The sequence below is a fragment of the Girardinichthys multiradiatus genome, chromosome 4 (assembly GCF_021462225.1).
Source record: "Girardinichthys multiradiatus isolate DD_20200921_A chromosome 4, DD_fGirMul_XY1, whole genome shotgun sequence".
In the NCBI taxonomy this organism is placed as follows: domain Eukaryota; kingdom Metazoa; phylum Chordata; class Actinopteri; order Cyprinodontiformes; family Goodeidae; genus Girardinichthys; species Girardinichthys multiradiatus.
In genome coordinates this window covers 23,189,254-23,475,118 of record NC_061797.1, presented here as the reverse complement: position 1 = coordinate 23,475,118, position 285,865 = coordinate 23,189,254, and the positions used below count along the sequence as shown (strand labels likewise).

Sequence of the window (285,865 nt, the reverse complement as noted above, 5' to 3'; positions counted from 1 at the left end):
TGTCACTCCATTAACACTCTCTCTTTCCTAAACAACCTCAGTGGCATCCCCAAAGGCCCTACCTTTCAGGACCCTGGAGCCCAATAAGCAGCCATCCGTAGACAACCTCTCTCACTAGGCTCCAGCAAACACAGGCAGAAGGTAGTTAAATGTGTGTGTTCAGGAGCCAAAAGGAGAGGTGAAGACAGTTCAAGGGTACAGGAGCGGTGCCCTTCGACTGACTAATCCCCCCCCGCATCAGACCGCTTTTCAAAGACCTCCAGAGCAAAACCTTCAAACACACACACGAGAACTTTCTGCACGGCAGCCACAATCCAGCCTTCCTTCCTGACCGTGGACCAGTGTGACTTGCTAGGTGGGGTGGTGGTGGGGAATTTGAGGGGCACTGGTGCTGTCCTCTGGTGCTCCTGTAGCCCTGCCTGCTCATCCATCCTAGCCTGCCAGCCCACAGATCGATAGCTCTGCTCTCTTAATCAGGTCTCTGGTGACTGTGGGCAGATAAGTGTGTGTGTGTGTGTGTTTGTGTGGACAGGAGGCTGTATCAGCTGGGGGTTGCACTTGTATATCTTTCCATCTTAAGCTCTCTGGCCGTTTATCATGACAAGACTGTTTATCTCAACCTGATTTTAGAATGTTTGTTGCTCTTTCTGTCCCACTTTGTCAGAGTTCACTTTGCATCATTTAATGAAAACTCCACAAAACCCTCTCCTAAATCAACTTTCTCTTGTTAGCGCTTCATTCTCTGTTGAGCTCCTGGTTTATAGTTCCTTCTCCTCTCTCACTGCAGTTTCTGTCATTTCCTCATACACTGGCAGCGTGCCACGGCTCATTTGGAGGGAGTCTGGCAGCCGAGGTGATCTGTGTGCTACTACAATCTGCTGCGACTTGTGATTAAGACAGAAGAGGCAAAGTATTGGATAAATTGAGAAGAGAACGGATGAGAGGTGAGAAGAGCGAGCGGGGTGAGAGGGTTAGTCAGATGTAGTGCGGGGCATCCAGCTGTGGTGTTTTGCCTTGCTGGAGAAGCCGCCTTCGAGCACTTATCAAACCTGTGTAGCCACAGTTACACACACTGAAGAAACAAGTGTAACAGCACGCAAAAGAGACAAACTTTAAAAAAAAAGGTCATAAACATTTTTATAACACATTTCCAAAATGTTTAGATAACAGATTTTTATTTTTTACAGACATTGAAGTGCATCAGTGTGTTCAAAGCATGGATGCAAATAGTCTTTTTTTATACAGATGAGATAAAGTTAACAATTTCTCAAATTTAGCACAACACTGTCTGTTGTTGATTTATCTGTGCAGATGTAGCACCGCATGATCTTTAACTGTGATAAAACCACGATGACAGCAGGAGCAATGAATCCTACAGTAGTGCTGAGTGCAGTCACTTTATATCTCATCCACGCTCTTTTCTTTACATCAAAGCCATCATTTGTTTGTTTCTTCAGTGTTTTTTAAAGTTGTTGTAAGAAGTCAAGACCTGTAGTTCTGTTGTCGAATTATCAGCTTAAAAGTGTGAGGCCACTCCCAAAGGGGATTTTTGTCTAAAACTCCAATCCCAAAGGTCTCAGTTCATTCAAATGCCATCCAATAAGGTTTCATAGTGCCATCAGTCTCGCTTTCGACATTTACATGAGAATCCATGGTTATTCACCCCAGGTTTTTCTGAGGTATGTCATGTAAAATGAAGCCCATTTATTTATTTTTATTGTGTAAAAATCAAAGATTAGGTTCAAACCTAATAAAATAGCTTCTGCTTAAAGAACAGTGCCTCAGAAAGGAACTTTTTCACGTTTTGCCACATTACAACAACAAATTTCAATGTACTGTATTTTATTTTGGATTTCTTTTACCAAACAGTTCAGCAGAGAGTAGTGCATCAAAATGTTATCACCTAAAAAGTATACTTATGTGTAATTTTATTGTAAATCCAGCTGTTCTGTGAAGGCCTCAAAGGTTTGTTAGAGAAAATCAGTGAAGAAACATCATCATGAAGATCCAGGAACTAAGCAGGAAAGCTGTGGAGAAATTTAAAGCAGAGTTAGATTCTGAAACAATAAGGTATGAACATCTCAAAGTGCACAGCTCAATCTGCTCAAACCGTGGAACAACTGCCAACCTATTGAGAAATGACTTTCCACCTAAAATATCAGAGCAAAATGTGGAGAAAGTTGCTCCATTCAGATGAGACCAAAATGAACTTAATGGGCCAATGTGCAAAATTCTGTGTCTCACTAAAAACTAACACCACAGATCAATCTAAACCCGCCATATTCATGGCGTAAAAGACTTGAGACAGAGGCACAGAAGGCCTGAAAGGTCGTGATAACAAAATGGAAAAAAGTTAAAGTATTAAGGTTTTTACAAAGGATTGTAAATGTTGTGGTTTGCGCAGTTTCACACACAAAAAAAAATAAATCAACCCTTTGTGTGACCCAGATCAGAGGACCAGAAAACATCATTCCTCTGTTATAAACTCTTCCTGATTCTTATGACTCGGTCCTCATCGTGACGTTTAGACTTGATTCTATTTCATCAAAGTAAGTCCTTCAAACAGTGACTGTAATAGTTGTGTTCAACAGGAACAGATTTTCCACTATGGCAGCGAATGCTTATCCATTGTTTCAGATTCTTTTAGTATATTAGTGTGAAATGTTTGTCTGATCTGGAAGGAGAAAAGAGAAATATCCTAAGAGATGCACACTTGAAGAAACACCCACGTTTTCACAGATATCAAAGCTGTCCAGTCACGAAAAGAAGTGTCGCAGAAGGTCCTTCTTGTTGACTTTTCCCATCTGATTCCTCGGAATTTCCTCCACCAACACCAGGCCTGTCGGAATGATGTAGGGCGCCATGTGCTCCCTAAAATAAACAAGATGGTTTAAACACTGAAGACTGTTCAGGGGAAAATGCAAAAGTAATAAACATGCATAACACTGACAAATGTACCAGTGTGGATGGGTGAGGGCACACACTAATGTAACATCAAAACAACAGCAACAAAAAAATAAAAACAATTGTCAAAACAAAGGCTTGCCCCGTGGCAGAGAAGTTAAGATAAGGAAAGAGACGTCCTTCATGCGCTCTGCAGCTCTCTGCTTTAATATCCCCAATTCGCTTCCAGACACAAACAATTCCCTTCATACAAAGCAACATAAACAAAATGAGATGAAAAAAAATATTACAAATAATAAAGAGAAAAACAGAAGGCTGCGATAATTAAAAGTGTTTTATTTTTCGGTTTTCGCTGGATGGCTGTTGTGTCAAGTCTTTAAGCCTGCAGCAGTTTTTATTATCTTCTAACCTAGTTTGTTTGTTTGTGTGTGGTTGTGTGTGTGAGTTGCTGTTGTATGAGTGAACATAATGAGTCATACGGCTGCCATCAAACACTCTTTTCAGCAGATGTCTCTGACTGTCTGAGTCAGGGAGGAGAGTCTGAGTCTGTGTGCATGCATACATGTCTCCGTAACACGGCTCGCTCTTGTCACCAATTTCTTCAGGGCAGCCTGAGTGTATGTGTGTGTGAGTGTGTGTGTGCACGGCAGCGTGGAGCACAGAGGGTGTGATTCAGATTCAGACTGACAGCTGAAGCCAGGGCACTGAAGAGTGAGCATCCATCTCCTTGTTTATGTCTCATTTTATCTGCCTTCGTCTCCTCCACACTCTTGACTCGGCAGCCTGTTGGCACTGCTGGTCCGCTGGCAGGACCCCCTGGCTGCAAATGTTGGTCCGTGCGTATGTTTTTGCAGTTCAGCCCAAAAGTGACAACCTGGTTCACCGGCAGTGGTGGTAATCTGCCAGACTGGAGCAGCAGGATCTAACATCTAAACTCCGTATGGAGCCGTCAGCCAGGACAAACCTGAGCTTGTACAGAATTTAAAGAGAAAATGACATCAACGGGATGCTTGTATGACAAAACAAAATGACAAGTAGTGTAGAGTAGGGAATGAAGCATGAACTTAATATTTTTTGGTATTTATTGCGATAATAAAAGTGATGAAGAGAAATATGTTTTTAAAAAAATCATTCTTGGTAATAATAATCTATCATGGCATACAGTCAGAGGCTCACTATTACTGTGCCTGGCAAAACCAATGCACAATGCCTGAACTTTTCTACATTGTGTTACACCAACCTTCAATGTGTTTCCTTAAGTTTTTACAGAGACACAAAGCGGTGCATGATTGTGAGTGGAAGGAAAATAAACATTTAAAAAAAAAAACATATAAATCCTAACAGTATGGCATACACTTATCTTCAGCACCTCTAAGGCAATGCTTTATAAAATCTCTTTTTGTTGCAATTATAGCTTAAGTCCTTTAGGGCAAGTCTACCAGCTTACAAATCTAGAGACTGGAAATGTTTGCTAATTTTTCTTTGAAAAATAGCTTTTTGCAGCATCTAACAAATTTTCTTCCTCCATCCATCTTTACCTTAACTCTGACCAGTTTCCATGTCCCTACTGAAGAAAAAGCTCTGAAGAAAAGTTTGTGTCCAGGCAGCATTTGTTTTTCTCCACATGTAGTGTTTTGCATTTAGGCCAAGAAGGACCTCAGTCTCATTTGACTACAGCACTTTCTTCCTCATGTTTGCTGTGTCCCTTACATGCTTTGTAAAAACTTTAACCTGGACTTTTAATGGATTTCCTTCTGTCACCCAGTCGGTTTCTGTGACTCTTACTTAGGAGCATCAGGGTAAAGGGCGTTTCATTCAAATGCAGAAGGAAATATTAAAGTTTTTATTTGTAAAATATTTTGGTAACCATGTAACATTTCCCTCCACTTTACAATTATGCCAAGGTTTAAAAACATTTGCAAAGCACTGCGTATTCAGTGGTGCATTTGTGCTAGTAAACTCTAGACATCAAAAACATTCAATCATATTTTAAAATGTAACACACCAATTACTGTTGATCACATGTGACCAACTATTGGAAAATAGTTCAAACAATAAAAGTAACAATCCCAATCACACCGATTGTCAAACATTTTCAAAAAAAAGTTTATGTTCATTATGTAAGAATGAGTAATTACCATACTTTCTTCTCATTGTAGCAATGAATGAAAAAACTGATCATGCAAAAGTAAAGATGATGAAATTGATAACAATGATAAAAACAAACAGTGTTTGTGTGGAAGGTGGCATGCCAGCAGTTATAATCAGCTTCAGACAAAACAAACTCCTCTGAAATTTAGAAAAGTAGGAGAAAAAGCTTGACAGAGCCCCTCCAAAACAATCATCTCTTAACTAACTGTATATCTTCCTCCTTTTGTTCTTCCTTTTCCTTATTAGCCCATCTTATTCTTCCACATATTTTTCAATTAATCTGAGAACGTCAGGTTCAGTGAGACAGGATCTGTGAGCTTGATTTCTCAGAGATGCAGAGTCTGAATTAGCAGTGTTCATTTGGTTTCCATTAATAACAGTACTGAATCAAATAAAAACAAATCTCTGTGATAGTGGGATGCGGTGGTCTGCTGCTGTTGCAGGCTTAGGATAATGGATTGGTCCGAAGTTATTTAGGTCACAGGCTACTCTGGTGGTACAAGTCTGATTCAAACTGTGGCCACGAACATTTTTGAAAAGGAGTAGTCTATAAACTTTCTAGACGTTGATTGGCTTTTCCAGTTAGTTACGATGTCTAAAAATATTACATTAATGTCACATCTGGTACAAAAACATCACGATCTGCTGGGGTTAAACATTAAATGTTGTAAGGGAGGTTCCATATGGACCGTGTACTGTATAAATTGTATAAAACCAAAACAGATATTAAGATATGAGCCTTTGGGCTCAATCTTTAATATCTGACCAATTTGGTAGTTTGATGTTTTTCAGGAAATCTGTTTTTTTTTTTTCCAAACATAAGCAATCATATTCCTGTGGTAAACTACCATTTCTTTATTTTGCTTTTGTTTTCACCAGTGCCAGATAAAACGTCCAAGTCCCAGTAGTCTCTCAATTTTTGCCTCAAAACCAAGCCCAAAAAGAGAAATGTATCTCTACTGTAGCCAGTTTTGGTTAAAGGTGTTGTCACTTCCCCTCTAAATACTTTTAATAAACTAAATTTGTGAAAATGTGTATAATCAAATTACTTTAAATAAGCTTATGTTTTAATCTCTTTCTGTTTTTAATCTCTTTCACAAAATTGTTTTTGTTTTATCAGTGTAGCTCAAGATTTAGAAATAAATTGAGAACAAACAATAAACAAGACATTCAAATATTATTCATGTTTGAAGTCATGTTTCATTTTTCAGTAACATGACAAGAAGCCAATAACCTGTAGCCTAAAGGGTCTCCATCTAACTGAACTTTATTATTTATTATATTTAATATTGTGACACTGACAGTCTGTATACATGTTAAAAAACTGGCATCATCTGTACTTTCAGGCTGAAAACATTACCTTGCCCAGGTTTTTAATTCTGGTAGAGTCATATGCTGGCCTTTCCTCAGCTGCACCACGGCGGTGACCTTTTGGCCCCACGTAGCTTCTGGAGTGCCAATCACAGCCACATCTAAGTCATGAAAACACATACATAAATGAAGTAGTTGCTGAATTAATTTGTTTAAAAAACAAAAGGTTGGACAAAGTGGTTTGAAGAAAAGAGTCAGAATAATGTGGGTTAATCATAATCGTTATCTTTATTGCAGTTTTCAACAACAGACTTGCTTTTAAATTAGAAAATTGAATAACGTTAGAATAACTGGTGGCTGGTATATTCTATTAGAAACTAAAGGCATGTGCTTGTATGAGATTATTTACTTTTCAAGTAAATGTGTAGTTTTAAAACAGCATTACCTCAATAAAAGGGATAGGGAGTAGGGCCCATTTTCAGCCAAGTAGCTGACCGGCATACTGCCGGTCAGCTACTTGGTGCAGTTTAGAATTTAACAACAAAAAGTAAAATTGCCAGCAAAGTAAGTTTGCCTCAGAATTACCTATGATGTCTGGATGAGCCAGTAGGTGTCGCTCCACCTCAAGTGCGCTGATCTTATAGCCGCCACTCTTAATGATGTCAATGCTGCTGCGGCCCAAGATCCAGTACACGCCATCTTTGTAGACTGCTGTGTCTCCTAAAACAGAAATGCGTCCATGCAGGTGGACATGGGACACAGGTTAATGAAAGCGACAAACGCATATCATTTGCTCAGAGAAAAGTTAATGTAGGAGACAGGCCGATTTAAATAAACTGAATGTTGCCGTATTTTTTGTACAGGGAACAGATTCAAATTTAAAATCGACCGCTCAATCTTTTCTTAAAAATTGATTTTCTCGCTATTCTAAGACGAATATGCTGGCTGTGCTTGAAACAAGAGAACGTTGTTTACAGTTTTTATCAGCTTCTGGCTTCATTCAGCACAGGAAATTATGTGACTCAGGGTAAAGTATACTGAATTAAATATACTGAAAAAAGTAGCGTATATAAATAACATAAATATAGGAAAGCCAGAGGTATGTGTCTTTGTGTAATGACTTGTGTGTTTGTGTGTGTGAGGCAGAGAAAGTCAGAGTGCATCGAATAGATGAGTGTTTAAGATCCCCCGACATCCTCCAGATGCACACACACATAGGTGTCTGGGGGCCAGGTGTAGCCAAGTAAAGTATGTGGGATAAGGGACGCAGCTGGGTCTGGGGAGGACGAGAGGAGGAAGTGGGTCAGTATGGATGAGTGGAGAGCAAGGAAAGGAGAGAAAAATGGACAGAGGTGGTGATGAAAAAAAAGATGGAATTGGAAGATGTCCATTTAGGTTATTACAGGTGCTACTTTCAGGACAGCTGGTACCAGGAGGATGAATGTGATCGAGACATGGTGGTGGAGATAAGCAGAGTGTCGGAGTTAAGGACCGGACTGAGCAGTCACCGTCCAGGGTCGAAGCTGCGGCTGTACACTGGACCCCTGAGGTGGAGAACAAAGGAGACCAACCCCAGACCCCCAACTTTGATTTCTAGGGACGTTGGCTGACTTGAATGGACTTTTACTTTACTTAATGCCCACAACTGATATACAGTTTATATTAGTGACCAGGATCATAAAACTGAGGGAGACTGAAAGGACGTGATTGTGAAAAATGCGACTTAATCGCAATTAAAATCAGCACAATATTCAATAAAATCATGTTTTCCGAATATCGTCCAGCCCTACTTACATCTATATCTATCTACCCCTATCCCTTGGTCAGTCATTTGGATACAAATATTTTCACCTTTTAAATATCCCACTGCTACAATGTCCACATGTCATCAGTTGTCAGGTGAATATTAACTGAGTTTGAACAACTCTTAAGTAATTGAGGTAAAGAAATAAAGGGGCAGGTTCAGTTTAAATTAATAAGCAGTTTGCAAGATGTATCAGAAAAATATCAGAATTTTTACAATCAGAAATGATATTTACGTGAGCCCAAGATGTTTTTTGATTCAAAAAAAATATTTTTACATCATTGATGTGGTTTGTGGTCTGTTTTAAATTTATTTTATACCCTGGTAACAAAAAGAAAACTTTAGTCTTAAGTGGAGGAGTTGATGTCTTGTTGAGGGGTGATGGCAGAATGGACTTCAGGTCCCCTAAAACGGCCTGAAAAGTATGTATGTCTCCTGAACCATCTCCTTTACTTTAATGGATAGATGGGTACATAAGCATAACCCTAAATATTTTTTCCTCCAGTTTTACTGGCCTTGCATTCTAAAGTAGTTTTAATGATCATTTTGGAGAAAAAGTCTCAGAAAATCTAATTACTTCTTAGAATGATATATTAAGTTAGATAAGGAACTGTTTGATGCTCCTTTTGTTTTTTACTAGAAATTTCATGAAAAGCCTCAAAGCGCAACAATCTCTAGGATTAACATCTTATTAGAAGCAAACAAGATGTGATATGGTAATTGTTTTTTCTACAACGGTACATTTTGAAAGGCTTAATTACCTTTGGAGTATGAAACAAACCCATTTTTTTCATTATCAACTTATCATATAACACCATTTTTAGTTCTTCAATCTAAGCATTGTAGTGATTAAGTATTTTTTCAATGGAATAGACCAGATCTTGGCAGTCTAACATTAAAATATTGAGCCAAAAAGAAAATGAGGCATGTAGGAATACTATTACATTTTTTTTGATGTCTTCGAATGTTTATCCTTTTTGTATTTGGTTTACATTCCTCTATCTATCTTGTATATCAACGTCAATTTCTCGCACTACAGAGTTTGACTCTCTCTGTCTCACCCACACACACAAATCTTTATTTTCCTTTTTTATTTTTACCTTTCTACATCTCAAACGTCTCTCAGACCCCTGTCTCCTATCTCTCCTTTCCCCCTTCTTGCTGCTCCACCTCCGCATCAATAGAGGGCCCATCTGTTCCCATACATCATGCACTTCATTTCAGTTTATTAGCTGGGATAAATCATAAATATTTCATTATACATCACGGGCGGCTGTCGCCTGCACACCGACAATTTATCACCGCTGCCCTCTCTGCCGGCTTGCCACGGCGGCTATAAGCTTTCCAGTCTATTAAACAAGATTGATACAGTGTGTAAATTTAGATATTGGGAATTTCTTCACAGACCACTGCCTCACACTGATAGGCTGGGGTACTGGGAGAGGGAGGATGGGAGAAGAGGGGAGGAGCCGGTGGGGTGTTAACACTACTATCAGGGTAGTTACAGTTGCTTCCTCCTTTGGATGATTGGGAAAAGAAAAAAAAGCACAAGAAGAATTTGGTTAGAGCTATGTAGCTCTCTCGTTTTATGCAAATAGATAGAGAAAAACGATCAGTTTACATGTACACTGATGAACGGTTTGTGTGTCCTGTGTGTGTGTGAGAGAGAGAGAGCTTTAATAGATAAAAAATAAAAATTTTAAATACATCCATCTGGCTCTAAAGGAAAGAAGCAGCATTTATAAAGCAACATTGGACAAAACGGGTGTGAAAGAGACACAAAGACAACACAACAGAAATGAGTTTGAAGTATTAATACAGGACTCTTTAACCTTGTCTCTTTGAGTAGAGGGAAAGAGCAAAACATGTTTGGAGAGACGTATGAGTGGGAAAAGCGATTGAGACGCAGACTGATAAAAGAGAAAAAGAAGAGCGGGAAAGAGATTTTGGGAACTGTGTTACTCGGACGTACACACACATGCTGTATGTACTCAAACACAAACACAGACACACACACACACGCACGCACCACTTCAGGCATCAGAGAGTCTCTGCCATTATGTGTTATGGCGTCTGAGGCAGATATGGCCGAATGGCTTTCTTAATTAAAACGATAAGAAGCCTAATTGCACTGGGCTTTCATCTCATTCTAAGACATTAAAGAAAGCGAAGCCGCGCAGTGTGAAGAAAATAAAGAAATAAAAACAGATCAAGAATTTAACTGAGGACAGAGGGCACGGAAAACTTTGTGATGTCTTTCAGAGAGCACAGAAATTACACTGTTGGCTCCGTGAGAAATGTCTGGTTTGAACCGAAACGGCAGCAAATCACTGCTGAATTACTTCAAGTCATGATTTCTGTTTTTACTGAAAGAATTTGTACCATTTGTGAAGAAATTATTTATTGACAGTTGGGAAGTTTGACTTTTTAAACAAAAACAGATGACCTTAATTCTGTTGAATTTGATGAAAAATCTAAATTGACTGTGCTGCTGACATTCTTCAAATATGAACCAAACAAAAACGACTGAATAAATGTTAGGATAAAAGAAGAGTAATCTGATTTGTCTTTCAATGACAGAGAATTAGCCAGTTGTGAAGAAAACAAATATAAAAGCAACATTCATCATATTACATAAAAACTATTTCCAAGGCAAATTAAATCTTCCCTCAAGGTTTGTAATTTTTAATTAAATTTAAACACGTTTTGTTTCTTTTTTTATTTCATTTTTTAGGTCCAATCTGCGTACGATTTTATATTGATTGAGGTCAGCTTTTATCTGATTATCTCTTCTATATTTGATTTAATTATTTCATTTTGAGCCTTTTTTGCTGTGTTAAACTAGTCTTCATTTAATGTTTTAACAATTTTGTACCATATTGATATATTACATTTAATCATTTCATTTACTCAAGCAAAGCACTTCGAGTTAATTTTTGGTGAATTACAGAACCCTCTACAATAATTGGCACCCTGGTAAGGATGTGTAAGAATCCTTAAAATAAAATTCATCTTTTGTTCCAGTAGGAAAAATCTCACAGACAAATTTTGAAAAATACAACCTACTTTATCTAACATGTAGTTTTAAACATAGCTATACTGTGCTCTGGTTGGGCCTTAAGACAAACTCCCCCTTGGCTTAACGTTTAAATAACTTTAGAGTTGTTTATATATTTAGAATATCCAGTGCATGAAATGTATCTAAATGCACCATAAAAGCTAAGCTGTTCCCCTCATGACTGTAGCAGTGTGTTGTCGCATCTCATATGCTCAGCAGGGTTTTGGACTGGATGGATGCAGCAGGCAGCTGGATTTGGACTTCAGCAGACTTTTCTCCAGTACCAGAGATGTTTATATGAAGCTTGATGTTGTTTCAGGTAAGTAATTCAGTAAAGTGCAGAGCAAGCTACATACCTTATTGCTGTTGTAATGCGTAAACACGTAGCCTGACATGAAGTTTTGGTTCGGTCTACCTTCTTTTCTCCACTGTAGCTGCATGAGAAACCTTAATGTTCCCAGTTATCAGAGTTTATATATAGCCAGACGTTCTCTTTGTTTTGTTCTGGTGTCACTTTTTAAAGTTGCTCTACAGAACATGGCATTGTGCATTTAGTTCTGCACATAAACATTTTGCAGGTGTTCATGTATAAAACAACGCTAAATTTGTTTGGTACATTTGTGTACTGAACCGACAGAGCTCCTTTAGATATTTTCGGAAAGAATATGCATATCGTTATACCCCAATCACAATAGTCATGGTTGCTGGGAAATAAAAGCGGGGTCTCCACACCGATGGAAATGGAAACCTGGTTTGGGGTTGCACTGAAAATCTACAAATGACTAAACAAAATTCAAGTGGAAAAATCTGGTAACTCCCAAGCTTTAAAAGGGAAACAAATCCTCAAATTTATTTAAAGCTATGAACTAGAGTAAGAAATGGCATTTTGTGGATGTGTACACCCAACCCGTTTAAAATAACAAACAGGCACAGAAACAGCCTGGACAACTTGAATTTCTTAGTCAAAAAGAAAAGGGCAGAGGATGACATATGACAAAGGCCAACATTAAAAAAAGACATTTCAGCCTGCTGGCATTAGAGTTAGTGCACAGGAGAGACACAACAAAATTCACAAAAACATTAATGGAGCTGTCAGAACACTCTGGCAGTGCAGGGAGTCCTGTTTCTGCAGAAATACACAGAAACAAGTGTCTGTAATTCAGAGTGTTCTGCTTGCAACCTTGATTTCTCATCGAATAAGGAATTAAAAGACCAAACACTTAAATAAAAAAGTCAAACACATCAATGTTTTGTGTTGTTAGAGTCATGGTCTTTGCTGAAGTTCGCAGCAATCAGTTATCATATAAAATATGCAGCTTATAGCTTGTCAGCTGTGGCTTCAAAACAGAGTTTAATAGGAATAATGGGCAACACTCCTTTAGTTTCAACAATATAACTGAAAATATTTGCAAATAACATGTGACCAACTTCTTTGAGGCCATCTGACCAGCAGTGGGCAGCAACAGTTGACAGATGGGTAGTGTTGCGTTAATCTATGCATCGTACAGACTGAGAAATTAATGGTAACTTCGACACTTCCTCTGAAGCCCCATTAAAAGCATTTAAACCGCAGTAGTCAAATTTAAGAGGCTTTGAAACCATACCTTTTTGAAAACTCCGAAGCACGAGACCCTGGTAGATAATATTATGGTGTTACCTCCTAACTACCGGTATACTGATTTACCATCACAAAATGTCCTAAAAACAAGACCAAATGATTGTTTGCATTAACATGGGCCTTAAGGACAGAGACAAACATAAAGGAGTTACCACTTAAGTCCAAACCTTCTGCATACATTACACAATACAGTATGGTATTGACCCAGCTACTGGCTAGAAGTTGTATTTGTTCAACATCTCAAACAACCAACATGTCCTTTATTTAGCGTTTTATTTTTTAACAGGGAGCTTCACACTCTCATCAAAGAATAAAGGAAGATTTGGTCTAAATGCTACATGTCTGTTTCCCCCCTCAATTACCTGCATCGAGCGACAGCCAGAGCCGACAGTTGTTCAGAAGATCCCCAAGCAGGTGGTATGTTTTTTTGTTTCTCTATGATGTTGTTGCTAAAGGATATCATAGTTAGTTAATAGAAACAACAGCAACCTATTTCACCACAGTATTCCTGAAAGTAACTATTTTAGGTACTATGTCTATATTCACAACCACAACTGCGAAAGGTAGAAATGCTGAAGGCAAGAAGATATAAACTAATCAGTCAGAAATAGAGTTTAAACCACATATTCTTTTCACATTAGAAAATTAGTCCCTAACTTTCACAAAGAATGAAAATGTTTTACAGCTCCATAAAGCAACATTAAATGAACTCAGAGTCCTGTCTTCTTTAATTTTCATTTGAAGATTTAAATCTAGAAAAGAAAACTATATTTTCAGTCACTTCAGAGTCAAGGCAGTGCCTGAGAGGTCCAAACTGTTTTCAGAACATATTAACAATGATGTTTTCAAGGTTTTACAGACAGAAGATGTTAGAACGTAATGAGTAAAAAATTCCAAGAGTTTTTTAACTTCAGCTTTTATTACTAAGCTGCTGGGCTCTAAAAATGTTTTTTGAAGTTGGTATAAATCAATAAATTCAAAGTCAAAGCCCCGACCTGAGAGTGAATGTCTGTAAAGTTTAAACAAGTCCCCTAAAGCTGCAGTATGGCATAATGTAGCAAATTCAGTGTACTGTGTGTGCCACCTCTGAATGCATGGCACAGACATGTTGAGTCGTGTCGTTTTGGAAACAGAAGACTTATCTGAGCAAATATGTAAGAGGTCTAAATGTAGCCATGCCTCTTCTCCAAGTGATCATAAACACTTTGCATTTATGAATATTAATGTTCCACATTAAAGCCTGATGCCTAGATGGAGGAGTTAATGAGGATAAATAACAGACAGCCAGGCAGTGAAATCTCAGCACTGACATTATTCATCATCCTTAACTTTTGTCACAGCTCCTTTTTTGGCAATTAATATCGTACAAGAGGGCTCTTTGCACTTGGATGAGTGATCTAATTTGTTTAATATAATGCAATTAAAGGAGCTTGAATTGCTTTATGGTAATCTTTCTGATTATAACCGCTGCTGGGGTTGCCTTCCCAGCAGCAGATAACAGCCTGAACTTGAGGATTGACGCGAGTCTCAGATCTGCCATGTTCATCAAGGGAACTATTTAACAGCAGCTTGCATGCACCGACTCTGGATTTAATCACACAAACTTGATCTCAATCAAGAGATGGAAAAATAAGGCAACTGTTATAATGCCAGAGCTCTGAGATGACAAATCTGCAAACTTTCTTTTTTAATCAAAAGACTTATATTCTCTTTGCTTTAGACCAGATGAATAACTGTAAGAGGAGATTACAAAACAGGAGGAGTGAACGAAAGTTTTGTGAGATTCACACAAGGTGATGTTCAACTAGATTTACCTGCAAGTAGTGTTAATAAAACATGGAGCACCATGTGTGCATCTTGGCAGGAAATGTTATATCGATGGATGATTTGAAACTGCAGGGGGGAGAATGTTGAACAAATCCCCACTGGAAGCTCTGACGTTGGAGTTAGGAGGACACAGTGTGACTTGGGGTGAAATATGACATCGGTAGAGTAGGGAAGAACGAAGGCAGTGACTAGGAGAGCACAGCTGGGAGCAGACATAAAATGCGCTAGTCAGTGGTGCCTGTACAGGATATGAGGCACAAATTTTTCCATAGAATTAAAATTGAAGACATGAAGCTCACCTTTACAGTTGGGGTTACAATTCACACCCAAAATCAATGTTTTTTTTAACACTCTTACAAATTAATATCCAAAATGTCTAAAACATGAACCTCTGCACCAACAGTCAGTATGCACACAATATAGGTCTGGTAGATAAACCTAAATATATTCCAATTATTAGCTCTTACATGATCCAGATGGCTCAGATTAATAGGTTCTGATGGAATAAGCAATTTGCAGTGTGAAACTGTGGCAAAGTGACAAAGATTAACCTTCTTGTTAACATATCTGCCCTTGAGCCTAAGTCTCTCTTAGTTAATTAAATGAGACCTCAGATAAGGCCTGGCTAATAGTCAGCCCCCAAAGCTCAACTTCCTCCTCACTCCATCCTTCTATCAGTCATCTTAATTTATCACTGAAATACAAAACTTTCTACTGGCTTCTCTTGATTAGTTCCCTCTGGGTACTTTTCCTCACCTCTGCTGTTCCAACCAAACGTGTGCACATTAGGCCAAATAACGAAAGCTTTCCACATCTCTTATCGACCAATTTTAAGCTGTGGTCAGTAGACAGACACTAGCATGGAGCACAAAAGGAGAGTTAAAAAAACTGAGGGGGGAGGGGTGTGGTGGGATCAATAGGCGCAGAAATGTTTGTGAAGATGAGTGGAAGGAGAGCACCCAGGTGACAGCTTCCCTATAGAGCTGCCAATCATGCACACAGCACCTGCTGACTCTAAAGAAGACACCTCTGACCAGCTGAGAACTTATTGATCTGAAGTCCCACATTCCTTCTGCACTATTCTTCTGCCGTCTTGTTTACTTTTTATTCACCTTGTCAGCTGTATACTCTTTTACTTTGTGAGAGCCACGCAGTGCTGACATCCTCATCAATGAAATATTTCAAGTTGTTTTTTTGCTCTTCCAGCTCAGAGAAACATGGTTTAAAGTTGCAGCCTTGGTGAGTGTCAGAGAACTGGAGACTTACAGTTAATTTAAAATTGTTTTAAAGAAATGGTTAAACGCCACCCAGTTCAAGCTACAGTCTGTGAGTGTCAAATTCGAATGGTGGTGTAAAAAAAGAGGTGTGAGGGTAAAAAGAACAAGACAGTGAGGAGAGACAAGAAGCCAAGACCATCTAAAATGTTTCTCTCTTCAAATATTCTCACAAAGAAGGTTTTTATTTAAAAACACAATAATGTTTTTACAAAAATCCCGTATTTACAAAGCAAGAAAAGCAGCTTCCTCTTTTAAATAAATTAATTGTCTTACTTTGTCCCTATTATATTTGTTGCATTGGCTTTTTGAATTATACAAACAATTCATGTGAATTAGCTTAACAATATTCTCTTGGTTTTCACTAAGGAAATAATATCTTTCATGCTCTAATAAAATGAAAACTCAACTGTGATCGACCAACACAAAGTAATGCATTATTATGAAGTAGAAGGAAACGGACACAATTTTCAAAGCGTCAATTTGCAATCAAATGGTTTAGATAAAGGGTTTTCATCAAAGAGTGTTAGGAAGTCCTAGTCAAAGTCCAGTTTTAAATTCAATTGATATTCTGGGGTAACACTTAAACGTTGACGTCCTTGGTCACTCTCCATCAAATCTGACAGAGCTTCAGGTATTTTGCAGAGAAGGGACTAAAATTTCAGTCTCTAGATATGCAAAGCTGGTACAAAAATGCCCCAAAAGATCTACTGGTAAGTGGCAAAATATCATTTTTCAAATTACGTTCAAGGGGTATGAATACTTTTACCCCTGTTTTACTGTTTGTTTACCATTTATCTGAATTCAAAGCTAAAAAAGGCAGATCTGGGTGTTTAATCAAGCTCAGTTACTTACGGTTACACTTTGAAATGGAGTGAAAGGATGTAAAGTTTTTGAGTACTTCAACTGACTGTTACCATTATTAAAGCATAAAGGAAAAAATAGTTTTCTCTTTCAACCTTGTGTTTAAACATTCATCCTACTTCACAAAACCGCATGTGTGTGCATGATGACGTTGGCATCAGGGAGCTGTAGGAGCTGGGTGGCTAAGGAAGATGTCAGATAGCTTCCTACAGAGCGGTCCACACAGTGTCTGTGGCGGTGTGGCTTGAGGGACAGGTCTGTGGGGAGCTGATTGCAGAGGCTCTCATTATGTGGCCGCTGGCTGTAATGGAGTGTGACAGCAACGTGCTGTGCTCTGGATCTGTGTCCTTCCAGCCTGCAAAGCCAATTAAACACACTTGGCCATTCTCTCCTGACTGCCTAGCCCTGCTCTGCTCTCAATCACTCCATCACTTTGTGCTGCCTCCCCACCGCTAGCATCAGCAGCCCAGTCCTGCCCTGTCTGACTCCATCCTCCATCCATCTTCATAGAAGGCTCTTTCTAAAATCCCCAGCAGCCACATCTCCAAACTCAAAAATTACTCAGTCTGTAAGAACTCCACTTGCATCTGCCCTTCTTGACCCCCTGCACACCTAATCCTTCCTGTGCCAAGTTAAAGCCTCTCTCTAAGTGGCTTTACAGTAAAACACAGTTCCTTTTTGGGGCCCAAGACAGAAGTGGTGACCTGCAGGGAGGAAAAGCCTCTGATGACAGCTTCTCTCTGTGCTACCACACGCATACTAGAAGAAAAAAAAGAGAGGCAGAGAGCTTTACTTGGTTCCTCAATACCCAGAGCAGTCGCAGCCACTTAGGAGGAAAAATGCCCTGCAGCGGCAAAAACACACAAACTCCATTTATCACTCCTTCATAGTGCCCTAAAACGCAAGCACACACACCATTCACATAGGTTTGTGTGTGTTTACTACCTGAACTGCTCTCTTGGTTTTTATGTGTTTAAAATCAGGCCCTGAAAGTCCAGCCTGCAACTTGGGTAAAAAGCTCCTCCATCATTCCTCCTCCAGTGAATTGCTCTGACAGCACAGATCATCTAGCTGCAATTGTAAAAATAATTTAATCCCTTTTTCCAGACTGTGTGTGAATGAGCATGTGGATGTAATGATGAAGAAGCGGAGCTTAGAAAGGAGAAGATGGTTTGGTACCTGTTTTGAACCAGCCATCATCAGTGAAAGCTTCTCTGGTCTCTTGAGGTCTGTTCCAGTACTCCTTAAAAACAGATGGACCTCGAACCAGCAGCTCTCCCTCTTTACCCTCAAGACCTGGACGCACCTGTGAGATATTCAAAACAGAAGAAAGAGAAGAATGGGACAGATCAAGAAACAGTTTAAAGGACCCGATTGTGGTTTAAATAAGCTTAATAATCTGTCTGGTGCTGTCATTCAAAACAACAGTTATCACAAATGACCAGATGAGCCATTGGTCAGACTAACCCTCTTTTAAAGCTGGTTTCAAATGAAAGTCGTGTGTTTGTTTAGCAGTGCCAGTATTTTTTCTATTAACCTGCAGTCCAAAAACACCTAGATAACAGTTAGCTTTCTGGTGCTGCTTTAAACCGTGACAACAGAAACAGATCAATTAGTTAAAAAAAACACCACTTGGACTGAAATAACTGCACTACAGAAATGGGAGAAGATAACAGATGAGGATTATGTGCACTTTAATTCTGGTTTTACAGGTTCTAACCTCAGTAGAAATTGAACAGGAGGTAGATGTCTCTGCTGCTTGCTGCTCTAGAGTACTGGGATTAGTGTTAACACAATGCCAAGAAGGAAAGATATCAGCAATGACCCTAGAGAAGCAACTTTTAATACTTGTTAATCTAAGAGCGGTCATGTAGCCATTTTACGAAAGTCTGTCAACATACTTTTCAAATGAAAAAATCTAATTTATAAACGGAAAACAATTGGGACAGCTGTAAATTTACCTTGCATGTTCACTCAGAGGTTAGAAAAAAGTACAAAGACTTTCTAGAAGCTTTTGAATAGAAAAGAAAAACAAAACAGAAACCTTTATCTGCCAGGAAAAGCCCGATCTTTGCATCTGTATTTTTCTTCTTCTAAATAGTTTTGAGGTGCTGTAGGACCTATTAATAGGATTTTTATTTAGATCAATTCTCAGCATTTTTAACAAACCTGTACAAATTGCTGTATTCTTTAATTTTATTGCTATTTTGTAAAGTGGTTTGAGGTGCTGTCAGTCCTTTGTGTGGTGCTTTTATATGTAAACAAGTATTAGATTGATAGAAGTCAAACTTAACCAATTTCATTATAATACTGCATGTTCCATTCCTCAAGTAAATTATATTTGGGCAGCATAGTATGTTATGTAAACATTTGCAGAGTAGACCAATAACAGTTGTTGCATTCTGCAGATCAACAACCAGGTATGTATTTTTATAAATGTACTTAAAACTAAATAACTGCACATCTATAGCATGTGGCAAATATTTGGTTATAAAGACAATACATTTATTTAAAATCAATGAACACAGGGGTCTCTAAAAATGTGTTGCACAGAAATGAGTTTACTTTGAAGACAAAGTCAGACTGAAGTTAGAAATTATAGGCATTTCTTTTTACATTGGGTAAGCCTAAAAAACCACAAATAGAATTGAAAAAAAAAATCCTGCCTTATTTGTATTTGTTATAAATATTTTAAAAGTTACAATTACCATTATGAGACCACATCTCATGCAGACAATTTCCTCCTGTCTGCTACATATTATATGTGGTGGGGCTTCTTTATCCAATGTCTGGAGTTATTCATAAAGATGTCTGAAAAGCATTTACTGTCATGTGAAATACTTCTAATTTAAATCCTGTGGATAGATTTCTTCTCTATGATGACTCATACTGATTTACCTGAGTCTCTTTGTGATTTCCCTCTGCAATCGTGGCGTTGGTTGAGTTGTTCATGACAATTCGAACCTTTACGTCTGGAAGAGGCAGCCCTACCGCTCCTGTCAACAATGAAACAAAATGCACGCACAAAGAATAGGATTTATTAATGGGCCACCCCAAAAAAATAAAAAAGAAACCCGCCAACTCAACAAGGAGAATAAACGACAATAAACTGTGCACTGAAAACCTTCAGTTAAGCATTTCTTAAGTAGCAGGCAGTCTGCTCCTCAAAGATGATATTAACCTCCATCCTCTGGGCATAACTGGTCACTAAAAGGTTTGCTGAGCTTGTAAAACTGGAAGCAATTCGTTTCAGTCACAAGCCAGCTCACTTTGACAGTAATGGGAATTTCTGGACCATGCCTGATGAAGCTTTTTTTTTTTTTTTTGCTCTTTAACAACATCAAAAAAAGCTAAAATAATAGAACAGTTGGGACATCTGTCTTGAGTTGCGCTTATTTTTGTCTGAAAGAGCAAGTAACTGACAGCACAGTACAATTTATTCCTTCAGTCTTAACTGCTGCTGAGTGCCTGACAGGCTTTTTCAAAGAAGCACAAAAACGATTCAGATTTGACAAGTAAACAAACACAAGAACTTTGTGTAAAAACTGTGTACAAATGCATGAAATATTGACTGTTCTCAGATTTACTGACATCACCTGCATTTTCCGTCCTTGCGTGTTTGGGAATGTGACCTTTAAGTTAAGTAATTACATCAACAATTGCACCAGAAAGGTCTCAGAGGTGTTCTCTGTGCACTGGTGTAGGCGAGTGTGTTCAAGCTTTCCTTAAGGCTACTACACCATTTCAGAGAAAGCAGCTCTCTAAATGAAGAGCAGGCCAGGTCCTGATTACAAAATGAGTTTCTCACTTCATATTGATCTAATCAATTCAGGTCCTGAATGAGGGACTGGAGTTGAATGGATCAATATGAAAACCAACTGAGCACAAAAGTAACCAGACTATTTCACAATGGATCACCAGGGTCACTAACAAGTCAGAGTAGCAAGGTCAGAGTGTCAGCAAATTACATGAACTCCATCTTTTTAACGATGATGCCTAATATTTGTATAACCTGTTTGTTAATATGGATCAAATATCTGAACTTACAAATCCAAGCTATTTAATGCGCCTATAATGTTTTTACTCCAGCTCCATATTTGCATAACTATCTACGTATATCATCTAAACATAATCACAAACACACGGACATTGGCCACAAATCCACTCTGCATTTAATGTAGCAATATGTCTGAAAAAAAAAAAAACAGAAGGCCAGACGATGAGACAGAATGAAGTAGATCAGCACAGTTACATCACTGTACCAGAAACTGAAGAGCCGTGTAATTAAAAAACTGTACTGTGCAATAGATTCAATGTTTCCTATCAAATTTTCCTATACTTTTACACATCGAGTTGTTTGTAATTTTAGCAAAAGTGGCAAATGCTATTTAAATGTCAAATAATACTTTTAGACAATCCTAAATACAATAATGAAATTAAATAGATCAAACTGCTTCTTGGTACTTGACTGGCCTTAAGAGGTTCAGACTGAATACCCATCCTTGATTTTTTTCCCTCTCAGCTAAGTAAATAAAAAAGAAACATAAAATGCAAAAAAACAAAACAATAACCACTTCACTCTACATGACAGGATCTATAATCAATTGATGCTATAAATGAAGAGCTTTACTTTTTCCCTTGAATGTCTTTTTTTCTGTTTTGCTCTTTTATTTTATTTTAAAGATTAAGATAAAGATTAAAGTACCTTTTAGATGATTTAAGGCAGAACATAAATGTCATGAAAAGACACACAGAAAAACAACCTTTCTGAAAACAAAATTCTTCCTATTGATTTATCTGTGGCAGAGAGTTTTGTCTTAGATTTTTACACCACTGCTGTTCTACAAACACTAGCAGCTAATTAGTTATTGCTAGATGAACTATCCATTGCAACATCTTCTAATTGACATTAGTAAAGCAACACCAATATTGAAAACCGCTGGACACAACCAACATTAGGGTTCCTAAATGGTTGCCACATGGTCAAAGACCAATGATTACATCAATCTCCAAACCTTTAAAGCAAAGGTTCATGAGAGGTTTGAACAGATACTTTTCTAACTTCTAGCAGGGGCTAGCTGCGCTACTGTGAAGAAATAGCATGTATATTCACAGTGATAATTAGTGATTTGTTTTTAGTCGTGCTATTTCTATTTCCGTTCTACGCAAAAAAGTGCGACATATAACAGCAATTTGTTTCTGCTTGTGTAAAGTTTACTTTTAACATAGTTGCCATGTTTTTCCGCCACCAGCCGTTACCGTGCTATTGAACAGGAATTTGATGGGAAAATATCTTTGTGGAGTCTAGTGGACCGAAAAAGGATTCTTTTACCAATAATTCTTCAAAGTGGTTGAAAACCAAAAGTAGGGCAAAAAAGGTGAAAGTGGCAGCAGAATGAGATAATACAGAAGATGGATAAAACCCCTCCTTGAACCGCCACCTTAACGTGGTGGAGGGGTTTGAGTGCTCGAATGATCCTAGAGGCTATGTGGTCTGGGGCTTAAATGCCCCTGGTAGGGTCTCCCATGGCAAACAGGCTCTAGGTGACGGGTCAGACAAAGAGCGGTTTGAGAATCCCTCATGACGACTACAGAATCGAGGCACGTGACGTCGCCCAGTACGGCGGAGTCGGGGTCCCACCCTGGAGCCAGGCCTGGGGTCGGGACTCGTCGGAGAGCGCATGGTGGCCGGGATGCTCCTCGCGGGACCCGGCCAGGCCAAGCCCGAACGAGAGACGCGAGACCATCCCCCAGTGGGCCCACCACCTGCAGGGGGAACCGTGAGGGACCGGTGCAAAGAGGATTGGGCAGCAGACGAAGGTGGAGACCTCGGCGGCCCGATCCCCGGATGCTTAGGCTGGCTCTAGGGACGTGGAATGTCAGCTCGCTGGGGGGGAAGGAGCCTGAGCTTGTGCGGGAGGTCGAGAGATATCGACTAGAAATAGTCGGGCTCGCCTCCACGCACAGCGTGGGCTCTGGAACCTCCTTGAGAGGGGGCTGGACTCTCTTCTACTCTGGAGTGGCCCGCGGGGAGAAGCGGCGGGCTGGGGTGGGTTTGCTTGTTGCCCCCCAGCTCAGCCGTCTTGTGTTGGGGTTTACCCCAGTGGATGAGAGGGTCGCATCCCTGCGCCTTCGGGTTGGGTAGAGGTCTCTGACTATCATTTCGGCCTACGGGCCAAGTGGTAGTGTGGAGTACCCGGCCTTCTTGGCGTCCCTGTCGGGGGTGCTGGATAGTGCCCCTCCTGGGAACTCCCTTATTCTGCTGGGGGACTTCAACGCCTACGTGGGAAACAACAGTGACACCTGGAGAGGCGTGATTGGGAGGAATGGCCTCCCCGATCTGAATTCAAGCGGTGTTTTGTTATTGGACTTCTGTGCTAGTCACAGATTGTCCATAATGAACACCATGTTCAAACATAAGGGTGTCCATCAGTGCACTTGGCACCAGGATACCCTAGGCAGGAGGTCAATGATCGACTTTGTTGTCGTATCATCAGACCTTCGGCCGCATGTTTTGGACACTTGGGTGAAGAGAGGGGCTGAGCTGTCCATTGATCACCATGTTGGGACCACACAGCCATGGGTGTTCAACACTAAAACTCCGGTACATACTTTCCTGGAACCTTTCAAAATAAAGTGCATTAACCTTCTTCCAGCACAGCCAGGAAATGGGGTAACTGCAGACTTCCTGTGGCGCCAATACCCAAATAAAAGCCCCACCTTTCCACAAGTCTTTCTCTTCCACACCGATGACCATCGGGTCAGGAGGGAACACAGCGCGCTGAATGTGTTTTGCTGGCAAAAGGACATAAATTCAACTGGATCCAAGGACCGATCACCGATCATTTGCAAAAGTTAAGTAGAATGAAATACTGTCTGTGTATCCGGTATTTTCATTCATGAACGGAGAAATTAAGGTGTAAGAGTTGCTTACATTTTCTCTTCGAGGCCCCACAGAAGCAAACGATGTTCCGAGAGAAGCTGTTTCGACAAGCCGAGTCTGGAGGAAAGACGACGGCCGCAACCGTGTTTACGGTAACGAACAGCTGGTCACCTTCTGATCGGGAGAAACTGAGGAAGTTAGCGGGAAGCCAACCTTTGTTCACAGAACGAACGCACCTTCTGATCGGAGGAAACTGAAGAAGTTAGCGGGAAGCTAACTCTTTGTTCACGACGGATATCTTCTTCAAACTTCGCCCTTGGACAACCTCAACAGGTTCAGAGTTTGGGTTTTGGGCAGATTAACAGATTGGTTTAGGATGAAATGATCTAAACGTTTTCATGCTATGAAGTTTGTTTTGTGGAACTCGGCTATCTTGGTGCTAGCATGCTACCTGTAGCACCCAGGCTGGTTCGGGTTCTTTGTATGTTTTAAAGCTAAGATAAACTTTATTTAAAGGGTGGTTTTAACCAGAACATTGCTCATAACGCGCCGTCAGCGCTTATGCATTTTAACCCTGGTATTTTAAAGGTATGTGTTGATTCTGGCGCTAAGCTATCTCTAGCTTAGCACTTTAGCTAGCTTCTTTGTTAGCCCAACGGCCAGCCGGTAAGAACACGTGTGCTAGCATTAAGGCTAGTCAACAGAAAGGTTGTTAGTTTTCAAGCTAGTGAATAATAGTCCCTGAACATCATTTACTAAAGTTTATAGTTGATAACTAAGTAAACACCATTAAGCCCCATTTCTCCAGAAAGATTTGGCTCTTTTCCAAAATACTCAATAATATTTCTTCAAATATTATTTTAATAAATGAAGGCAGCTAATTAGACACCGTTGAGAATTAGTCATCCAGGAGGTTGGTTTTATTCAGCAGATCATTATTTAAAACATTATTTTATTAAAATAATATTTAATCTGATCTTGCATTGTGAAGGGTTGTCTAAAGGTTGCTGATTATTTTCTAAGTTAGTTCCAAAACTAACTTAACTTCACTTCCAGATTCTTCAAGATAATCCTTGGTTCTCAAACATAAACATTGCATGGTAATGTTGCATCACTCTTTTTGGTCATGATTTCTAATCATCTTTAATCAACTTGTTTATATTGTACATAGTCCATTAGTTTTCATTATTCTTTAATTCTGCTTGGTAGTTTAGTTGGATTGTTTTAGCATAGTAAAGAGTTTGTTGATTGAAATATGTTTGACTTTGAGTTGACTTATTTTTGTTAATAAATTCTTGTATTTTAAGAAATTGTGTGAATTCATTCCATATATGTGCAGAGTTTATGCTGTTCAATAATGCCTGAACTCGTCTCACACCTTTCTATTCTGTCCTAATACCATTGCCTTCATGGGGCTGGGCAGACTTGGCTGGCCCAAGCGCATAGTGAGGGTCTGCTGGGAGCGTCTGGCGGACCCCTTGGCCAGGGATGTATTCAACTCTCACCTCCGGGAGAGCTTTGACCAGATTCCGAGGGATGTTGGAGACATAGAGTCCGAATGGACCATGTTCTCCACATCTATTGTCGATGCTGCTGCCCGTAGCTGCGGCCGTAAGGTCTGCGACGCCTGTCGCGGCGGCAATCCCTGAACCCGGTGGTGGACACCGGCAGTAAGGGTCGCTGTCAAGCTGAAGAAGGAGTCCTATTGGCTGTGGTTGGCTTGTGGGACTCCTGAGGTGGCTGACGGGTACCGTGGGGCCAAGCGTGCCGCGGCCCGGGCGGTGGCTGAGGCAAAAACTCGGGCCTGGGAGGAGTTCGGTGAGGCCATGGAAAAGGACTACCGGTTGGCCCCGAAGCGATTCTGGCAAACCGTCCGGCGCCTCAGGAGGGGGAAGCAGTGCTTCGCCAACACTGTTTACAGTGGGAGTGGGGAGCTGCTGACCTCGACTGGGGACATTATCGGCCGGTGGAAGGAGTACTTCGAGGATCTCCTCAATCCTGCCATCACGCATTCCCTGGTGGAAACAGAGGCTGGGGACTCGGGGTTGGACTCTTTCATCACCCGGGCTGAAGTCACCGAGGTGGTTAAAAAGCTCCACGGTGGCAAGGCTTCGGGGTTGGATGAGATCCGCCCTGAGTACCTCAAGTCTCTGGATGTTGTGGGGCTGTCATGGTTGACACGCCTCTTCAAAACTGCGTGGCGGACGGGGACAGTGCCTTTGGATTGGCAGACTGGGGTGGTGGTCCCCCTACATAAGAAGGGTGACCGGAGGGTGTGTTCCAACTACAGGGGGATCACACTCCACAGCCTCCCTGGTAAGGCCTACGCCAGGGTATTGGAGAGGAGAGTCTGGCCGATAGTCGAACCCCGGCTTCAGGAGGAGCAGTGTGGTTTTCGTCCCGGCCGTGGGACACTGGACCAGCTCTATACCCTCTACAGAGTACTCGAGGGTTCATGGGAGTTTGCCCAACCGGTCCACGGCCCAGGACACACTGGAGGGACTATGTCTCTCGGCTGGCCTGGGAACGCCTTGGGCTCCCCCCGGAGGAGCTGGAAGAGGTGTCTGGGGAGAGGGACGTCTGGGCGTCTCTGCTGAGTCTGCTGCCCCCGCGACCCGGTCCCGGATAAAGCGGAAGACGATGAGTACGAGTACGAGTGGATAAAACCAGTATGAATCTTACATTTTTATATCTAGGTGAGGAAAACATGACCCAGAAAGCAATACTATTGTTAATAGGCTTCAAAATGGCAAAATATGCAAAACATTAGGCCAGTTTGATGTTCTAAATATGTCGACATTAAATTATAAAATTCTGTCAATAAGTGCTTTTTGTCATCCTTCACATGGTTGGTTGTGTGGATGAAAAAGAAAAGAATGGAGGTGTTTGGATAAGGGAGAGGACAGCTTCGGTTCACTCCTCTTGGAAGAGTGGTTCCTGTGGTTGCTATTGATCTATTTTAACCTACTTAAAGATGAGACAGGAACACACTGACTGAAACAGGCACAGGCTCATTCCTGCATGCACACAAACACACACAAACACACACACACACACACACACACACACACACACACACACACACACACAGCTGAGGCAGAGGAAACATCAATACAACCGCAGACTTCTTAAAGACATCCCTAATAATCACCTGTGAGGAATCAAGCTGCTCAGTTTTTGCCAAACAACAAGTAAACAAAACAAAACCACAACAAGAGAGCAGAAAGAGGATTTCCCAATTCACTTGCAAGGTAATTAGCTTTACCTGTACAAGGGTTGTTGACTGGGTGGTGGGAAGATGGTGAGCAAGGGGAAGAGAGGATGACAGGTGAAGGCAGGAGAAGAGAGCAAACAACACAAGTCTGACCTCATTTTTAGACCTGGCTTTTGTTTGTGTTTGTGAGGAAGAGGAAGTTGGGATTGAGGGGTTTTACCTGACATGACAACAAAGAATACTGCTCTTGATAAACAAAACACACAAAATAGAAATGCTCAAGGTAGAATTCCTAAAAGTTTAATGACAAAAAAAAAAACAAATGGCATGAAATGAACCCAGTTCTGTATGCTAACATAATGTTCAACTGATAGTCTGTGAGATGTTTTATTAGCACTGATCACATTTTCTCCTTCGGGTTAATGTTGTTCCAGCTAAAGATAAATTTCCTGAATAACTGAAACAAAGCTGCAGTGCAGCAGCTGGCAGGCAACAGTAATGGTTGAAAACAAATCATCACTCATTCAACACTTTTATCTCTACAGATTAACATAAATAAAACACCAATGAAACTCAAAACTTTCATTGAGAACATATTTTTATGTAGGACTTGATCAGGACTGGGCTTGCAAAGGGGCAGAACATTTTAAGTTAGTTCCATGGAAGCTTTCTTCTGGAAATTAAGCTGAGGAATTTTGGAAATAATCTATTTTTATTTAAAAATTGAATATTTCCATGGGCAGCAAAAACACGAATGTTGAGCATAATATTCCTCATTCTGTGACCCCATCCAGTCAAAGAATAAGTGAAAAAACCCTCTGAAAAAAAATAATCTATTTAAACATGTGAATCAGTACAGTGGACACAACAATCCTGGACACAATAGTCTGTAGGACTACTGTGCAAAACACTAAAACATTCTTGTCGAAATCATTAACATTAAACAAACAGTTTGACCGAAGGTCACAGAGTAGTAGGTCAACCAGAAGTGGAGGCTGTGAGTGGGATGATTTGTTTACATTTTTCATGTGTAGCTCCGAGTCATATGCTGGGAAAGTTTAACTGACACAGAACTAAGAAAGTGACAGTTAAAAAAAAAAAAAAAAAAACTATTTTGTTAATTAACACATTTTATTTCAAGCAACCTCCCCAAATGAGATGCTCACTTAACTAGAATATGGTGATGATAAAAGCCCTTCCAAATAGGGGCGTTTGTACACTTAAAGACTACATTCAATGTACCTGGGATTCTTGGACCCTTCAAAGGGTTGGACAGTGCCATACCGATCTCTGTCATGCCGTAGCGCTCCAGCAGCATGTGTCCTGTGATCTCCTCCCAGCGCTGCAGAGTTGGCAGAGGGAGAGCAGCTGAGCCTGAAACCATCAATCTGAAAGGGAAAACAACCAAAAAAAACTCCAAATAAAGCTATTGATTTTTTAGGGGGAAAGATACACAAAATGCAGCAGGACTTGGAATAAAATATTGTCAGCTGAAAGTCAATAATAAAAAAAACTGAAGAAACCACATATTCATGAAAACAGTACTAAAGATTTAATAAACACATAAAAGAGACTAAATCCTGGTTCAGAGGCTGACAGAGATGTACTGTACAAACAGCTTAAAGAGAATAAAATAGGTGCTTTAAAAGCAACAGCATACTGGTAACTGTTTCACCTCTAATCCCACAGTATGTAGATGTAGCTGCAGCAGCTGGTGTGATGAAGGCTCATTGAGACAGTTTAAAGTACTTTAGAACCCTTAATATTAGAAAGCAGCAATTAATTACAAAATGTTACCCTTCCTGTGGAGCAACTCAACCAGAACCCAATCAACTCAACTATGTAAGTAGCGGAAAATATTACAAACTTTGACTGAATGTTAGAAATACTATTCCTTTAAACAACAGACTCCATAACAGTGCTCCGTTCTGTTTATATTACAGAAAGTATGAGAGACATGCTTGTCTCCCCCAAAAAGATTTACAAAATGCAATAACATTTCCCTGTGATGGATTTTGAGCTAAAACATTTATGGTATAATAGATTGTTGACTAGAGTGTTGAAAATATACAAAAACACAGACTCATAAATACCAAACCAAAAACAGTGAGACACTGGATAAAAGGTGAATCAAACAGGAGAAGCAATGATTTGGAAATATCATGTTTCTAAAATTCAAGTAAAAATAGCAAAAAATGCATTTAAGAGGTTAAAGCCAAGATGCTTAATTAATTTATGGGAAATAAATTGTATTTTTGGTGTAATACCTAAAAGGTATTTTAATATACATTGAAAAACTGACTGCAAAAGGCTTATAATACCAACAAACACCAATACTTTGGTTGCACTTTAGTAAGTTAACTGGTTATAAAAGAGCTTTACAGAGAAAGACCAAGTCTTCCAGCAGTGAAAATAGTGACGGTTCAGAAATACTTTGGCATCCCATTTTGGATTAAATTTTATACAGTGCATGATATTAAAAGACTCAAAGCATTCTTGGAAAAAATGAAACTGACATAAATTGGTTTTATCTCAAAAGATTCAGACACAATCTATTCGTCAGCTCAGCAGCAATACCCCCAACTAAATGTTAATACATTTAGTTGCTGCACCAGAAAAGTTAAGAAATTAAACAACATAATGAACAAGTCACACAAAGTTAGCTGTGAAGTGCAGGTTACTGATGGCATCAACACAATTCCAAGTTTAAATATTTTTAATCCCATTTCCATAAAATAGGATTAAAACAACTTGGAGCATAAAGTATGTCTGAAGTATTTGAAATCAAAGCATTCCTTTTTTCAATTATATCCTTGTCACACTTCTCTGCTTCTGCCTCGTGTCTCCATATAAATATGCAGCTTTAAGTAAATATTGCTCCAGCATTTCCTTTCTACCAACCTATTATATCATACGTAGAGCAATCTGTAGCTCTGCCAGGCAGCTACAGACTTTTTTGGATGTGTGAAAAAGTTTAGTGGCATAAGTACTGCAACTCAGGTGCACAAGATATACACGACATTTGAGTCACTTCATGTTGCACAAAATTTGCTTCATTTCTTCAAATTTGGACCCAGATAAAGCTTTTATATGTGCCAACATAACAAGATCATTAAAAAAAAAAGAGTGTGAAAGCAGCTTAAGATTTTTAAAAAGATTCCAACATTTTCTGGAAGTCAGTTTTAAATGATCCTGAAACAAGTACCTGATTTTCTCTTTGCAAACCGCTTTGACAAAATCCTTGACATGAGGCTGTGTGAAGTGCTGATCATAGTACTGGATCAGCTTCGAGTAAATGGTTGGCACAGCCATGAACACATTAACCACTGGAGCCTTGAAGCTCAGGAGCATCTCCCACACCTGGGGACACAGAGAGAGGGAAAGAGTCGGGCCGAGATAAGAAGAACGCATCGCTGAAATGGGAGAAAGGGAAAACGATAAGGAAAGGTTAAGAGAGAAGCAGTGACTGCAACAAAGGGGCAGTGAAAACTAAATTATAACATCCAGATTTATTCCATTAGTGCTATAGAAAAGAAAACGACATTTTTTTCCTTTCATTTGATGTAAATGGCAGAGTAAAGTCAATGGCAGCCCCATATTAAACCTGTCAACACAATGTCAGAAAAAGACAAAAAAAAAGTCAAGCTTTGTAAAGGTCAGGAGGAGGGAATCAGCCAGCTGCTGAACGGCAGAGCAGCAACGAGTAAAACAAAGGCCTGCTGTACCACCATTTCTGACAAATCACTGATGTCAAGAATAAGTGAATTTTATCCTAAAAAGACAATAAGTCATAATACAAACTAAGCAAACTTACCATTTAAATGTTAAAGAATATGCACCGCAAAATAACCACAAAGAGGCTTTTTACAAGGTATTTGATGGCTGAAACAGCAGCTCATTTGATTTCATAGATTTCATAATGATGTTAGGATCAACAAACTTTAAAGTGACAGAGTTTAATTTTTACAATCCCTACATCACCTAATCAAGATAATTTCACAGTGGAACTTAAGTAAGTACTACAACAGTACCAATACTTGTTGTTTTTGGTACTGTTGTAGTAAATAGTACAACAATACCAACAACAACAAGTATTGACTGTTAGTGCTAAGAGGTATAAGTCAAGTGAAGTATTTTAGCTATGTATCAGTTGTTTTAGTTCCATGTATTTAAATAGTAAAAGTGGAAGAATTGCAGCTTGAGATCGATGTGGCCATTGTCCAACTGAGTTGAGAAAATAATGGATTGCTTTTTATTTCTTTCACATGCATAAGTAGCATGATGTGGGCCATGCAGGCTGAACGGCAACATGTTTAAACTTGAGTGTGAAAGTGTTGGACCAAATAACGAGCTGTGAAGCATCACTTTCAGATTTAAAGTACACCCATCAAGGTTTGGCTATCAGATCGTATTCACCCCTGATGTTGGTTATTTTAAAGCTGCCTACAGAATTCCCATTTCAGTCCCATGAATGACTTAGACACTTGGAAATGCTTTTTAATTATCACATGAGATCACTTTTTCAAGTATACCCTGAACTTCTGTGAGGATACATTAAAGCGGCTTCTTTGAGGTTTGTCTCTGTCCATGGGAAGAAAATACTCCTCCTTTACCCCTCTCTCATTTCACCTTACTTATCCTCACTTCTTCTGTGTTCATTCTGCTTTAATTTCCCAAGTGTTACATCTTCATTCTTCATTCCTCCCAACCCTGACCCCACATCCTTCTTCTCCCCTCCCTTCTCCTGCTATCTAACATTCACTTACCTTCTCTCTACATTTTGTAATTTCTTGCTCCGCTGCCTCTGCGGTGTCTCCCATATTACACCCCCCCCCCCCCAAAATATGTACTCACACAGAGAAAAATGAAGTTTCTCGTATCATCACTTCCACCTTCAGTGACACAAGATACTCCTTAATGTGCTTCCACTATTTCCTTCAAATAACCTCATCATTGACTCACCTATTTCCATGAAACGTCCTCTGACTTTTCGCTATCTCTAATAAACTACTATAACAAACACGGAGAGAAGAACAAATTTTGACAACATCATCAGAAGCTGATCTGAAAGCTGGAGAGGATCAAGAGTAAACTGGTTGGTATACAGAGAAAGGAATTATTAACTGAGCGTGGCCTGACCACTCTGGGTGGTGTCTATCAAGTGCACTGAAGCGCTTCCACCAAGTTCACTCCAGAGGGGAGAGGAAGGTAATTTATGTCTATCAAGGAGCTGGTCTCCACCTAGGGGACGAGATCTGCTGAGAACCCAGAGCTGCAGCCTGCATCCTAAACAAGTTTTGCTTGTTGAAATCTCAGCTTTGCCCTCAACGTGCGAGCCCAACTCAACTCAATGTCAGTGTGCAGCAGCGTTGATGTCTGACCTTCTCACCAAAACTTCAATTTACTCATTCTATGACAAGCTGCCACAGTTTGGAATATTTTTTTTTATATATGTTGCTTTAAATTTAACTGATACAGTTTTAGTACATTGGTTCGGGTGAAAATTCAATTCGGCACCAGGTATGTTTATTATTATCTGTTCCGATCCACATATTACATGTTGGTAAGAATGCCTTTAGCTGCATGAAATTTTAGAAATAATCAGTCGTTCTAATCTCTTCTACTGGTCTGAAGCTGCAATGTTGAAAAACGATTATTGGTTATCAGCACCACATTAGTTTCTCCTACAATCAATATTTTATTTGATTGTTTAACCAATAGAAGATCGACATAACTGGGTTAACAAAATCAGAATTAGCAGGTCAGACCTCAAAGAAAATTGGAAAGCAGTGTTGGCCAGTAAAAGCTTAATCTTTTAGATATACCTCAAGATATACTTCTTTATTTAGATTCAAACCTCAGTTTTGGATGGGTTATGTGATCAATCAAAGCAATAAACAACAAAAAATGTCAGCAATGGTCAGTAAGAATTTTATTAGAAAGTATGAAAATCTGAATGAAAATCTAAAACTTGGCAAACATTCAGCATTGTTTATCAATCATAGTTTAAAATTTTGTTAAAGTATCAATATTTATTTAAGGAGGACCATAAAAGACAGCAACAAATGTATTTTTAACTGGATATTTAAATTATTTATTCCGCAAGTAACATAAGAGAAAAAAAAATTCAAATATTTTGCTGGTATGCACAGTATGAGTATTGCTATCCAAGTAATCCCTAGCAATATTGAAACAGCCCACACCCAAACCGCAATGATTACTGTGATTGGATATACAGTGCAGCTCTGAGGGACGATACATAGAATATAGGTCTAGAGATATAAACTTGAGTTGAACAATAGAAGGAGTACATGAGGGTTTCTGAGTCCAAGTTGAGTTCTCATCAATCTTTCATCAAGGTTACTTAATAAAAAGTCAGTGCTTTAAGGAATCCAAGGCACTGTCTCCTTATCTCTGGCTCTTCTGGAATTTCTAACATGTCAGGATTTGCTGTAAATATTATAAAAGATGCTGTTGTCCTCAGTCAGTGACAGTGTATTGGTTTTATTTATCTAAACAAACAACACAGCATATCTTTTTTTGAAATATTTCTACTATTTCTTAATTAAAATAGACCCAATTTAATAGTGCCGTCTTCTACTAAGATTAACCTTCAAAGATCTCACAGGATATGAAAGACTATTGTTAACATTATCAAAGTACTGGCACTTCAGCAAGGGAATAAAAGCCTTTTTCTGTTGAGAAAAACAAAACTTGAGCTTGCAGCCTGATATACGAGGTCTGGGATAAAAACTGAATAATGATATCTGCAACAGTGCTTTTATATCCCAAAAGACCATTTCAATAAGTTCTTAACTCAAAGAGAAGCTTGCATATGTCGGAAAAGATGCACCTAACCTCCTTTAAAGCCACTCCCACACACACACACCTCACCCCCCCCTCTCAGGGCCAAACAAGCACTATCATCCTTCAATGTCATCTCATCGATTGATCGGCTGCTTAAGCCCCCGCCGTGAGTCGGCATTGGTCACATACAAAGCCACACAGGGCAATTCATCACTAAGCACCGAACGCTTAGTTTGACAGTTGGGAGGAAAGCATGAGGAGAGGGAGAAGGAGGAGAGGCAGATAAAGTGGAAGAGGGAGAAGAGATGAAGCAAGGGCAAGTGGGGAAAGCAGAAAACAGGGAGAGGGAAAAATGAAGAGTGACAGAAAAAGTCCTGCTATGAAAGCAGTTAGGAATGTTTAAATACTAAATTATATGATGGCACACGGACCGATTCAGACCTTCTGAGGGTGGAATTCAGAGAGCATGACACAGGTGGCTCCCACCCAGAGTGGGCACAGCAACTTGTTAATGATGCCATGAACATGGTGGAGTGGCAAGGTGTGGAGGATGATGTCATCTTTAGACCACGCCCACTCAGAAACCAAACACTGGACCTAAGATGGCAGAAAAAAAGGGACATAAAGGAAATCAGTGTGTAGTTGTTCATTGTTTTTTTTTTTGTGTTGCTGTTAAACTGAGTTGATAGTCATTACTGACTAGTAGTTACAGGCTGGGATTTAATAAGTTTCATCTTCTTCCTACTCCTTTTTTAACTTATGAAACAACAATTGTTTTTGTTATCTTTAGTGATGCCGTCTTTGTCATCTTTTAACACATTCAAAATAAATAATAATGTCTGCAAAAACATGAATCAATTAGTCTCAAAGAAACAGACATTTGCAACACTGACCCTCTGTAAGGTATCTGGGAGAAAATAGAGCACTGATTTCAGAATACAGAAACAGAGAGTTTATAAAAATCCTACTTGTGTCTGAGAATGTAACATTTGTGTGGTGAACAAAATAAACTTTACTCACAATGAAGAGAGTGTGAATGCTGAAAAATGTTTTCAAGTAACAGATTTTTTTTATTAATGTGGCTCTGATCAGATCGGATATCAAATCAAATATGAATTTATGTCCCCTGATCGAACCAATTTAACTGTAATTGGCCTCATGCTCATATATTTATTAATGTCACATAAACACGATCCCTGCAGCAGACTAATTTAAGTCATCAGTTGTCAGAGTCACCATATACAGACAAAAACACCAGCTGATTCTTCAGGTTTAATGCCTGAGTAAGTCCTTGATCAGAGTTAAAGTTACTAGACTGAAAACAAGACAAAAAGCAAGAAAATTCAAAAGAAAGCTTTGAAAGGCCTGGAGAACTACTTTCATCACTTTAAAAGATTACAAAATAGTTTGTTTTTGTAGAAGTTAAATGTAACACAATCATGGATGACTTAATACGTTTGCCCATCACTGTACATCATGAGTTTTTATTTTACTTAGTTTTATTCTGGTGTAATTTTAGCCATTTAATCCAATGTTCACCAAAAGACACCTGCAAACTATAATTTGATCTGCTGTGTGGAGTCACCCAAAGTCAAAGTCATGATCTCCAGTAAGGTTCCTGTTGGAGAGGAAATTGTTAGTTCATTGCTCCAACAGTTATTTCTTAAAGCGTGATGTGCAAATGGAGCATAGATAATATTTAGTGTAGTCAAAACCACTAAAAATTTAATATTCATCTGTTATGTCTTGGAAAGCAAATTATTGCTATCATTAAAGCTGCTCTGGAACAATTCATCCCAGCATGAAGTCACAACATGTTTAACTGTAAAAGAAATGAGAGCAAAATTACACCCAGCAGTAGTAGTAATTTAAAACCGATTGTTTTGGATTGTTTCTAAGCTTTTTCAGTTCAGAATGGCAGGATATAAAAGCTAATATGTTAAAGGCCAGGTAAATAATCACAATTTTATTTGTTCCTTCAGAACCACAACCTTTTGAAATGAAAGACTCCCCGCTTTTGGTGACGGAAAAGGTAAAGAGCAATAAATCTCATCACCAGTTAATATGAACAGGAACAATTAGGTGATAAAACAGTTTCATCTTCTTGTTGTGAAAATGACATCGGTTGTTTTCTGCCAGAACTAAACAGAAAACAGTGCAACAACATATTTGAAGAAGCACACTTGCTATGTTTCTTGATCTCATGCAATACCACAAATCCCTAATGTCCAGGCCAAAGTGAGCTGTTGCTAAGTTAAAAGGGTTAATTTTCCAGCAATTCCTGGTAACCGTTGAGCCCCAGCCATGGATAAAACATGGACTCTGAACTGTACACAACAAAGTTGCTGGGAAAAAACTCTGCACCTTTAAATACAGTTTTTTACCTACACTTAATCCAGGCCAGGAAAGAGCCTCTGATAAAAACACTTTCTTGGCTCCACCTCATTCTCTACCACATGACTCTCCCAGAAAGGTAAACATGGGAGGAAATGTGTGTGAATGTCTGACTTGCGGGCAAGCTGGACTAATTGTTCAAACTAGGATCCAGAGTTGACTACAATCTGCATTCGAGTACCTGCCAATCGAGAATAACCACAATGTTAAGCATGATCTGCTGTTCAGAGTACCCAGTAATCATGCACAAGGGGAATTGAGACCACCTGCCACAGTACAGCACATCTTCCAACATGACAGTCCAGGTGGTGGAAGCTCCTCATAACTACTACTGCTGTCCCGTTTCTTTGTTGTTATCCGCCACGTGGCTGGACTGGGCCAACTTCAGTACACAAACCAGCAACCGTCGAATCTCCCGTCCTCCTTCTTCAGAACGGTTCATGTAAGAGGTGGTGTTTGGGCACAGAAAATTAGTTTAGGATGAAATAATCTAAATATACTTTATTTAATGATTTTTTGCTTTGTTTGTGGCACTAAAAGCTAAACATTTGAGTGCTAGCAGGCCACAGCGGCCGAGGTTACAAGCTAGATCGATATGGCTGATACGAAATTTATTTAACGGGTGGTTTTAAACACAGACTTCCAATAACACGCCAACACATTAATCTGTATATTAATGGTAGTTCTATGTATGTTTGACTTTAAAGAAGTGGTGAACAAGCCATAGGCTTTCATTTGTTAGCTAAAACCGCTAACAGCTAATGCTAATGCCAAGCAAGTCAAATATTTACATCGGACTCATCGCCATCTTATGAGAGTTCCTAGACATTCCGTGTCACCATTTTAGTAGTCCTTTACTCCCTGTGTTGACCAGTTAAAACATTAAGATCAATTATCCAAAAGATTATTGATGTATGATCCAGCAAATAACATTTTCTTAAATATTATTTGATCTTCTTACAGGCTGGTCTGGCTGATTAGCTAAGCTAAGCTAAGCTAAGAGGCCGGCTGGACTGGGACTTCCCCACTAACCACTACCTGACCTCTGCCCGGCACTCTGGGATTTCCCGGTATCTGTTATCTGTTTGTGGCGGCTGAAAGTGAATATACAGTGTTTAGTAGGCATGTTATGAATAACTGCCAGTACCAGAATATAAAAATGAATATTTTTCACTGGAAATTTGTGACATTTTAAGTTATTTTTTGGTATTAATTATTACCTATTTTGCCTCAGTTCAGTAAGACAAAGGATTTAATGCAGTGCTGATGATCAGAGCACTTTAAATAAGACTGTCTTTTCATGTAAACCTAACTTAGTGGAGTATGAACTCCTTAATATTTTTAATTTTTCATAGTCTTATGCACACGGCTCTGCAGAAGGAGAGACAACAGTTCCAGGTTTGGATGCAGTCTCCCAGAATGTAAATATTTGTTGTTGTAAAGCAACAACTCTGGCCAGATGCAGGTTGGTAAAAAATGAAATGTAAAATATTGATTCAAACTTTTCCTGCTTATGGATCCAGCGCAGCTTAAGGAACAATGGAAGGAATTAATTAACCGTATAACTCTAAAGCTGCTTATCATCTATTATTTATCAAAACAATTAATGAAACAAAAAAATTATTTTTTAGGTTTTAAATAGAGAAAAGGAGTAGGGCCATCTGCTGGAATTTAGGTGTATTGCAGTTTTCTTCACAACTTTCCCATACATCATTAGGCTGATTTAAATAAACGGTCCGTGGCTATAGAAAAAGAAAGTACAAGATTCCCCGGGATTCCTATTCCCCGGGTAAAACAAATCCTGAGTCATTAAATCTTGGGGCTTTTGGTGGAAAACGGGCTCTTGTTCCTTTGTTGTACATAGTTTTCGTTATTCCTTCATTTTGCTTGGTAGTTTTAGTTTAATTGTTCTAGCCTAGTAAAGAGTTTGTTAACAGAAAATTGTTTAGTTTGGAACTGAATTGTTTTTGTTAATAAATTATTATATTTTAGGGAGACGATGTGAATTTATTCCATATGTGTGCAGAGTTTGTAGTTCATTAATGCCAGTGCACGAATCACTGTTTCATCTATTGTCAGGGACGTGCACAGATAGACACGAGGTGGTGCTAGAGCACCTGCCCTTTTATCCTATGGACAAAAAAGTGCCCTCCTGAAATCTTTTTTGTTTTTTTTACAGTGTATAGTGTGGGGCCCAAGGTAAAAGTTCTGAATTTAAAGGCCTATAATACCAGTGCCCCACGTTTTGAAATTTTGATCGACAACTACTCCCCCACCCCACCCTCGTCCACACACATCCGTGTCCCACTTCGTGTGTCTCTCAACGGAGACGGGCTGCGTGCAGAGCGGAGAGTTGGACCTGCGCTGGTGCAGCTTACCTCTTCTCTCCTCCCCTCCGTCGTCAGATAGAGCCCTGCCCTGCCGACAGGCCGGCTAACCATCCAGGAAACAAACAAAACGAATATACTTGCTTCCTGATCTTCAGATGAAAAAGTTAAAACTTCACTTGCCACCATTTTATCTAAACAGAACAGGCCAATGAATGGCATACCTTTACCCGCTATGTCTTCTATGGCCGCCACCATGCGCCGGGAGAATACGATTTAACTCTTAGATTAAATTAGAAGATATAAATAAATTCAAATCTATCTCATAGATGTTGGTATTACATTTGCTATAATGGTCCCTGATGACTTCTGTTTGACTCATGTTTTTTTTTTTTATTGGAAATACGGCCAAATGAGCTGTTTAACATTACAATTCATACACTACTAAAATACCTTTAATAAAGTTCAGTAAATGTGGAGCATGTAGGCTAAGTTGTATTTTCTACTTCTGTGTGTGTAAAAATGATAATGTGATCAGAGTATTTTATTTTCTAAATAGCAGACATCTTATCAGTTCTCAGAACTTGTAATCTCATTAATTTTTATTCTCTAAGAATAATTTCTGTCATATATCACACTGGCTACATGCAGAAGTATAGATGATTCTTCTTATGATCATATTCTCTGGTGTTGGTTTCAGTTTGACTATAAAGATTTTATAACTCATTTTCTGGGTATAGTTGATTTACACTGTAGAATGGTCACTGGTTACTGAAGATAACTCATTTAGTGTGACCTACCTGGTACATTTGGCAGTGTAACCTGCTTTGCTACAACATAAGGTTATTTGGTGCAGAAGACATTTTGTGATAAAAGTACAGAATGATATAGTCAAGACAAACACTTTGTGCTCAGTGTGTGAAAAGATAAAAATGAAGGATACGTAAGTTTCAAATTTGACTCAGGAAGTTCAGGTTGTGAATCAGTAATCTAACTTTAAATCAATCTATGATCATTTTGTTACCTTATTAATCCTAAGAATTTTGTAAAATGCATTCTTGTTTTGAGGTTTTTTCCTGGGTGGTAATTTCTCTACATCCCACAGGACAGTTTGTTTTGTGGGTGCTTAGTAATACATATAAATTATGTTCATGCTGTGCCTGTAATAAATCTCACACTACAAAGGCAACCGACAGCTCCATGTGCCGCACAAGGTGCCCTTTTTTCCACTTGAGCACCTGCCCCCCAAAATGTCTGTGCACGCCACTGTCTATTGTCCTAATACCACCGCCATATTGAGCAAGTATTCCCAGGACAACACTTGACAGACTGAGTGGCTATTTAATTAAATATTAAGTAACAAAAGCATCCTGATTGCACAGCATAACATTGATGACATTTTGTGCTGTGCCTCATGATGAAGTGACATCATGCACCAGAACATTGTCACAATGCCTCTTAGTGATTCAAGTTGCATAATTGCATGTTTTTCACTCATCTGCTTTTTAGCATCACTGTGAGGCCTGTCGATACCAAAGCAAGGAACACTAAACCTAATATTTCTTATTTTAATTTGATTTACCAATGGTACTTTCCAAGAAAACTGATAATCTGATGGCCTTCGCTTCCAGGAAATCAATCGCTCACTCATTCTTAGGGTAGTCAGAGACACATGAAGCTCTGCCTCCATTCAGAGTGATTTCATTAACCAGGCGACTGATGTGACAAAAATATTCAGAAAATTTCTCTGTGGACTTTGAATGGCATAAACACAGAAATCTAATCATGGTTCTGTAGGTTTTTTTTTATTTACAAATTGCGAGATATACATAGTTTTATGCTATGTAAAGCACTTTATAATCACTTCCACAAATGCAGCTTATAAACTAAAGATACCTGAAGGTCCAACTGAGGCAAAGGGGCATGTGATTTCTGTCAATGTTACCACATCTGACTTTGATGGTTAGATAATGCTTAGAAAGGGAGCTGATAAAATAGCAAAAAGGCTAATTTACATATTTAAGTCCATAATGTAAAGTGTACTGTAATTAGAGTGAATAAACCCTGATAAAACTGTGCTGTGAGACAAATTGTGGGCCTTTGTATCTATTTCTAATCACTGTTTGAAAAGGTGCATGCGTTTCTATTTCTTAAATAAAGTCTGTGCATTATACAGGGGTCCATACAAAATTTCCATCTCAACGTTTAAAATGTACCAGAGTCTAATTTTGAGATTTTCAGTTTTCATAACGGCCTGGACATTTAGGCTCAAAAGTGTTACTTTGTTGGGCTTTACTCTCGGTATGATCCACAAATCATGAAACATTACAATGCTGAAACTGGCTAGTAATTCATCAGTGCGCTAAAGAGCTATTTCATTGTTCTTTTTCCTTTGTTTTTTTGGGGGGGGTTTTTGCCCCTGAACAAATAAAGATAAACTCTGTTTCAAAATCAATAACACATAAAAATCTGGACTGGATTAGATGGAAATCCAAAATAAATAGAGAATATTTAAATCACAGGTTGGAATCTGTTGTACTTTTATTTTGTTTGTAAAACATTGGAAAATAGGAGTTCGAAGGATTTGTTTGGCATCCAAACCGCCCTGTTTCAGAATCCATTATTTTGTATTTATGTTTGTTTGATATAATTTCTTTTTTGATGATCTGAAACATTTAAGTATTGCAGAAAAGCAAAAACCTTTCAAGGAAAACACCTTTTCACCACCATGTGTGATCTAGATCTTGTTATCTATCACTCTAAAAAAACAGATCTATGATAAAAACAAGTCAAATGTTTTTCTATTTAATCTAAACTCCAAATAAAAGTTCAGAAGTCAGGCTTACCATGGCTTGGATGCTGCTGTGTGTATGTAGAACCCCTTTAGGACGTCCAGTGGTACCACTAGTATAGACGATCATAGCTGGTTGATCAGCCCATTCTCGGATGACATTCTCCTCCTCACCTGATGGACTACCAACATCATCTAAAGTGTTCAAATCAGATGTAGGAGGGAGCGTCAGACATGGAAGCCCCAGCTTTTGCGCCAGTGGTTCGAGAGCCTCTCCATAAGGATGTGCTGCCAAGAACAGTGAAGTCTGGGAATCAGAGATGATGTACTCCAGTTCTGAAAGAGGGTGTTTTTGGTAGAGTGGCACTGCCGTCCCACCACTCATCCAAGTTGCCCACTGTGCCACCACGTAGGAAGCATCATTTGCACACAGGAAGGATATTCGTCTTCCATCTAGACCCCCAAAGTCAGCGTTTAAGGTTGCACTGATTCTACTGGCAAGACCTAAGCTGCTGCAGTACAGCTGTTTGTAGGTGTGCTTCCCACTGCTGTCTACGATTGCGAGCTTTTCCCCAAACCCAAGAGCTCTAGTAAACACAGGCCTCGGGTTTATCCTGGAAGATGGTGCAGTAGTCCATCTGTGACTGCTTCTTTGAACTGGCAGCCTCAGTGACCACCGTCTTGGATCTAATGGGTGAATCTTTCTGGCAAGATTTGCTTTCCAGTGAAGAAAAGTCCACTTCTGAGAATGCGTGGCAAAGGTAAGCCGTTCCAACAGCATGTTTAAAACCTAGCTGCTCATTACCTTCTGGAGTTTGCATGTCAAAACGGCTCCATCTACAGTCCTTACTATTTGATGCTCATATCAAACAATAACCTGGGAGATGAAAAGAAAAAATATGTTTGTTTAGTTTTGTAAAGCTAAATTAAGAGGGGCATTTATTAGCTGCTTTTGCACTAAACCGTGAGGTTAATTCCTTCAGAGTGTGTTGTTTATAAAGACTCCACGGTCCGCGATAAACTAAACAGATTCACAACAAAGGCTGTTGGACAGATTTTTGTGTGCAAAGCAACAGACAAGCGAGGGTAAATAAGAGCAATCAGCATGCACACTTGATCACATTATTTTTTGCTCTATTCACACATGGACTCAGTCTGACTTTAAGCACCCTGTAGTTGCTGTGAGGAGGCAGTGTAAAATCCATGTGGAAAATGCTTTACTATGCTAGATATTTATTTCCATCGCAGTAACCAGAGACCAAGATCTTAACAAAATTCAGTAATAATAATTAAAGCAATGGCTAAGAAACATACCATTTTACTAGAAAAATACCTCGTCCACAGAACATCTGTACATTTCATCAGAGGAATGAATTTATTCATTTCCTAAACAAAGCAAGTTTATTCTTGCAGCCGTACAAGCACTGATAACATGTTTCAAACGGTCTCTATTTATTTTATGATTGTAAGGTCGCTGTTTAGCGTGACATTGAGGAAACAGGAGAGGAGTAGCTGCTCTCTTTCCTGTCATTACCCCTGCTGAGCAAAGTACAGTTGACACCAACACGTTTCATTTTATTTAAATATACGAACGGAAACAATTATGGCGGACAAAAAAAACTCCGTAGAGCAAAAAACAACATATGCGTATCCCAAAATGTTTTAGGAGCCCAGCTATGCACACGTTTCCTTAAATATATCATTAATTCTTCTATGACTCTCAACTCACCCCATAACGAAATAAAGTGCGGTGTAGCGCCAATATTTTGCCGGAGTGAAACAAGCGTGCACGGAACCGTTCCTATGCAGCGAGATGAAATTACACATTCAGGTATTATTTAAAACAAAACTGAAAAAGGATAGATAGGTAGATAGATAGATAGATAGATAGATAGATAGATAGATAGATAGATAGATAGATAGATAGATAGATAGATAGATAGATAGATAGATAGATAGATAGATAGATAGATAGATAGATAGATAGATAGATAGATAGATAGATAGATAGATAGATAGATAGATAGATTCAACTTTATTTTATATTGTACAAGCACAACTTTTATTTTAAGAATTTATTTGAAGTTGACCGTCGTACTGTATGCTTTGCTCAGCAAAGAAAAAAACCAAACTTTCAATGACCTCAATATTTGACCTGCATTAAACAGGTTTTGGCTTGACGTCCCTCAAAATGACAGTTTTCAGCTTTGAATATAGTGGCACTATTTATTTTCTTTTTAATTAATGACATATTCTAGAATCTTATGCTCATTCCAGGTAAATAACACAATTATACTTGTAAGTGAAAAAGTGTTGTCCCTTCTTTCATTGGTTTTGTTAAAAGAGTTTCACCATTTCATTTACGCCTCAAAAACACCTTTTGTCATGTTACAACTACAAACTTCAGCAATGTTTATGTGTATGCTATGTGATAGAACGACACTGAAGTGCATAATGTGCAGACAAAGAAAAATAATACACGGTTTTAAAAATGTTACTACTTTGTTAGTACTTTGGAAAGCTATGGGGTGTATTTTATGTCCTGTCCTAATATTATGCAATCAATTGCCTTCAGAAGACTACCTCAATAGCAAAAAAAAGAATAATATTATAATAATATGTAATTTAATATCAGTATTAATACAGCTGATCTGTAAAGGGTTTGCTGGAGAACATAAGTAAACACAAAACATCATGACCCAGAAAGACATCAGACAGGTCAAGGATAAAGTTTTGGAGTTGTTTAAAGTCGGTTAGGTAATGTAACAATATCCCAACCTCCAAACATCCACATGTAGTTTGATGCAACTTTTAAAAATGGATAGAGAATGGCCTGACAGGAATCTATCACAATATGACTGTCTACCTTAACCGACAAGTGGTAACTCTGGAGAAGCTGCAGAAATCCATAACTCAGATCAGGAGAATCTGATAACTATTAATTGTGCACCCCACAAATCTGGCTCTTCTGTAAAGTAGCAAGAAGCGTTTGCTGAAGGAAAGCCATGAGAAAATTTAACTTTCTGGCCTACAAGCTGTTATGTGTGGCAGAAAAATAAAACTGCCTTCACCCCGAATGCATCAACTCCATGACTGATAACACTGCCAAGGGCCACCCTTTTTTTGCCACAATTAAATGACATCAGCATGTTATGGGTAGGGGACACTTTTCCTCAACGGGGACAGGAAGTTGGTCAGAGTTGATGAGGAGATGAATGGAGCTAAAGACAGATAAATCATGGAAGAAAACTGGTCAGAGGCACCAAAAGACCCTACACTTTCAAGCAGAGCTATAACTGAATGGTTCAGGTCAAAACTTATTCATGTGTTAAAATGGCCCAGTCAAAGTTTCGATCTAAATTCCATTGAATGAATTAATTCAAGTTTCTATCACTTGATGTGCAAATATGGTGAAGACATACCCCAAACACTATAACTTCAGAGGAAAATTGTTCTAATAAGTATCAAATTAGGGGGACTAAATTCAAATGTATGCCACATGTTTCAGGTATTTGTTTGTAGTAAATCCTAAAAATCATTTGCCTTTCTCTCTTTATAATTACAGACTACTCTGTGTTGGCCTAGCACATAATTGTTTAATAAAATATATAGAGGTTTCTTGTTTTAATGTGACAAAATGTGCAAAGGTTCAAGAGTTGTGAGAATGTTTGAAAAGCAAAATTGCATTATTGTGTTTAAACTTTGCTTCATCATACATAAACCATAGTCTTTTGGATTGTATATTTGCACTGTATATTAGCAACTGAGAGACTGTGATTCCAGCTCCCCTTTCATACTGCCTCATGTTGACAAGTTTTTCAGGCAAGTCACTGACTCCATGTTGCTTACTGCATGTGTACTTGTGTATAAATGAGACTTGGAAACCAACCCACATTCAGTCATTAACAGGTGCAAATGTGCAATGCAAAGATTGGGTTCCTCGACTGTATAAAGAGGGAAACAAGATCAGAGTGATATAGAGATATAAGAAACATTATTTTAAAAACATATTTTTACCTAAGAAAATAGACTAGACAGAGAATAAGAGTGATATGAATGTGATTCTGATGCTGCTGAAATATGCAGCCCACATTGGATGCTGTTTTAATTCATAGCTACAAAGGAGCATCACATTGTGAACAGTTGCAGTTTTGCCTCTTTAAAAGCAAATTTAGATTAGAAGTTTAGTCTTCTAGTTATTCCATTGACTTGGTGCAGTTGTCTACAACTTTTATTACAGTTCCACAGATTTTACTTCTTATTAATTACAGATTTGCTAAAATGACTGGAGCTTTCTGCTTTTTATTTTCGATGCTGGCATAACCCCACGCCCTGCAGCTTCACTGGTGCTCCACAGACCCAAGGATGTGACTGAAGGGAGATAGTGCAGCATATATGCAGCTACCACACACACGGTGCTGCCTTTGGCCTTTAGATCACATGCCAGTACTTTCACTTAGCGTGCCAACTAGCTTGGCTGGCTCCATCATCGCAGTGCAAGTGGGCACGTTCAGCCGCCAGCTGGCAGTCGTGGGCCGCCAGTAGAAGAATGGTACAGGCATGGCACACGTTCAAAAAGTTTTCTCTTCCCTCCCCAAACCCCCTACACTGCAGACGAGGATGGCATGTTCCGAAACTGGAGGCTTTGTTTGAGCGAACCCCCCTCCACTCAGGAATAGTATCGTCAAAGACCACACGACTCCCATTTTTAGGGAAAAGCTGCAATTGCTACCCCTGCTTCCATCACTGTTGTTTCAGGAAATCTTTTATTTGTGGGGAATTTTCATAGTCGGTGGCCTCTTTTTTGGATGCAGATGGCACTGCCACGTTTTGTCAGGATTCTGCCTAAAAATAAAAGACTGTTATCTCGGAGGAAACAAAAAAGGCACAGGCGACTTGAGTTTTTGGATTCGTTTCCTGCACATTGGCCATATCTTCAATCTATGTGAGAATTGGAATCTGAGTCAAAGAGAGATTTATTTACAATTATTGGAAATTTGCAAGGATGGAAGGAGAGTGGAGGGTAAAAAAATTGCATCAAATATACGTCTGTAATGGGAAAGAAAGGTATGGGTTGCATAAGGAACAGAGGAAGTAAGCAGCAGCCAACATTGCTGCTGCGATGACCTGCTGCCGTCGCATCTTTCAGAAAACACCACCTTAAACAGTATTGCCGCAGATAGGCAGGACGACCGCAAGCTGGCGCCAACTCTCATCTTGGCATAGGATTGCATCTGAGAACCAAAAAAAAAGCGGACCCCCCACAGATTCGTGCGAGAGCCTGAGAGGGTACCACGAACCGTGGGGAGTACCCAAGCATGTGTCAGGTTGGCATCAATGTGAAAATGTCTTGGCAAGCTCTCGGTTCTCTCTCCTCCCACCTCGGCTCACACACAAACACTGCTGCCCTGCTTGGAACACATGGTACATCAGCAGCGGCATCTGGCCACGCTGACTCCTGGCAGCTGCGTTTCGTCTTCGCCAGTTGGGAGTATTGGCACTGCCACTTCATCAACTACCTGTGGCTCCTCTTGGGTAAAAAGGCGAGCGATGAATTATTCCGAGGCTGCAGCTGCAAACTTGACTTTCATCCAAGAGATTCACTCTAAACATATGAACGTTTCAGTGAACACATGCCAGCCACATACCGATGCGCGGTTGACAACACAGCTTGTGTTTGGCACAATGTGATGTGATGCCCTTGTGTGATGGCTTGGGTGTTTTTTAATGCAGAAGATCTGCTCTTAGATGACTCTATGGATTTAAAGCTAGCTTGTTCAAGATCTGAAAGCTTATTGCTTACAAAAACTGATTTTAAGCCACTGATGCAGTGCACACAGGCCTAGAAAAAGAAAGACCAAATATCCCAAAGTACTAAAAGAGAACTTTATTTGGAGCTTATCGCTTTCAGACTATTTTTGTGTTTGTAATTTTTACTAAAGAGTTAGTTCAAAGGGCAAAGACCAAATTGAATAGAAACTGAATAGGCTTGAAATAACATCCTTGGTTCTAATTTATGATGGATGTCTCTGTTAACCAAGGGCAGTTTTCTGATGCTTTTCTGGTGGATGTTATTTCCTTTACACATTTTTGAGCTGTGCTCCCAAAGACTGCAGGAAATGCCAACACCTCTCATTCTCTCTCGACTTTTCTTGCACAACCACCTTCAATTGGAAGGGTTCCGCCACTGAGATCAGCGTCAGGGTCCAATATTATTTGTTTCTGTTTATACAAGAAGCAAAGGAAGAGAAGTTTAGACAAAGTTTGAAGAAAGTTTTAGATTCCTAACATGTCCTTGGTTTCTGTATTTTTCATACTTGGCTTTCAATGTCTTGAGAACTGCATGATGCAATTTGATCTCACAGGTTACATCTGTATTTCCAGTCTTATTTAAAGAGACTAGCAGGTTGTTATAGCTAACCTATCAACTTTTCAACATTATCTGTCATTCACAATCTTACCTCAATGTTTTTGTGTGGCTGTTAGTCACATGATGGTTAGCCAGGGGGATTTTTCCCCCCATCTGTGTCAGTCTGACCCATTTTAGCCCTTGGCCATGTCCAACTGTTCCACGTCCCAAACATATGTGGGGTGGCAGGGGGATAAGCGAACCATCGCCATACGGGACCTGCATACACACATTGCTGATACGACACTGGACCCCGCCTTCTCGTGTGTGACCTTTCTAAAGCACCCCTTGAACTGGGCATAAGCGCTGTAAATGTGATTATCTGTTTAAATTAAATGAATCCTCTTTTCATTATAATTATGCTTTTTCTTTTATACAAAAATATGAGGCCAATATTTTCTTCTGTGTCTCCCTGCCAACACCCACCCCAAGCTCTTGACTTGGTGGTCAGACTGTCTTTGCTTTCTTTTGCAAATCTTAACTTGAGCCAGTGAGGGCAGGATTGGCCTGTCAGAGGATAAATTAGGGTGTTTTCAAAGTGGTCCATGTTGGCAGATGAGATGGTTTCATTGCACAGAGCCTGGACCCACTGGGGACACAGGGGTGTGAGGCACATATGGGCAAACAGTCTGCTGATGAGCTGCTTACATGAGCCTCTCATCATGGCCTCAGAGAGTTGTCTCCACCAGAGGATTTGGAAGAACTGTGGATATGCATTATCTGTTGTGGAAGCAGATTTTTACATACATATGTTCTTCCTTTAGATGTTTTAAAACAGAGAATTATTGTGGGCAGCATTTAAAAATATAGCTATAAACATGCCACTTAGTTGTTAAGTTGTTTATATTTTCTTGAAACATTTTATACAGGGCTCCACGGTGGTGCAGTTAGTAGCACTGTTGCCTTGCAACAAGAAGGTCCTGGGTTCAATTCCTGTCCGGGGGTCTTTCTGCATGGAGTTTGCATGTTCTCCCTGTGCATGTGTGGGTCCTCACTGGATACTCCGGCTTCCTCCCACAGTTCAAAGACATGCCTGTTAGGTCAATAGGTCTCTCTAAATGTCCCTTAGGTGCATGGTTGTTTGGATTGACAACCTGTCCAGGGTGTACCCTGCATCTCATCCATAGACCTCTGAAGATAGGCACCAGCTTCCCTGCGACCCATTATGGAATAAGTGGTAAAAAATGACTGACTGTCATTTTATACAGACAGAGAGAGAAAAAAAGAAGATGCAGGGAATTTAACATAAATAAATCACCTCTAACCTCTTGACCTATTGACTGTGACAAGATACAGAATGCTCCAGCATTTTTTGATGGCTCTCCACTAATGCCTTATTGATTTTCTTCTTTCCCCTTTATCTTCAATATGTAAGGATGGAAACTTTTCGGCTGGTGGGCAGTCATGAAGGCCTTCATCCTTCCTATATAATCATGTCAGAAGCACTAACCTGCTTTCTCAACAAAATCCTGTCAAATGATGAGGTCTCATAAAAAAATACTTTATATCATTCCTTATAGTTGCACAGCTAAGCTAAATTTTAAATGCAATAGTAACGTCTTTCCTCATATTTAAATTAGGTTCACAGTGACATAAAATAATAATAATATGCATATGGAAGTTAGTGCAAAATTTAAAGCAATCGTAGAATTGTTTTGCAAAACTGTATGAAAACCTTGGTTTCTCAAGGGTTCTAAGAAGGTACTGCTGTTTCAAGCTCTAACTAATTGACAAAGCTGTTCTGACTGAGAGCAAGAAAATAATATATTTTCCATGCACCCTGTTTGTGAATTTTTTTTAGACTTTATTCAGTCCTGGCCAGCCATCTGTCTTGGTCCTCCCACAACGATGCAGCACAGTCAGCCACATACACAAAAACACACACACACCCTCACTCACCCTTAGCCAACACACAAACATTGACAAACACACACACACACACACACATACAAAAAAACACACACACACACACAAAAACACTCATGCACATACATACACACACTGTGAAGCTGCCAGGCTGCTTGGGTGGTGTGCTGTTCACTGGGAGCCAGTGCCATATGCTGTCTAGTATCCCAGGGAGGGCAGAGCCTGCTGCTTTACTGTTGTCCTAACTCTCAGGGAAACCCAGTGCACTACAGCACCTTATTTATTGCCAGTCTGTGCACTTAACTTACTTTATTTACTCACCTTGTGTATTCTATGAGAAGGTAGGTGTCTGTATTGAGGATGCTATTGTAGGGAAACCAATCAAAGTATACACTGATTAAAAAAAAAGTGAAAACACAAACTGTTGTGACCTATGACAGCAGGAATCAGTGCAGCAGGAAACCTAAATCTTTATTTGAATGGTTAGAATCTAACTTGACAAATTAACATTACTGGGAGCCAAAGCACAAAAGTTTCCAAAAACTAACCATGGTTCACAAAAAGTCCCACAAATTCTTAGTGAAACAATTATTGCAAAATTTAATCCAATGATTTTTTAATATCAACCTACTGAATATGATTGCTTTGTAATTGGCTTGAAAAGGAATGTAGCATATTGGAATAACTTTGTTTTGAAATGGATTTCATTCTGAATATGACTTAATTGAACAGACTTTTTATTGGACTGAACTGCATGTAATCTAACTATAGAAAAACGTATTTAACTTTACTGTAAATTACCCTGAGGTTACTTTAGCTGTAAACTGAAACTAAATGAATACACTAAACTTGGCTAGATGGAAGGTAATATATCAAGGAAGATTAAAAAAACAATTGTCCAAAAGGACTGTTTGACATCACAGTTTTTGAAACAGAAGAAACCACTTGTACACTCATCATATGTAACATCTGTAAAGCCTACATGTTATTCAATATAATTTCTTTGATGGATAGTTTATGATTATTTGAGGAAGGCTTTTGTGGATAATTAGTGATCAGTAATGAACAATTTCTGTTTAGAGAATCAAGAAAGCACTTTCATAGAGGACATTTAGAATTTTGACTTCTATTAGATTTCACAGCTGACATACAAGTTGAGCTTTGCTGCAGCATAAGTGAAATATTCAGGGGTTGGACAATGAAACTGAAACACCTGTCATTTTAGTGTGGGAGGTTTCATGGCTAAATTGGACCAGCCTGGTAGCCAGTCTTCATTGATTGCACATTGCACCAGTAAGAGCAGAGTGTGAAGGTTCAATTAGCAGGGTAAGAGCACAGTTTTGCTCAAAATATTGAAATGCACACAACATTATGGGTGACATACCAGAGTTCAAAAGAGGACAAATTGTTGGTGCACATCTTGCTGGCGCATCTGTGACCAAGACAGCAAGTCTTTGTGATGCATCAAGAGCCACGGTATCCAGGGTAATGTCAGCATACCACCAAGAAGGACGAACCACATCCAACAGGATTAACTGTGGACGCAAGAGGAAGCTGTCTGAAAGGGATGTTCAGGTGCTAACCCGGATTGTATCCAAAAAACGTAAAACCACGGCTGCCCAAATCACGGCAGAATTAAATGTGCACCTCAACTCTCCTGTTTCCACCAGATCTGCCCGTCGGGAGCTTCACAGGGTCAATATACACGGCCGGGCTGCTATAGCCAAACCTTTGGTCATTCATGCCAATGCCAAACGTTGGTTTCAATGGTGCAAGGAGCGCAAATCTTGGGCTGTGGACAATGTGAAAAATGTATTGTTCTCTGATGAGTCCACTTTTACTGTTTTCCCCACATCCGGGATAGTTATGGACAAAGAAACTGAAATAATTTATTAGTATGGTGTAGGGCCGTCTTTTACGGCCAGTACAGCGTCAATTCGTCTTGTGAATGACATATACAAGTCCTGCACAGTGGTCAGAGGGATTTTAAGCCATTCTTCTTGCAGGATAGTGGCCAGGTCACTACGTGATACTGGTAGAGGAAAACGTTTCCTGACTCGCTCCTCCAAAACATCCCAAAGTGGCTCAATAATATTTAGATCTGGTGACTGTGCAGGCCATGGGAGATGTTCAACTTCACTTTCATGTTCATCAAACCAATCTTTCACCAGTCTTACTGTGTGTATTGGTTCATTGTCATCCTGATACACGGCACCACCTTCAGGATACAATGTTTGAACCATTGAATGCACATGGTCCTCAAGAATGGTTCGGTAGTCCTTGGCAGTGACGCCCCCATCTAGCACAAGTATTGGGCCAAGGGAATGCCATGATATGGCAGCCCAAACCATCACTGATCCACCCCCATGCTTCACTCTAGGCATGCAACAGTCTGGGTGGTACGCTTCTTTGGAGCTTCTCCACACCGTAACTCTCCCGGATGTGGGGAAAATAGTAAAGGTGGACTCATCAGAGAACAATACATGTTTCACATTGTCCACAGCCCAAGATTTGCGCTCCTTGCACCATTGAAACCGACGTTTGGCATTGGCATGAGTGACCAAAGGTTTGGCTATAGCAGCCCGGCCGTGTATATTGACCCTGTGGAGCTCCCGACGGACAGTTCTGGTGGAAACAGGAGAGTTGAGGTGCACATTTAATTCTGCCGTGATTTGGGCAGCCATGGTTTTATGTTTTTTGGATACAATCCGGGTTAGCACCCAAACATCCCTTTCAGACAGCTTCCTCTTGCGTCCACAGTTAATCCTGTTGGATGTGGTTCGTCCTTCTTGGTGGTATGCTGACATTACCCTGGATACCGTGGCTCTTGATACATCACAAAGACTTGCTGTCTTGGTCACAGATGCGCCAGCAAGATGTGCACCAACAATTTATCCTCTTTTGAACTCTGGTATGTCACCCATAATGTTGTGTGCATTTCAATATTTTGAGCAAAACTGTGCTCTTACCCTGCTAATTGAACCTTCACACTCTGCTCTTACTGGTGCAATGTGCAATCAATGAAGACAGGTTACCAGGCTGGTCCAATTTAGCCATGAAACCTCCCACACTAAAATGACAGGTGTTTCAGTTTCATTGTCCAACCCCTGTATATTGTTAAACCAAAGCTGTCAAGCACTTGCAGTTTGTAGAACTCAATGACGCAATATATTGCAGTGCAAAAATGCAAAGCATTGTGTTATAGCATTAATTTGAACCAAGGCCACTTAAACATATCTGCTTTAGAAAAGGCCTGAGTCTGACTAGCTCCTTTGTGAGATTTTCTCCTAATTGTCATTGAGCTCTGCCTGATATCTACTACTGGTATGATGTTGCCTACTCATAAGAATCCATAATGCTATGTTAAATCAGTCAAAATATGGATAAAATTTGACCCATCTCTTTCAGTGCTTCTAGTCACAGCCAAAGCCCTGACAAATATTTAAAATGTCTTTGTTCTGTCATGTCATACCATGAGTTTTCAGAGAGAACTTGACTTTTTCTTTCTTCTGTTTTAGAGAAGAGGTAAGACAGAGGAAAGACGACACGTTAAAATCAGAGTTCTGGAAAGAGTTTTTTTGGATATTTTTGGATGGCAGAGCAGATGGGTGTATTGGTTAAAAGGAGGATGAAGGAGCAAGCGGGTTTCAGAGTGTGTCTTTGCATTGACTTGAGGGGTAGAAGACGCATGTTCAGAATGTATCTTATCTGTGTGTTCATTACTACTTTGCATTTCAGGCAGAGAGCTTGGGTGCTCCACTAAATCGCAGGAAGGATTGTTAGACACGCGTGTTATTAATTTTTTCAGGGTCCCTGTGGCGTCTATATGAATCTTAATGCTGCTGACTGGGCTGCAGCTCTATCGACTTTCTTTAAAATATGAAGAAGCTTTGCTGGAAGCGCCTGGGGTCATTAGCTGAAGAGTAGGCGCAAATCCCTCACCGAGGCTGCTCCGGCTTCGCCATGTTAAATGTGCTCTTAAAATATTTATAATCATACTCCTGCCTGCACTCACTAACACACACAGACACGCTTGCACACACACACAAATGCACACAGACAATGCACCAGGGACATAAGAGGTTCAATATTAAAATGTATTCCTGTTTTGGTGTGCGGTTAATTAGCCGCGGTTCCTTTAAACCATGAAGTTTGAGAACAGATTAACAGTATCTTTTGTGCAAGAGACGATATTTACTTGTGGCATGTAGGAGATGCATATTACAAGGAGTTGATTCAAAAAACTGAAATGTTTAGTAAAATGGGTACTGGTACATTTTTAATACCTTACAGATGAATTGTAGATAATAGGACAACTGGCGGCTTATGTTTTTTTTTATTTGACAGTAACTTATGCTGCTGAGTGCTCTAATTATTTGCATATTGTTATGTATATTTATCACTGTCAATTTGCATTAAATTAACATAACATATATACAAACTGGGACAAATGAAATGCTGAATTCATGCATTTTACTGTCAGCTGAACTAGCTTATGTCAAGTGATTGTTTTTTAAATACATTTTTTACTTTTACAGTTAAAAACACATTTTTTTCTCTGAGAAACAATAACAATTGATTTTGAATGGGGAGAGATGAAAGAAAAGATGGTTTGCTTTAAGAAAGCCTTAAAAGCCAATGCCTGGTTTTTGAAACGCGACACCCGTCAGTAAGTACTAGTAACAATATAACCTCATAGGTTTACATACCCTGCCAGAATATCTTATTTCTGTCAACATTTTAGAGAATTTGGATAATATTACAAAAAACTTTATTGGCTGGGTGAAGCTATTTATTATCCAACAATTGTGTTTGCTCTTTTAGAATCACAAGCACAACAAAACCAACAAAATGACCCTGATCAAAAGTTATATACCATGTATTGCCCCCTCAGCATCAATAAGAGTAGTTACATTTATGGGTACAACTGTTTGTTTTGAGTTTTGCTTTTATTGTTTAGTCACTGCTTTAAACTGCTTGTGTGAGTTTTAGGTTTCTCTCTATTTTCAATAAACAAAATAGGACAAAAAATAGAAAGAAAAGTTCTGAAATATGATTTAGAGTGTGCAAAATTCTTATTACTAATGAATTCACATCTTAAAAAGTTTCTTTAGAAAGTATAAACGCCATATTGGCTATTTGAATTGTATAGAAAACTGTGACCAAAAACTGTCCGTATTTTTACTTTCTAACATGTTAGAAAACAGAGGAAATTAATGCCCTCATGGCACACCACTGTAGCATCTACACACTACTTTGTCCATGTAGATAACCACATTCCCGTGAACTGGCATCTGCAACAATCAGAATGGTGCATAAACTGCCAGGTACATTCTGACCTACAGAGAAACATGTGCAAACACCATTTAATGGCAGGACTTTTTTGATTTTTCAGCTTTCCAGGTACCTTTTACCTCTGTCAGACATGTTTTCAGAGTAATACTAAAGAACAAAGGAGGCAGGACATGGCGTAATGTTGATGGATCTACACTTTGTATTGACATCCTGTCAGTTTTTTTTGCACTCATTGCTAACATATCACCATACAAATTCACTTTTGTGAATAATCTCAGCAATCTTTATTTACACAGTGAATAGGGTCAAATAATACATGCACTTTGATGAAGTTATGAATATTTCCAGTCTAAAATACAACTCTTCTTTTGTCTTTTTTGACCATTGTTGAGAACAAAAACTACTTCAAAGGAGACAGTTTTGGTACTTTTTATTTGACTCTTAAGGCATTTAAATTTATAAGCATAAGACTTTGAGGCTGGAACTTTATAGTGCCTCGCAAAGTATGCATATTGCTTGAAGAGCTTCATGTTTTGTCATGGTATAACCACCAACTTGTGTATTTTATTGAAATTGTATGCAAGTGCCCAGCAAAGCAGTGCAGAAAAGTGAAGTGGAAGGAAGAGAATACATAGTTTTGAACATATTTTACAAATAAAAATGTAGAAAAGTGTAGCTTACATATTTAATCAGAGAATCAGCTAGGAGTAACTCAGGTGGAACAACACAGATCAGGTGGTATAATCTGTGAACAGGACACCTATTAGTCATGCACTCCAAAAAATCTCCTTTTTTGAAAAGAGGCAAGAAGAAACCCAATGTTTGAAAGAAAGCTACAGGAAGTTCCCAATATAGTTTGCCACAAGCCATATAGGGGACAAAACAAACATGAAAAGGTACTCTGGTTGGAAGAAACCACAATTTAACTTTTGGACTCTGGGTGGTGAAAGATTAGCACTGCCCTTCACCCTGAACACACAATCCCTACCTGAAATATGTGGTGGCAGCATCACGCTGTGGTTGATGTTATTATTAAGAAGAAACAGGGAAAATGATGAAGATTGGTGGAGCTAAATGCTGGTTAGTCCTGGGGGAAAACAGTTTAAATGCTACAAAAGACTTTGAGACTGAAAGTCTACTTCCAACTGGACTATAAACATAGAGCCAGAATGACAGTGGAACGGGTTAGATCATTGCATATTCATGTGATAAAATGACCTGGTCAAACTACAGACTAAAATCTCATTGAGAATCTCCAGCATAACATAATCTTTGTCCAAAGACTAACCCCATCCATAGACTCTCCATGTAGAAAATTTCAAGGGGTGTGAATACTTCATAAGGTACTGTCAATACTTGATTTGAAAGCCTTGAAATCATCTTCAGCTTATTGGTTTTACTCACAGTTTGAATAGTTTAGATTTATCCAGTTTATGCAGTTTAGATTTAGCAAAATAACATACCTCCAAACCAATCCTCTTTGAAAACCTTAAAAATCCTGATTACCAGGTGATAGGGCCTGCCTGACTGCACAGGAGTGGGTATGAAAAACAAATCTCCAAATTAAAAGATGGGACTAAAAGTGGTGAAGGGTGCTGCAAGACTAAAATAGTTTTCTTTCTTTCTTAGACTTTCCACAAGAACAGAGTGCAACTCACTGTAATTTAACTGCTTTTTTTCTTCGAAATCAAAGATAAAATTTAACAGTTTAATTCTACTGAGAAATTGGCAGCTCTCTTTGAGTAAGCATGGTCCAATTTTCAGCTTTTACTTTTTCCCAATGTCCTGTCATCTACTGGGGGGTCTCTTATAAACGCTTTATATATGAAAAAAAAAAACACTGATGAAATTGAAAATGTCTTTTTAGGTCATTTGCACTCTCATTTTAAATACATACCTTCTTCACGGTAAAATGGCAAACATAGATTCTTCCTGTATTCCTATTCAACATAATTTTGTCATGTAGCTAAAATAACAGAAATACGACTTCCTCTCTCAGTTATAGTTGTAACTCTAAAATAATTAAAATTCTTCCTTCGATAGAAATCTTCTCCTTCGTCTCTTTATATTTCTTCATGTTTGTTCTGGGCTAAATCTTAATTTACCAAATCAAGAGGCAGCCTCTACAATTACTAGCACGCTCAGCCAAGATGTGTAAAAAGTCTTAAAATACATTAATCTTTTATTGCAGTTGCATATAGTGGGAGTTCTAGCATAAATGGCCCCTCAGGCAAGAACTTCTATCTGCTGCCCCACACGCAACCAAACATTTAATTTCCCTTTGGGATTAATAAAGTATTTTTGAATTGAATTGAATAGGCCCACTTCTCTAATATAACCTAATCTGCAAACCAACTTTTTATTAAATAACTTATTAAAAACATAAAGAACTACAAATATTGATTTCATGTTAACTGATTTAGACCAACAGATAGCTTTCACACTAATCTCAATTTAAAATGCCATGTTAAAATGCTTTTTTTTTATGTGTGTCAGACTTGATGTTTCATAAATCTCAAACTGATTTAAATGATCTCTGTTCAGTGAAGAATTATCCAGTTGAGGTCTGAGTCACATTATGCAAGATGTTGCATTAGAGACAAATGCAGTCCGAACAAAATAGGTAATTTAGCAAAAAATCAGTAGCTTCAAATCAGATACCAACTTCAGGATCATCAGGCAGGTACTGGATGTTCATTCCCATTAAGTTAGGAATAGCACAGTCATTCAGGTGCAACTGAAGATGACATTTTTCACAATTTCTTTTGTTTATTTTTTTTCTCCCTTTGGGTGCCCCATAGAAGGTGTATGGACAGAAAGACACATCACCCGTATCAAGTACCACCACAGGTACCATAATCTCATAGTTTATGAAAATGTTGTAGTTCTTAAATAGTGAAATTTTTCTTACTTCCCTTGTGGAAAGATCCCTGTTTGTCACAGTACCAGCTGATTTTAATCTTCATTGTTGCTCTAAAGGTAAATATGGGCAAAGTTCAGGTTGGTAGAGACTTTTTGTCAATTTATTATTTTAAAAATCAATATTAAACTGCCTTACCCGAATAGCATGTTCTCTTGTCTTTCCCATTTTATAGAGCAGCTAAGAGAAATGTGTTCCCTTACAATCATACCCCAGCAAAATGGTTATAAGTTATGGACTGTTAGTTAAAAGTTTATAGATACTTTGCTCAAGTTAAAAAATGAAGTAAAATGCTTTAGTTACATTTATTTTCTAAAAGAAATATTAGGATACCAGAAATTGTACCACCACCGATTTTGTTTGTCCTCTAATAGTCCCAGAAAAAAACAGCTCCACTTTCTGCACAACAATCTGAATGAAAAAGGCTGTAATTATTTGTACAGCAGACAGATCTTATCTGAAATATGCATTAGCTGAACATGGTCTGTGTGGCAAAGGCTATTTTTACCCCCAATGTACTTGGAACAGGGGTTAAGTTACAGCTGCTCAAAGGACTCAAAGGAAAAACGTGTCTGGACAGGTGCAGGTGCTGTGATGGAGACTGGGCCAAAACAATCATGTTTGCTTCAGAAAGGGGACAGCTTGCCTAATTGATGCCTGTTTGTGTGGCACGTGGTTGGACAATAGATCAGGTTTGGCAGATGTAGTGGGGAGAAGTTGATTATGCACTAGTCAAAGTCACTGAGATCAATGGCAAATGAACAGCAAAATTTGGCAAACAGATGAGAAAGTTTCTGTGTGCAGCTTATTAAAAAATAATACAAAAAATGATTAAGAAGATATGTACACACAAACAATTGAATGAGCAGGGATGTTTTATTAATTTATTCTACAGTAAATGTTTTAGGTTTTTTTTCAAATCATGTTACAGAATGAGACTCAGCTTCTTCATATTTACCTATCTCCCCTAATTAGATCACGGCTTGGTTTCTGAGGTTCAGTGCAAATTCTGATGTCAAACGTCAAAAGTTTCTGATTCGCAGCCTGCAGCATGTATTCATCCATGATCATGATTCCACATAACTCCGAGCTAAATTTACAGCTTTGGCATAACTAGTTTAAATTTTGATATTTATATTTTGTTTTATAGTCTTCAACTATTTATATATATATATCTATATCTATATATAGATATAGATATATATATATAGATATATATATCTAAATCTATATATATACAAAAATACCAACTCTAGACACCAGTACAATAATCTAAGCCCTATATACATAGAAGAAAGATGTAAATGAGCCAAATAAGTATTTGGTACATGATGATGTGCCTAAGTCTAAATGGTCATCTACAACGCTCTCCGGCTGTGGAGAAGTTCTCTGGTGTGCTGCAATCTCCTCTCTACCTTCTGACTACAGCAGGTATCAGAGCTGCTCACATTCCAGGCTGGTGAAAGCAGTGGGAACGATGCATTGATCTGCTCTGGAATGCTTGTATGTTCGCACCTTGATCCCAGGACCAAATCTACCTTTTAACACTACTCTATTGCTGTTGGCACACTCACGTGAGGCTGTAGTTAACATTTGATTCAGGAGCATTTATTGTACAAGAACATTAAAGCAATGGAAATTAAAGGACTTGAAAGGTTTTCTTATGGGAAGAACATTTAACTTTCTCTAAGGAAGGGCTTAATCACAGTCTTACTCGAGATACCACCCTCTCAGTGATATATATTGATCTGCGTGCAGCTTAATGTCGGCCTTTACAGCTACATTGTGGTTAGACAAGCCAGTAGGAAAATTACTTACTGCAGCCCACTCTTATAACTGATTCAACCCATTAAGTGAGTATTGAAATTGTGGTCACTTTCCACAATGCCAGGTCATTATATATGGCTACAAATTGAATTATTCACAATGCAATTCAGTTATAAGGGGGCATGTTAAAAAAATGATGGAGAATAATGTTTTCCCCAGCCCACAATGCCTCGCATCCATATATTAAAGTCGAACAGGGAATCATTTGAGAGTGTGTTTGCTTATGAGAAAGTAGTTGTTGTGTGACTTGGCCCCCCATCAAATTTTCTAAAGGACTGTGAAATCAGAAATTTAACGCCAGGATGTCATGAAGGTGTCCTGCCTGATGCATCTTCCTGTCTTGTAATTGTTTGTTTTTTGGACCTTGCTTAAAAATCAACAATCTGATGGTCTCAGTGAGCTCTGGGTGGTAGCTCCCATGCTGTGTGGAGGTCTCAAGATGTAATTAGGAAAAGTGGAAAGATAACAAAAGCATAATGCAAGCAGAGTCAGTGGAAAACACATAAAATATTAAAGCATTTGTAGACTTTTAATACATAAATTTTCTGCCTTATGTTGTTAAGGGTCAGTTTGTGTTGACCTGAACGACCATAAATGGGTGATTGGGTGGTGGGAGCACAGTCCCTCCAACACTGACTGACCATAGGGGTCACAACCAAAGTGACCTTTAAACCTTTTTCTTCTGTGCTCCATTGTCCACTTTCATTCTGGTCCATTTGCTGTTCCATGCTCCTCCTCTGTTCGGACTAATTCACAACAAAGGGAAAAAGTGGGAGAAACATGGCTGGGCATAACGTTTCAGTTAATGAAATGACAAGACATTAAAGACCTGAGTAAAAACATGAAGCAGTTTAATGATTCAAGGAGAGATGCCATCTGAGGTCAGAAACAGCCAGGATGTGAAGGTAACAACAGGGCAGGAGTTACATAAACTCTGATTAAGTTATAAATCATTTAATTTGTTCAAATCTAGTGAGAAACAAAATTTAGACAGACAGATAGATAGATAGATAGATAGATAGATAGATAGATAGATAGATAGATAGATAGATAGATAGATAGATAGATAGATAGATAGATAGATAGATAGATAGATAGATAGATAGATAGATAGATAGATAGATAGATAGATAGATAGATAGATAGATAGATAGATAGATAGATAGATAGATAGATAGATAGATAGATAGATAGATAGATAGATAGATAGATAGATAGATAGATAGATAGATAGATAGATGTGGGTCTGAAAGCAGGTGTGATATGATAAACGGAGACTAATTAAGCCATACACTTGTGGTGCTACCAAGACCTGTTTCAGGAGCACACAGATCATCACACACTTGTGTGTGTGTGTGTGTGTACCCAGGCATATGCCATATGGACTCAAACCCCTGTCACTTCCAGGAAGAAAAAAATGCCAATGTCTGATGAATAATTCAACTTTAGCAGTAAGTTCACCTGAACTTCAGCAGATCGCTCACAGCTCCTGACATCCTTTAGATGTCACTCTGTCTTATGATGTTTTTTTCTCCCCCTTCTGACTTTAAAGGAAAGCAAAGCCTGATGTTTCTGGAGACATTTTATACTTGAAAACGTGCTTTCCACTCTGATCAAAGCTGTTTTGTTCCAAATATACAAAACCACAAGATAATTGTGAAAATATAAGAGTTTAACTGGAAAAACATAGTTATAAATTTAAACTCTTATGTTGTTGTTATAACAGCTTTTGAAGGTCAGTCAGTCATTTTCTACCGCTTATTCCATAGTGGGTCATGGGGGAGCTGGTGCCTATCTCCAGCAGTCTATGGGCGAGAGGCAGGGTACACCCTGGACAGGTCGCCAGTCCATTGCAGGGCAACACACAAATAACCATGCACACACTCATTCATCCTCCTAAGGGCAAGTTAGAGTGACCAATTAACCCTAATAGGCATGTCTTTGGACTGTGGGAGGAAGCTGGAGTACCTGGTGAGAACCCACGCACGCACGGGGAGAACATGCAAACTCCATGCAGAAAGACCCCCGGTCGGGAATCGAACCCAGGACCTTCTTGCTGCAAGGCAACAATGCTACCAACTGTGCCACCGTGCAGCCCTTTTGAAGGTATTTTATAATTTTTTTTAAATAATTTTTTTGATGAAAGTGCACTGGAGTCAATCTTGACTCTAGAACACATTTAGATGCATTACTCAACAAAGATTATATTTTGAGCATTTAAAAAAATAGTTTGCCGAATTACCTTTTGAGTGGCAATTAGGCCTAAGGGATTTTAAAGTCTTTTTATGTATTAAACATATAAAAACACATTTTTGTTGAATTTGTGGATATTTAGGAAGTATTTATGCACTTCTACACACGAATCTATTATTTGCTGTCAAAATGTCATTTTAACTTGATTGAAAGGGCTCCTAAAATAAAAAAAAGGCCTGTGTGTTACAACACAAGAGAGCTGAAATGTGCATAAAAGACAGACTGTTTCTTTGCCATGTACTATTCATGCGTAACCATTGATCCTTCATCCTCGAACTATAAAATGAACTCACATTTTTATAACCATTATTCGAACCTTTTTTTAGTATTTACAAAACAGGAAATAGCTTCCAGGTTGAAGTTTCTCTTTTGGTTTTTGAATTATAAAAAATAAATATGTATTAACAGGAACAAAAACACTTTTATTCCTGTGGTAATAACGTCTTTCAATAATCAGTCAAAACTGTCTATAAAAAGAAACTAACACGTGAAAGCCTCCAGATAGTAATTGGGTTGGAGGTAAACGGCAACAGTGAACTAAAATTAATTGTAATGAGTAAAAATAACTCAAAACCACATTGCCACACATAGTATCCATTTATTCCTGATGTCAGTCCAGTATGATACAATACATGCTAATGAGCTGTTTGAAGCCTGAGCCACGCTGCGGAGATCACAGTGAGCTGAAATGTGTGAGATGAGTGTGAAATCTGATAGAGGAAACAGACAGACAGTAGGAGACTGTGCCCCAGGGCCCTGAGATCTCACCAAAGCAGATATGCAGAGCAGCAAGGGAAGTGTGTTCCTACAAACTACTTTGTCTGTGTGAGTGCGTGTAAATGTGTGTGTATGAGTGGTTAGCTGAGAATGGCAGATGTCAGACCTCTCAGATCCACCCCCGCTTCAGGACCACCTGTTGGACCAGGGCCATCTGGAGGGCGGACTGTCTCTCTGCAAGGGTCTGACCCAGCATGCTGACCAATGATACATGATCACACTACTTGACAGGAAACGTGCTGCATGTCGAGTAATCATCCTTCATTCTTTGCCTCCACATTTTTCTTCTCAGTCAATCATTTTTTGTACTTGTCTTAAAGTCCGTGCCTCTTACTCATTCTGCAAATCAAATTTTAATTATTTCAGTAAAACAAAAACCACAAATAAGTTCCAGACAAAAGCCAATAAGCAAAAACCACAATGCATGTTTGCTTGTGTTGTCAGTCGAATATGCCTCATGTTTACTGAAAATAGAGAGAAAGGATCCTGCACACCTGTGCAGGAAACTGCTTTTAAAAGCAAACGTTTCTTACAATTTGTCCCAAAGATGAAATCAATGTGGAAATTGTTTTATTATACATTTTTGAGTTATGTTTCAATTTGAGGATACATCCAATAAAATGTGAAAACAAAAAATCTCGAATTGCATGTAAAATGCATATCAAATTTCCCACCTTATGGTTAATGTTTATTTGCAGATCATTCATTTTTCACTGACTCTCACATATAATCTTTTGCAAATCTACCTTCCAAAATAAACTGCTTTCTTTTACTTACCAACTCAGCTCCTGTTGTCACGTTCATGGGGGACTCAGTTGAGTTAAAAGCCCATTTTGGCCAAGAATGCTTTTAATCTAAAATCCCCGTCATGTAAGTTTGAATACTATTCACATGACTGTCATAAATGAAATCAGATGTTAGAAACATGAATGCCTTGTGAACAATAGAATGGGTTGAATGAATGTAGAAAATTGCCATGGCTGTTTCTATTCGAGCTGATGCTTTTTGGTTTGAAATAGAAGTGGTAAAACCAATAAGTAGATGTAAAAAGGACCTTATTATGTGAAAGATATGTAGTTACTTGGTGTACATATTTTGACTTCTTAAAGACGAAGTGAATATGGCAATAATATTATTGTTTCTGTGGTCCAGCAGATTTAAAAAAAACCTGCAATGTAACACTGTAATGTCACCATCCTGATGAAGGCAATACAGCTAATTCTGTTCTTGAGGATCTCCAAGATGCTGTATGTTGCCCTTGAGTGATGTGGCAATGCTGATGTTTGAAATTATAAAAAAATAATTCACAATTCTTTGACTTAAAATATCCAAATACATTGTCACTTACAGGTAAGAAATATAATTATCACCTCAGAAGTCAGACGCTATGCTATATTTAGTCGATCAAATGTTTGTATTTGCATGTTTGTAATGTGTTTTAATTCCCCAGTTAAAGCAGAAACAAATGTTTATTCAGAAATATTTATCATTTAATCCTGTAAATGATTGTACTAAAGGAATTTTAATGCTCACTAAAAAAAATTCCTTTCGTCCACCATGATTATTAGTAAAACGAAAATGATTCGAAAATAAAGCTTTGTAATTACAACAAATATAATAACAAACTGTATGACTTATTTAACAACATCAACCCCAAATTCAGCTTATAATACACAAAGAGCTGTTTCTGTTCTTGCAATAAATCTCTCTACTTTCAAGAGTAGGCTTAAAATCTCTTTTTTGATAGAAGTGAACTAGATTAAACTGAATTAAATTCAAGTTAGTTGAATTGAACTGAAATCTACAAATTGATGTGAAATTGTAATGAAGTTACAAGTCTATTGATCTGATCTTAAACTGGGTTTAACGAATATAAGAACCCGAATTACAACAGGTATTGTTTCAGGGGCATTTGCTCATTAGTGTTTGTCAAATCAATAATCTTCTGAGGTATTTAGGAACCTTCCGTCCTGCTTTCTCAACCAAAAGTGGCAGTTTTTTAGTAAGGAAAAACGATTTTCTAATGTGTCTTATGCTTAAGAAGCAAAGAAAACTACTTTCCATAGGTTAATGAAGAAAACTCACAATCGTTGTACTATCCATGATCTCTACGTTTGCTTTAATGTTTTATTTGGCCCCCATTACAAAAAAAATCCCTGTTATGTTGAAGTTGTTTCCTTTATTAACCAATAATTCAAAAATGAAACAAAAGCATCAAACCCCACCATGGAGCTGCAAAACCAAAACAAAGAAAACAACACAGGATATTACAAACATGATGTCAGGCTTAGTTTGTCCTAACTTTGACGTGTTCACTGACTACTTATGAAGCTGTTCATGTGTCACTTAAATGTTGGAGTGTGTCAGCACATGTCTTGGTGTGTGCCATGCCTGCAAATGTGCCGTACGTATATTTACGTGTGTGTGTGTGTGGTTATGTGTGTATTATTGCTTGTCTATTTTGGGGTCATATTTGATAAGCCCTTGAGTGATGTGGCAAGATGAAGTGACAGTTTGTCAGAAAGCAGGTCATGGGGCAGTCACCGCAGAGGCGGCCCTCTGCACCCATGTACCGGGTATAATTAGGCACTCATTACCATATCAGTCAATTACCAACAACCACTCTGGCTGCTTTCTCTCAGGAATCTGCCCTTCTGGACACCAGCTCCAAAGACGGACAGATTTATGTTTTTCCTGGATGCAGAAGTAATTATTTTTCCTGTCTTTCTCCATCCTTCGCCTCATTATGATTGCTGCTGGTAAAAACAATGGCTTAGGCTTTTTTTTTTTTTTTTTGGTGTGTTGTGCTGTGTTGTGTTGTGTTGCTGCGGGCACCATCTGTGGTAGTGATGGGGGGAGGCACAACAATACCCATCCATATGGTCAGGGCATCGGCAGTGGGCTATCTCTGCTCATCAAGTCCTGTCATTGTCATCAGCCACTGTGCGCATACACTAGTCCATATTCATCTGTCACACGCGTACACACACACTCAGGGAAGTGGTACTAATATAGCACAGACATGGCTGTATATTCATTTATGGGGGAAAGATGGGGTTGAATGAGCAGCTGTCTTGTCAAACATTAAAATGCTCCAAACACTGAGCAAGTAATTTCTTTCAAGGTTTCCATTCCTCAAAAATGTTGAGCAAACCTTTGATGAAGACTTTCAACTTATTTGTATTATGATTATGGTATTGGTAATCAGCTTTTATTCACGTTAATGAAATACTTTGCCACCTAACATCAATTCAAATCAGCAATCCTTGATTGGTGTTGGGAGCTTGGGGCTTTTTTAGACGTACCCATCTGCTGTCTCGCACCTTCTAATCTGCAACACAGTGAACACACACACAGAGACACACACACACAAAGACCGCAGTGCTGGTGACACCCTTCTGTCCTACATAATATTTACTCCAGCAATATGTTTTTTTTAACCTTTAACTCTTCACTGGAATATCCACCGCAAATCATGCAATCTGTATTTATTTTTATTAGTTTTTCATGGAGCAGCATCCTTAAATATACATGTCTGTGATTCTCCCAGGTGACATACATACAGTAGTGCTGGCTGGGCTCAGCAAGATATAAAGAAGATGAGAGATGCACTTGAGAAGACTGTAAGGAGAACAAAAATAAAGCAGCTTTATACACAGACAGGAGGTGTGAAGAGATGGAGAGATATGGGTTTTAAATGCAACATACTAATAAGCCTATTATTCTGATAGAAGACATTTGGACATGGGCTTGAATGTAAAAAAAAAAAGAGGGATTACTGGAGAGATCCAGAAGATAGAAAAACCGAGATAGTGAGAACTGGAAATAGGGTAAGGGAAGGACAAAGCTGAAGGCATGCGAGAGCTGAGATAACCAGCTATCCCCTCGTCATCTCACTTCGTGTTTATCTCTGCCTGCCTCTCCCCATATCTCTCCCATCTTGCTGTCTTACCAAATAATAGAAACTGTGAAACAAAGCCCAGTGTGATTGCTGGTTTTAATTAGTCCTCAGAATCTATAATTAACACAGCTCCCTAACGGGAGACAAGAATCTCCCCACCGTTACTTGCAGAATGATCTCACACTTTTGCATTAATAAAAGTTGCAGTTACTCACTATTTTACCATAATTAGAGTTTTATATATATATATATATATATATATATATATATATATATATATATATATATATATATATATATAACAGAATGTTTTTGCTTCCAACAAATCAGATTTGCTTGTATTTTTAAAGAGGCCTCTATCATGTTTTCTATAATTGTTTATTTTTCCTAATTTTTCTCTGGATTTTGGCAGTCTTTTCACTAATTTCTGTCCAGTCCTTGTACTTGACCATAACAACACATGCGCAAGTGCAGTAAAGGTTCAAAAAATGAGAAACATGAGCAAGAGCTAGATAAAGGCAAAGATCCAGGTCTAGAAAGTGTATTAATAAAAAAAATTGTCAATTAATATAGTACAAAATAAATCTTTCTCTTTTTTTTTTTTTTGCCTCATTTCTTTTGCAATTAGGGAGTGACGCCTGTATGGAGTTGCTAATACTGGACAGATCACCAGGATAGGAATATTGTTAAAAGGATCAACGTAACAATAGACAGGGGAGCTTTGGTCCTTTGTCTCTATTTTGCCCCGGGCAAAGCACAAGACAAGCCCTACTTTTCTCCTTCCTCTGCTTTCCATCTTGTCTTCTTCCCTTCATTCACCCTCTGTGTTTCTCCTTCAGCACCCCTCCAGGTCAGCCCACTTCTCTTCTGCAGAGACGGACAATTTCAGGGCCTGCTTGTCCTGATTCTTGTTGTGGACCAATGGTCCTCCATCACTGTCTGCCCTCTGGTCACCTGGCTCCACACCGCAACGAAGGGGATTTGGGCTTGACAGTTTTGCCCCTGGCAAGGCAAAGACAGTCTGAGGGACAAATCAAAGGGAGGAGGGGGGCTGGCAGAGCAATGTAAGGGGGGTGGGGGGCCGGTAGGTCACACGATCGCCTCAGTCAGTTTCAGCCAGGAGACAGCTGGACTCCCTCTCACCTCTTTGCCTGTGGGGGGGATTTGTCCAGTTACCACAGCCATTACGCCCAAAACTTGGCTTTAAACATGAGCGGCAAGTCAGTGGGTTTGACTAAGAGAGGGAGAGCCAATAGTGTGGTTCGCAGAACCAGAGCAATGAAAGACAAAAGTTCATCTAAAAAAAGAGAATAATGTGTATTTAAAACATGAGGCTATGCTTTGAAAGATTATAGAAATACGATAAAAACTGAAGCAAAAAAGAGCCAAAAGCACTGCAACCAACACTTTTTATCTTCTGTGTCTGACTTTCAGAAAGTGCCGCACAAGCCTGGCAGCTGTGTTTTCCATCTTTGATTGTCTTACACATATTTCCTTTTTATCAAACATCCTGAAAGGTATAATTATGTCGGCCCCATTGAAATATCACCGGCGTGTTCACTCGTGTTCGTACGGTGCTCGGCACATATAATTTAATTTGAATTCATTACTCCCCCTCCTGTCAGTTAATATATTCATGACTTCCAATTCCCTCAGAGCTGTCCCACCACCTGGAGTGTCCTCCCTCATCTGTGTCACTCCTCCCCCCTCTTTCTCTCCCTGTCCTTCCTCTTCCTCACCCTTCTTGGCCCCTACGGGATCCCTGGGGGCCCATGAAAGGGTGTTAGGGCCAGGGTCATAGAGGCTGGGGGGTGGGGGGTTTCCCGCTGTCATTAGGGTGCAGTGGAATGTGTTAGCAAGGACCAGCTGGGACCAGTCAGCTCCGTCCCATTCTTCTCTCTGCTGGTTTTGCTGGTGTGTATGTGTGGTGGGGAGATGGTGACACTTGCAAATAACAGTGATGAGGTGGCAGTGATGCCTATTTGCACAGTCAAACTCTATGTTGTTCTGCAACAGCGTTATTTTCCTTTCTGTTCTTCTGTCTAAGGTGAAAGTTTGAGAAATTTGGGGCTGCTGTCTCATTATTACATTTAAATGTTATCTTTACAGCATCAACTTTGTGGTGTTTTAGAAATACTAGTTTTTCAACATGTGATGGAGATCTGAATTGGAAGTGACAAAGACTGATTTGGTTTGGCTGACTTTCAAGTTACATTTACACATCACTTTCTCGCTTTATCTTCCTTCAGTTTTAGGAAAAATATGCATTATTTATGCTTTGGCAAAATGTTACACCATTAAATGCAAACAGAGAAGTCATGTTTCCTTTTAAATTCATGTTTTCCACTTCAAACTGCTCCTCTCCTTTTTCATATAATCTGACTTTCATGTTGCACAATTGTAGCAGACTCTCAGCTGACACTGACTGGATATGTCCCTTATGTGTGTGGTGAATATTTTATGGCAGGGATCAGCTCGAAGTTTGATCGTTGCAGGGTGCTGCTGTAGGAGTTCAAAAGAGATGGTGGGTTTTTCTGACAGCCAGTCAGATCTGACGAGAGAGAGAGCAAAAGAGAGAGAAGCTGGTGTAAGAGGGAAAGAAGAAAAGGAGGTTCTACATAGTTCAGATTCAGGACCATATTGGTGGACAGCTCCTCAAAACTTCAGCACCACGAGAGTAAAAGATTGCTTTAGTTTTTATCTCTCAAAATGTTTTCTATTTCCCTAAATTTTTTTTTTTTTAAAGTCAGTGAGGGCTGATTACCAATATTTAAAGACATTGAGACTTTTCCAAAATAATTGATAGGTGTTGTAAGAGAAATATTTAATATAATATTTCTTAGTAAACTGTATTAAAACATTTATTTGTGTGCATAGAAGACAAACATTGCCTATTATGGCCATCACATCTGGGATTTTAAACTCTCTTTGTTTAAAACAATTTTTTGCAACTTTAAGGTTTGAAATATAGCTAGGTAATCATCACATTATGTGTGCAATATCGCAATAAGCCGGAAACCCCTGTAGACCTTGATGAAAAAAGGATTGATGGAAGTGCAAAGGGTGGACAAGAGTGTGGTTATTTGATGTGTAGAATTTCTGCAAATTAAGAATTTTTATTCTGTGGCATGAAGTGTTACTGGCAATAGTTTAGGTATGGCCTTTCCCCACAAATTTTATTATTTCAAAAATTTTAACATATTTCATCTGCCCTGAATTCATACTCTGCTTGCTAATAGCATATTAGCAGAATGGACTTGTAATGCTTTTGTATGACCTTCGATATATACTACATTTGTCTAGGCATTTTTTTTATACCTTTTTTTTTTGTCCAGGGAAAAAAAAATGTTTCCACAAAAACAGAGATGCTGCACTGGTAGGTTCAGTGTTTCAGATGTATCCCTGTTACAACACAGCTGATGGAAACAGTTGAGTTTTCTCCTCAGCATGCAGAAGCCTGGTGACAATCCATTCATCTGATTCAGTTGTGCTGAAACAGGGAAACATCTCGATCATGTAGGACATTGGCCCTTGAGGACTGACTTTGGCCACCATTGCTCTACAGGGATATGGCAAACATTGATTTTTTTTCAAAACCTGCACTTTGGACCTTTATGGATGTGGGTAAGAGGTGCCAACCCAGAACCAAAACGTGTGGGCATGTCCTGCCTATCCAGTATTTTCATTTTAATGATGTATTAATTTATCACCTTTGACATAATAATGGAAACATGGTGGCTGTTTTTTGTTCTGTTTTCTCCAGACCTTCTACTTTGTAAAACAGTCAATGTACATTACTAAAATGTTTGAGCAAAACAATGACCAGAGTCATGTTATTAAAAAAAAACAAATCTAAAAGATGAGTGGTCCAAAGAGTCAAATTGTAATAGTTCATTTATTAGTGTAGTTTTGATAGCTTCAATAAATCTATCTGGCTAAAAAAAACCTGGTATAAACCAAACCTAGAGTGGGTATAGATAATTTGGGTTAACTGCATATGTGTGTGTGTGTGTGTGTGTGTTCATATATGTGTGTGTGTCTGTCAGAGGGAGGAGTGGGGGCTTCATTATTAATCAGGGCTCTTTCCTTACTCTGAACGCTGCTCACACTCCATCGCTTAATGACTGAAAATGAGCCGTAATTATGGGCTGTCAGTCCACTCTCTGGCACCCCCTCTGCTCTCCCATCTCATGGGTCCATGTCCTTCCCTCTGCTGCACCGCACCCAGGCTGCCATCACTTAATACCACTCGCTTTTCAACATTTATCTGAGCTATCCATGCCTGCAAAAGCCCTAATCCACTATTATACCGATCGATCATCTTTGACACTGACACATCTTTGATACCAATTTAAGGGAAAGATTCAGAAAAAGACACAATTTCTTTACACAGAGGCCACAGTGTGGGTTAGAACTAAAATTTTGTATGTTGGCGGTCAGAGAAAAACATTTATTTAGGTATAAATAGAAAGGCTGAGCCAATAAAAATAATGAGAAATTAAGTATAGATGAAGAGTTGTAACCACTGCTTAGTTTAAATACACTTCCTGTTTTTGCTGGTATTTGTCCCTTGCCTCTTTTTGTTGCCCCCCTTTTGGTTCCTGCACTTAAGCTCATCGTTATGCAGCGTATGGTTTGTCAGAGCTGATGATGAATTTGTTTATGAGTGGAGGGAGCTGATTTCCCCTGAGTGGTCTTTCTCCTCTTCCCCTCTCTCTCTCTTTTTCTCTCTTGTTCTTTCCCTACTTTTCCCTTGATCAACCCATGCAATCAAAGAAACCCTCTCTTTCCTCCCACCCTCTCCCCAGGTCTTTCCAGCCCTGTAGGCCTCGCCCATCTGACATTCAGATTTAATCCGAGGTAGTAGTGTGCTGCAGAGGACACTGACCATTTCAGTACACAAAAAGCAAGGAATACACTTCCGACTGATTACTGATGAAGTTTGTATAATAGTTATGAGATTCTTTAAATGTTCGTACATTTCTCCCAGTTTCACAATGTTTGGTATGTTTGGTTTTTTCTGCTGCTGCAGCTACCACACCAGGACTGGCAATGAATGCATTGAAGTCATGAACAACAGGCGTGCAGCACAGTCAAACAAAAACCCTCATTTAAAATTGCCATGAAGGCTCTCATACATGAGTAATGTGTTGCTTGTTTAAGTCTTCTTACAAGACGGCAGGTTTAAAAATGTAGGCATGTTGACGTTACAGAAAATACAAAGCATCTAGTCTGACAGGTCCCCCTCCTGGGCCTTTCAGTATAAGCATGCTGTTTGCTGTCGGGACACACACACACACACACACACACACACACACACACACACACACACACACACACGCACACACACACACACACACACACACACACACACACACACACACACGCACACACGCACACATACCTCATAAGTTCACATAGCCACACACAAATGCACACCCTAATATCCCTGTTGGAGGTGGTGGAAGTGCCAGCTATTATCAATTAATCTTTGTTGTGTTTTTTCTCTTGCAGAGAGTGGTACCATATGGTTTGCTGTCAGCTACTGCTTTTAATTTACTCCTTGCGTCTGCTGTGAAAAACAGACCAACATCCTATCTAAATTGCTGATTGGAAAGTGGAGTATGTGCTATACTGCACTGCACCTATAATGCATTTCATAAGTGCATGCAATAACTGGTAGAAGTTAGGATTTAACGTAGGTGTGTGGAACCACAATAGCACACCAGGGTTTTAGACACTTCCTGAATGAAAACACATTGAATTACATGAAATGTGTAAAAAAGACTTAATATAAATTATAAATTATATAGATATATATATATATATATCTGACTGAGTGATTAATTGATTAAAAGATTACTGAGTATCCTACTTTAACTACTTTAATTAGATTTATAAACTGATATGACCCCAATGCCCCACAAATCACTCTGCAAAAGGTCACTAGAACTTGTGTATCAGTTTGTTAGTGGGTTGGTTCTGTACTTGATGGTCTAAGGCCCAGTTTTGGATTTTGAAAGCTGCAGATAAAAAACAATTAGACAAGATTTTATGCGATAAACCAACACAAGGTAGCACCTAAACATAAAAAGAAAGGATGAAGGACACATGATTAAAATTTCTTCTTTAACAAATAAAAACTATGTGAATTTAGAATCGCTTTTTTCTGCCATTACATCTGAAAGTCTTTTGGGTATGTCTCTACCAGGTTTGCACATGTAAAGAAAGATATCCTGCCTATTCTTTATTTGTAAAAATAGCTCAAACTGTTTATCAGACAAGCCATAGTTACGTCAAACATGATAGACATCCACATTTAAATTTCTGACCATTTGTTGTTGCAAAATAGTTAAAACTCACATTTCATTGAGAACGTCGGTTGACATCTGTTTTTCAAGTCTTGCTACAGTTTCTCAATTGAATTTGAATCTGGGCTTTTGTTTTCCTGTTATCTTTGTCTGATATTAAAATTTGTTTAATGATTTATTGAAATTAGGTTTGATAATAAAGCATCAACTGAAAAAATTTGTAAAAGGCCAATAATTTGTCGCAGCAAAGGGGGCTCAATACAAATGCACACATTACAGACACTCATTTTAGATTTTTATTTGCAAAGCAAAACTAACTAAAAACCCATGCATAATTTTCCTTCCACTTCAGCACTATATGCCGTTGTTGCTTTACCAACAGCTCACCAAGTCTGCTGTTTTTGCACTAAAGGAGACAGGTTTATGTGCTTTGATATAACTAAAAAAGGTGCCAGGAGAGCTACACACAGAAAAGTTAGCAGTGCTTAGATTTATACTATAAATACTCTTATATTACCGCTCTTTCTGTCTCTCTAGATGATTTCCAGAGTTTAGATTTGATGTTTCTCTGTAATCTGTGTCAACATTGGTCATCAGACAAAAACACAATTTTTTTTGTTTGCAATCATGGTGAACATCCACACCATTTTACAGGTTGAGATTGTTTGAAAAGGTGTTCTTTTTAATACATGGATAAAAAAAATTGACTAATTTCTGACTTAAAGTCATTGCATCACATTAAATCACTGACTGTGCCTCCACAGCATGGCTTTGTGTGTCCAATTATACTTGGAATAAAGACAAATTGCATGATGCAAGCTTTCTTACAACATACTGTAAGAGATGTTTTTTTTTGTAACAGCTTGATACTGCAATACTCACTAAATAATCACTAAAACACCCATCCTTACTCTTGGGAGCTTTGATGGATGCTCACCTTTGAGTGCATTATGTGTACACACCTCATGAAGAATTGATCAGCCATTGCAAGCTTTCTCTTATTTTAGTTGCTGTAAGCTATGGAGAAAAATGTCAAGATGAATAGAGTTTTCTTATAAAAAGTTTACATGTTTGGAACTCCAGAATTTTACTACTGCGTATTGCAAGAATAAAGACAAATAAAAAAGCAAACAAACTCATAACGGAGTGTTGTGTTTGCTCTGCTAAGGCTTGAGGGAGGCAGGGTGGGGAACCAGGCTCCCTGCCTTGCTGTGTGTGGGAGTAAAAAGGTGAGAGGTGAAGCTGGAAAGGTCATGTCTGGTTTAGAGGAGGGATCAGGGATGTGATGGTCTCGTGTGGAAAAAGAAATATGTGGACTTAACTGATGATAAGGTGAATTTGTGTGTGTGTGTGTTTGTGTGTTCGCATGTGATTGATGAGGTCTGCTCATGTGTTTTTTTACCATAGATAATATGGCTAAACAGACAATCCATCAGCGCGTGCTGGTCCAGAAGATTCCTTCACTCCTACCGGTCCTGTGCACTTTAAAACAGATGTGTCAGATCTATGTGGGAGATTTTCAAATCATAAAAGATACAAAAACTTGCAAAGATCTGTATTAATATTTGTAGGCATTCTCAATACTGTGATTTTTGCGTACCGTTATACCCCCTAATACTTCCCCTTGTCAAAACAGTCATGTGACTCTGGATGAACATTTGCTGGAAATGTTTGACATGTCATTTGAGCCGGTCATAATTACAGATCGACTCCCATTTACAGAGCAATGACAAACCAGAACCCTGCATTCACAAGGCATCTAATGCAGGGGTTGCCCAAAGTAAATTTTGGAGGCCATTTGTGGGCCTTCAAAGGATTTTGTGTGACTACCAACAACAATTCAAGAATGATGCAAATTTGGCCTGCCAGCATAGACACTTGAAGAAGCTTTACACCTTCTACCTTCTTGGGGTTGATTGTAGCAAATGTTTGGACACCACTGTCTAAAGGGACGTCCAGACTGTTTTGCCCTTGCTCTTTAACTTTCTGATAATAGGAAATTCTGTTATCTTCAGAAAACAATGACTTAATAATAGAGATAATGCAGTGGGTTCATTATTATCAGCCATGTCTTTCACCCTTGCCCCAAGAAACACCCAAACTGCCAACTGGTGACCGAACTGCTTTTATTTTTGGTAAAAAATTGTTTCAAACCACAAGCATGTCCGCAACTCTAGTCAACCCTTTTCAAGAAAACCTTTTACAGCCACTTTGTTAGATGCATAAAACCACAGGCAGCAGGGTGAAAACAGAGTTCGAAGGTTAAGTAAAATCACCCACTAGGGAAAATATTATTTAATGGACTTGATCAGAATGCTGAGCTGCTACTTGGGGTTTGACTTCCCTAATAAAGATGAACCTATGTATGCAATTGCTCTTAATGATAGTTCATCTTTTTCACTCCACTTACTTCCTCCCACAGTCCAAAAACATGACTGTTAGGTTCTCTCTAAGTTTCCCGTAGGTGTGCATGGTTGTTGGTCCTCTCTTTCCGTGTTTTGCCCAGTAATGGACTGGCGACCTGTCCAGGGTGTACCCTGTCTCTTGCCTGTAGACCACTGAAGATAGGCATCAGCTCCCCTGTGTATAGAAGAAGCATGTATAGAAAAGGAATGGATGGATCTTTGTGATAGGCTGTTACAAGTAAAGCTCCCAAAAGTGTAATTCAAAACTGCTTCTTCCCCATCATTTCTACTTTATGTGAATACAACACTGACTCCTCTCTTGTGGTAGGTACCATGTCATTCACATGTCAATGCAAAGAGCCTAAACAAAAAAAATTTAATAATTGAAATTTGAAACAGTTGATGTTTGGAAGTTGATTTAAATCATGAGCCCTATTTATGGTTTTTGTTTTGGTATTGTCTGCTTGTGACAAACCTTGTTCATGTCCTGAACAGCTGCAGTGGTAATGAAAATAGAAGCAGAAGCAGCTTTACTGTTGGAACAGAGCCAGCCACAGAACAGTGCTCAGGTGCTTGGTGTTGGGGGCCAATCATCGTAGGGTCGGCTGCTCCTAATGAGAGGATCTCCATGATGCAGTATCCAGAACAGGGTACCCTGACCCTGATTCTTCAGTCCTCATAGCACCGGGCACCAGCTGCTGTTATGCACTACATGAAATGAAAATTAAAGAAGGACACACACTTAAGTGTTTGACCTTACAATATTGCAAAAGCAAAACAAAGATGAATGTTTGGATGGTTGTTTTGGGAGGCGAAGTAGTAAGACTTCATATTTTAAAGCTCACCATCATTTTTAATGCTTGATTACAAATGTTTTAAATTACATTTTACCTATTTCCTGAAACACGTTTTAAAGAGACTCAAGTTAAAAACAAAGTACCAGCAGAGTTGGTCCTAAGTTCTATGAGGCTGTGAGTCAAATCTAATTTTGGGAGCCCACCCTTTTCACTCTTTATGTTTTTAATTTTTAAATCTTAACTGTTTTCTGTAAAGCTTTTATGAGCCCAGAATTGGATATGAGTTGCTAACATCGGGTTAAAATGATCGTACCAGATTTTACTTCATTTCATAAAGAGTAAATTCAAACAATTTTTTGGTCTGGCAATACTTTTTTAGCTGTTGGTATAATATGTCAATAAATAAATGACTTATTTCTCATTTATTTTAAAGGATGACAGGCCAAGCTGAATGCTGTCTTCAACAGCCATCACAGAGAAAATGTGCCGTGTTCACAAACAGCTACAGTGTTCCTAAAATATTTGCCTACTTTAGACACAAGCGGCAGAAAAACTGTTAAAGTTGCTTGACATATGCCTGTTAACTATTAATGTTTTCCTCAGTATATAGGCAAGAAGTCAATTTGCAATTCACTTTTGTGAATTCAAGTTTTCTTTGAACCCCCAAGGCCAACGGGGGGGCCCTAAGCAGCTGCAAACCCTGCTTTTACCTTGGGTCAGCCATGGGTACTATTTATTTTACTGCTAACACTTCTTGTCATGTTTCTTTATTATTGCACATAGAAATGCAGGTCAAACTTAATAAATGATTCACAACCGACACACACTGCAGCGTAAAGAAGAAATATGATCAAAATGCAGACAACTTGAAATCACACCATCCATTAGAGCAAATGTTTAAACCTGTTTGGGAATGCTGTTAATGAGCCTTCCTTTAAAATCACGTTCCTGTTTTCTGAACAGAAAACAAAAGGCTGACTTAAAAGGCAAAACATGAAAGCATTCATACAAATAAACTGACAGATTTACAAGACATGAAAACAAACATTTGTTTACTTTCATTGAAAGTCACAGGTGGAATCACAATTACAAATTAATTAATTCCAACCTGCTTTGACTTTATGAAAGTCATTTTCAAAGCGAGGTTTCATAACTGACCTTGCACGTACTGTACTTTAAAAATGATTGGTATTCTTGTTCTTAAATAAGACCATCAGACATTTTCTAAAGGAGAACGCCTTGAGGTGTTTCAGTGTAAGGAACTTCATTATATGAGTCTCTGAAAGTTATTAGTTATTCATGACTCCATTCTCTTTGGATAAAAAAAAATCTGTGAAATTGCTGGCAAACATAAAAACGTCTTTTTTTTTCATAGTTAAAACAATTGTAGCTGTGTGGATGCAAGCAAACATATTCATAACTGAGTGAATAAAAATTAATATTCCCTTTGATTTGAAAACCAAATCACAGAACATTAGTTTGTAATCCTAAAACCACAAACACGGCAGGTGCAGAAACTAAAATAATCATGTAAACATTTTGATTGCCGGTCAAACAAGCTACAACAGACACAAGGGCATTACAAACACTGAAAGTTCCCACATTTAATAGCGATATCACAAAGAGCTAAGGCTTAACATGCAAAACCCCAAAATTGACTGTTTCTCAACATTGATTTGTTAATGGAAAACAGTATATTAACTATATATATATATATATATTTTTTATTTTTATTTTTTTTTTGTCAAGAAATAAAAGATTTTAAAAGGACACTCTCCTACCTCCAAATATAGGGACTCACATGATTGGGATATATTTATTCCAGCAATATAGAATAGCAGCATTTGCAATGGGAAACTGCATGCCTACATGTCCAAAATAGTTTACCTGATACAAATTATTTTATCTGTCAGGTCTCTCAGGGATAGTGCACACTCCACAACAGAGGTTCGCACACAGTGCCGTCCTTATGCGGTGACTGTGGGCACTGAAAGTGTGCCAGCCTAACATGCCAAGTGGGAAAAAAGGGTTGCTTGTTTGAACAGTTTAATATCAGAAGATCGCAGATTAACAAATGACTAAAATGCCAGAAGCTATTGACCAAACAATGATAATTTCTGATAATTGCTTTAATAAAATGAGATCAAGTAAGAATCAACATAAAGAATCAGAATAAAGTTAAACCAAGAAGTACTGTGCGGAGTACATGATTAATTAAAAAAAAAATACTTTGATAAACGGAAATCATATTGGGCACTAAATACCAAACATTTATTGAATAAATACTCCTTAAGTCACACTAGCAATCAATAAGTCTATCTAGAGATTAAAACTGGGTTTTAAGCCATTACACAAATGTACATCAAAAGTTGAAGATAAACACCATTCAAACCAGTTCAAATCTATTCCAAAATACATACATTCACAAAAAGCAGTTAACTCAAAACACAATAAGAGAATGCATGCAAACATGGAAAGATAAAATTAGCATAATCTCTCCCATGTGACTTTGCAGAAAAAATCCCTGAATACAATATTAGATTTACAAGATATACTTGATTTGATTAGATTTATTTAATATTGTGTCATGCACCATGGTATGGTGCCCAGCCTACACAGGCTCACAAGACACTATACTACGAATACACAAAGAACAAAACATTTATAAAAGCTAAATCACATAACAAACTTGCATTATAGAGGATACAAAACTCTCTGTCTTCGTTGCCGAGGATTTTAAATACATTTTACTGAAACAAAAGTCTCTTCGTTAAACAGTCAACTTTTAACGTATCTGCTTCTGTCAGCCAAAACAAATTTAGAATTTTCTGTTGCATCTTCTTAAACAAATTATTCTCAGAACATAATACAGAAGACGGTGAAATTTTAAACAAAATTCATCCTCAACCACATTGAGTTCATATAACAGATATAAACGCTGCTCTTCAGGACCCTTTAGAATCTGCCAAGTTCAACTGCTAGAGGAAGAATACCAGATTTTAACACGTACTGACCTTTGACCGGGGCCAACTGTACCTTAGATGGTAACAAGGTCCTATAACTGGTGGGTTGTTGGTTCAAACCCCTGCTCCATCCATCTCAGTTGATGTGTCCTTGGGCAAGACACTTCACCTGCCTTGCCTGCTGATGGTGGTCAGAGGGCTCGGTGGTGCCGATTGTATGACAGCCTTACTTCTGTGAGTCTGCCTCAGGGCAGCTGTGTTTAACTGTGTTGCTCACCACTGTCACTGTGTGAATGAATGGGTGGATGACTGATTGCAGTGTAAAGCGCTTTGAAGTCCTCAGACTAGATAAAGCGCTATACAGGTACAGGCCATTTACCATTTTTGTCTTCTTTTCATATTTTAGTTTACAAAGAACACAGTTTGACACACATCCTTAATTTCAATGTAAGTTCTATGTTTGGGTTTTCTACAGATTTCCTGCAAACACTGATATTTTTATGACGCTTCCATCCCATATCTCTTTTTCTTCAGCTCACTTAGTAGCAAACTTGTGCATAATACATAATGGACCCATATTAATTGTTCACATAGTTTTGATGCAGGACAAATCTGGGTAGAATGTGGGACCCATATGGATCTTCTGTGATGTCCAATTTGAATAGACCTACATAGGGTGCCCATCTTGCTTTGTTGATATTGGTTGTATTCAAATAATTTGGTTACCATACACGAGGCCCATCATAAACCCAAACCCACTTAGCACCATACAGCCTGTGCAAAATCCATGTCAGACCCACACTCATACAGGTAGTTGGGTCTGAAGACATTATTTCATTTTCTAGTATAGTTTTAGTACAGTTTCCAACTATAGTACAAGAGTGTAAACTTTAGATTACTTCCATAACCCCAGTTCTAACAGTAGCGTGAGTGAGATTTCTCACTATGTGATGTGACCCCTCTGCCCTCATTGGCTGACGAATGTGACACCTGCGTTACATTCCGTTTAAGTAGCTTGTTGTACAATGCAGCATCATTCAAGATAAGCACCTCTTCTAAGCACCAAGAAGGGTTGTCTGGTGACACATCTATCTCATGCCTCTCAGAGAGCCGTGATTATGAAAGTAACCTAAAGTTTTCATTCACAGCATTCATTTTGTTGTCTAACTATGGAATACAGAGACTACTGTATTGCCAGACAGCTAATTCAACATAACCATCTGCTTTCAAGGAGACTCTGATCTAGAAGGCATGGGCCATACAGTTTAAAAGAGCATGCAAAAGTAAGAGGAGAAGACCAACTTGCAGCTACACATATATCCTGAATTGACAGGCCTCTAAACAGGGCCCAGGATTCTGCCAGGCCCAGAGACCCAAAGGTGCCTGGATGATCTGGCATGCATAGGCCAGGGCAATCACTCCAAAGTGAGAAGCGTTTGAAGTCAGATGGACCAAATGGGGGACCTGAGATGACTTCCTCCAAACCACTGCTAAGTCCCACAAGGGAACCAGGGATTTAAAAACTTTGGGAAATTTGTGTTCCTCTTTCATTAAACAGTATAACAAAGACTGTTAACTTGACATCTTCCCTTCAATGTCCATGTGACAAGCACTCTGGTTGAGGGTGAAATACTCTTCCCCTTCCAAAAAAAAACCAAACAGACCATAGACATGAGGGGCTCTTAATGACAGAAAGCGCCTCCTGCCCTAGAACACAGTCCACCTTGGCCAATGATGCAAGCCACCATTGTTGGTACTCACTAGGATGAGATGTCCACAGAGGCAGAGTAGGAAGTGGTTCAGGGTGAGAAACCCTGCTAAGAACTTGAGAAAATGAATGTGTTACCACTGCTGGTTCCAGCTCTAGATTCATCTCTTGCATAGGCCCACAGGAATTCCTCACTAGCCCAACAGGCTGCCATTTATTTTAACTACTTTGACAAATACTGTATCACAGTGATTGTTATTCTCCTTGTGCCATAATCCATGGGGGGCGGCACTGGAAATCCCTCATATATAGGTGGCCAATAGGAACTACAAGGATAACTGACTCCAGTAATCCCAGTACCCAAAGGAACAAAGGAACGGATCTGTGCAGGCAAAAATGGGCCAGACAAATCCTCAATGCATCCACCCTCTCTGTCGACAAGTGGGGTGTGAACGACTCGGAGTCCAGATATATTCCCAAAAATACATTTTTCAGAGCCTGGGACAGCACACTCTTCTCTGAGTTTATCCTGAAACTCAGAAAGTCTTAAATAAATGAGCATAGTGTTGTGTGCACAGTCTCCTGATTGGAAGAGCCAGTTGCCAAATAAATTGCCAGGTAAACACTCTTTTGTCTTAAAAGGGTGATCATTGCTTCGGTACATTGCACAAACACCCTCTTGCTTCTGGGAAAAAAGAGACCATTAAGTACTTGTAAAAAATGCCTTGAAAGCAAACCCCCTATACTTCCTGTGTGGTGGATTAACCGGAATATGGAAATATGTATCCTTTAGGTTGACAGACATGAATCAGTTGCCCTGTCTCACTATGGGCTGGAGGGATGCGTGTATAAGCATCCTGAATTCATGTTTTCTGAGTGGTCTGTTCAGAACTTTAAGATCCAGGATAGGAATGAATGCAATGAATGAGAACTACTTCCATTATAAGGATATAATGCATGCTTGGTGTTTATATCAGCGTTCTCTGCTTCTCTTCCCAAGTTTCCTAGTATAAGTGTTTAGCTGACGACTGTTTTATACTTGTCGCTATTTCACTATGGGATTTAGCAAAATTCTAGGTCTGAGCAGTCTCAGCATAATCAGTCACTTGTATTAGAGATAAAGAAAGGTATGCCTCAGTTCTAAGGTTCAACCGCTTGATTTAAAAATTTTTCTGTTTGTGTTGGTCTGAAATCTAAAAAGGAAATATTATAACTGCAGAGCTTAAAGTGTTGCAGAGCACTATCAAATAGTCAAAACTATAAGTTTAAATTTGCAGCAGTGTTTAAGAAACCACAATCCTCAGTTTGCAAAATGTCTTGGCTCTTCAGAAATTGCTGAGTTAACAAACATAATCAGCCTATCAGCCCTTTCATTGTTCAACACTATTGATAATTTACACACAACAACTAAGGTAAAAGGTCTGCTGTGCAGACTTTGAAAGGCACATATAACACTTAGAAGCTTTCACTTGGCTTTCATAATTTGCTCTTTGTTATTTTGTTACCATCTCTTCCCTAACATTGACTGAATTTTTATGTACAGATAAAATTAAAAACAGTAGTAGCTAATCGTTTAAAATGACATCTTCTTCCTCTAGAAGTATTGATCTGGTTGCTCAAGGCACATTTACTTTAGCACAATGTCCAGTTGTAGCCGCAAGGCCACCGTCTTTCTGTGTTGCTGCCATAAATTGCACAGGGCTTTGCTGTATTATCAGCATTCAAACATTTTGTTCAGGTAAAGATGCTGCATAACGTACAGATTTAATCATACACAATGCCTGAACTAAAAAAAAAAAAAAACAACCACAAACCATAATGATGTGATTTATTTTGTGCACTAAATTATTTTTTTCCCCAGTTTGTTTTGTACAAGCCGGGGCTGCTGGTCTTAAAATCAAATTAGCAAAACAAATCAACCATATGATGCGCAGGCTTGCTGATTTCTGCTTTTTTCTCTCCCGTTCTTTTTATTGGCATTTTAGCCCTCCTTCCCCTGCTTTCCTCCTGAAGTTGCAGCTTTCTCGCCACGAGGGTCCCTGTGGACTAGACCAGATGTTCCAGGCAGCACACTTCCCCACTCTCTGCCTCATGGAATATTCATGGGCAACCAGGCACCACAGCACAGCAAAGCACCACGCAGACAAGAGACAGTTTACTTATTTATTTATTTCATCACCCTGATGCCTGGCTGTCTAAGGCACAACAGTTCACCATCTTCTCACCTTACAAAATCTTTTTTTCTCTTAATACATAAACATGGCTTCCTCTGTGTCTGTGCGTATTCTTTGCTCTTTTTTCTATCTTTCTTTTACTCTCATTCTCTTGCACTCCTCTCTCTATTGTCACTTTTATTTGGCAGATGGGCGGGGAATGAAGACAGTGTTGAATAACTGATGTTGGTCGGTGAATCCTAATGGTGGTCCTTAAATACAAAGCCATTATTTACAACCTCACCTAATGCAATAGAACACTTAAATTCTTTGTTTGGTTGGTGATAATTTGGCTAAATGCTCAGCAGTAATGCATCCTGTTTGGCTGTTAATGGCTTATTTTCTATAATGGATCAGTTGTAGTTTTGACAAAGGTTTGCGTCCCATTATTTATCAGTATCAACATATACTGTGCTTTGCAAACGTTTTACCACCTCTTGAAATTTTCCCCATTTTGTCACATTACAGCCACAAGCTTTAATGTATTTTATTGGAATTTTGAGTAATAGACCAAGACAACGTTGTCTAACTGTTAAGAGAAGAGAAAATCATACGTGATTTACAAAATCTTTTACAAATCAAAATCTGAAAAGTGTGGCGTTCATGTATATTCAGCACTGCTAAATCAATACTTTGTAGAACCACATTTCCCTGCAGCTACAGCTGCAAGTCTTTCGGGTTTTCATCAGTCAAACGGTAACACAAATTAAAAATCAGACGGAAAGCATTAAAAACTCCATAGCCATTACAGATATGTACACAAATACTTAACTGACCAAAGTGAACAGACAGATGGAAAAAGTATATATATTTTTTGTAATATTAATAAATAAATAAAGCTTCGAATAACTATAAATATAGTAACCTAAAAACATCAATAGTAATAAAAGGCAGAGATATTTGTGGTTGAAGTCTAAAATAAAAACAAGTAATATTAAAGAACGATATATTAGTACTTAACAAAAGTATTATTAACTTAAATAGAAATAAATTAATAAAACATAATACCGGTATATTTCAACTAAGAGCCAAACTGGATAGATAGACATCCAAAATCCTCAGGTTTTCATGGAGGCTGTTCTTTATTAACCTCAGTCGGATTACATGGAGAGCATCTGAGAACATCAGTTTACAAGTCTTACACAGACTATTACTGATATTTAGTTCTGGACTATGGCTGTGCTATACCATTGTAGCTCTGGCTGAATGTTTAAGACTGTTGCACTGCTGGAAGCTGAACTCCAACCCCTTTCTTCTGCAGCCTTAAACAGGTTTTCTTCTTCCAGTATTGCCATGTATTTAGCTTCATCCACCTTCCTTAAAGGATGACTCTTCCGTGTCCCTGCTGAACAAAATTATCCCACAGCATGATGCTGCCAGTGCCGTAATTCACCCTGTGGGTGGTGTGTTCACAGTGATGTGCACTGTGAGTAGTCTGCCACACATTGCATGCAAATTGGTCAAAAATGTTAAATTGGGTCTAACCAGAGAACTTGTTTTCATATGTTTGCTGTGTTCTCTATATGGATTGTGGCAAACTACAAGCATGGCTTCTAATTTGTTTTCTTTTTACAATGGCTTTCTCTGTAGCTCCTCCAGAGTTACCATCGGTCTCTGGGCACCTTCTCTGTGTATTGCTTTTTAACAAATTTTAGGTGTATAAATGCTTTTGCCTGGGACTGTATAATCTGCCTGTCTGGCCAAGTAACTGAACCTGGTTAATGCAGGTATAGAAAGAGTTTCTTACCCTAAAAGATCTTTAATAGAGAAGGGCAAGGTCAAGAACAGAAAGTGAGAAAGAAGAGGGCTCAGGAAAAGAAAAAAAGACAAAATCAGAAGTTGCAGCAAGATCCATCTCTTTTAGCAGAGAAGGAGGCAGCGAGGCACGATGCCAGGCGGTACCTCTGCTCCACTTGACTGCGGTCCAAAATGACAGCTGACGGCTGCGGCACAGACATCATGGTCGAGCAGATGTGGCGGCAGCTTTCCAAATGCAGCAACACTTCATTCCTCCCCTCTTACTCTATCTTACCCTCATTTCCGTATTTCCTCACCCTCAAGGAAATACTTCCCATCTCTCCATTTCTTTCCTCACATCTTACTTCTCATGATGCATTTATCCTCCTAAGGTTTTTGATCATCCAGTCCGTCCCCAAATCACCCCCACTATCCATTGCAATGAAATCTTAGGAGGTGTTTTCTGATTAGAAAACTAACGTCCCAGACAGATCCTCTCTCAGCATTGTTCTTCTCCAGAGACTGATCATCTCTCCCAGCATGCACCTGTAGTAAAGAGGTTATTCAGCTCTCTCGCAGCTGAGGCGCAGCTGACTACTCTCTGTCCCACATCCGGCTCTATTTCCACTCCAGCTAATCAAATTGCTTTCATATAATTAGCTAATTGCTAGCTAATGTAATTTTACAATTATTACATTCTCTAAACATTTCATTTTAAACATTTGGCTCTGAATGCTACTCTGAATTACCTCCCTATCCCTCACTTTTGATTTTCCTCCCTGTTCATGGGGGCGTTTGTATCAGCATCTGCCATTTCTCCACATGTAGAGTTTCTCCAGATTGCTTGGTGCTCACTGTTTCCTGTGGTCCAGAAAAGAGTAATCCCCACAAAGCAGTGGGAAAGGAAAAGCAGGAACCCTCAAAGGGTTGAGTTTATCAGGAGTGTAGGTCAAGTAGGGCAGTTAATAATGCTGTTATCTTAGAGGCAAGGAGGAGAAAGCAAAAGGAAGAGAAGGAGACAGAAGATGTTGTAAGACAGGTGAAGACTGCGGAGAAAGGAGATAAAATAAAAATAAATAAGAAAGGAGGATGAAGAAGAGGGGTTTAAAAGGAGGAAGGATGAGAAGTGGGGGCAGGAAGGAATATACTCATGGTTCAAAAGGAGCCATGCCCAGAGAGAGGGAATCCTGCTGGGTCTAGACGGGGAGGCAGGTTGAAGTCTGGATGGCTGTGTTTGTCTGCAAGTGGCTGTTTCTTTGTGTGTAAATGCAAAGGTAGGGCTGCCATATTCAATATTCCTATCAGGCTGGACTTAGAATACCAAAACAACCTGTCTGGAAGAATCCAGATGCTCCTGCTCCTCTTCACACCTCTCCCCCACCCGTCTCCACTTCTCTGCCTTTGCTCCCTCAGCACACATTTGGTGGACGATTTCAACTATCATTTTTTTAATGACAAAACTAGTATTTATTCCTAATGGAGTGTTTAAGTTAGGAGTAAAACATTTGCTTTGAGGGATTATGAAATGTGTTAATAGTGCAACATCTTGACAGAGAACACAGATGTTTGCTGTTGTCACAGAGACATTTTGGTCTCTGTCTGTGGTGAATGACTCGAGGTACAACTTTGGGGAGATGAAATCAGTTGCAGTCTCTTGTGAAGAAAAAAATCTTAGAGATTTGTTTAGCACTTTTTTCAGCTGCAGATAAAAAAAAAACAACAATAAAAATTATGTGGCAACATTTTATGTGAATTCTTCTTTCCTGCTCCCTCTCGCATTTAGACAAACCTCATAAGATATGCTTGTAGTGTTGAGAAGAAGGCATGCTCCGCAGAACAAATGGTGTTAATTTGCCGCGCCTCTCTGAAGCTGCACATTAGAGAGAAGCCTTCAGGGAGAGAGTGAGGGAGGAGGAGGAGATGGGGGGAGGTGAGGGGTGCTGAGGGTGGCAGAGGGAGGTGGGGAGAGGATGGAGAGAAGATGTGGAGGAGGAGGAGGCAGCAGCTGTGCTGGAATTAATGTCTGCATGCCAAATTAGAAACACCATGCATCTCCGTCAAAAATTCACAGAAAAAAACAAGGAAGGGAGGGGAGGAAAGAGAGAGTCAGAAAGAGATGATAGTTAGATAGATAGATAGATAGATAGATAGATAGATAGATAGATAGATAGATAGATAGATAGATAGATAGATAGATAGATAGATAGACAGACAGACAGACAGACAGACAGACAGACAGACAGACAGACAGACAGACAGACAGGCAGGCAGACAGATAGATATATGTCGCTGATGAAACACCTTCAACGCTGAGGTACGAAACTGGTGGGGGCAACTGCTCCCAGTGGTGCCCCCTGGGGATAGAGAATGCATTTGATTATCAGGCTGTGGATTAATAATGAGAGTTCAGGCTCTCTGTAATGATAGCTGCAGGCCACAGGGCCATAGGGCCTCAGGGTACTGAGCTGGCACAACAACCCTCATAAATACAGCATAAGAGTTGAGCAAACTGAGTTTGAGCATAAGCGTAACATACAGGTTGAATGTGTGTGTTTGTGTGTTCTTTTGGGCGAGCATGGTTTAGAGGTATGTCAGATGAAGGACACAGAGAGCAGATGGCTGTGCTGAGCTGGCTGTACTAGCACCTTACCTGAATCTCAGTCTCGTTCAGCACTGCTAAATGCAATGTACCGCTCGGTCATATCAACACTGTACAACCCCTCAAACTAGTCTGCAAACACACACTGTTCCTCTTGCCAACAATTTTGTCACTCTGCAGTTTTCTTCTAAGCTTTCAAATTTTACACCTTTTCAAGTATGCCCAGCTGAAATCCTGGTTTAAAAACTTTTTTTTAGATATTGCATCTGTGCAGGTGTTCACTCAGAACTCTACTTTCAGGTATTAATATCCTCCTCCGCTGTAGCAGGTCAAACAGCAGAGCCACCAGATAGGTGACAACAAGAACAACAACAAGCTCAGTAGCTGATTTCTGTTTTTTTCCTCTTTCATTGCTGAGCTAATTTAACCATCCCATTTCTCTTCTTTGTGTGTCCTCTGCAGAAACAAAGCAATAACCCCCCTTCTTCCATTTCCCTCCCTGCTTCCCAACCATCCTGTCATTGTAAAGTTTGTCTCCCATTTGACGTCCACTCCCACTGTCTTACCCCCACACCTCACCTTCCTCTTCACCCCACTCCTTACCCACCGTCTTCCCACCTTACACCCCAACCCTCGTGCTCTCTAAGCAACACAACACACACACCCACCCCCATTTTCTCTCTCCCTGCCTCCCAATCACCCCCGGGAGGTGACATCTGCCGGGATGCGCTCTGCTGGTTCCAGATGCACCACCGCCTCTTCCACCACCGTTGCAGCCGCCGCCACCCGAGCGAGTGAGTGAGCCAGCGACACCCCAACGCTCATTTCAATTCCATCACCCTCTCCCAATCATCTTGCTTCTCCCCAGTGCAACATTAACGAGCCTCTTTCATTTGAATACATAATTAGCCGCCCGAGCACTCCGCTTCACTAATTTTGAGACAAAAGGATGGAGGAGACGAGGGGGTGGGTGTGGGTTTTGAGGGTAAAGGGGGTGGGGGATGGCATGTGGAAAGAAGAGGATGAGCCAAGTAATGATAACTAAAAAAAAAACATTTGCATTTTAATTTGAGAGCAGAGGGAGGTGTATTTCTTGTGCTGTATTGTTTGTCTCCTTTCTGTTGGCCTTGCTCTCTTTGTAATTTGTGCATTTGCAAATCCATGACTCCTTCTGTTTGGTAATGTGGCTACATCTGCCTTTGAGTTGTTTCTCGGCCCTTCCTCTTTCTGTGTGTATCTCCAAATGACAATGCATGCATGTGAGTGAATCCATCACCAGCCCTCAGGGCATGCAGCAGTCCCAAGCCAAAATAAACCTCACTTACTCCTGCACAATAAATCATTCCTCTCAATGAGCTGAAGCCAGCTGAGACACCCCTTAGTGCATTACAATATCATCTAGCTACATTCAATAAACATCGCTCCTATTGCCCTCACCGTGGGTGACTTGGGTTTGCCAGAAATAATGGCCTTGAGGCTTTTCCACAAGTCTGACGACACATTCAAATAGCTGTGAACATGTGTCAGAGTTATATTATATTCCTGACTCACAGTCACTTAATGAACTTGAGCTTCTTTGTGTGTTTGTGTAAGGAAGGACATTTTGAGTTTATTAAAGCAAAGGAAGTAGGGACAGATACAGAGCAATGGAGCTAAAAGGTGAAAGAGCCATTTCGGAATGAAGATCGGGTCTATTTTGCATGTATCTCGTCTGTGAAAGTGACGTTGTCTCTCTGTCTTCTTGGTGCTGTGCCAGGCCTGGCCTCCTGTCAGCCGTCTTGGGAACCAAATGATAGCTTTGATCCTATTAGGATCAGTGCCAAATCAACACTTTGCTCATTAAGGCGCCATCTAACAACATGCCCGCCTCTTCCACGCAGCTCTGTGGTCGACGCCGTGTGCCAGCCAACAATGCCCTGCAAGTGCCAGGTGAGCACTGCAACCTTGGGGTAATGCTTCGCCGTCAGTGCTGATTCAGCACACTTTAAAATGTAAAATTGCTTTAATTTTGTTTTCTGTGTACCCAACACTTTGAACTAAAGAAGTCTAGCTACAGATTATCATCTGTACAATGCAAAAAAAAAACTGTTGATCTCTAAAATCAAAAAGTTTCATCTCTTTGTGTGGCTCACAGTCTTTTCGTCACCTGTTCATCTTTTCAGCAATTCCACTTCTAACTCAGTGGGTACATTGGTAAAAATACAAGAGCAGTAATCTATAGTAATCTAGCCCTTTAACTCTTCTGATCTGTGTAAAAAGTTAATACTTTGGACCTTACCTAGGTCAAATGTATAGGATCCTTATTCTAGGTGTAAAATGTCCCTGATAATTTAGTAATTTTAGGAAACATATTAGCAACACAGAGAAGATCAGTAATTGCAGTGATGCAGAATATTGGTGGTCACCTTTCCTTTGTTTTCCATAAACCTCTTCCTTTTAGTAAGAACAAGTAAAAAACATCCATACTCAAATTTGGCCATATTAATTTTTGTATATCTTCAAGAGGTATACAATATTACCTCCGTACTAGAAACTATAAAATAAAAAGCTCTACAAATTACCTTAAGGGTACAGAATCAATGTCACCTTTAAAGATGGTCTTTCTTAGAAGTCTGTCTACCAGTTTAATGGCCACATATAGTCAATGGAGAGGACACAGCAGGCTTCAAACTTTCCAGTAGAAAATTAAATTTAAATATTCATTTGTAGTACAGGGAAGGCAGCGTTATGCTTGTCTGTTACGACTTGCGAGATATAGGACCCCAGAATGCAGACTAGAAGGCAGCATGTCGGTAAGTTAAAAGGTTTAATAACAAAAACTCACTCACAACAGGAGGCAGGAACAAAACAACAAACGGGCAGGCAAGACAGGCATTTCATGATCAAAAAAACAAGACTTGGTTTGAGAAATGTTTCCGCAATGAATGACAGAACAGGTGTGTATTTATGGAGTGTGACCAGGTGAAACAAGACAGATTAATAGGTGCAGGTGATCCGAATTAACCGAACAAAACGTGGCTGGAGCAAAACAGAGACTCTTGAACACAAACTAGAAAAACATGAAGCAAAAGCATAACCAGATCCGAAAACCAAACTTGACAAAACATGAACAAGATGACAAAACTAAAGCATGACCAGGAAAATAAACAGAAACATGATTCAAAACTTGAACTGTGAATAACACCAACAAAAACCCAGAAACCAAAAACCAAACAACCCCAAATCATAACACTTGTCTGTAAATCATAGAATATACATATTATCCAGCTGACCCTTTTTTTTCTTTTATTATGTTCCCCACCACCAGTCCTGCTCAGGTTTATTTTTATCATAAAGGTATGTCTATCATAGTGTTTTCCTGCTTGGGTTTTGCTCCCGCTCTTCAGCAAGAGACAAACTTTTCAAATGAAGACCCATCCTAAGACATAAAGACATGAACAAAGAAGATGTTACACTGCATCGCTCTGTTTTACACGTTCTCCTTAATATAGAGTGGGCACTGCTTTTCCTTGTTCTTCATCTTCTTGTGTGACCTTCTGTCTCTGCTGCATTTATGTTTTTAAGGTTAAGAGGCTGCCTGGGTCTGTATTCAACTAAATAATAAACAGGTCAATACTAGGGATGTGATGGTTTCGGTTCAAAACCATTACATCTCTAGTAGGATGTAGGTTTTGGTTCGAAACGCTCATACAGTGTTGTTTTAGACCTGAACACACATGGAATATTTATATGCAGAACTAAGTGTGGAACGCAACGTTCTGCAGCAGAACTTTAAAAAGTGACACCAAAATAAAACAGAGAGGACTCCCAGCTATCATTAAACTATATGGAAACATTATAGTTTCTCATGCAGAAACAGTGGAGAAAGACAGGTGGACCGAAACTCTTGAAGTCAGATTTTTTTTACAGCAATAGTATAAAGCTGGCCCTGCACCTAACTGAATTAACCACCTGAAACAACATCCAGTTGAAGGTAAACATCACTGGTACTGGTGAAAAAATCAGCTAATGTCTAAATGCCACCTACAGTAATTAACCGCAGTCCAAAACTTTGCTCATGAGGGGATCAAAACCTGTTTTTATTTTCAATAAAACATTTGATTCTAATAAAACATCCATCCATCCATCCATCCATCCATCCATCCATCCATCCATCCATCCATCCATCCATCCATCCATCCATCCATCCATCCATCCATCCATCCATCCAAAAATATATATATTTTTTTATTATTTTAATATTGTATTACAGCTGTATTCCTTCCTTACTGCAGCGGTTTAGGTCAAAGTGGCCCTACCAAAACCAACCCAAGTTCAAATTCTTCCCAGTCTCCTGATCATGTTTCACTTCACTTCTCCACCTTTATTCACATGTTCCTACTTTGATGCAAGCTACTTTCAGGCCCAATCTCATTAAGCCGTTGCATTAGCCTGACACATTAAAATTTCAAGGCATAATATAATGAGGCACTGTAAGGATGTAGGTTGGATTTCCTGTTTGTGTGAGCTGAAATTTACCAACTAAAGTGAGTGATGTGTGAAAGTAACAGATCAGAGGGAAAATGTCAGATTGGCAAGATCATTAACGAAAATATTTTTTATTTATGTTTGCACTGGTCCGACTGAATCATCATGTGTTCCTGTCCCTTTGTAAAAAATAGGTGCTAGTATACATACAGCAGCACAATGTACGCCCTACATGATATTTAGTAATCCGCTGAACTCCCTGCTTTTTGCATTTGTAGTTAGAAATGGTTACACGTTTTTTATCCATACTTTATTTCAATATCGACAAATTTTGGGATGGTGCAGGAAGGTCAAACAAAAGGTGTGGGGTAGGAAAATATAAAGCTTAGTTACATTTCATTTAATGCTTTATCCAAAATCTTCATATCCTGTGTGAGAATATGTATATAGATTTATACTGCTTCACTGACCTAATAAACTGTAAACGCTACTGCCAAGCTTGTCCTTTTACACACAAACCTGCACAACAACACACACACACACATGAGTCCATGATGCAGATTTACATGCTTTATAAATTATAGAAGTTCTTGTTTTTTGGTAACTTTGTCTTAAAGCTGTAAGTAAATTTTAATCAAACACACTTGATCTCTGTTTAACACTGTTCTTTTATTCTGAAGTTTCTTTTCTTCACATGGGAGTCCCAATATTGTTTCGAAAGGGTTAAGCAGAATTTCAGTGTGTTGTCTGCTCTGCATCAACGTACATTATGTACTCCTAATTTGCATACTGCACTGCGAGCAGCAATTAAAATGAACTTTTAATTTCTTACAAGTAAATTACTTTTGCATGCGATGCGTGCAAATGTCGGGATAATGAGTGCTTTTTTAATAGGCTCACAAGCTGAGTGCACCCGACCAACTCCCGGGATGAAAGATAATGACGCAAAGGGACACAGCAACTAGCCACCCAGCCACATCCACCAACTCTGTGTAAATCCCAGTTTTTATTCACCTGTGTGCCAAATGTTTAGCTTACAAACTTTCGGCCACGGATATTTTTTTCTGCCCAGTATCTTGTCTCCATCAGAGTCTGATTCAGACTTTCAACAATCATTCTTACGTCTGTCTCTCATCACGAACTTTCCCTCCCTCCATTCTGCTCCTCCCAAAAGCCCTAATTCACTGTCCCCTCCTGCTGCTCCCCTCTGGGGTGCAGAGGTGGTCTTTGTGTGCTGAGTGCTGCTGATGTCAGGGCCGCCAAACAGGTGCGCAGACAGAAAGGGTCCCGTTGTTGCGGCACGGCGGCTTGGTAAACAAACACGGCAGAGGTCCTTGCCATGGCATGACGTCTCTTTCACACACACAGACACAGGTATCTCAGTTCACAGGAGTGGCGGAGTTGGATGGAGCTTAAGATAGCTTAGAGGGGAGCACACAAAGCTGCATTATGGTGATGAAGCGACACACACCTGCAGGGGTAGAAAGTGTCGCCGCAGTGTGACCCTTCCTGTGCCACAGGTGCTGTCTGTGTTAGCTGGTACAGGCCAAAAGGCTGCAGCAGGATTATCTGAGGGCTACTGCTCTTACCACACAGGTACACATATGCAAACTTTGAGCCTCGGTTTCCCTGCCTTAAAGGTTGAAATCTTACACAGATATCTTTATTATTTTGACTGCTTCTTTTTTGTTTTGGCCTTTTTGTTTTCTCATATCTATTCTTCTGTTTTTGTTTCTAGACAGCCCTCCCCTCTGGCTCTCCCTTTTCACTCTATCTGTCCTCTCAATCTCTTTCCTCATTCCTCTCAGCCATTCTTTCTGCCCTTGCTCTCCTGACTAGCCCCTACAATCAACCCCCCACCCCACCCCTCCACCACACTGCACAGCTGTGCACAGGCAGATTAGTGTGTTAGTACCTGTGAGACAGAGGCACGGCATACTGCATGCTAAAACCCAATCAGCTAATGTTGATAAAGGAGGAGGGGTGAGGACATCTGTTCACACAAAACACCAAACTCATTTGAATCACAAGATGAAATGACTTACATCTGCGGAATTGGAAAATGTCTTTTTGCCCTCCTTGTTTTAATTTGGATGGAGGTGGGCACACTCCAGATGCTGAGGTGGCGTGCTGAATGTGAGGCATCCATCATGCCAGAGGAGAGCATTTACCTGTGTTTGTGTTTTTGCAATTCGGCTTTTCTCTATTTAAAACTAAAATACTTTATTTTATTCTCTAGATCAGAAAAAAATAAACTATTTTAAAATTCTGATCACATTTTTCTCTTAGGGAATGTTAATTGTTGTAAATTTTTCCTGTGTGTTGGCTGAGCCTGAACTTAGACTTGTATTATTGAGCCCTTCTGAGCATCAAATTTGTACAATCAAAATGCTCTGGATAATTATTTTTTGGTATATTGTTTTGTCATTACCTATGATGCATCTATGATGACACAGTAGACATACCAGTGCATGCAACTCTTATCTTTTGGGTTTAAAATGCCGAATAAAATTCATTGCAAAGGGTTTAAAGATGAAAGTAACGTAAGCAAAGTAGTTATTATTGCATCCAATGTTTTATTTCAATATGTTTCTAGTTGTGAATGCCTTACTACAGTTAAAAACTTTACATACACTCCTTATGGGCATTACTCTTATCCCAATTTTATGCTTTTAAAGATTAATTTGAACCATTCTTTTTCCAGGGTGGAATGAATATACAACAAAAAAACTTCAATGACTGTATTGTGGATTTTATCTATTATACACTCTCTTCTTGGCAGAATTGAAGGAATCCATCTGAACTGTCAGGTTTCCTGGCACAGGCCCAGCTTTTAAGCACATTCCACAAATTTTCAGCATGATTGCGGTCAGGGATTTCCACAAGCTTAATGTTAGCCTGCTTTAGGATCATTGTCTGCTGGCACAGTCAGTTGTGTCCAACTTTGAACCATGCAGCACAAATTGATGAGTTGAAGCTCAGCTGAAAGTTGCAGTTGGCTATGTGGTCAAGCCAAATGCCTTCTGGAGAAAATTGTTTATGGTCAGAAGAGACAAAGACTGAGAAATTTGGGCAGAATGACAATAGCTTTGATTGTAAGGGTCAAGATAAGGCTTTAAATCTAATCTCTAAGGAGAAAAAGAACAACTACCTCCAGATTATTTAACATCATCTCAAATCAGCAGAGAAGCTTTTAAATTTGGACACAGTTAGGTTTTCCAACAAGCCAATGATCCCAGACATAATCAAAGCTGGTTTGAGAAGAGATAAACAGATAACAGCAGGCTTGCGCAAAGCCCTGACCTCAATAGGTGCTGGTAATTTAATTCCTTCAACATTTTGTCATGGAGGTTTTGACCATACCCAGCTTTTATTGGTACAAAATGGTGCTGCATAACGTTTAATGCAGTTTGTACAAGATATTCACAACTACTTTGACAACAAACAATTGAAAATAGTTTTGTATATTCTACTTCAAATGCATTGTAAGGAAATGTGGTTATAATAATATTTTACAAAAATATAATAACGTAATATTTATCAGCTGACCCAAGTGATCCGAACCAAAATTAATTGGAAAAGAGTGTAATACAAAGTTTTCAGATAGTGCTGTACAACTGAATTCAATTATGTATGAGATCTGAACATGTTTATTTCAGTTTACCGCTATTACTCCTAAAATTATTTAACTTCAACTAAACATAAACATAAATTGCCAACATTTATTTACGTGGGTGCAAATGCTTTTTTGCACATACAAAATAGAAGTAGGTCTGAACTAGGAAAGGATGGCCTCAACTACGGTGAAAATGTATCTTTATTAAAACCAGGACCACAGTGGCAAAAGCTATGAGTAAACTGGGAAAAATTACACTTTCTGTGACACAAATGAACTTTTACAATGTTTTTAGTGTGGGAATATAACTGTGTAGACGTGAAAAATCTGCTTGATTTATCAAGACATCGCTTAGTTTCAAACGTGCTCCGACGTGTTTGGAGTATTCCGCTCCCGCCGTAGTAATTGCCGGCTTGCCTCGCCAGCCTACCCGGCGGGGGCACTGAGCTCCCGCTGAGCCCCGGAGAGATCTGACCGGACTGTATTCAAAGGGATGCATGCATATATTTGAACCTGAACGTATTATTTTGAACCTGTTTTGTTAAGAGAAAATCAACAATAAATTCTAACTTGTGCATCACTGTTAGTCATCTAGCAACACAATAAGGAGCTTGCTGCAGTAAACTCCCAAATGAGGTTGTTTTAACAAAGATAGAAATTATTATTGTGACTAATAACTAACATTTTTCTTGATTTTCACATTGCTTCAGTAAGTACTAACTGTAGATCACACAGTTTTTTTGCAGGGCCACCGACTTGATTTCCCTGAATGCTTTGTTCCTTTTCTAAGACAAAAAAGAGAAAGGCTTTTTATGAACTCCTTAGAGAAAAACCCTATTTTAAGAAGTCTAAAGTTGTTTTGTGTGTTGTCAGTTTGTTTGATTTATTATAGGATAAAAATTGTAAAAAAGATTTATACTGAACAAAAGTCGCGGAAACATTTTCAAAACATCTGCAGTTACATTTCACGACATCTGCTGCAACTACAGACAAACACCCCCTCACTTACTCTGCCTTCTTGAGCAGGTCCGACTCATTGCACACATCAAGCTGCATCATCCTGTTTGGATGACAATATTAAAAAGCAGTTTATTCTCACAACTGTTGGGACAACTGTTGATTATGTTCTGGGTGGAAAAACAATCTCAAAAAGCTGATCAAATGAAATTCTGAGCTGAATTAAATAAGACAAAAAAACCTTTAATTTCACATATTTTAATAGTTCAGCTCATACTTACATGATTTAGAGTGCTTCTACTGAGTCTTTATTGGCACACTGATCAAATATGGATGGGACTTGTCATAAACTGAGCAATAATATACCAAAATGCTTTACATCAGACTATAAACTACAGTGTATTAACTCTTTAAAATTTAAAATCTTCTTTACAATCCTGTTCCTCGCATCTGTCATTAATCATGTATTGAAACATTCATACATATCTATACCACTCAAAATGAAATGGGAACAGGTTTTCACAAACACTTTCCCATGAAGAGTTTTCCTTATAATTCAGAAACTATTGGGTGCCTCTACAATGACCTTCAGTGACAATGACAGGTTATGCAGTTAGTTGTTTTTCTCTGCTCCATGTGGCCCATAAACACTCGGGCTGAGTGAGTTCAGAGAGCTGGTAAGTGAAGGTCAGGTCAGCGGTGGTGTGTGTGGTCACTATTTCTGAAATACCTCACTCAACTCCACTCCAAACAAAAATATCCATTCAGGGTCTAAATGACCAAGAATGTCCTCTGACCATCCTTTACAAAACAATATCTTATCAAAACACAAGGTTTGACCCTGTATAGTGACAGTGTTATGGAAACATGTACCAAATCTCCTAATGGTGGGTTTAAATGCTTACGTTTGACTGGTGGCTTTGCACCAAATGCAAAAATATGGTTTTATAAATAAAACTATTATTTGGACAATTTCCATCGTCAACATATCTGCAGCCTTCCAAAAAGTACAAGAAATTAATATCTTTCCTTCTGTGTCTATAAAGTCTCTGCTCATTTCAAAATAAGCCATTTCGCTTAGCTCTTTTTCTGCCTGTAATCTCCTGTGAAAAAGACTCATTCTTAACTAACTGAAATTTAAACAATTTTAAAAACTGGAGGCGGACACGTCTGGTCAAAATGTTCTGACTGAATGGTAAATGCATTTTGACCTTCAATACACGTGAGAATTAAAGCAGTTACTGATGACAGTTTTAATGATTTATATGTCTCAAATAAATTGTAAAAAGCAAAACATTATTGTGTTTGTTGTGGTACAGCTGTACCTTTGCTATAAAAATGAATACAACGGAATGGATGAATTTTGTAGTAGCACAGGGACCTTAGTACATGTTGATGGTTCTTGTAGGTTATCAGCTAAAAGCAACTTACGCTGTTAAACATATCTGTCCCACTACTTTCTATTGTAACTTTGCTGCTGCTTCACATTTTCAATGCATTTTACAATCATCTTTGAGAATTTCTGTTTTCTGATGGCCAGTTTATCCGAGCTACTCCCTGTCCTCTTGCACAACCTCGAGGTATGCATATGTTCCTTGTACATGAATGGTGGTTAGTGCAACTCTGCCAATCACTATAATTTACATTAAATTCAAAATTAATTTCACACTTTTTTTTTCTCCGTAATTATGTCAACAGCTGCTGTGAAGCCAAGCTGCATGCATGAATTTTAATAGGGTCTTCTTTGAAATCCCTCTGAACTTTGCAGAGAAAAACAATATTTCTCTTGCAAGCTCACCAGGATTTATACTGTTAGAAGGGGAAATAAGGCAGTGTAAGTATCACGTGTTTAGATGTTATGAACAGAACTCAAGCTGCAAATTTAAAATAAAACTAAGTTTATGTTTGTTACTGCACCTATAAAGTAAATAAGAGAAAATAATCTTTAATTTATTGTGTCAGAACAGATCATTTTTCTGAAATCTGTGGCGAAAAACCTTTATTTAAACCATTCCTGAATATTTTATACCTTGTGTTATCTAATAGAAGTCTCTTATGCAGTCTTAAGTGCTGACAAAAGCTACGCTCAGCTGTTTGTGGTTGCTTTTCTCTTCATCTCATGTCACTGTTTAAGGTTTAAGAATGGCACCTGCTAGGCCACCAAACTCCAGAGGGCTAATAAACCTGCATAGAACCAGTTTCAGCCCTGCGCCGGGTGATCCCCCCTGCCGGGCTGAACATCTGATTATTTACCACACACAGAAATGTATTGGTGCGATCACTGCATATATTTAACTGTGTTTGTGTCTGTGATAGACGAAAAGAGAATGGGAGAGTGAAAGGGGGAGATGTTATGAGGCAATAAACAAAAAAATAAGCAGGAGAGAGAAAGAGTGAAAAAGGCGGAAAGAAAGGCAGGATCGAGAGGTCATGATTGTAGTAGTCAAGCTCTCGTCTCCACACAGCAGGGACCCCACGACCAGCAGCCCTACAATTACATTGCCATTTAGGACAGACAGAAGAGGGTGGGAAGCCTGAACCTATCAAAGCCCTCTAACCAGTGTCCTTCAGATATAGCCATTAGCTTAAACCCAAGCTTCCAACTCAATGCATGTTAAAGGAAATAAGAGGGACAGACTAAAATGTTTCTGTCCCATACAATTTTAAACAAAAACGGTGATTTACACTTTACTTTTCGCTTTATTGAGAAAATGACATTAACAGTTTTCATTTTACCTAGAAAAAGGTCAAATCTGATATGTAGATAAAGTTAAAGGTCCACAACAGCTGAGTTAATGCAATGTAATTTCCTGACATAATGACTTATCTGGTAGTCTGGTATTACTGGAAATTACATTGTATATGACAAATTATTAGATACATAAAACATGGATCTTTGGCTAAATATGGAATTTTAATAGGGCTTAAACAAATACAGGCATTACCAATTTAAATAATTAGTAAACAATATTTGGCCACTCCTCAATTTAAAATGATTTCCAACCAGCTTTACTGATCACATTAGGTTTTTCTAAGCTGTGGTTGACTTGAGGTGAAAAATTCCTCTGGGTCTTCTCTGCTCAGTGCTTAATCAAATGAATCATTGTTGCAAAGAGCTGTAAGTCTAACTATTTTACAATATTGTTGTGTTCTCAGTTTAGTCAGAATCATTTTGAGTTACAAAGCAGTACCTTCTGAGGCAGTTTTCAAAACATTGGCCTCAGATCGGTGCCGAATAAAAACTGTAGACACTCAAGGAGAACAGAACACAAAATGTGGATTCACAAGCCCTAATTCTGTTTTTTGCTGTTGGGCTATGAACGTGCCAGGTGGACATTTCACGTTTGCTTTAAAAAGCAATAATCTAAAGTAATTTTCTTTAATCTAATGAAAAAGTGGTGAGTGGGTACGAAATATGGCGAATCATTGATGAAGGCGCGAACTGACCGGGAGCTGCAGCGGATACCATATGCATATACATATATATATACAAAACACTACAGTCACTGTTTAATGAAACCCTCAGAAGTATTTTGGTCTAACTGGTAATAACTGAAAATGAACTTAAGATATGCTAAGTTGCTTTAAATTATTTCTGTGACAAAACCAGTGCAGCAGTTAGAAGAAAATATGATTATTCCGCTCAGGAAAAAAGAAAAATGCAGCAAACACTTCTGCATCCACAAATTGGTACAGTTGAAATTACCCATAAACCACTCTTGTTTTAGGCAATTTGTTCCTGGTGACGGCAGCCCAATACCTTCTTTTCATTCATTGTAGCTCATTTTAATTATGATGTTTCTAAATTTTGTACCAAAATTGGGATCACTCAGTTGACACATTACGTCGATATGCTTATAAGGCTGGTGAAGCTGGAGGACATGCTTTACTTTGATGAGGATGGGAACATCTGTAGCTCCCTCAGGCTTGAGTAAGATCGAGCTGTGCAGACTGGTTTTACTGCTGTTTTAGTTTTGATCTCTCAATTTTGTTTTTTTTTGGTAACATCAAATGTTCACACAGTCCAAGACATTGTTTTTTTTCTCTTCTTTTTTTATGATGCATACAAACAGTCTTGCTCAGATCCCCAAGGAGCACACCTGCTTCTCTAAATCTTAACAGGTTTTTAAGATCCTGGTAAGTTTTTATAAATGAGCTGTATTAATAGTTATAGGCCTGGAGAAATGATCAACATTGTTGTGTTTTAAGGTGCCCTGTCAGCAGATATCTAGGTATGACTTTTGCATCATGTCTTAGACTGCGGAGAGTAATTATTGCAATAACTGCATTGCATGAAAAACAATTTCTGTTCCAACAGATTTACCTTGTTTCCTAAAAAACACACATAATCAATCTATAATTGTTCGTTATGCATACACTTACATATACAAGGGCCAAAACGAGGTTGGAGGGATTTTGCAGCAAAGTCAGTAGATGAAACAAGGAGATCATTAGCATCTTCAAAGCTGCTTGCTTCTCTTGAAGACTCAATGGAAACCAATCAAACAAAAGATCTATTGATCAGAAAGAGTTAGAAAACATGGTGCTGCTGGTGTGCTGTATGCCGAAATAAAGCTGTAAGCCCAGTGATAATGACTCCGTCTCGCCTCGTCTCAATCACATTGTCCTCAAACATCTCCGCAGAACCTCCTGCTGCTTTCACACCCCGCGCCTCTGTCTCAGCTAAACACACATGCACAATTGTGCACAAGCGCACACAATCCACCCTCTCCATGTCTCTCAAAATTAGTCACACTTATTTTCACAGTAATATAGCAGCGAGAACAATAGTGCTTTCATCTGTAATCAGGTGGTTGTGTTTTCACATCATGATCTCAATCAAAAGTCAGTGATTAAAATAAATGTACAAATTAACAGCCACAACCCTGAAAAAAAACTTCCCCTTGGAGGATCCAAAGGATTTAAACTGACATACAAACTTTAAGTGAGTAGCTGATTTTTTTTTTTCGAACACATTTGTGACTTACAGAAGCCACAAATACATTGTTTTCTTATTCAATCACACTTTGTTTATACTTCACCGAGTTGTTTCCGTAAAAAAGCATTTGCTGATATCTTTCATTGCTGATATCTTTCACTGCATACAAGAGGATTTTGCATGAGGAAAGTTATAAGAGATAAGCAGAACTGACTAAGCTATCTTAACTTTTCTCTGTGGAAATCATTTAAACTTTAAAAGGGACAGTTTGGATTTTTTGAAGTAAGCTACTTTGGAGTTGTTATAAGTAGTTAGTATCTTCCATTAAGTAGATAGCAACCAAGGTCACATCAGTTTGGAGAAACCTGCAGGTGGTTTTAAAACAGATGTGCACTATCTTAAAATAAATCCAGTTGCAAACATTTCTGAGTCATTCATGATGCCCTACTGCATTTGGCAACCATTTTAATGGAAGTCTTTGGGTAATGTCAGTCAGTCATTTTCTACCGCTTATTCCATAGTGGGTCGCAGGGGAGCTGGTGCCTATCTCCAGCAGTCTATGGGCAAGAGGCAGGGTACACCCTGGACAGGTTGCCAGTCCATTACAGGGCAACACACAAACAACCATGCACACACTCATTCATACACCTAAGGGCAATTTAGAGAGACCAATTAACCTAACAGGCATGTCTTTGGACTGTGGGAGGAAGCCAGAGTACCCAGTGAGAACCCACACATGCACAGGGAGAACATGCAAACTCCATGCAGAAAGACCCCCAGCTGGGAATTGAACCCAGGACCTTCTTGCTGCAAGGCAACAGTGCTACCAACTGCACCACTGTGCAACCCTGTCTTTGGGTAATGTTCCATACGAAACACTAAACTGCAAAACAAAGTGTGTTAAGTCTGATAAAATGAATGAACAAACATGTTGGGGAATCAAAAAGGTAGAAAATGTTCACAGTTCTTGTGTATTCTCTGTAATGTTTTTTCAAACATATATTTATATTGTAGATACTGTATATATATATTTTCTGATCTTTTTTTTGTTCATTTAGTAGATAAATGTTTCAAACATCTCCAAACTAGAGACTACAGAGTGGATTCATCAAGCGATTGATCAGCTAAAATTCCAAAATGTTCTGGAAACATATAATAGCAACAGATGTTTTTGTTATTTTTTTTCTCAATCAGGTAATCTTGCTTAAGAAATGTATCCTAAGACTATTAAAAAATAAGAGCCTTTAAGAGTAGGCAGCAGTGATTCACAGCCTATCTGGGTGTTTCAGAAACGATTTAAAGCATTGTCTTCTGTAAATGGCAGAGCAAAAAAATCACTGAGCCAACAGAGTTAGTTTTGGCACTTATTCATCAAGTCATTGGGATAAAATGTTAAAGCAAGATGCAAAACAAGGAAGGATCTCACATTAGCTTTGACCGGTTTCACAACTCACTGAAGATCCTGAAGAATTGAATAGGATGTGAAGGATCTTGATAATTAATTTAGAATAAATCATCCTAGTTTAAAATTAAGATAATCTATTGAAAAGAATGATATTAACTTTCTTTGGTGCTTTTTATACTTCAATCATTTTCCGTTTTCAGTCCTTTCCCCCTCTGTCACTTTCTCTGCAGTTTCTCACTTACTCACCAAGCCTTCAGCTCCCTAAGCACTGTATTCTTTACAGTGTGAAATGCGTGTGTTTATTCTGCTGTGGCCTCCAAAATGATACCCAGCACAGGAATGGATCTAAAAGCGGTCAGTTCTTTGTTGCAGACAATTAAATCCAGCACAGCTCTAAGTCCCATGCCAGACAAACAAGCTCTATTGCACAAACCAACGCTCACATACACAGAAGATAGTAAATATACATTGTTACCACAGAAGTGAGGTTCAAATACCACTCAACCTCACAGGGGAGGCTGATGACCTTTACCACAGCAGCACAGTCTGTCCCTTTCCTTCTATCACTCTATAGCTGTTTCCCCCTCGCCTCTCATCATCGACGTACGGTGCACCTTATAGGCTTTCTTATCCTTCTGTCTCCCCCGGGAGCTCTGCTCCTCCCTCTGTTCCGCAAAATACACCCCGTCCCCTTCACATTTTCCCTTTTATATCTTGAGCTTTCTTGACAGCAAGGGCAACATTCTTCCTTCCATCCATCATATCTGTCACAGTCACTTTACAGCCACTCCCCACCCCTTTCTCTTTATTGTTTGATTTTATTTCTGTGAAAAGGTGACGCTGAATCACCAACCATCTAGCACGAAACACAGTGAGAACGGATAGTTGGATATTACATTTTTAACAGAAATGAAATTTTTTGTGGATGCATCCATCACCTCTGTCACGCCAGTAATAATTGGTAGAGAGGGGTGTGTGTGTGTGTGTGTGTGTGTGTGTGTGTGTGTGTGTGTGTCTGTGTGTGTGCGTGTGTGCGTGTTGATAAAATCAATGGTTACAGGTCAACATAATTGAATAGTTTCAAATAACGACATAAACATTAAAACTGGATACAAGCTACCAAAGTTTGTGTTGAGAGAAGGTTTTCAGTTATGTTCTGTACAAATCTAAGGAAAATTAGAGACCAAGTATATAATTTCTTAACAAGGCTTTTCCAGAGAAAACAGAGAAATACACTCAGGCCACTTTAATAGGTACACCTTGCTAGCACCAGATTCAAGCCCTCTCTGTATTTAGATTAGCCATAGTTCTTTGTGGCATACATTTAACAAGGTCTTGGAAACATTCCTGAAACACTTTGGACCATATTGTCATGATAGTATCAAGAAATTTCTGCAGATTTCTCAGTGACACAAACAGGATACGAGTCTGACGTTCCAACTCAACCCAAAGGTGTTTGGTTGGATTGAGATCTGGTGACATTAGAGGCAGTTGGAGCACAATTAACTCAATATCATGTTCAAGAAAACTGTTTTATATGATTATATGAGCTTTGCAATACGGTCTGTCTCTTTGGTAGTAGCCATAAGAAGACAGGTAAACTGGGTGTTTCATTTATAATGGGATGAACATAGTCAGCAACAATACTCAGGTAGGCTCTAGCATTTTAATGATGCTCAGCTGGTATGAAGGGGAAGTGTGCTGAGAAAATATCCCCCACATTATTAAACCAGCAGCAGCAGCCTGAATTGTTGATACAGGACATGACAAATCCACGTTTACATGTTGTTTATGCAAAATCCAGACTTTATCATCTAAATATTGCATCTTAAATGAGAACTCATTGAAACAAGCAGCATACTTCCAATCAACTTATGTCCAATTATGTTGAGCCTGGGTCAAATGCCTCAATTTTCTAGATCTACTGACTTGCTTCCATTTGACTGGCTGATGTGCTATTTGTGCTAACAAGCAATTGAAAAGATGAATGTGAAAAAGTGGTTGGCGAGTGTATTATAACCTACAGTAAGATATTTTTGTTGATCCATGTTAAAGTTAAAGCAAATCCTCCCAGTAGGTTAATAACTTGCAGATGTAGTCAGTCATTAAGGTTGTTGTAATCATTAATACCTGCATAGAGGAAACTAGAAGAAATCTCATTCCAACAAAGAAAGTCCAGGTGTCTCTTTTCAAACACTCAGACAGCTCCCATGTTTCTGTATAACAATGGTAAATAGATGAACGACTTTTTCTAGCATAGCACATTATTTTGACCTAGGTGAATTTCATATTCAAGTAATATATGTTTGCTGGGTATCTGGTGAAGAAAAAGCAATAAAGCTAATGGAACATTTGGATATCTTAGATATCACCTTGAAAAAGGTCTGTACCCTCTTGCACTGAGCTGAACGTAGAGTGAATGGTTGTAAAACAATATTGGTTATATTACTGAATTCGTGCTTCTATTGGTTACAAAACACTCTTAGATTAGGTAACATTAAGTTTTCTACATGGGAATTGTTGCAGCTGGAAATGGGCGAGCTATGTTAGGTATACTTAGACATGTTGGAAGCTGTCCGCGAAGTCCCCCCCAATGTTTTTGTGTTTGGACCCTGCTGATGAAGACATGAAGAAGAGGTGAAGGGCAGTTTAAAAGATGGGAGGGAGCAAAGCAGAAAAACATGCAAATAGAGGGTGAAGGCAGGGAGATAGGGAATGAGGGACGGCGTGCACTGAGGAGGAAATAGGAGGGAGGAAGAAGGAGGAGTTGATAGTTTGAGGGGTCGAACACCACCTGGTATTCCTTTACAACCAAGGAAAATGCCTAGAGAAATGATAATAAAATAGAGAGAAGTTGCAGAGCCTTCTGTTGCTGACAGGAGCTGTGTATGTGCCCTGCAAGAGACGTGTGTGTGTGTGATGAATATTTCATGGCGGTTCATTAAGGAAAGAAAGTGTGAGGAAGTAATTGTGTATGGGGGTGTGCGAGCGTGTGCACCCCTCCTCGCTCTGCGCCACGTCGCCTGCCTTGTGGCTGCCATCTGGCTTCACGCCATCAGAGTGCCACCCTCCAAAGCCCTCTCTCCTCACAAACATGGCAGCAGAGGAAGGGGAGGTGAGGCTGGAATAAAGAAAAAAAAAAAGGGGGTGGAGAAGAGAGGAGGCAAGGGGACAGAGCCTCAAGTTAACTTCTTCATTTCACTGATATCATGTGACATCCACAGTATGATAAAGAAAGACATACAGCTGAATGTGAAAAGTAATGACAGTCCATCGCAGATAATACAAAGTGATACACTGTCTTTTCAGTTAAGACAGGGCCATCTTACCTTGGCTCCTGCTGCAGTTGTAAGGTCTGTATGCCGTTAGCTCTACTAGCATTAACAGTTCATTTAAAAATGGAATAATATTTCCTTTTATTAATAAAATATCCCTAAATAAAGAAAAATCTTGGTCTCATGTTAGTTTTTTTTTTGTCTTTTGAAATTTGGACCTTGATATAAGGACTTCAGTTATTGTTTTTAGTTTAGCTGTCAATACAGAAAGTAGTAAAACTGAATGCAGGATGCACCCCAGACAGTTATTCAGTCATTCACACAGCCCACACAGAGACAAATAAGACACAATAAAAAACCCACACGCATGCACCTTCAAAGCTAATTTTGGATGGGTAGTAACTAGTTACATTAATCAGTTACATTAACTTGGGTAACTGTTTGGAAAAATAACTTTGAGGAGTAGTTTTACTGCACTTTGCTTTTTTCTTCAGTAAAATTATTATGAAGCAATGCTACTCTTATTAGAGTAGACATTCTGGCTACTCTACCCACCACAAGTAACTTAACTGAAAGAAGAACAAGCTTGTTTTAACTAAGCATGCCCCAGACACAGACACACACCTGCAGTTTATGTCAATGCTAGTCTTGTCTGTTTACAAGTTTCATTGTTTAAATGTGGCTTTCTATCTGCTTACCCAGCTGAGCTATTTGGAGATCAATAAATCAAGAAATGAACAGTAAGCAGTGTATATTGTCACTAGAAGTATTTTACCGAGTTCTAACACATATACATTACCTAATGTAAGCATTGGTTTCAGACGTTTTATACTGAAAAAAAAGTAATTTGGAAAACTGTTTCTTCTGCCTGAATTTGTTATTTTGTAATAATGTTATGTATTTCCATAATTGTTGTTTTAGTCTCTAAAATACCAGAATTTGCACACAACTATATTTAAATAGTAAATCATGTTATGATCACTTACTAAGCACCCGAGAAGCCTTTTTACCAAAATTCTTTGTTACTCATATTTGAGTAATTTCTTTACTACTTTAACATAAAAATATGTTAAAGTAGTACTACTCTTCCTTGAGTAAAATTTTTTGGTGCTCTACCCACCTCTGATTTTAGCTTTGCCAGCTAACTGAATAATGTTTTTTGACTTTGGAGGTAACTGGAATACCCAAAGAGACCACACATACGCACTGTGAGCTCATGCAAATTCCATTAAGGAAGGCTGTGGCCCAGATATAAAACTCATTAGCTGCGTAGGGTAGGGTGACACATTTTGTTTAGATCAAATGTAAAATAATAATTCATTTTTAGAAATACATTTTATGAAGAAGCCATTAAAAACACAAGTACTCTTGTCTTCCATGGGTAACAGACTTACAACTTAAACGTTCCTGGGTAATTCTTAGAGATTTAATTTGTTAGTACAGAAGAAATTTAAAGTTACTCTTACCAAACCTTATGTACTTAAAATCTAACCAAATATATTTTCTATGTGTTGTGCAGAGTTAAACATTTGTGTATGACAAAACAAATTCAGTGCATCATTCTTTAACTTCTATCTACTTTGGTACTACCACGCAGCTTCCTTCATCTCTCAGACACATAATTTCTCTCTTCAGTTCCTCTGTTCACCTTGTTTCTCCTCGTATTTCAAATGAGGCAGCCTCTTGCAAACCCATGACCTTTTGTTCATGCAGTGTGAGTGGTCATGAGTATTTGTGAGTATGTACAGTATGTTATATCCGTGTAGACAACAGAGCCAGCCGTGGCTGCAAGAAAATTCTCTAAAATACGATGCCAGGTGTGTGTGTGTGTGTGTGTGTGTGTGTGTGTGTGTGTGTGTGTGTCCATCTGGAGAGGTCCTTGGGGTTGCAGTAATCTGGCACAGCAATATCGCACTGTAATCATCTCAGTGCTCAGCAGGTGGTGTGACAGAAGGGTGGGGAGAAAAGTTTTGCATGTTTTCTCTTAGCTTACACCTTTTGTGCCACATAGATCTGCATGATCTGTAAAACTTAGACACATAGCTGTAACATTTATTAATACCTACAGTTGGAAGAAACTAAAGTAAAGCTTGTGTGGAGTTGAGACATTGCACATAACTTACTCAGGGACAGTTCAATCAGTCAATCATTCTGCAAAAAGTAGAAGTCTGCAGGGACAGCAAACACTACTACATTAGAAGACCTATTTTCTGGCATGTTTTGAACAGATACACCTTTTTCTCCCATGATAGAAGCAGTGGACATGTTTCGTAATATGCATTCTAACCTTGATTTCTTTTTTATTTAGCAGAGGTCTAAGCTCAATAGGAAAGCTATTCCAGGAGATCTATGCCTTATCAAGCTGCCACACACAGGGATAATGAACTTGTCCTATCTAAGAACATTATATACATGTGAGTGTGTGTGTGCTCTGTTTCAGGTCAGTCTCTGTGTTGTTACATAGTGATGAAGGGGCCTGGTTATCTCTACCTGGCACCCTTATCACATCTGCACATGTGACACCTTTCAATAAGCCTCAGTCCTCTCCTTTCAATGCTCTCCAGAATGGGTGTCGGGGAGATAAAGCGTGAATGAATATACTGTATGTGTGTTGGGAAGACTGAAGGGAGAGAATTTAAAACTAGATACCATTCTCAAAACAAAAAGTTCTGCTTAAAACTGTATTGTTTACAAAAAAGACACTATATTTAATTCTTTTGATTTTAACTATATACTTTAGTGGTTTATTTAGCTTTGATTGATGTGCTCAAATGAATATATAGTTGTAGCTTCTGAATGAATGCAGAGCATTTTCCTCAATTACATGCAACCAGGTGTGTACAGAACCATCCATCTATCCTTTTTCTTCTTCCGTACAGGGTGAGTTGGTGGCCATCTCCAGCATTCTATCAGTGAGAGGCGGACTACACCCTGGACCAGTCGCCGGTCTATCACAGGGCAACACAGGGACACCCAACCATGCGCAAACCCATTCACACCTAAGAGCAATTGAGAGAGACCAATTAACCTAACAGTCATGTTTTTGGACTGTGGGAGGAAACCGGAGGACCCAGAGAGAACCCATACATGCATGAGGAGAACATGCAAACTCTATGCAAACAGACCCCCAGCCAGGAGTTGAACCCAGGTTCTTCTTGCTGCAACAGTGCTACCAACTGTGCCACCATGCAGCCTCATGTGCAAAACTCTTATAATTAATTGCAGTTATGGAGACTTGGAGCCCCTTAAATTCCCACTGGTTGCTTCATTTATCTACCTGTGAACTTGATATTTTTTAACTCCCTTACAATTCTGATCAGTGGGAATTATGGAATAATAAATGTGGGTCCCTATCCAGCTTTGCCTGTCACATTTCTGGTTGTTTTAAACTTGAATCTTGGGAGCTGAATGCACCTAGTCAAATCTTTCAGATTTTTATTTGGTAAAAAAATTAAAACCAGGCATACTTATCCTTCCCTTTCACACTTTTTGGTCTATCAGATAAAGTCTAACTAAAACATACTAAAGTTTGTTGTTGTAAGGTGAAAAAACAAAAAGGTAGAACGGGGTTTGAAATAAATTTGCACTGATTGCTATAATCAGTGAAAGTCACTGATTACTAATGAAACTTCCTATGCCAATAAGTGTCCCACCAGACACACTGAAAAAAACAATACGTTTTAACATGGGATTTTATCGCCCACTGAATAAACATACAAAAACTTATAGGTTTGTTTTATAATTTATTATTTTCAGTGTGCGATGAGGCAACTGCAATAAAAGGTTAAATTATTTTAGGGCCTTATACACGTCTTCACCTGCTGTGCCAATTAGTGCCCACTGAAACAACTTATGTCTAATCGAACAGCAATCTTTCATTAAACTGTTGTGGGTGGTTTCATCAACTTTTAAACAGTTTTTAAGACGTTTGACTCCAATTTTGTGTCATTTCAAATAGCCATACAGTAAGTATGTACGCATGCTCTTCCCTGCTGTGACAAAAAGAGCAAGAGAATGGGCAGAAGGAAAATGGGAAGGATACTGAGAAATATAAAGCAGCGAGTCAAAGTTCTGGCTGTGAAGAGTGTGAATGAGCTGAGTGTGGAACACGGAGCCAGGCCTGTTGGCTAGTTTCCAGTTGGGATAGTGGGTGTCCCTGTGCCAGCTGGCAGCCTGTCTATCCCATCTGTGGAGCCTAGGAGAGTGTGCAGTAATCTCCTGGAGACAGCGGCTCAGCCCAGGCCAGATTTAAAGGGATATAGCCAGCTGGCCAGGCATGGACAGGTCTGCATGGCAGAGAGAGAGAAAGGGCAGGAGAAGGCCACAGAGGAGGGAGGGGGGGGGGATGAGTGAATGAGCTGTGATAAAGCAGGTCAGGTGTAATGGTGAGGATGATAGGGAAGCTGAGGATTGCTGGTCAGGGAGCAATAAAGAGAACTGGTAAGAATGATTATAGTCCAGCTGCCGGCAAATAATAGAACCGGTTGAATGTAATGTCCATGGCTTTAACAGCGACAAACTACAGTTCCAGATGCACTAATGTGACCAACATGTACTTGTGTCTATAGTGGCTCATGTGAGGCTATGTTTCTCCCCTCTACCGCCTTTCCCCAACGCCTTGTGTTACAGAATTAGTGCAGCCAAGTAAGGCCTCTGTGCTCATTCAAAAGTAATATAACAAGTTGTAGGCGAAATAGCTCTGGTATGCTCTCAGTTTGATCCTCTCTGTGAATATTGCAGCTGGCAAGTAGAGCACAGCTGTATAAATCAGAATAATACTGTTCTTCGAGCGAGTTGAGCATTGAAGTTCAGCTCACCAATTACCACATCTAGATTTTAGTTCAGAAAAGCATCAGCTAACCAGACGTCTTCCCACATTAATGGAAAACAATTTCCAACTGATATTTTACCAGACTTACATGTACAATTGCTAGAAAGAAAAGGTTAGAGGTGATAAAATAAAAACATGAGGCACAAATGTGTAACACTGACTACACTGGACATACACAGCAGACTATAGGAGAAATACTGTTTAATGTCACCATAAATAGCTGTGATGAGCGCTCTCTGCTCAAGTAAGAAAGCCAATCATGTTGGGTTCAGTGTTCACTAAAAATATTAGCAACATTTATTAACATGTTTTTAACAACACAACACGGATACACTTTAAGTCATTTTTCCAGCAATGTATCCCTTTCTGGTTGAAAATTGTAGAAGCTTTAGTTAAATCCACTATTTTTAAATCCTTTTTGTCATGTTTTTACAAGCATTTGCTGCCTTTTTAAGTAATTTTTTTTTTTTATTCTTCGGGGTTTATTCTTTCTATATTCTTTCAAGGTGACATTATAATATGAGAAATAATGATATTTGGCATAAAACCACTCAGCTGTAAAACACTGTCTAGGCCCATAGAAGAGCAAGTCACTTGTTAGATTGAATTTTTCTTGCAGTGGAGGGCCAGCTGTGGTGAGGAGCATTTTGTGATGAAGACATTGAGAGATTCACCCTTACAGCTGGGGCCCTGACTCCATATGTTTACATTCAAATAAAAAAAATGGCTGCATGCAAAAGTGCCTAAACACATAAAGGCGCACAGGAATTTTCATGAGCTGTATGCCAAAATCATCCGTATTAAGACAATAAAAGACCTGAAATATTTCAGTTAGTGTGCAATGAATCTAAAATATATGAATGTTAAATTTTCATCATGACATTATGGAAAATAGTGAACTTTATCACAATATGCTAATATTTTGAGAAGGACCTGTACATGCCTATCCCAGCCATCAAAGACAGTAGCTGCTCATGCACATGTAGGAGCGCCCATATGTGAAGGATATCTTTGAACAACATACACAAGCATGCACAGGTGCACTCAGCCAACAACAGTGACACACAAACATGAAGACACACCGAGACACGCATGCCTGCAGCGATCTCGAAAGAATAAGTGAAGCCTTGCAAATCCCCAGATGTGCAGGAAGACAGGGGGGAAGGATGAGGATGAGAGGGAGGGGGAGAGGAGAGCCTGGAAGGAGAGGAGATGGGGTACGATGGAGGGAGGGAGGGAAGGTGGTGGCAGGGCTGGGTGTTTACGACTGTTTAAAAGGCAGTGGGTGCTGTGTGCAGATTAATAAACAGGAGGTAATAGCAGAAGGACTCTATATTTATTTTTTATCTTAAATGTTGCTTGTTTGTCGAGCTGGATGAATATTGACTGTGAAATTGGGATCAGGGGCGACACATGCCAGTGCTCGGCCTTATCTCTGGGATGCAGGCAGGCCTGGGGCCGTTATCGCTGCGCCACAGTGGCGTGCCGGCACTCCAGTGCTCTCAAAGCCGCCACATTCCCTTTGTATCTGCATGGAGAAGCCTGTTTACCTTTCACTAGCTTGATATTCCTATTAAGGCCACTGACTATTTACTCACCGCCCCCTCCTCTCCCTCCACGGGACACATTGCTGTCTCTCATCTTTCCCTCTTTCTGTTTGTCTGTATGGCTGTGCCTATCTCGTTCTTTTTTACTGCTTGTCTCTTTGCAGTATACCTTTTTGTCCTGCCTCTGCTACTGACCTTCAGTCTGACATAAAGTTGGAGACATGCATTCACCTGCCAACAACTATTAGGAAGGGAGTAAATTCTATTCTGTAGAAAATGATGTAGATTTCTTGGTAAATCCAACCTAATGGGAGGCTGTCCTTTGCTAAACAATGACTGTATCCAACCATTTTAAACAACATACTCAGTGTTTAGATGAATATGCTATTTAGATGATTAGGTGTATTACCAGGTCTGTTAGATATATTTCACATGTATTGAGTAATACAATCTGAGAGAATCCTAAACATGTAATTGACTATCAGACATTTGGGTAGAGCAAGATGACACTATTGCAAACTTAAGCTATTTATCTTATGCTGCTCTGCCCAGCTTTCACCTTCTTTAACCTGCCCAGTAAAACCCCTTTTGATGCTGTGCTCACATCACAGGCAGAGACAGAAACTTTATTTATACAATCCCTTTAATACAACTCTGTGCAACACATTTACAAAGTCATTCATAAAGACAAAAAATGAACACAAACACATCTCCTACTAATGTGAGATCTTAAATTGATTAGTTTCTACTTTTTTCAGGGAAACAATGAAGAATGATAAGAAGGTATCTATAAACTAAACAAAGTAGAACATAATAACAGTGACAAAGGAAATAATAAGTATAATATATATACAGTATATATATATATATATATATGTAGTAGAATATATCTATCATGCTATGTAGCCATAGTAGAATCATAGTTTTATAGAGAAACCAGATGAAAGATCATTGCAATAGTCCAGTCTGCACAAAACAAAAGTATTGAGTAATGGTTCTCTATTGGCTTGAGATGAAGTAACTCTCCTGCAATATTGAAGTGGATTTAAGATCCTACATCTATTAGTTATTTGTTACAGGTAGGATCACTTGCAACAATGACTTCACATTGCATAGTCCTCTATTTCAGAGTATGCAGGGCACCGTAGTGAAAATTATTGCATTTGTATGTATTTGGAGGTGGAATCTCTGTTTACTCATACAGTTATTTTTATTTGTACTCTGAAGGTGGGCTTTCTGAAGTTCAAATCAGAAACCTTAACTGGAACACCCTTCTGAAAGTCCTGAAATCTTAATTGTTGTTAATGTGCAATACAAGAAAAAACAATGTATAAGAATCTGTATTACCAAATCTGATTCTATTTGGGGACACCTGATGTGATAAGCACCTGCTACCTTTAAAGACGTTACTTTACCATTTTATCATCATGCAAGCTTTGTGAACCAGCTTGAGCTGCAGGCATCTGCAATTTTAAAAAGTCAGCAATTGATTCTGGCATCTGGTCAGGCACCTACAACATACCAGCACGACTATGAAAAAGACTCCAGACAGTGTATGACAGTGTGATGTCAAATAAATGTTTTCTCTTCATAATTTTGTTCAACTAAAACCAGCTGCTTTTCAATGATGGCATTCCTTCACTGTAGGCAGGATTAGCAGATTATTGTACGGGCTACACGTCAAACTGTGATAGATGGCGGAAAAATATTCAACCTCTGAGCTACTCAGATTCAGATCTTTCCTCACAGTTTTACAATCCCTTCCCACAGATTTACAAGCTGTGCACAGCAGAGGTCATATCTACAGGTCCTTCTCAAAATATTAGCATATTGTGATAAAGTTCACTATTTTCCATAATGTCATGATGAAAATTTAACATTCATATATTTTAGATTCATTGCACACTAACTGAAATATTTCAGGTCTTTTATTGTATTAATACGGATGATTTTAGCATACAGCTCATGAAAACCCAAAATTCCTATCTCACAAAATTAGCATATTTCATCCGACCAATAAAAGAAAAGTGTTTTTAAAACAAAAAACGTCAACCTTCAAATAATCATGTACAGTTATGCACTCAATACTTGGTCGGGAATCCTTTTGCAGAAATGACTGCTTCAATGCGGCGTGGCATGGAGGCAATCAGCCTGTGGCACTGCTGAGGTCTTATGGAGGCCCAGGATGCTTCGATAGCGGCCTTTAGCTCATCCAGAGTGTTGGGTCTTGAGTCTCTCAACGTTCTCTTCACAATATCCCACAGATTCTCTATGGGGTTCAGGTCAGGAGAGTTGGCAGGCCAATTGAGCACAGTGATACCATGGTCAGTAAACCATTTACCAGTGGTTTTGGCACTGTGAGCAGGTGCCAGGTCGTGCTGAAAAATGAAATCTTCATCTCCATAAAGCTTTTCAGCAGATGGAAGCATGAAGTGCTCCAAAATCTCCTGATAGCTAGCTGCATTGACCCTGCCCTTGATAAAACACAGTGGACCAACACCAGCAGCTGACACAGCACCCCAGACCATCACTGACTGTGGGTACTTGACACTGGACTTCTGGCATTTTGGCATTTCCTTCTCCCCAGTCTTCCTCCAGACTCTGGCACCTTCATTTTCGAATGACATGCAGAATTTGCTTTCATCCGAAAAAAGTACTTTGGACCACTGAGCAACAGTCCAGTGCTGCTTCTCTGTAGCCCAGGTCAGGCGCTTCTGCCGCTGTTTCTGGTTCAAAAGTGGCTTGACCTGGGGAATGCGGCACCTGTAGCCCATTTCCTGTACATGCCTGTGCACGGTGGCTCTGGATGTTTCTACTCCAGACTCAGTCCACTGCTTCCGCAGGTCCCCCAAGGTCTGGAATCGGCCCTTCTCCACAATCTTCCTCAGGGTCCGGACACCTCTTCTCGTTGTGCAGCGTTTTCTGCCACACTTTTTCCTTCCCACAGACTTCCCACTGAGGTGCCTTGATACAGCACTCTGGGAACAGCCTATTCGTTCAGGACTTTCTTTCTGTGTCTTACCCTCTTGCTTGAGGTGTCAATAGTGGCCTTCTGGACAGCAGTCAGGTCGGCAGTCTTACCCATGATTGGGGTTTTGAGTGATGAACCAGGCTGGGAGTTTTATAGGCCTCAGGAATCTTTTGCAGGTGTTTAGAGTTAACTCGTTGATTCAGATGATTAGGTTCATAGCTCGTTTAGAGACCCTTTTAATGATATGCTAATTTTGTGAGATAGGAATTTTGGGTTTTCATGAGCTATATGCCAAAATCATCCGTATTAAGACAATAAAAGACCTGAAATATTTCAGTTAGTGTGCAATGAATCTAAAATATATGAATGTTACATTTTCATCATTACATTATGGAAAATAATGCACTTTATCACAATATGCTAATTTTTTGAGAAGGACCTGTGCCTGTTTGAAGGGAGGGAGTAGCAACCTTAGTGAAATTAAAATATAAAAAAATAAATTCATTCTCATAAAATAATTGAGAAGATAAAATGATACAGAAAAAAACAATAACAGAAGAAACTATGGTTTAGTCAAGCTAACTTGTTAAACCTCCTCTGTCTTTTCCTCTCCTCTCGAAACAACCCTCTCCTGTAAAGGGAAAAGCAGATTCCTCTGGTGATGACAGCTTCTCTCCAATGACTGCAATCTTTCCTGCACTTTTTTCTTTTGGTTTTGTTTTATCTCCCTCCTCCATGCGGGGTATGCTCAGGGGCTTGAGAAACTGTATGCTGCAAGGTGGGATAAGAAGCAGACAAACACATGGGCATCAACCCTGATCTGAGTGTCTGCCAAAGTCCTGATAAGCTGACAGGCAGGAGAGGACAGCAAGAAGTGGAAGGAGCGCGTTATGAGGACGTTGGGCTGCCACAATTGTCATATCTGAGTGCTAATGGACTCTGTGGTCTCACAGACTTGTGTATAAATAGCAGACCTCTCAGTTACATTGTGGGTTTCATAGCGCATTTTAAGCTTTCTGCATATCATTTCAAACAACAAGTGACCTGCAAAATGATTCAGACTGGGGTAAAAATAACAGGGAGTCTGTCATCACTTTAAAATAGTGAGCAGAAAAATAATAAAACAAAAGCAAAAACATCAAATGATGAAAAAGTGACTTGGTATGGCATTTTTGCACATCTAATGAGGAAGTTATAAAGCAGATACCATCACAACAGCAACGAATGGTTAATACTGCTTACTTTTTACAGCAGCTGGCACAGACATGCAATTCAGAGATACAGTTCTTTTAGTGCATTCAGATGGGTAAATAAGCACACTTTTAACCAAATAAACACTTAATTATCTACTTCTAGTTTGTGTTTGTCCAAGACTAAATGCATATTCTTTAAGGAAAAGCTTGGGACCATTGGTACTTTAATTAATTTTTAAAAATAGCTGTTTTACTGCTTTCTTTAGTGTTTTAGACAAGTTTAAGAACCACATGATAGGTTCAACCTAAATTTTATGTTGTTTGGAGAACAAAAGTGTAGTAAGATGTGTTTTAGTGAGTGTGGGTCAAAAACTAGAGTATTGATGCAAGAAATATTAAAATACAAGGTGTGATTTGGCAAATCAAAGCCATGTTAAATGAAATGAAAACAATCTGTGTGAAAACCATTGCATTATTAAGCAGCATTGGAAAAAAGTCAATTTTTTGTCTTCATCATTTTCCAGATCTGGAAAACCAGATACAACAATATTGAATCAGCATTGGTGTGAAGCTACTTGGAAAACCAAGCTGGCCTTTGACATTTCCTGTAAATATACAGGAAATAGGCTAAAAAACAACTCTCCCTAAATAAACTAATTAAATATTTGTTCTTTCATATTCACCTGCCTGTTGCACACTGAGATTTAATCCTGCTAATTAGCCAATGATGTTTCACTTTTAGTACTAGGTCTACTTCTATAAAGCACATAATTTTATAAAACCCAGAGAGACCGGCTGTGTCTCTGTTTAAATAAATTTAACCTTACTGCAGGGATTTAGAGTCAAACAGTTATTAATGTTAGTGTACCTCCTCCTCCCCCTGGGATATTACAGGATGTGCTTATTTGTACATTTAGTGTCCTCGCTACCAAAAAGTGAATTTTCATTTTATCATTTAACCATCTGAACATCTGCCTGTCTTTAGATAGTTGGTCAGTCCATCTGTCTGCTAATTAGTACACATCTGTCTGTCTGTCCATCTGCCAGTATTTGGAGCCAAATGTTTGAGACACGAGCAACATTTAAGTCACGTTACGCAGTGGTGGAATAAAGGAGATAAAGTTAACAATAAATAAAAAAAAACACTGGGTGACAGTTATAGATGACATCATCTGCATGTGCAAATACTGTGTGGTTAAACACCATGTGTTTCTGAGGACAATAAAAATAGTCAAAATTAGGATGTCTGGATAAAATATTTATTGTATAAAAATGTGTGTGGGGATATTTACTAATCCTGAAATTGTTCAGGCTTCAAAAAACTATAGATGTGTTGTGTTTCAAGAGGGAACGGTCAGATAGCTGCGTTCTTTAGCACACATGCAAACAAAAAATCACTTTGTACCTGATTTGGCTTCAAAGGAGATGGCTTGTCTAGAACAGGTGTCAGAGGGCATAAGTAGTGGGGTCATGAGTGTCACCTGGCAGTGGCAGAAGCATCTGATAGTCAGTCCATACAGCACATGAAGGTCACCAGAACACTTTCAATGCAATTCCTATCAAACTGGTGGCAATGCTGCTTCTACGGCAAATCCTCTGTCTCTGGTGATCTTCAATCATTGTTTTCAATACTGTGAAATATGAATGTATGTAAATAAGAAACACACAAAAAAGATTATTTGCAAATATTGTTTGACCTATGCAGGTTTCCAGATCATCAAACCTTAATTGGCTGTGGCCATGCTTAGATGCTGAATATTTATTTCAGTACTGAGACAATAACAGCATCACAGAGCTCAATGGCTCATATCCCTATGTGGCAAGATCTCGATTCCTCATCTTCTGGCTGCAAATCAATGGAGTGAGATGGCCTTTGGCTTCATTTTTCATCTTTAATATTGATCACTGTTCTGCTTTGGAGTGCGCTGTCAGACCAATTACAGAAAATCGAATAGATTTTTTTCTCACAAGCCCAGTTAGATTGGATTGGTTTATGCAAAGCAGCTCAAACAGAAGTTGTCTCTGGACCCGTGTCTGTGTGTAAAACACAGCCCTAATGAGCAGGAAAACCCAAACCTCTTCTCAGAAAAATGGCACAAAGTATTGTACAAATCCAACAACATTCAAGCATTGTAAGATGATTCCACCTGTATGAGATTACCTGTTATTTTCTCTAAAATGTAATTGGCAAGAACGGCTGGGCTGAATTTCTTTTCACCAACAGACAGTCAAAATGTACGCACAGTGCTGATAATTCAAACAATTATAGGTGGTGAACAAAGCAGGTGTCTTTTCATTTGAAAATTCCACAATGACCTTTGCAAGAAGCCTCAGCTCATGAAATATACATGACCCAGAACACAATATGTCAAACAGCTAGATAAGGCTAATTAGCTGCAGGTAAATTCTGAAGGCCTCGCTCTCTCTTTTGTCCTTGCAAAGACACAGACCTTGGCCAAAGTCTTTCCATCTCCTTTGCCACATGATGCTTTCACATAGATCTGACTATGTTGACTTCAATATATTTAAATCTCTTTATTGAAGCTTGCAAAATGTCACCACTTTAGATTGAGACTGAAGACATGCATTGTAAAAGCAAAAAGTAAAGTCAAGGATAGGAATCCTGCACTCTAAACCTGGTACTCAAAGATGCCCACACTATTAAAAGCTTTGTCAAAACATTTATCAGACATTCTAAACATAAAGAAATTAAGCATATTTTATGCAACATCAAGTTCTTTCATTGCTGTAAAGCATAGCTGTTGCTTACACAGAGCCCCCGTTTTATATACCGTGTGTATACTGGGGGAGAGGGTGTAAAATCCACAGCGAGCTACTGCTTAGGTGCAGAGTACGTTACTGTTTGCTGCAACGTCCCCATCTTATTTTTTTATTATCTTTTGCTAGGATGTTGCTTGACTACCTTGGGCTGAAATTTAAAAAATAGGTACCACTTCACTACCTTGAGTGAATATTTTAAAAGTGCAGAGTGTCTGCATAGCATGGCATTAAATCAAGTTGCATTATAATATCAATGGTGCTACATTTTAGTAGCATTCATACAAATCTCATAGCAGTGGTAATCTCTGAGTTAATGTGCCAATGCTCTCAATGAGTTAAAGCTGTATTGGCAAAAAGAAGATCTACCTTCTATCAGGCAGGCTGATTTAACAATTTGGCTTATCAGCAGTGTAAACCTGGGACCATGGAATTGACTTCACTTGCCATAACTCCAACTCCAAAGCACAATTTATTACATCCACACTATTGGGGTTCATATATTTGCACAAATGGTTAAATCTAAATATCTCCACATTGAAAATAAGATTAATTTTGTTTCTGATATTTACAAACTAGACAGGCCATCTTGCTACTGCCAAATCATTTCATTCCCACAAGGCAGCTAAAACAATGGTCAATGATTTACTTTGAGACACACAATCAAAAGTCTCAAACTGTTTTCAAATTGTGAGTGAAGCTGAGTTTTGTAGACGAGGCAAACATTTTTAGTAAACTACCACAATGACAACTTCTACTACTAATACTGATGCAAGTGTTACAGTCACCATTGGAAACTCCTGATGTCTTCAATGGTGTATATCACACCTCATTTCCCATTTAATTATCATTTGTTGGTAATCAGCAGGCTAATAGCCTTCAGGCATGTGTTGGTGTGTCTGTTTGGTTGCCTTACAGCTGGGGAAATGTGTTGCATTACAGCCGTCTATCACTTGTCTCCTCACTTTAATCTATTCTTTTGCATTCCTGGAGGCTTTTATTGGAGCTAACACCCGAGGGTCATTGCACCTTTGCTCAACCATCAAGCGGATGTACATAGTGGGGGAAGAGGTTGAGACACCAATACTGCAGTCTTCTTTTTCTCTTGGCGCCCCTTGCTGAGCTGTCACTCCCTGGCACCGAGCTCACAGCACAGCTGCAGGGGAACCACTCTGTAGGGAACCTTCGTTTCCATCTGTCTCCAATTCACAGTAGCACCTATTTAGAGCAGCTCAGCGGCTGTGCATGCCAAGAAACACAAGAGACCAGAGGCAGCGGGTGCATGGGGGTCAACAGAGGTCTGTATCAACATGTAGGAGTTCAGGGCAAAAAGGGTGAAACAATGATGTAAGTGGTCAGTTTGCAGGAGAAAGAAAGATAACTTACACAAAAAGACAAAAATTGCAGTTGAAACCAAATGTTTACATACAGTACATTGTATAAAATGACACAAGACTTTTTTTCTCACTGACTGACATTAAATCAGACTAAAATCATCATGTTTTAGTTCAGTTAAGAATACAAAAATTATTCATATTTGCAAAAATAGATTATAAACCTAAGGTTTTCGTGTCTTAGTACATTTGCAAATTGTAATTCTGCCTTTTATATTGCTTTTGAAAGTAATGGATCCTTCCTTGCTGAGTAGCCTTTCAGCTCATAAAAATACCGATGTCGGGATACGTAACCTATGATGACTGGTCATTCCCATGCTTGCTTATTATATGAACAAATGCACATCTTCTCTTTCTGGTATGCAGGACATATAACCACATAACTGTATTTAGAGCATGTAAATATCTAGTTTTAAAAGTATATGAGCAACAAAACCATATATAGCTCTACAAAGTCCATATGAGTTTGCATATATCAACATTTGGATGTGTAAAAATTTTTTCTTGTATCCAATATGTGCACAAACAAAGTATATTCGAGAGCTTCATGCCTATGTGAGTATGAGGCTCGGCTTAATTTAGCAGGTGTGCTTTGACAGTTCTTGAATGAGAGCCAAGGCTGCTGTTAGAAGGATAAGAACGAGGAGGCGCTCAGCCTGCATCTGTGTGAAGCTTGACTGTGACAGATGGGGACGGTTTAACTTATAGAGTTCTGTTAAGATCTGTAGGTTTTCTCTGACGCTGTCTGTGCCAAACAGGTGTGTATTCTAAAAACACCACAAAGAGGAAAAACGTGAACGAGCCTCCGCTGACGTATTTGCTTGTTAGTGGCATTTCTACTGATGGAAGGAGACTTTGTCTTTCCTTAGTCTTTGTGTGGGCTCTTGATTGTCCTCGGATCTGTCTTTGGAAGACAAAGAAAAATCAAAACAAATTCCCACTAACTCTTCACCATGAGAGGCGTGACTATAAAAGGTACAAAAAGTCACCTCATGAACTCTTCTTGCAAGCTGAATATATACATTGAAGAACTGAAGATTTTAGCTTTCATTTCAAGCTGTTCTATAATAGTTGAGATATTCAAGTTGTTTCAGGGGAACTTTCTCTTGAAATGTTGTACAACACTGCTTGCATGTGTTGGCTTAAACAGCTACTGTTTAGTAACGGCTGCACAGTTGAAAAGTTCAGCCAGTTAGTGGTGGCCAGGTGTCTCACAGGCAGGCAAGACGCTCCACCATATGCCTGCTTATCGCCACCAGACGCCAGCCGTCCCAACTACTGACTTTCTCATGCTCTACTTTCTCAAACTTGCTTTGAGCTCGACTAACTTGTGTGTTTACATTCATGAAGGAGTGAAACCTACTTGGTCAGTGTTGAGAATTAATGCACAACAATTAATAACCTAGCCAGGAAACAGGAATGACTGATTTGAATGCATTTTGCAGGACTTATGACCCACCAGCTAACTTGCAGATTATTTTGCTTCTCTCCTGCATGCTGATTGGAGGTTTAAAGCAGTAATGAAGTGCTGGTGTGTCCTCCTGCTGGGTTTGTATTTGGTGAGGGGTGCCTGTGTGTCGCTGATAGAGGGATCTCTCTGACACGGCTGCTCTGGCCTGCTGCATCTGGAAGCCAGTAGCAGCAGCCGCTGGGGGGAGATAAGGCGAGGCTAGTTGCTCTCCTGTAACTCACGTTTTTGCCCCCCTCTGCCCCGTTCTTCTTCTCCTTCCTTGTTGCTCTCTCCAAACATCCTCTCTCCCATCATCCCCCCTGACCTTATCTCGAGGGAGAAGGCACAACTGGGTCGCTGCTGTGATAGCACCTGCCAGAACCAGAGCTGGTCTCTGGTGATTATGGAGGGAATTATTATCTCTCCCTCCCCAAAAACTCATTTTATACTTGCCAACATCTGAGGGGAGGCGAGGGGAGGAGCAGCAAGGGAGCAAAAGGCTTTTCTAACAGGTACAGCAAAAAATGTGGTTTGTGTAAAAACATTTTCAGGTGTACATCAAAAGGCAAAAAAGTTAAAACATGCAGCAAAAAATCTTCAGAAATGTTTTTCTTTTTATAAATTTGATAAAAACTGTGTTACTGTTAGACTTTAACAACATTTTGCTCTGTAACTGACCTCCAGTATGGGTAAAAACCTTGCTCATAATGCAACATAGATAATGCCTTTCTGCATTAAGAGATATTTAGAGTTGTAGAAGGAATTAGATGCTACTGGAAAAGTAACATTCTGCTTCTAAGGTGTTGGTTATAAGTGGAAGTAGGGGGATAAATACATTATTTGTCACCTCATTTATAGATCTGTTGCTTTTACTCAAAAATTATGTTCTCTCCTTGGTTGGACTTTGATTACTCTACACTTTGTTCTTTCTATTATTAAACATTATTAGAACTATTTTTATTATTTGTGATCTTAGTTTTAACATTCTTTTTTTAGATTTTATAATCTGTTTCTGATAATGTCTATGTCTACCTTCAGTGTTTCTTCATCATCATCATTAACACAACTATGTTTCCTCAGTCCTTCAAACCAACCTTACCTCTGACAACTGCAGATTTTTATACTTTTGTATTTTATTTTCTATGTTTAGCCTGGTTTATCTCATTGTTTCTTATTTGTTTGTCTCGTTGTTTGGTTGTTGTTTGTTTTCCATTATGTCTTAATCATATGTAAAGCTATTTCTGTTGCCCTTAAAGTGCTATATAAATTGATGACTTTTCACGCCCGTGTATCAAGCAATTCAACTTAAAAAAAGAAGTGAAATATGATCTGCGGTCCAAATTCATAATCATATTTATATTCATTTTGTTTAAACCTATACAGGTCCTTCTCAAAAAATTAGCATATTGTGATAAAGTTCATTATTTTCTATAATGTAATGATGAAAATGTAATATTCATATATTTTAGATTCATTGCACACTAACTGAAATATTTCAGGTCTTTTATTGTCTTAATACGGATGATTTTGGCATACAGCTCATGAAAACCCAAAATTCCTATCTCACAAAATTAGCATAGTTCATCCGACCAATAAAAGAAAAGTGTTTTTAATACAAAAAACGTCAACCTTCAAATAATCATGTACAGTTATGCACTCAATACTTGGTCGGGAATCCTTTTGCAGAAATGACTGCTTCAATGCGGCGTGGCATGGAGGCAATCAGCCTGTGGCACTGCTGAGGTCTTATGGAGGCCCAGGATGCTTCGATAGCGGCCTTTAGCTCATCCAGAGTGTTGGGTCTTGAGTCTCTCAACGTTCTCTTCACAATATCCCACAGATTCTCTATGGGGTTCAGGTCAGGAGAGTTGGCAGGCCAATTGAGCACAGTGATACCATGGTCAGTAAACCATTTACCAGTGGTTTTGGCATTGTGAGCAGGTGCCAGGTCGTGCTGAAAAATGAAATCTTCATCTCCATAAAGCTTTTCAGCAGATGGAAGCATGAAGTGCTCCAAAATCTCCTGATAGCTAGCTGCATTGACCCTGCCCTTGATAAAACACAGTGGACCAACACCAGCAGCTGACACGGCACCCCAGACCATCACTGACTGTGGGTACTTGACACTGGACTTCTGGCATTTTGGCATTTCCTTCTCCCCAGTCTTCCTCCAGACTCTGGAACCTTGATTTCCGAATGACAAGCAGAATTTGCTTTCATCCGAAAAAAGTACTTTGGACCACTGAGCAACAGTCCAGTGCTGCTTCTCTGTAGCCCAGGTCAGGCGCTTCTGCCGCTGTTTCTGGTTCAAAAGTGGCTTGACCTGGGGAATGCGGCACCTGTAGCCCATTTCCTGCACACGCCTGTGCACGGTGGCTCTGGATGTTTCTACTCCAGACTCAGTCCACTGCTTCCGCAGGTCCCCCAAGGTCTGGAATCGGCCCTTCTCCACAATCTTCCTCAGGGTCCGGTCACCTCTTCTCGTTGTGCAGCGTTTTCTGCCACACTTTTTCCTTCCCACAGACTTCCTACTGAGGTGCCTTGATACAGCACTCTGGGAACAGCCTATTCGTTCAGAAATTTCTTTCTGTGTCTTACCCTCTTGCTTAAGGGTGTCAATAGTGGCCTTCTGGACAGCAGTCAGGTCGGTAGTCTTACCCATGATTGGGGTTTTGAGTGATGAACCAGGCTGGGAGTTTTAAAGGCCTCAGGAATCTTTTGCAGGTGTTTAGAATTAACTCGTTGATTCAGATGATTAGGTTCATAGCTCGTTTAGAGACCCTTTTAATGATATGGTAATTTTGTGAGATAGGAATTTTGGGTTTTCATGAGCTGTATGCCAAAATCATCCGTATTAAGACAATAAAAGACCTGAAATATTTCAGTTAGTGTGCAATGAATCTAAAATATATGAATGTTAAATTTTCATCATGACATTATGGAAAATAATGAACTTTATCACAATATGCTAATTTTTTGAGAAGGACCTGTAAATACCATGTGTATGTACCCAAAGGCGGGGAATTCCAATTGTTAAGAGTAAAAATACATTCAAAAACCACCCACATTTCATGCGCTGCATATTCTGAGGGTTCTTAGAGAAATCAGTTCTCCGTCTCTGTCCCCCCCCTACGCCCAAATACTGAGAAAGCCACATCAGGTTTTCACTTCCTCTCTGCTGATGACCATCTGTGTGTTGGTTTCAGCCAGGAGCTTGGCACATCTGTGTGCTCATATCCCGTCTCACTTCTCTCATCCGCACAGCCCTAGTACCAATAAGAACTCGTGACAGAGCTGCTGCTTCTGAGCATTGTTGTCACAATGGTCCTTCGTTTAATGTTAGGGTTTAATGGGGTCAAAGTGATGACTACACTTGGCAGGGGACAGTCTGACAATTTGAGATTGTGATGGTATGATAACCCTTAGCAAAAACACATTGGTTTCAAGTCATTAAAGCAAATATTTTAAACACCAGAAATTAATTTTAACCATAAGACTACATACAATAGTTGTAATATAATACTTCTATTATGTGTGTGTAGTTTTTACTCATAAGGAGAGTGATTGAAGTCAGATGAGAGATTTGACACTGAATCTGTTTAATATCTGAGTCAGCTATTTCATGTTCTCACATAATGTTAATCAGTTTCAGCTTTAGATATTTTATCGATCAGCCTGAAATCCTAATTTGACCTAGACTGTTAATATGCAACTCAAACGGACCTTTTCATTTATACATACAGACAAGTGGTGGAACACCTAAACCAAACAAAAAAATTCAAACCAGCTAAACCTAGTGGCAGATCTAATGTAATGTGCTGAATTTTTGGATAATCTTGTTTGTCATTTTGATCTTTATAAAGTAAATCCTAACAAACTGACGTTGGATAGTTACCTGTTATTCGCTTCAGCAACAAGCCTGTAATCACTCTCTTTTTTTACTCACGCACTCACACAAAGTTTTGTGGATTTTTTGCACGCTTTGGTTCAATGCCGGGCTATCTGTGTGGTGAGTGCTTGTTAGAAACCATGGCTACCTGTAAAATTGACACTCAAGAAAATGTTTAGGGGGTTTTCTGTCATTTTACCAAGATACAGCTGACTGACAGCTGGCAGCACCAGGTGGGGAAGCAACAGATCCGCTCTACACAACATAAGAAATTGCTGGGCTTTGTAACATCTAAGTTTTCAAAAGCAAAAAGTTGTAATATAAAGTTTCTGTGGTTGTCCAACCTCTTTTAATCAGCGCGGCCCGTGTCCAACTCCACTGATGGAAGAAATCACGTTATGACCACTGACAGATCTCCAAGCTTAAAGCATCAGCATTCACTGTCAGAAACAGGCATGGCTGATGTTTCAGTTTTTTTCAGAATGTTTGCTGTAATGCATTTATGACAAATATCATCCAAAAGTCAGTCACCATATATCTGATAAATTCCAACAATAAAATCACAAATAGCTCAGCCTTATGAGGTGATGTTGGGTAAATGTTAAAAGGTGATTTAAGAGGTTCTCAAGAAGGAAATTAGGTAGAAAAATTTCCAAAGGGCTAAAAAGTATTATTGAAAAATTTACTTTTAATTTAATATTAAAATAAGGAATTTCCCCATCACTATATGTCAAACAAAACTGAAGTGTGTTAAATGAAAGGTCTTAAAAGTCCTGAGTCATCCCTCTTCTTCCTATATTTTGTGAGACAGACTTTATGAGGCAGACTTTATTCATAGCTGATTTTCAGTCTTTGTATATAATTTATTTTTATTAAGTCACTTAACTCTGACCTACGCATCATTTTGGGACTATAAAAAGGCCACTAAACCAAACGAATGAATCAAGACAGCCTTTGCTCTATCTTTAGACATTTTGTTTCATAGCAGTCTGCCACAAAGACAGACTAGGTTCCCATTTCTAATAACAAATGAAAAATACCAGACATAACAAAGAACACATAGAATAGCAGCAAGAAGGTAATTTCCAAAGAACTATGAGCCAGCAACGTGGCCATGAGCAACCAATTAACTGAGGCTGCTGTTAAAATTATACCAGGTAAAATATTGTAAAATATGTCCGCCACTGTAGAGCAGCGTAGAATCCAGTATATTATTTTCTAAAGATTAGCTTTGACGTATTCTCTGCTTGCATTTACATTTATTTATCAATTTTTCACAAAATAATTAATTTATACAAAAAGCCCTGTAATCACACAGTTTCTACTACTTTACAATTTACTTTTACCACTTTATTTAGTACTTGAAGGATTACTGTTGTCAGTTACTATCATTCACATTGATCATCAACTTGTCACATCATCAAGTGCCTCATATTTTGTAGATTTACCTTGTGATACAAACAAAACAAAATTATCATCACAACAATGAAGGTAAGTACTATTTGTTCACTTATTTATCTTAGATGATGGGATCACAGAACATTTTCCATTTAATTCAATCAGATGCACAAGAAAGTTTGCAATAATTCAGTCATTTGACTACATAACTATAAGCTTCAAATATACAGTACAGTCCAAAAGTTTGGACACACATTCAAAGAGTTGTCTTTATTTTCATGACTATGAATATTGTAGCTTCACACTGAAGACATCAAAATCATGAATTAACACATGTGGAATTATATACTGAACAAAAAATTGTGAAACAACTGAAAATATGTCCTATATTCTAGGTTCTTCAAAGCAGCCACCTTTTGCTTTGATTATTGCTCCACACACTCTTGGCATTCTGTTGATGAGCTTCAGGAGGTAGTCACTTGAAATGGTTTACACTTCACAGGTGTGCCCTGTCAGGTTTAATAATTTCAAGCCTTATAAATGGGGTTGGGACCATCAGTTGTGTTGTACAGGAGGTGGATACAGTACACAGCTGATAGTCCTACTGAATAGACTGTTAGAATTTGTATTATGGCAAGAAAAAAGCGTCTAAGTTAAGAAAAACGAGTGGCCATCATTACTTTAAGAAATGAAGGTCAGTCAGTCCCAACAATTGGGAAATCTTTGAAAGTGTCCCCAAGTGCAGTCGCAAAAACCATCAAGCGCTACAAAGAAACTGGCTCACATGAGGACCGCCCCAGGAAAGGAAGACCAAGAGTCACCTCTGCTGCGGACGATAAGTTCATCCGAGTCACCAGCCTCAGAAATCGCAGGTTAACAGCAGCTCAGATTAGAGAACAGGTCAATGCCACACAGAGCTCTAGCAGCAGACACATCTCTAGAACAACTGTTAAGAGAAAACTGTGTGAATCAGGCCTTCATGGTAAAATAGCTGCTAGGAAACCACTGCTGAGGACAGGCAACAAGCAGAAGAGACTTGTTTGGGCTAAAGAACACAAGGAATGGACATTAGACCAGTGGAAATCTGTGCTTTGGTCTGATGAGTCCAAGTTTGAGATCTTTGGTTCCAACCACCGTGTCTTTGTGCAGCGCAGAAGAGGTGAACGGATGGACTCTACATGCCTGGTTCCCACCGTGAAGCATGGAGGAGGAGGTGTGATGGTGTGGGGGAGCTTTGGTGGTGACGCTGTTGGGGATTTATTCAAAATTGAAGGCATACTGAACCAGCATGGCTACCACAGCATCTTGCAGCGGCATGCTATTCCATCCGGTTTGCGTTTAGTTGGACCATCATTTATTTTTCAACAGGACAATGACCCCAAACACACCTCCAGGCTGTGTAAGGGCTATTTGACCAAGAAGGAGAGTGATGGGGTGCTGCGCCAGATGACCTGGCCTCCACAGTCACCGGACCTGAACCCAATCGAGATGGTTTGGGGTGAGCTGGACCGCAGAGTGAAGGCAAAAGGGCCAACAAGTGCTAAGCATCTCTGGGAACTCCTTCAAGACTGTTGGAGAACCATTTCAGGTGACTACCTCTTGAAGCTCATCAACAGAATGCCAAGAGTGTGGAGAGCAGTAATCAAAGCAAAAGGTGGCTACTTTGAAGGACCTAGAATATAAGACATATTTTCAGTTGTTTCACACTTTTTTGTTCAGTATATAATTCCACATGTGTTAATTCATGGTTTTGATGCCTTCAGTGTGAAGCTACAATATTCATAGTCATAAAAATAAAGACAACTCTTTGAATGAGAAGGTGTGTACAAACTTTTGGTCTGTACTGTATATTAGTTGGCCTCTTAGTTTAGTTTGTCAACTATGATGCACGAAAGAAATAGCAAAATACAAACTACAGAGACAGAAAATTAAAGAAAAGTTAAGACAAGAAGTCAAAGAAAGACTTAAATTGGAGCTGATAGTTAAACAGTTGAAAAGTTACATCAACCCAAACAATAAGCAGAGAAATTAACAATGGGGATGAGTTTCTTTTTTAGAAGGAACAAACGAAAGCTTCTTTGAAGCCACCAGGCAAGGTGCACAGAAGAAAGGGTTAGATACCTTAGAGCGGAGAATGCAGGAGGGGAAAAAGTGGCTACAGGCCGACACAGCTGGTTCCTGAAAGAGGAAGCCCACATGGAGGCCCAGGTCCTGCTGCCTGCTGTTGTCTGCTGCTATCAACACAAGCAACGTTGCTGCTTGGCCTCCCCAGAGGCTGCAGCGCTGCAACACAGAAAAAACAAACACACAAACTGTAACATCCAGGCACACACTTCTCCTTTGAGCTGCAGTGGCGGGCAGGGCAGGAGGAGGGTTCATATGAGAGCACAACCCCTCTACTAGAGCCACATTACAAGCTGGCCCGCTGCTGACGTTCAGTCACCCTGCTCTAGATTGCCTCACACACACGTTGCTGAAAAAGACAGGACACACAGCAAGAGAACCAACCAAAAGAAGAAAAAAAACAAATACACCTCAGAGATGTTCCTCTAAAACGGCCTGCTGGGACTGAGGAACAGGAGTAAAAGTTGGTGATGTTGCGGTGACCTAAAGTTGTTTTATATGTGCTGAACGCAAAGCTCTATAGAAACAAGTACCAGGAGGTACCAGAAAAGAATACTACCAGGACTGAAGACTTCAATGAGAACGTGGAAAAATTAAGAAAAAATCTTTGGTTCTTTTCAGTATCTGGAGAGTCATGTAGAGCTAAGACCTCAGGCGAAAAATATGAAGAAAAGCAAGAAAATTCAAGCTGAGATGGAAAACGCTCTGATCTAATAGAAACTATTGGTTTTATTCTTCTCCGCTGCTGAAAAACTTGACACTGCAGACCAACAATCTGCTATACTCCAACCTCACCACACCAAAAAAGCTTGCCGAGTTCAACATGTCTGCTGAGGTCCATTTGGAGCGGCAAAATAGGGACGACTTAAGAGCATTATTGCCCCCGTTTGCTCCAGCCTTGGCTCCACGTGTCCCCACAGTCACACTGATCAGCCACAGGGAGCTCAGGGAGAAACACGCTGCCCACAGACTTCAGCCTGGAAGCATCGATCAAAAGCTGGCGGCCAGCAGTCATTACAGATGTTCTGAAGGTAGGAGCTTGTCCTCTTACAGGACCTGTTTTATGAAATCTTCTGGCTTGGTTTTAACCGTGACAAGTGATGGACAGTACCGCAGCTGTCCGGTCTGCTCATTAAGTCAAAATGATTGACGGATAATCAGTTTGTGTTAACTTTGCTGTAAGGGCAATGGGAGGTTAATTCATCTGGTAAACCTGTTAACTGATGACTGAAGCCGAAGTATCAAGCTTAGAAGGTCATGAAACCATTGGGTGAAACATGAGCTTCAATTTAGATATAGGCTACTATTAAATTTAACATTATACTCTTTATTTTCTTTGACCTCGTGGTCTGTCAAGTTCAAATGTTGCTTACAAGCCCAAGGAGCACATTCATCCTGTGGCAATGGAAAGGAAAGGGAAAGGGTTTTTTTTTAGAGCAATGGGGGGATGGGGTCTTCCTCTGGGCTTCCCATACATCTGCAGAGAACACAACTCCATTCTGGAGTTTTACAGTTCGGCTTCAATGAATTCCTAATGCACATACAGATAAATGACTGTGCACCACGGTGAATGCCGGAGGTACAACTTTAAGGTGAGCCTGCTGCAGACGGATGGGGAACACTTGAAAGGCACTCACGAAGAAACAAAAATGAAGTGCCTTGAAGTATAAATGAAATCCTGACTTGAATCAGTGAAGGTTGTGATGAGAGAGATGCATTAACAATCAGACTTTAAAAGACTAATTTTGTAGGCTCTAAATATGTAGGAACTGTAAGCCAGAACGAGGACTAATACCCAACATGGTGAATTACCTGCAGCGCGTCTCGTCTCTTGGCAGTAATGAGCTTTGTGAACGTTGCAGTGATAAGGCCTCTATAATTAGGCTTAGTCATAAGCATCCCCCCTGTATTTCTGTGATAAAAACCCAGCAGAACTCTGGTGTTGCTGCTCAAACATATTCAGTTCACACATTCACATTTGCAGCTAAATCAAAATGGTCCACTTAGGACCATAAACACACTGAGCTTTTTGTTTCAAGCAGTTTACCTGATGTCTAAATGTATGTGGATGAATATGTACAATTGAGCAGTGTGTTCACACTGTATAGAGAAGCAACAGCACACTGCTCGTGCGTGTGCGCGCTCCTTCTGTGTGTTTTCGTGTGTTTGTGAGGTGTTGTGAGCCACAGCGTAGGCTTCCTGTGAAGGAGCAGATGTCGCAGAGCTAAAGCACAGCTGCGACGGGCGATAACCGCGGTGGCAAGAATATGTCAGCACGCTGGCTCTTCTCCCTGGGTCTTATCAGTCACACCCAGCACACAGAGTCACACACACTTGCACGAGCATAGACACTCATATAAACACTCAACAACAAGGAACTGCCACCTAGCACTAGCACACCCTCCCAGCAGGCCCAGACAGAGCAAGTACGCCAATGAGAGGGATGGAGAGAGAGAGAGAGAGCAAAAAAAGCAGACTAAATCAAGGGACTTTGATGGAAAAGCTGGGAAAGAATCCCAAACAAAGCCCTGGCTCATGTCTGCTGTATCATAGCATTCGCAATTTTTATGCCAATCCTAATCCTCCACAGATATGAATAGTATATTCTTTACATTTCTCTAAAGAAATGTGCCACCAGTAATGGCTTTTAAACATAAAAAATAACTACAGCTTCTCTAATGTTGATGACACTTGATTACATTGTCATGACCAATAGAGGTTTGGATAGAAGATACAAGATACAAGACTTAAACTTTGCACCTTTGAACAATTTTTTTTTCAGACTGCAACATTTAGTTTCTAGATTTTTTTTTTTTTTTTTTTATATTTTTTTTATTCACAACTTGACAGTATTTTGCAACTCACAGACAAAAGCTCTGTGCATTTTCATCCACATACATTTAGGCAACAGCTCTAATTACTCACCATTGGTAGTTTGGTGAACGATGTTATCTTTTATTATTTGTGCGGTTTGACTTAGTTTTGTCAGGTCACAGGCTCTGCAGTTAGCCTGATAAACAAAACTGTCACACTCAAAATGACAGCTCAAAATTTGTCGATACTTAAAACCAACATTTTGCAAACTTGCTTCTTACATGAAATGCGATTTCTATTTTCTTACTAAATCATTGGGTAATACCCACCTCACATCTGCAGATTGGAACAAACTAAGTAAAACAAAAGTCAAACGAATATCTGGGAAAAGTCAGGCTGTGGCCATGATGCAAGAAGGGGTAAAACGTTGAGTGAATCGGAAGCTGTATGTGTGTTAGGAAAGACAATGTAATGAAATGTGTGTGTCTGAGAGAAAGAGAAAGCAGTTATCCTCTTTATTTCCTCAGTACCAGTGTTGTGGTTTCTATGAGGAACAGATGTTCACAACTTGATACAGTTCCTCATCCTCCTCTGCTCACTATCTCCAGTGCCAGCACCACCAACTGTCTGCAACCAACACACACACACACGCACACACATGCATACATGATCTCCTGGGTAAGACTGTCTATCTATCTATCTATCTATCTATCTATCTATCTATCTATCTATCTATCTATCTATCTATCTATCTATCTATCTATCTATCTATCTATCTATCTATCTATCTATCTATCTATCTATCTATCTATCTATCTATCTATCTATCTATCTATCTATCTATCTATCTATCTATCTATCTATCTATCTATCTATCTATCTATCTATCTATCTATCTATCTATCTATCTATCTATCTATCTATCTATCTATCTATCTATCTATCTATCTATCTATCTATCTATCTATCTATCTATCTATCTATCTATCTATCTATCTATCTATCTATCTATCTATCTATCTATCTATCTATCTATCTATCTATCTATCTATACCCACGTAGTGCCTGCAGAGTCTCAGGGCAGTAGGTGGGGGTTGAAGCGGGCTACACCCATTACAAGGGCACCAATGCATCACGGGGCAACACAGAGATAAATAAGACAGACAAGCTTTAATGCACTCACACCTAAGGGCAATTTAGAGCTACCAATTAACCTAATGTGAATGTTTCTGGACTGTAGGAAGAAGCTGGAGTAGTCAGAGAGAACCCGAGGGGAAAACATGCAAACTCCATGCAGAAAGGCCCTGAACGTTCTTGCTGCAAGGCAACAGTACTAACAACTGAGCTGAGTGTACAATTCAGAAACAGCTAACATGGCGTTGTATTTTTGGGGTATAAAAAAGATGTTTGAATTGCTAAAATCAGCTAAAGCAGTGGGTCCATCTGAATAGCTGTTAGCCTTCATTTTTTTAACAAATTCAGTGTCATAGTACATCTGTCTACAAAATGTAAGGGAACTATCACTGATCATAATTTTATCACAGAACATGAATAAAAAACTGTCCCTTTTACTAGTTTTTTTTGTTACAATTCATTACAAAAACAAAAATGATACATATCATGAGTAAGCTTTAATTTAATGATGGGAAGATTGCTGAAGAAAGTTTAAAAGATCATCAACTCATGCAAGAGCGACAACCAATCGACCTCGATTTACCTTAATGCTTTACTACAGAACTCCGTCTTGCATCTGCCTATCTACAATACACATGAGTCTAGTGAGGTGACTCTTTATGGTGTTTGAACTCTGGGAAAAGTGTCACATTTATAGGCTGCGGTTCAGTGTTTACTCACATGCATGCAAATACATTCTTTTGCATTTATTCTGCACTCAAAAAGTCTCTGTTAAAGGGTCAAATAAAGTAAACACAATCTGATAACTACTAGTAACGGGTCTATTACTGACAGTGGCTACCCAGCAGTTTTCAGTGGGGTTTCAAAAATAGCTGGATTTAAAGAAAAGTATAATGTTTTGTTTGTAGATGGAGACATCAATATGATTTTAAATAGATACAAATGAATGCATTTTGTATTTAGAATATGAATTTGAACCAGTGGAATATTTTCTAAGTTATTGTGACAAATTCTGTGTAAGAGCGGAGAAAATATGTGAAACTAAGGAATTTGGAGCTTTTTAATTGTTTGACCCTATTAATACAAAACAACAGAACAAATTATTGGGACCCATGACAATTACTGTAACGCTAATAATGTTCTGATGTATTCAACATGCATTTGCCTTAGTCTTATTTTCTGAAATAGAATCAAGGACTTTGCCCTACACTGTGCGCAAGCAACATTTAACATCTCCACGCCATGCTTAATTGACTGTTTCAACCTTTTATTGGCATCAAGGTGACTAAATTGCCGGGAAAGGAAAATACATATGGGTGCAAAACCTGCCAAGTTTGCATCCTAAACAGGAGAAAATAGCAGAAGAAAATCCTCTAACGCGTGTGCAAGGTTAAAAATAGAATACGTTTTTAGAAACAGAGAAAGTTGATGGTAATTAATTTTTTTAAATAAAAAAACACTGGTGTATTATATCGTTTTAGCTCCATATAGTAGCTTTAAGACATAATTTTACTCGTAAAAATGTATACGGCTGGTAAGCAGACAAACAAATCTATTAGCCAGGCAAATAGAAAGACACAAAGAGAGCTAGAGAAAGGGGCTGGTACAGTACATCTGCTGCCACTATAGTGAGAATCATCCACCTGTCCACAGTGGTCTGTTAGGCCCTTTGCCCCACCCACCTGCCCTCTATCAGACACATACACATGCATGTACATAGCCATGGAGGAGGGACAGAAGACAAAGCTGACACCCTCCTGACCTGACCTGTGTCTACAGAACAAACAGAACCAGCTTGTAAAGTACACACAGACAGCTGCTGAGCCCCAACACCAGTCACACCAGCCTCCACAGTGTTGAACACAAACACTCTGCTGATTGGGATCAGTTGCCTGCATCTGCAGTGAGAAAAAATATCTTCAGGTGAAAAAAGTCTAATTTCCAGTAAAACTTGTGTTTTGATTCTAACCAAACATCTCGAAGCATACCCACCTGGGGTAAAATACAGGTCTAGTGTATCTGTACACAGATGCATGAGTATAAGATGGACCTCACAAAGTTAAGGTGGATAGTAAATAGGGTTGGGCATTGTTTGAAATTGAACGATTCTGGTTCTGATTCTAAATCCTTGTTTTGATTCCGGTTCCTATCAATTTTTGATTCCAATTCTTATAAGAGTCAGAGTCAAAAACGTTTACATGTTTAAATTAGCTAGCTAGCCAGAGTTATTTTTGGATGGAACAGTCTGAATGTCTCTATGAGTTTTAATTCCATGAACATTTTACTGTTTATTCACATCTTTACTGTGAATTTCTTGCAGGGCTATTTTTTAACCAGTATATACATATCAAACCTATGAACTTGAACATAAATGTTGTGAGTTTTCTTTTCACAGTGGAACACTTTCACAAGAGAGCTTTATTTTAAAAACCTCAATAAACAAAATTATACATATCCAGGTTCTGATGCTACAGGTACCTGGTACAGAATAGCAAACAAACGAAAAGGACAGCTTGTACAATCCAGTCCAGATTAGCAGCAGGTACAGTATAAAACCAGAAACAGCTCCTGTTGAGGAAAATGATCATATCTGCCTTCTCAGGCAATATCCATGAGCTTTCTGGACAGTGTTTTTAATGAGGCAATGAGAACACACGTTCACTTTGTGTAGAAGAATCTTGAACACAAATATGAGAAAGCGAGATCTGACAGCAAAGGATAAGTCTTCCGTTGATTCCACCACCATGCAGCAGAGTCCTCAGACATAATAGCACATTGCGGAGTCTGGTCAACTGCCTGGCTAACGTTAGCAATTTCAGGTTGTTCGTCTATGAAAAAATACATGGGCTAACGTTAGCTGTGTATTTGCATTTTAGTTGACCCATCGTTTAAGGTCGAGTAGCTGCCTCAATGTTGGTACAAGATTCATTTTATTGTTTCACTTACCTGATTCTGACTGCAGTGCTGTGCTAGGTTGAGGGTCCGAGGCAGAGGAAGAGGCAGTGTAGGAAAGCTGGTGCAGCGCATCAAAGACTGGGCACTAATTCTACACCATGAGGTGTTTGATCATGTTGGTAGTACACCCTCCGTTGCATGATATAATACTTTTGCACGTGTTGCACTGAGCCGACTGTTCAGTTTTTAATTAAATCTAAGCCACACTTTTGATTACCACCGCATACTGTCCATGGTTGCAGCACACTCCCTGTTGATTCTTATTCATTGGCTTCAAATATATTCAATACATTCAAATATTTTAATTTGAATATTCAAATATTCCAGGAGAATCTGAATGTTTATGTGGTTGCAATTGATTCCCGAGACTCGTTTCCCATCCCTAGTGATAAACTTCCAGAAGAACACTTTGCAAAAAATTTTTTTGCAGCACTTGGTCTGCAATACAGGTCCTTCTCAAAAAATTAGCATATTGTGATAAAGTTCATTATTTTCTATAATGTAATGATGAAAATGTAATATTCATATATTTTAGATTCATTGCACACTAACTGAAATATTTCAGGTCTTTTATTGTCTTAATACGGATGATTTTGGCATACAGCTCATGAAAACCCAAAATTCCTATCTCACAAAATTAGCATAGTTCATCCGACCAATAAAAGAAAAGTGTTTTTAATACAAAAAACGTCAACCTTCAAATAATCATGTACAGTTATGCACTCAATACTTGGTCGGGAATCCTTTGGCAGAAATGACTGCTTCAATGCGGCGTGGCATGGAGGCAATCAGCCTGTGGCACTGCTGAGGTCTTATGGAGGCCCAGGATGCTTCGATAGCGGCCTTTAGCTCATCCAGAGTGTTGGGTCTTGAGTCTCTCAACGTTCTCTTCACAATATCCCACAGATTCTCTATGGGGTTCAGGTCAGGAGAGTTGGCAGGCCAATTGAGCACAGTGATACCATGGTCAGTAAACCATTTACCAGTGGTTTTAGCACTGTGAGCAGGTGCCAGGTCGTGCTGAAAAATGAAATCTTCATCTCCATAAAGCTTTTCAGCAGATGGAAGCATGAAGTGCTCCAAAATCTCCTGATAGCTAGCTGCATTGACCCTGCCCTTGATAAAACACAGAGGACCAACACCAGCAGCTGACACGGCACCCCAGACCATCACCGACTGTGGGTACTTGACACTGGACTTCTGGCATTTTGGCATTTCCTTCTCCCCAGTCTTCCTCCAGACTCTGGCACCTTCATTTTCGAATGACATGCAGAATTTGCTTTCATCCGAAAAAAGTACTTTGGACCACTGAGCAACAGTCCAGTGCTGCTTCTCTGTAGCCCAGGTCAGGCTCTTCTGCCGCTGTTTCTGGTTCAAAAGTGGCTTGACCTGGGGAATGCGGCACCTGTAGCCCATTTCCTGCACACGCCTGTGCACGGTGGCTCTGGATGTTTCTACTCCAGACTCAGTCCACTGCTTCCGCAGGTCACCCAAGGTCTGGAATAGGCCCTTCTCCACAATCTTCCTCAGGGTCCGGTCACCTCTTCTCGTTGTGCAGCGTTTTCTGCCACACTTTTTCCTTCCCACAGACTTCCCACTGAGGTGCCTTGATACAGCACTCTGGGAACAGCCTATTCGTTCAGAAATTTCTTTCTGTGTCTTACCCTCTTGCTTGAGGGTGTCAATAGTGGCCTTCTGGACAGCAGTCAGGTCGGCAGTCTTACCCATGATTGGGTTTTGAGTGATGAACCAGGCTGGGAGTTTTAAAGGCCTCAGGAATCTTTTGCAGGTGTTTAGAGTTAACTCGTTGATTCAGATGATTAGGTTCATAGCTCGTTTAGAGACCCTTTTAATTATATGCTAATTTTGTGAGATAGGAATTTTGGGTTTTCATGAGCTGTATGCCACAATCATCTGTATTAAGACAATAAAAGACCTGAAATATTTCAGTTAGTGTGCAATGAATCTAAAATATATGAATGTTAAATTTTCATCATGACATTATGGAAAATAATATCAAAATATGCTAATATTTTGAGAAGAACCTGTATAGGGTAAAGATCTGAACTAAAAGGTAAACAGTATAGTCAAAACCAACTATAAGGAAAACTTCAAGCATTGTTTTGTCCATAATGAACAGTTAATGAACATAAAACGGTTCTTTATTTTGTTCCAGGATTGTGCAAAGAACCCTGAAAATCTGCTTTTATGCAACCCTATTCTAAATATCCAGACATCATACAAGCTCATTATTAAAGCATAGCCCTGTGTATGTGTGTGTGTCTCCTTGTCTATCTCCTTAGTATGTCAGTGCAGAGGACCAGATTTCTCATTGTGGAGAATACAGAAAATGGTGGAAGTGTATCTATGTGGCCTTGACTGACAGAAAGGTTGGCAATGAGGGCTGCATCCAAAGAAAGGATTCCTGTCAAGGTGACAGCTCCAAGATTGACAGGATGCTATTCTCCTTGGGAACAGTGTCAGTCAACCTGTCAGCCTCTCTGTACAGGCAACCTCTTACTCCTTTTAATTTGGCCTTTTGTTGCACAGTCACCAGGTTACCTCCGATGCTCCATGTGGCCAGCCTGATAAACTGCACAATGAGGCACACACAAGGCAAGAACTCACCTCGATGAACTCTGAAGCGTAATGCTGTGACTGAAGGTCCTTTTGATGACGTTAATGACAAAAGCACCTTTGTCTAGCCTTTGTCTCACTCCTCCATCTCTCTGTCACCTCACAAACACCTCATCCTCACCTCTTTTATTATGTTGACAGCCTCTCCTGGATGGTTGGGCACTTTGTGAGATGCAAGAACTGACTCTGGTCATTGTTCTGCAGTGGGAATGATTATTTGTCTCTGAGCAAATACGTGAGTCAGAGTAAAAAGCAAGAGAGACAGAGGGAAGTTTGCAGCGTTTCCGCCACTCGCACATTGTAAATCCTTTCCTATTGCAGCAGTCTCAGGCTGGTGTGCCGACAGGAGATAAGGCTCCGAGCCGACTAAGGGATACTAGACTCGTGTTTTTCTCTGTCTTCTGCTATCCTTTCCTCACTCGTGCAAAATCAACACAATAAACTCTTATGAAGCTGCTGTTAATGTAATTGACATAGGGTCTCCTTGCATCTCATAGGGTGTCATATCATCTCATATTATCAAAAATAAGCTGTGATTCTGACAAAAATGATTTGGTTTGCATTAAAATATTTTCCTCTGAATCCCATGCATCCTGTGGAGATCTAAGTTAAGTAATTTACTGTTCTTTCTGATATTTTACTGAAGATGCTGGTCTCTTACTTTACATCTTTAACAAGAGCGTGTCTTCAAGCTGCACCATTAAATCATCAAAAAAGAATGAGATAAAAAAAAAAAAGAGTTTCTCTGCATAGTTGCATGGTGTAGCGGGGTATTGACTCACTTACTCAAGCACACAAACTGGAATGCTGCTTTTAGAGATTGTACGTAGGGGCCCTTGTGACATTTAGTTTGAAATGGAGCAGTAAAGTTTTGCCTGGTTGCATGGTCGAAACGTGACGGAAATTTGAAAAGTCCCTTGGAATAAACTTTTTTACCCATTCCATTAGTGTGGTTATCCACACTTTACAAATTTCTTTACACTTTTTTTTTTGTTAACATTAAGAATACTGACTATGATAAAACCTACTGGTTTGGTGGATCTCTGGATGACTGATATTGACATACTAATTAAATTTGATATTGATACGTCACGCTACAATGTCAGCCGTTGAATGTGTATATTGACCAGGACAAAGTGGACTCAGAGAGCACTCGGAGCACGTGGACAGATGTGACTCGCAGAAGCGCAAACTGACACAACAGGAAGTAACACCTGATTAGGGCAGGTGTTGACTCAGGATCAGGACATTTACCCTGAGGGCAGAAGGAAACGGACAGTAAAACGGCCTTTGTGTAAAGTGGCAGACAGATGAATGGTAAATGGACTGAACTATAGAGGTTTTCAAGTCATATTTGCCTGTCAAATATGACTTGGAAGGTGGTTGGGCGACTAGGGTTAGGGTTAGAGAGAGAGAGAGAGACAGAGACAGAGAGAGAGAGAGAGAGAGAGAGAGAGATATATAGATAGATAGATAGATAGACAGACAGACAGACAGACAGACAGACAGACAGACAGACAGACAGACAGACAGACAGACAGACAGACAGACAGACAGACAGACAGACAGACAGACAGACAGACAGATAGATAGATAGATAGATAGATAGATAGATAGATAGATAGATAGATAGATAGATAGATAGTAGGCTTTTTCTCAACTGAGCAGCTTCCACATTAATGCGCTGAAGTCAGGTCAGCAGAGGCTGATCAGGAGTCCACAGGGAGGATTTGCAAAAATACTGCAAAACCTAGAAAAGCACAGGTACGTGACATTGATGTTGTTGCACAAGTGCCAGTCTCCCACAAAATCCCATGGAGGGTGTTTGGCTAAGAAAACAGCAAAAATATGTAACAACATATTCTTGAGACAATTTTGAATTTTGACATTTACTAGCCAACAATATAGCGTTATAACCCACAGATATCCCACTCTGAGGGTTTATTTATTTTTCTACAAACTCATGGTAATATGACATCTGTCTTCTTTGGGATGGGGAACTAATACTGGTAATGCCATAACAAAGCATCACAGAAAATTCCAACACTTTGATTACTTACCATTACAAATATTTGCTAAAATGAAAATGATGACTATCCTGCGTCAGCAACTTTAATTCAATGAAGACATTATTCTTAAAGGATGTTTCAATGATGAGCAATTCATCCAAGAGTAAAAAGTGTAAGAACCAACCCTGGTCTACCTCTGCTATTTAACTGCAACATCCTGCTCTCCATCTTCACATCAAGCCACTTAGGTGACTCTTTATGGCATCTGAACACTGGGAAAGAACGTCACATTTACTAATATTCAATGTTTACTCACATGCTTGCTGACACATTCTTTTGCATATTCCGCTCCTAGAAAGTCATTAAAGTGTTAGACAAAGTAAATAAAAGCTTCAGAGCCCCGCTGCTGTTCTTCTCCTCAACGTCCTGATATAAGGAAACAGCGGCCCCCACCGGCAGACGGTGAAACGGTAAAAGTTTGGCTCAGTCCTCTGTGTCTCTGTGGGGGTCTGAAGCTGAAATAATTAAGTGAAGTGTTTCGTTAAGAAATGTTTATGTGAAGACATTTCTAGTCTTATTTTGGGGCTTAAAATAATCAAATCTAAAAGTTAAACCCTGCAAGTGTTTTAATAGTACGGTTTGAGAGATATTTTATTAGACAGCCTTGTTTGAATAGATTTGCACTAATATGAGGTCATATTATTCTGCTTAGAAAGAATTCATGTGCAATACCTGCCAGTTTTTGCTTCTGATGGTGAGAGAGAGAGAGAGAGAGAGAGACGCACACATACACACTTACAGACACACACACAGAGTGAGTGAGAGAGAGAGAGAGAGAGAGAGAGAGAGAGAGAGAGAGGGGTTAGGAGCTCCAGATGGTGTTTAAACGCAGACAGAAGGCTACAGCGAGGACACAGAGAGAGGGGAGGAGGAGGAGAGCGCCGCGGTTACTGCGCACAGTGAGCTCGCCAGCTCCACTCATCACCGAGGACATAACAAGTACTAAAAATCCCCTAAACCGTGTATTGCCGGCTAAAGAAGCCTTCCCCCGATCGGCTCCGATGACGGCGCTTTTTAATTTCTAGTGGAAGTGAAGGTTTAATAACACAACCAACTGAGCGCAGCTCGACGGACGATCGGTGCGTCGTAGGAGGAGGACAAGCACCCAACATAGAAACGTGGAGGTGGAGCAGCCTGTCCACAGGCTGCAAACAAACAAGAAAAAAAAACTATTTTCCGATTGGATGTATGAGAAGTTGCTCCTGACACCACGGACTGTGGCTAAACTGTGAGCTGAGAGGATTGTAAAGTTTTTTTTTTGGGGGGGGGGGGGGGGTTAATAGACGCACCCTGCTGCCCTGAGATTCTCCATCTTAATGCAAAACTACACATGGTGATGATTTTTGGACTTACAGTGACAAATTAGTTACTTTTTGTATGTTGCATAAGAGAGCAAGAGGGACACCTTTTTTGCTGTAGAAATGACACTTTGTTGTTTCATCTATTTGGGATGATCAGAAAGTGCCAGAGAGGGATTTACACGCTTGGGACAAGTTCTGATTCTGTCGCATCGCCAACACAAGGAGCTTTTCTGCTTTAACCAATAATTAATATATATATCAGACTGAATAACCAAAGACAGCAGTTGTCCTAAGGATCCAAAAACCCTGGCTTTGGTTTTATTTCCTCTTTTATCTTTTGCTAAGAAGATAAATACCTCATAGCCTAAGACTTATTTAACCTGGACCCTATTTGTGCACCCAAAGGAAAGTTTAACATTTTCATACCATCATATATTTTTAAAGGTAGAAGAAAAAAGGGAATAACACAACAAAGACTTTATTTTTTTATTTATTTTTACTTTTTGTTTTTCATAAAGAATGAGGATTGAAGCGATATAAAACCCCTTTAAGAAACTATTTGGTGTGGATTATCGCTCAACTTGACCTCAACCTTCACAAAGTAAGTAAAAAAACCTGTACACCTAAACTGTAAGGAAACAAAGAATTTTAATTGGATTTCCAGCTCATGAGAACCAAATGCAAGCGGTTTCATATTTGAAAGCACAAATTGGTGAAAGGTCAAGTTTAAGCGTTCAGGTTCATTTGTGAATTAGTAAGAAGCTTGTTAATGTGAACGTGTAAAATGGGATGGCACTCTTAAAGTGGTTTTATACATTTCGCCAGTTTTCCTTATGCTGAAGCTGCTAGGAGATGTAAAGATATAGAGATCAGACTGATATGACCATGCATACACAAACAAATATATAAAAAAACTGCCGCCTTAATCACATGCTCTCATCTTTTCTTTGTTTATATGGTTGATTTTAGTATTATTAGCAAATTTTGAGTCTGAAAAGGACAAGACAAAAAAGGGGGTCATGAGTTGTTTCACCCTGACAGTCTGTGCTGCACATGAAAGAGATGCTGAGACAAAGTGATGACACCAAACCTCTCTCCTCTCTGTGATTTTAGTGTCCATCCACACTGCACAAAGGTGATGGGTGTGAGAGGTTAAATGCAGCCATTTACTCTGGACTGAACTGTAATGGTACCTCCAATATAGCCCCACCACCTTTTGTATTGTAGAGTATCGTCACTGCTTTTGTGTGGAAAAAATATAAGAGGGCGACAAAAATCCTTTCTGGTTGAATCTGCTGTGTATTTTCATGCTGACATGGCTAATGAGGAGAACACTTGAGAATTTACCTTAGAAACGAAACAATTTGCAACACGGAAATATTTTAAAGGGTTTATAACAACTCTACATAAGCAACGAATAAAGGTTTCCACCCCCCACCCACTTGAACAGCTTCAGCAGCAAACTTCTTCCTCTAAGTGCAACAGTAAAACACTCTGGCCATTTTCTCTGCAGGACACAACCCTGTATAATTGGCCCTGGTAAATATCATCTGAATAATTGAAGAGTTGATAATAGACTTGAACAATGGATGGGGAGGTTGCAGAGGTGAAACCGCAGTGCAGACACCCTGCCTCACCGCACATTATATCCCTTTATCACCGCCAAGAGAGCATCTCTTCTTCCCTCTGATCAGCAGGGCCTTCCGCCCGCTAAGGCAGATGTCTCCACTTCATCACTGAGGAGCTCTCTTAAAAGGCAGTCCATTCATTATGACCCCAAGCATGCAGAATGTTTATTCAGTTCCCATCCACCATGGGTGTATGTTTCGGATGTCTTCTCTTTTTATACACTGAAAACACTTTGCCAGACTCAAGATAAGGAATCTGTTTTGAAGAGCTAACCATCTACTGTTTGTTGTTAGATTTTGTCCTCTTATGAGCCAGGGTTGCCAGATTTTACTGGAGGATATTTTAGGTGTTTAAGAATAGAAACAAAGATGATGGTTAAAGATAAGAGTTTCTGTACAAATGAAAAAGACTAATCTACTTAACCTTTATAGACGGCTGCTGGATCTGGACCCCAGCTCAGTTTGTGTTTACTGTACGATTGCGTGGGCTTTTTGAGCCCGGCTTTGTGTGTGGTTAATTATTGTGATCTGAATGCGGGCAGTGCAGGTGAAACCGGCTGCCTCCTAATTAATGAGCCAAGCAGATGGCCCTGGGTGGGCGGGAGACGTGAGCGTGCACCGAGCCGGTCAGGTGGTCAGCACAGCACAGACACCTGGGGCGTCACAAACAAAACAAGGGAGGCAGCAGCCAGGCCTGTGTGCGCTTTTGTTTACATATGTTTGTGCAAGCCAACAAACAGATATGGGGTCTTTATATTTGATATTTGTCACCTTTCATAAGGGATTGGACAGCCCTCGTTTTCTGATTGGCAGCCTCCTCAATTAGCTCCCATCTCTGGGGGTGTTTGTTGGTGGCAAAGGAGGAGGTGATTGATCCCATTAGGCTGCTGTTGACAATAAAAAAAAAAACGTTTTGCATTTTTAAGGAAATCTTGAGTCGCATTTATGCAAAAAATAATTACTTTATGGTATCTGTAGTTCCTTCTTACATGTAAGATCCGTCAGTAAATACTTCTGTGGTTACTGCAGTAACAAACAGTTGTACAGTGCTTTTCAAGGCTGCACAATACATCACCGGTGCAATATCAGGATGTGCAATGTTATTATTGCAAAGGACTGTTTGGAATGCAATATATATGATGGCTATAATGTTCCAGGTGTCAGCAGTTCCTGCTTTGCATGCTAATAAGATATTCAGCCTGTTGGATGGAGTCTCACTGCAGTAGATGGCCACACCTGCAACGGATGACGATGCTGTAAAATAGTCACATAGAGAGACGTGTATGCATTGTAATGACAGATGAAAAATAGAGAAGCGAAGAAAATGTGGGTGGCTATATCGTGTAAATAATTGCACATGTAGTGTATTTGTTCTTGTGTTTGCATCGTCCTAACAAGTGAACTAAACGTTCACTGTTGTATTTCAAGTTACGCATCAAACAGAATGACCAAAAAAACCAACGTGAATAACAGAAATGCATACTTCATGTTTGTGTCTAAGTATTAGAAATATTCCATCTGTCTGTGGCTTAAATGCCAATCAAGATCTTAGGGATTGATTTTCCTCTTCTTAGCTGAGGTCAGAAAGCTTACACATCGCTGTCTCCTTTTAAATAAGTGCATTTATATATACATTTCTTGCTAGTGAGTAAATATCTGCAGAGAGTTAGCCACATGTGCGGTGCTTTAAGAGGCATAGAAGTGCTTTAAATGTTAAAAGCTTTTGCAATAGTTGAGTCTGAGTGTGAGCTCATACAAACATGACATTACGAGAGGTGGTATTTAATTGGAGATGGATTGGTTTGATATTTACTACGATTGTGTAGTTATTTTTATGTAAAGAGAAATCTATTGTTGGGCAGAACCGGTTCTCCAGGGAGTTTCTGTGTGTGCTTTTTAAAAAAAAATCTCTATTGTGTGTTTTGTGTATATATGGCAGCAATATATGAGGTGACCATTTTGGTAAATGCTCTCTTCCAATGTAGGCTCATGCTGAGAAAGAGCAGTAAGGTTCTGGCTGCCTTGGGCCTCGTTCTTCACTGCGTATGTGTGTGCATGTCTGTTGGTCTGCTCTGCCCTGGTCCACACATGTTTGATATTACTGCGACAAGGCTGCCCAGCTTCTCCGGGGAGATTTAGAATGTCGAAGACCAGATTCGAGAAGCGAGGCAGCTTCCCAACATCTGATGGAATGAGAAACACACTCTCTAGATGCTTGGCCTGCTGATGCCACAGCGTGGGAGCCAAGCAGAGGGTGGAGGCTAAGCAGAGCCACAATTGTCTGTCAGGAGTATCACTATTTCTTTTTTTACACTTAGCAAGATGTGCACATATTGTAAAGTCACGACACACACAGTCATGATGTCTCTTTTTTTCTCCAGATTAACAGTCTTGATGAAAGAGATAAATAAATAAATGTCACAATACTTATTCTGCTGACAGGTATATCCAAGAAGAAAAACACATCCTCCTCCTCCCTTCCTCATCTTGTGCCAGATTCACCTCCTGCTTTCTTTCCTCACCTTTTACTTCTCTGCATGCCAGCTGACCTCTGACACTCCTTTGACCTTCTTTGCCTTTTCTTTTTTGGCCTCCTAGCTGCACTTTCTCATGGTAGGAAATGTGTTCAGATCAGAGTCAGACTGAGGAAACAGCTGGGCTAATCTACCGTAGTGCTGCTGGGCTCTGTTTTAATCAAGCCAAGAGGACAGGCCAACAGAGAAAATGGGAACTTCATATCACCCCTGGTACCTCACATAATGAATCCCTCCCTTTCCCATTTGCCTCGAACTGAGGCCTTTATCACAAGCAAGGGTGTAAACAAGCACAAAAAGGGGACATGGACTCCAAAGAGGTCCTCTCTCTGAAAATCTTAGGAAGTGCTGCAAAGCCAGAGCTCGCAGGCACAGAGTGGGAAGGAAGGCATGTCTGTCACGTTTGCTCTGTTTGTCTCCTTACATTATTTGCAAAATTAAAAATGCCGTTATCTCCTGGAAACAGATCCTGTGCCACACAGATGGTTCCGTCTCTTCAAATGGGAAGCTGAGCCACTGAGTGCCGTTGTGTTACCAGTTAATCGCACAGACCTTAATCTCGGCTCCAGCCTTCCTTCCTCTCTCTCTCACACACACACACACACACACACACACACACACACACACACACACACACACACACATACAAACTGGATCCCTTGATATGAATGCATTGTCCCAGTAAACTGACATTTTAACAGCTCACAGACACACACACTGTACTGAAAGGGAGGTCACAGATTTTCCTAATGTGTCAAAGAGCTGCGGTCACTTTGATGGCTTCCAGTCAGTTAGTTATGTGCAGAGATCATCTCATGAGTACAGTGCACTGACTTTAGACTAAGTCTACATTTAGGCATTTGGATAAACAGATCTGGTATCTGACACAACTGCTATGTTATTACTCTGTGTTGTCATCTTCGTAGTCTAAACTCTATGAAGATGACTGATTTGAACTCTGTATCTAGACAAGAGTCAAGTACAAAATAAAAAAGATCAAAAATACTCCTTAAGTACTTTAACCTCCAAATGCCTTATAAAAATTTTATATATGTGTAGGTATACACTACCAGTCCAAAGTTTTAGAACATCTGTTTCATTTAATGGTTTTCTTTTTGTTTATGACTATTTAAATTGTACGTAGAGTCTCAGTGAACCTCTGGGAAGTTCTTTCAAGACTCTTTGGAAACCATTTCAGGTGACCACCTCATGAAGCTCATGGAGAGAATGCCAAGAGAGCAAAGCAGTCATCAGAGCAAAGGGAGGCTATTTTGTAATAATCTAAAATATAAAAATGTGTAGTTATTACACACTTTTTGTTTACCACATAATTCCATGTGTGCTCATTCACAGCTTTGTAGTCTCTGGTGAGAATCTACTATTTAAATAGTCATGAAAATAAAGAGACCCATTAAATGAGAAAAGCGTTCTAAAACTTTTGACCAGTAGTGTATATATATATATTCAAAATTTTAAGTAAGCTTTCAGAGTTGAAATGATGTTGCAGATGAATGGTTGTTTTTGCTGTAACTTTGTCAGTTTATATATATTTATTGTTTCCCTATTTGAAGGTACAGATTCCTAACTTAATCTTGACAAAAAAGAAAAAAATCAAAATGCAAAATCTTATGTTTTCACTATTGTTTGCTTTAAACTAAAGTTGGTGATACTTAATACTTCCATGCAATTCTTACTTTTTGTAGTGGACTTTCTTAATTTCCTTAGATGCATATATTTAGCAAATGTGAACACAATTCACCAAATATAAGTTTCCTTATTGCAGCTGGATGTTTGCCGTGAACTTTCTTTGACCAGGACATGACAGTGGGCCGTGTTAATTAGCCAATTAGCACGTATAATCAGGATGTTGATGGCACAGCAGTTGTCCTCTTTCTTCCCCAACTCACTCTCTTTTTTGGATTTTCTTTCCTTTTTTGTGGTGGCGTCCTGTAGTCGAATTGTGTCCCAGAGGAATTGCTGGTATTTATTTCGGCAGCTTCCAGCATGAACAGGCTGTAGGCTAAATGGAGAAACTGTCAAAGCTCTCCTCTAACCTGTCACTTAAATGCACCCCACCCCTCCTCTCTGCAGTCCACCACATTTCTCAGTGGTTTATGTGTGTGGGTGTGTGAAAACTATGGGGTCCTGTGTGATGATGCACAGCACCCTACCACCCAACGCCTGGCTAATGTCAGCCACTTTTGTTGGTGTGCCTGCAGGCCAAATGAAGAGGTATGAGAGTGCTGGCAGGCTGGAGAGCAGTTCAGGCTGCAGACAGTTTTGTCAGTGCTGACAGCTCCACAGTGACAGAGCAGACATTTACCACAGAATGAAATGAAATACAAGACATCAAGCTGGAGAATGACTAATCTCCTGTTTGTTTTCCTGTCTTAGCGGTTAGTGACAACTCAGTGTCAGGTTTTAGTGGCACACAAAGCGGTTCAACACTCAGAGTCAGGGGTCTGTGATGAGAAAAGATGCTGCATTTGCTGTGATGCATGTGGGTGTGTTTGTGTGTTGCCAGGGTCTAATCTGAGACTTCTGTGCTCCATAAATCACCAGGCAGTGGTGGTGATGTAAGAACAAACAGAGCCACTCTCTGCTGCAGCTGGCTAGAACGAGGGAAAGGAAAAAAAACAGAGGGAAAGCAAGAACAGGGTAGCAGCTGTCAGGCCTCCATCGCACACCTGTCACACAGGAAGTCAGTGTCGGCCACTGTTTCCTGGACACACCTCCTCAAACACCACTCCTGGAAGGAATGGAGGGAGGACATCTGCTGCCAAGGAGAGATGCTGAAAAAGATCAATGCAGGCATGTTCAAAAGATGAAGGATAGAAGCCATATAACCCCAAGGAAAATGTTTCTCAAGCCTTCCTCGCAGTTTCATGTGTGTGTGGATGCAGTTTGCACAGTTAGGAGGATGTTTGTGTTAGAAGCAGAGCTCTGTGACGGGTCACTCTGCGGAGACTCCCTCCAAACTCTCCCACAAATACAGTAAGCCCCCGTGCCCTAAAACTTTACAGTGGGACATTCCCACGCTTGCTCCTCTCAGCCACCCCAGCAGCCCCCGCCCCCTGCCTCTCCTGTGACCAATACGAACTAATCCAGATGTGACTCACAGATGTAGCACAACTCTCTTTACCCATTCTATCTGTCTCGTCATTCCCCCAGCCTCCTTCCTCACTCAGCCCACAGCCTCGGCCTGCAGGCCTCGCCAATGTGAACAGGAGGTGATATCACTCGATGCTGTTGACGAGGAGCTATTGTCTCCTGGTTGTCTTCTCCTCCCAGCCTCCAGAGCTGCACTGTTGTGGGTGATGCTGGCAGAAAAAAAACTCCTCTTTGTTTGTCAGGCTTGTCAGGCTGGGTCCTCGGGAGGCTCTCCTTACCCTATTCCCAGGCTGCCCTTCATGCTGCCTGTGTGCAATTAACAGAGTAATTAAAAGCCTGATGAGCTAATAGGCGTTGGCTTAGGCTGCAGGTGTTTGGATAGAGGGGTTCCTTTTGTGAAAATGTGTACACTGCGAACATGCTCGGACAATTTTGAAACAATATTTTTTGTCTGTGTATTAATTAGAACGTTTTGATACATTAATGAGGTTAATCCTTTTAAACAGGCAAGTTTCTTGAGGATTTATATCTACAACCTCAATCAAGGACCTCACATTCCATTTATTCTTTTGTTTTCCATATTTGTTACAATAAATTGTTGAATATTTTTTACACAAATTGGTTTGTATGGAAATTGAAATCAGCAGGTCAGACCTTCCATAACAAAACAAAAAAACAGAAGTCTGCACTATTAAAAAGAAACTTTTGAGGGTATTAAATATTGTGTTGTTCAGAGAAAAAGTACCTTGTGAGAACAGACTTAGACATTTTATTACAGTTACAGCAAACAAGCTCACAAACCAGTTTTAATATTCAGGTCTCAATAATTTAGTCCTATTCAGCTAATTTTGTTGAGCAAGTACATTTGAATACATCGCAGAAATACTCAAAATCTACCCAAATCAAATGTATGCATATTTTTATACCAATGTGATTAGTTATATTTTAATATTCTATTGTTTGTTCTATCAGTGTAACCTGTGCATCTCATTTAACAATAGTTTATCAAACCTTTTTCCGTTTTTTCAAATTTATCACAATTACAGGTTAAAAATATTTCACGTATTAAATAAACGGCATGCAGGGCAGGCAAAATTTTCCCCAACACTGTCTTCCTGCAGGTCGGTTTCTGCTTCTTGAACCATTATTACCTCACATGCCTTTACATTATTCAACATGTTTAGCTGCGTGGCCCAGAACCCAGACACTTTCACACAATTGTCTCATACTCCACTGTTTAAACAGCGCACTAGATGCTAAGATGATGTATGTATCTTGACTGATGGAGCTCATCGCAGAAGAGACGGAGAACATAAAGTCTGATCAAATGTTAGTTTACGACAGCCCGAGGCTGAGCTCTCAGCTGGCAAAATTAGACTCACAGCTGACGAGATTAGGAGGAGAGGATGTAAATGAGTGGGAACAAAGAAGAATTCTTTCATCATCCAGAGCAGAAGCTACATGTAAATTCTCCTTTTCTCTTATGTCTGTCTGTCTCTACACTCCAGTCCCAGATGCAAACACACTCGGATAGTAATGTCCTCATGTGTGTGTTTCTCTCTCCCTCTCTCTCTCTGCCTGTCTCTACCCTCACCCCCGCCCCGCTCTGTGGCAGCTGTGCTGGTGATGGCTGTGCGCCCGTGGTGCAAGCTGGCTGTGGGGTCCCAGGTGGCCCGCATGACAGTTATTGATGTTCAGGTGTTCAGTTCCTCTCACACAGGGACCCTGGAGCCACACATCCACACCAACACACACTTACAGAGATGCATTGTGAACTACAAAAAGTGCGCGCGCACACACAAATGGATGCTCCTAAATGTAGTTCATATGCATACACAGAATACATGCAAGTTGTCATGTTCTTCCACTATTCTGCATATAAACTGCATTTTCTGTATATTAGTGCCAGGTAAGTGTAAACAACACACTAACAAGTACAACTGAGACTTTGGGCTTGCAGCTGCAAACATCTCTGAAGAGAATTACAGTTTTCAGTGTGGTGTGAAAACAAGCTTTATAAGAACATATGCAGTCCAGCTTGGAGTTTGAAAGCTTATGGGTATTTTCTGTGCATTCACGTGTGTTGGAATAGTGTCAGTACCAGTGCCTTGTGCAGCCCTAATGTCCAGATGTGTCTGGCTTGTGGAGGAGTTGTTCTTGGCATGGCTTGCCTTGGCCAAATGTCACAAATACTTTTCTTTATTTAGGAATGACTCTGGGTTTAGTGGTTGGAGAAAAAAGGAGAGGATGGATGGATGGTTATGGTGAGAGAAGGAAAGAGCGATGGGAGGAGAGGTAGATGAAAATAGTCAAAAAAATTATTAGCAACGTAAAACAACAGGAGAGCAAGGAGGAGGAGCAGGGGGGAACAAGAGAAAACATGAAGAGGGATAGAAGGTAGAAAGGGAGGAGGGAGGCAGAAACAACTCCAGTCTAGCATCTGGATTTTATTAGCAGCCGTTGGGAAAATCTGAAAAGGAAGTTTTTTCTCTGTGAGCACGTCGGCAGCAGTGATATGCTGCACATAACCACTTCACTGCCGACAAGAGGAGCAAGGCCCTCCCAAAGGAGAACAGATGGTCGCGAGAACTTCAATACAATTACATCAACAGCTCTTGCAGATATAAGCTCGATATGACAGAATCCCTGCAGCTCAGTGAGACAGAAATACAACTCCTCGAACCTTTGCACCTCTGGCCCCGGATAAATTGCCTTTGATTCATCATTCCCTCCCGGCTTGTCCTCGAAGTAGTCCTGCTTTTCTTGCCAGTTTAAGCAATAAAAGTAGATCTGGAGTCTTTTGACTTGAAAAAGCCTGTGACCTCTCAGTGATTTGATTGCTGTAATCTGATCAAAGACAGGATGGTTTTTTCAGTGCTTAGTGGGAAAAACAGATGACCCCCCCCCCCGACCGACCCCCTCAACCCCAATCCTCCGATTCCCTTGCTTTGTTTTTTTGCTCAACGTGTTTATTCAGCTGGCTCTGCATGTGTACTCTCACAGAGATTCTTAAGTAACAAGGGAAAATATCTGTGTTTGTGTCCTTAAGGACATCACAAGCATTTTGTAGACTTGGAAGCCTTTTAGTGTGTGTTTATGGGGAAGGACTGGATTTTCCAACCTAGGAACAGCCAGTTTCAGGTTTGAAATATGAGTTTAGAGCGCAGTAGTCAAAATGCATTATCTTACACACACAAACGTCTAAAAGCATTTGCATGCACTGGTCTGTCTCCCACCCAGTCATTAGTGAGGGCTTTAAAGACTCAGCACAAGATGAACCAGAGTCTGGGATCCTGCTGCAAGGGCAGCCTCCTGTACAGACTTAATAGGAAAGGATATAAAGACATTTCCATCTCACCTGTGTTGGAATCCAAGCTCTCTTGGATAACAGGCAGAATTCAAAACACTGTTATTTGGCCAACGTAAAAGTAATGCTGGTTTTTGCCCTCTGCAGCTGTCAGATGATTTTTTGGGTCTGGGCCAACTGTATTGTTTACCTTAAAAATGTTATTTTCTGCTCGTAATATAAAGTAGGCAGAGTTGCATCGATTAGTCTTATGTGAAAGGCACAGGGTTACAATCCCAAAATGTTTTGATATAAGGATTTCGGGGGGGGGGCTTATTCTCTGTTTGTGTGGACTCCACAGCGGCCTGATAGGGAACAGATGTGGAAAGGCAGGCGGCTGGGCAGCCAGCCAGAGCAGCTGGGAGAAATTAAAAACAACAGCATTCCTGGAGACTGGGGGAATTACAGTGGGAGGGAAGGAGCATGAGACGGAGAGAGAGAGAGAGTGAGACAGGGAGTTTTAGGCCTATGTGGTCACCGACTGAGTCTCTGTGGAGTACAAGAGACTGAATAGATGAGGGGGTTTTAAGGGAACTGTTCTGCAGCACATAGCCAGAGCTAATAAGCTGCAGCTGTATCTCCAGTGGAAATGTATATAAGCTTGCACACATATAAAGAATGCACACAGTTCACACTCAGATTTAAATGTTAAATCAGATGAAACCCAGATTCAGAATGGCCATCTGAAGTGAAATGATTTGCACACATATGTTTATTTTGAAGGGGCTCCAATGAGATCCTGTCTTTAAATCTTTAACGAGACTCCAGGAGGACTTCAGAAAGTTTGAAAAATCCACTGACTGTGCGTGTGCAGTTGTTCAGCGTGCTCACTGCAGTTTAGTGCCTCTCGCAGTGGATTGTTTTTCATCTTGTTTCATCATGGCACAAAGGGAGAGCAGAAGACAGAGAACATTTTTAGAACACAGACTGTTTCTTTGGTGAGCAATCTTTTGGCCCCGATTACGTCAAACTCTACAGACATACAGCTGTTCTCAGAGTCAGAGAAACAGACACAAGCATAGGCAGCAGGAGCAACAAGGTAGGTAATAATTGTACAGTGTGGGTTTATTTCCAGCCTAATATGCAGGAGTATTTAGGACAGATGGCCGTAGAATTGAGTGGATCTATTTTCGCACGTACTGGTATCAAAGTGGCTCCTTTCAGACATACAGTATGTGTTTGAAAATCTAGACCTAAAACCTCCAAAATAGGTCAACTTCTCCAGGTGATTCGCATCTCCTCTTTTTGGTGTAATTGTTTTGTCCTTCAGCACAAAGCACAATGGAATCACAGATGTTCATAGATGGGGTTTCAGACTGAGCAGACTTCCTAATGTATTAAAAGTAAAATCCAGAGCATGATGTGCATGTGTGTGTCTCTGGAGCTGGTCAGATTAAACAGCTGTCCATAATCCTATGGTGGAGCAGAAAGACAGGATCCTCTCGTATCCTCCTTTCTCTTCTCTTCTCTTCTCTTCTCTTCTCTTCTCCTCTTCTCTCCTTTCCTCTCCTCTCCTCTCCTCTTCTCTCCTCTCCTCTCCTTATCACTCTCAAGTTCAGTTTTTAGTCATTTAAGTATATCTGGAGGATTCAAACTAACATACATTGTCACAGGTACCACGATATGACTCAGTAAACAAAAAAAAAATTCAGTGGAGGTGTAATAAATCCAGCGTCTTAGAAGCCCGATTTTAAATTTAACGTGGTATAGAAGAAAATGGTTGGATCTATTTATAGCAGTTGCCCCCGTCTGCTTCTGTTTTGCTTGTTTGTGTTCAGAGTGCCTGGCATGGGCCAAACATCCGAGCACCCCTCGTGTTCTTGAGGATCACTGTGTCAATGGCCCTCGTACAACATACTCCAGTGTGGCGCTTTAAATACAGACACCAGCTGTTGAACGTCGCTACGCAAGCTCTTAGAAATAGGCTTACTGCAAGCGCTGAGGCCGACTGAAATGGTGGGGCGGGGGCTGTTGTGGAGGAACACATGAAATGAAAAGCAAATTATGCCATAGTCATTTAATGATAGCTGATGACCAGAATACATTCACAGTGCAGCACAGGCGGGATTTAAAACTAGGTATAGAGGTCAGGGCTTTAGATCATTTACCTCAACAGCACTGATGCCAGGGTTAAGGTTATTTCTTTTTATTTGAAGAGGTACAAGAGATTATCTCTGAAGCCACCAAGAGGACAATGCTGACAGACGCTTTCTTCAATGGTGTTTTTGAACATTTGAACATGGATTGTGACATTTTGAAAAGGCTAAAGGATAAATTATTTGGACACAGTTTTTTTTTTTCCTTTAATAGACAAGACTGAGAGAATATTCTAAAGCAGTTTTCATCACTTTGTGTCTTTTGTAGTTTCAGGTTTTAAATTTTTGCAGAAAATCAAGAAATCAATAAATGCAACTTATGCATTTCATAAAGGGAAGAAATTAAATAAAGAAAACACATTATATTCATTTGTTATTTTATTTTAAACAACAAAATTAGATATTATTTGTGTAGGGATCATTCAACAGATTAGTGTAAATTGTTTGGTTCAGTTTTTGTTGTTTGTTTGTCTGATATGTATCATGGATATGTTTTCCTCCAGTACCATCTTATATTTCACTTTTTAAACTTCCATGAATAAAACATTGGAAATGACCAGCAGCCATAACTAGTGAGAAATAACACAGTCTATGCTTCAAGACATGAAAATGTTTTATATTTGCGATTGTGGATCATAAGTGAACATAAAAAAGGTCAAATTATTGGCAAGTTTTTATGCCTCTTTAGCTTTTTCTAAACATGCAAAAAAAGATTATGACAATTTGATTTAATTCAGACTATTTACCTTGATAGTAAATGTGAAAACGTAATGTTAATTATATATCTAGGTACTCAGTACCATACGGCACGTTTTTTAATTATTTCTTTATATGTTATAGTTGTAACAGTTATAATAATGTTAACATAGATGTTCGCTGATTCACATACAGTACATGTCCAGAAGGAGGAATAAAAGAGTATATTTGTTTTTTTGTTTGCACTGTTTTGAAGAATAAGGCCTGATATGGAAGCAAAAACAAAAGAAAATACAAATAGAATTTAAAATTTATGCTTTTGCTCACAGTGTCTCAGCAGAAGAATCATCAAACGGCCCATTAGGTCTACTCTGTGCTCACATCTGTTTTCATAAGTTAGAATAATGGCTTTCCTGCAGAAGTCTTCATGATAAATGTTTATATTCATTTAGTAAAAATATCCAGCATGTATTGTGAACAAGGCACCCATGTATGTCGGGATATATCTGTTGGATACTTAAAAAATTATTTTATTCCATTGTTCATTCTCTGCACGGTTCACAGCTATTGACCGTTTCCCATCCTTAAAAGTGATCTTCTCGAAGGGCTGAAAAAGTTATCATACTCTGTGCTCAGGTTTGCATTGCAGCAGGATCTGGTTCCAGCAGCTGCACCGACAGGCGGACACAAACACCAAGACAGTCAATGCTCCATAGATAGATGTACATAGATCTTAAGTTTGTGTATGGTGTGTTGTGTTGGGCAGTGGTTTTATATGAACTCCATAGGACCCTAGTCACACACAGTCCAGAAGCATTGTCGTAAAACTCGCAGGTGGACGCACTGCACCCGCCTTGTGTTGCATTTTTTCTCCGCTGCCTTCATGCTGCAGAGCTTGGCCTTGCCTTGTTTGGTCCTGGCAGCATCTCTGGCAGGGTATAGAGAAGCCTCTGGTAGCAAGACAGAGCTCTGCTGAAAGCCAGTCTCAGTGATGGACAGCAGCAGATCCAGCTGCACTTGTCACTGGCTGTCAAGCCGGCTGTCTAGGCAGGGGAACGAGAAGGGACAGGCGGAGAAGTGTGTGTGCCTGTGAACATGTGTGTGTGTGTCCGGGGGTTGAAGGTTGTAGTGGGGTGCTTATGGGGTGGGGTTGGTGGGTGCACTGATTGGGATGTCATTGCTACATGGATTGTGTATGTGTGAAGGAGATAGCATGAGGGAAGGGGGGGGGTCTCAGTTAGCAGCTGAGAGGGAGAGCAGGTGTTACTGTTGGTCTCTCAGGCCCCATGAATCTCCAACAAGAAAGACAATACAAGTTTGGATCCATTTCCACTCTCCGCATTGATCGCTTTTAGCTCTATGCATGAGGCTTTTTGGTTTAAAGAAACAATCAATGGCTCTCAGATGAAAATGTCAGTGCTCTCATCTTTAACCAGCTGTCTCCTCTTAGCAACGATGTGGGTTTTATAATACTGCAGCTTCAATTTTAACCTGTTCATGCTTTTTTTTTTCCTTCTTCCATGTGGCAGGTAGCAGAGTGCAGAAGGCTAGAACAATGCCAGATTCACCTGCAGATGTGAAAACCCAGCCCAGGTCCACCCCACCTACCATGCCTCCTCCACCCCCGGCTGTGAGCCAAGCAACAAGTCGCAATGCCTCATTCACGCCGGCCACCAGTAAATCAAGTAAGAGTCCTTCGTATGCAACGGTCCATAGATGTTCTTACAAATCGTATCATCAGTGATCCAATCCTTTTGCTGTAAATTATTTGACTGAACTATGCTTAACCTAGAGTTCCTTTATGTGCAGTGAGATGTATGTTCTCCCAAGTGTCCGCAGGCCATTAAAGCAGGCAGATGTGAAAAAAACACAGACATAGGTGATAAATCAGTGACCAAGTGGCTCACAGTCGTCACATCATAGAAGGCAAAGGATACAACATCAAATCGTTTCCAAATAGCACTGAAAATAATCCACAACATAGAATCGTAGCTGTAGCTATAGTTAAAGAAACTTACACGGTGCTAATTCAACTTGTGCAGCATTTGCTGTCTTTTTTTTCTCTGCTCACCATCAATTCTCACTTTTGGATAGTTTGATGTAGTTTTAACTGTTAGCGACTCCCCGTTATAGATGATCAATGTGAAGAATAATCAAAATTCAGAGACCTACTAAAGGTAAACAATAAAACTAATCGTATGTTTACATGGAAAAGATATTGAAACAAAAAACAACAGCTGCAAAGAGTGTTAAAATATGTATCCTGCATTGAGTTGTTTTCATGTTTCTTTTGTTCTTGTTGGTCATTGTTGCCTTCACTTATTTGTACTTTATCAGTTTTTTTTGTCATTATGTACTTGATTTTTTGGGAATGAAAAGGAACATTTATTCGACATTTTGTTCAAGCATCAGATCGTTCCGTTTCTCGCTTTATTTTACAAACCAGGACTAATTATTTCAACCAGATTATTAAACAAATCAATCAGTAATACTTGTCTAAACTGATGAATTTCTGTTGCATGCAAGATGGCATGTCTAATCAACTCTGCTGCTAGTTGTTTTACCTATTTCAGTGATTGTGCATCTACATAGAGTGAAAACTAGAGTGAAAAAAATATTTGTTCCTTCCTAGTTCTGGTGAGCAAGTGTTTGGTCACTTGTGCGTCAAGTGTGTCTGTGATGGCATTTGTGTGTCTTTTGGTACAAATAATCCCCTTGCTGGTGGGACAACTGTCTTATGATGTGTGTGTGTGTGTGTGTGTGTGTGTGTGTGTGTGTGTGAGTGTGGCTGCATTCACTGTTTATCAACTGGTCAGGCAGCGGCTTGGTAAAGGGGACATCAGGCGTTCTTTCTTCCCTATATAGCAACGCCAGGCCGTGTTGTTTCACCTGTCGTGGCTTTCGGTCGACAGCGTAGCCCTCTCCATGCGACTCTTCCTCATCTAAAACCAGAACACAAGTGCTGGGATCACATGGGTTAGTCAATATGTGTTCAGGGCTTCGACCCGTGGATTAGAGCAACAAGCATGCCTGAGACAAACCACAAGATCAGGGAACAGCTGAAGGTTAAAGAATCCTTCCCTCTTCCACAACAAGGACCAGGTGATGAGATGCATTGCAAAGAAAGGCTGCAGCAGAATTGAAATGAGGCTTAGCATGCTGTAATTGTAAGATGAGTTAGGGTTTAATCATAGTTACATGACATTTCATGGAAAAACCAACATCATCTGACATACAGTCATCATATAATCCGATATGCATATAAATGCACGTACGTTTGAAGAGCAGCATTTGAGGGGATGAGGTCAAGCTTGTGTGTGTGTTTGCTCCCAGGGTATTTACAAGTTTGTTTGGGCCTGCATTATGAAGTGATCGTGTGTGATCATATATGTGTACGGCTGCTGTGACTATTCTGAACCCTAAAGCTGCAAATCTACTTTCAGCTGGTAGACATGTGCAGGACCTGATTTAGCAACACACCTGCTACTGGAATAAAAGTAACACAGCCCACTGGACTATTTTTAGCACCTCTTTAACAAGTTCCTCTTATAGTTGCGTCCTACTGAGTGAGGGAGGACCAGGGTGGAATACAGGCCAATACAGGGGCCGATGGAAGGGCTGGGGGGGGGGTCAAATGGTAGCACTTGTGAGACAGCTAAAGTTCCTGCAAACACAAATTCTACACCAGAAAAGTAATAAAACAATGCATCCCTGCTGTTGTTTGAAGCATCAAACATTATGCACCCATCTATAAGACTGATTTAGTTGCTACAGATGTCATCAGATCTTTCAGATCCCCATATAGGCAACTAATACACCCCTTGTGTGTTTTTCTGAAGTGCTAAATGGGAGCAGCCACTCTCCTACCTCGCTAAACGGTGCTCCTTCAACTCCCAATGGCTTCAGTAACGGACCAGCGATGTCCTCGACGGCCTCCTTGTCCAACCAACAGCTTCCACCGGCTTGTGGTGCCCGGCAGCTCTGCAAACTAAAACGCTTCCTGACCACGCTACAGCAATTCGGAAATGACATATCCCCTGAGATTGGGGAGAGAGTGCGCAGCCTTGTGTTAGGACTGGTGGTAGGTTTTGGGAACATCTGTTCATTGCAGCATAATGCTCCTTTTTTGCTAAATATGTTGTGGAAGATTTGAATTAAGGTTAATGTTTCTATGACTTCTGCTCTGTCTTTGTCACTTCCTGTTGTTTTAAACAGAACTCCACTCTCACCATTGAAGAGTTTCATTCTAAACTTCATGAGGCCACCAACTTCCCACTGAGGCCTTTTGTAATTCCTTTCTTAAAGGTAAAAACTGATCAAATCTGGGGTTTTCTGTTGAGCGTCTTAAGGGTTATTTCTGTTTTAATGAAACTAGGTGGTGTGCATCTCCTATATTCTTATTTGAAGCAGAAACAGCAGATTGAAGCATAGTTAGAAAATCTGAAGGAAGAACTGACAGCAAACAAGGAAAAAAAAAGAACATATTTTTGCGAACAGTATTGATGAAAACCTGAACATTTTTTTTCTAGCATTGAATATTTTTACACCGTCACTTCCAACAGTTGTTTACCTTGTCACTATTTTCTTCACTGAGCAGTCACTGATATCTCAGCTGCACGCAATGACATGCCATATTTTTAGCATGATGCCATTTTAGATACTGGTGGTTTGAACTACTATGTATACAAAAATCTGAAAAGATGGAAGGTGTTGGATGGGAGATCAAAACTCCTCAAAACCTTTTGTTTTTTCCATTTTTATATTAACTTTACGATCATCCAATCTGACTTTGGGCACGTTTATTGATATATAACCAATAAGTAGATACAAGAATCAAGGTACATCATACACTGCAGAGATGGCTCAAAGTTGTATGAGGCCCTGAGCAGAACTTCATTTGAGGGCCTGTGTCCAGCTAAGCCCACCAGACACCACAGTGGCCTTGAGCTCCCTTGCTATGCTCAGAAATGTTTTTGTTTTCTTTTTTTAATATGTAATTTCTATGGCAATTTATTCCATGAAAATTATTGAAACACAACTAATGAGTTTCTCCAGTTTTGTACAAAATCTCTTAGTTGATCAGATCATATGGGGAGGTTTAACCTGTGCTCAGACCACGGTCTATAAATCAGAAAGAAAGTTCTGCATGAAAAATTGAGTAGACCAGCAAGTTCTGAAAAACTAAGATGAGCCCCTTTGGCACAAACAACCATACCATATAAAAGCACCTTTCCTATTTTTTTCCCTATTCTGATGCTGGGTTTAAACTTGATCAAGTCGTCTTCACCGCATCTTGATGACGGATTTGCTGCCATTTGACTGGCTGGTTTGATATCTGTGTTAACAAGCAAGTGGACAGGTGTACCTAGTAAAGTGGCCAGTGAATGTATTTCTCTCTGGCTTTGCCATTTTATTCATGGACAGTCAGGCCCAGTGAACATATGGATGATGAAGTCCAGGCAGAGGGACCAAGCCAGCCAGCAGTGGGTCCTAAGGAGCTGTAAACCCCACTCATACATTGCGCCAGCATTCAGAAGTTGTGTACAATCGAGTTAAACTATCCGTCACATAGAAATGCATTTAACTGTCTTTCACCTCTGTCCATATGGAAAGTGTTGAACTTTAATGTGTGGGGTCCCATTCAAGCCTTGCTTGTCTCTTTAAACCTAAGTGTTTGAAATCAATTTTCAATAAAGGTTTGGCCTAATCAAAACCTATATGTAAACAGTGAACTTATATAAAAGGAAGCCATCACTTGTAAACATCATTGGTTGGATGTAAATACATCTTTAAAAAAAAAAAAAGTGTGAAAGTGTCGGACCTCCTGTCGTGCGATGATCCTTCACATCTGGGACATCGCAGCGATGGCTGTGTTATATCAAGCCGACAGGTCTGAGAGAACTGTTTGACAGCGCTGTTACACACACGTTCACACATAACCCCCCACACACTGACACTACACACACAACAGCACACCCCAAAGAGAGCGAGGCACATGGTGGAGGAATGTGTCAGGGGACCTGTCTTATCTCATCTTGTCTCTTCATGTATCACTCTCTCTCTTTTTCTACTCCCTTCTCAGCTTATTCTGGCTCCATTTCCCCCTCACCCCATTTTCCACCAAAGGTTTTAGTTTCTCTTCTGGTCCACTTAACTCTCCTTAACTCATGTTGCTTGATTAAATCTACATCCGTCCTGGAACAATTGACTTAAGTCCTAAGCAAAGATCTCTGTTTTCTCTTTGAACCAATGAAGGCAAACCTGCCCCTGCTTCAGAGAGAATTGCTCCACTGTGCCAGACTGGCCAAACAGACTCCAGCCCAGTATCTGGCTCAGCACGAGCAGCTCCTCCTTGATGCCAATGCCAGTTCGCCCCTCGACTCCTCTGAGATCATGCTGGAGATGAATGAGCACGGCAAGAGAAGGACCCCTGACAGGTGAGACCTTAGAGGCCTGAATGTACCTTTATACCCTCATACAGACTGTGAATGAACTTAGTGTTTTTTGTCTGAATACCAAGCGAGGAGAAGCGATAAATCCTCTGTGCAAGAGGCAGAAGTCTGGACAGTCCTAATGCCAGCCTGACTTTGCCAACTGTCTGGGTATGAGGAAGATAAATACAGAGTATGGACAGCTGTGTTAAACCCAATAAAATACAAACAAGACTGACACAGCTCTGTCCTCCATCTATGGTCAATGTTTTTACTTCTCTGCTTCTCTCCGCCTGCCCGATCTGCTATTCCCCAGCAGCCGTCCAGATGTGTCCAGATGGTGATGTGCGAGGGTGTTGGGAAGTTGGTGGCTGGCGGTTTTGGATAGATCAGACCCAGGGGTTGAAAGCTGAATGTGCAATCCTGCTGTAATCTGCACACCTCCGCCTCCCGACCTCTGGCTTATGTACAGCATGCAGGGCTGAGCAAGTGGAGGGGGAGGAAGGGAGCAAAGCCAACTTTTTCCAGCTGTTCCTCTCATTTGTTGGCGACCGCAGCCAGATATATGCACGGGCACAGGGCACATACGTGCATGAAATGTCATCTGCATGTGGGCAGCCGTGTTGCATTTATTCACTTTTTATCCCCATGATGTTAAAGAGTTATTTTCATTTGAATGCCTGGCTATTGCCATCCAGCTAAACAGATTAATATCAACACTCCCATTTAAACTGAGCAGATGGCTCAAAAACACACACTCACTTCAAGCACACAGACATATACGAGCGTGACCAAACATCTGTCAGATACACAGCCTTCAACCCCCATTGCCCCTTAAGCCTGAGGATAGGGTGGGGGTGGATAGTGGCGGGCACTTGTAATCTAAGAGTAGGCAGAGGGATATTAAGATTAAGAGCTTGAGATGCAGGGTGTATAGATGGACTTGGTTCTGTTAGATACATATGGCGTACAGCTGTGCAAAAGCTTTAGAAAAGCAGTGCAGTACTGTAACTGAACAACAAGCAGTGTGTGTGTGTGTGTGTGGCGGACACCATATGGGAGTTGTTGGACTTAAAAGAAAACATGTTTGTGTTTCTTTTTTGAGCTTCTCTAACAGGAAAGTTCATCTACATGGCTGTAATCTGTGGCACATAAACTGTTTTTGCTGTTTTGTACTCAAAGTGAATTTAACACATTTTGGCATTTTATACCAATGTTTTTTCAGAATGTTAAAGCAAAATTTATCTCATGTCTGTGTCTACATGCTTTGGGGTCTCTGGGGACTTGAAAAAGCGCTTTACAAGTGCAGACCATTTACCATTTTACGTTTAGGACCAAAGACAGCTCCGACAGAGACGGCTTGCACCCGGAGCACCTGGCGAAGAGGCCCTGCACCATCAGCCCCAGCCAACGATTCAGCCCCAGCACAGGACTCCCAGCTCACCCGCCTCCCAATGGCCTGCCAACTCACCCTCCCAACGGCCTGCCTCATCCACCCAACCCCCAAGTGGGACCCCAGCACTACCGCCTAGAAGACATGGCCCTGGCGCACCAATACAGGGACGCGTTCAGACACAGCGAACACAGAGACTCTCGAGACAGGCACCGACAGACAGGTAGAACATTTATATGGCCTAAAGGATTTTCAGGTTCCCAGTTAGGTGGCTGAGACAGAAGGAGCAAGTGTACAAACAAGTGGAGTGTAGGAATAGGACAAAGGCCAGTTGTCGGGCAAGTGTGATAATCCTTGTGGCGGTGGGTCTATATAAAGACCCCAGCCATACAAGCCCATGTGTCCAACTGTGGCAGCCATTTATGCTGACCTTCTACTTTTCTAATGGAGAAGGAGATATATATTTTGACATTTCACTACTGATACACGAGGCTAAAGAAAAATCATGAGTGTGAGTGGCACTTTTGAAATGAAAAAATAAAAAAGAAGAAAATTGGTTTTGTAGATTTTATTCTAGATCGTGTTAGTCATTTAGAATGTTCACCAAGTGCATTTATGACATTTATTTTGATGTATTGACATTGAATTTGAGTCCTATTGACCAGATTTTTCAATAATTTGATGAAGTAATAGTTACAATAAGTTTAAAGTAGTTCAATTATTGTAACTCTTAACGTGTTCAAGATTATAAATAATGTAATCGTGAGAAAAACAAAAAACAAAGTTATTTGTTATTCAAGTTGTGAGGAGTCTGTTTGACTTAAAGGTAGCAGACATTTTCTTATGATAGTGCATGTTTCTACATTCTCTGTGGAGACCAGTCTATTAAATCACTTTCTGAACAGCCAGCTTTTTAAGCAATGATCCTTTTGTGACCTACCCTGACTGTCTGCCAGACAACAGTCTCCCTTATAATTATGTAGCCCATAACATGGCCATTAAATGTCTGTACTTGAAACTATTTTTTATTGGTCATATCTAATATCTACTTTACTGAGAAACCGAATTTTAGGTTTTCATTAGCTCTAAGGTAACAAGCATCATTTGAAGTATAATGAATCAGTAGGTTATTTGAGTAAAATAGCTCCTCCATCATATTAAAATTTGTTAATGCAGCTGCTGTTAGGTGCTAGGAATAACAGCTACTGTACAACAACAGCGTATAACAGAGATGTTCCGTTTGTTCATTTTGCAGCAGTGCATGGAGCTCGCCAAGAGGAGGTGATTGATCACCGTCTAACAGACCGAGAATGGGCAGAGGAGTGGAAACATCTTGATAATGTATGTATGAGCATACTCACTCCCAACCAACATCTTTCTTTCATTGACAATAAACAAGTAGGGATACCAGAACAGTCAGCAGCTGATTAAAGTTAGTTTTAAAGCTAACTAATGATGTCGAGCAGATGACAGCAGACAGAGGAGCCTCCGTCCCACCTGAGTTAGCAGCTGACAAAGGTCTGTGTCAGTGCGGTGAATCAACAGTTGACGAACACCTTTGTGGATTCCTAGCACCAAACTCCACAAAGAAAAAGCAATGCACATTAGAAAGCCAGACACATAGTCCGTGTTAGTTAGAAACAGGACCCCAGATGGAGCTGAGGACCCAGCAGAGAGCAGCTCCAGCTGGGTAGAGCAGCTGAGACAAGAGCTGCAGTCGTGGAGGGAACCGGCCGGGCCTGGAACCCTGCCAAATTAGAAACACTTTACTGAAATAAATATAGCCAATTCAGGGGGGAGGGATGTGTGGGGGAGGAAGAGGAAAGAAGGCTGAGACACAGAGAGGGGGGACAAGAATGGGAATAATGAGATGGATTGAATGTCAACTATGCTAAGCCTATTTAGCAGACCTTGCAGAATCTGAAAAGGCAGGGCACTGTGGAAAAAAAGTGACACAGTTTACAGCAGAGGAAAGAAACGACAGGAAATCTGTTGAGTTGGCAAGGAACAAAGCAAAGCAGGTTAAGGAATCGGCTCGAACTTCTCATCAATAGGCCAGCTGTTACAATATCAGTGTTGTGATGACTGGGACACAGTCCGTGGCCAGATAGACAGACAATAATACACAAGGTGTCTGCCCAATAGATGGTATGTATTTTAGAGATGAATTAAGATAATGGGGTTTAAGTTTGACAAGGTTCTGCTTAGTGTTATGGTACTCAAGACTGGTCTTGAAATCAAATTTTCAATACTAAGACTTGGTCTTCATTCTTGCCTCTGGATGTTTTCTCAAGATCAGTCAAGAACAAAGCTTAAACCTTCTTCTTTTACTGCAACCGTGAAACCCCTAAATGCATAAAGGCAACCAAGATATTAACTTTCAAAAGCTCTAACGTTCACATCTCGACTGTTTGTCTTTTCAGCTCCTTAACTGCATCATGGACATGGTAGAGAAGACGCGGCGCTCTTTGACGGTGCTGCGGCGCTGCCAGGAGGCCGACCGCGAGGAGATGAATCACTGGATCCGACGCTACAGCGACGTAGAGGAGATGAAAAAAGGTGGGAGCAACGGACAGCACTGCCTTCCTCCTCCTCCTCCTACTCTTCCTCCTCCTCACCACAACTCCTCCTCCAACACAGCTAGCAGCAGCGAGTCACTGCCCATAGGAACTTCCTCGGCTGCTGAAAGGCAGACAGGCAGACATACAGGTAGACAAACACACTCAGGGTATGTTTAGCAAAGCAAAACACTCACAGCAAGGTAGGGCTCATTGGAGATGCTGAAAACACCTTAATATGCTAATTGAGACTCAAAACTTCAGTTAGAGGCTCATATTTTTCAGCACATTTGCAAATTGGAGTTCACACTGTGAGGCCATACAAATCCACCTGCAGTATGCTGGATTTTTAACTAACTGATTGCACTCTTCTCTTGACAGCATCCTCAATCAGGTTTAAAGTTGTTATTCATTGTTAACCACTGAATATGCATTCTATCTATGGTTAAAAAAATAATTTAACTGCTTTTTTCACATGTAAATAAATTTATAATTCCACATTGTGCCGCACAGGAATCCTTTTGTCCCAGAAACAGAAGTGCAAACTAGAACTGGATAGATGTGTTTGTCATCCAATTTCAGCATTTTGTTTGTGTTGCTGATTGGTTGCATGTGTTTGTGTTTCAGAGATCCACAGAGACTTTCTGCACCGGCCTCCCTCAGGATACCTACCTGAAGAAATCTGGAGGAAAGCCGGTAAGAATGGACTGACCTTCGTCCTACCATCTTCATGAATGACCCCCCCCACACAGGCAAACAAAACACGTACAGTCACTCTTCATGGCTACCAACACAGACAGAAGTCTGTGTTGGTAGCCATGAAGAGGCTACCTACACATGGCTACCAGCACAGACAGAACAGAGGCTGTATGGCTGTAGCTCCATGAGGCTGGAGGTTCGGAGGCCCTTTGTGTAGTTAAGGCTAAACTCTCTCCATCTGTCACCACTATGGAAGGCCACTGCAGTTAAAACTGAAAATGCAGACACTGGACTTTGATGGGTCGCAGCAGCGCCGCACAGGGTGGAGCTTACCTGGTTTCCTTTATCCTCACAAACAAAAATCTAAAATAGCTCTGCTCCTAAATACCTGACTCGTCTAAGTCAAAAACAGACAAATATAGAAAACCTTGATGAGCTTTTTAGCTCTTATGTACCCAGATAGAAGCAGTTAGAAGTGCCGCTCTGCATGGGCTCCTTGTATACCAGAGCCAATTCCTGGAGTCAACTAGCTCAGCCCCGGTTCCACCTCAGTCCCAGCACTATTATGTTGCACTCATACTCCAATACCCTGCGGAGGAAAAGATGCTGCTGCTGTCGGCAAAAATACTGTGCTGCATTTTCACCAGCAGGAAAGGCTCTTTTAACTGCAGTTGTTTTTCATACAGGTACTACAAGCATGCCGCTTTCCCCAACTCTAAAGCACCTCCAAAACAAGCAGGGTGAGTAGCATATCTTACTCCCAGCATCTCACCTTTAGGTGTTTGTGTGCATATGTGTCAGCTCCAGCTCTGCAGCCAGGTAGTTTATTCTCACTGAGCTGTGCCCCCCTTTTTACTTTTAATTAAAACCAGACACGTACTGTACTCTTTGGTCTGGCTGAGGCTGAGATCTAAGATCTGAAGTGCAAAAAAGCAGCCAGTAATAGCACGTCCTAGGGACTTGCCAAATCTCTGCGGAATTAAAACGTTAATATTGCTGCCCCCGTGTTTTCCATTAAGTGCTAATTGCCCCAACATCTGCTATGCAGTCTCCTTGATAAGAATTAATTAAATTTGCAAACTAATCTTAGTGGTGCATGCATTAAGGCAGATAATTGAGAAGCATGGAATAATGCATATAGTGTTTGCTGGGGGAGAAAAAAGGGAAAAGGCTATAAGGAGGAAATGAATCATAAAGGTAGAGAATGGCTGACAGAATGTGAGAAAGCCCTGTGAAGGGTAATTTTGTGTTGACAGGATTTAAAAAATACAGATTTTTATTTTAATTAAGCGTAGCAAAAAGTATTTGCCCCCAAACATTACATAGGGTCTGGCTGCTTGGGATAGTCTCTTGAATTTATAATAAAATCACCATTTGAACACTGCCTTTTGTATTTCTTCTTGTCTGATATTGAAATTGGTTTGATGTTTTGAGATATTTAGGTGTGACAAAAAAGCAGAACCAGAAGAAAGCTGTAAAGGGGCAAATACGTTTCACAGGCCTGAGTACAAGAGACAAGCACAGAGATGCATACAGGATCACACAGAACAGTAGCACATGTGCACCTACACAGCAGAGTGATGATAAGGATCTTTGTTGCCTTTTTTCCATCTGCACAGTAGTTTCACTACGTTCCATTGGTATTCGGAAGTCAGAATTTTCAGCCTCGGAGTAGGAAATGTATTTGTTTAGCATTTAGTCCATCATACACATACTACTTTTCAGTGTTTATAAGACGAGATGTTTCAACGCTGTTAATATACACAAAATACAATATAGAACAGTGTTATTGTTATTGTAATTGTTGTAAGACTGCTGTCACAGTTGCTAGCAATACGAACAAAAACAAGCAGGAAACTGGAACGCTACAACCTGGAGATGAAGTAAACTCCGACATCCCAGTTCCGACGTCCGAGGTTAATGGAACGCAGCATTGAAACAACTGAGTGGATAGATGAAGAAAAATGACAGTTATTTATGAGCTACCTCTCAGACAAACATGGAGTGGTGCAAATAGGGAGCAGCGGGGAGAACAGCATCAGCCGTTCCTCCTACTTGGTTGGTCTAACACACCTGGCAAGCCTCCTGTATGAGTATCATTTGTGTCTATGTGTGTGCACCTCTGTCTCCTTCACATATCTGGAGGAAGGAGTAAGATGTAGCATTTCTTTCTTTATAACAATGTTACTGTCCTTAGTGGTGTGAAAAAAAAGGGGAATCTGGCAATCACAATATGTCACTCAATTAATGAGGAGTATATATTTGGCAGCCTTGTTCCAGGGTGAATACACCCTTGAGAAATTATTTGCTGTATGTTTCTTTTGCACTTCTCGGCAGCACTAAAAGAATGTGTCCATCTTTTTAATGTTGGGCAAGGATTATTTGGATTATTATTTGAAGAAGCAACCAAAGAGTGACAAAATGGTAACTCTGCAGGAGCTGCAGAAATCCACAGCTCAGGTGGAAAAATCTGTTCACAGGACAACTATTAGTCATGCAAAGAACGTAATAAGGAGTCCAGGTTGAAGTTTGCAGTTAAACGTCATGTAGGGACACAGCGCACCTTGGTGCTCTAGTTACATGAGATCTAATGTTACTCTTTAGCCTATAATCGAAACTCTATGTGGTGGAGAACTAATACATCTCCACAGTTACACACGGTGGTTGCAGCATTATGCTATACATGCTTTAGTGGGTAAAGGGAAATTGCTCAGAGTTGATGGGAAGATGAATGAAGCTGAAGATTTGAGAAAAGATGGATTAAAACATCTGGGTGGTTAGCACTTGCACAATGGTCAAGCTCCTTTCTAAGAGAAATTGGCCCTATGGTTTGAATGGGAGTCAATGCAAATTCTGATTTGCTTGGTATAATTAAGGTTTAAAATTAGTAAACGAATGTGTTCTGTGACTTTATGTTCTTGAATTATACAGCAGACAAGTAAAAAAACAATATGTTGTCACTTCTGTTTACCAACATTCAGCAATAAAATGCAAAACATTGAATGAATCGGGCAAAAAAATTGTCACTACGGCCTGTCTGCTACTGTAGCGCCTTTCCCTTAAAGTTTTAATACATAACTTGGCGAATCTGTAAACAGCATCTATTGCGAGTAATTTTTTCCTTTTTTTGAGATTAAATCCCAGGAATTAAGACTTATAAAACAAATCTGTTTGGTTATTTTAAGCCTTTATTGTAACCTAGAAGTTGTATTGACCCCCGTTCAAAGTGTAACATCTGCTCTGAAAGACGGTAGGTGGTTTCTAGGTGAAAAAATTTATGTGACATTGAATCCATCAATGGGACGAAGCTTCAATTTCCAGCAGGGCAACCGTGAACCTACAACCAGAACTACAATACAGTGGTTCAGATCAACCCCCATTCATGTGTTAGAATGGCCTATTCAAAGTCCAGAACTAAATGCAATCGATGATCTCTGACTAAACTTGCAAAACGATGTTCACTGAGGCATCTGAATGAGCTTGAGATATTTTGTAAAGACTAGACACAAAGTCCAGTCTCTAGCATTCAAAGTTGGTGGAGACATACAGCTGTAATTCCAGCGAAGGTGATATAAAATATAAAATATTGGCTCAGGTTGGATTAACACAAATGCTTGCTTCAATTTTCAGATTTTTCATAAAACCTTTAGAAAATCATAATTTCTATTACACGTCTCAATTTTGCTTAATTTGGTTGAGACGTTCGTCTATCAAATAAAATCCCAAGACTACATAGAATTTTGTGGTTGTTATGTGACAAGTTCTGCACTGTAAAAGACTCAAGTGGAAAACGTCCTATAGTCCTGCATGCCAACTGCTGGAAAACCTTTCATTCAAATGTAAAAACCCAGTCATATAAATTTATCTTTAAATTATTCTTATCTTAAAAGTCATCCAATCAGATTTTGCAAAATTAGCTTCTGTTAGAAATACAATTTAGTTAATTTTGAATACATTTTGAAATCTGGGTTTTTTGCTTTTCTGGCCAATAGTTTTACATCTTGGATCGTAGACATCTATTCACTGACACACACAAGAAGAAAGAAGTTCAAAGAAACTCACCTCATTGCAGGAGCAATGGCCTAAAATCTGTCTTTTTCTCTGTGTTCCTCAGAAGAGGCAGTGAACGAGGTAAAGCGGCAGGCCATGTCGGAGCTGCAGAAGGCAGTATCAGATGCTGAGAGGAAGGCTCATGAGATGATTTCTGCTGAACGGTCCAAAATGGAGAGGGCACTTGCTGAGGCAAAGAGACAAGCTTCCGAAGATGCCCTAACAGTCATCAACCAGCAAGAAGATTCCAGCGAAGTGAGTGACGAACACATTTATCCAACTCCACCGTCTGTCTTAAATGAGAGATTCTCAAAATTGTCAGCTTTCAATTCAAGTGTAAAAAATTATTCTAGGGAATTTTGTGTTTTCCTTTAAACATTATTTGAGCATTGATATTATAGAAAATAAGCCTTTAGTTGGTGTTGTGCACACTACTTTTCCAAACTGAGGTTTTATAGCTATAAAATGTAAAAAGTTAAAAAGCTGTGGTTATACTGGGCCTAACTTGCACTAAAGGTTGTGGTTTCTGCATAAATAAAAGCATAAAGACTAGGATGGGCTAGGTCAGACAGCCTGGTTCAGATCTTTAGGGAGCAGATGACCACCACCTGCTGGTAGCAGATCATTTGGGCTTTGACCAATTCCCTTAATACAACAAAAATGCGTTAAGCGATTCTTAAGTATAATAATGACTTGTCCTATCTTTTGAAATAGTTTTATGTAAGAGCTAGAAATGTGTTATGATGTAATACAGAGGAGACTTCCTATCAGTTGATCTATCTTGACATTGTTCTAACATTTGTTTAGAATCACAACTCCTACTCAGCCTTTGAAATATTTTTCAAATTATTCATGTTGTCCACATTATGTTAATAAAATATATAAAACTTTAAAGGCCAGATATTTCACATATTTTGAACTTACTGTTTATATGATTTTTTCACCAGAAACATACCTTTACTTCATGTCATTATTAAGACTGAATACATTTTTTAAGAGCCATAAGATAAGATCTTATAATTTCTTATAGTTGTGCAAAACTCATCTCTCAGCAGTCTAATTCAGATCTTCATAATTACAACATTAATGCTGGATTTTTTAGAATAAACTGGATGCCAGAATGTTGGATAAACGACAACTGGGAACAAAGTAATAAACGATTAACGCAGCTTGTTAAATTATTTTTTTCTAATATTAGTGTCATTATTTTGTGGAATCTCCATTAATATGTCGCTCCAAATCTGATAAGAAAACTAGCCTTTCATAATATAATTTAATTATAAATAGTAGCAGATTTCCTTTTGTATTTTGGTCTAAGTTATAAGCCAGAACACAAAGGCTAAAGAGCCCCTTGTGGTTCTAGAGCAGCATGTTGCAGACCCCTGAACCTCAGCTTGGAGAAGTAGTGTACACAACACCAACTAAAGGTTTATTTTCTTATTTCTGTCTCACCAGAGCTGCTGGAACTGTGGCAGGAAAGCCAGCGAGACGTGCAGCGGCTGCAACACAGCTCGCTACTGTGGCTCCTTCTGCCAACACAAAGACTGGGAGAAGCACCACCACGTATGTGGTCAGGGCCTGCAGGGGCTACCAGGGGGCAGTAGCGTTCCTTTAGGCACCCCCTCCTCAACTTCCTCTGCGTCCTCCAGTGCTCCCCCGACCCACTCAGAGAGCACCCCTCCAGGATCCCTTTCCCTGGTGGGTCTGAGCAGTATTGCAGGAGGTGCCGGTAACGGGAGCGTCTCCGCCAGCCCCAAAGAGAGCAGTTCCAGCAGCGTCTCTCGCTCCACGACCCCGGCTACCCCGGCCCTACTGGATGCCACTTCTCGCTGATGTCTGAGCCCTCTGTCCGGTCGTGCATACTAAAATGACAGTGCCCACACTCCACACAAAACCAAATTGAGGAATGTGCATCATACACGGCACCCTTTCCTCCCTTCCCTTATTCATAACCCTCTACTTGCAAACTCTGTGATAACTCCTTTAACAACCAACAGCTTTTCTCACCCTCACCGTGTATAACGTTTTCTGCCTCTTCAGTAACCACACCCACAGATACAAAGATTCTAATCAGAGGTTCAAACGTGGTGCAAAGCATGCATCGTGCAGTGTCTGCCACAACATATCAGTTTTATTAGCTGAGATTATAAGCTTTTAATTGAAGATTCACCCTAAGTAATGTAGGCATGGGAAAGTTAGGGGCTGAGATCAAGAATCATTGATGAGGGATTAACTAGCACTTGATAGGATTTCCTCTTTAATTTAGCACCAGTGGAGGTACAATACCCAGCCCTGAAATGTGCACTAACAGTCTGCTGATGTGGCACCTCTGCAATTTCATAATGAAGAGGCAAAAAGCATAACCTTGTTCTAAATCCTAGGAGGGATGGGGATAAAAACTGTGATGTGATTTATTCCTCAGAAACACAACTTAGTATTTATTAAAGGTTTCTTTCTGGCTTTAATGGAAAACAAAGATAAGTCCAAATACTCTGAATAAAGAATAATAACGCTGATGATGATGCTGATAATGATATGAAAAATAAATTAATTTTAAACTGCTAACTACCTTGCTAGCGAGCCAAGAAAATCTACACCGGACTCACCTCTCCGCTCCATTATGAACCCAAATAAATTCAAAGATGAAACAAATAACATGATCCAAACCTTTTTACTACACTGCCAAAGTGAAAATAAAAAACAGAAGTGATGAAGAGAAGCACTCATCTTAAAACCAAACACAAAGCAACATCACCTCCTGTGCAGAAAAGCCAGCCCTGAGAGGACCAGGCGTGGAGGAGCTGCAGAGCAGCACCTCAAGTCCGAGATTTAAACAAAAAAAACTGTGACCTGCTTAGATCTGCAGCTGCCTCCCGCAGTCCGTATAAAACTACAGCGACTCCTCAGTGATGGCCCAGACTAGTGAATATGGACAATGCTGTGAACTTGCCTACAAGAAAGACTTGACGGATGGAAACCCTGCCACAGTGTGGTTCTTTTGTGAATGGTAGAAAGGACATAACGAGGGAAAAAGGAAAAAGCTGTGCGGCCTCAGAGGAAACAGAGATGGATACAAGGCAACGGAGCTGCCAAAAACTTCAACACAAGCTTGGAGACATTGTTCAAGAGGGCATTGCATATTATGGAGACGTATAAGGAGATTGCTTAAAAGTCAATTGTTTTTTTAAACAAAAAGCTTACAAGAAGGAGATGTTTTGAGGAATTGACGTCACCTTTACATTCACTCCCTTCTTTTCCAAAGCGTGACTAGCAGTTCAGAAGAGCCGACAGGACGATGTAAACTTTGTTCTCCTCTCTTTCTACCTCCCCTCATCCCACAACTCCCTTCTTTGCTTGTCCCCAAACTAGTTGACTCATGTTCAACCCCCAAAACCCGAGTTTGCTTTGGACAGAGCCGCAAAGCACTCTCACAGGAGGGGTTGAACCTAATTGTAGATATTGTTCCTTTCTCGATTTGTTTTTCACTGATGCCACATGTGCTGCCCTTGTGTATATCCAAAAAAACAGACTTTGTTTTTGGTCATTTGCCTTTCATTTTCTTAAAAGTTTGGGTTGAGCTGTCAAAACAGAGGAAATGGTGTTTGTGTATGAAAGGAAGCCCCACATTGTACTTATTGTTTGAATTGTATCTATATTATTGAGATGAAACCCCTCTTGTAGAATATTTTGTATTGCTCGCATTGTAAGACAGTGAGAGGACAGAGGTGCAATATGAAGAGAATTCAGCTACTGAATGGAACCTCAGCAACTGCCCATAGGGTGTCATATAATATAGATACATATAGATATATTTAAAGCAACATCAGTAACTTAATGTGAATGTACATAGTATTTAAAAGGTCCAAAAATGTGTTTGCCAAATAACAAAAACCTTTAAAGTTCAGAACATGACTTTTTCTCACAGTACATTTGCTTTTCACTCGTACAAGCTGAGTTTCTAAAATCAAAGTGTCATGAAAACTGTTGGCAACAGACGTAAAATAGCTCCAGTCAGCACCAGGCGATTTAACATAGGTTTTGTTTGGCTATTGGTAGATCGTCCCAATATAGTCTGTTGTTACAGAGAGTAAAAAGTGGTGGATTCAGGAATTCTGTCTTTTTTTTTAACATCTTTAGTGACTGTAATGATCCCTTTCTCTTGGTCTTGATCAATCTGTGCGTGTGGTTTATGATTGTTCTTTACCTCCCTGGTTGTGGACGACATGCCAGTACTGTAGGGTAAAGCGATACGCCAGTGTTAAGCTCACAACAAAAGTCATTTTAATTTTCTGTTTTAGATTTGACTTCTTTATTGTTTGGATAAAGATGTGATTTAACAATAAGATGCAGAAGTGGAACAGGCCCTTGTTTCCAGGTCGAGAGAGAGGCTTTGCCTTGTTACATGTGTTAATTTCTTCTTCTAGCTTCTCCAATAGGGTAATAAACCGACTTATTGCCTTTTATATTGACCATTGCAAATCCTACAGGACTGGCCTCATTTACACTTGGACCAAACTTGAAAAAAATATATATTTTTACCACAAATAGAATAAAGTTTTGGACTATTTGGGAAAACCTAAAATTCAGATAAGCTGCAAGGTACCCCTGCATCTCTGTGTAAGCTCAGTCCTTCTTTTGTGACATCTTTCCTTTCCCCTGATGTCTAATAGTCACTCAGACACACCTCCCCCCCCACCCCCACACACCCCTGCTGACACGACCTACCTCCTGTGAGCATACAGCGAACCACCAGGAGAAGACCTGGTCTTTCAAAAAAACACAGATAGCTTGAGAGCAGACATGGACACACAATCACATTCATAGGTGATCAGAAAAATCCACACTGAAAGGAGCTGTCATTACTCATGATGTGGACAAAAACATCAATTTCCAACAGACTGCAACTTCAATTAAAAAAAAAAAAAAACAGCTTTTGTTGAGATTTATTAATAGACACTCATCCAGTTATTCCTGCATTTTACCAAACCAACCACAGATTCAGTGATGACATGTCATTTACTGTCTGAAACCAATAAAAGCACAGACCAAAGTACTAGTTTGCCATTGTAGACTGTAACATGGCAAGTAATGACAGATGGCAACCAGTCAACCAAAGTATATCCGAAAAACACACACTAGGAGAGTCCAGGAGAGCCCGCGCAACAAACAGGCTGAGTTTCAGATGTGAATACTTACTCAAGCAATCAAAGTGCTTGCTGACTACATATTGAGCAGTGCTTCTCTGTAAACAGCAGAAGTTTCTCTTTTGGAAAAAGCCAGTCAACTGTGTGTTCTTATAGCTACAAAGCCTTGCAGAGTTAAAGTGAATATGTGGTAAGTGTGTGTCTGTCTATGGATGGTGGTGTGCCTGTCCTTTAGTAAAAAATAAATAAATAAATAAAGAACAAAACCAAACAGCTACAGCAACAACAACAAAAAATCTTTATGTCTCTCTGCAAACTACTTGAAACCTTCAGAGCTTTAATAAAACATTCTAGACAAACAACAGCGTTGCATTGATTTACAAAAAGAAAAGCCGCAGTTTTGTGCAGGTTTGTCTATATAAACATCCACGTCATAACACAATGGGGTGACAGTTCCATTCAATTCTTGAAGTGCTTTGTGTGAGCCTCCTTGTCTGCGAGTAAGCCCTCAGATAAACAAAGCCAAACGCAATAGACAGTGTACAAATTACCAAAATACAACCAAAAGCTGCAACCTTTCTTCTTTAAGTTTCACTTTACTTATGAAAGAAGCTGAGACCCCTACCCCCACCCCCAAAATAATCACACTGCAGGTTGTAAAACATCAACTAGACTTTCTGTTTGCAGTTTGTGCTGTGGTGTCTGTTACTTTCTCTGTCTAGATATTTTAGATGCCAGATGAATCAAGACCCTGCTGATCAAGGGTCTGCTAATTCTTTACATCAGTCACATTTTATTTGTTTAACCATGATCCTGATTTATACAAAACACATGTCCAGAGAGGACAGGACAGGAGGACAGGACAGGAGCAGGGTTGGTTTTTGTCTCAACCTGTAAGTCAGCTCACAAAGTTTCAAAGCTCAGCCGATGTGATGGTGACACGTCCTTCCTGTGAAACTGGCTCCGGAGACTAGAAAGCTGAAGTGAAAAACAATGGACGCAGCACTTGTTTTTCAATAAGCCATGGCTCAAAATGATCATGTTTTTAAACTTTACATAAACTGAAACAAGTTTATGCTTTTGTATGTGTAGGGACGCCTTCTATACTGTACTGTGCAATACATTGATACAGAAAAAAAGACATGTTTCTGTAGGAAAGGTTGACGCTTTCGAGACCTTTCCCACTTTGTTTAATTTCTCTCTTTCAGCAGTCCTGTTGCCATTTTTAGATGAAGTAAACTGTGCCAGAGGAATTAAATTCTGATTTGTATTTATTTCTTGCATGCTTCTCTCCCTGTTGCTAATACCGCTTTTTAACTGTTCGCTCTGTTGGATGTGTGACGCTGTAAAACATTCTAATTCAGGTTATTGTCTGTGTTGAACAATGTAACTGTGTAATTAAAACATGAAATGACATATCCATCACTCTCCTTCCCTTTCTTTATTTTAAATGAAGACGTACTCCTAAAACAGCATCTCTAAAAGAAGAAAGTCTCTTTTTATTATTCAGCTCAGTCATTAGTAGGGTAGGGTTATTATAGATCACTCTCACATGTCTGTAGTAGTAAGATCCAAACAAATCTAAATGCAGTTTAACTCATTAATGTTAGAAAGTCTAAGGAGGGTTTATCCTCCTAAATATTTCTGTATCTACGTCAGAAATCACTTTTAGGAGTGGGGACATGTTGAACTATATTTTTGTAAAGCTACAACAGCACACAAGTAAAATAAAAATCTTAATACACAAGCAAAAACAGTCAGTCAGTCAGTCATTTTCTATACCGCTTCTTCCATAGTGGGTCGCAGGGACGAGCAAAAACAAATGTCTTTAAATTTAGGATAAAATCATTGTACTTTGAAGTCACTACATGTAACAAATAGTGAAACAAAAAGGAAGGTTTAAATGTTTAGTCTAATTCGTAGTCACTGTTAAATAACGTTTGTGTGTAACAGTTTAAAAGTGTAAAACACGAGAAAATATAAAACTAAAAAGGGAACCAAAACCCCCCAAATACATCCCACTATCTAACACAGAATTACTAAAGTACAAATTGAAAAGTGTTTTGTCTGAAACATTCATTGACTCCATAAGTCAATACATCCTCCGCAAGAACAGGGAAATATGTTCTTTTACTTAAGGTAGCAAGAGAGAAAAAATGTCCTTTTGTCCAGAACATTTCATACTTCACAAGAACTCAAGGGCACAGTGCTTAGAAATGTGGGTTTGGAATTGGACCAAAATGCAGACAGGGGATGGGCATCATGAAGTCTTTAATAATAAAAATAGACAACATACAGGAGTAGCACAAGAAGAACAGGGCATGGAGCATGGGCAGAGAAATCAGCAGTGTAACAGAAGGATCCAGTAAAGGACAATCAAAACCAGTAAGCTTATATACTGAGTGGAGAGCGGAGAATGCAAGTGAGATAATTAAGGAATAATGTGGAGCAACTGAGGCACAAGGAAAGCATGGAGACTGAGGGGGGAGGACTAATTAACAAGAATGAGGCTTAACTAAGACACAAAGAAAGTACTTACCGGTAACTATGGGGAAAAGACTAACAGATCACCAGAATACACAGAGATCAGAACACAAGAAAAAGCGAAGAAAATAAACAAAGGAATGAACTAATATGGCAAACAACTGAATATGGCAAGACATGTCAGAACATAAACCACAAAAAACTGATGGAAGCCGAAACACCTGATGATCATATCACTCAGGTCCGTCCTACTGCATAATGTGTATTTGATATTGTCAGACACCATACAAGAAAAAGGTTCTGCACAGATGATGTGTCAAGAATAAGTTGCAAGAACTCCCAAACCAGGGTTGCAGGGACAGTTTGACATCATTTTGTTCCTGTAGCGCTAGAACGAATTTCCTTGTTCTTGCCGAATATGTTTTGGCCTTCATGTAACCAATCTCAGGTTGGATCTCGAATCACACCCAAGCGGAACCGTTCTTGCATCAAGTTTGTGCTCAGTGTAGATCAACTACTGCAGTGACCTGCAAAAGTAATTCAAGAGATTTGTCACACTTTGTCACATCACAGCCACAACTTCAAAGCATTGTATTGGGCTTTAATGTGATAGTCCAACACAAATCAGAATATAACTGTAAGGGCGCTGGTGGTGTAGGAGTTAAGTGCCCGACCATGTGCAGAGGCCATAGTCCTTGATGAGGCTGTCCTGGGTTTGAGTCCCAGACCCAACAACCTTTGTCGGACGTCTCCCCCCCTCTTTCCTGTCTCCCTACTGTTGAAAAATAAAGTGTGAAGACCTGACTTAATACTTACATATTTAAGCCATAATGAGAGAAGGGAGGCACAACACCAAAATAGTTTTAAGCCTTTTTAAAGGAATTTATTTAAAATAAAGAATGATCAATCTGTATGTTGTCAGTGTAAATGTTTGGTGTGTTGTTGGTCCATGTGGTGAAGGAAATCAGTAAGGCAGGGTGCAGTGAAATAACGTGTTGTCGCGAAGTGTGTGTGCAAAAAGAAGCCCTCATGGGGGCAGCGTGGCTGGTCTCACAAACCCGAGGAAGCAGAATGATGTTGGCGAAGGTGTGAGCATGACGGTGTAACCCCAGGAACAGTTGATTTGAAAAAGGCCACAAGAGAGTTGAGGCGGAAGCCACTTTTATCCAATCTGGGAACACCCTAGCCCCACATGCTCCCCAGACACTTCCTCTCCATCTGCTGCAAGATTATATTTTACTTTAATATAGCAAATGTCTAATTTGGAAGAACTGGAGGAACAATGACCAACGGACCAGAAGCTGATTTGGACATTTCAACGAGGACAAAAACGTGAGCAGGTTGTAATCTGTGTGTACCACAATGTTCGCACTACTGCTTGAATAAACATCAAAACGTCTTAAAGCCAGGATTAAAGCAGATGTTTCATTCTCAATCACAGAGTAATTAAACTGATACTTATTGAATTTCTGGAAAAGTAGCTGACTGACCTGTAAATGTCCAGATCATCAGACTGTGGAAGAACAGCTCCAGCACCCACGTGGCTTGAGCTGGAAAGAGTGCTAAAGACAGTGCAGCCAACATAGTAGCAGAGGAGCCTTTTTGCCCACTCAAATGCCTGCTGACAGAGGGGAGACCATATAAATTTAACATCTTTACGCAGCAAACTAGTTAAAGATGCCAAGACAAAAGAGAAATTTCAATAAAATCTATAATACCGAACGAGCCCAAGAAAACGTATGAGCTCCTTCTTAGTAACTGAAACAGGAAACTGCTCAACTGCCTGAACGTTCGCTGCAACACGGCGAACCTTAACCTGGCCAACCACACAACCCAAATAGATAACAGTTGCCCTCACAAACTCACACTTTGTGAGATTGACTGTCAACCTTGCCCCTGCCATATGAGTGAGAAGCTCCCTGATGCACTCTAGTGTCAGAATACACGACCACGTCATCCAAGTAAACCGCACAGCCAGTCATATCACCAACCACTCTGTTCATTAGTTACTGTAATGTCGCTGGTGTATTTCTAAGCTCAAACGGCTTCACCATAAGAGTACAAGCTTGTTGGAGATATAAATCAAGACACCACACGCGAGCACTTGGTCTACAGCACCTGCAAGAAACCGTTCAGAAGGTCAAATTTACTGACAACTTTAGCAGAACCCTCTTGGTCGATGCAATCATCCATTGTTGGCAATGGAAAACAATCTGATTTTGTAACGGCATTAAGCTTTTGGAAATCTAAGCAGAAACGTGGAGTGTTAACACTTGGCACTGCAATCCCATTATCAAGCATGTACTTGACTTCTGCGTCCAAATACTTCATTTTGTAGAAATATTGTTTTATCAGTCTCCCACATCCACATCTTGCTCAATCAAATACGTGGGCCCTAGCATGTCCGAAAATAAACAAGGAAATCGATGTATCACCTCTGTACAACTGTGTAGTACGACTTTCTAGCAAGTGAGAAAACAAAGTCTACAATTTACCCAATGCTTCTGAATTTTTAAGGCGCCCATGTGTAAAAGCACTATCCAAGGTACCACTGTCATCTCCAACAATAGGCGACAGTGCGCCGTTCATGGTGCTGAAACTCTCGGCCAACCCAGTAAGCCTGTTTACCGATGACGTCTCACAATCCGACTGCAGTAAATCAACTTCTTGAGCATAGTACACATTTAACAAGTTCATGGACTCGATCGGGTCTTTTTCATTCACTCCGGCATCGAGATTAAATAGGTTTTATCAGAAGTTCATTTAATAACTGCATGTGGACCAGTGAACTTGGCTTGAAAGGAAGAGGACATGATCAGACCCAGGACCAACACTTGATCACAAGGCAAAAGCGAGCGCACCTCAGAGTGCCGCTAAAATTGTGCTTTCATTTTTTCATGCACCGCAGTCATTCTGTCTTTAACCAACTCCCTCGCCAGATACAAACGCCTTCTAAACCCATTCACATAGTCCACCAAGTTTTTCTGTGGAGCAGACTCTTTCAAAATGTCTGCCACCAAGGCCCTCACTGTGCATGCAAAAATCTATTCATTTAAGCGAAACCCTGTGCTTTCCTGAATGACCTCCCGGGTCACCAACATCAGCTAAGGCAAACCTTCCTCCCAGTCATCCCCCATCTTTGTACAGTAAGTATTCAGGAGAGACTCTCTGGATCAATTGCTGTTGCTTTACTGTGCCGTACTCTGAGTTGTTTCAGGACCTGACTGAACAAATGTGATGAAGAAATTGGTACCTCGGTCCTACTGTATCACTTTAGGAATGCCAAACACGAAATAAACTGGGTAAGTGCGCACACCACCGCCCTAGCAGTTATTGTGCGTAAGGTATAGGCAGCTGGATATCGTGTAACTTGACACATCACTGTAAGCAGATAGAACCCAGCCCCTGAATGAGGTAATGGGCCCACATAGCCAATTATTAAGTGTTCAAATGGCTCAGAAGCTGACACAATTGGACTCAATGGAGACGGCTTCAAAACTTGGTTTGGCTTGGCAGTGAGCTTACAAACATGACACGTCTTAATGTTTGATGAAATGTCCTGCACCGAGAAAAAAATTTCTTAGGACCCAATTGTATACCTTCTCCACACCATGGTGCCCAGACTCAACATGTGCAACCTTTAACAGAGCAGTGCGAAGTTTACTGAGCACAACGATTTGAAACTCAGGATCATCAACGTCAGCATGTGGCAAACATTTTCTCACCAACAGTGAATCCTGAACGAAGTACCCACACACACAATCCAAAGCTTCACTCAGTGGATACGCCTGATCAAAAAGGCCCTTTAAAGACAGGTCAGCTTGTTACTGGCAGTTCACTACAAAACAGGGACATGGGCAAATCAGACAAAGGCAAGTGAACATTTTTCACATAATTCTCCTCCATTCCAGCATGAGGGCAACGCAGGGCAGATGGCCAACAATGCATCACCATCAAAAAATGTACACCTTAGAAACACTTTGACAATATGCACTGGAACAAAGAGCATGTTCAACCCCATTCCCCGGACCAGAACACATCGGCTTGAATGAAGGAGTCAAACGCCCCTGTGTCTCTCAATATCTTGACCTGATCTTGTTCGTCACTGCCCACTAATGACACATACCCCTCATGGATGAAAGGCAGACAGGAATCACACCTCTCAAAAGAATCAACGCCGTTCTTGTTTTACAGCACTACGCATGGGCGCAGCTAAACAAACTCCTATTGAATTATCCTTAAACTTTGAGCAAATGACAGTCCGCTTTAATCTGTCTGTGCCTGTGACAAAGGTGACGAACCCGATCCCTGCTATGTGTAGCCAGGCCCTTAACATCAAACTGTCTCACTCCATGTGGCTGACCCACACCCTCAACTGGCCCATAGGCTTACTAGAACCCACATTATGCAAATACTCCCTATGAATCAGCATGCACTCGTCTGCCAAAACCGTCACATGTGACACATTCACAGCCTTTTGTTTATTAATGTAGGTTGAAATCCTCTCTGGTAAAGAGTTCTTGAACTCCTCCAACAAAATCAAGTCTTGTAGCTGATCAAAGTTTGTTACATTTTGTGCAAACAAACACCCGATCAAATGATACGGTTTTATCAGGCCCACATCCCACATAATTTTGATCATCAGCTTTTTTGTAACAGCAGAATTTTTGCCTATACGCCTCGTAAGCTCGTAAGCTCCCTCAACTGCCACCTTCACACATCGTATTTCAAACTGTCCCCCAGTGAAAGAGAGGCATAGGCCTCCTGGGCCTTTTATGACAACCATTCAAGCTTCACCAAAGTGGGATTACTGACAGATTCGTCCAGATCAAATCCCACCCTTGATCACAACAACGCACATATACCTTAACCACATGCCAAGCACAAAACAGCCACACGGCAAATACACTGTAGAGTGAAATGCAATAGGCCCTAAGCAACCATGCCCCTACTATGCTTCACATGCCTGCCAAGTCTCACCCGGAATCAGAATGATGTTGCCGGAGGTGTGGGCTTGCCGCCATGAGCCCAGGAACTGCTGATCTGGAATAGGCCACAGGATAGTTGAGGCAGAAGCCACTTTTATCCCATCCGGGAACACCCTAGCCCCACGTGGTCCCCAGACACATCCTCCTGTGATATCTGACAAGTCAAATAAACATCAGGCCAACTACATCAGCAGGGGGCCATCACAATAAGAAACATACATTGTACATAGCTTTGTTATATTTCTAGGGTTTCAAGGGCTTGAAAAAACCAAAATAAATCATTTTTAAACTTTTTACTTTTTTGATTGTGATAGCCCTAGCAAAGTGAATCTGCCTCATCCCTGAGATAAAATCCATGGCCATGTGGCAGCATAATGCTGCGGGGATGCTTTTCTTCAGCAGAGACAGGAAGGTTGTTTAGAGTTGATAGTAAGATGAAATTGAGCTAAATGCAGTGCAATCCTGGAAGAAAACCTGTTAGACATGTTAAGCCTGCTAAAGCCTCGAGAATTGATCTTCATAGATGCTTTCTGTCCAACCTGGCCTTAAAAGTACATTTTTAAAAAATGTCAAAATACAGATTAATACTTCAAACTTGCAAAGCTGGTGGAGATATACCCCAAAAGACTTGCATCTGTAACTGCAGGGAAAGGTAATTCTGCAAAGTACTGACTGAATTTTTTATTAACAAAAAGTATTGAATGCCATCCATAATTTCCCTTCCAGTTCTTTAAGCAGAATTTTGTTTTTTTATCTCATAAAATTCCAATTAAATACAATGAAGTTTGTGATCATACTAAATGTTTGGTTGTGACAAGACAAAATGTGGAAAGGTTCAAGTAATCTTAATACCTTTACAAGGCACTGTATCTGTTATGCTGCCTCTCCTGAATTAACAAAAGTTTGGTTAAAAATTAAGTTATTATATATTTGTCTCCCTCGCTTATGACTGTCTTTTTCCAGTTCTTCTGCCTTTCACACGTACAGATAGGCTCACATTATGATTCACAGTTATACCTTGTTAAAAAATTACGATTGCTTATGTTTGGAAACCCTCCAAAACAAATTTGAGAAGCACCCATTATTAGGTTTAGGTGGCAACAACATAAGCAAACGTTAGTTTAGATGGCTTTACCCCCTTAAGAAACGACATCTTCATTTGAAAACATTTTATATTGACTAAGGTTATTTTTGTCTAAAACAAAAATGTGATTGATGATCTGAAATATTTAAGTGTGACTAAAGAGCAAAAACTAAGTAAATCTGTAGGAAGACAAATACGTTTTCACCGCAAACTGTCCAAAATGATGACAACACAAGATCGAAATAGGTCACTGGCTGCCATGAACCTGATAAAAACAATGAAGACGCTGCATGGATTTCTGGTTCATACTGGTTGTAATCGACCAAAGATCAGTATTGGCCAGGTTCCTTTTGGTCGGCTCTGATTTGTGATTGGCAGATCAAATGCTGAAAATCTAGGTTTTTTTCCTCCTATTAATTGAATGCATTAACACCATATGAGTTTGATGTACTTTGGTGCCTTTTTTTTTGGTTTTAATAAATATCAGATAAGGGTTAAGGATATGCTTCATAAATGCAGATGATCTTGTAATTCTTTTATTTTCTGTTGGATTCAAAACTACTTGCTGTTTCAATGAACCAGCCACACGTTTTCCATTTTTTATGTTATAGTCCTTGAAATACAAAAAAAAAGGTCAAATTTACAATCAGCAGGTCAGAGTTCAAAGAAATCTGGCAATTGGAATTGGTTTGAAATATCCAAATCCGAATGCTACAATACAGATCTATCTATCTATATATCTGTAAATAAAAATACAGAATGACATACTAGAAAAAAATAGATATAAACCGTATGCTTCCTATGTAAATCAATATACAATGTATAACAACCTACATACAGTAGGTTTCATAGAGGCGTAACTATATTTACTTGATGTTTTCACAAATGTTCACATATCTTTAAAAGCATGAAATTGATATGGGGGAGAGTAGGGTAAAGTAAGTCATTTTCACAAAACACATGTAAGTCAAGGAGCAAATATTAAGACATAAGCCTTTGCCATTATTTAAGGATGTCTCCTGTCAGTGGCAAAGGTAACTATGAAAACGTAGTCTTGCCCCATCTGAGGGGATATTGATCCGAGTCAGAGAATAAAGAGGACCTCCTGGGGATAGATCCTTTTTTAGTCCTTTTTACAGTGTGAACCAATGCTATTATAATATTCAGAACATTTTAATGCAAAACAATTATACAAATGACCTACATTAGGTTCAGTATTTCAACAACTCAACACTCCTGCTACTAAACTGAGAGGACGAATTCAATTGTAACCACAAGCTTCAATAAATACATTATTTTTGAATATTTTATCCTGCCTGTGATCTTGTTTTGTAAATAAATGTGCAGGTTTCTGTATAGGCCACAAAGACAATCACCATGTCCACTATTAGAGGATGCACTGTACTATGTGTGACACCGGGATAATATGTTATTAAATAGTTGATGATGGGATCTTTCATTGAGCAGCTTAGCAAGTTCGGACTTTCCCAGTCTACCGGCAGCAGTCAGATGCAGAAACACGCAGTCATATACATAAACTAGTATATATGCACGTGTTTGTCTTTCTGGTTTTAATTTTTCTTCTAAAAGGTTGCAGCAAGAAGGTCCTGAGTTCAACACCCGGCTGGGGGTCATTCTGCATGGAGTTTGCATGTTCTCTCCCTGCATGCATGGGTTCTCTCCGGGTATTCAGGCTTCCTCCCACAGTCCAAAAACATGACTTTTAGGTTAAGTGGTCTCTCTCAATTGCCCTTAGGTATGAATGGGTTTGTGCATGGTTGTTTGTCCTGTGTGTCTCTGTGTAGCTGACCTGTCCAGGGTGTACCCCCTCCTCTCGCCCATAGACCGATGGAGATAGGCCCCAGCTCCCCCACAACCATGTATGAAAGTTGCAGGTATAGAAAATGGATGGGTATATACAGGGGTTGGATAATGAAACTGAAACACCTGGTTTTAGACCACAATAATTTATTAGTATACTGTAGGGCCTCCTTTTGCGGCCAATACAGCGTCAATTCGTCTTGGGAATGACATATACAAGTCCTGCACAGTGGTCAGAGGGATTTTAAGCCATTCTTCTTGCAGGATAGTGGCCAGGTCACTACTGGTGGAGGAAAACGTTTCCTGACTCGCTCCTCCAAAACACCCCAAAGTTGCTCAATAATATTTAGATCTGGTGACTGTGCAGGCCATGGGAGATGTTCAACTTCACTTTCATGTTCATCAAACCAATCTTTCACCAGTCTTGCTGTGTGTATTGGGGCACTGTCATCCTGATACACGGCACCACCTTCAGGATACAATGTTTAAACTATTGGATTCACATGGTCCTCAGGAATGGTTCGGTAGTCCTTGGCAGTGACGCACCCATCTAGCACAAGTATTGGGCCAAGGGAATGCCATGATATGGCAGCCCAAACCATCACTGATCCACCCCCATGCTTCACTCTGGGCATGCAACAGTCTGGTTGGTATGCTTCTTTGGGGCTTCTCCACACCGTAACTCTCTCGGATGTGGGGAAAACAATAAAGGTGGACTCATCAGAGAACAATACATGTTTCACATTGTCCACAGCCCAAGACATGCACTCCTTGCACCATTGAAACCGACGTTTGGCATTGGCATGAGTGACCAAAGGTTTGGCTATAGCAGCCCGGCCGTGTATATTGACCCTGTGGAGCTCCCAACGCACAGTTCTGGTGGAAACAGGAGAGTTGAGGTGCACATTTAATTCTGCCGTGATTTGGGCAGCCATGGTTTTATGTTTTTTGGATACAATCCGGGTTAGCACCCGAACATCCCTTTCAGACAGCTTCCTCTTGCGTCCACAGTTAATCCTGTTGGATGTGGTTCGTCCTTCTTGGTAGTATGCTGACATTACCCTGGATACCGTGGCTCTTGATACATCACAAAGACTTGCTGTCTTGGTCACAGATGCGCCAGCAAGACGTGCACCAACAATTTGTCCTCTTTTGAACTCTGGTATGTCACCCATAATGTTGTGTACATTTCAATATTTTGAGCAAAACTGTGCTCTTACCCTGCTAATTGAACCTTCACACTCTACTGAAAAACACTTTACTGGTGCAATGTGCAATCAATGAAGACTGGCTACCAGGCTGGTCCAATTTAGCCATGAAACCTCCCACACTAAAATGACAGGTGTTTCAGTTTCATTGTCCAACCCCTGTATCTTTTAAAGGTAAAAAATAGATATTTTCTGGAAAAAAACATCCCCCCTAACAGTCAGAGACAAACAAATGCTGCATTCAAAATGTGTGGCCACAGGTGTGTGCCATTGCCTGGGTAGGCGGTAGGTCAACTTACCCACTGGTACACACACTGTCCCTTACAATTACATTTCTGTGTGGGATAGATGAGGTTTAGAAGCGACTCTAGGAAATGGTTTTTAGACTTAGCTCCTAATTATACAGGTCCTTCTCAAAATATTAGCATATTGTGATAAAGTTCATTATTTTCCATAATGTCATGATGAAAATTTAACAGTCATATATTTTAGATTCATTGCACACTAACTGAAATATTTCAGGTCTTTTATTGTCTTAATACGGAGGATTTTGACATACAGCTCATGAAAACCCAAAATTCCTATCTCACAAAATTAGCATATTTCATCCAACCAATAAAAGAAAAGTGTTTTTAATACAAAAAACGTCAACCTTCAAATAATCATGTATGGTTATGCACTCAATACTTGGTCGGGAATCCTTTGGCAGAAATGACTGCTTCAATGCGGCGTGGCATGGAGACAATCAGCCTGTGGCACTGCTGAGGTCTTATGGAGGCCCAGGATGCTTCGATAGCAGCCTTTAGCTCATCCAGAGTGTTGGGTCTTGAGTCTCTAAACGTTCTCTTCACAATATCCCACAGATTCTCTATGGGGTTCAGGTCAGGAGAGTTGGCAGGGCAATTGAGCACAGTGATACCATGGTCAGTAAACCATTTACCAGTGGTTTTGGCACTGTGAGCAGGTGCCAGGTCGTGCTGAAAAATGAAATCTTCATCTCCATAAAGCTTTTCAGCAGATGGAAGCATGAAGTGCTCCAAAATCTCCTGATAGCTAGCTGCATTGACCCTGCCCTTGATAAAACACAGTGGACCAACACCAGCAGCTGACACGGCACCCCAGACCATCACTGACTGTGGGTACTTGACACTGGACTTCTGGCATTTCCTTCTCCCCAGTCTTCCTCCAGACTCTGGCACCTTGATTTCCGTATGACATGCAGAATTTGCTTTCATCTGAAAAAAGTACTTTGGACCACTGAGCAACAGTCCAGTGCTGCTTCTCTGTAGCCCAGGTCAGGGGCTTCTGCCACTGTTTCTGGTTCAAAAGTGGCTTGACCAGGGGAATGCGGCACCTGTAGCCCATTTCCTGCACACACCTGTGCACGGTGGCTCTGGATGTTTCTACTCCAGACTCAGTCCACTGCTTCCGCAGGTCCCCCAAGGTCTGGAATAGGCCCTTCTCCACAATCTTCCTCAGGGTCCGGTCACCTCTTCTCGTTGTGCAGCGTTTCCTGCCACACTTTTTCCTTCCCACAGACTTCCCACTGAGGTGCCTTGATACAGCACTCTGGGAACAACCTATTTGTTCAGACATTTCTTTCTGTGTCTTACCCTCTTGCTTGAGGGTGTCAATAGTGGCCTTCTGGACAGCAGTCAGGTCGGCAGTTTTACCCATGATTGGGGTTTTGAGTGATGAACCAGGCTGGGAGTTTTAAAGGCCTCAGGAATCTTTTGCAGGTGTTTAGAGTTAACTCGTTGATTCAGATGATTAGGTTCATAGCTCGTTTAGAGACCCTTTTAATGATATGCTAATTTTGTGAGATAGGAATTTTGGGTTTTCATGAGCTGTATGCCAAAATCATCTGTATTAAGACAATAAAAGACCTGAAATATTTCAGTTAGTGTGCAATGAATCTAAAATATATGAATGTTAAATTTTCATCATGACATTATGGAAAATAATGAACTTTATCACAATATGCTAATATTTTGAGAAGGACCTGTATAGTGAAGAGGATATAGCCATTCTCTCCCCCCGGATACGAACCATGCCAAGGCCCTGAGTGGGTATGGATACGGCCCTGGGAGCAACCTTCCCTCCCTCCATGCCGCTCTCATCCTCCTCCATCCCTGTCACGTGGCTTCCACTGTGTCCCTCCAGCGCGTCATGACGAGCCTCAAACACAGGTGATGCCTATTAGCCTCCCAACCTCTTTCTTTCCGGTGAAAGAGATTTTTCTTTTTCTGTAGGTTAGCGCTTGGGTGAGCTGAAGCAGGTTTTTGCTGGTACTAATATGTCTGAGCAGTGAGCATGGCGGAAAATCATCTGGAGTACCACTACCTTGAGGGCGAGCCTATGGGCGAGCATTTCAACGAGGACCCGGTGAGTTATCGTCTTTTATGTGGAGAGAATAAAGGGTTTTATTATTACGCTCCAATATAAACGCACACGCAGTGCGGGCAGAGTCGCTGATATAAGAGCTACATGCTAGCTTCATGCATCTGGAGACCAGGCTAACTGAGGCCAAGCAGGTGCATCGGCTATCCGCAACATAAGCTGCGTTCAGCTCAGTGTAATGTCCATTCATTAACACCAAGGTTTCTCCTATGCTCGTCCACGTAGCTGAAGGGGTGTCCATATAAATACTAGTCATTGTGCGTGTTATTAAAACGAGACCACAGGGAATAAAAGGGGAAAAAATAAATAAATGACGCACAGTAGACCATCCATTTAGTGATGTTACAGTAAATACAGCACATGCCCAACTGTCTTGCACAAGAAGATCTATATATATATATAAATAACGTAGATCAGGTTTAAATAACTATATGGAAGTCCTGAAGCCTTAAAATGATCTTAAGAGATTCTTAAAGCTTGTGGGGATTCTTCAGAACATGCACTGACCCATATTATTAAATTACTAATCATACAAACAAAATCAGTCTTTAAGTTGTGTAGAAACATCTGTGCTTGTTTTTCAGAATTTATTAATAAAGCGTTTTTTACAGAGTTGGTCACAAAGTGTTGTACAGGATAAAATCACAGGTCACAAAAACATACACAGGGGCATAAAAGACAAAAATTAGAATATACATGGTTGGATTAAGTACTAATGCAAGTGTAAACACAGACAAAAATGGTTTACTAAATGGATTAGTTTTTGTTAGGTTTCTTTTAAGAATGCAGTGATGCAACTCTCCACAGACTCTTCCACAGCCTCAGGGTCACAACCAGAAAGGCTTTGGTACTTTGTGGGTTGTGCAGGGAAGGACTAAAAACTTTTGATTTTGAGAATGAGGACACCAATAAACTGATGGTTAATTTAAAAAAAAATCAACATTTGCTAGCTTCAGATTATTTTGCACTCATTTAACATTTCTCTATGTGTCGTCACCACGTATATTGTCAACAAAGATCATTGTGGGTTGAAGTGCATGCTGTCCCTTATTTCAGGAGCTTATGGCCATCAAGGCCAGGGTTCAGGAGCTGGAAATGGAAGAAGAGACTGAAAAGCTGAAGGAGGAGGATGAGAGATGTGACGCAGAGGAGATGCAGCTCCTGACCAGCAGCCCCCGGCCTGGTAAGAAAGACAGTTTTTGTTTCTGATCTGTGAAGTGCTTGGTCGTGCCAGATTTGTGTGGAACTAAATGCTTGTCATGCTCTCAGGAGGCCTCTGTATAGTAACTTTCTCTTTTTAGACCAGGTGTGTAGCTTTGCAGCCTCCAGGCACCTGAGATAACCACATTTTTCCCCATCTGGCTAACACCTGGGACACCTCACTGTGGTCACAACGTTGTTCACATGTGCCTCATCACTGCCCAATGAGACGAAGCAGCGAGCTCCAGAGAGCCAGAAGTGTCTGTCTTGCTGCCTGTGGCTATTTTCTGCCTCTGTGCATCTCCTCATCTCCCCCTTTGTTTTGCTTTTCTAACTGAGATGCTATAAGAGAAGAATGAGATTTGTGTCTTCAGGTTGTTGTTTTGGCAATCTTTAAATTATCAATTTTTTTTATAAAGATATGTTACATGTGGACATTATTTTCTTTTTGTACCATAGGACCGTTCTACAGTATGACTCCTGAGGAGAGGATAGATGCAGACAACCGATCAATATATGTTGGAAATGTAAGGTTTGTGTATCATTTCAACAACACATGATATTTTTCACTCTTTACCTCTGCTTTGACCCACTTACCAAATTTCAGGTAGATTATGGAGCAACTGCAGATGAGCTAGAGATCCATTTCAATGGCTGTGGTCCTGTAAACAGAGTTACCATCCTGTGTGACAGGTTCTCCGGCCATCCCAAAGGGTGCAACAATTTTACTTTTTATTTCCTGTACCTATTCTACAACCTGAATCAGTGGAAACATTTAAATTCAGTCCATGTTTAATTGTACCTCTCCTTCCTGTCCTTCACAGCTTTGCTTACATTGAGTTCTCTGATCGAGATTCTGTGCAGAGTGCCATTGGTTTGCATGAGACAGTGTTCAGAGGACGAGTTCTTAAGGTAAATCAATAAACCCTGACATTGGTCTTTGGAAAGATGCTCATTGGCTTTCCACTTGTTTCCCTGAGACCTCAGTGGGATTGTTGGCTATACAAACCTAAAGACAGCTTTGAGCATCCTCTCAACTCCTGAACTGAAAGTTCTGATTTTGTTTTTATTTTATCTTTAATTGTATGGCCTCTGAAGTGTTTCAAAGTAGCAAGATATTTACAACTGGTAAAATGTTTGATTTGATAATGACTACTTCCATGCATTTAGATCTAAATATATCTCAAACTAAAGGAAGGTGTGAAAACTGCAGATGTAATTCCATGTGGGCCATGTTTCCTTTGGTCAAAAAGCATATATAAAGGATAAAGCTACTGTAGGCTGCTGAACCATGGATGAAGGTAATCCTCAAGCAAAATCTACTATAGTTCTAACATCAAGTTTCTTCCTCATCACTGGATGACCTCAGTGCAGCCTCAGTAAATGGTTTCAATGTTAACGCTTGGATCTTTTTAGATTTAGTTTTACTTCTTAAGGCCAACCCCCACTACTGAGGGGAGAATTTAACTTTTCTTCTACTTTCCTTACTGCGAGTCCCATTAGTTAAACATATGTGGTATCCACAGACATGTAGAAACCATTTTTACAAATGCTAAAAACAGCTAAAAATTAAAGGCAGTTGAATCTGAAAACAAACAAAGTCCAAAAAATGGCATAAACGCAAAACGTGGTCTCAGCTGTTCACCACACGGCTTCTACACACAAAACCAGCATAAGCAGAGATCTCACAGATTCCAAAGAGTAAATTTTGTTGCAATTCACCCAGGTTTTGCTCAACCAGCAGCAAAGGAAGGCCAGAATAATCCCTCCCATTTGAAAAACATAATTGTTTAGAGTATGTCATTTCTCTGAAAAATTCAGTTAGATTTGCGCATGTTATTTGAGCTCAAACCTTACAAAACCCCTTTGGGCTTGAGTGGTAGTAGTAGTTCTACCTCCCTCTATAACTCTGGTGGGCATTAGTGGTTTTATTCAAAATGTATTTGCCATTTGTCTTGACAGATGTATCTGTTACCATTCTATGGCATTTTCCTCTACCTTTTGGGTTAGTTTAATCTCGAGCCTACATTATAATTTGAAACAAAGAATTTGGAGGTTCTGCCTATGTCCATTAAACACGGATATACGTGTATTCTCCAATTAGGTTCCAGAAGCATCTTCTTTTTTTCCAAGTTACATCCTATGGCGTATTTATATTTAGAGAAAACCATTAGTCATTGTGGAATATGTTTCCACAATACTTGCTTGAATCCAATAACTGAAGAAACTTGAATGATTGTAGCTACATAATTAACATAATATTTATGTTATGGGGGGGGGGGGTGTAATATGTAACATACTTGGCAGATATGCAGGAGGATTTTGAAGGTGACTCAATTTGTGTAAAGCAAAAGAAAATATGAAACTTTAACAGAGTTATCCTTTGGTTCTTAGGTGTTTCCTAAGAGAACCAACATGCCCGGTATTAGCACCACGGACAGAGGAGGACACAGAGGAGGTCACAACAGAGGCAGAGGCCGTGGCTACCGTCCACCCAGATACCAGAACAGTTCTCGAGGCAGATTCCGGTATCAGTCTTCAAGACCACAGCACCAGTCCCCCCACCCTTATTACGGAGGACCGTCAGCAGGAAAGAGACAGTGGGGCCACATGGACTACCATGAACAAACTCCAAAACGTTACCCCTGTCTCCTCCTCATCACGCCACCATCTGAGGATCTCGGGGCAGGGTCAAGTGGACAGCACTACCCTCAGCAGCGTTAGCACTACCAACAGAATATCTGTTGGCTGGGTGGGAGTGATTTTTAAACTGTAAATGCTTTCCAGCATAATAAAAGTATTTTGATGTCTAGGAGTGACCTGTGTGTCCACTATTCATCCAGGTGAGATCTGACAAAAGCTGACTGGGGTTGATTTGTTACAAGTTTGTTGCTGTGAATGCATGTGACAGTCCTCAAGTTGCATCTGTTTTTAAAAACTGATTGTGGTTATGTTTTGTAATGTATAACCCCCCTATGTGTAACTGACAAGCTCTTTGCTACGTGAATAAATAAAAATTATTCAGCACTCCAGGTGTACTAAAAGACACGTACTGATGTGCAACAGCAGTCGAGTTTATTACCAAGTTTGTTTCAAGAATCAAGGCAACATGTAAACAGAATAAGGGGTCATATGTACAGTGGAGGCTCAATGAAGGTTAACTGGAAGGGATGTCAGCCTGTTTGTACCATCATTCCAGAAACAATTCCATTGAAGGCCCTGGACAAAAGGAAGAAAGATTCAAATGCATCTCCAAGCCTATTTTTCTCTAAAATCTGTAAATATAAAACACAAACTTACTTTGACTGAATGGGGTCTCCAGGATTATAGAATGGGTTGCACATTACATCAGTAAAAGAGTTGTGCAATTTTCTAAACATCTGAAAGAAATAAAAGGACTATTACTCAACAATGGAAAATGGCAAATGTGAACTGGAGACTTAACTTCATTTCTAAATAACCTAAAGGCAAGTGCACATATCGGATCAATTAAAGCCTTTAATGGTTTATAATATGAATACACTAATTGCTTAACTATCTAAAGTAAAAAAAATAAAATAGGGAGATCCTTGTTAAATAGAACGACCTGATAGTGGTAAGGGCTAAAGCTGCATAATTTAAGTAAAACAAACTGCAAAAAATGTATCATATCAGTCAATCATGTGTGCAAATGAATAGCAATAACGGAGACAGTTGAAATACATCTTTCTATATCTAAGCATGCACTCTTAGCATGTGTCTTATAACTAAAACATCAAAATTACCTAAAACTATTTACTTACACTTCGTATTTCATTGTCCCGCAATGATGTATTGGAGGAGTCCACAACAATCACAAATTTGACCTTGGAGTTGGTCACATACCCGTATCTATTTCTTCTAGTTAAGGATACAAAACAAAATCAAACTAACCAAATTTCGTGAATCCTTTTCTACACAAATCAGTTGTTTTATTTAGCATGGTGTTATTGTAGTATGTGGGGTCTAAAAATAAAGGATACACTTTATAGTCTTCAGTTGGATAGAGCAGTCCCAGGTAGAGCTCCCTCTGGTCTCCCAGGGATTTCCCCACAGCTGAGACCTTCTCCTCCACCACATCCAGAGAGGTGTGCACCGTGTAGTGAAACTTCAGCTCATTTTGAGTGGGCACACTGCGGATATACAGCGGGTAGTTCTGAGGAAATGTCAAAGACAAAAAGGAAACTGTTAAAGGAGACATTTGAAAAGAAATAGCTAGAATGTCTAAAGAAGTAAGCAGGAAACAGTGACACCAGGGAGGATGTCAACACGGATGCTAACATTAGCCTTGTAGCATTGTTTAATATTGGTCGCTTACAGAACGCTGACAATCGCTTAGAAGCGATTAATGACGCTATGAAAATCTTCTAAAGCTTTAAAACGTGTTACAGGCAAAACAATTAAACAGGAATTGGTACCTCTTTAGCGATCACTGCTATGCACACCGCCATGTTTTTGTTCCACCCCTTAGCTGACAGCTCCTGTCACGTGACGAGTTGCATTCAAACACCGATGGGAAAAACGAGTATCTAATCAAAAATAAATTTCGAAATGTTATTGGTGTTGACAGCATGTAACCACGCTGGTTATACGGTTGATTTTTAATAGCAAACTTAAATGATGATGCATTATTTCTTTTTTTAACTGTTCTGTGAAATTTAAAACATTATCGCGACAATACAAGATTCATTATTTGTCAACAAATGCAGCTCAAAACAAGGAATATATTTATTTTGACCGAACAATGCAGCAAAATAAAACAGCTTAAAGTTAAAACGTATTAAATCCTAAATTAACTGTAAAATAAGTCTAAGTGCGAGTCTTCCCACGCGTAAATGCTGCGCTGGCAGATGAACACGAACGCAACAAGCCTCTTCCGTGATGCTGGTTCTCATATGACTACAGTATAGCAATGCGAGTGGTGTCCATACCAAATTTAGTTCTCCTTAGTGTAACGATATGTTGTTCCTTGACAGAAACGTTGTCAAATGGTACATCTCCGAACATTATCATCATGCTCATGGATGACGTAAGTTATTTGTTTTTGACAGCGGTGAATGCATCATTCGACTTTTTGTTTTTCCTTCTCTCTTATTGAACTCTGCGTTTAGTTGTTGTCTTTTTGCGCATATTGCACTCTAAACATATGACTGGCTTTATCTGCTCCTTTACAGATGGGCTGGGGGGACCTGGGGGTGCTTGGTCAGCCCTCCAAAGAGACCCCCAATCTGGATGCCATGGCAGCTCAGGGGATGCTCTTAACAAACTTCTACACTGCCAACCCACTTTGTTCCCCTTGTGAGTCAGCAGAAACATTCGTGATGCATAATCTGATTCAAAAGTGCTTGTTTTTCAGGTCATTTTATATCTCTGTTCGCTATTATAGTTTCGTCTGTTTTTAATTGTTAAAGAACAGCCTGTCCGGGATTTGAAGGCAAACATTTCCTGGGGAACTCTACTTATTTTTGCTTTATTGAAAGATTAAATGAAATTTCTGTGTGTAAAATATGCAGGAAGGCAAACATTGTCACATGATAGCTGTCATTTCAGAGCTCTGTGGCTTGGATTTAAAATTTGATAAACCCAACATTAGGTTTAAATCACACGTTTAGTTTAAAACTTGAAGGACATATCAAATCCTGAAAGACAGAACGGTTTTTTTTTCTTTCTTTTTCAGTTTCTTGCCAGGTGTACATTTGAAAAATAGGGCCTTTGTGTTGAAAGTTATTTTTTATTGCTTCACAGTTAAATCGCTCTCTCATTCAAGACTAATACGTATGTTCATGAGCAGACACACTTTACATCTAAAAGTACACCATTTGATTAGCATGTGACAGATCTTAAAACCACTTGGCGAACCAGTTTACCGTCTCTGTTCTTGTCATTTGTTTTAATGTGGGAAGAAGATTGTTTGTCTTTGTGAGAGGGCCTTTACTAAAAATAAACCTGAAATGTATAGATTTTGTTCATTATTAATGGTCCTAGAAGACACACACTCAGAAGGAATGGCCTGATTTGGACATATGTTTGGACACATGCAGGCTTGATTTGCAAGGAGGTGGCATATCTAGAACAGGCATCATAGGCCAGATGTGGTGCCATCATGAGTTGAGAGATGTGTTACAGGCAGTTTGCGAACAGTCAGTCATAAAAGAGAGTGAAGGTTAGAAGACACATTAAACATCAGTACCAGCACTTGAATGACTTCGACAATGGAAGATGCATGAGGCCAGGTGGTTGTATTTCTTAATGTACATTATGTGGGCCATGCAGGTATCGCAGTGACCAAATGTCGGAAGCAGCGGGTGCTTGAATCTTGATTGCCCCAGGCAGACCACACACAGACATGATTGCCATCTTGTGCTTTAAGAGTTCTAGGAATCAATATTGAGTATCTTAACAATACCAGTGTTATCCTGAATCGTGCCTTTCATACAGACATTGAATCAAGTCTATTAATCTGTTTTTGCACTGGAATGTTAAGAATCTTCATTGCAGTGTCCACATTAGTGCAAGAACTAGTGAGAGTCCCACTTACTGATTTGTTTGCCGACATGAAGGACATTCAAATTAATGACGTAAAAATCTAAATATTTATTTTGTCCTCAGCACGAGCTGCACTTCTTACTGGGAGGCTGCCTGTCAGGAACGGTTTCTACACCACTAATGCTCATGCCAGGAATGGTAAGCTCTCATATTGTTTTTGCTGTATATATGTTCTTTAAAATTTCTTCTTAATTGATAGTGTGGACAATGAGGTCATGTTTTCCATTGTTATGATCCAGTACCATGAAAATGTATTTGCCCGGCTACGTTTTTTTCTGCTTTTGCTTTTTGAAAAAGCTATCCAACCAACTTAGTTCTGTATGAAAATGTAGATGCTCCCCTCCCACTTGTTGTATCACAAAGCACCTGTTATTAACAACATATTAATAGTTAATTAGAACCTTTCTAACAACAATCAATCAGTCTGAAAAGGGTTTCTGATGCTTTAGGACAGTGAACCACAATCAGAAGAAAACATGAAACAGTGATGAACCTTTTTGAAATGAGTCTATGAGTCATCAAGGAGGTCAAAAAAGAATCCAGAGCAACTTCTAAAGCAATTAATGCCCCACTCTCTTCAGCTAAGTTCAATGTTCATGACTCCATAATATGCCTTTGATTCTACTCTGGGCAAATATTACATCTACAGAGGACTTGGAAGGTAAAAAGCGCTCGACTAAAAAGGAAAAGAAAGGCCCATCTCACATTTGTCTAAAATCTTGATTAAATATTCTGTGAATTGAAAAAATAAAAGTGGAACTTTTTGGATGGTGTGCCTCCCATCTGGTATCAAATCAACATAGCATTTCAGAAAATGAACATCATACCTATGGTCAAACATGGTAGTTGCAGTGCGATGGTCTGGGGCTGCTTCTGTAATAGATGACCTGCTGTAATTACTGTAAACATGAGTTCTGCTCTCTATCAGAATATCCTGAACGGGAATATCTGGCCATTGGCTTGGGACCTTAAGCTCAAACATACTTTGGTTATGCAGTAGGAAAATGATCTAAAGCTCGCCAGTGAGTTCACCTCTGAATGGCTAAGAAAGACAAAAATGAAATTAAAATGAAAGTTGTGGAATGGCCTAGTCAAAGTCTTGACCTAAATCCAATTGCAGTGCTGTAGCATGACCTTAAACAGGCCATTCATGCTTGAAATACCTCCACTATGGCTGAATAACAACAAGTGGGCCAGGTGGGTTTGGAAAGGTTTTTTTTGTTTTTTTTTTTAAAGAAATGAAATCATTTGAAAAACACATTTTGTATTTATGTATCTTTGCCTCAAACAAATGTGACAGAATAGCAAAAACAAAAAATCAGTAACATTGAAATAGTTTTTCACACCACTGTATGTTTGCATGTGATTAAATGCTTGTATATTCTTTCTGTTTCTGTAGCTTACACACCACAAGAGATAGTAGGAGGAATCTCCAAGGATGAAATTTTGTTGCCTGAAATGCTTAAGAAGAAAGGTTATGTCAGCAAGATAGTTGGCAAGTGGTGAGCTTACAATTCTTTCCTAAGTCTTTAAAATGTTTATGATATGTACTGGAAGGCGTATTCAACACATTAGCTAAAAAAATCAACAGCTGTACAAAATTAAAGATATTAAAGGTGAACGTAAGCAGGATCTGAACAACCCATTAGATTATCAGGATCACTATTTGACCTTTCTCTCTAAAGTCTACTTGGGCTTTAACTGTAATTGTTGCACTTTGGTTGGAGGAGACCAGAGCTAGAGCTTCATCTCTTAACAAACACTCCCACTGGGTCTTCAGTGAAGCAAAGGAGCAATATGTGGAAAAGCACCTCTTGCCTTCTGTTAAGTATGGTAGAAGATCTGTCACACTGTGGGTCTGCTTCTCTTTCAAATATAATGGGAACCTTTTTAGAGCTCATTACATGATGGAGTTTTTAAAATACTGGAAGATTTTAACATAAAAATCTGTTGGTCTCTGCCAGATACTAATAATAGGTTTCCATGATCCAGAAAAAAAACAAAAAACTGAGGGGTGAATTGAAGAAAATGTAACATAAACTCTCTGGATGATAATCCAGATAGATTGTACAGTAGTATAAAATAAAAATTAAGTTGTATCCTATGGACAAAGGGAGATATAACAATGTATTGACCAAACTCATATTCTCAAAGAGATATTATGCTACTGCAATAAAATGTGAATTTATTTTAGCGCTTTTAAATACCTGTACTATTTGCCAATGGGTGTAGATGGGGCAGTGTGTAGCAATATTAAGCTCCCAAACATCTTCTATTTAATTCTTTTTTTTTTTTTTTACCGTGTGCTGTCCGGCAGAGTAGTTCTCAGAATTGTTGTCTGAGTGCCCAGAAAAAGCCCAACAGATTTACTTTCACAAGTGGAGCATTACAGCAAACACTTTAAAGTTCTGCTTGATATTTATAAAAGAAACTTTATTAGAAACTGATTTGGGATTATTTCAATTGTTACGGACACGGAGACAGAAATGAAAGGAAATAAATAAGAAGCACGAAAGAGAGAGAGGTGGGGCAAAAGGAAAAGGGGAGAGGAGAAAAGAATGGAGGAGAGAAAGATGGATGAAGAGATTACGAGATAACCCCCTGCTTGCTTCTACACCTGCAGAAACATTCATATTAACAGCTTTTTTTACCAAAAAGTGCATGGTACTTATGAATGCAAGATGCGTTTAGTGGTAAATGCGGCTCAATAGAACATTTGTGTATCTGTTAACACCTGAATCTAAACACCCGTGGGTCTGAATGTGAGCACGTTTTTTTATACAAGGTTTCTCCATAAAAATATGCAATAGTGAGTGTGAGGAGCCACAGACCTGCCCCCCTGGACCTGGTACAGATACGGAGGAGCCATAGGCATCTAAAGGCCCCTTAGAGCACAGGAACCCCAGAAGAACCACCAGGACTATCGCAACCCACCCAGAGAAGAACAGGGGAGAGTCCCAGGGAAACCACCCAGCAGCCACAGTGCAGAAGCCCCAGGGAGTTGCAGCGACGAGCCCACAGGCCCAGCTGGCGGCCGTCTATGCCCGAGCAGATCCAGCCATGGACCTAGAGACCCGAGACCCCAGGACATATCACTCCCCAAGCAGAGGCCCGACAGAGCCCAGGCGTCCAGGTCCCAGCAAGCAACCAATGGGAGTGAGCCAGCACACACCAAAGCACCCAGCCCCGGATACCGAGAACCACAAGTACACTGGCGGGCAGAGACACCAACCATGGGCAGGTAGTGTGGCGGGGAGGAAATAGACACCACATTTGATTGGGGGGCCTAAACGTATCTAGAAGAGGGAGCAGTCCACATAAAAACACTCACACCCATGCACCCAATGTAAAGACAAACAACATTGGACGTCGTACACTCACTCACACTGCCTATACATACGCTATACTCCCAGGTCCAGGTGCCGATACACCATAGGGGCAAAAAGCCCCTGGAACCAGGAGGTGGTCCCCTTCCCTCCGGGGGTGGAGACAGGCAGACTGCCCCAGCACACTGCCAAGCCCGCCCAACCATCCGGCTAGCACCATCACCCCCAGTCAGTTCATGAGAGGGAAACATGCACCAGCCGGGTAACCGGGCGGGCCAACCGCTCCAGGCCAAGAAGAACCCGCCAGCCACCCCAGTGCAGGCACAAGACATGCTTCACCACCCCACCCACCCGACCGCCAACCACAGCCCGGCATTGGAGGAAGGCCACCACAGCAGGCCAAGGACCAGGCACCCCGCCAAACCCACGTCCGAAGCCCAGAGGTTCCCAGCATGCCGGCCACCCACACTCCTGCACGGTACACCCTGCCACACCAAGCAGACTCGCCGGCCAGCCCCTCCACCAAAGTGAAGCCACATCCTAATCAACACCGCCCACTGTCTGGCCAAGCCCCCCCCCCGCCAAAGCCCGGCACCCCCTGGCACCAAAGCCAGTGACCGAGATCCAAGAAAATCCATTAATTAATTTTTTCTACTTCATTTTGTTGACCACATCGGATGGTATAGAGCACAAGCAAAACAGAACAGCTGATGCAGCAATACTCAAAATTATAGGAAAAAACGTATTTAAGAACAGTCCAAGTCCAGGTACAGTTATAGTGTTTTCCAGTCTCATCAATGGTACCAGCTTGAAAGCTGATTGGGGAGGGTGATGATATCCAGGTAAATATCTGTTTACGCTGAGCCACTCTGACATTATCACACATCTAACAAAAGCTTTTCTGTTTTTTTGCTCTGTATCTCCTAGTAACCTTTGAGATCCTACAGTTCGATAACCTGGACTCATTGATAGCTTGTCTTTAGCCCTGGATTCTTAAAATTAACTTTTTTATTGTAATAATTTTCCATTTTGTACCAAAGTATTTCAAAGTTTTACCGAAGGATTAATAAATATAGTTGCACAATGAAATACTGAAATACATTGGATTAAAATTTTTTATTTATTATTATTTAATGTAAATTTACTAGTCATACATTGACTTTGTCCTTTTAAAGTGAGACTAGTATGCATTTGCTTTAAATCAAGAAGAAAACAGCATTTTAGACTCTTTGATGTGTATAAAATTAAACGTTGCTGGGTTTTTGCTGATAAAATACTGTTTGGTTCAACCTGATCAACTCTATCAAAAATACAGAAAAAATATAGAATTTCTGCAAGTTTCACCCAGTTGTTCTTGTGCGTGTAAATTTACGCAGCTGGTACAAATATGCAGACATGATCACCAATCTATCTAAAACTGATTGCTTAATGTTTGATTATGCAAATAATTATGTTGCAATTATACAAATTGCAACAGCCCTACATGTGTCGTGTTGGATTAAAAGCTGCATTACTGTAGCTTAAAACACAAACAACTGCTTTGTTTATTAAACACGATATGCACAACAGCTAAATTTCTGTAATCGGTTGAATTAGTCTAATATTTGGTTATACCTTCTTTGTTAATCCAGGCATCTGGGCCATAGACCACAGTACCTTCCTCTGGAGCATGGTTTCGACGAATGGTTCGGCTCGCCAAACTGCCACTTCGGCCCTTACAACGGCAGCGTCCGACCCAACATCCCCGTCTACAACAACTCTGAGATGATTGGAAGGTAGCAAGAAACACACATAAACACAGACACACAGACTAAAATTCAATGAAAGTCTGTTTTCCCCACCTGACTCAGTTTGTTTGTCTGCTCCTCTGGATGAGCTCAGTGACTCCCCCCCATCTACACTTCCTCCTCTGTACCAGCTGGGCCTGTGTATTCCATTTTCCGCCCATTTGTTTTCCCCAAAACAGCCATATGTGTATTCAGGGTCATTGGAGCCGGCAGCCGGGCGTGTTTTTTGCTTAGTCGTGGGTTTAATCAGCGTTGCATACCTGGGCCCTGGACAGAAACATGCATGCACACACACACCCACAAAGAGGCGTGCATACACAGGGAAGCACACGCGCCCTCAAGAGACGGCAGGTTGCGCCGCCTCTGTGCGAGGACACCTGGAGGAAGTGAAGCATAAGAGAGAGATTTCTGTCACCGCTTCCACGCTTCAGTAGCGCCTCATAACAGTTCCCGCTGCTCCGCTTTGCTGAGACTTTGCACATATGTCTTTCCCCCAAAAATCCCTGCAAACACCATCAACAAGTGGAAAATGAACTTTCATTGTCTTAATGATATTATCTGCACTAGTTTAAGTCACGTTAGAAGGAGATTAAAAGTCCCTCTGGTCCTGTGTTCAGTGGGGAGCAAAACTGAACAAAACGGCGAGTTCAGAATTTTAGTTTAGTTGGGATGATGGCTGTCAGCAGGTGAAGCTGTCAAACAGAAATAATGTGAACATCTGCTGTCACAGATACTTTGAGGACTTTAAGATTGACCTGCGGACTGGAGAGTCAAACCTTACTCAGATGTATTTGATGGTGAGTGAAAACTTTACTAACATCTCATTTTCAATATTTCTGGCTCAGATCATCTGGGCCTTTCAGGGGACAACTGCTGGTTTTCATCTAGTCAAAGAAAAGAAAACAGCATGACAGAGGACTGTTTCTGACAGAAACAAATTGTCTGTAACAAATTAGAAAATGCAGTTTTATTGTTGTAGAACTTTCACCAGTCGAGGTGGATTATTGACTTCTTCACACTCTTGCAATAAATCTACAACAGTCTCTCCTATTATGTCCTTATAACAGGATCAAAAGCATCATGCTGAGGCACACTGCATGCTTGAGAGGTGTAATTTATCTCCACATTAGGAGTATGCCTCAGCTTCTTAAAGCTCATATTAGTCTTTGGAGGCTAGAATGGTGTCAGAAGAACAGTGTGTTTGGACTATGACACATAAAGGAAGTTCTGAAATTTCTACTTTTATTTTAGATTTCCTTCTGCACAATACTGCAGTAGAATCTGTGCGTATGCACAATAAATTTGCTATCTAACATTCTGCAAACTTTAAGTGTCTTGACAGATATAAAATGATCTTTCTCTGTTTTTAAGTATCAGAACCCTTTTTAAACGTTTCAATAGCTTCCACATTCATGATGTTTATATTGCGCAGTTTATTATTCTCATACCTTCAAAAGATGTCAAATTATTTACATCAATGTAAAAGCTCTCTTGTTCCTGTCATTATGTTTCATAAAAATCTCAAGCATACGTTTGTTGGTAAAACTGTACGAAAAACGGTAATTATGCTGTTGTCCAATTTCTTGTGTTAAGCATGTAAAAGGTAAAATAAATGTATTTGATGTACAAAACTATATCCCTGTAAATCTGACATAAGCATATTTTGGTCTACTCTGTGTACATGAATAATAATAAATGAATAATAAAGCAACAATAATGGACTTAAAAATAAGCAAAACATGTTCTGATTAAAATGGAACATCTCCGATGAGTAACAGGGATGCATCTCACTGAGCGATCTCCAAAACCTGCACCTCAAAACAATGCTTAGACAACTATTTACTATGAAAGTGAGAAAAAGATGTATGCATTGACAGCATCGCTGTTACGTCTATGCGTATTCTGTAACAGTACTTCCCCCACCTCTGCAGGAGGGTATCGACTTCATACGGCGTCAGACTGACGCCAAACAGCCCTTCTTCCTCTACTGGGCCGCTGATGCCACTCACGCCCCAGTCTATGCCTCCAAAAGCTTCCTAGGGAAGAGCCAGCGAGGTCGGTAAGTAGAGCTGCAAGATATAAGGAATCAGAGTCATTGTCAAAGTTTTTACAATATTTCAAGTGTCATGCATTCCCACTCTGCACGCCAATAATATATTTGGCCAATTGGTTGATCTCTAACTGGTTTTGTACCCTTCACATTAAATGGGAAATGTGGGTTAACCAATATTTTCTCAATATCTCACTATGTTTCTGATATTGTGATGCAGCACTCCCTCACTGACCTTTTAATTGATACTCTGCCCTACTCGAACTTTGTTTTATAAAGTAAGTGAATGCACGTGCTGAGGAGAACTGTGTTTGCCTCAGTTATGGCGATGCGGTCATGGAGTTGGACTACAGTGTCGGTCAGATCCTTTCCCTGTTGCAGGGTCTGGGCATAGAGAAAAACACCTTTGTCTTCTTTACTTCAGACAATGGGGCAGCTCTAATATCAAGCCCACATGAAGGTATTTCATACATTGTTTTACTTTTAAGTAGATTTAAAGAAATGTCTGTTTTATTTTTATCATCATGTGATGCATCGATGCATGTGCTTTTATGGCTCCCAATTCCTCAGGTGGCAGCAACGGGCCGTTCCTCTGTGGGAAGCAAACGACGTTTGAGGGGGGCATGAGGGAGCCCGCCATAGCCTGGTGGCCGGGACACATCAAGGATGGCACAGTAAGTCCATCTCCATCTTTCTACTAAATTACATCTCACTATCATGTAATCTTTAGTAGAAGGAAAGAGCTAGAAACAGATGTTTTTGCTCCCCAATGTTCTGGCCGTGGGAATACACAAAAAGTAAAATTGTTCTCTGCAAAGCTCCAGGCCTGAGTATAATAAACCAGGTTGTGAGAGAATGACTAATTATTCCACTAATCTTCTACTTTAAATAACCGGTTTTGTGAGTGTTGTGATTTATTTTTGTATTATTTTGAACTTTAACATGTGCACATTCTGGTCCACTGGCACAATTAATTTTATGAAAACTGTGATTTTGGCCACAAAGCGTGCAGGCCCCTTTTTTTTTAACTGTTCGTCCACATATTTTTTGCTGAAATAAATGCCCCCACACTCTTATTCTTTTTTTATTTCTCCTTCCCATTCCCTAATATAACCCCCTCCTCCGCCCACCCCAGCCGCACTGTGATCCTCTAAGCCTGTGCGTTCTGCAAATGACTTTTAATTGTATTAGGGGCAGCTGTGACACGGGGCTGTGACGCAGAGGGATTTTGTGGAGGAGCGAGCGGAGGCTGCAGTCTGCAGTAAGCCTTGCCCCTGGCTCATCTCACAGGGTTGTGCTGGGCCCTGATAGCGCAGCGGAGTAGTGAGGGAGAGGGGGATTGGGAGCGTCTTAAGCGGCTAATCTGTTTGTGTGTTTGCTGAGGTTGGATTGAGCCGTAATGAGGACTTCAGTATCTGAATATGCCAGGCGTTCAGGATAAAGGAACGGCGGGGGGGGGGGGGGAGGATGCAGGAAAGGAAGCAACGGAAGAAGTAAAATAGGTAACTGCCGAAGAAAAGAGAAAGAGAAATGGTGAAGACACAGCGTATTGAATGCTGTTGCAATAGTTTCCTGCCCCTGTGACGTGTTATTATTGCTTAACCTGCATGTGCAGAGAAGCATGACTTTATTGATAGACTCAGCTGTTTGCTTAATAGATACCTTTATAAATCCTTCTGCTGTATTTCTGCAGAACAATGCAAACAGATATTTGTGGGTGCTTCTATATGCAGTTACATTTGGGTTTAAAGACTTATGTTGAAGCTCTACTGGGCTGTGAGGACAAAGCTGCTTTGTTGGAGCTACTGTACTCCACAGATCTGGATTTATCACTGTTGCATTGTTGTTTGGGAGGGAGAACAAACGAGACACAAGGTTGGCTTCTCTCTTATTCTGTAGTCGTTTGAAATCTCTGTTTATCTGTGCTTTGTGAAAGCCCCAGAAGTTCTTGGAGATGTATGCTGTAGGCATATAAGAATGCCTTTATAAAAAGGGGATTTTCAACAGGTTTCTTGTAGTCAATCAACACAGATTCATCTTCCCTGTCAAAAGAGGAAAGTTATGAGAGGTAAAACTTGTCAATTAGTGTGCAGGATTTTTTCTAGGGGGTGTGTTGGAATGAAGTAGTGGGGTTGGTGTGGAAACAGATGCAGATTCAGCATTCTCCTGGTCCCTGAGGAGGAGGATGAGGAGGAGGAGGAGGTGGATGATAAGTGGCAGTGGCTGTATGAACAGAGATGGGGAAGTGGGTGGGCTGTCAGGTCCCACGACATCATGAAGCATCCCAATCCCTTTTGTTGGTTTATCAGCGGCAGACACACAGCCAAATGATGGTGGAGATGGGGACGAAGGAGCTGCGTCCTCAGATAAACAACATTGCTGCAGAGAAAGGACAGACAGAAAATGTGGGGTTTAGAAAGTGATGGTTTGAACATAACTGGGAGGGGACAAAGGGGGACGAAAGAAAAAAGCTCATGACAGACTGCAGCTCATCCAGGTCTTTTGTCTCGCCAGTTTTAAATTGTTGATGTTTGCATTGCAACTTATTACCAACGAAATGCCAGTGGTGTTTCTCCTCTTTCACATTTGTCATGTTTTCTTTAATAGTAGATGTTTCTGCAAGGGGCTGAATGAAAGAAGGAAAAATGAAGTAAAGAACTGAATCTGTTGGTGTTTGTGCTTTTCAGAGTGTCTGGATGTGCAGATAGATCATGGACCTCACTGCAGAACCTTTTCTGTGGCTACTTCTGTGGATACAGAAGAAAAGAGGAATTCATTTCAGTGCTTAGGAGCATACATGCGCGCGTGTGGGAATGTGTGTGTGTCTGAATGTGTGCCGGCCGCCGATAGGAGCGCAGCGGCACATGGCGCTGCAGCTGCACGGGCCTGATAGCACTATCTGATTGTGAGCGTGCCGTCTCCCTCTAAGGCTCGCTCAGGAGAGAATGGAACGGAAGATCAAGGATGACAGCAAAAAAATGGCATTTTATCTGAAAATAGTTCAAAGTTTATAAATAAAATAAAGCTTTTCACAGCAACTGGGAGAAGGAGATAAAACACCAGCTCGCTCCAGCTTCGGCAGCCTGCTCGCCCAGGCCGTGTCCTATCCCTTGGTTCCTCTCCTCTTTTCCTTCTTTTTTTCCCTTTTTTCCTCCTTCTCCAAAAAAACTCATTTATGGCAGGAAAGGCATTTTGGAGTTTTGATAGGAAAAAACATGTAGAGATTAGAGAGGAAACTGAAGAAATCCAACTCTCCTTCTTCTTCATGCGAGCATCCTATCATCACTGTATATTGATAAAATGTTACCACAGTCTCTTTTTGATTCCAGAGAGTTGAGTCGACAAGTGGCAAATTATAAAATTCACTGCACAAATGCACAGGATGACACAGTCATGTGCATGTTGGTCTCTGTGTACAGTCTATTATAAAAGGAAATGTGTGTTTTAAAGTGAGGTTTGTTGTGTTTTTATGCATTGATCAGACATCAGCCAGACATTGAAATCAGCCAGTTTTTCACTTTATGATTAGTGACCAGCAAATCAAATGCCACAAAAACTGTTTTTTTCTTATCCAATTAATTAGATACATTAACACTAGGAACTCTCACTATTTTCGTTCTACAAACGCATTAGTCCTTTGTTGCTCTTTATATAAGTCCAATCAAAGTTACATAAAGGTGAGGGTCTTTAATGTTGAAATGAGGATAATCTTTTGATTTCTTAATCTGGGTTCAAAACCTACTGTGTCTTTCAAAGAACGAGTAGGACAATGTTTTTCTCTTATGTCTTCTGGTCAGGCCAGACTTCCGTACCATCCCTAGATCAGTTTTGGCCAAGAAAAGCCTAATCGGTGCAGCTCTACTTTTAACAGTGGTCAAATTTCTTTTTTTCATTTTGGCGCAGGTGAGTCTCCAGCCCGCCAACGTCATGGATTTGTTCACCACCAGTCTGGCCCTGGCCGGCATCAGCCCCCCAGACGACCGAACGCTGGACGGAATGGACCTGACGCCAGTGCTGTTAAACGGCTCCCACAAACTTCACAACAGGTGAATTAAAAACACGGCTTTCACCCTTCTTCCCTTCTCAGATTCCTCCAGCTTTTCCCGTAGGACTCCAAGCCTCTCTTTGGCTTTGCCTTGTCTCGCAATAGTCAAAAAAGTGATGCACAGGGAAGGTCTTCTTTTTAGATCCTGAACAATCCCATTTGGCCCTAATTCGTGTGGAGAAACAGCAGGTTTTGTTGGTGATCCTCTGTGCTGTGATGTCTGTAGGAAAATGACCCTAGGTAGAAGGTCTGGGGTGGAAATCAGTCAAAATTCTTTAAATAACTGCAGTGCAGTTTCTTTTTGTGCAGATGCTCACTTCCCTTTACAAGATCTATCTGATCGGTTCACCAGATCCAAAGTTTCTTCGGCCAACGCCTTGAATTTAACTAGAAATAAAAATAAAATAAAACATTTGTAAGAAAAGGGACAGGAAAACTTTCTAAGAAATTCGAGTGCGGTTTTTACAGATTTAAAAGAACAATTATAATCCTTTGAGTCTTGAACAAAAAAGATTAATCAAAAAAGTGGAATTAAAACATAAACATGTCAAAAGTAAAGATCTGTACTTTTTCTTGCTCAGCAGACCTATTTTCTTTTACCGTGGGAATGAGATGATGGCTGTGAGGCTTGGACAATACAAAGCACACTACTGGACCTGGAGCAACTCGTGGGAGGAGTTCCAACATGTAAGGCTTCTTTTTAATCGAGCCATGTCCCTTCCCTGTTTCCGTACTTCTTAACTTGCTCTGTCACAATGCGTCCCTTTGTCGTTCCTAATCTGTCTGAAACACACCAACACTTTCCTTGTTGCTCATTTTATCTCAACAATGGCTCATCAGTTGACTGCTGTGTACATCAGAGAGGGATGAATATTAATGAGGAACCCTCACATGTGTCAACTGGCATTGTTCATCAACCAGTTGACTTGTTTGTTTAATCTCAGGTGGAACACCCCCCACCCACCCCATTCATTTACATACCACCATCCCCTGCTTTTTCTTCCACCGTCACAGTCACGCCGACTCAGCATGGATCACACATATCAGGAGAAACAGGAAACCTACCACCTGAGAAACAGAAGAATATGATGCCTTTTTTGTCTGCCTGTTTCTCTCCTCTGTCCATAAAAGCATGTCCTCCTGTCCTCCCTCCCTGGCTATGCTTTTCCTGCGATCCAGTTTGTTTTATGCCCCATCGGTCGCTTAAATTGCTCTCTCCTTCAGGGCCGCTGAATCAATAACCGCCTCCTTTATCAACTCATGCGAACTGAAGTGGAACTTCACAAATAATGGCATCTGATTGCCTGTGAGTTGCTTATCGATTGCTGTGTGTATGAATGCAGGAGGGAGACAAAAAAAGCATAGAAGAAAACATGCACAAAGACGTTTGATTCCTCATGCAGAGGTGCACGTCTGTTTGTGCGTCAGTGAGCAAGTTTTGAATTTCTGCAAAAAGGTTAAAGTTCCACTTTGCTTTGTTGTTCTAATGGTTGGATCCTTAAACTGCGCGTGTGTGTATTGACTAAAAAGTATACTTCATACACATCCATCCATTCAGACAAGCCTCACATAAAAAGCCTACTGACTGGATATCTTGTTCCTGTGAGGCAACGATGTGAACAGTGATTTTTTTTTATTGAAAAAATATTATTGTACATTTATCAACAAGTTAAATTTAAATGAGTTACCAGAAAACATGGGAAGAATTGTGTTTATATTGTTTTTAGGCGAACTTTAATCCAATGAAATTCAGTTTATTTATAAAGCGCCAATTCACAGCATATATTGTCTCAATGCACTTTAAAAAAAACAAAAGTCAGTTCAATCGAATCATGCAGACAGATTACAAGTCAATTACATACAATCTAAATTATTCCTAGTGATTAAACAACATTGTCAAATTCAAGTCAGTGAGTTGCAGCTTTCACTCCTCCTGGTGAGCATGTAGCGACAGTGGGTCGTCGCTTGCATTGTGTCGTTGACTTTGCAGCAATCCCTTATAATGAGCATGCATGTAGTGGCAGTGGAAAGGAAAACTCCCCATTACCAGGAAGAAACCTCCAGCAGAACTAGGCTCAGTGTGAGGGGCCATCTGCCACGACCAACTGGGGGATTGAGAGAACAGAGCAGAGACAAAAAAAGAAGCACTGATCCAGGAGTACTTTCTATGTTAAAGTACAAAGTTAAGTATCAGCTCCTTTAGTGGCGTTATCTAGAATGGAAACACAGCTAAGCAGATCAGTTCTAAACCTCTGAAAGAGTTGCAGATGTGGTTTTCTTTTGTTAGATAGAGATTATTTAGAAGCGATCGAGTTACTGCTTAATTTACGTTCCAACCTTCAACTCTGTTTATGAGATATGGACCATGACAAAATCCTGGATACACCTTGTGGTAGCTCTGCTTAGCCTTAAAGACGATTTGAGAAACTTGAGGAAAACTTAGTTGAGCTGTTGCTTCTCTGGATCCAAAAGAGCAAACTGAGGTGGTTTGGGTACCTGATCGGGGTCCTCCTGGATGCCTTCCTTGCTAGATTTTCCTGCCATGCCCTACCTTGTAAAAACAGTAAAATACAACAAAAAGATTAGTTTGTGTGCCTGAAGAGATATTCCTCTCCTCAGTCCTTTTCTGATCACTTTGAGACCTTTATCGTGAAGCCTTTCCAAAAGCCACTCGGTCTGATGTGTTTCAGACGAATGGCCTGGAGATTTTTTTTCGGGTCTGATTGTAAGCCCATTGGGCCTTCCTGAGTTCATGCTTCAGGCACACCTTCAGTTTGAGATCTTCAGTTTGGTCAAGCTGATGCCTTGGGCTGTTTGTGGTGTTTCTTGAACTTTTTTCTGAGGAGTTTTTGTTTTGCAATGCTTTGAACTTCTGCAGGTGTCCATCTCAGAGACGTTGTTCTTATTATGGGACAATGTATGTTAGTTACTATAAATGCTAGTACTTTTTTGTAGTTTCTTTTTTAATGCTAAATAATTTTGCTTTTAAAAATTTGGTAAACATATTGAAGAAATGCCTAATCCACAATATTCATGAGATTTCTCCCAAAAAAAGATACTCGAAGTGTTGCTTACCCCCCAAAAGAAAATCCCCTCTCCCACTCCTGGGTGGTTCTGCATCTTATCTTGTCACGACTGCTGTGCTTCAGTTTGAAAGTAGCCTCGCTGTATCTGTGCTGCTAATGTCATGAGATATGTAATATCTTTGGCACAAGAGACAGAGTCAGACAGATACACATAGAAGTCTTTTCACGCTGCTCCTCCGGGATGAGATTCTGTTTTTACTCTTCTCTGCATTTCTGAGCAGTTGGGTTCAAAAGACAGGACAAGTCTGAATGAGTGGAAGCTCACGTGTGTGTGTGTGTGTGTGTGTGTGTGTGTGTGTGTGTGTGTGTGTGTGTGTGTGTGTGTGTAGGTGGAGTATCAATCCTCACTTTTGCTCCTTGTCTCTATTCTGTATGTATTTTGAGGTGCTCCAATGAGTGATCCCAGAGGGGGGCAGCCACAGCACCTTACAGATGAATGCTTTTTCAATATCAGTTGTGCTCATCAGAAAAAGGTGTGTGTTTGTGTACGTGCATTCAGGCAGGGGGCAGCTCTCTGGGGGGCTTCTGCAGGAGAGAGTGTGACTCAATCAGGCTGCCATTACTGGCAGCCTCCTGAGAATGGAGTCAGGGAGCAGGAATACGGAGATGAAGAGGAGGCAGGAAAAAGTCTTGTGTTTCAGAGAGTCCAAAACCCCCTTTATGATGCACCAGCAGTCGCTCCATGAATAACACAACAGATTGGATGACAATATTGCATATAGACAGCGTAACAATGAATAATCAGCTCAGGGTAGCAGGTGGCTGGAAGTAGAACTCGCTGATGTTTGCAACGGAGTGCTTTGCAACTTGCTGTAAATTGTAGAGAAAAGTTGTTGTTTATAGAAAATATCTAAAATAATCAAATACAGAACATCAAACAGAAGTTAGCGTAAAGTTTGATTTCTTATTTCTAAGGTTTGAGTTGCACAGAGAGTAAAAACAGACCTGCTTTTTTTCCTCCTGAGAGACTGACCTCGGACTTTGTTAGCTCTTTAGAGGCAGGCTGACCTTTGTTTGAAATTTATGAGTGTTTTTCAGCCAAAAGTGGGCAGATCTGCTGTTTCCTCTGAAATATTTTATTCTAGCAGAGCTAAACCTAGGATTTCCTTAGATAAAGAATGCAACCTGGCAACGAGACATTTTTCTTCATTCTTGAACTTAACCAATAATGAATGTGAGTTTCAGAATGGAGTATCTGGTAAATACTGATAAAGTGATAAATACTCATATATATATATGTGTGTGTGTGTGTGTGTGTGGCTTGGATTATGTAAACCAAAATCTTAAACTTGTCAAAACATTTTGATGCTTTTCTTTTTCTAAAAAGTGCAAACTTTGTCACGCATGCAAGACAAGGGCTTTCATCATCCTGATACCTACTCAAAGCTTTTTGATTACAAATCACATTCACTCATTTACATACATGTTTATCTGTACAGTCTTCAAGGCTGAGCAGGGATTGCTCTCAATCATACACACACACATACAAGAATGAACTGATTGAGAGCAAAGAGAACATGCATTTGTAATGTTATTTTTGACGTTCTTCTGGCATGATCTTGTTAGTTTTGATTATGTTTCTTTTTTGTGGTCACAGTGTACCCACCAATCTCTCTCTGAGCTTTAATGTCTCGTTTAAAGGGAAGGGGCAACCAAAGTCCATTCAACTATCTGGATATATTATTGGCCTGCAGATTGTAAATTTATCATAGTTATTATACTGGGGCCACAAAACGTTAAATCAAAGCAGTTATTGTGCAAGTGCAATATTGATATTGAAGAACTAATTGGTTCAGGTAATTTGATATATTATGCAGCTCTAATGCCAATGCTTATTTTATGGGTTTAATTTTACATCATAAACTGTTTTTCTACATATACATAATTATATCCACTGTGGAAGGTTATTCAGCCACGCCTCATCTCATTATTGTTTGATTTCAACCCGGGAGCTAGAGTTTCTTGTTATCTTTTAAGTGGTCGAAAGCACTGCTTCATCAGACTTTTGGTTGAATTTTGGTGGTTTTTTCTTGTTTTCATTTCAGGTTGTGAAAATTTTCAGAATGATGTTTTCTTCTTTTACTGAAGTTCATCCAGACATAAATAGCTCCTTAAGTCAAATATAAGAATGTGTTGTGTCTACACATAACATGCAACTTAGCAAATAACAATTTTAGATGGGATCTTTTGGCACTTTGTTGCAATGACTCCATCACAAAGACATAAAAATATTTATTGAGCTGAATCTATAAAAAATACTGATAAAACAGTGCTTTTTAGGTCCGGCCCTTTCTTCGTTGCCACTTCCCCTCACATGATGAGCACTGGACAATAAACTAGGAAAAACATGAAAAGAAAACACTGAAGATAAACTTGAAATGATCCCCTCGGAAAAACTAAAGAACTATTGATTTATCTTCTCATCTTAAAACATTACAAGAAATATAAAGTCTTTATTTTTTTTTTTTCTTGTTTGCAGGGTATAAATTTTTGTCCAGGTCAAGAGGTTCCAGGTGTGACAACCCACGATCAGAAAGAACACACGCTTCAACCATTGATTTTCCATCTGGGCCAGGATCCTGGAGAGAAATATCCACTCAGGTCAGCTGCCTCAAAAGATAAAATGTAAACTTATCACCCGTCGAAGGACAATGTACAAAACAGGGTGATGTTGAGCATGGGACTGAAGAGCTTGAAAAAAGGAGAAGAAATAAAGATAAAAGGGGTGAGGAGTTTAGATGTTGTTTGACTGCTGTGCAGAATGTGCGTGAGATCAATGAAGATTCATTGGCATGAAAAAGAAGGTGGCGGATTGATCCACTCAGCCGGAGCGTGCGTGATTACACCCTCCTCTTTGTGATTGCAAACAACTCCTTAAAGATCGCTATCTGGCCATCAGCCCTCCTCCGGCAGGCTGCTTGCAAGTTAAAATTGCAAGATAAATTGTTCAGGTCAAAATTGAGAGCGAGCGCTGTTTAATGTTTTTTGCGTGTTTCAGCCTGAGCCACAGAGGAGAGTTAAGACTCGCTGATGCCAGAGGACACACGAACAGCCAAGGATGACTGAGACTATTACTAAATAAGGATGCAAAGATAAATGAGCATCATCCTTTACTGTTTATTTATAATGCAGGCTATTAACATGATCTTTTAGGGGGGAGAAAGGCTTAGTCTGACACCATGACTAATACATTAAAATAATCTCAGAACGCTTTGATGGGAGAATATTCTTTTTATGCTTTCTGGCTCCCTCCTGGCATAAAAACCTTCTACACTGACCTTTCTTTTCTGCCTTCTGACACTCTCTGCTTTTCACATTTCTCATCATGGCCTCATCTCCCCCCTCTTTGCTTCCGGCTCGAAGTCCTTTCAGTTCTGCAGTGAGATTGGATGATAAAACATTAATGTTGTTTTTCATTTGCCCATCCTTTAGCCTTGGTATTCACTCAGAAGAATAAAAAAAAAGGCAAGATCCAATCAATATGCTGCCATGTGATGTGCTGAGTGCTAACAGCATCTTGCTTATTTTTTACTTCTGCAACAAGAGGTCATGAGTTTGTCTCCATGGTTGCACTTTTAATGCACCATATCGCTTCAATCTTATATTTCATTAACGTTTGTGTGGCTTTCCTTGAGGCTGCTCATATAATTTGGATATATTGTTTATTATTTAATTCCCCTGTAAATCACAAAATAATCACAAAAAAACATTATAGGCAACAAAAGATAATGTTGAAAACACTTTCTTCTTCTTTAATCACTTCTGCAATTTTAAAGTGTACAGAACGAGAAATAAAACTACAATACATACAGTATAACTGGTTTTCTCTAAAAATCTTAACAAGCAGTGTTAACAGAGACAGAGCGACTGTATTGGCCGTTGCAGCTTTTTGTTCTGTTTTTCTTAAAATCTTGTGAAACTTATTAAATATTTGATATTTTGCTGTTTAAAGGTAGAATTTACATACAGCTGAAATCAGATATTTGCATATGCTGTATAAAAACATGCTTACCTTTTTTTTCTTACTGTCTAACATTAAATCAGACTAATTATTTTTGTTTTAAGTCTTTTAAGATTAGCAAAATTATTTCTTTTTGCTAAATGCCAGTAAATGGAAGAGATTTTTATTTTATTTTATTTGATCACTTTCTTTAAACATTTTGGGTTTCACTCCACAAGGTTCCTGGAACTTTGGCCCATACCTACATACAGAACTGGGGTAACTGAGTCAGTTCTGCTGTACGCTTACAATCCAGCTGGAATTTTAACTTTGCTGGCGGATGTCATTAGATATTTCTTCAATATTTCCACAAAACTGGCTAGCACACCCTTTTTTCTTTTAAATATAATAATGTCATTGTGGCCAAATCTTCAATTTTAGTTTAATCAGAACCACAGTTTCCAAATATTAACGTCTTTGTCCCTGAGTGCATTTGCAAATTGCAGTCTGGCTTTTTAAATTTACTTTTTGGAGTAATATCCAGGCAGCGGATAATCACAGTCTCTTTCTAGCTGAAGTCAGCATCTTCAAATGTATATGGTTTTTGTTTGCTGAACAAAAACTCCTGTATCCAAAACATAACCATGTTTTGGATACAGGAGCCTTCTTCTTCCTGAACAGTATGATGGATGGACATTCCCATGGTGGTTATATATGTGTATAATTGAACAGAGGAACGTGGGACCCTCAGGCATCTGGAAATTGTACCCTAGTTTGAACGAGACTCCTCTCAAGGGCATAATGAGGAAGAAAATATTTGACTACTAACAAGACTCAGATAATAAAAGCTAGACTGGACTACTGCGCTGACCTGTTTATAGAATTTAAAAACTGAGTCAAGGATCACCCCAGTGTTCCCAACAGTCACACAATACAGAAGAGTCCAGTTGACCCAGCAGCACTGTCGCATCCTGGGTTTACCAAATAAGATGATTTAATCAAAAACAGAATTGTACCCATTTTTGATGTTTTATGTTTCACTGTTTGTTTGTTTGATTGTTTGTTTGTAGATGTTGTCAACATTATGTTGTGCTATTTTAAATGATTATTACTTTAATTTTTAGAGGTACTTTAAAAAAAAAAAAAAGCCCATCTAGGGACAAGTGCTGCGAATTAGCTGTTGCTATTGCACTATGACACAAACATGGGACTGCTGTTTTATTCAGTTGGTCTATGTCAATGTGTGTCTGTCCCTATCAAATAAACTTAAATAAATAAATCGTAGATTTAAAACGTAATATATCTTTTCACAGTAGATGTAAAAATCTGGTTTCTGCTGTAAATCAACCATTTGATTGGGCGCTTTTTAGATAATTAAAAAATATCTGTATTGTACAATGTAGAATATACTATCAGGAAAATTATAAATAGAAAAAACCCTTTACCCTTTGACATGCAACGCCATATCTTTCCCCATGTTAGATCGTCCCTCTGCTGATGTCCCTCTACTTCCATGGGGACCTCCCTATTTAAGCCTGGGTGTGTGTGTTTTGTCCATGTCCTCTTAGGTCCCCCAGCTGGACTGGCTGCCTGGCCATCATTAATCTCTGTCACCACCTAAAGAGCCACTTAAGATGATGTAGGACCTGTCTGCACACATACCTTCACTACTGTTGCAGGGCGTGATGCAGCAGAGAACACACACAAACACGGCCCCTAATCAGGCCAGGTTAACCAGCGAAGAAGTGTTAGTTATGATTTTGAAATCCAGAATATAATTCAGAGTTTATGTTGTCATTTAAACCTGCTGGCATACTGGTAACAGCAGCCAGAACCTGAAAAACTCTAGTGTAGGCCATCTGTTCGTAGTGTAAGACAGGCGCTGACCAGAGTCCTGAAGCTCAGTATTTCTAAGAGCTTCTACCCTGAGATTAACACATCCCACTTTCTCACCACCCATCTCAGTTCATGTCCCAGGGGTCTCTTCCCCATCCACGTCACAGCCCCCGCTGCCACACCGCAGGGGCAGCCCCTACATCGGCCTGGCCTCATCTGCTGCCTGCCACCAAGCTCTCGCATCTCCAATCAATAGTCCTCACTGAAGTGCTCAATTTCCACCAGGGTGGAGAAGATGGCGGAGAGGAGGGGTGGGCAGGACAGATGTATTTGATTGTCTCCTCAATTCCCCCACCTTCTGCTACTGTGTGCTTGTTTGGATATGTGTGTGTGTGTGTGTGTGTGTGTGTGTGTGTGTGTGTGTGTGTGTGCTTGTGTGTGTGTGTGTGTGTTCTTGCAGTAGTGTTATGAATCAGTAATCAGAGCGGTGACACACCTGAGCAATGCCCTCATCCCCCTTGGGTGCCATACATTATAAATCAAAAGAGTGCATTTGCATAGAGCCTGCTTATTATTCCAGATTTTGCCTCTACACAAGTAAGCTAAGGGTTATAATCATGATAATGAGCTGTGCTGACTGTGAGCTTTTCATTAGCTGAATGCGGAGGGGGCGCAGGAATAAATGATATTATTAGTTTTTGATTTAGAGGTCTGCACTGTGAGGTTTTTTCCTGCATAGACAAAACAGCGGAAAACTTTGGGTGGCGTGCAACTTTTTTAATGCGGTTCCATGCTGTGCCTGCACACTTGTTCTTACACTCATCTGATAAATCTCCTTCACAAACATGGAGCAAGAAATGCCGAGAAAGGAAAAGAAAAGTAAGGGGCACGGATCAAGATTAGACTGAAGCAGAATTTCGGATTTGCTAGATAGCTTCTGCAATTTCATTTGAATGTCTGTGTTTTTTTCTTTAACCAGTCTGTTTTCCCTCTGAATCACAATGCACTGTAGCACAGAAGGAGAGAGACTAATTGCAGCCAGCACACTACCAGCCAAGTAATTGTAGGCGAAGTAAAGAACAAGTATCAAGGAAAAGGAGCAGGTGCTTGCTGATGGAGGAAGCCTTGCTGCCCGGTGGGAGATCTAAGAGGGGAGGGTAGGTGTGAGCTGGACAGGGCCCGGGGTTATTACTCTAATTGACACTTCACCTCACACACATGCACACGTTCCCCAGGGGCCAATCAGGGAGCCTCGGCTCTGCAGTGGAGGGATGGATGGAAGGCTGGCACAGGTGCTGCCGGCGAATGTATCAGGGGTGTAATTGCACTGCTGATATTTGTCTATCCCTGTGTCACGCCACCAGACGGCAACCCCCCTGCACACACCCCCAACACACAGACTTACACACACACACAGCCCATTAACCCTACAGGTCCTATTGAGAGCAGCGTTCCTTTGAAAGCCTTCAGGGCCCCTGTGTTTTACACTCTGAATATAATAATGCACAGAGGTGCTCACGCTCACTGGTGTCCAACAGCAGTAATTGAGAGACAGGGGATGTGATGGAGGTTACATAGTTCACCCTGCTGAGTGGGCTTTACCAGAGCTGGTCAAAGTACTGTGTGTGTTTACGCATTTATGTTTCAGTCCTTTGATGGGAACGCTGATATAATGACTTAAACTGCCCTATATATGTGTGAGTGTGTCTTAGACATCAGCCCTAAACCAGATAAGGCAAAGCTATAAATGATCAAACCGGTGTTGAAACTGAAATGTAATGCATATAATTGTGTGTGACGCTTTTACAGCTCGTCATGCTCACAAGGGAATAAAGTAGTTTAACTGTATCTTGCTGAAGAACAGTTTGAGCCAAAATAATCTAACCTAAAGTAAATATAAACATAGTTTTCCCATGTTTGGTTTTGTTGCCTGTTCTTCTTATGAATCTTTTTGATTAGTAATCTTTGTTTGTTTTTTTTGCTCCAAATAAATTAAATGGTCAAATAGGGTTCTGGGACAAAAAACATTGGCCATGTTTCTTTTTTCATATTTTATAATCCAACAATCATCTAAAATTGAGTTGTAGAGATGCACCAGTCAATCGCCCAGAGATGAGCTCTGATAGGTGAATGGCAGGTCAAATACAGGAAAATCTGAATTTTTTTTCAGAGACATTAAATCCATCAAAACTAAGAAATCTACAACTTTTGAGGGCGTATAAAGGCACATTATTTTCATTATTATTCCATAATTGTCTCAACCAACAAAGAGAATGTACTTTGATGCAGATTGTTTCAAGTTAAGTAAAACCCAGATAAAGGTCAGTGGCTCTCAAAATTCCCAGTTCTGGAAACTCAATCCATATATAATGTGACATTTATCCTCCATACTCCATACCTCCAAAAACCTTACAAATATGTCAGGTAGAGAAATAAAAAAAAAGTGTGTTAAGGTAAATACTTTTTTAATTTTCAACATTCAGTCTTCTAGTGAATTTGATGAATCTGTAATAAAGTTCAGCTGTCCTGGAGGTATTTTACTCAAAGGTTTCTCACTTGCATCATTTAGCTAAAGTTGTAGTTCACGGAGAGGTTACAAAGGATAAAAAATAATTATACAAAGGTCTCAGTCAGAAGAAGACTAATTGGATTAAATATTTGGAGAAACAAATTGGACCACACTGACAGAAACTGAATGTTTTTCCAAAGTTAATGAAAACAGACAGAAACTGGCAAGGGAGGCTGCCATGGAACCAACAGTTACACTGAAGGAGTAGCGGGAATTTCCAAAATATACCGTCTGTGTTCTAGATGTGACAGCTACCTTCATTTCCCATATGCTTGGACCAAGAAATAAGGTTGTAAGACAGAGGTCAAAAGAAACCAGGAGCCACAATTTCAAAAAATATTTTTGGCAAAGAAACTGCAAAAAGCATAACCAAAAGAACACCATACCAGCAGTAGAACATGGTGGTGGCAGTATCATGATCTGCAGTTACTTTTCTTTAGCTAGAATTACACTTTGTGTACAAATGGCTAAAATTATAAATTTGACAGTCAGTTGTGGTCCAAACTTTTGAAAGGCCTGCTTGAAAACTAAAGATAAAGAGGCATTTCATTTTTCAGGATCACATCATATCATATGTTCTTGCAGTGTTTTAACCATGGAGTACCAGGAGGTTCTGCGCAACATCTCTGCAGTTGTGCAGCAGCATCAGAAGACTCTGGTGCCTGGCATGCCCCAGCTCAACATGTGTGACCTGGCAGTGATGGTGAGAGTCATATCACCATGTCGGTTTTAGTTGTATTACAAGTGACATTTTCAGACACGGAGCACTGATAAGGCATGCCTTAAACTATAAAATTTGCATCTGAAATGTAAAGGAATGACTTTCATGCCATCTTGCTTTGTCATAGTTGATGTTTTCATCAGTAGAGTCAGGGTATTTTCTCTGGTTGTGTCTCAGTGTTCTTGTGAACCTTAGTATTATTTAAAGATCCCTATATTACCTGTTTGCTCCCAATAAGGCTGCCAAGATCTTTGCTTTTTCATTTGTGCCATAGTACTGCCACCTTGTGGTCAGTAAAAGAATGATTCTCAAGGTTTTAATATTACTCTTTTAAACTTAGGTTTTCTAAATGACTTCAAAATTTATTATTTTTAAAATATTCCTTTTTTGTTAAACAAACTGTTTCCTGTCATGCTATAAACTGCAGATCGACTTAAATTCTGGGGTATTATTTAAAATATGTAGCATTAATTACGCACAAAAATACTAACTTTATTGTATTTTATTTTGCTTGTTTGGTCCAGAAAGTATTGCTTTATAGAAGCTTTATAGATTTTCTGATCCCTTACTGAAACTTGATGATAGTGTCAATACTGGTTACACTATTGCAATATAAATAACTTTCTATTCAATAGAAATGTGCATTTTAATAAATCTATAAATTGAAAATAAATATTAGAAATTAATTATGCATCTTCCCATTTGTTATTGAAAATTTAATGTATGTTTTACTGGCAGAAGATGCACATTAATGCACATTTGTGTGATATCCTTAAAACCATCGTAGGACAGGACAGCAGACAAACTAGTTGGGTTTTCTCTGCCAGTAACATGCATTAAAATACCATCGATGCATCTTTTTAAAGATTAACAACTTTATTTAAGGGTTTTTTTATTGTTTTATAAGTTTATTGTGACTGTTCCCTTTTACAGAACTGGGCCCCTCCTGGCTGTGAAAAGTTGGGAAAGTGCCTGAAACCACCCAAGTCTGCACCCTGGAAGTGTCTCTGGCCACACTGAGATAAACACCCCGATCAAGTCGCAGAGTCAAGGAAGCAACACTTGGAGATGTGCCTTACAAATCAGTGTGAACAAATGTTTTTTTACTTTAGTGTATTTTTTAAATCTTTGCAAAATCCTACATTGTTGCAGAAAATGAAATGGGATCAAATCAAGGCAAACGTGGTGCTTTATAAACTAAACATTTGCTGTGCTAACAGGGATGATCTATTTATGTTGATTGAGCCTGAAAAAGAATCAGTCACCCTACATGTTTCAGCCTTCACATTTTGCACTGGACAAATAGATTTTGTTGTGAACATGGTTTTATTATGATGTAGGATGACTGTTCAGAAAGCTGTGGAGCAAAGACACAAACAGCTACAGATGGAAGGTGTTTATCATTTTCTCTTTAAGGCTTTTGGTAGTCTGGTCCTCTCTTGCTTAAACAGACTTTTACATCATCGTACCTCAACTAAAATCAACTAGATGTTGTAAAATCTAAACATGACACCTTCACAGATGCTGCTTCTAATTGCGTAACTACTGTATTTACCCGTTCTGATGGGAACACCTCAGAGCATTAATAACTAGTCTCCTATGGGCATTTGAGTCAAGTAGAACTTAAAAACAAGATTTTAAATCATTCATTTCTGTTTTATGAAGTGGACTTGTGTGTTTTCTCTTCTATTTATTCTATTTGCTCACTGTTCTTTCTGGATGTTTGAGATGTTATTTCATTGGCCTTAATTATGTAAAAAAAAATACTATTCAACCTTTTTGTGCAACTGTCATCTGTTTTTAAAGTGCTTTAAAAACAAAAATAACATTGGTGATAACTCAAGTTGTTTTTTTGTAAGCCAAAATGATGAACCATGCACAATATCTTTGAAAGAATTAATTAAAATTGTACAAAATGGATTTAAATTGATATACATCAGGCTCCACAATTATTATTGCTTTTAATAAAGGTGTGTCCAAATCATTAAAATAAATACGGACACTTGTTGACCACAAGATGCAACTATCTGTATTGGAGGTTTATTTTTTTATCTAATTTATCATCCTCCTTACTGAGGATCCAACCTAGTTTGTCAACGTTTGAGTTAAACTGTTTAACTATGTAGATGTTTAGACCAATAGGTAATTTGCTATGGGCATTTCTTCACATAAAGTTCAGGTCTGTCTTACCCTAATATCTTTTCTTGTCTTTCTCATTTTGAAAAAAACATTTTCTTAATTTTTTCCCAACTCAATAAAAGTACTTAAAGGTGTTCAGTGTGAGATTATGTTTCTGCAATAAAAGCAGAATTTATTTAAAGGCTTTTTACTTACCTTTAACAGAGAAGCCAAATGGCGTGGAGAGTGATCTATGTTCCTTTAAATGACTGACTCATGAGTCACTATTGACAAAAAAAAACCCTTCTTTTAATGGTATGTATAAACTTCAAACCGTTAAAATTCACAGTATTGAGGAATTATGTAGATTTTTTTAAAGCCATTAACAGTAACATGAAAACTAAAATATTTAAGAGTTAGCAAAAAGTAGCTACATCTGTGACCAAGACAGCAAGTCTTTGTGATGTATCAAGAGCCACGGTATCCAGGGTAATGTCAGCATACCACCAAGAAGGACGAACCACATCCAACAGGATTAACTGTGGATGCAAGAGGAAGCTGTCTGAAAGGGATGTTCGGGTGCTAACCCGGATTGTATCCAAAAAACATAAAACCACGGCTGCCCAAATCACGGCAGAATTAAATGTGCACCTCAACTCTCCTGTTTCCACCAGAACTGTCCGTTGGGAGCTCCACAGGGTCAATATACACGGCCGGGCTGCTATAGCCAAACCTTTGGTCACTCATGCCAATGCCAAACGTCGGTTTCAATGGTGCAAGGAGCGCAAATCTTGGGCTGTGGACAATGTGAAACATGTATTGTTCTCTGATGAGTCCACCTTTACTGTTTTCCCCACATCCAGGAGAGTTACGGTGTGGAGAAGCCCTAAAGAAGCGTACCAACCAGACTGTTGCATGCCCAGAGTGAAGCATGGGGGTGGATCAGTGATGGTTTGGGCTGCCATATCATGGCATTCCCTTGGCCCAATACTTGTGCTAGATGGGCGCGTCACTGCCAAGGACTACCGAACCATTCTTGAGGACCATGTGCATCCAATGGTTCAAACAATGTATCCTGAAGGTGGTGCACCAATACACACAGCAAGACTGGTGAAAGACTGGTTTGATGAACATGAAAGTGAAGTTGAACATCTCCTATGGCCTGCACAGTCACCAGATCTAAATATTGAGCCATTTGGGGTGTTTTGGAGGAGCGAGTCAGGAAACGTTTTCCTCCACCAGTATCACGTAGTGACCTGGCCACTATCCTGTAAGAAGAATGGCTTAAAATCCCTCTGACCACTGTGCAGGACTTGTATATGTCATTCCTAAGACGAATTGACGCTGTATTGGCCACAAAAGGAAGTCCTACACCATACTAATAAATTATTGTGGTCTAAACCCAGGTGTTTCAGTTTCATTGTCCAACCCCTGTATATGCCTGCTTGTATGTGCAGGATCACGGGGGTGGGGGGTGCCTTTATCCAGGAGTACCTGTCCAGGGTCTACCCCACTCCATCATACGACTAAACAGAGACAAATGGGACAAACAGCCATCTTATATTTGTGGATTTTGGGAGGAAGCCGGAGTACCCAGAGAGAAGCCAAACATGCATGGGAGAACATGCAAACCCCATGCAGGAAGATTCCAGGTGGGATTTGAACCTAGGATCTTCTTGCTGCAAGGCAACAGTGCTAACAATAATTTATACACCGAGTAGTGTCAAAAGAAGAGTTCCAATAAAAGATAAGCAATGGATTTAAAGACTTACAGGAAAATGTAATTATTACATAAAATGTAAAATGCTAATTTAGAACATATGGGTACTTATGCAGTGCTGAAATGTTACTTCTAGCTACAGAAAGCAGTTGTGTTTTTATTCCTGATTAAAATGAGCAACCAGTTTCTACACACCTCAGGTTTTTATGGTTGGTTTCAGACAATGATGAACTGTGAGACCATACAGTCTTTAAAGCAAGACTTTAAAATCTATCTACAAATCTGCAGCTGTTATGGAGGAATTGGTGTAATATTCACTCACTTCTGTAAATACATTAATTATGGTTGACTGATTTCTTATTTAAGCCAAATTTTTAGCTGCATCGCTGTAATTTTGTTTAAATAGCTCTCTGGATGGGGCACTGTGGTGGCGCAGGAGGCTTCAGTCCTCGACGCAGCTGTCACGAGTTTGACTCCCGGCATAAGTGACCTTTGCTGCATGTCTTTTTTCCCTCTCTCCAACCCTTTCCTGTCAGATTACTGTTGAAAAAAATTTGAAAAGTAAAGGCCACTAGTGTCACACAAAAACATTTTAAAAAAGCCCTCTGCATAACTGCTACTGTTACTATAAGAGACCTGGCAGTAAAAAGGTTTAAATCTTTAAACTCTAAAGAGGAAAGTCTTGAAGGATTTAATACAGTACATGTTGGCGACACGTACTTAATCAGTCTTACTTCTGAAGTTCACCTTTGTTTTTGTTTTTTTGCACTCTTGCTCTAGCTTTAAATTTTTCAATTCCTCTCCGGTTAACTGCAATAATCCTGTATTAACGTCTACGGTGTATGTTTTGTTGCATGGCTGAGTCAAAGCATATTATTAAAGGCTAAATTTGGCTTATATTAACTGTTTTTTTAGCTGTCAGGACAAAATGTAGAAGTTGTTTTCACAACAGTCATTTTCTGTTCCAACTCAAAGGACCTTGCATGTCACAGGAAACAGACTGAACCAAGTTGTCATTTTGCAAATGAAATGCCACCATCATGTCACAGAATGACAACCAAAGAGCCTGGCACGCGGACGCTACTTTTCTCAAATCCAGGAGGGGAATAATGAAAGTGGCAGAGATGGTGAGATATTTTTGTATCCCATTGTAAATTTGAACATGTCACATTTGCCGCAGATCTGGAAACAGTTTAGACGTATGGATGTACGCAAGTAAAAAAGAGGAAGCGAAACAGTTTGTGAGGCAGTTTTTAAGAGCTTTTTGAAGGCTATTGCAAAAAGGGGCACAGAATGTACCTTTTTCTCTGAAAAAAGTAAAATGTCCATCAAAGAATGACAGTGAGCCCATCTGTAGATCTCACCTGCACCCTCTGCTAAAAGTTCATTGAAAGATCTCACAGCATGTAATATGAATCTCCTTTTCCATATTAGGTGACCCTGTTTGTTGCATTTGTGTGTTTCGCTGTTGCCTCCAGTCCAAAGTACCTTGCAGCCACAGCATTGGAGTTTCTAATCACTTTACTTCTGCTGCTTTTATACCTACTGAAACTCAACAAGAGGATCACTTTCCTCTTTTGGCCTATCGTTGTAAGTGAAACTTTACCACACAGCGCTGCACTTTGTACACACACAGCGTTTTGTAACATTTTGAGACGATATGTGAAAAAAGATGCAACCTGTTTCAAATGTTAATGTCGTGACCATGGTTTTTTTTTTTTCATTCTTTAGGATGTTTTTAATTCAGTGTTTGCAGCAGTCTATCTCATTGTCTTGAGCCTGATGGCGTTGACTTCATACTCTGTCACAGGAAACCTGGTTGGAGGGGTAAGAAGTGCCCTTGTAATTCCAGAATAAGGAACAAGTCTGTGTCGGGATTTAAAGTGAAACTAAACCAGATGTAAAAGCATAACTCCGCCCTCGGACAAATTTTAAAAAATGCCACCAAAGTGGGCAGTGCCAAGGTGGAGGACAAAATGGCTCCAATTTCTGAGTGGTAAAGTGATGTTTGCAGCATCATTGCTAGCATGGGCTAATGTTCGAAGCAGTAAAAAACCAAAAAGCTATCAGACAATACTCGCAATTCCAACCCTTGACTACACACAGGGTGTGTGTCTGAGTGAGATGGTTTAATACCTGAACCTGGGACTGCGACATAGACATGTACCAAGCTGTACCGTTTGAACCAATAGAAAAATTCAACTGCAGTAACCACCGTTCAACCCAAAGAATGCAGCACTAAGAAGGTTTTTGGACAAATATTGCTTAATTAAACAAGTTTACATGAAATTTAAAAACATGCACAGTAACCTCGCACCTTTTAGGCCCGGTTGATACATTTTATCTGCAAAAAAAGTTGATTTGGGTTTAGTTATTCTTTAAGGTTACCTTAGCTGAAATCTGACTGTGCTTTACAATCGCTTTCACTCAACAAATGAAGTGTTGTTTTGAATGTAGCCAAGATACTCTCACCGCCAGATCATTTCTAGTTCTTCTGAGGACATTTCACTGACCAGAGTCAGGCAAAGACATAAACAGGTGATGCAGCTACGGCTTATTTTATTGTTCCTAAAACAGTGTTCTCATAAACTACTGTAAAGCTTTGATGCTGCGTTTATATTAAGACAGACTATCCCCACTTTGCTCTTGACCCAGCTTTGATTAGAAGCTAGCCTCTGTTTTCAGGAAAGTCAAATCTAATAGACAAAATAAAAATGCTAAGAAAGGTATATGTTCCAGGTAAGATATTAACTGCTTGTGACTTTTCAGCAGAATTTCATTCAAAAACAAAAAATCTGTAATATTACTTTATGGAAAATAATTATTGGCTAACCAAGTAACAAGATAACACAAGTTGCGGTGAGCACAGATGCAAAAACGATCAGGCATGGACGATATAAAAGAGACACTAGTGATCCTGTGGTGGCGTCTGGACAAAGAGCTTAACTGGAATTTGGACCCCAAATCAAATTCAGCCCAGGGCCACAGCACAGCCTTAGACTGGCGCTGAAATTGGCTTGTTGTTTCAGGCCTTAATGACCTTAATCTTTATCTTAAAATTTTAAAGTGCACATTAATCAACATTAGTACGTCTGTCTATCATATAATGAATTTCTATTTGCTGTCCCTGGCAGGTTGATGGTTCAATATTTGATAAAACGTGTCGTGTAATGCAACGCTTCTCGTATCTGTTCTGTATTCACAGGTGGTGTGCCTAATGTCAGCTGGACTTGTGTTTGTGGACAGCTACATACTTTTCAAGAACATCACATTCAACAAATTAAGAAAGGAAACACAGAATCAAATTAATGAATAAAAACTGCATAGTTATTGAAAAAGCATTAAAGGAGGCTGCAAACCTCACCTGCTGAAGAGTTTATCTGTATTGTATTTGAGACCATTTCATTCTTCTCAATATTTCTGCTGCTTTTGTCTTCATAATACCAATACAAGCCCTTTTTGTGGAATGGTTACAATAAGTGAAATGTTTTTCAGAATAAGTCTTTAATAAAGCACATAATATATCATCTGTTGTTTTTTTTTTTTTTTTGAGAAACCTATCACAAAATGTATCAGCTGTGATCCTTCATTTATTTTCTATTCTATAAAAGACACAATACATGTATTGCTTAGTTTAGGGTTAAATATACTAATGTCATTTAGACATTTACTCTTCAATGAATAAATTATCAATGTAATAATTTAGTATTTTCTGCAATTTACACAGCAGAAAAACTATATAGGAATATAGGAAACATGTGAATAGGAAACATTTATAACTGATGGGAATTTAAGTGAGTTAGGGGAGGAAAATTACCCTGATAGAAAAGAGAAATGGAGTCCTAAGTGAATGGCTGCTGTAGAGGGGTCAGATAGCAGTCATGGCATAATAAAAGTGATTAACAATCTGACAACAACCAGTAATAAATATAAAGATACATGTGATTGAAAATCCAAAAAGGGCTTTACAGTGCCAGGACCCGCTGTTATCCAGGCATATGACACGTTTATGGAGATGCTGACCTCCTTTAACATAATGTCTGGGCTTTAAAGTTCAGCTTTGGATCCTGAATATGGCACATCGGTTGACAAACTACCACTGTGGCCGTTATAAATGCATAGATTCTGAAGAAAATGGATAAAAACTACAACCAGGCCTTTAAGACAATGTAGCACTGATGATGTCGTTTTGACCTTTTATTTAAACTGAGCATCACTAATTACACATTATGTGCAAAACTGCAATATGCAACTAACAAAACACTATACGATTTGTTTTTCAAGGGTGCTAAATGTTTTTCAAAGTGACGAGTGTGTTTTTAAGCCATGCAAAATATCGATTTTTGTTTAGAGAGATGTGATAAAAACCACCAGGCGCATATTGGCTAAAACTTATATTAAAGCTGCCCTATCGGTGACTTGTGGCATCCACATGTGTCTTAAAAGTTGTCTTTGGCCCAGTGTTTCTGATCTGTATCAATAAAGCTTTCCATCCAGCCCATTAAGCCAGACTTAATGGGCTGGATGTTTCCTCTGAGGGGTCTGGGGGGCTGTGTGTTCATGCAGCTGCAGCGGGCATCACATTTCACATCTGGAGAAAGCAGATGTTTCGCTGTTTTGAAGTTCTCGCTGGGTTTCCTTGCAGATTTTATTTCCGTTTCCACCTCCTCCCAGCCTCACGCCCCCAACACAAACGGTTTTCTCTCTTTTTGTTTTGCTTTGCCTCGAACCCGACGGTTCAGCTCAACTTGGAGACTTGACGAGAGTTGAATATTTCAACAATGGGGGACATCGAGGCGCCCAGCTCGAGCCAGCGGAGTCAGTCCGTCCTGAAGTCGGTCCTTCCGAGCAAAGAGTTCGCTACTTCAAGGAAAGGAATGCTGCTTATTGCTGAAGTGGTAAGAAATATGAGAAGCGACCGTGTCAGCAAATGAAATCTGTAAAAATGGCTGCTGTTTTGCAGCAAATACGCCCGAATACCAAAGTTTGCCGTGTTTTGGGCACTTAATTTTATATATATTTTTTGCTGTGGCAGCAGTTAGAGCAGAGAAAAAGTGTTGTTTTCCATCACGATTGGGAATGATCAAAGTTATTTTTACTCTCCAATATGCTGGGATCAGTAAACTTAAGAGGTTACAACAGATTGCAAACTCATTTGGGGGTAACCTTACTCAGCTCAAAGCAAAGCCTCCAAACATTTCTTTTCCAACAGTTTTCCACTTAACAATAACAGTCCATCTTATATTGAAAGTGGTTTTCAACAATGCAGAAATTGATGCAGTGGTGTGGGATGGGGGCGTTAGGTGGGGCAGGAAATGATCATAAGCATTACATTTTAGGGTCTTTTTTTTTTTTATAATAAATGCACACACACACAGTAATGTTTACATGTTGTGTCATGTGACTTGTGCCCTAGTCAGGCTGCTGGATGCAGTCACATCCTTCACATTTTGGCCTGGAGCACAGTCTGCAGAACTGCAGCCCCCACTGTAATCACACACACACACATGAGGCTGCTTTACTGCTGCTTCACAGAGACTGTGATCTGCATTTGTCTAAAAAAGATGTGTCTATAGAGGAAGTCGTATGTTTACAGCAGTTGTGCTTCTGTTGCAGCGGAGTAAAGACTAGGCGTTTCGGATACTTTATGGCTCTTGCTTTGTGGCTAAATGCTGAAATGACAGATTATCTTCAAAAAGAAAAACAGCAAAACTGAAAGCACAAATTTGGTCATAAATTGTGTCTGAAACTTTTTCATAAAAATGCATGTTTGTGGTTAGTGTTTGGATGGAGCAAATCTTGTAATTTAAACTCATATAAACAGTTTTAATTAAACACACATGCAATTATTAATAAAAAACACTGGAAAACTTTGGGTAGCTCAAAGAGTTGTACATTGTGGCTAGTGTTTCTTACTCACTTGTACTCTGTGTCTCATCTTGTTTTAACTTGAAAGTGTTTCAAACTGTGTTGAACTGATGATAAATGTTTCTCTTTATGTGTCATATTCTGAGACTAATTGTTGAAAGATCCAGACAGCTGCAGCATTACAAGGCCAAACTGAACAATTTGTTGAATCGGCGTTTCTCTCCTGAGGGTTTGCTCAAATTGCTAAAAAATAAATAGTTCAAGAAAACCCAAATCAATTTTCATATAAATGTTTCTAAGCAGGAAACTGTCAAGAAGTGTGTTTTTTATTTTAACTCTGGAGAATATTTAGTCATTGATCTCTGGTTTTTAGCTTCTCTGTTTTTCACAAGTTGTTTTACGTGGTGGTAAATGAAAACCATTCTGGTAGTTTATTTAGGCCTTATTTATTTTTTTATGCTATTTTAACACCAAATATCTCCTAATTTAGTATTATGTCGTGGCACAACACTTATAGTTACTGGCAGATCTCAAAAGCAGATCTCAGGTCTGCCATTCCCAAGAGTTTTAGTCCGACTGATAACCTGCTGAGTGTGTCTTATTTCCAATGGTGTCATCGAGTGGGTAGACCACTATTTTTTTCCATTAGGTTTCCCAGATGCCATCAGACCTGGGCGTCAGAAGGCATTCTTTAGGATGAATAAAGTATTTTTTGAATTCAATTCAATTGAATCAAAGTGTGATCCCCTTGACGAGTTTGTTGATACAGTTTTATTCCCTTTGAAACAAATTCAAAGCTGAAAGAAACTTTAAATGAAACATAAAGTGGGAAATGTGTGGTATAAACTGAAGAACAAGCAAAGTTTAAATGTATCCATTACATACAGTCATCATCAGCATGACTGTCGCAATAATATGGGGATATAAGTCATTGTCCAGACTGGAATGATTATACAACAAAAAACTGCACTGATTTAAAAAAAAATCTGAATTTATTTTGGATTTTATCACATCCATACAGGTTCATACTTATACATAAAGGTTCAAATATATAAATACATCCCAAATAACATTTACCAAGTGGCCCCTAATTACAGACTCTTTGTAATCATTATTTTTGGCTGGATGTTTGACCCCACTGTTTAATCAATTACTGGTTTCCAAGCACAGACTCAGTTTTTAAACTTATAAAAAATTATTATTATAAGGTTTAAGCCGCGGCTTAGATTTTTGGAAGAATCTGGAGGTAGTTCTACTTCTGTATTATTTTGCGAAATGCTGACAGACTCTCGACGTGATACCACCACCGGGACAGCTGACAGCCTCACCTGTCATGGCATTCTGTAACTAGAAGAAAGTGAATTAATATTAGCTATTTTAAGACCATTTGGGACTTTTTAATTTATTAAATTGTTGCAGTTTTGTCTTTTGTCCAAATCATTTGTAATTTAGTCTTCTGTTTAGATTTGAGCTCCAAATACCATGGGCCAAACCTCCCTTTAGCAGTTGAGGTTCTACAGTAGTGTCTTTCATTCACGGCCGCACATCTCAAGCCCAGATCGGGTGTGCAGGTGCAGCAGTGCGGATGTGCCTGGTAGTGACTTTTCATCTAGAGCAAGTTACAAGAAAAGCACAGCCACTAACTTCAACCAGCCTTCAAACGTTTCCTGTCAGACCTGTTCTAATTATAACTTCCACAAGCACAGATACACAACTGCTCACCAGTGGCGCAGTGAGCATTTTATACTTTACGGGAGTGGATGAATGAACTCAAAGTCAGAAATAGGGTCAGAAGTATTTTTGGATGGGTGTTCTTTATCAAAAAGTATAAAAAGGATTCATGTGACTTACATATTACACCACAATGTTTGTCTTCACAAACATGCCTTTTTTTGAAAAAAATCTATGCTTGACCATATCTGATGGTTTGATGGCCCAGTTCTGGGCCCCCTCCACCGCCATGGGCCTGGGACAACATCTGACTGACTTTTGTTCCTAGCACCTTCCAGTTCATGGCAGGTTTTAGGCGTTGGTGGTTCCTGGGTTGTTCTAGAACATCCTGACCAATCTTCTTTCATTTGACAGTTTGGGTTTTCTTTCAGACCATGGCGAAGTGGTAACTCATTCACATAATTTTTACTTATGTTCATTGTCTGATTGGATTATCTTGAACTCTGCAGATTTTTGGAAATGGCGTCGAAAGTCTTATTAAGTTTACACGAACCAAGATTTCTCCTTCTTAGATTTTCATTGGGTTCCCTGGAGTTTCCCTTTGTTCTGAGGATTCGTCAATCCAATTAGGACTTTCATACCATTTTTATTTGTGCTAGCAGAGATAAACTAATGGCTGCAAACATTCATGATCAATAACAAGAAGTCAGTGGGCCTTGGGGAGTTAAAGGGCATCACTTTAGCATCACTTGTTGAAAGGCTTAGGTAGATAAAAGAAGGGTCATGAAGAATGTAGCTAAATTGTGATGAGTTTTTTTACTTCTGGGTTTTACAACTTTTGAGTGAAACTAAAAACCCTGAAATACATTTACAGCATGTTTTTGATTTAATAAACTGTTGACTTAAAACTTAAAATGACTTTCATCTTCTTACGGTTTTGCACAGGAATGACTTAACTTGCCTAAACCGGCTCAGTTATGGTTGAGGTGCAAACACACCCTCCATTTCTGCTACCTGTATGACCCCCTTCTCTTTTCCAATGGTTATAATCAGTCTGACAGAGGGAGGTATCCCAATCCTTGTGGTTTTTAGTATAACAATGACCATCAGTGGGACCCTTTGTGGGGTTCCTTGAGACGACATTGTTGTAAATAAGCGCTATATAAATAAATAAACTGAAACTATCTGTGTAGTTATGCTGCTATAGGCTTAGGCTGCTGGAGGACATAATGACCACTTTCACCCTCTTCGCTACATTCTCACACTACTCTCCAATTTTGCATTATTTGCTGTTATTTCAGCTTTTAACTTTGTTCTCTCTTTTCTCTTCCTAGAAGCTACACCTGGTCTGGCTCTGTGTCTGCCTGTGACACCTTTCTGGAGAGGGGAATCGTCCGAGCTTCTGCCCGCAACAACTTAATGCTCACCCTCTACCGATGATCCACATAGCCCTGTCTTTCAGTGTTTAACCCTTTCTCTCTCCTAGACATGGCGATTGACTGAGCTTTACTGTAACTAATTATATGTGCTCTCTTTCAGACTCTAACCTTGAAAACCGGCTCAGAGTTTATCTGTTCTTTCTTTCTAGATGAAACGACTAAAGGAGCTACATCTATTAACATTTACTTTTCCTTCCCATAGAAAGGACTCCTGGATCAGTGCTTCTTTGTTCTCTTTGTGTCTCTGCTCTGTTCTCTCAAACCCCCAGTCGGTCGTGGCAGATGGCCGCTCACATTGAGCCTGGTTCTGGTGAAGGTTTCTTCCTGTTAAAAGGGAGTTTTTCCTCTCCGCTGTCACTCCATGCATGCTCAGTATGAGGGATTGCTACAAAGTCAACGCCAGTGACTGTCCACTGTCTCTACTTGCTCATCCAGGAGGAGGGAATGCTGCAAGTCACTGACTGGATGCAATCTGCTGGGTTTCCTTAAACAGAAAAATGTTTTATCTAATGTGAATAAATAACTAACTCTGACTGCACTGTTCAATGATTAGGATTAATAGGAATGTATCTACCTGACTGTTGTGAAGTGCCTTGAGACAACATGTGTTGTGAATTCGCGCTATATAAATAAAACTGAATTGAACTTGTAGATTAGACAGGATTTAAATAATCTTGTTGCAAAAATGTATTGTTTAACAGGTTTTTTAGATTGTTTTGATTCCTGCTGTGCCACAAGATGATCTAGTCTTGACCCAGTAACCCAGTGAATTTGATAAAATCTATTTTGATCTTGTTCATTAAGACAGCTGAACAAATAAAGGTAATTATCACTTGGCTATGAGTAAAATAACTGAATCTGTGATAATCTCTTACTTTTTACTGTCAAGTTTCATTTGTAGCTCAAAAGGAAACATGACTCAGCACATAGTGGAGCATGCAATCAAACTTCCCGGGAAGTGTAGTCTCCTCGCTGCTCAGAAGGTTTTTTTTTTTTTTTTTCCCCACAGTTTGAGTTTAACCCCCCCAGGGGGGAGCAGGAGAGCTACCCGAAACAAAGACAAGATGGCCGGGAGCGTATAAGATTACAACGTCTGGACTTGCTTTCATGTGCTCTGATACGCTGTGTCCATCTCCTGTCGAGGCTTCAAAGCTGAGACAAGCTCAGTCTACTTGCAGAGTGATTAACTCCTCTTTCATTATTCCAGATTTTGTTTGCACGAGTGTGTTTGTGTTCTAGAGACACAAGGAGGGATTTGGAGTGCAAAACTTTGAGAATAAACATTGACTTAATCAGCTGTATCTCCCTTCAGGATGAGGGTCTGAAGCTGAAAGTCACTAAAGCTTCCAACTTTAAGGCTGTGCAACAGTTCCCCAGGAGGAACAGATCAGATAAGATGAAAGCACAATTTGTATAACAAAAAAAAAACAAAAAAAAACTTGCGTTTGATTTTAACAAGAAAATGTAAAAAAGACAGATTTTTTACTTAGATTTTTCACTGGCATTGAGATTCATTTTCTCCTCTTTACAGGCACTTTCTTTTATATCCTTTGTGTGTTTTGCTGCATCAGAAGCGTCAGCCTTTGTGACAGTCCCCCTGCTGGCATTCCTGGCTACTATCTTCTTCTTGTTTGCCTACTCCACCAAATTCAATGAGAGGTTTAAAGGATTCTGCTTTCCTCTAATGGTGAGAGCAGTTTTTATCATCCGTTTATTGGAGCCTGGGCTTGTGTTTCTCATTATTTTGTTTTGTTTTTCTCTTTAAGGACTTCATAAGGTGTGTGATAGCCTCCATTATCTTTTTCATCATCTCTATCATGGCAGTGTCCAAATACCCAGATGGGTCCTCTAAAGCTGCTGGGGTAATGTCTACCTTTACATCAGCAAAATATAAAAAGTGATATTTTAAGTAAATGTGTTACTTAGGCCTCCTTCACATCAAACTAATTTCTTAAGAAAATCAGCCTGAATGAGGATGTTCTCTGCAGGCCTTGGACAGGTCTTCTGCTGAACATCAACTCATCGCATGTGCAACCATGTTAGAGTTCTCAGACTATTGCACAAAACATCTGTGGTAAAGTTGTGGTGCCTCATTACCACTACCATTATGGCAGGATGTTGGGGTTCTGGTTGCTGTGCGGTGGAAGTCTGGCAGTGACAGTTGTGTTTTTTTCCTGTGATTTGTGGACTGGGCACACTTGAACAGCTTAGTCATCAGAGAATTTGAAGGAGGACTGGTCCGACTGACCTCATGCCAACCAAATCACGCACACACCTGGCTTGAAACAGGCTTTTGGGACTATGGCAAGGCTCTGCCTACAAAAAAAGGATTTCACCAGCAGATAAAATATTTGATCTACTGCCTCCGCACATACACACAAATTTATGTACACATCTACAGGAGTCCTTCTAACTGCACTATGTGCATAGAGCAGTGTACATGATTCAAGTTATTGCGTCATATGGTCCACTCAGCAGTGCACAGCGCACTATATAGAAAAACCCCTCAACAGCAACCTCTCATGCTGCCGATACGTTTAAACTGATGGTGGAGGCATAGAATCTCCCCACATATTTAATAGAGAATTTCAGAGAATATCAGGAAACATTCTACCGCAAACATGACTTGTATGGTGATAGTATTGTGTATGTTTTCCAAGAATGCTGCAGGGAAAAACTGTATGTGCTGAATCATCCTTGCCTTCACACTAAATTTGCCTCAGTCCAGGAGACCATAAGGTGGCTTAATGTGTTGAAAGAGGGCCTTTTCAAATGAGATACACTTTGCTTACAGGCTGCTAGCTTTACCCGTTTGCTCACTGTAATCACATCTGATGTTCTTTTATTTCAGATCTTTGGATTTATCGCCACTATTGTTTATGCTTTAGACTTTTATCTCATTTTTAATGAGCTTACTGTTTTCCTAAAACAAGGAGGGGAGTCCAACGAGGAGCCTTCAGGACAGAGAGGTAACAACACAGACAACAGTGGAAAACAAAACAATGAGATCATATGAAATGTGTTGCATACGGGACAGGTACTCCATAAAATTTACATTTACCATGCAATATTCAAGCAGATATGGATTTAATTATTATTTAGAGCAGTGGTCCCTAAAGTTGAATATGGAAAAGCAAGTGGCTGGTCTTGATTACTAAAGTATATTTCTAAACAATTCCAAATGCCGTGTTTTTGTACCAGTTCACTTACAGGGGTTGGACAATGAAACTGAAACACCTGGTTTTAGACCACAATAATTTATTAGTATGGTGTAGGGCCTCCTTTTGCGGCCAATACAGCGTCAATTCGTCTTGGGAATGACATATACAAGTCCTGCACAGTGGTCAGAGGGATTTTAAGCCATTCTTCTTGCAGGATAGTGGCCAGGTCACTACGTGATACTGGTGGAGGAAAACGTTTCCTGACTCGCTCCTCCAAAACACCCCAAAGTGGCTCAATAATATTTAGATCTGGTGACTGTGCAGGCCATGGGAGATGTTCAACTTCACTTTCATGTTCATCAAACCAATCTTTCACCAGTCTTGTGTGTATTGGTGCACCGCCTTTAGGATACAATGTTTGAACCATTGGACGCACATGGTCCTCAAGAATGGTTCAGTAGTCCGTGGCAGTGACGCGCCCATCTAGCACAAGTATTGGGCCAAGGGAATGCCATGATATGGCAGCCCAAACCATCACTGATCCACCCCCATGCTTCACTCTGGGCATGCAACAGTCTGGGTGGTACGCTTCTTTGGGGCTTCTCCACACCGTAACTCTCTTGGATGTGAGGAAAACAGTAAAAGTGGACTCATCAGAGAACAATACATGTTTCACATTGTCCACAGCCCAAGACATGCACTCCTTGCACCATTGAAACCGACGTTTGGCATTGGCATGAGTGACCAAAGGTTTGGCTATAGCAGCCCGGCCGTGTATATTGACCCTGTGGAGCTCCCGATGGACAGTTCTGGTGGAAACAGGAGAGTTGAGGTGCACATTTAATTCTGCTGTGATTTGGGCAGCCGTGGTTTTATGTTTTTTGGATACAATCCGGGTTAGCACCCAAACATCCCTTTCAGACAGCTTCCTCTTGCGTCCACAGTTAATCCTGTTGGATGTGGTTCGTCCTTCTTGGTGGTATGCTGACATTACCCTGGATACCGTGGCTCTTGATACATCACAAAGACTTGATGTCTTGGTCACAGATGCGCCAGCAAGACGTGCACCAACAATTTGTCCTCTTTTGAACTCTGGTATGTCACCCATAATGTTGTGTGCATTTCAATATTTTGAGCAAAACTGTGCTCTTACCCTGCTAATTGAACCTTCACACTCTACTCTTACTGGTGCAATGTGCAATCAATGAAGACTGGCTACCAGGCTGGTCCAATTTAGCCATGAAACCTCCCACACTAAAATGACAGGTGTTTCAGTTTCATTGTCCAACCCCTGTATATAGCGCCAATTGACAACAAATACTATCTTAAGGCACTTTACTAGCAACAAAAACTCAATTTAATCCAACCATAAAGACAGACTCAAATCCATTACATACATTCCAAAAAATAAACACAATCATAAATACATGATCGGATAAAAGTAGTATAATGGTTGTTGAAACTGTATGTGTTCTCTTGTTTCACTGGCTTACTTACAATATTTATTCATCTAAACTATTTATAGCTGACTTACAAGTTTCCACTACTGTGAACTTGCTTGTCAGACACTGAAACATTCAGCAAATGAAGCTTTGTTTCCCCTCTTGATGCGCTCTTCTCTTCAACTCGCCTTTTAGGTTCTCTGTAGGATTGAGGTCTGGGGCCTGCGATGGCCATGGAAGAATGTTTATTTTGTGAACCATACATTTTAGATCATTATCCTGTGAAATAACCCAATGACTTCCTATTTACAGATTTGTGGTAGTCTGCCAGAGTTTTTTTTTTTTTTAAATGTCTTGGTATTTCAAAGAGTCATTGATACGATATACTCTGCCTGGAGTTTTTGTTGCAGAAACGTTCAGTTAGTCAGAAGAATTAGTCTCATCCAACCAAAGCACGGGGTTACAGTTAAAGTCCAATTAGTTTTATACATAGATAAATATTGGAAAGCTTCCAACATACATAATATTAGATGCATATTAGTTAAGTTCTACCAGTGTCAACATGGGTATACTTCCTTCCTTCTATAACTTAGGGTTAGGCTTATCTAACCAGTGCATTTCCATAACAGTTTTTACAGTGCAAACCCTTCATCCATTCATGTGTAAATGTTATGGTCTGATGAGACAAGAGGTCTGCAAGCTTATTCAAATACTGATGGATTTGTAACCAGTTTTCTAGTGGGTTCTTACCATTGACAAACATTTCATATGAAAAAGGATGTATTGCACCATTTCTTGCAGTACTTTAGCTGACGACACAGAAAACATATGTAGATTTAACTCAAAGTTTTGTTGTTTTTTTTAGAAGACAATTCAGACTCAGACTCAGATTGAAACTCACAAGCAGATGTGTTCAATCCAAACTTTTGAAGAAGTGACCACTGCTGGGATGCCATCCACGAAGGCCTGCAGGAATTTCATCAGTTCACAATGTCTCACTGATACAGTAAAAAGCATAAATCAAGATTTCTCTGTAACACTTATCTCACAATACTCTGAACTTTGCATTTGGTTTAGAAAACAATGGAACTAGTAGCCTCTTCAGCTTTGTACCTAAGCCTGTATTCTTTTACTTATCCTAACCCATTTTAGGGAACCATTTGATTTGATTCGCTTCCCTCATTATGCTGTGAAACAGTGCTGTCTCAGTTCACTGAAAATATCTGAATGCTTAAACCTAACAAGGATTCTTGGGAATTATTTGCTTTAAGATGCAGAAGTGTGCAAAGGTCTTGAGCCAGTCCTAATTTTTTTGTTAAATTTTGCTTTGTTTGGTGGAGACTTTGCTGTAATTTTTCTAAACCTGTTAATACTTTCACATTAAAATATACGAGATATCATGTATAAAGTTACAGTGTTACCGATTAAAATCATCATGTTTGGATTGTGCATGTAGTTTTTTCCTAATATTTGAGATTAATGTGAGCGTATCTATTGTAATTTCCATCTTTGTATGTATTTCCCTGGTTGATTGTTTTTGTATAATCAAAAGAAATGATGCCACTGTCTAACCACAGACTCTATAAGATACACCTATATACAGTCGATGTGTCAAAGCCTGACAGTCAGCATGACCTGTGCTCATGATACAGCTTATCTGCTGCATGTACTTCTGCATTTTAGAAAGGTTAAACATAACCCATGGAAGTAATTCTGTTTCTTAGACATGGCATCTTCCTGGTAAACACACATTTTTAAAAATGTCTGTATATGTTTACAACCATTACTGTGAAATCAGGTTGTAATATAAAGTGCACTACATGAATGTCACAGCTCTGATGATGGAAAATAGGTATTAGCACTTTTTCCAATGTGGAATTTCACTGAAGTATGTATAAGAAATTTGGGAACATATTAGAGCATTTCTTTTGTCTCTGTACAGACGCCCACCTCTACCAAACTTGCATGTTCGCATTTCTTTTTACAAGGTTTATAAATATTAAAGGTTTATAAATATTAAATATTTAATATTTGTACCCCAAGATGTGAGAGAAAAACATTAGTATAGTTTTATTTACCCAATCCTATTGAACACAGCAAGACATTCCTTTTATGAAGTGTTGCATGTCAAATCTTTTGTCTTGGGGGGGGGGGGGGGGGCAAAACTGTTTAAATAAAAGGTTCTTTTTCAATACTTGCTGTTTTTAAACCACCACTATAAAGGAATGTGTTTCCAACAGTTTTAATGCTAATATACAAGTTGTACATGACTGGCCCTGGTGTAAGCCTTTACCTGAACCACACCAAATGAAAACTGAAGAAATTGCAAACAAATCCAGAAACAATCAAATATTTTTAGTTTGTCTCACAAATTCTTCATAACATTTTAAAGCACAAAGTTATACACTGATGGAGAGAAGGAGCTGCAATTAGGTTGTTTTGATATTCAAATAAATGGCCAGCTTTATAGCTAAAAAGCATAATGCACTTGTATAACTTTGCTGCTGTACATGTGTTTATAGTGTTACTCAAGTGTAAATTCATTAATGAAGGTTACAAACATATATACAAACATAACCGTCTCTTACACAAGTACTTCAGTCACCAAACTAAGCCAAAAATAGCAAATATTAAAGGATAATTAAACAGATAAAAAATAATTCAACATTTGTAATGCCATTTCTACTTTTATGTTCAATTAATTATTAACAGTCACGCACCATGCGTCTCCTCGGAGGGTTATATTCTGGACAAATCAACTGTCTGTCACAGATCGTTCTCTATGGAAGCAAATCGTTACCATATTTCAAATGAAAAAGCATTTTCAGAAATGCTTTTTCATTTTAAGAATGTGGCTGCATTGTTTGACTCATAAATGAAATTAGTTATCAATAACCCTATTTGCATTTTAATTTTCTTCTTCAAGACTGCTCATTCTTTCACTTAATTAAAATGAAAAAGAAAAATACTTTTGAGATTTATTTTTCAAAATATGCCCCAGCAAATAGATACCAAAATTCAATTTGAAATGTAAAATTTGAAAATGAAAAAGCATTTCCAGAAATGCTTTTTCATTTTAAGAATGCAGCTGCGTTATTTGACCCATAAATAAAATTAGTAATCAATCATCCTATTTGCATTTTAATTTTCTTCTTCAAGACTGCTCATTCTTTCACTTAATTAAAATGAAAAAGAAAAATACTTTTGAGATTTATTTTTCAAAATATGCCCCAGCAAATAGATACCAAAATTCAATTTGAAATGTAAAATTTGAAAATGAAAAAGCATTTCCAGAAATGCTTTTTCATTTTAAGAATGTGGCTGCGTTATTTGACCCATAAATAAAATTAGTAATCAATCATCCTATTTGCATTTGCATTTTCTTCTTCACGACTGCACATTTTATGCCATAATCAAAAAGAAAATAAAGCAGACATTGCTTTTTCGTTTTCGTGGTCTGTCTGCAAAGTCCTGCCCAGAACTCGAAAATGAAAAAGCATTCCGAGCTGCGGGCGCAGAAGAGTGACGTCAGCAGCCGCCCTTCCTCAGCTCCCTGCTGACCGAGCTACCCATCTTGTTCGGTAGGGGGCGCTGTGCACGTCTGCATTGCATTACATTGCAAACGTGCCGAGAAATTGATTGAATTGCAGCAGGACCGAGCTCAATTTGTGGCAGTGGCAGGCAGAACTGGTAGTTCCGGTGGCAGGCTCGCCACAGCCTGCCACCGAAGCTGCCACCGAAACTGCCACAGTCTGCCGCAGGGTGGCACGGGATTCCGCGAGGATGCCAGAAGGTGCCAGACCGGCCGTAAAAGCTTGCCAATGCGGTTGCCGCTGTTTTTGTGGAAGCTGATGCTGATTATCGGCAAATGGGTTGTCATTATTGTTATAGCCTGTTACCTTTAAATAATGATTTCATTATTGATTATTATTTAATAAACAGCTTTAGACCCATAACATAAGGTGATTGTATTTACTTGACATGGAAAATAAATAGCACTATGTGTGACGTGTTGAAAGGATGACGAAGATTTATTGCACAAACAGCCGGTTTATTATAGAGCATGAGCGGCTATTCTGAATCGTCACTCACAGAAAATTATAAATAAATGCTTAAAAACACGCTGGATGTCCCAGGCCATAAGGCTGCCACGAGGATGCCACAGCCTGCCACCGGAACTACCAGTTCTGCCTGCCACTGCCACAAATTGAGCTCGGTCCTGCTGCAATTCAATCAATTTCTCGGCACGTTTGCAATGTAATGCAATGCAGACGTGCACAGCGCCCCCTACCGAACAAGATGGGTAGCTCGGTCAGCAGGGAGCTGAGGAAGGGCGGCTGCTGACGTCACTCTTCTGCGCCCGCAGCTCGGAATGCTTTTTCATTTTCGAGTTCTGGGCAGGACTTTGCAGACAGACCACGAAAACGAAAAAGCAATGTCTGCTTTGTTTTCTTTTTGATTATGGCATAAAATGTGCAGTCGTGAAGAAGAAAATGCAAATGCAAATAGGATGATTGATTACTAATTTTATTTATGGGTCAAATAATGCAGCCACATTCTTAAAATGAAAAAGCATTTCTGGAAATGCTTTTTCATTTTCGAATTTTACATTTCAAATTGAATTTTGGTATCTATTTGCTGGGGCATATTTTGAAAAATAAATCTCAAAAGTATTTTTCTTTTTCATTTTAATTAAGTGAAAGAATGAGCAGTCTTGAAGAAGAACATTAAAATGCAAATAGGATTATTGATAACTAATTTCATTTATGAGTCAAACAATGCAGCCACATTCTTAAAATGAAAAAGCATTTCTGAAAATGCTTTTTCATTTGAAATATGGAAACGATTTGCTTCCATAGTTCTCAACATGCCTAGTCAGTTGTCCTGCTATAGTAAAAAGGAAAAGCAGTTCAGATGAAAACCAGAAGATGGAGCCATTGAGTCAGTTTGGGCAATGTGCTAACCTTGCAGAGGTTTATCCCAATTGTGATATAGATTCACTAAAAATACATCCTTCATTCTCAAAAGCAAAGATGATACTACTTTCCCAGACACATCTTCATTACTACCAGCAGAACACTGGCCAGAACAAAAAAGACAATATTTAAGGAATGTTGACTCTGCTTTGTGCTCAGTATGCCTGAGCTTTCTAGCAGACGCAACATGGAGAGACACAGCATTCAGGTCGAGGCACCCTGTGATCAGAATTTAGATGCTTTCTCAGTATCAAACAGGGAAAGAAAGGTGTCTGTACCTGAGATACACATTACAGCCTGAGGAGACTGATCTGAACCACCTACTAAAGCTTGGATTCGTTTGGTGGCCTAGATATGTCGCAGTAACTGAATCCTTGCTTATAGTTTTTGGTTAAAACAATATTTTATTAGAAAAGCAAGATAGATAATTGTATCTTTTGGATCAAAGGGTGCTGAATAAATGGGATCAAATAAGTTGATTATGATGATTTCATAGCAAAAACAAAGTAAACTAAGGTCAAGACAACATTTTTGGTTGATAAAACAAATCATATTTAATATTCTTGTTCTGCTATTATATAGTTCTCAGTGACAAAGTCAAATGTTTCCAATCATTTATAAAAACTAACCTCACATTACTTTATAAGTAAGGAATCCTCCTCCTGCACTGCTACTGTGTTACTGCTGACAGCAAAATCTTTTAGTAATTTTTAGGTTACAAGTTAAAAGGCAACTACAAAATCAACCAAAACAAACCAGTCACAATCATCAGAGATGACTATCTACTACCAGCCTTGTTCACAAGAAGTAGCAAAAGGCTGCAGGATGTAACAATAAAGGGATGATTGCAATGCAGGTGATAGTCAGAGGTGCTCCTCCATGGATCCCATGTCCGCAGTCATATTGTTTTTTACTGCATACTTCACAGAAACCTGGGGGACACAAGCAAACTTAGAAAACTTCAATCACAGTGAAAGACAAAACTTTTGCAAATGTCACTACAGTCTCCAGAACAGGGGCTGATGTGGAAGTCGGCCTTTTTGGCAGATCTTACATGACATGGAAGATTGTCTCCTCATTGGGTCACACCTTCAGTTCTGATCCAGCCTTTCGTGTGAAAGTGTTTTATGTGATAAGGAATCAAAGTGACTCCTGAACCACATGGTCCATCTTCGGGCTGTAAAATGGATCTTGACTTGGCATCAGAGCTGCAGGGGTCCAAAGGTGAACCAAGTTCAGAAGGCCAGAGCTGCCTTCATCTCAGTCAGCCGCCTGTACGTAGCTTATTTGCCAGCTCTCACGCGAGCTCAGGTCGAGCCTCCATTTCTCCACGTGATGCAGTGCGCGCTCGCATGTACTCACTGGTCTGAGCGGCTCCCTGACACCCGTTGCCACTGCGCCACCTCCGTACCGCCAGGAAGGTGTTTAGGCCGTACACACCTGTCACCAGGAAGCCGAAGATCTGCATACAAGTGGAAACAGGAAGCAGGAGAACAAGGTCTGAATTTAAATGGGAAACCAAATACCTACATGATTAACGAGATCCTTAAGTTTGCTTCTGCCAAACTCTCAAGCTAACACAGTTAAATCTGCTGCTAAGATAACCCTCTGTAATAAAATGATACCTTTTTGAGGTAAAAATTCATTTTTCTGCAACATATCTGTTTATTCAAAACCAGAATGACTTTCACATTTAGCCTTGATTGTGTGCAGTTGTATGACTGCAGGTGTTTTGGTCCGGAAAACTTACTACTGCTGCTATTTCAGATCCAGTGTTGTGGTTGATGCAGGCCAGAACGAGGGATGAGAGGGAGAAGAAAAATGTGCTAGCAGCAGTGTTAACCAGGTCCTGCAGGAAGACACATATGGTAACACCCACATTAATTAGTATTCATCTAAAGGATTTAACTCACTAACTTTGAGGCAAAATATCACCCCTACATTAACTTTTTAATTTGCCATTTTAGGTTTAAGACGTTTTTCTTATGTTTTCTACAGAGCTCTGCTTTTCTTTGTAAACGGTAGAACTGGTGATATTAAAACGAAACCAATCGGATAAACCACTCATGACATTTCAGGTTGGTTTTTAGTGTCTATGGATTTATGTTACATGTGCACCACTATATTAAGAAACAGATATAAAGAAACAGGAGTTACATTTCAACATGGTTACTTCAGTACTTTTGTAATGCTTGATTGACGTCATGCTTTTTCTGTGGTATTTTTGTTTCTGTCATGTTTTCAAGCATCAGTTCTCTACTTGTCATTCCTTTTTGTTGTGTCAGAAATCTTGCACCTCGTCACTGTCCAGGATGAAAAATCTCAACTCTGAGGACCATAACATCAGTCAATTCTAGCCCATTTTTCTTGTTGGGTTCTAAGTCCATTTCAAGCTGCATCATATTGCTGCAAGACTGAACTTGGGATAGTAATACGCATGCTCTAAGTAGCTTTTAGGGGTTCCACATTTCATGCATCCCGCATTCTAATCATCTAATAACCCAATTCCATAATGGTTGCCCTGGAAGCAGGTGTGGGACGTGCCCAACCACAGGGCTTTAAAATGGCAGTAGCTAAAATGTTTCATGATAAGATGTTCAGCAGAAAGAGGAAGTCAGAGATGTCGTGTGGTTATTTACTTTTAACTAACAGTGCATTATAGGCCACTATAGTGCCACAAAATTGTAAGACAAAAAGAAAGTCAGACATTTTGCAGCAATGCCCTTTATGACTATGTGTGTCATAGTGGAACAGCAAGTAGTATGACAATATAAATACTACTCCACTACAATCGACCAACAGACAGACAGAGACAGACAGACAGACAGACAGACAGACAGACAGACAGACAGACAGACAGACAGACAGACAGACAGACAGACAGACAGACAGACAGACAGACAGACAGACAGACAGACAGACAGATAGCTAGCTTACTTTAGAATATAAAAGATGTACAATTAGAAAAACTGCCAAAGTATGAATTCATTGTGCAAAAGAGGTATCAATCCTACACTTTTGGGGTGTAGTAAAAGTGGCCACTATTAGTCCATTAAGAGACGAACTATTCCTCTTCCAGGTCATTTTGATATGCATTGTTTTGTTTTGTTGTTTGGTCTCTCTGAAATCTTGCCATGGCTGCATGGTAGTGCAGTTAGTAACACTGTTGCCTTGCAGCAAGAAGGTCCGGGGCTCGAATCCTGGCCGGAGGTCTTTCTGCAATAAGTTTACATGTTCTCCCTGTGCATGTTTTCTTCGGGTACTCCAGCTTGTTCCCACAATCCACCAACATGACTATTAGGTTATTTGACTTCTCTAAATTGCCCTTATTGTTTGTGTATGTGTGTGTGTGTGTGTGTGTGTGTGTGTGTGTGTGGTGGTTTGTCCTGTGTGTCTTTGTGCTGTGTGCTGACTAGCTGGCGACAAAAGCTGCCTCCCACATTTATTATTCAAATAGATTCCAACTGTTACAGCAAATATGTCACATAATGTATTAAAATAATATATATATTTTTAAAAAGATGGTTCCTATGAGTCCAGTGATCCTGTTTGAATGTCGACAAATTGATCTCTGCTTCAACGGAAAAACATTTAGGAACCTTTGCCACTATTTTTACCCGTATCAGCCACAGAAACATATCCTGGATAATGTTGTTCTTCACTAAACAAACAAAGAGTTTGCTTCCACCCTTCCAACCAACCAAACTGCTTCCTGGTTCCTCACTATGGCCATGAGGTACAAGCAGAACACAGCTAAATAAACGGCTACCTAACATCTCATCTTATGCACACACCCTCTGGACACACATACTACACCCCCCACCTTTTTACACGAGAGGACAATTAATAGACACTCCTGTTTTATGTCCTCCTCTGTAGTTTTCAGCCAGGAAAGGGTTAAGAGCGTAACACTCTGGATCCCGGCCCTCGTGATCAGATGGATGATTGTAATCATTATAGACATGGTCATATGACGCATGAGGCTTAAACAATAGCAATGTCCCAGAGTGACCGGACTCACAGTTAAACATAAGAGCATGAACGCACCACTGAAACACACAACTCAGCAGGGAAACAAAAAAAACATAAAATGTGAAACGCTCCACTGATCAGCTGTTTAATCAGTAGTCAGTATTTCCCTACATACACAGTGGATAAACACCAGAGTTATAATAGAAACCTTTGACCATGAGCTTCCTACATATTCCCCCTCCAGTGTCCCTGCTCTCATCTGCTGAAACGTTTCTTCAATTCAATTCAATTCAGTTTTATTTATATAGCGCCAATTCACAACACATGTTGTCTCAAGGCACTTCACAACAGTCAGGTTCATACATTCCTATTAATCCTAACCACTGAACAGTGCAGTCGGAGTTAGCTTTTTATTCAAATTGGATAAAAAGCTTTTCTATCTAAGGAAACCCAGCAGATTGCATCCAGTCAGTGACTTCACACCTTTAATTTTTGAGATCCAGTTTTATATACCTGTTATGATTGGCCTCTTTATTTTTCTGTTTTGTGTGTTTTTGACTGAATGCCCCATTTAAAGTAGGGTATATATAATATAATGCCTTTGAATTTTTTCCCATTTTGACACACAACAAATTTCAATGCATTTCATTTACATCCTACGTGATCTATACAGTTGCACATAATTGTGAAAGGAAACTGGCACAGTTTTCAACATTTCTACAAACAAATATAAAATGTGTGACATGCATACTTATTCAGCCCCATTAGTAGGACCTCCTTAAATAAAATCCAGTGAAATCAATCACCTTCAGAAGTCAGAAACCTAGTAATAGATTAACCTGTGGGTAACCTAATCTCTGTATAGAAACAGCTGTTCCATGAAGGCCTCAGAGGCTTTTTAACAAATAATGAAGAAACTGCATCATGAAGACCCAGGAACAGAGCAGAAACGCCAGGAAAAAGGTTTTAAATAAGGTTTTTAAGTTTTAAATATTTTCCAGATGTTTAATCCATCATCTGAAAATGGAATGAGGACACAACTGCAAATTTACCAAAACATGTCTTCCCACATAATGTAACAAGAGAGCATTAATCAGAGAACCACAACCAGAGAAGTTCTGTTTCAAGTTTGTGACAAGCCATTTAGGGGACACAGCAGAAATGTGAAAAAAGGCGCCATGATCACAACAGATCTAAACTGAACTTGCTAGCCTTGTGTGGAGGAAAATTAAGACTGGATGTAGTAAAAAAAAAAAAAAACACCCCTGGTGAAAGATTGTGGTGGCAGCATCAAGCTGCAAGGATGTTTTCAGATACAGGGAGGAGGATCAGAGTAGACAAAAAGATGCATGGAACAAAAAACAGGGTAATTCTGGAAGAAAACCTGTTTAAGGCTCCAAAAGACTAGCGACTGGGGCAGAGGTTTAACTACCAGCAGGAGAGAAACCCTAAACATACATCAAGAGCTACAATGGAATGGTTTAGATCAAAGGCTATACATATTTTACAGTGACCTAGTTAAAGTCCAGACCTAAATCCAATCAAGAATTTGAGGCAAGAGTAGAAAATTCGCAGCTCACAGATGCTCTCTAACCAATCTGGACATTAAGACAATCTGGAATAATCAATGTGTGTCGTTGTTTTTCATTTTGAACTCTGATTTGAGAAGATTTTTCCTAGAAATAGACTATTGTAACTGTAAAATGTAACTGTAAACCTCTAACACACTGGCAGAACTTCATGTATTCCTCCTATGTATGCTGAATCTTTCATGACTCTAGTTTGTACTTTTACAGGATGACCCCTAGGCAAGAGGTCGCTGCAAAGTCAGCCTAGCAAATGATCTATTTTGAGCTTGTAGGATACATGGTACAAAGCTTGGGTACAAAATAAGGGATTGTTTTTTTCCTGCAGAACTCGTTAGCAGTTCCCTGTCACTGTATGTGACTTCTATGCTCTCAGGTTTGAAAGTGGAAATTATCACTGAAGTGTAACTATGGAAACCCTAACAGCAGCAGCAGAGCGCTGCTTATGAAATCTATTCTCCTGACAGTTGCTGCAAACCTCACAGGGCCAGGGAGCCTTGTGCATTAATAAAATGATAAAATAAAGTTTTTTTGTGTCTTTTGTCTGCCTGGGTGGTGGACTTCAGCCCTGCAAACCAAGAAAGCTTTTACTGGATTCCACTTCAAGTAAAGTTAATAAGACATGTGAAAAGTGATCTCTGGTCTGGACCGTTGACAGATTAACAACTGGTGTTAGAAATAATTAGAACCCTTAGTTGGGCCTTGATGTTTATTTACCGGGAGCTTTCAAAGAATGAAAAATAACTATCTGCGTGGATGTTGGATCTTCATGCTCTAGTTAGAGCTGTAGATCACGAGCTGATGAAGCCAATAGGACCACATCATCCACAAAAAGCAGAGACGCAATCCTACGGCCACCAAAATGGATCCCCTCAACACCTTGGCTGCGCCTAGAAATTCTGTCCATAAAAGTTATGAACAGAATCGGTGACAAAGGGCAACCTTGGCGGAGTCCAACCCTCACCAGAAACGAGTCCGACTTACTGCCGGCAATGAGGACCAAGCTCTGACACTAGTCATACAGGGACCTAACAGTCCGTATCAAAGGGCCTGGTACCCCATACTCCCAGAGTACCCCCCACAAGATTCCCCAAGGGACACGGTCGAACGCCTTCTCCAAGTCCACAAAGCACATGTAGACTGGTTGGGCGAACTCCCATGCACCCCCCAGGAAACCTGCTGAGGGTGTAGAGCTGGTCTAGTGTTCCACGGCCAGAATGAAAACCACAATGCTATTCCTGAATCCAAGGTTCGACTATCCAACGGACCCTCCTTTCCCGACCACCGGCTTAAGAGTGTGACTCCCCTATGGTGGGAACACACTCTACGGTCCCCCTTTTTGAACAGGGGGACCACCTCCTCCGTCTGCCAATCCAGTGGAACTGCCCCTGATGTCCATGCGATGCTGCAGAGTCACGTTAACCAACACAACCCTACAACATCCAGAACCTCGAGGAACTACGGGCGAATCACATCCACCCCCAGGGCCTTACCACCGAGGAGCTTTTTAATCACCTTTGTGACCTCAGCACCAGAGATTGGAGAGCCCACCCGAAGGTCCCCAGGCTCTGCTTCCTCAGTGGAAGACGTGCCGGTGGGATTGAGGAGGTCTTCGAAGTATTCCGCCCAATGATCCACAACGTCCCGAGTTGAAGTCAACAAGCACCCCCTTCCCACTGTAAACAGTGTTGGTGGTGTACCTCTTTCCCCCCCTGAGACTCTCGATCGGTGGACCAGAATCGTCTCGAAGCGAGTTTTTCCTAATTCCAAAATTTTCCAATTCATAATCTATAATTTTCCAAACTCAAAGTCATGGCAGTTTTCATTACATTCTGGACGCAAAATATTCACTTCAAATTCTATGAAATCCTGAAAAAACGAATGTGGGATCAGAAGCTAATGAAACATTGGTACCACATTGTGGTAAAGTGCTATTTTACAACTTGTTGGGGAATCTCAACAGCTCTATAACAAAATCTTTAACACTTTTAATTGTTAGTTAAGGATTAGATTAGATTGCAGTAAATACAGATTCTATAAGACACAATTTGTGATCTCTGACATAATTGTATCCTTTGTAAAAATTAAGAAAAAACAAGTTTCAGTGTTTGATCTGGCGATCTATATAAGACTCAGTTTAGGAACTACAGGTTCGGGTTCACTTTTCTAAGAGGGTCCAAAAGCCAAAAAGTTATAATTTTTTATTTAGTTGGGAATTTAGTATGTATTTATCTGCATGGGCCATTGGTAACTCAAAACAAAACATTCAAAGCGATGGATAAAGGTTTTTATGTGGCAAATCATAGATAAAGAATGTTATCTAAATAAGAAAGTCTACTATATTATAGAAATTGTGATTTTTAGTGTTTAGAAAAACGAAGATAAACTGAAAACTCAGTTTTCTATATATTTTTCTTTCTAAACTTATCCAGACAAGGAAAAAGAATTATAGATTGACACAAAATTCAGGAAAATTTCAGGAAACTTCCATGAGAAGAAATAATAAAATTGTAAACTTTTCATTGGAATTAAATGGAAATTGGACATAATTTAAAATAACTGTACCATATCCAAATAGATATCAATTAAATATTTTTAATCTTGGACAGACATAGATGTGATATTTGTATGCTAAAGATTAACACCATCCATTGAAAACTTACCCAATGATAAAATCAAAACTTACTTCACTTTATGTAGTCCATGAACTCAAATGGGTGAGTAGGCTTGTGCTCTGGGCTCAAAAATGTGACCCAGTAGCCCAGGCTTCTACAAATCATCTGAATGCACAGTTCATGTAGAAGGCATGGCCTCAATACCCTTGTGGTATGCAGTATGCTATGTGCATGTGATAAAGGAACAGCAAAGATATACTCAAGTGTTTTGCATTAAATGTGGTTGCTTTAGTCAGGATCTTTTTTTTTTATAGTCTGGAGCTTTATTTAAAACCCATTAATAGACCAACCTTTAACATTTACAATTTGAGGTTTAAATCTGTTTATTCCCATAAACTCTCAAAAAAGTGTACAATTTGTTTCTTAGAATTTTGACTAAGGCACCTTGAAAGCAATGAGAGCGATCAATGACATTAGGGGGAAACAAGGAACCCAGACTCAAACCATCACACTGGTTTGCTATGTTCATGTAAAATAATTATAAAATTACCAATAAGAGCAAGGATCCATTCTGAAAGACACTGGGCTTGACCCTAAATAAGTGCTAAACCACTGTGGCATGACCATCAATCTGAAACACCCAAAGTTCAGTCATGCATTGATTTTGATTAGATGCTGTCTGTTCTCAGAACAAACAACTAGATCATACTAGGTGCATAGCCAAACTAACCAAACTGCTGCTCTTTCTAAAATGAGACTAACAAGTTCCCTCTCTCTGTCCCTCCCACTTTTTGCTCTTAATGTGTCTGATTCCTTTTATATTAGCCTATTTCTTTTCAGAATCTCTTTGCGTGACTCTTATTTGGCTATGATCTAGAAAACTAATGCACCAGGTGGTCTAAATCGAAGAGCTAGGCTCTCAAGTTTACCATTATCACTTGTAATTATCAAATGACAGCAAAGTCCCAGGATTCAATTAATTTCCTTGTGGAAGGAGTGGGAGTTCAGTCAAGGCCCACTGCCAAAGTCATCACAAGAGTTGAATTAAAACAATAAAATCTTGCAGCACAATTAAATCCATGACCAAATCACACACCAGCTCAGACCCACAGAGGTCTGCTGTCAGATTCTGCAGTTGGGAAAGTGAGAAAACATAGCAGAAGGGTTAACTGTTGTTAACTCCCTGAAATGTGCATTCATAGCGAAATTCCCAGAGGCCTAATGTGATTGAGGCAGCTTTGAACTTTGCAGACATTCTCAGCATGAGGCTGAGCCGACACTCAGGAGAACAGCCGAGCATTGTGGGTTCATGTGACGTAACAGTTTGGAGCCAGAGCAGAACTTGTGGAATATGGAGAGCAACACCTACACCTAATCTTTCTCTGATACCCAGAATAAACTGGTGTTTTTGTTTTTTATGTATTTTTTGACAAAATATTAAAGACCTTTTGCATAAACATATGCAGCAGAAACCCAAGAATGAAGCCTTTAAAGATACATAACACACAATGCATGTTAATTATATGTTTAGAAACTATTTGCTGCATTCTTGATAAAAAAACAACAAAGAAAAAACAGTGAACATCGAAACTGCATTTAGTTAAGGCACGGATGACAAAAGGTGAAAAGTATCAAGATGGGGATTTTAGATTATATGCACTGTGGTAGTCCAACATGTTGGGTAAAAATTCTTAAATCAGCACTTTTTAATTGACTCTGGCCTCTCAAAGTCTGTAAAAGAGCTTTGGTATGCTTCGCCCCTAAAAGCTGAAGCCAGAGCCCACCTTCTCTTCATGTTTGAGGTGGAACACTGCATGAGGAAAACCATGAAGGAATCCGATATCTGTGGTTGGGTTTGGACATCTGACTTAACTGCATTGCCACGACATTCACTGTAAGCTGTGCGGCTCCTGGAAATACTGTTGGAGACAGTTGTGCTACACCCCCGTGGAACATACACACACACATATATGGTGTGCAGGCAATACAGGAACAGGATCTGCAGAACACCAACCAGCTCATTTGCTTACAGCTGAGTAAGCAAGTCGTCAAACTGTAGGCTTGCCAAACCAAAGACTTGCTGTGAGTATTAAGCTTTAGAGTTTTACTACATGCAAGACTCCAACAACATGATCCTGCATAGAAGTAAAGCTTAAGTAGTGCAGTTTCTGCTATAAAAGTAAATGCTTTAGGGTTGTCAAAATGATGCATATTTCAATAAAATGAATACTGAAAACATGAATTCTTTAAATATACTAATCGGCATCAAAATCAATACAAACTGAGTCATTTTCATCCACTGGTAACTCTGGTAACATGAAACTAATGTCCGGAGAAGACCGTATTAAATGGAAAGGCAACAGGAAGAGCATCATTCTGAGATATTCTGCCTATAAGGCTGAAGGATGACGATTAGCCCTGATTCTAGCCATGCTCCAGAGTAGGGATTACAAAGCAGAGTAAAACCTTGGCAAAACATTGATGCTCTGATGTTTGAGAGGGATACAAAAAGGTCAGAAAAGCTTCTGTATCTGCAAAGTGTTTTGGTAAACATGCTGGACATCTTATGCTTGCATCATCTGTTTAAATATTAGCATCTTACAGCCGGTTGTAAGAGCTAAATATAGGTACAAAATGGTAAGGCGGCAAAACGTCCAGCACAGCCTCCTCAGTACTCCTCTGTTCAGTAATAAAGGAATTAAAGAGCAATGTGGCAAATAATAAAACAGAAAACATTGAAGAAACAGTGGACCCAGACTGAAGCTGAAAGTTAGAGCAGAAACCATTCTGATCACATGGCAACCATCACTGCTGAACACCAAAGAAAATATGATACAAAATTACTAGAAACACAGAACCTAAACAGGGCTAATGCTGAATACATGATTTACACAGTAAAAAATACAAAATACATGGACCACATGCTTGTTTACATTGTAAAATGTCTAACTTTGATAGGACGAGATCCATTTTTATTCTGTAAAAACGCCCAGTCTTCAATTGATTGGAAAACTGGATTTAATGTTGGCTGTTTGGGTAGTAACTCATAATCGTAATGAGATTAGAGAAGTACTTTCCATGATATTTTGTAGTATTGCCTTTAGACTGTATGACTGTATGTCCTGGGTCAAACATCTTGTGTATCCTTCCACAAGCTATGACAAATAAAAACTAAATATTTAAAAATATATATATATAAATGTAAATAAAAGATTTTCTAAAAACGTTCTTTCATTTTTTTGACATTTGGCAAATGAAATAATTTTGGTAATCCTAACCGAGCTAAAACAGGAAATGTAAAAGTAGAAGAAATATGCTTTTCTATAACACTGTGTATTTACAAGTACAGATGTGAATTTAAACACATTTCCAGCATGTTGGTTACATTTTAGCTTTTAGTTTTGGTGCTACATCCAAAAGTTAACACAAGTCACCCTACTAGCCCCAATTGGGCATCTTATCCAAAACCATAACTTCAGGACATAAGCCATGTTGAATAATATACTGCATGTATCACTGTTTACAGTAAGCTAACCTGGGTGCTTCTTTAGAGTTGACAAATTGACCACCTTTAGCTTCAAAACTCATCCGACACCGGCCTGCGCTTCCCCCTCTTTATACATACCGTCAGGTTCCAGTTAACTTGGGGAACCTTGATGTGAAGGTTAATGCAGAAGATCAGGAGAAGAACCCCCGTCACAACGAAGGAACTGCAGCTAACAAACTCAAAGAAGTAGACCCCTGCACAGGGAGAACACATCATGATGGTCTCAATGCAGATAAAACTGATGAATGACAGGACCTGCAGAGATCGGGAGAACAGAAAATAACAATAAGTTTAAGTTTGGAGAAAAAGGACATCCTGGGTGTACAATGTTGGATAATGTTTATTGTTAACCTTTGCTTCATTAGTCCATTTAGATTAATTCATTCTGCATAGACTTGGAAAATCGTGGCAAAAAGTCTCTCATGCAAAGTCGCCTTAAAAATGCAGCACCGTGTTGCTTTTCTGCCATGCATTTCAATGGCACAGGGAAAACAACCCACTATCATCACATTCCCTAACATTTTCATTTAGCTATCCAAAAATGTCACCCCATGAGAGTCACAATTGTGAAACTTCATTTATATCCTGCACATATATACCATCGCAAAAGGAATACACTACCAGTCAAAACGTTTGTCATTCAGTGGTTGACATTTTACATACTTTCTCTAAAAACAGTGTCAAAAACAGTAAAACTTTCACATTTTTGTTCAGGTTTTTATTAACAGAAGAGTAAGAATAGTTATTTTGGGTTATCTTAATTTACTTATCGATTTGTCGAATAGTATTACACGTTTGGTCTGATTTGCTAAGAACAATATTTCCACTAGCGGTGCACATAGTTTTTTGTGTTCTTGATTTTTAAGAATTTGATCATTCTTCTTTGAAATTACATGCATCTAGTTGACCATTGTTTTGGTGGCTATCCATAAGAAAATAATTTCTTTCCTTCAATCACAAAGGTAAACATGTGGAACCTTGTTAGAGAGCGAGGCATCATAAACTCCTTAATATACCAGAAAATGTTAAAACAAAATTTGACACCCTATGACAAAAAACTGAAAACAGATAGTCTGCGGGCCTCTTGCTGGATACCAAAAAAACATATGGCCAAAACCAGACCAAACATTTTGACTAATTACAAAATCAACTTTGTTCCAGGCCAGCCTCTGGCATCAAACCTTCACATATGGGGTGAGCTCATGAAAAGAAAGCATAAGAGGAGTTAGGAACCTGGAAGATCTAGAGGTTGTGCAAAGAGAAATGGACAAAGAGTCATCTCGCTATGCTCCGGCCATGTGAAATGTTACAGGAGAAAACTAAGGCACAACCTCAGATTACCTGCTGATCTTCATATCAGTGTATGAATGTGAGTGTGACTGCGTCAATGTACCTATAGTGTAAAGCACTTTGAGTCAAGTTGTGAAGAGAACTGTACATTCCTCCCTTTTGCTGGGATAATCCTGTGTACAGTTAATACAAGATATTGTTTAATGTCTTTTGATGTTTTTGGGAAATACATTTTAGTAAATAATTGTCTTAGAAACATTTTCAAAGTATCAAATGAATTAAGTCTGATATTTCTGTACTGACCAAGGACAAAATTAATTGCTATTTGTAGGATCTGCGGTATCCTATAGACGCCTTTAGTATCAGATTTTAGATTTTTGGGTGATGATATGGTTTATGATGGTACTGATTGTTCAGTAAAGATCATAAACTCCTTAATGAGATGCAGATTGACTGTAGAATCCTTTATTGTATTCTCAAACAGAAAATAATGAACCTTCAAACTGCTGGAAGTAAAGCTTTACATTAATAAGGTTCTGGTATTGACAACCCAGCGACCTTAGGCTTGTTTGAGCAAAATTTGCATGTAGGCTGCACTGAAGATCTGCATATCTATGGGCAAGCGTATCGGGGGAATTGCACAGACAAGAGTTTAAGGATGTGGACAGTTTATCTTTTTTAAACTTTTGATTGGAATAAAAAGAGAACAAAAAAATGAGATAATCACAAACACAAATCAGAGGGGAAAACGTTATATTGCAAAACTGGTTTACTTTTTTTCACACTCCAATCTTATGCCTGATTCACACAGCAGGATTTTTAAATTGTCAGTTGATTTAAAAAACCTAAAGGAATCCCCACGTGACAATAAAAAATCGTAGATATAACAGGCTTAGTCTTACAGTGTGTTGTGTACACATAACACACGAACAGATTTCACTCACGAATATTCAGATGTCAGACGAGAAATCTCGCCAACCCTCTCGAGATTAAACGTGAGTTCAGAGTAATTCCCCTCCATGTTTCTGTCAGCTCGCTTTCTGATTGGCTGGACGTCACATTCAGCAGATTTCATGAATCTCAAAACTGCGTCTATAACTATACAGCTCAGCTTTGATCCGTCTACCCGTACTTGTCATCTTCTGATTTATCTGGAACTGGGTCGCGAGGGCAACAGAATGAGTAGAGACACCCAGACTTCCCTCTCCCCAGAAATCTCCTCCAGCTCCTCTGGGGGGAGCCCGAGTCGTTCCCAGGCCAACCGAGAGACATTCCCCTCCAGCGTGTCTTTGGCCGTCCCCCTGGGCCTCCTCCCGAGGGAGGTGTTCCAAAACTGGGACTGTAGGTTATTTGAATACCACAAATTCTCTTACACAGTTCAGCATTCTCTAACAGTTTTTAAGATGACAGTAATAAAATATTCCTTTCTCTGAAACAATTGTGTAAAAACTAAAAGAAAGAGTTTGGTAGCCCTTAATTTTGATAGTAAGAGAACAAAGACCATCTGATTTCATTCAGGCCAGTTTAATCTCAATGTTTGACAGTGTTCAACAAGCCAAACACCCTTATTCACTCCTTCTGTGAGGTCTGCTGGAACTGTGAATGATTGTAAATCTCTTCTTCTAAAACTGGCTCTTAATTCCAGAGAGCCCGGCCATTATACCAGTCCTTGATTTTTCTATGCCTCTTATTGCTGATTTTATTGCTTATATGGTCAACCTTGTATTTTCTTGCTTATTCCTTTTATTGTTTTGTTATTTGTATCTTCTATTTCCTTTCTTATTCACCTATACAGAACTTTGGTTGCCTTTGGTTCGTAAAATGCTTTATAAATTAATAAAAGATGATCCTCTCATCTTCTTCCTCAGCTCAGAAAAAAAGATATCTGCCTTGTGGAAGACCTCTGTACATTATTAAAATATTTTCTTACCGTTAAAAATAAAGAGATATAACAATATGTCCATCCATGACATAAAAAGAAAGAGAAAAGACACAACAAAGGTCCTTCGCCAACAACCGGGAGAATAAAGGTTTTTTTCAGCACATCTGTTTGGGCCTGAAGTTGTGTGTGTAGTTGGACGGCAATCCTTCTGTGACTGCAACATAAGTGCAAGCACAGAAAAGTGGGCTGGAAGATGATGTCATGTCTCAAGAGGAAAGCATATTGCTTCCACAAGGTCACTGTGTAGCAGGTGTCAGGCGTTTACAGGGGACGTGAAGGAAGTGGAGGGGGCTTATTGCAAAAGGACCATGCTGAATAATAATGATTTTCATATCAACCCTCACAGATATGCATCTTGTTTTTATCATGTATAAATGCATGATCATCCACACCAGCTCTCTTCTTCTTCTCTCCTCTAATTGAAGGCATGCACTAATCATTAGGATTAAACACACTAGTTGGGTTTATGGACATATTGGATGCTGATCCCATTCTTACTCACCATCTGTTGTGAAGCAGTCTAATTCTGCAGGCAAAGCAACATTATATGCTACACCTCAATGGGACTGAGACCATCTCCTCAAAATGCAGAATGTGCTTCAACACTTATTGACAATATGAAAGCTGGTAAATTCAGTGTGTTTCAGTGTGTGGTAGTTATTGTCTTAATTAAATATTTCAACCTCTAAAAACTACAATTTTCCAAAAAGATGGTTAGAAAAGTCTCTCTCATTGGAAATAGTTCCTTTACACCCACAGATAAAAAAGCGTATTGCAATATTTAATCAGGGTTTGTTTGAATAATACTTGAACAAGTGGAAATATGCTCTCATATCATCAGCGTGGTCTGTTTGGGCATGAGGCCTGCAGGGAATCAAATCCAGTTCAGTAGGAGCACTATAAGACCCTGAGGTGTTTTAGATTATTAACAGTGCGTGAAGGTCACGAGGCGAATATGGGCTTGCGGACCCAGTAACAGCACAAAGACAAAGGCAAACCTGCTGCCAAAACAGACAGTGCTTGGTCAGATTACATGCCACTGCAAGGCCTTTCTGATCAGCCTGGGTCATGTTCAGTCCATGTATTCATTTATGTAGGAATAGAGAGGTTGAGGGTTTGAATTTTATGGCTCCAGAGTGACAAGAAGACAGGTTGGTTAGCATGTGCTGCCAAGGGGCCCTCCCTGTCCCACAGCTCTCAGCGGTAAATATAACATTTTCTTAATAAATAAACATTTTTATTCTCTTAACCTTTCATGCTACAAGAAATTTTATATTTCCTTCAAGTTCAACAGATAAATAGTTTTTCCTAACTCAATGAAAAACATTTTCAATCAGCGTCATTTCAACATTCATGATACTACTCAGCTAAAAGTTATTTTATGCTTGAACATTAAGTTCATAAAGCACCTTTAATGGAAACTTGCACTCTATGCCATAGCCTCACAATCAGATATGCAAACAAACAGAAATAGCTTTGGGTAGGCTTTATACACAGCATCTACACTGCATACAGGCTTGCAGAAAGAAACCTCAGTAAAAGGAAAAAATAAATAAAAAATGCCATGATTAGGAAAACTTTTTGATTGCTCATTGATTGGGTACCGAGATACTAATTCATTTTACACATTATGTAAGCTGAGTCAGTCCCTGCATGAACTCAATTGAGGCTGCTCACATCATCTTCTTCGAAAGTCTCTCCATCATGTCTTTGCAGTAGCAAGTTTCAGGAAACAAAGGTACCGTTAAGCTTCAATTGATTAGACGCATTTAAATACATCTAGAGGTAAATTCAGTGTGTTTGGCATTCAGTCAATGGTGTATAAAACACAAGCATTCCTATAAATGTAGGTCTGGAGGCTTAACAAAACATACAATGGCAAAATATCACTTGAGCAGACTCAACACTGATCTATGAAAGACCTATAAACAAAACGCAGAATGGGCTTCCTAATTAGGCTGGCAGCTGCAGCCTGCATAAAATACGTTAGAGTTTCCTTTTACCACAGAAGACATTATGGTAACATCAGGCATTGCTCCTTTATTGTCTCACGGTGAAGACATTCAGGTGTGTTAGCAGCAATGTAAAAGTCAAATGGAAGCAGACAGGTACTCACAAACGTAAAAAACAAAATTTAAAAAAACAATAAAAACAAAAAAAACAGAAAAATAAAAAAATACTACAATAGGAAGTAGCCACTGAAAGGGGGAGAGGGCAAGGCTTTCCAGTACAGCCCTTTCACTGTGAAAAGGCTGAAAACCTGACAAGTTTATGATTCACAATGCATAACTCTTTATTCTGCCATGTCTAGAAAAGAAAAGAGTTTTCTTTCTGCGCTGATGATAATAACGTTTTCTTGTAACTGTATAAACTTTATCTATTAGCAACAAATGACAACAGCCCTTCCTGCTCAAGAACCATTTTCCAGAGCACAGCTCTACATTTCATCATTCAGCTCAGCATTGTCAGATCTTAGCTCTACATGGTCATCATGCAGCCTTGGACAACTCACAGAGCATTAAAATGAAAGGCCAGCAGAGCTATTAATGCTTGGCTAGAAGCCAGCAAGGCTCCTTGGAGATACTGAGAGTAATCTTGGAAGACTTTCATTGGTCCTCTCCTTGTTGGTGGAGGACAAATATGACTCTCTCAGCTGGAAAAATCATTAATGCAGCAAAACAAACCACCGCTTCGAATGAAGACAGTCTTAACAAAAGTATAGCAGTAGGATATACACCGACTTAAAAGAATTTTCAAAACCCTTGAATTTTCTCTGATTTTCTCATGCCACAACCTTAATATATTTTTCATTTTTCTGACAGACCAAAACACATCAGTGGGTAACTGTGAAGTGTATGAAAGCAATTTATGTGTTCTTTTTACACATAAAAATCTGAAAAGTGTGGTAAACATTTGCATTCAACCACTTTTACTCCGATACTCTTAAATACACTCCACATCTCCAGTGGAACAATCTATTTACAGGACAGCTATTAATCCTGCACTCCACATATCTGGCTTTTATGGAAGAATAACAAGATGGTTGAATTGTTGAAAGAATGCCAAAACAATTCCCCCCTCCATTTGCCAAAAGCTATGTAGGAGACACCGCAAACATATTATAGAAGGTGGTCCTGTCCGACGAGAATAAAAAAAGGAACTTTTTGGCCTACAAAAAAGCCACACATAACATAAAAACAAACTAACACCATTGTCCACCATGAAACATGGTGGTGGCAGTATAATGCTGTGAGGCCAGGAAAGGTGGTTAGAGTTAATGAGAAGATGAATGGGGCTGAATTCAGAGCAATCCTGCATGTAAACATGTTAAAACCTGCAAAACCACAATGCCCCTCAACATGCAGCCAGACCTACCATGGAATGGTTTAAATCCAAGCCTATTCATGTGTTAGAATGGCTCATTCAAAGTCTAGTTCTAACTTCAACTGAGGAGTTTTGGCAAGATATGAAAATTGATGCTCTTCATCCAGTCTAACTAAGCTCTAGCTATCTTAAAAGAGAGAAAGGGAGGAAATTCAGATGTGCAAAGCAGGTTGAGACATACCCGAAAATATGTGCTGCTGTAGTTTTACCAAAATGTTGTTCTAGAAGCTAATAAATCAGGTGACGGAATACATATAAATGACATGTTTGCTTTTTAATGCATCAGTTGACATCGACGTTATTTCTGGCACAAAAAAAAATCAACAGCTCCTTCTAAATCCTACTTGCAATGTAAGAGAGGATGTTTGCTGCAAAGTTTTTGCAAAAACATTAAAGGAGCATGATTGCAATCATAAGAAATAACAATCATGTATTTTGCCTGGTATTACATTTGACTAAAGCAAAGAATTTTTACAAAAAAATAAACTAATGGTTTGTGCTGCAACAGAGTCAACATGTAAAGCAGTATTTGAGTATGAATCTGTTCAGCAAGCTCCAAACACTGATGACAGATGGCTTCCAATGCTACCTTCCCACATGCACAAAGGTAAACATCGCAGGTGTGTGCAACAGCTTAGGCTCTCTGTAATCCTCTCTCACAGCCCAGAAAGCTGTCAAAGTATTTAAAACACTTCGCTTTCAACTCCAAGCCAAGCTCTAAACGTAAAGACGGCTGCACCAACAGTTTGGTTATTTAGGTCATCCGTGTTGTGCGTAAACACTGACTGAGGTAATTACTACCCCATGTTTCCTGTTTTGGACACAAAACACTTCATGTGCACAAGTGTGTGGGGCTTTACTGAGTTGTCTGGCACTAGAAGAAGAGAAATATAGTCCAGCCTTAGTAGATATTTCCTCCACCGCTGAGTTGTATCAGATCTTTGGAGAACTCGTTTCATTTTGTTGTTCTCTCTCTTATACCATTTCAGACACTGGTCTTCAATAGCAGCAAAGCATTAGTAGGGATACTGGCAAGCAGTTTCTTTCCTGCACACAGCAAACGTTATAAAACCTGGTTCGGCTAAAATTGGAGGAAATCCTAACAATAAAACTCATCAGAGAAAAACAGACAATTTGTTGAACCAGTTAAGAGTTGGTCCAAAGTGGGATGTGGAAGCTGTGATGCTGGAAAACATGACCTTTGAATCTTCATGAGTGGGGGAAAGGTACTAACTACTTTTACATGCTCAATTCATCCACAAATTCTTCTTTAAACCACATTTGAATTGATCACATGTGGAAAATAGATTACAAAGAAGGAGCGTTTTGAACCATTGCACCTTATTAAGAAATTGTTCTAATTCCCTAGAAATAAGGACGTTTTATCCAACTTAATGAATGCGTTAGTGGCCTATGCTGTACGTCAGTTTGATTTATTCAGCAGCACATATATGAGCGGTGCAGCTTAATATGTGCTTGAACTCACCACTTCCACCGCCTTTAAAATCCCGAAATAGGACCTGAGGTACTCCATGTCGCACCTCATCGCGCCCAAAACGTTGCGCGAAAGGACGGGCTCGGTGGTGGGCTGGTACGGGCTGCTGGCCCCGGAGATCATGGACGTGTTTGAGGCCTCGCCGTCAAATCCCTCGGTCTCCTCTGTGGTCCTCATTGTGATTGCAGGAGACGCTAGACCTTCAGCAGCAGAAGTGTTTACTCGCAGCATAAAACAGGGGAAAACGCTCAGCGGTGACAGCACGCCAGGGTCTACGCTGCGCCGCAGGTTGTGTGGCGGACAACAGACTTTGTTTCATGCAGGCTGGAGGTGGACGGAGGGACAAACCAATAGGTCCGCTTTTCACAACCTCATCCTGGGTTAGATGCTCTACAAAACGACGCGCAGGAAAAACAAGCTGCAGCGTTTCCTCCTCCTGGCTGAGAGAGCCGCACTTATTCCTTGAGTCACTAGTTCGAGTCCCAGCGTCCGTTTCCCCCGGACGAGGTTGCTTATTATTTAGGTCTCACCTAATCCGCCACCTATAACCGCAAAAAACATCCGATACTTTTAATGCAGAAGAATGCAGAGAGATCCCCCCCCCCCCCCATCCCCTGTTGTCCTCCTAACTAACTCAATTACGGAGGCGCGTAGTGAGGCTGCCTTTGGTCGCCGCTTTGCTCGCTGTGGATGGAAAGCCAGCTTGTCCCCGCCCCTCTGAAAAACTGCACATTCTTGAGTAGGCTCAGTGCCCGTTTTATTCCCAAACAGACTGTAAAACCATTCAAGTCTAAACCACATCGTGAGAGCCGAGCATAGCTGCAGTTTGTTCATTGTCTTTCCACTAAACCATCAATTTGCCTATGCAGTCTTTTGCGGACACTTCTTTGTCCCTTGAACTCTTTGCGGCTCCCAGTTTGTATGGCCATTTCTGTAGGGCCTATTAGACAAAGTATACATTTTGAGGAATACTTTAAAACTATGGAATTTTCCTCTGTATAAGTGGGTTTCCATCAAATAAGTTATTCAAGTAAGCAGTACATAACACAAAGTATTTAGATTGTCTCATTGCAGCTCACCGTTTGTCTTGCGCTTTACCGCCCTCTCGTGGTGAGTTTTTGTAGATTTAAAAGCTTCCAACAAAGTGCCTAAAATTAGGACGCAGTTTTTTGTTCTTTAATAAATTAGTGGACCAGTGGATTTTCAGTTCAGTGAGCATTTCTGAATCGAATATTTTTCACCATTACATGTTAACGCAATGACTATATCAGTGTTTTGTTTTTTCCAATTTGACAGGTATGGTCAGAAAGATTTTTATTTACTGATTAGGTGCAGCCCTAATAGAACTGTTACAGTGAAAAAAATATTTTGGAACTAAAAGATCTTTTGACAATTATTTTATCAGAAAAAAGTTGCAACAAAGGTGGGATTTTTTTTTTTAACTCTGAAGCCATAAGACAATATTTTTCTTCTCTTTGTCTGCAAAAGAAGCTAGAATTCAACTGGCAATTTAGTGGCTACATAAATGTGTAACAGACAATATAATAAACACATTTTGCCTTTACAAAATGTTAGCCAGCAGGGTTTTACATGACTAAAACGTCTAACAGTTAAAGAGCAGTTCACATCCAAGGCCATGAAAATGTTTTTCTTGTGTTTTTGCTTTAATGTCAAACTTAAATCTTTCAGATCATACAAGAATTGTCAGACAATATTACCATATATACAATGCTCAAAAAGATTAGGAACACTTTGAAAACACACCAGATCTCAACTGAAAATAAATCATGCTGTATATCCGTTACTGATATGGAATCGGTAATGTTTTAGGAACAAAGGGATGCCACATAATTTGATACAATTGTATGACATCCCAAGAGAGTCAAACTGATGCAGCAGCCTAGTCCAATTTGCTGAAAGTTCATTGCAGAAACTAAAAATGGTACTCAGCCGTTTGTGTGGCCTCCACGTGCTTGTATTCATGCCTGATGATGTCGGGGCATGATCCTTATGAGATGACAGACGGTGTCCTGGGGTATCGCCTCCCAGATTCTGACCAGGGCATTACTGAGCTTCTGGACAGTGCAACCTGGTGGCACTGATGGACTTAAACATGTCCCAGAGATGCTCTATTGGATTTAGATCAGGGAGGCCAGTGGTATCAATTCCTTCATCCATTATCATGCATCAGGAGGAACCCAGGACCCACTGTACCAGTGAAGGGTCTAACAATGGGTCTAAGCCAGGATTTCATCCCGATACCTAATGGCAGTCAGGGTGCAATCGTTTATCCTATACATGTCTGTCTGTGTGTCCCTCCATGGATATGCCTCCCCAGACCAACACTGACCCACCACCAACTTGATCATGCTGAACAATGCTACTGGTAGCATCATGCTCACCACAGCTTCTCCAGAACCTTTAACATCTGGCCCATGAGCTCAGAGTGAACCTGCTCTCATGTTTGCCAGTGCCAAACACGCAAATTTTGGTGTTCTCTGGCAAACGCCAGTCGAGCTCCACGGTGATGGGCAGCGAGCACAGGACCTACTAGTGGATAAAAGAATAAAAGAAAACTGTTTTTAATACAAAAAACGTCAACCTTCAAATAATCATGTACAGTTATGCACTCAATACTTGGTCGGGAATCCTTTGGCAGAAATGACTGCTTCAATGCGGCGTGGCATGGAGGCAATCAGCCTGTCGCACTGCTGAGGTCTTATGGAGGCCCAGGATGCTTCGATAGCGGCCTTTAGCTCATCCAGAGTGTTGGGTCTTGAGTCTCTCAACGTTCTCTTCACAATATCCCACAGATACTCTATGGGGTTCAGGTCAGGAGAGTTGTCAGGCCAATTGAGCACAGTGATACCATGGTCAGTAAACCATTTACCAGTGGTTTTGGCACTGTGAGCAGGTGCCAGGTCGTGCTGAAAAATGAAATCTTCATCTCCATAAAGCTTTTCAGCAGATGGAAGCATGAAGTGCTCCAAAATCTCCTGATAGCTAGCTACATTGACCCTGCTCTTGATAAAACACAGTGGACCAACACCAGCAGCTGACACGGCACCCCAGACCATCACTGACTGTGGGTACTTGACACTGGACTTCTGGCATTTTGGCATTTCCTTCTCCCCAGTCTTCCTCCAGACTCTGGCACCTTGATTTCCGAATGACATGCAGAATTTGCTTTCATCCGAAAAAAGTACTTTGGACCACTGAGCAACAGTCCAGTGCTGCTTCTCTGTAGCCCAGGTCAGGCACTTCTGCCGCTGTTTCTGGTTCAAAAGTGGCTTGACCTGGGGAATGCGGCACCTGTAGCCCATTTCCTGCACACGCCTGTGCACGGTGGCTCTGGATGTTTCTACTCCAGACTCAGTCCACTTCTTCTGCAGGTCCCCCAAGGTCTGGAATCGGCCCTTCTCCACAATCTTCCTCAGGGTCCGGTCACCTCTTCTCGTTGTGCAGCGTTTTCTGCCACACTTTTTCCTTCCCACAGACTTCCCACTGAGGTGCCTTGATACAGCACTCTGGGAACAGCCTATTCATTCAGAAATTTATTTCTGTGTCTTACCCTCTTGCTTGAGGGTGTCAATAGTGGCCTTCTGGACAGCAGTCAGGTCGGCAGTCTTACCCATGATTGGGGTTTTGAGTGATGAACCAGGCTGGGAGTTTTAAAGGCCTCATGAATCTTTTGCAGGTGTTTAGAGTTAACTCGTTGATTCAGATGATTAGGTTCATAGCTCGTTTAGAGACCCTTTTAATGATATGCTAATTCTGTGAGATAGGAATTTTGGATTTTCATGAGCTGTATGCCAAAATCATCCGTATTAAGGCAATAAAAGACCTGAAATATTTCAGTTAGTGTGCAATGAATCTAAAATATATGAATGTTACATTTTCATCATGACATCATGGAAAATAATGAACTTTATCACAATATGCTAATATTTTGAGAAGGACCTGTATGCTTTCCTTTGGCTCTCCCCTGAACAAGTGAGTTATATTAAGATGGAGCACCACTGCCACACCCACTCTTTGTTAATTGTTCCCAGACCTGTTTTCTTCAACTTACTCAGAATCGGAGCGACAAACTGGATGAGGAGCTATCTGGCTGCCGCATCATAATCCTAAGGGTTTGGCACAAGAAATGTTCCAAATTTCATAAGCATACATGTAAAACATCATAAAAGGAATATGACTGTATATGAGTCTTTCTTTGTGTATTTACTGCCCCTTCACAAAAAATAAAAAAATAAACCCATCTCTCCTCTAGGGTGAAATTTTGTTTAGAGTTTTTACCGAAAATCTTTAACTCAGTAAAAATATGTGCTAAGATTTGACTGGACACGTACATTTATATAAGAAAAGAAAACAGACGAGAACATTGGATTCTTGGTTTTATTGAAGCCAGGGGTTTGATAAACATTTTCCTTATCTTTGTCAGCATAAGAAGCTACGTTCCACATGGCAGCTTGGAGGCTACAGAATTGTGTTAAAGACAATATACAATCAACCTTCTGAATTATTCCAGGACACAAAAGAGCCAGCCATGTGCTTAAAAATGTATTGATATCTTGAATATAAAAGGACTGGAAGCAGAAGCTTATAGTCTCGCATAGATGTAGACAGTCAATAGTGGTTGAAGGCCATTCAGTTAGGATGTGACGAGGCAGCTGATTTCCGCTCACATCGGAGTACAAAAGTGAATTTCTCTTAATTTTCTTTGAAATGGTCGAAGCGACAAGTAATTTCCAACAAAGAATAGGTGCGACTTTGACACCAAGCAGCATGAGAGCATTTCAGTCCACTCAGATAAATGCCTAAATTATGCCGGCGTGGCCGTGTATCATCAAAACAAATCAGGGTGTTCAGTCAGGGTAGAGGCATCCGTTTAAAACTGAAAACTCAGAAAGGCAAAACCCTTACTTGGGGGAAAAACATGCTCAACTAAAAGTAAACACAAGGGGGAAGTCATGAGCAAAAACCAGAAAATGTACTTTTCATCAAGTTCAAGGTATCCCATTTAACAACTACCTACTTCTTTACCCGTTTTTCTAAAAGGGGGATTTACTCTAATCTTTAGATAAAAAAATAAATAAAAAGAGATGGGAAACTTCTATAAATATCTTGAGAGAAGTGCTTATTTACCATGTGACAGCTGCTTCTGGTTGATCATAAATTGTGCTTCATCCAGTCCAACTATAGACAAAAAACAAACCTTAAGAGCTTCATCTTTAGCAAAGTAAAAATAAAGTAGTTAATCATGATGATTCAGGTAATGCAAAAAGCAGACTGCTGACCAAAGTAATAATTTTGATTTTCCCTTACAGTTCGGAATTACGTAAATAAAAAGTTAAACCCTGTTGGCCAAACGTTTTTTCTTTAGGTGGCTTACAGAGATTTGTTTTTTTATAAATCTACAGCAACAAAATACTGGAGAGCCCCTTTTTTCCCCCCAAAACACTTTTCCCAACACTTTCCAGAGTGTTAATGGTTTAAAGGCAGGTCTGATGTGTGGAATGCAAAAGCTTCATGCAAGAGTAGCAGAAAAAGGCCACTGGTTAATCTAATGGAAGACATACAAATGCAGAAAGTAGTGACTGATATTCATCTTTGGTTACAAGTTCCAGTTCCCACCAGTTCATTCATCCCCTTCGCCTCACTTTAGTAGCAAACAGCTGCTTTCCCCAGACTGTAATTCTGTAAAAGCCACTCCACACTGGATATTATCCATAGGATTAAGCAGGGCCTTGCATAAGGAGTTGGTGCTAAATTCATTTGGATTATGGTAACAAACTAGAAAACTTACAGATTTTATGATATGGTACAGAATACCTGCTGCGAGTCAAATATCAAAACATTAATGACAGAAGAAAAATCAAGCCACCCCTTAAGGACACACAAAGTAGTGCGACAAACTGTTAGCTGTACATTGAAGGCAAAAGCTTGTCACTTTAAATGGGGACTAAAGCAACAAAAAGACCCAACTGGACAAACAGGTTTCCTACAGGGATGTGTTTGTTTCTCCGACCTCACGTAGAAAACGGGAATGTTTTTAACTGACATGCAGAGTACAGCGTGAAGAAAACGTGAAACCAGAGGAGGAAAAGTGCTGTCCATCACTGAAGGATAGGATATCTTTGTTTTGTTCAAAGCACAGCATAGAACTGAATGTATGTTGGCTGCGAATCACGGTTTCAGCCATGGTCGCTCTCACCGTTTTCCTTCTTGATATAAGCAGCCAGTACACTTGAAGGCATTTACTCTATTAAACGTTATTAAAGAGGCCACAGAAAGCTTATTTCTGAAAAATAAACAGAACAGAGGTTTTTGTACACTCACAAAAAAAACGCCCAAAAAACAAAAACAAAAATAAATTATTTGGGGGACAAAAAAAAAAAAAAAAAGAACAGAAGCGTTAGAACCAGTGGTGCTACAGTGCATTTCCTCTAGTGTAGACAAGCACCTCTACTACGACACAAACGACTAACTGTGCGAGGCACTTAGGAGTTATAGTAGGAAAGATGCTGCCCAACCCCCTCCCTAAATATACAAACCTTTAGCTAAAGAAGCAACTCTGCTGCAACCTCTAAGCCTGTCAGAAATCTTATCCACTTTCATTTAGTCAAAGGAGCTATTTTCACTATTTGGACAGAAACGCATTTTTTGTACAAAATTAAGTTAACCTGAATATTGTGTGTATGCTTTTATATCACAAAATCCTTCGAGGTGAGCAGGGCAGATGATATGATATCAGCTGTGTGGACATGTCATATTAGTGTCATGATGTCAGTGACTTTTTAACATGTTATGTGATACAGGTAAATGTTTTCCTAAACCAAGAAATGGTGCAGAAAATAAAAATGGAGGAAATTTGTATAAATACATCAGTATCATATCCAACATTTTTTTTTTTTACATATATTTGCAAGTTTTTCTTACTTTTCTTAACATTTAAATTCCTTTCCAATTGCAAACCAAATTCCTCCCATGAGATAAGCTGAACCAGGGGGCCACAAGGCCGATTATGTTTTCACTCTTCAGAACCCGGAAGGACAGAGTTTTACCCCAGAAACCGGGGGGCCTGCAGCCCAGCGCATCGGGCTGACTGCCAGGGAGTGTGCACACATTTTCATTAACTGACATCCCTCACAAAATAGCATTTACAGTTGAAGAGAAGACAGAAATAAAGCCAAGCCCTCTGCACCTCCTCATCTCATTAAGAGAGCCATCAGTGTTTTCTCTCATCCCATCTCACCGTCTGATCGCATCTGAAGCTCATTTGGTGAAACTGTGACAGTGTGTGCTGACTGATACAGGCGCTGGGAATTTGGTCAATTTTTTTTTTTATGCTCACATGTACATATATTTTTCCAGAATATTAATGCAGTGGACGACGCAGCCGTTTTTGTTGCCTTCACGCTTCGTTCTCTGTTGGCGATATGTTGTTAGCTGAAACCACGGGGTCTTGTTTGCGAGTCATCCTGTCCAACTCGGCTTGGACGTCAGTCAAACCCGGCTTCTGCCCTTGGGAAAAGACATAAAGAAAGACAAAGCCCAAAAGTAATCTCCTGTAGCTTCTGTGTTTTCATAGAAATAAAGAAAGCAGAAGTTTTCTACATCAAGCCAGATAATGATGTAGGGTTAGATGGGGATGCGGTCCAATGCTGGTGATTTCCATTTAGGACCCATGCAAAACGTAGAAAACATAACATGTACTCATTCACTCTTCTTTCAGCTTGCTCTCAGATGTTAACGGTGCTCAGGACTAGAGCAAAACGTATGCAAGAGGTCTGAGGCAGAGAGAAGAGTTGTGCAATGACTTTCCCAGCATTCACAATGTTTGACTATGTTATGTTTGAAACACCTTACAAAATAAGGAAAAAATATTCAGTAGACCAGGACTGAAAATACACAAACTTCATGAGTTTAAGTGGCTCAAAAAAAAAAAAAAAAACAGAAAAAGATTAGTTGAACAGGAGTTGCGAGTTATTAGTTTTCATGCACACACCAGTGATTGATATTTTCAGTGAATACAAGCCTGTTTCTTCTGCAGTCAGGAGTTGAGTCACCCTTCCTTTTCTCCTGATTTAACTCAGGTTGGAGACATAAAGCCTCGGATGGCAGAATGGCCCACAGCTTCAAAGAACCAGATTTGCTTATTCCGATTTAACTTCTAAAAGCATTCAGTGCTTTTTATATAATTGTGATCGACAGCATGTGGCGTTTAACTCACAACTTGTTAATGTGAAGGTACTGTCATACGTTGCCAATAAAACCACACTTTTCCCCTTTTCATTACTAAAAACAAAAACAAAGAGTTCTTTGGGGGCAGCAGAAGCTCAACAGATTGAGCCCTTGTGTGATGATATCCCAAAGCTGTAACTATACCCAACAATGTAGGAGGTCATACCATTTAAGTAGTTATTGGGGCCCTTTCCACCAAACTGTAACAAAGCTTAATTGGTCCTAGTGCTTACTAAACACCAATTCTTTGTGTTTCCACTGAGACAAAATCCTGACTCTAGCCCCAGAGCTGGATCAGACCACATAACCACTTTCGTCAGGAGGTAGAACTGGGCAGGAGTACTTGGATAAATAATATTGTTTCCATGCGCTCCATTCCTCTCAAAAAAGAAAAATCTGAACAAAGAAGGGGGTGGATCAAACAATAAATGAATGAGATGTTTCTAATGATGCATAGGTGGGAAGTAACTAGTTACATTTACTGGAGTAACTTTTTAAAAAGAAAATGTACTTCTGAATAGATTTACTGCACCACACCTTTGACCTTTACACGAGTAATATTTTGAAGTAACGCTATTCGTACTTGAGTGGTCAAGTGAACATACAGTAAACAGTATAATTACACAGTTCTAACACATATACAGTACAGACCAAAAGTTTGGACACACCTTCCCATTCGAAGTTTTCTTTATTTTCATGACTATGAATATTGTAGCTTCACACTGAAGGCATCAAAACTATGAATTAACACATGTGGAATTATATACTGAACAAAAAAGTGTGAAACAACTGAAAATATGTCTTATATTCTAGGTTCTTGAAAGTAGCCACGTTTTGCTTTGATTACTGCTCCACACACTCTTGGCATTCTGTTGATGAGCTTCAAGAGGTAGTCACCTGAAATGGTTTTCACTTCACAGGTGTGCCCTGTCAGGTTTAATAAGTGGGATTTCAAGCCTTATAAACGGGGTTGGGACCATCAGTTGTGTTGTGCAGGAGGTGGATACAGTACACAGCTGATAGTCCTACTGAATAGACTGTTAGAATTTGTATTATGGCAAGAAAAAAGCAGCTAAGTAAAGAAAAACGAGTGGCCATCATTACTTTAAGAAATTAAGGTCAGTCAGTCCGAACAATTGGAAATACTTTGAAAGTGTCCCCAAGTGCAGTCGCAAAAACCATCAAGCGCTACAAAGAAACTGGCTCACATGAGGACCGCCCCAGGAAAGGAAGACCAAGAGTCACCTCTGCTGCGGACGATAAGTTCATCCGAGTCACCAACCTCAGAAATCGCAGGTTAACAGCAGCTCAGATTAGAGAACAGGTCAATGCCACACAGAGTTCTAGCAGCAGATACATCTCTAGAACAACTGTTAAGAGGAGACTGTGTGAATCAGGCCTTCATGGTAAAATAGCTGCTAGGAAACCACTGCTGAGGACAGGCAACAAGCAGAAGAGACCTGTTTGGGCTAAAGAACACAAGGAATGAACATTAGACCAGTGGAAATCTGTGCTTTGGTCTGATGAGTCCAAGTTTGAGATCTTTGGTTCCAACCACCGTGTCTTTGTGCGGCGCAGAAGAGGTGAACGGATGGACTCTACATGCCTGGTTCCCACCGTGAAGCATGGAGGAGGAGGTGTGATGGTGTGGGGGAGCTTTGGTGGTGACGCTGTTGGGAATTTATTCAAAATTGAAGGCATACTGAACCAGCATGGCTACCACAGCATCTTGCAGCGGCATGCTATTCCATCCGGTTTGCATTTAGTTGGACCATCATTTATTTTTCAACAGGACAATGACCCCAAACACACCTCCAGGCTGTGTAAGGGCTATTTGACCAAGAAGGAGAGTGATGGGGTGCTGCGCCAGATGACCTGGCCTCCACAGTCACCGGACCTGAACCCAATCGCGATGGTTTGGGTTGAGCTGGACCGCAGAGTGAAGGCAAAAGGGCCAACAAGTGCTAAGCATCTCTGGGAACTCCTTCAAGACTGTTGGAAAACCATTTCAGGTGACTACCTCTTGAAGCTCATCAATAGAATGCCAAGAGTGTGCGGAGCAGTAATCAAAGCAAAAGGTGGCTACTTTGAAGAACCTAGAATATAAGACATATTTTCAGTTGTTTCACACTTTTTGTTCAGTATATAATTCCACATGTGTTAATTCATAGTTTTGATGCCTTCAGTGTGAAGCTACAATATTCATAGTCATGAAAATAAAGAAAACTCTTTGAATGAGAAGGTGTGTACAAACTTTTGGTCTGTACTGTATATTAACTACTGTAAATACTGGTTTCAGATAGTTTGTTTTTACAAAACTTTGAAAAAAAAAAAAGACATTTGGAAATATGTGTCTTTTCTGCCTGAATGTATTCGTTTGTAACGATAGTTTACCTATTTTTCTATTTATTCTTTTAAATACCAGAAACTGAGAATTATTTTATATTTTTCTGTGTCTAATTAAAGTATTTTATTTACAGATGAAATCAGATCTTATTATCAGACAGTTACTCAATACTTGAGTAGCTTCTTTAACAAATACCTTTTACTCTTGAGTAATGTTATTGTGGTGAGTACTTTTTACTTCTATTTGAGTAAAAATATTTTCAAGTATTGCTACTCTTACTTGAGTACAGTTTTTGGCTCCAGTACCCGCCTCTGCTCTTGGGTGATGGAAAAGCAAACCGGTTCTTTTACAGAACAGGTTAAGAACTGGAACCTCTTTCGACGGAAAAGCCTTAATTGTGTCAACATTAACTGCGAACTGTGAGTAAAAAGTTTAAAAAAAGACAGAAAAACCCAAACAAACAAACCACTGGAATGATGGGTTATACCTGTTTTCTTGGCAGATCCTTGAACTCCAGCTCCAACTGCTCCAGTTCCCGGGCTTCCTGGGGATCCAGTCTTTTTACTCAACAGACTGTTGAAGAAGTTGGCCAGAACTCCTTCATTAGCAGCCCCAGCTGCAACAGATGTATTACTGCATTACAACAAGGTCTCCACATTTTTACCTGATAAAATTCATCATCCACCACATTTAATTATTTAATCATGTTATATTCCCATTTGAAGTTAGGCTGAGATAATCCATATCTTCCTGTAATGTTTAATAGGGGCAAATGTTTAATTTTCACTCCAAATTAGCTCAATTTACATTTTCATTAAAATCTATTTAACGTTTTTATTTACATTCATTGCTGTTTTCCAAGCTAATGGACTAAAATAGGGTTTCTCCACCTTTAAAAAGGTTAAATTCAAGACTCAAAGACATGTTTTATATCATTGTGATGTAAAATTAAGACCTACAATAATTATTAGAAACTTACTTATTCAGGTACATGCTTAGTAACTTCGGTAAGTTATTATAATGCTGGTATTGTTTTGAGCAGACAGATGTACAAATTTAAGCAATGCTGAATAAAATCTAAGAGATATGAGGGAAATCTGGAGGTATTTGATAGGCCGTAAGCCCTAAAATTAAGATGAATAAAAGTAAAGATTCATTATGACATTTTAAGACCCCAGAGAAACCCTAGTAAATGTATTGTCTTAATAATGGGGCGATAAATACTCCTCTCTAACCTTTCATGTTAGGGTCAGGCTTTTTGACAGAAGCCATTGGTGAGCTGGTTGCACTTGGCTGACCGGCCCGACCTGCTGGCCTAGGAGACCCTGAGGCTGTCCTTCCAGGAGACTCCTAACAACACACCAACAAGACAGATTAGTTTTTCAGTCAGGGATAAAAAAAAAAAGAACAGTACACATATGTGGGACTTTCAGACACTTACTGTTGCTCCTCTTGTTGGTGTTGCTGGCTGCTTTGCTAACAAAGACTGCATGGGTAAAAAATAGAAATTAATGGCTTCCAACAACTGCTTCGATTCATCTGAACTAATTTAAATGTGTTTATTATCTTAAAAAGTCAGCCTGTTTTAAGTTACAGAAGGAAGATGTGGAAGGCACTAATTTTAAAAATATATTTTTATCCATGCATGCTTCCTGGTTTATGTGTCCTTAAAAAGAGGTGCATGGGTGACATTACTTAAAGCAAAAAAAATACAATGATGAAAGATGATTAACATTCATTTCCAAAGCTACACAGAGTCATCAGAGGGGCAACAAAAGCTGTAGTTTTTAAATAAAAAAATGTCAAGAACCCCATATAATCTGAGGACACCGACAGAAATCCTGAAATACAAAGAATGAGCTGAAGCTTACCTGCTGCTTCATCAGGAATACTTGTTCTTCCTCTGCATTTATCTCTTTGTCATGAACCAACTAAAGACAGCAGAATTTATAAGATCTGTTATAATAATATAATTACCAGGACATCTTGTAATATCCACTGTCCAGATACTGTGTCAGGTAGTGTTTGTTCTGCCATACCTTTCGAACTGGAGGCTTAGTGATGAAATCTTCAAACGGATCTTCTGGTCTGACTGTTGTGAGGTTTTCGTGCAAAATTCCAATTTTCTTCTCATTATCCCATCCAGACGGACTAAAAAATGTTTTAAAAAAGGAGAAAAAGGGGGCAAAATGTGAGAGGCTAAACAGTCCAGAAGAGCAACACATACATCTGTCCAACATTGATCAACAGGTAAGCAAGCACATGCGTTACTTACATGAATACTGCATCCTTCTCCACCACTAAGGCAGGTGTGACGAACTGGAAGTCATACAGCTTGTGTACTATGTATTTGTAGAGCAGATCCACGTTCTTCTCCTCTTTGACTGAAGTGTAGATCAGGCCAGCACCATCTGTATGAATTAGTTAGGGAAGGTATTGATGACAAAAGGCGTCATAAAAAGTCCCATATAAAGCAACTTTTTCTCAAACCCGCTTGTGTCCAGTTGATTAATGCTTAACCAACACTAAAAGGATACAATGTAGGCTGAATCGTCTGATGCAGGACTGGATGAAGTCAAAGTGCTCGTCTCTGAAGTCATGCTCCTTCTCAAGTACGCTGACTGCATCACACTTAATGACGTTAAACAGAAATGAAAGGTTTTACATAAGGTATACAAGGTGAAGCAAAGAAAACTTGTGATCAAACCTTACTTCTCCATTTTATACACAAATAAAATCTGAGACATGCAGCACTCATGTGTATTAAGTTAAATAAAAGGACTAAATCAACATTTCTGTAATGCAGTTGCCAAATCACTCTGTTTGCAGTATTCTAAAAAATATTTCATTAGATTTCCTTATGGGATAAATGCAACATGAAAGAGATGAACAGACTGCTGATTTCTATGCCAATAAACCTTTGTTTGTTTAGGATGTAATCAATTATTTTATAATCTGTGAATCTTTATTTTTAAAATGTCTCTTTTGCAGAAGGTACCTTTGTGCAAACTATTAGCACTGGAATGCCCAAGTTGTGTGTGAGTGTGTTGTCCCCGAGTGGCAGCACAACGGCCTCGTCTTCCCCTGATGTCGGGGCCCGCCGTGGGGAGGATGGGGTGGCATCCTCTGGTTCTGTGTACTCTTGAAAGGTTTTTACCACTATGGGGAAAGAAAAAGGAAATCAGCAGAGACTAATTAGACTAATTTAATTCACGTAGAATTTGTCACCTTCACACACTGGCTTCACTCTTTAATACAGTGTAACAAGCTCACCACAAAATTGTACTTTTGTGCCCTTAAAAAGTCTGGAAAAATGGGTTTGAAAGAGGATTTTTCCTAGTTGAGTACAATCTGTGACACCGATGATCATGATTCAATAATAAGAAAGAGAGGTATGGCCAAAAATGTCCAAGATGGAAACCACTGCTGAGCAAAAAACAACACAATAACACATAGCCAGACAATCATGGTAGTAGTAGTGCATTTGTCTGGGGCTGCTTTGCATCTTTAGTAGCTGGATGACTTCTATGATTGATTTAAACAAATTCTCTCAACCAGAAAATTCAGAAGGAGAATGTCCAGCAATCAGCTTGTGACCTTAAGTACAAAAACACTTGGGATATGCAGCAGGACAAGGAGCTGAAATGCTCTAAGAAATAACGGGAAAAAAAGCAGGGTGATGGTGTTAATGTGATCTAGTCAAAGTATGGACTAAAATCAGACTGAGATGCTGTGGCATGACCTTAAACAGGCCATGCATGCCTTAAAACCCCTTGCAGTTGTTGCTGCCAAGAGTGGGACAACCAGGTTTTAGTTTTCGGGGGGAATTACTTTTGACGTAGAGTACTTTTTCACCTAGATAGTTTGGATAGCTTGCTTCCCTTCATAAGATGACATCATCATCTTTTTATTTACTCGGCTTTTTATGATCTGAAACATTTGAGAAGAACAAAAATGCAAAGATACAAAGGCCTGACTCACAAACGTCTTGATGACCCCCAAGACATTTGGGAAATATTGATTTAGGATTGATATTGCGATATTGATTTATTTATATTTGCCTATATTTGCATGACGAAAATGCAAAGACAAAAGAAATCTGTTAGGCAGCAAATACTTTTTAATGGCACTGCCCATAATAGACTGAGTATTAGGGAAAAAAATTATAAATTAAAGTTATCCCTATCCTGTCGAGCTGGAAAAGCTGTCCAGACATTTTCAAAGCTACTGCGGCAGACTGGGGAGTGGGGGATTATAAGCAGGAAGCTTTGGCTTACTTCCTCAGGCACTCTGAGAATGCCGTTTGGGAAGAGCCCATAAAAGCAGGCGAGCTTGTACAACTTTCCACCTTTAGCCATGGGATTCTGAAGATCGGACAAGCGCTGGCGTTCTAATTACTCTTAAAGCAAACTCTTCATGGAGTTAAGGATTACACGAATCCACAAACTGTGTATAAATAGGCTGAAGCTTTTACAATTACGCATCAAGAGAGTACAAGCTTTTTTAACACCAACCACACGAATCATAAAAAATGAGCCACTGACGTTTAGAAGCAGAAGGAATCATGGGATCATTTCTCACTTAACTTTATTTCTTTATTTCATTTAACTTTATGTCACTTTAAAAATAAATGAATGCAACACAGCCTGACAGACTTTGCCCCATCAAGACCTACTTATCTGTGTAACAAACAAAGGTGAGTCCAAAATGCATCCATAGTCTATCTAAAGCTCAGCTAAGAGAACCTCTTTATAACCAACTAAGCGGCAACTAAATAACACTCATCTTCATTCTCAACTGTGCTGTCAGGCTGTTTGTGCATTCACAAATATTCCTGTTAAGCAGCAAAACCTCATCATCAGCACAACTGGGCAAAAGCTTGTCATTTTACCACACAGCACTGCAGCAAGAGGCCGATCCTGTAATTTGACAACATTAAGCCAGAGAAACCCAACCCACTTTTAGTTACAGCACCACAGAAGTCAGAATATCCGACCCACTGACTGAATTCAGAACCACTCAGTTTACTTCCTCTCCTTTCCTTGACGTTGCTCTTGGAAGGGAGGCAACCATGATGCAAGACGTGTGCAATACTGCCTGGACAAAAGCCACTGACACACTCTTCCAGACTGCTGGGCTGTATGCATGATTTGGTCTCACCACTGAGTTACTGACATGACAATGATGCTTTATTTTAGAAGACGAACTGGAAGGGCCCGACCAAACGCAGCATTTAAACGGTCAAAAACTGCCCACAATATTAGGAATACTCAAAACTGCTACAGTGCAAACCACCACTGTTCACTATCCATGACAATTATGGCCTAAGCTGAAAATCTCCTAAGTACAGAGGATGAAATAAAACTAAGAGTATCTCCTTCCTTATGATGCTTAAAAAAATAATAAGTCAAACTGAGAACCAACAGCCTGAAATTGACACCAGCCAGGAAAAGCGTGAATGTTGTATCACTAACTGTGAATGTAACTGCTTATTACAAATTATGATTAAAACTGCTTGAACTGAATGAGATTCTTTAAGCATCTCCAAAGCTGAGAACCAATTCTAAATGTATCTCTTTGTTTGGCTCCATGTATAGTCTGGTCCAACCTAGAACAGCTTCCCCTTTCTATCGCACAACTTCCTGATTACTGTCGTGTCACTTATTTAGCATCCAATACATTTTGTACAAGTCAAAATAAAATAAGTCGAAATAAAATAAGTAAATTTTACTTCTAGAAATTAGAAGAAACAACTTTGCATTCTGTGTAAGACATTCTTTTAGAGCTGACAGCAATAGCAATTTTGAAAACAAATGGGAATGTTTATACAAAACCCTGAAGGCTTAACCAAGTAGTCTGAAAAGCAACGATCTTTCCAAACACAAAAGAACAGTTCATAAGTGAGAGATAACCAGATCTAAAATTAGCAGGAGAACATCTGACGGCATCACACTCATTGATTTGCAGAACTCGCCTCCAGTGAGGAACACACAGCTGAGGATCATGGGCCTCTCTGATGATGACCTAGAATCAGGCATGACAATGTGTAATGTTATACAGCATCTGCCTTCCAAGGAGCACATTTACCAGGCTTCTTTGCAGTCAGCAAGAAGGCTTGCTCTCTTTCCGCAACACTCACGTTGCTTCCACCCTAGGATGCTTCCGGCACCTTTTCTGCTGCTTGTCGTTTCATTTAGGGGGAACTAATTCTCACAGAAAACTGAACAAAATACTTTAGTTCGTCAGGCTGTAGTTTTTCTTTAGAAAAAATGGGCATATTTGGATTTTAAACCAGTTCCACAATTTACATTGAATTCATCCTTATGTTCCCTTTCTGTTGGACAGAAAGCGGAAAGACGCTAGCAATCCAATTCAATTTACATAAGCCAAACAAACTCCTTACTCCTCTGCTCCATCTCTCTCATGTCCTCCGGAGGAATCTTTAGCTTGTCCAAGTGGTCACGGAGCACACTGGCCCACTTCTGCAATGACTCCATAATGGTCCAGGGGCGCGACATGTCCGCAACAAGCACAGCCAGGCAGCCAGGTAGCGACTGAGGTGTGACAGCGAACTTTAGTAGGCCTTTATGGTACAGGTCTCCATCCAAGATCCACACATTACAGCGAGTCAGGTCTACATAAAAAAAGCAAACATTTTAAAACTAATCCAATAACTTGGGTGTGATTTGTGGAGTTGTATTGTTATGGAAAGGGTACAGAAAGGTTGCAACATGTAAACTCACCATCTCGGTCTTCATCATGGACGCTCAAGTAAAGATACTCCAGTCCTCTCCCCTTCTTGTTGTGTTCAGCTCCTTGAAGTTTGGCCATAAGTGTCGTTTTTCCTGATCCATCCTCACCTGCAAAGGTTTTAACAGTTGCATCACAATCAGTAGCTGTAGTAGAGGAGCAAAAATGTACAATTGCAATTTGTATTTTTCCCCGTTTGGTGGCTTGCTGTGGTCGTCCCATAAATTCCAAGTAATAATTATGTTGTTGACTAAGAACTCAAATGGAGACCTGCACAGTAGAAATCTTGATGCAAACCATGACCTCTCTTGCAGAGGCTACAGTACCCCAGCCATCTCATCTTTGCTAAAAAAAAAAAAAAAAAAAGCAGCATTCTTCACAGTTAAAGAGTGCTTATTCATAGATGACCCCACCCAAGAAAACGTCTCAGGGCCATTTGTTTTAGTTATGTCATATTGTGTCTGATGTTGCAGACTGATGCAGTGATTCAATTCTAAGGATCTGAGATGTTTTCAACTGTGTTTGCTCTGCACCCTTCTCAGGTTTGTCAATAATAAAGAAAATACACCAGGATAGAATGATGGTTAAAGATTAGGTACAATAAATACTCACCAAATACCAGGATATTTTTTCCTGATGGCAACTTTGAAGTCGACCTGGTTGAAACTTCACTAAGTATGGAGGACCTACAAAACAGATAACGAGCCATAAATAGAGTCGCTTGCATGTCATTCATGTTCAATAATAAGAGCTCCAAATCTCTAAATAAAAGTTGCAACAAAGACGGTGGCAGCTACACAGACGCTACAGTTTATTGATAAATTAGCTGTTCTTTTTGCGAGTACGGAGACGAGTCCACCACAGCGCAGAAATCAGGAAATGATCATCTATCACCCCTGACCAGCACATTAAAACAGAGCGACCTGAAATATGTAAAGACCTTATCATGATCCCCGGTGATCAATGCTACCTAATAACCGGTTTAGGTTTTCGGAATCGTCGGTTAAGGCTTGTTTGCTAACATTTACATTGTCCTGTAACCCAGTTGTATCCTTCATAAAAATGCTCTTTAGTGTTCAGCACTTCCATCTTAATACACTCTAAATAAAGTCATTGGTCACATTAACGCCTATGAAAGTGCACTTGTGTAAATACACTCGCTGTACACGCAGAACCAGAAAATAACTCCGCTTGTTTAGTGAAGTGAAATGTAGCGGTAGTTAGGTTAGCTGACGTTAGCTCATCTGTTAGCATTCAGGTTCAGTTGCTGCTAACGTTACTGCTACATAGCTAGCCGGGCCGGTGTTTGAAAGGGAGCAACCGGCAGTGACAAAGCACAGCCGCCGCGGTCACCGCTGACACAAAGCCGTTAAAAGACAGCACGACTTGCCAAAGGGTTTGTCCTTCTTCGTATTCCTTGTTATTGTCGCCCGGTCCGGCTGCACCCGGGAGCTGTTTTTCCAGAACGGGAGCCATCTTCTCTTTCTACACCCACAAAGGCGAGGCCCTGCTGCTTGGGCACCGCTAGCACCGCCTTCATCCAAGCAACCGACTCTACGTTACATCCGTTGACTGCGACGCCGCGCCGAGGGCAAAAGGGCACGGCTGCTACTACTAAAGGTTTACAATATATTAGGCAAAATATATTTTCTGCAGTAAAATAAAATACATATATATGTAAACCATGTTTGTCAGTGTTCTTTTTTTTGGGGGGGGGGGTTTGTTCAGATGTAAGGTCAAACTTTTAAATATAACTCCTGGCCACATCCCAACAAATGATGTCATTTTTCAGCTGATGGCGGATATAGTCTCAAGGTTCCCAGTGGTGTGAGCTCCTAAGCAAAAATTGATTTGGGGACCAATCAGGGCAACCAGACATTTACATACACAACATAAAAAGACGCATAAACTTTTACCCCACACTGTCTAACACTAAATCAAACTAAATGTTTCCTCTTTTCACTTCAGTTAGAATTGCCTTATCTGTTTTTATTTGCTATACGTATTAATAAGCTGTAGAATAATTTTTAAGAGAATCTTTCATACTCAGAAGATTACATTTCCTTAGTAGTTGGTGAAGTTACCTTTTAAACTATAGTCAATAGAATTTTGGTCGGTTTCTCCAGACCAAACTCGTGGTCTGAGTCAGGTTTGGAGGCTGCCTTGCTCACACACACAGCTTTTCAGCTCTGCCCACAGATTTTACCAAGGGACTGCAATAAGAAATGAGATGAGGTTTTTTTTTTTTTAATCAGCTCCAAATTTGACTAAATTTCATGTTCCACCTGTGCAACATAGCTAATAAAACTCTAATTGTGGCTTTTGGTTTTGGTGCACCACTCGAGGATTATTATTCTTTCCATATGTCCACCTCTTACAATATTTTCTGAAGGTGCCCTTCTGGCACCCAACAAGAAAACAGCTGCTAGGACTTCCAACTTCTAGTCTACATCAGGTAAAGTAACACTGATAACATCTGAATTGAAATATATGCCTACAGGTAAATTTAATTCCTAGATATCATCTTAAAACCATATGGATTATTGTTTACTACTCAGGTGGATCTTGGCCCCAACTTTGGGAATCACTAAGCTATAAAGTGGACAATTGACCTGCAATAGTTGTCTGTTTTTCTATGTGGTTCGATTGCTTGGTTTTCTTAATTTTTTTTATTAAGAAAGGATGCCAGAATTTTTAGCAATTCTGAAAAGATGCACTGTGGGATTCATTTGGAGCAAAGACAGACATACACACATACATACATAAACGCTCACTAACTATAGTGGTTGTACGCTCAGTTCTACCATTTTAACATATTAACTATTAACCTATCTTTTAATCTCTTCATCCTTCTTTCTCTCCTCCATTCTTTTCTCCATCTCTCCCTTTTTCCCTTTTGCCCCACCTCTCTCTCTTTCATGCTTCTCATTTTCTTATTAGGTTAGTAAAATAACTAAGTACACTTTCCAAAACAATAGATAGGAAGAACCATTTTAAACAGAATAACATGCTGTTACAAATATATGCTTGCCAAAATAGATTATTTGTTTTTCAAAGTAAATATTATTTCCCAATCTCAGGGCATAAAAACCTGAAGGAGGTCTGGAATTAATTTTATTACATTTGAAAACATTGTCCTCCATTGTTGCTGTGAAGCAATAATTAACAAGCAGATGGCAATATTTCTGTATTTTGGAACACAGAAAAGTAAGAATGGTTATTTTGTTAAAATGTTTTTATTAAAGATTGGAGGAATAAAATAAAATAATGATAGGAATTATGTTTCTTTCACAAAACTACCATTTTTATTTAGGAGTAGTTGACAAAGGCATGCCTCTTTTGTTTGATAGATGAAAGTCATACATGGTAATCACATTAATTTACCCTGTTAGGATCTTTTTTAAAACCAAAGCAATACATGGATGATTCTCTGCATCATTATAGATGGAAAACTACCCTAAACAGCTTTTATTTCAACAAATAATACTACTCTACCAATTTGTACGTGTTCTATATATTGTGATCATGTGGGCATTACATTATGCCTGTATAAATATTTAATAAAATGTGTCCTCCCTTACTTTATGTTCTTATACAGCACCACTAAATAAATGAAATGTCTATTTTCTGTGTGCTTTTGTTATATTGAATCAAATTTGACCTTTGTGTGAAATCTGATTCTGTATTCTATCTTTTTTCTGTTCAGTTTCACATGATAAAATGGTTTTATTACATAAATATGTTAAATGTAATACAAGCCATTATTATTATTATTGCTGCTGTAGTTATTATTATGCATTTCAGTCAAGTATTGTTTATAGGAGCATATTTATTTAAATGTTAAGACAACTGCAAGATGTATAAAGATGACGGCTTAATACGCTGTGGTTTTATGTATAATTTAGTATAGTAATCTATGTGCTATATAAATTAGTACAGTAAAGTATGATAATGGTGATAGAAAAGCAGTGGGATTAAATAAATTTATACTTCCTCTCACTCCTTTGAATATGTGAAACTAATCTATAATGCATACAATTTTCTGTTTCACTTTTGCTAACCTGCACATATTCAACCAACACCCCCCCCCCCCCAAATATATGCTTTTGTCAGGGGAATACCCTGTTTTGTACTGGGGACAGCACGCAGGCAGAACAAGTTGCCACATTCCTGCACACACTCACCCCGCTGGTGGGCCTATAATGTGTTTTGTAGAAACGAACACTTGTTTCTTCACTTCTCTTTGTTTTTTTCATTATACTGACAGGGTCATCTGAACCAGGAGGTGCTAACAGATGAGATTAACACTTTAATGCCAGTTATCTGGGGGGGATTTTCCAAGGCCTCCCCCCACTGTTACGTCTTTGGGTCTTGCCTGTGTGGAGCATAGCGGTTGGCTGGGATGGAAGCTGCACTCATGGCAGTGCATTCCAGAGCTTTTGCATCATGTGAAAGTCAGCCTTCTCTGCCCCTTTTGACAATATTTAGCCCCGCTTTCAGCAGGGAATACAATCAATACTTTTTTTCCCTTGTTTTTTAAAACATGTAAAGGCTGTGTCATCTGAAAAAGAGATGCACCATGTATTTTCAGGGAAAGTCAAAGTTTTATCAGAAAGACTAAAGTAGCAAATGTATTTAAGTATATGTTTGTCGAAGAAGACACACTTTTCACACTTGTAGTACTTGTAGTGGATATTATCTGAGGACCTACAGGGGATCAATACATACAAGGAAACAAAGGAGGAGATGTAAGGCTTTTTGCCTGGCAGCCATAAAATATGCGTTGAATGAGATATTTGCTAAGTACTGTGTCTACTGTGTTTTGACCTTCGAACAGAAGAGGGAGCTGTCTGCTCAAAAATACTCTTCGTATAGTTAAATAAAACCACAATAAAACCTGAATTCATTCTAATTTCACTACTTGTCATTTGTTAGTGCTTAATCAGAAATGTATATTATATTTGCTTATTTCTATACTTAAAGATATTAGGCCACCATTTGAAGCATAACGTTTACATTACATCAGGGTTATCATGGTCCTAATAAAACATGCTAATTATTGTCTAACAGTTGTTTGACACAAAAATTAATCCATGACAAAGCCATGCAATCACCTGTGATTAAATACTGGGCTTGGCAGTTTTGATT

At 39.8% G+C, this 285,865-nt stretch overlaps 9 protein-coding genes and 2 long non-coding RNA genes across 22 annotated transcripts; 5 read left to right on the top strand and 6 right to left on the bottom strand.

The window, feature by feature from the left end:
- Nucleotides 1-1,156: 1,156 nt before the first annotated feature.
- On the bottom strand, nt 1,157-43,027 carry acsf3 (acyl-CoA synthetase family member 3). Of its 2 annotated transcripts, XM_047364039.1 has the most exons (12): nt 42,957-43,009; nt 42,065-42,104; nt 41,283-42,032; nt 34,157-34,312; nt 30,114-30,268; nt 28,151-28,296; nt 19,710-19,807; nt 17,991-18,117; nt 6,952-7,086; nt 6,416-6,527; nt 2,730-2,871; nt 1,157-2,027 (listed from the first exon to the last, which is right to left on the bottom strand). In XM_047364039.1, exons 3-11 carry the CDS (start codon nt 42,006-42,008, stop codon nt 2,757-2,759), a joined length of 1,770 nt encoding a protein of 589 aa, XP_047219995.1. In that variant the 5' UTR covers nt 42,009-42,032; nt 42,065-42,104; nt 42,957-43,009; the 3' UTR covers nt 1,157-2,027; nt 2,730-2,756. The 2 variants fall into 2 exon arrangements, with proteins under 2 accessions (XP_047219995.1, XP_047219996.1); XM_047364040.1 differs by having other exon boundaries at nt 41,283-42,104; nt 42,957-43,027.
- On the bottom strand, nt 12,722-14,866 carry LOC124867549. The gene is made up of 3 exons (XR_007038097.1): nt 14,661-14,866; nt 13,209-13,295; nt 12,722-12,926 (listed from the first exon to the last, which is right to left on the bottom strand). It is a non-coding gene; the product is annotated as an uncharacterized LOC124867549 (long non-coding RNA).
- A 31,854-nt stretch (nt 43,028-74,881) lies between the features above and the next one.
- LOC124867332 lies at nt 74,882-129,593 on the bottom strand. The gene is made up of 3 exons (XR_007038023.1): nt 129,440-129,593; nt 75,667-75,899; nt 74,882-75,366 (listed from the first exon to the last, which is right to left on the bottom strand). It is a non-coding gene; the product is annotated as an uncharacterized LOC124867332 (long non-coding RNA).
- A 159-nt stretch (nt 129,594-129,752) lies between these two features.
- cbfa2t3 (CBFA2/RUNX1 partner transcriptional co-repressor 3) lies at nt 129,753-177,458 on the top strand. 5 transcript variants are annotated; one of them, XM_047363171.1, is made up of 12 exons: nt 129,753-130,473; nt 157,293-157,448; nt 159,603-159,844; nt 159,979-160,068; nt 162,019-162,200; nt 163,527-163,810; nt 164,843-164,928; nt 166,011-166,146; nt 166,773-166,841; nt 167,531-167,584; nt 170,959-171,149; nt 172,350-177,458. In XM_047363171.1, exons 1-12 carry the CDS (start codon nt 130,266-130,268, stop codon nt 172,725-172,727), a joined length of 2,076 nt encoding a protein of 691 aa, XP_047219127.1. In that variant the 5' UTR covers nt 129,753-130,265; the 3' UTR covers nt 172,728-177,458. The 5 variants fall into 5 exon arrangements, with proteins under 5 accessions (XP_047219127.1, XP_047219128.1, XP_047219125.1 ...); XM_047363169.1 differs by having other exon boundaries at nt 129,754-130,473; nt 166,011-166,296; XM_047363173.1 differs by lacking the exon at nt 129,753-130,473 and adding an exon at nt 141,887-142,953 and having other exon boundaries at nt 166,011-166,296.
- Nucleotides 177,459-189,690: 12,232 nt separating this feature from the next.
- Nucleotides 189,691-194,271, top strand: pabpn1l (PABPN1 like, cytoplasmic). The gene is made up of 6 exons (XM_047362949.1): nt 189,691-190,008; nt 191,080-191,206; nt 191,683-191,750; nt 191,831-191,937; nt 192,048-192,135; nt 193,618-194,271. The coding sequence occupies exons 1-6, from the start codon at nt 189,937-189,939 to the stop codon at nt 193,945-193,947; spliced, it is 792 nt and encodes a 263-aa protein (XP_047218905.1). The 5' UTR covers nt 189,691-189,936; the 3' UTR covers nt 193,948-194,271.
- Nucleotides 194,272-194,276: 5 nt separating this feature from the next.
- On the bottom strand, nt 194,277-195,775 carry trappc2l (trafficking protein particle complex subunit 2L). The gene is made up of 5 exons (XM_047362950.1): nt 195,660-195,775; nt 195,225-195,397; nt 195,006-195,093; nt 194,524-194,603; nt 194,277-194,442 (listed from the first exon to the last, which is right to left on the bottom strand). The coding sequence occupies exons 1-5, from the start codon at nt 195,690-195,692 to the stop codon at nt 194,397-194,399; spliced, it is 420 nt and encodes a 139-aa protein (XP_047218906.1). The 5' UTR covers nt 195,693-195,775; the 3' UTR covers nt 194,277-194,396.
- Nucleotides 195,776-196,114: 339 nt separating this feature from the next.
- galns (galactosamine (N-acetyl)-6-sulfatase) lies at nt 196,115-223,420 on the top strand. 3 transcript variants are annotated; one of them, XR_007037949.1, is made up of 15 exons: nt 196,115-196,270; nt 196,416-196,539; nt 197,851-197,925; nt 199,187-199,289; nt 202,745-202,888; nt 203,631-203,697; nt 204,832-204,959; nt 205,271-205,410; nt 205,521-205,624; nt 208,854-208,996; nt 209,577-209,682; nt 214,561-214,682; nt 218,870-219,014; nt 221,012-221,129; nt 222,081-222,099. XR_007037949.1 is itself a non-coding variant. In XM_047362947.1 (14 exons), the coding sequence occupies exons 1-14, from the start codon at nt 196,154-196,156 to the stop codon at nt 222,165-222,167; spliced, it is 1,575 nt and encodes a 524-aa protein (XP_047218903.1). In that variant the 5' UTR covers nt 196,115-196,153; the 3' UTR covers nt 222,168-223,420. The 3 variants fall into 3 exon arrangements, 2 of the variants coding, with proteins under 2 accessions (XP_047218903.1, XP_047218902.1); XM_047362947.1 differs by lacking the exon at nt 218,870-219,014 and having other exon boundaries at nt 209,580-209,682; nt 222,081-223,420; XM_047362946.1 differs by lacking the exon at nt 218,870-219,014 and having other exon boundaries at nt 222,081-223,420.
- A 1,185-nt stretch (nt 223,421-224,605) lies between these two features.
- On the top strand, nt 224,606-228,512 carry LOC124867278 (chemokine-like factor). The gene is made up of 4 exons (XM_047363648.1): nt 224,606-226,112; nt 226,420-226,575; nt 226,717-226,812; nt 228,191-228,512. The coding sequence occupies exons 1-4, from the start codon at nt 226,026-226,028 to the stop codon at nt 228,299-228,301; spliced, it is 450 nt and encodes a 149-aa protein (XP_047219604.1). The 5' UTR covers nt 224,606-226,025; the 3' UTR covers nt 228,302-228,512.
- A 1,005-nt stretch (nt 228,513-229,517) lies between these two features.
- On the top strand, nt 229,518-240,015 carry cmtm3 (CKLF-like MARVEL transmembrane domain containing 3). Of its 2 annotated transcripts, none has more exons than XM_047363930.1 (5): nt 229,518-229,883; nt 235,495-235,650; nt 235,730-235,825; nt 236,897-236,932; nt 239,432-240,015. In XM_047363930.1, the coding sequence occupies exons 1-5, from the start codon at nt 229,767-229,769 to the stop codon at nt 239,657-239,659; spliced, it is 633 nt and encodes a 210-aa protein (XP_047219886.1). In that variant the 5' UTR covers nt 229,518-229,766; the 3' UTR covers nt 239,660-240,015. The 2 variants fall into 2 exon arrangements, with proteins under 2 accessions (XP_047219886.1, XP_047219887.1); XM_047363931.1 differs by having other exon boundaries at nt 229,525-229,883; nt 236,815-236,932.
- Nucleotides 240,016-243,926: 3,911 nt separating this feature from the next.
- Nucleotides 243,927-264,068, bottom strand: cmtm4 (CKLF-like MARVEL transmembrane domain containing 4). 3 transcript variants are annotated; one of them, XR_007037844.1, is made up of 5 exons: nt 263,365-264,055; nt 255,341-255,517; nt 245,293-245,391; nt 244,597-245,004; nt 243,927-244,474 (listed from the first exon to the last, which is right to left on the bottom strand). XR_007037844.1 is itself a non-coding variant. In XM_047362307.1 (4 exons), the coding sequence occupies exons 1-4, from the start codon at nt 263,602-263,604 to the stop codon at nt 244,840-244,842; spliced, it is 681 nt and encodes a 226-aa protein (XP_047218263.1). In that variant the 5' UTR covers nt 263,605-264,055; the 3' UTR covers nt 243,927-244,839. The 3 variants fall into 3 exon arrangements, 2 of the variants coding, with proteins under 2 accessions (XP_047218263.1, XP_047218264.1); XM_047362307.1 differs by having other exon boundaries at nt 243,927-245,004; XM_047362308.1 differs by lacking the exon at nt 245,293-245,391 and having other exon boundaries at nt 243,927-245,004; nt 263,365-264,068.
- Nucleotides 264,069-267,757: 3,689 nt separating this feature from the next.
- Nucleotides 267,758-282,317, bottom strand: dync1li2 (dynein, cytoplasmic 1, light intermediate chain 2). Of its 2 annotated transcripts, none has more exons than XM_047363432.1 (13): nt 282,108-282,317; nt 281,330-281,403; nt 280,711-280,827; nt 280,371-280,601; nt 276,966-277,126; nt 276,505-276,598; nt 276,243-276,378; nt 276,007-276,118; nt 275,839-275,898; nt 275,409-275,453; nt 275,203-275,317; nt 274,455-274,583; nt 267,758-270,895 (listed from the first exon to the last, which is right to left on the bottom strand). In XM_047363432.1, the coding sequence occupies exons 1-13, from the start codon at nt 282,191-282,193 to the stop codon at nt 270,879-270,881; spliced, it is 1,377 nt and encodes a 458-aa protein (XP_047219388.1). In that variant the 5' UTR covers nt 282,194-282,317; the 3' UTR covers nt 267,758-270,878. The 2 variants fall into 2 exon arrangements, with proteins under 2 accessions (XP_047219388.1, XP_047219387.1); XM_047363431.1 differs by having other exon boundaries at nt 267,758-270,900; nt 282,108-282,316.
- Nucleotides 282,318-285,865: the final 3,548 nt, after the last annotated feature.

Coding starts and splice junctions, on each gene's coding strand:
- acsf3 (XM_047364040.1), bottom strand. CDS start 42,008: ATGCTGTTGGAACGGCTTACCTTTGCCACGCATTCTCAGAAGTGGACT. Junction 28,297..30,113: donor GTTTGCAAAGAGAAAATCAG/GTACTTGTTTCA, acceptor TTTCCCTTTCAG/ATTGATGGTTTCAGGCTCAG. Junction 18,118..19,709: donor GAAATCACAAAGAGACTCAG/GTAAATCAGTAT, acceptor AATATCTCACAG/GTGCGTCCAGGTCTTGAGGG.
- cbfa2t3 (XM_047363169.1), top strand. CDS start 130,266: ATGTCTGCTGAGGTCCATTTGGAGCGGCAAAATAGGGACGACTTAAGA. Junction 162,201..163,526: donor AAGAGAAGGACCCCTGACAG/GTGAGACCTTAG, acceptor TTTTACGTTTAG/GACCAAAGACAGCTCCGACA. Junction 166,842..167,530: donor AGAAATCTGGAGGAAAGCCG/GTAAGAATGGAC, acceptor TTTTTCATACAG/GTACTACAAGCATGCCGCTT.
- pabpn1l (XM_047362949.1), top strand. CDS start 189,937: ATGGCGGAAAATCATCTGGAGTACCACTACCTTGAGGGCGAGCCTATG. Junction 190,009..191,079: donor AGCATTTCAACGAGGACCCG/GTGAGTTATCGT, acceptor CCCTTATTTCAG/GAGCTTATGGCCATCAAGGC. Junction 192,136..193,617: donor TCAGAGGACGAGTTCTTAAG/GTAAATCAATAA, acceptor TTTGGTTCTTAG/GTGTTTCCTAAGAGAACCAA.
- trappc2l (XM_047362950.1), bottom strand. CDS start 195,692: ATGGCGGTGTGCATAGCAGTGATCGCTAAAGAG. Junction 195,094..195,224: donor CCAACTGAAGACTATAAAGT/GTATCCTTTATT, acceptor TAGAAGAAATAG/ATACGGGTATGTGACCAACT. Junction 194,443..194,523: donor GGAGACCCCATTCAGTCAAA/GTAAGTTTGTGT, acceptor CCTTTTGTCCAG/GGCCTTCAATGGAATTGTTT.
- galns (XM_047362946.1), top strand. CDS start 196,154: ATGCGAGTGGTGTCCATACCAAATTTAGTTCTCCTTAGTGTAACGATA. Junction 196,271..196,415: donor TCATCATGCTCATGGATGAC/GTAAGTTATTTG, acceptor GCTCCTTTACAG/ATGGGCTGGGGGGACCTGGG. Junction 209,683..214,560: donor CGTGGGAGGAGTTCCAACAT/GTAAGGCTTCTT, acceptor TCTTGTTTGCAG/GGTATAAATTTTTGTCCAGG.
- LOC124867278 (XM_047363648.1), top strand. CDS start 226,026: ATGTCACAGAATGACAACCAAAGAGCCTGGCACGCGGACGCTACTTTT. Junction 226,113..226,419: donor TAATGAAAGTGGCAGAGATG/GTGAGATATTTT, acceptor TTTCCATATTAG/GTGACCCTGTTTGTTGCATT. Junction 226,813..228,190: donor CAGGAAACCTGGTTGGAGGG/GTAAGAAGTGCC, acceptor CTGTATTCACAG/GTGGTGTGCCTAATGTCAGC.
- cmtm3 (XM_047363930.1), top strand. CDS start 229,767: ATGGGGGACATCGAGGCGCCCAGCTCGAGCCAGCGGAGTCAGTCCGTC. Junction 235,651..235,729: donor GATTCTGCTTTCCTCTAATG/GTGAGAGCAGTT, acceptor TTTCTCTTTAAG/GACTTCATAAGGTGTGTGAT. Junction 236,933..239,431: donor GGAGCCTTCAGGACAGAGAG/GTAACAACACAG, acceptor TGTTTTTTTTAG/AAGACAATTCAGACTCAGAC.
- cmtm4 (XM_047362307.1), bottom strand. CDS start 263,604: ATGCTGCGAGTAAACACTTCTGCTGCTGAAGGTCTAGCGTCTCCTGCA. Junction 255,518..263,364: donor TTTTAAAGGCGGTGGAAGTG/GTGAGTTCAAGC, acceptor CGATCTCTGCAG/GTCCTGTCATTCATCAGTTT. Junction 245,005..245,292: donor GATCTGAAATAGCAGCAGTA/GTAAGTTTTCCG, acceptor ACTTGTATGCAG/ATCTTCGGCTTCCTGGTGAC.
- dync1li2 (XM_047363431.1), bottom strand. CDS start 282,193: ATGGCTCCCGTTCTGGAAAAACAGCTCCCGGGTGCAGCCGGACCGGGC. Junction 281,404..282,107: donor GAAGAAGGACAAACCCTTTG/GCAAGTCGTGCT, acceptor TCTGTTTTGTAG/GTCCTCCATACTTAGTGAAG. Junction 270,901..274,454: donor AGGATCTGCCAAGAAAACAG/GTATAACCCATC, acceptor TCTTTTCCCAAG/GGCAGAAGCCGGGTTTGACT.